Here is a 279,480-nt window from a genome sequence, read left to right on the forward strand (position 1 = left end):
GCATTTTGGCGTTATTGTTGTGTTATGGGTTTGGTTGCGGTGGTCCGCATTGGTTTCTAAAGTGTAAGTTGTTCTTTCAACCCTTCCACAATTGTTACGCGTTGTGTTAAATGATTGATTCGGCCTGACAAGAAAGTGGTTGAAATTGTGTTAGCCAAGGACAGCTATTTTTTTAAGAAAGGGGGGGGTGATGTAAAGACAGTGCGGAGCAATAGCGGGACAGTATGGTTCCCCGGGACCATGGTTACTAATGGACGTGCTAATGATGATTGATGGGACGAGCGTTGACAGGGTCACGTGAGGGGGAGCACGGGATCCAATGGCAGGAAAGTGTAATTAAGGCGGTGATTGACAAGAGCAGGTGCGGCGAGGAGAATTCGGGATTAAGGGCGTGGCCGGACAAGACGAGGATAAGAGCCAGCACGAGCCGGAGCTGTGGGCTGTTTGGTGTGGGGAACCGTTGTCGTCGCCGCCTTGGATCGGGTCGTCTCCATCGTCTGAGAGTTGTCTTGGGACTAGAAGCTATGTTGTCTCTGAATAGAGTTGTCTCACTACCCAAGGGTACAGTCACTCGCGGTTACTTGTTGAGTTGTCAGTGGCCTTTATTCATAATAAGTATACAGAAGACAAGACGGTGTCTCTGAGAGCTATATTACAAATGTATACACATCCCATCTGCCGCACAGCCTCTGGGAATGCATCATTTCAGCAGTATCGCTTAAACCCAACCAAACTGTGGCCTGGTTTTAACATTCCGTGTCGCATTAGCAGAGTCATACTCGCTTGCACAACAACAACTGCCAGATGTCTGTAAATTATGTTACAGTATACAGTATTTGTCAGAGTTCTGCACTTTAACAAAAGCCACTCGAGAGAATGCTCAGTATTTCACGGGAGGATACAGAATAACCACAGCTGTCTGACTGCTGGTGATTAAATGTGTGTTGAAACCATTTCAGTTTGCTTATGTTGAACCAATGCCGCTGAAAATACGCACTCGGAAAGGCTCATAGGATGTTTCCTTTTTATAACTTGTTTTTTTTTTAATGGGGCAGGGCTAGATATGGTAAGGAAGATGAAGTATGAATACATTTGAAGGTTAACATGAAGCGTGCCATCAGAGTAAATATGGTCAGAAATAGGAAGTTGCGATGAGTCCGGGTACACATGCAGGATGGACGATTGCAGATGAGATACAGTGGGCGATCGAGGTACATACCTGTCAACCCCTTATCAGTGCCTACCCTTTTACAAACCAATTCTGACCTTATTGGTCACCCCGTGCCATTATACATCTCAACGTTCACCCTACAAAATCCCATCACAAGGGGGAAACATAAATGAACAAAAACATGTTTTGCCCGTATTGAAACGGCTGCACACCGTATGGACATGAAAACTCAATTTTCCTGTACAAGAATACAGGTAAACCTTATGGGTTGACGGCTATGGAGGTATAGGGGAGGTAAACGACAGATGTGTGGGGTCACGGTGCCACCTGCCCGGGTTAGACCGGACAAGTCCGGGCATCTGGCGTCTCGTGTTCCGGTGGCAGTAACTGATTTTGTACCGATCAGTCTTTATTTTACGTGCCGATATCACCCTCAATTCAAGTAGGCATCAGCGGGACTGTGTCAAGACATCGGGTGGCATTGAAGTTTAACTTATTTTTTAACAGAATACCGCACCGGTTTTTTTTGTTTCGACCTTGGGGCTGAGAAATATGTCCGTGGAAAAAGGGTGGCAAACCCCCAAAGTGCCGTTTAACACGTTCGTCTTTCGCGACCAAAACACCTTTTATTATGGACATTATTCAGGCTTGACGGGTGCTGCTTGTTGCAATCCGCTTGGCGTCCTGCTGCCCTTTAGACCTTGACGCAAAGTTGCGTCAGCGTCCTGGCGGTTGGCCAGACGTCACGAGGGGGGCGGGGCCCGACGTCACGAGGCGGTGCGGGGGCGGGGCGAGGGCGTGGTCCGCGTGATGTCACCAGCCGCCGCGCCCATCTCCCCCCGCCCACCTTTGACTGCGTCTCTCTCGCAACCTCGCTCCCACCACACGCCACTTTCCAGCTCCGGCTCCAGCTGCTCGCGCGTCTCCAGCTCCTCTCCGCGCTCCTCCAGGTGAGGAAGAGAGAGCAGGGGGAGAGTCAGCGCGCTGCTCGCCGTCCTCACCGCCAGCTCCCCGCCCTGCCCTCGCGGCCCCGCGGCTTCTCTCCGCCGCGCCAACCCTGAGCGCCATTGCGGCCTGGCGCGACAGAAAGCCTGCGCGTTATCCTGCTCATGCTGCCGCGTAATGCTCGACCACGGCCGACGCCGCGCGCGTGGCTCCTGCCCGAGTTTCCTCGAGCGCGAGGCGGAGGCGCGATGCGTCGTCTTCCGCGCCGAGCAGCAGCGGCGACGACGGGCGGCTTAGGTCGCCCTCGTCGGCGCCGTGTCGCGTAGCGCCGTCGTGTGACCTTGGCGCGCGGTTGGGCGGGCGGCATGGGGCGCGAACAGCGCCGCGCTATTTATACTGCGAGGGGGGAGGAGGAGGCACGGGTTGAGGTGCACGCGGGGAAGCAAGACGCGGCGGCTAGGGCTTTAGATGCCGCCTCTCTCCCATCTCCCACACCGTGTTTGCAGTAGTGCGGTACCACCCGACAGTGCTGGGTTGTGGTGGCAGCGAGGAGCAGGGGGGGGGGTTAATGCGCACTCGAAGCGAGCCGTCCATCTTGCACGCGGCGGCGCAGCGCTCTCTTCTCTCTCGCTTTCTCTCGTAGAGATGTTCGCTCCGCATGCTTGGGTGAAACCCGGGACAGTCCGGCAATTGGGATCTGTGAGCGGTTGGCAGGAATCGATTTGAACCTAAATGTGGTGGGATTGTGGTGTACGTTATCCCGGAATATTTTGCCGAGATTTGATAGACATAGACTGACAGAAATGTATGGGGTTGATGTGTGGAATTCGTGGCAGACTTGGCTCAAATACGTTATTCAAATGTGCCTTTTTTCCCCCTGCAGATAAAATGGCTGTCCCACCAACCTTTGTTGACCTTGGAAAGTCTGCCCGAGATGTCTTTTCGAAGGGTTTCGGTGAGTCTGCACGGTGGCCATGCGGGGGGCTGGGTGTGACTGGTGTGGTGCAGTTTAGGCTGCAGGCCGTGTGTGCCTTGCGAGATTGGAATGAGGTAGAGCGTGTCATTACCTGCATGAACCACAGTGTAAACCACTATCGTAGTAGGTTGGTGTTAATTCTTTGTAGCTTTATACTTACATAGTTATTTTGTATATATTGATAATTTACTTATCTACATAGACCAGCAATATTTCAAGACGTTCTAAGTAAATGTCATGCCATTTGATCAACGCTCCCGCGGGATGTTTCATAAATGATTTAACACAAGTCGCGACTTGATTCTCAACTTTTGCTGTTATGTAATTTGTCATAAATTTGCCGAACAGCTCTTAATAACTACGTGGCTTCTATCCCATGAGAACGTTCCAAGTTCTAAGGTGTCGTGGAATGTAACAGTGGTTAATTATATATTCATGTTTTGCTCTCAGGATTTGGTCTTGTGAAACTTGACCTGAAGACAAAGACTTCTAGTGGAGTGGTGAGTTGTAGAATTATTGGCGAGGTCACGGTATTATTAATACAAATGCCCTTGTAAGAGGATAGAGCGAGTACTGCTTAAGTTCTTAGTTTGCACTCTCAGTGACTGCATAGGGATTTACAGTTGCAAGTAACGGGCATATAAAAATAAATCTTATTTCCGTAATTAGGTTTAGTCCACGTCTTAACATCTTCTTTGTGCATGTTAAATTCGCAATGTGTGCTATAGTCATCTGAAAGCCTAAGATAGTCTACTGCAACGGCTGTGCAATATAAGCCCTTGAGTGACGTCACCATAGGGCAAATGACATTGCTTCCAGGTCATTCGACGACGCAGCCATTAGAAACCAGATCCAATCCGTTCCTTGAGCTGCATAGTTGTGTGGGGGCGACCCTATTTTTTGCATAACCTCATTTCCTCAACCTCCATGACTAAGGGAGTGATCATAAAATATGTATATATTTTTTTTGCAAGCCCTTTGGTTAGCTTGTGATCTCCCAAGCTGTAGTATATTTTGTATTTTTCTGCTCCACTTTGAGAGAGAACGCGTCCCTATTCCACGTTGACCTTGTAATGTCGCTACTCTTCATAGTGGTCTTGTTGCAATTTACTTGACTCGGTAAGGCTGTTTTAGGTAACTGGCTGCGCCCTTTTGCCTGGTTTTAAAAACACATTGGGCGACATTTAGATTTGTAGGACCATGCCATATAATTTTTTTTGAGGGATCCACATTTTTTTCAGTTTACAATTGTGACTGCACTCAGTATCTTAATTGGTTATCAACATTAATACAAGTTGACAAGCGAGTCCAGTAGAGTTTCCTTTTTTGTGGAAATTAAGTGCACCTCTTAATGATAATTTATACTGAATCCTAATAACGCCTTAGCATGCCTTTATCAGAATCTTTCGTTGATCTGAAGCTCTTTTTCACAGATGCACAGTTGGGGTGGGTCAGCAAGCTATTTGAAAAAAACACGAAATAAGAGCAAGATGGAGGAAAAAAAGCAAGTCACTAAAAATGAATATAAATAAAGTATAGATGTACAAATTGCACAAGTACATAAACTCCTGCCGATTTGACACCAATTGCAATTTTGGGCAGCAAATCAACAGCCCCAGGCCACACCAAGACAATACAGTCCCTCGATTACACAGTAAAATGGGCAAGGTTAAAAGTTACAAATCACATGGGCAAATGTGGCTGTATTATTGCAGTAATCTTCTGCTTGAGGATATTTTTTGAAGGATAATTTAAAAGGTTCCAAAATGTTGATGCTGCAATACCAAAGGCTTTGTCACAGGTTCCATTTCTGGTTCTATGGATCGTTAAAAAGCAATTGGGTGGACTTATTAGGTTTCTTGGGTTTGACAATGAGGTTAAATATTGTGCAGATTTGAAGAGGGCCCAATGTAGATTTCTTATGGTATCATGTGATGTCAGATTAGGATCGAGATATTCCACATAAGCTTTTAAATCTAAATATACCTTATTCTGACCCTTGGAACTCGTATGTTAAAACAATTGCACCAAAGATTATTCGGCATTCAAAGTCTATCTTTAGTCCTTGCTGAATATCCATGAATCCAAAGGCTGCCCATCTGACATTCTTCAATGAAGGCACCACCCTGTGAATTACATCACAGTTAATCCATTGCCCACAACCCAGAACACCACTGATAAAATCCACCAAGGTTGTGATGATTCTATAAATTTGAGAGCTAAATGGTTTAAGTCGATCCTTGGCCATTTGCAATTTTCAACCTTTCGATTATGAGTCACGCAATTTACCAATGACGCCACCGAGTGCAATTGCTAGTAAATATGTGGCCGTAATAGTCTTCAAATTGTTCCTTTAACCCCGTTTAGCCAAAATGCACGCTTTAGAGTAAAACTGATTTTTGTCGATTTGATTAAGTAGAATTGACAAATGCCGGTAGACCTTGCTTAACATGACCCCGTAGAATATTGAATCGTTAGTGCTCTGTCCTGGAGATTTTTTAAGAATAATTTTTTAAAATCGAAACATTTATTAAGCGCTTACGAGCAAGAACACAGCAGTGCTAGCCAATAACTTAACGCCCCCATCATTCGCACAGCCAATGAGAGAAACCTACGTTCTGAATCAACCAGATCCCACCTGCGAGTCTATTACGATTTGTTGTCGCGATTATATATATATTTAAATATATGGTTTTTCATTGTTAGACAGGTCAAAACTCACGAGACCAGTATACTAGTCTCAGCCTCCACCTAAAAGAAACCTCGCCACAGAAATTTAGACTTGAGGCCATCACTAAGATCATGGAGGTCCTGAAACTTCTCTCTGAGAATTACCCGGATTTTGGAGTGCAGTAGCTTCTCCAATGTCTGCCTTGTATTAGTACAGTATAAAGCACTTGCGAGTACAGTACGTAATAGTGATGCTATAAAAAAAATTATGAAATGTTTACCATTTGTATTAGTGCTATCACCGATACCCCAATGAAGCCATCCATATATTGCTCGTACGAAATAAATAATGCTGTTAGGATAACATTCCCTAAATATACCATGGTACCCTGTTCACTGCTGATTTGATTTGCGCTCACTTCAGGAACGCAGCTTGAGCGCTAGGCGAAGTCTGCCTGCAATAGCACATCCCACTTACCATTCATCCTGTACACTCGTACATAAATAATGCATCATTAAGCAAGCACGTGCTCTTAAGACAACAATTGTGTGAAAAGCTCTTGAAAAAATGACATGGGACAAATTAGAGGGTTATGGTTTGATAATGAGGTGGATTGATTCTACCATATGCACATCCCATTGTCATAATCCTCGTTTTGTAGTGCAAACCACTCGATTACTGAGGTCTGTGCATTCCATTGAAGCAAACCTCATGGACTTACGAGTTTCTAGTTCATTGTGAAATGCTAGCAATAATAGCATATTGGGCGCCTTCCCACGTGTATTTCACATCAACCGATACATGGATAAAAATACCCAAAGCATCATTCATGGCACCATAGGTTTACATGCACCTCAACCAATATGGTTTATTGCATCATGTGCACATTCTGCTGCCTCCACTCCATTGGGAAAACAGCTAAATGCCTCGGAAATAGATTTGCTCAACATCTGTCAGCTGTCATGTAGACATATCCACACCAGTGGCTCGTCACTTAAACAGCGGACACCACAGTCCCAGTGACATGTCAGTGTGTGGCTTGGTCTTTCTTTATCTGTAGTGTGAATGCGACGAGAAATAATGGACATTGCTACCTTTTAAACTGATTTTTTATCGAATCTTCCTTCGTATTCCTTAAACTGACTCGTTCAGCCAAGCAGGACTGAGTGAATGCGTCAACACTGAAAACATAACTTTATTATTGAGTGCAAGAGAAATTTGCCTTTTTAATTGCGTTTTTGCTTTCATAGTTGTACTTCTCATTTCTCAGATTGTGTGAGTAATGTAGGGCAGTTGAATTTCCTTTATTGAAATGGTAGTTGGACTCATTAATGTACTTTCGGATTTGTTATAAGACCAAGACTTCCCACAATGCATTCAGCCATTTCATAAATTTACTTTTAACATAAGTTAGTTTATAAATATGTTTTCATTTTTCGATTTAAAGCTTTCGTGACTGCAGGGATTCATCTTCTTGGTTCTTTCGGTAAAGTCACGTAGAAGGGAAGTAATAAAATAATAAAAATAAAACAATTCTCACGACGTTTCGGCCACAACGCAAGCAGCCGTCCTCAGGCGAAGACGCAAGCAGCCGTCTTCATTCTTCGCCTGAGGACGGCTGCTTGCGTTGTGGCCGAAACGTCGTGAGAATTGTTTTATTATGTTTTATTTTTATTATTTTATTACTTCCCTTCTACGTGACTTTACCGAAAGAACCAAGAAGAAAAATATGTTTTCATTTTTGAAGTGTTTGTCTAGTACTCAATATTTCATAACCCTTACAAACTCGGTCTCTGACAGATGTCTTCTGAAGAAGGCCCATTGCCCAAACGTTGTTATTCACAAATATGATAATCTTTATAAATGTAAAGGACTGCTTGTTAAATCACAGACACAGCACACAGGCATGGTATTGTTTCACTTCCTCTAAAAGTAGCCACATCCAGGTAAACACGTTTTTACTGAACCACTGATACTTAATTTCCAAATATAATGAAGACACGTGGCCTGCCAAGCCTGTAGGCCGTTTTCCACTTTTTTTTGTGACCGCTGCTGTAGCTGCGCAAACCAGCCGCTTTTCCCGTTGGGAATCTGCAGCACAAGAGATCCGTGACCCCGTGACGTCATGCACTCATTAGTATGCGGGTTGATTCATTTCCTCTGGCATAGCTCTGCAGAACTACGCAAGGCGTTTTCCTCTTCACTTTTTCGTGCGCTTAAGCTTGCCAGGTGTTGCACTACAAATTTGGCAACCAATTCGTGCGGTGATAATTACGTGTTTTATTTGTAACATAAAGTTTTGGTTTAAAGTAATGTTTTGCTTACCATTCGACATCCACTCTTCTATTGAAATGTAAAAAAATTACAACATTCTATAACAATGAAGTATATAAATTGCTGTATTCGTATTATATAGCACGGTGTTACAACAGTAGAAATGAACATACATTGTTCTGCATTAACTGGTTAAGTAGAGTAGTAATTTGCTACATGTAACGTTTGTATATATTGTTTTAGGTGTTAGTTGAATTACAAGGAATGCCTTTGTGAAATTATGATGTAATAAAAGCTGCAGTATAGATATCACCATAACATTTACACACTATCAAATATTAATATAACAGTATTTTATATCTAATTATGTGTTTAGTTTACTTACTGGATGTTATAACTCAGTGTGTTTAAAATCTAAAACCATCCCTACCTGTGGTGCATGATGCTGGATCGTCATGGTTTGGTATTTTTAAATAAAAGTTACATTACCAAATTAGATTTGGGCTGCATCCTTTAACTTTCTTTTGCAAGTTTTGGATGTTTTTTGTATTCTATATTCAATAGTTTCTGAAGACGAAATTATCCCGATGGTTCAGTGGTAAGTGTATGGCTTACATTTTCTATGTTAAATAGCTGCTCTTGAAAACCACTGTTTTGGTTGCTCTGGTTTTGTGTTTGTGCTACAGGAATTCTCTACGAGTGGATCATCTAATTCTGAGACTGGCAAAGTGAATGCCAGCTTGGAGACCAAATACAAGTGGGCAGACTATGGCTTGAACTTGACGGAGAAGTGGAGTACTGATAACACGCTTGCGACCGAGATATCAGTGGAAGATCAGGTATGTGTACCACACAACATTTTCTATCCTAATTCAAATGGTGAAGTACAAATGCATTCTAATGTTTCTGTTATTGCCAAGTGAGAAAAACGTGAATTAATTTGAACCTATTAAGCCTGTGTTTATATTGAACTTAAATGATTACGTACTCTCCAATTAGAAATTATACTTTTTTGGAGGTAAGGATTACTGTACCTGTCTTTTGAGAACAGAAATAATGGCTTATTAATCTTTTTTATGACAATGTATCAATGCAAATGTGGTATTAGTGGCCGTGTTAATAATGTACTCTGTGTGCAGCTTGCCAAAGGACTTAAGCTGACATTGGACACCACATTTGCTCCTAACACCGGGTAAGCATATGATATACCAATACTTCATGTATGCATATAAACTTTTGACCATGATGCCAGCACACAACGGCCTACTCAATTCAAATAATGTCACGGGATCTTTAATGACCACTCTGAAGGAGATGGTGCATATTTTACAGTACTACTTTTCCAGTTATAACTGGGATGGCCTATCGGCTTCGAAATCTGAACTTCTGCAGCGAATGCCCGACTGCTGGGCTATGGCACCACCTCACACTGGCAATACAATCTTTAGTACATTAAATGTTTTTAAACTACACTCAATATTTACAATCGTATACTGATAATATATTTTGTATTTTTCTTTAGTAAAAGGTAGTTTTTATATTGTAAATGCAGTAGGGTAGGTATTTTCTTCTGCTGTTTGATGTATTGTTTGATTTGTTATCTTGGAAAACCAACTGCATACTATGAAAATTCTTGCATGATATTCTCTTGATAACTTATCAACATCTGCTTTTGGTCAAAATCGTATCCTGTTTAAAATTTACGGTCTGGATTTTATCATTGGATCTGACGTTTTCTAAATTTCTATCGCAGTGTGTACATGTCCAGCGCTTTTATCAATCCACGGCTGGGTGAGGGCCTCACCACACTGCAGGGTCTTGGTGATTATTGACCATACTTTACCATGCTGGGTAGTGCGGCATGATTAAGGCGGAATAGAAACATTGAAGCATAAACCTATGATTCAACGCTGGATTTTTCTGCACTGCCATCTGGTGCACACCTCGTAGATATATCGTCTATAATCTGTTGTTCATGATGTCGCCCATCCAAACTCCAGTTTCAAACCTGATTTGCTTCCAATATCCAACAATGTGTATTCTAGGTGATTTTGTCATAGGAATTATACTATTAAAAAAATGTAAGTGTGGAGTTAGCCTGTTTACTTGTACATGAATTTTGATTTAAAGCTTTTGTGACTGCAGGGATTCATTTACTTGTACATGCTTTTGTAGAGTGTATTAAACACTCTACGCAGTGTTGCACATTTCTAGTAAATGCGACTCCCATATTTTAGTGTAATAGAATGGGTGTACTTCCCCACAAACTACACATGAAATACATCATGGAATTTAACATCACGGGTTCACTGGTGTGTGGCGTTGGATGGCTTATAAAGTACTAGCTTTACTACCCGGCTTCGCCCGAGACTTGGATTCTTGTCTTGGATTAATACATGGCCTACGCGGAGGGTGGGGGGGGAATGCGTGACGTCAGCAGGCATACTGCGTGACGCTGCCGCGTGCGGGTGACATGACAGATGTGACGTCACCGCTCACTTGCCGTGCAAAATATATCCATTATTGCGCTCCCCCCCCCCCAATACAAAAGTCTATTTTTATACTTTTGCATTGTGCACAGTCTGGAAGCTGCCCACATGCCAAATTTCAAGTTTGTTGCATGTTGGGAAGTATGCTAAACATTTCGAACAGACACACATTCACAAATGTCCCTTTTTTATATATAGATAATCCACTCCCAAAATATTATCAGATTTAACACTTGAGTTGCGATTATTTTTCATTATTACCAACAATCTTACAGTAAGTGTCTCATAAATGTAAATGTACTGTTAAAAAAATGTATTCCTTAAAATAGTTGCACATTTTTAATGACGACCAGCTGTTGAATCATGTACACTTGTTTGTTTTTCATGTGTGCTGTGCAGGAAGAAGAGTGGCAAACTGAAGTCGACTTACAAGCGGGAATTTTTGAACTTGGGCTGTGACGTGGACTTGGACTTTGCAGGCCCAACTGTGAATGGCGCAGCTGTGGTTGGCTATGAGGGATGGTTGGCTGGCTACCAGCTGGCATTTGACACAGCCAAGTCCAAGCTGACCCGTAGCAACTTTGCCATTGGATACAAGACTGCTGATTTCCAGCTTCACACTAATGTGTAAGTACCTGCACATTGTTTTACAGAATCTCTGTAATGTAGATGCAGATGGTTCCATATAGGTTATAGGGTAAATATGTTTTTCCTTGCATGCACAAACTGCCATAACGTGTTTGAACTTTTGAATTTAAAGCTAAGATATCCACTGTAAGATTCATTTCTTCCCTTTGTCGTCTCCATCCACCATGGTCCACCAAAACCACAACTCGCCTCGCTCTTCCATGTGAGATGATCTCGTCATTCCATCTCCCCACAGTGGTTGTATTTGTGGATGGATTATTTCCTTTGCTTCCCATTCTATCACCAGTCTCATTCATCATCTCGCTCATTTTCCTTCACCGAAGCTCGCTCACTTTCCTTCACAGTCAAGATGACTCAATTGCAAATGTTCGCTGGTCCATGTTCATTGTTGTGCCTTAAGCCCCATAATGTATCTCTCCATGCTTCGTTGTGCACTTTCAGTTTTTATTTCATCTCCATTGTCAGTCAATGTCACAGCACATAATATACACTGACAACGTTGAGGTATATTGGTGTCGATTTTTATTATCACGTTTAATTTTACAGAAGCACACTAACCTGCTCTCGATAGCCAGTTTCATCATGATCCTGCTGTGTTGTTAATGACAACTTTGATCATGCGAGTTCCTGTCATCTTGACTTTTTGGATATTTGGGCCTGTGCTCGGCAAATGTGTAAAAAAAAAATGCTCCATATATTTACTGTTTTGTTGCTCGAACAATTTTATTTAATTCATGGCACACATACATGATTGATATTTTATTAATTTATCTCGAGTCCAATTTGGCAGCCATCTTAACTCTCATATGAATTTGATTTTCATAGCTTGTTAAATGAGAGTATTACAATTAGGTGAGGTAATGCTTTTAGTATTAATCTTTGTCGTCATTTCTCTAATAAATAAATATTTATATTTGAGTTTTGCTGTGAATAGGCTTGTTGAGAGCAATCACCAAGGCTGCTGAAACAAGAATAATTATCATTGGCATTCTTGTGGAGAATAAAGTATATTGATCTTTATTAAAACTAGAACCCATATCTAACAGAGGGTCCCTTATCTATTAAAACATCTGGCAGTTCAGCATTGGTTGAAGCAAGCATGACTGCTAACGAGACACTGTATGTCAAAACCAGTCCAAGTTTGATTGTATGATACCAATGCTGCTGAAATTCACAGAAGTTCTGTCACTCATGGCATGTGTATAAAATATTTTTTATTTTGATGCAGAGGGACAGATATAGTAAGGAAGGTGTTATTAATTTGATCACTTTATGAATGGTTTGATAACAAAAATAAGAGCTTTAGTTTGTGACAGTTTGGATGACTGAATCCACTGAATCAAATCCCTACTCAGTCTACAAGAGATTGACCTAACATAAATTGTTATTAATTTGCCTTCACTTGAGTGAGAATGATTATATTCGGTCACTAGAGGAAAATATAGTTCTAATGAGCTTAATGTCATGGTTGGCACCTAGTATGACATTAAATACATATGAAGAAGGGAAATGGGTGTGCATTTGTCAAATCAGCTGTTTCCCTTTTTGCATCGAATAATTGAAGCATCATTTTACATTGGCGATATATAATGTGTAAAGCTTTCCGTTTTTCAAATGTCAAGTTTATTTTGTATAACCACGTGAGAACTTGACTTGGATAGTGTCATTTTCAGAAGTGAACTGGGTTACCAACATCATAAAAGCCTTAACATAAAAGCATGTACAACAATTAATCAAATAGAAATTTGAGCAAAATTTAATATAATTGAGCAAATGTAACCACATTGAACAATAAATATAAAACGGTGCAAAAATATAATTTTAAATAAAAACAGTTGGCCGCGACAAAATACTAAAAAAACCAGTAAAATCAAGCTAGGAATGGCCAAAATAGATGTTTTAGTGATTATTGTACACAGGCAAGGACAAATACAATTGCAATTAAAGTTATCCTACAAAATTGAAAGCATCAATTCTCTTTTCAGAAATGACATCCAGATTTTTAGGGCTTGAACAGAGAATAAGAACTATGTGAGTTTGTCCTCTACATATGATGAAGGGCAGTTTTCTGGGAGATGGGACCAGAGGTTTGTCATAATATAAAGGTGTTGTGACCACACTGCCACGCTGTTCTTTGATTTTTCTGAAGATCCCACGAAGTGGGTCTTCGTGTCTGTGGGTGTAACTTCGTGTTTGTGAGCCGATCTCTGCGGGCTCATGGTGGCGAGGGTCGGTTTTTCCCCCCAGTCCAACCCTGAAAACACCTAATGTCATGTTTCAACAACTATGTTCACGATTGATATTACCTCCTTGACAAAGTCTTAGATATTATCCCTTAGTTTTGTTGTCCTAAAAAGCCCACAACTCTGCATCATGTCATTGACCTCCATGTGTTCTCTAACAAATTAAATCATTTCGAGGACAAGCACATGACATGTTGGAAAGGGAAAATATATGCATATCCTTCGTATGAATGTTTGCATATGTATACAAAGCAATTACTTTTGAATATAAGCCGATAAACGTTTGCATCTTGAGGTTTTGAATGGATCAAGGCTTGCGGAATTATGATGCTCTTTATTCAGATATTACATTGACACGTGGTTTTTGATACCTTTTGCCACCTAAGTGTTCTTTTTCATGCGGCTGCCACCATCGTGAACTTAAATCACATTTTTGTTGCAGGAATGATGGAACGGAATTTGGAGGCAACATCTACCAGAAGGTCAATGACAAGCTGGAGACAGCCGTGGATCTGGCCTGGACTGCGGGCAGTAACACGACCCGCTTTGGTATTGCTGCAAAGTACCAGCTGGACTCAAACACTACTATCAACGTAAGACTGCCGCTGCAAACATCTAGGCATTGGTCTATCCTCGCACTGTTCAAGATGTTTTTTTACGTCACCATTTTTGCTTTACCAGAATGTGATTGTGTGTAGGGCATGCTTTGGATTTTGGTAAAACACATCCACTTGGACCATCAACCATCTGGAGTAGATGAATGATTGTCTCGGTGTGTTGAATCCAGGGTGGACACAATTTATTTTTAGTTGCCACCATTTTAGAATTATATGGGACATCCCTAACAAGAATTCAGAGGGCAACCTTTTCAATTACGCACATGGTTGATGTGGTATTATCCAATTTTTGTCAAGAGCGTTTCATATATTTGTATGTATGCCATTTAAAAGGGCATTGTAACCAAAATTGGGAATAGATTTTTACGGATGAAACAATAGCTTATGGGGCTCAAATAAATAATTCCTGAATATTATTTCCCTAAATGTCTACAAGCAAAAAGGCAGGGCATTTGGGATTTCTTACAGCAGGAGTTATGGGTGCACTTACTCCCCATGCATTGACAACTTCTAAAGTTGTACAATTTATTTACGTCACATCGTAGAATATTACTCATTAGGTTTCATGTTTAACGTTTTTGAAAAAAAAAAAGATTGATTACATTGTCATTTTTAAGTTGTGAAGTCACATCCTTTGCACTATTCCAGGAAAGTTGTGCCTTTTGACAGCCGCTTGTGGCATGTGCACAAATATGAATGTTGTGGCGTACACTTTTTTGAGATTTCAAGAATCGGGGCAATAAAAAAATTCCTGTTTTATGTATCAAGTTTAAAATGATTCTGGAAAGCACATATTTGTCTTTTTGGAAGCTTATAACTGCCTTCATGTTGTTGTTAAACAGTAACTAATACTTAAATTGTTTTTATCTTTCAGGCCAAGGTTAACAACTCCAGCCTCGTTGGGTTGGGGTATACTCAGACACTTCGGCCTGGTGAGTACAAGATAAATCATGTTTTAATATTCGTAATTTCATTGATTATAGGGTTATGACGTTTGGCAACATTGACAAATTGCTGTAAGATGCAACAGCTTTAGTGGTGGTACATTCCATATGTTGCTAAATTCTAAAATATATTTTTTCAGAAAATTGTCATTAATTTTCTCAACATTGTACATTCGGTAAAAAACATTAAAAAAAATTGCAGAAGAGGGTTAATTGTGGTTTCAAGTCACTAATATGCATTTTCCACATCAATGTTGTGTGTGTTACAGGTGTCAAACTTTCACTGTCCGCCCTGCTTGATGGGAAGAACATCAATGCTGGTGGCCACAAGCTCGGCCTGGGCCTGGAGTTGGAGGCTTAAAAGAGTGGCCTACACCAACTTGAGCTGTCTAGCAACGTTCTGCTGTACTTTACAAGGCAGTCATTATTTTATATCTGTGCAATTAGCTTCAAATTTAGTTATCCCATGTTACCTAGTGAACACTAGTTAACCTTAATTCCCATGTAACCCTAACCGTGTTTATTCACGTATGCATTGCGTATATGTATCCATGTTTTAGATTTCTTTAAAGCATTTAAGTCCTTGTGTTCTTTAAGTTTGTGTAAATGCATAACCGTTTTTGGGAGCCTCTTGTATATCTTGGGAGTTATTTTTTGCCTTTTTAAAATATGCACCTGTGGTTCATTTGTGCATGTTTCACTTTTCTGTTCTGTTATCTGGTGGCATAGTAAACTGCCAGGTGACCCTAACTGGCCTTCGTAGTTCTTTATAATTCACCTTTACTTGATAATATTGATTGCACACGTTATAAAAAAAATTCTGCCCTGTAAGGTACAGCATTGTCATTTTACCCAAACATTTTGCCAATGCTGTTTCTTTGCTCTCCTCAGTTGGTGTAATAAATTAACGAACCTAATTGGTAACTCTCTTGTGTATTTTTTTGAAAGTTAACCTGAGGCTGGTTGTCACGAAGCCATAAGCCACAACGTGTATGCTTGTATGTTCACAATCTATTACGTTTAAGTAACCAATTTGCACATGAAATTCATCCCTGCACATGAATTGGTCTACATTTTGTGAAGATGCATCGCTTGCTGAAGTATTGCCAATCTCTTAATTTTTATTGCAAAGGTGTTTAAATTTGGGTATGAACATTTGCCCTGTAAACATTCAGTGGTGGAATAAAAGCTGTCTTGTGTAAAATTTAAGTTCCAAATTCCTGTGGACTGTTTGGGAGCTTGTAACCTCGGTTAACTTCACAATAAAAAATAAAAGTGCATGTTTTGCTGTTTCAGCTTCTTTTGCTTTTATCAAAGAAACGATTTTAACGTGAACTTTAAATGTGACCGTTATATTGGCTTCATGTGGGTAACAGAATATTTTTTCACCTTTAACATGTGTACGGTTTACCTCTGACCCATGCATGTAAAATTCATCCCACTTGGCACCTCAATGAAGAACTGTTGTATGATCAGCTGATTCTATGGCAATAAATACAATCTTAGGGATTTCCATTGTCTGCATTGTGTTGAGTCAATATGAATTGGTCTACATTTCATGTGGGTAATAGAATAATTTTTCACCTTTAACATGTGTAAGGTTTACCTCCGAGCCATGCATGTAAAATTCATCCCACTTGGCACCTCAATGAAGAACTGTTGTATGATCAGCTGATTCTATGGCAATAAATACAATCTTAGGGATTTCCATTGTCTGCATTGTGTTGAGTCAATATGCATGCCAGTGTTTTTATAATGTCTTTTGAGACATCGGTCCTTAACATGGTCAAACCACTGGTACGTCTTGGCTGTGCTGTTTTTAAAATGCAGCTACTCTTAAATATACCGTGCAGGCAAAAGTGATGATGGTATTAAGACGATCACAAGGAATTGTAGGTCCGATTAATAAGATGCCGTAATGCCACTGGGAACTCAAATTGCAAAAAATCACTACCCAAATTCATTGACGATGTGTTATTTAAAGGTAAGTAATGGATTGGTTGTAACAGTCATGATTGTAGGGTTAACATTTTTGCTTTGCCTTTTCCATAACTAATTGTATAAAAAAAACATTTCCGGATTTATTTAAATGACAAACTGAACTGTTTACATGTTTAATAGCTAAATGAAGGTGTCATTTTATATACCCATTACCTATACATGGGTCACTACTATTGATCGGCAGGGTCACATGTTTTGGGGGTACGGTCGTCTCGGCCCTTAAGGTATCGACGGGATGAAATTCCACACCGATGCAAAGGATTAGGTGGTGTCTTCATGTGGACATATATGGTACTGCGGTAGAATGTATGGCTATGTCTAAATGCACCCTGTGCATGTGTTAACCTGAAAGCTCCCTAACCGAGACCAGAACCCCCGAAATGAGGGGTAGGTAACCAAAATAACAAGAGCTACTTTTTTCGAATTCGGTATAAAACTCAATGCATGTGAATAACGTCACAGCAGTGCTTAAAGAGCCGCAGGTTGCCGACAAATACCTTTGCTGGACATATGCAGACCTATAAGGGGCCGTCCATAAATGACGTCACGCACCTGGGGGGGGTCAGACATTTGTGACGAGGGGGGGGGGGGTTGAGAAATGTGACGTCACATCAAAATGCGCAACTTTAAATAAATCTAGACAACACGTTCTACTTATATAGATAGACTTTATAATAAATGTTTTCTCCAACAGAGTGCAGCGCCACATTAAATACGCACTACAATGACAATATTTTAAAGCGATTTGAAGCATGTTTTTTTTTTAGGGGGGGGGGCAGAGTTTTGTGACGTCATATTTCAGGGGGGGTTTGACTTTGTGACGCCGTGTGACGAAGGGGGGGGGTGTCAAAAATCGTCCAAAATCGCGTGACGTCATTTATGGACGGCCCCTAAGTAATAATATACGGCCAAGTGAAGCAGATGGTTTTAGTGTGCTTGAAGCTATTGCTTTTGTTTCAAAATCTTCCATGTACCAATTTGCTATCACAGGAGACAAAGGAGAGCCCATTGCAGCTCCTTCCTTTTGTTTATAGAAGTCACCTTGCCACGTAGCTACCACCTTAGTGCTGCGTGGAAGAGAATCATCAAATAATACATTATTTAAATGATAGCCTATAGGGATTGCCGTTGGTACGGGTATTTTAATACACACTATAGACAGGAAGGATAAGATCAAAGGGCTCACATAATGCGCATTCATAATGTATGTTGACTGATGAAGCTAGTTGTAATTACTGGCAAAACGTCGTACTCAGATTATTAATGTTGTATCTTAGCTCTCCAACACACCGATGTGCTGTACGAGTGACGAATTGGCATGTTCTGTTAACGTGACAACCGTTACTAGTTGGCTGTGTCGGTGGTGGCGGGTTTTAACGACACATTTATATATTTACGCGATCTAACTCCCCAAAAAAACCCTCTATTATGGAAAACCTATAGTAATGAATATGGCCACCAGAGAGCATAATGTAACCACACATTTAATTACTTATAGTACTGAATAAGGCCACCAGAGAGCATAATGTAACCACACATTTAATTACTTATAGTACTGAATATGGCCACCAGAGAGCATCATGTAACCACACATTTAACAACTTATAGTAATGAATATGGCCACCAGAGAGCATCATGTAACCACACATTTAATTACTTATAGTACTGAATATGGCCACCAGAGAGCATAATGTAACCACACATTTAACAACTTATAGTAATGAATATGGCCACCAGAGAGCATAATGCAACCACACATTTAATTACTTATAGTAATGAATATGGCCACCAGAGAGCATAATGTAACCACACATTTAATTACTTATAGTAATGAATATGGACACCAGAGAGCATCATGTAACCACACATTTAATTACTTATAGTAATGAATATGGCCACCAGAGAGCATAATGCAACCACACATTTAATAACTTATAGTACTGAATATGGCCACCAGAGAGCATAATGTAACCACACATTTAATTACTTATAGTACTGAATAAGGCCACCAGAGAGCATCATGTAACCACACATTTAATTACTTATAGTACTGAATATGGCCACCAGAGAGCATCATGCAACCACACATTTAATTACTTATAGTACTGAATATGGCCACCAGAGAGCATCATGTAACCATACATTTAATAACTTATAGTAATGAATATGGCCACCAGAGAGCATAATGCAACCACACATTTAATTACTTATAGTACTGAATATGGCCACCAGAGAGCATCATGTAACCACACATTTAATTACTTATAGTACTGAATATGGCCACCAGAGAGCATCATGTAACCATACATTTAATTACTTATAGTACTGAATATGACCACCAGAGAGCATAATGTAACCACATTTAATAACTTATAGTACTGAATATGGATCCGACATGGGTTCAGGTGGGTGGTCCATGGTGGGTCCGGGATGGGCCTTCAGGGTCAGGGGTGGGTCCGAGGGGGTCCGAGGGGGTCCTGGGTGGGCCTGGGGTCCCTGGGAGGGTCCGGAGTGAATCCGGGGTAGGTTTGGGGGGTTGCGATGGGGGTCTGGGGTCTGTTTGGGGTGGGTCCCGGGTTGTTCCGGGGTCGGTTCTGGGTGGGTTCGAGGGGGGTCTGGGGTGATTCAGGGGGAGGCCGGGGCAGTTCGTGATGGGTCCGGGAGGGGGGGGGTCCGGGGGCGTCCAGGGGGTGTCTGGAGGGGTCCGGGGTGGGTCTGGGGGGGTGGGGGGTCCGGGTGGAATCCGTGGAGACGTCGTGACTCCGTGATTCAGGAGAGAACATTCCTTGCTCAACTTAAAGTTGTGCAGATTTGCCAAATTTGAAGAGGGAAATAGGGGACTGATAAGACACATTTCGTGTGACTGAGCAACAGGAGAGGAACAAGTGTAGCATGGTGTAAATCGGCACCATGCTAAACTGAGGAGACACGGGGGCCGGTCACTCTCGATGTTATTTGAACCTGTTACTCCAGGGAGCTTACGAGCTGTTTGCCGAGGTGAATCTTCCAATATCGATGTTGTGTGTCTCTGTCTGCTTGTGTGTCTGTCTGTGTATCTCCGTGTCTGTGGTTTGTCTCTCCCTCAAATTTAGTTCTACCTGATGACGGTTGCTTGTGTTGTAATCGAAACGTCGTACTCTATTATTTATTTTATTTTCTTTCTGCGTGACTTTACCGAAAGAAATAAAGAGTACCATTGGAACCTCCTTTGCCAGTAGCAAAATATGATAATAGTTTTTTTACCATTTTGTCTGGCAACAAAACTGACACCTTTTTTACAAGGAGTCATGTTTGCATTGACCACAATACCTGCGGTCGGAATGAAAACAAAAACATAACTCTGATAATGTATGCACTGTCCTTGAAATTGATTGGTCCACATCCGAGACAGCTTTTCTTAAAGCCGAGTCTCACATGGTGTTGGACCAGATGACGCCAAAATCGGCACAACTCAAAGACAATGCACCATCAGAGTATGAGAGCTCGGGCAAAAAATGTACACCATTGGAACTTCCTTTGCCAGTAGAAAAATATGATAATTGGTTTTTTACCCTTTTATCTGGCAACAAAACTGACACCTTTTTTTACAAGGAGTCATGTTTGCATTGACCACAATACCTGCGGTCGGAATGCAAACAAAAAACACAACTCTGATAATGTATGCACTGTCCTTGAAATTGATTGGTCCACACCCAAGACAGCTTTTCTTAGAGCCTAGTCTCACATGGACCAGAGGACGCCAAAAGACGCACAACTCAAAGACAATGCACCATCAGAGTACGAGAGCTCGGGGTAAGCAGTTACACCATTGGAACCAATGGTGAAAATGCTGGTCCAACACCATGTGAGACTAGGCTCTAAGAAAAGCTGTCTCGGGTGTGGACCAATTAATTTCAAGGACAGCGCATACATTATTAGAGTTGTGTTTTTTTTGTTGCATTCTGACCGCAGGTATCAGTTTTGTTGCCAGATAAAAGGGTAAAAAACAATTATCAAACAAAGAGTACTTCCAATATATACTTGTGCCCTGGTGCTAGGCAGTACAATAGGTGACATTAGAGTCACGTCCTGGCTGTATTTTTTTTTCTCTTCTTTACACGTCTTCGCTTACTTGTGGTGTTTAGGTGACTCGTTGTGGGTGTCGCTATTTTAGTACCGTTTAAGGGGGGGAGGGGGGGTGAGTGTTACTGGGATGGTTAGGTTCATGATAAACGCTCCTTATCGACGAGATAAAGGAAATTGGCTGCGTGGTTTCCTCTGTGTGCGATTGGCATTGACAGAAACGTCTCTCTCTCGGCTCCAACCCCTTCCCCGGCTTGTGTGTGAGTGGTCACGCGGCTTTCCTCTCGGAATCAAGGCAGCGATTGAAAGGGTCACGGTTTATTGCAAGGGAACAGAGGCAGTGAATGGAGAGAATGGAGAGGTTGTTGTCAAGGTCGAATCGGAACAGGAAAATTATGTTGCACGCTTTGATGGAGCTGCTGATGCTGTTGGAGCCCTTCCAGTGTGCAATTTAAAGGCGTCCGAGGTGGAGTAGTTGCACTGGCTGTGGGAAGTTTCCTGTGCGTGCTGCTTCCAAAGAGAGACTTTTAAACAACTTTTATTGCCACCAGCAGCAACAGCACTGGAGGCGATTCCGATATGAAATACAGTCTCCAGAAAACAAATGAAAATAAACGCTACAAATCCACGCGCTGTGGCGCCAAATGCACCGCGCACAACACGAAAGAAAAGTCACGTGGTGGTGGTGGTGGTCATCGCGCACGCCACGGTGACGAGCGAACGCTTCAGAAGGTGAACACGAGGGTGCCGTCCACGCTGGTACAGAGGGCTTTTCCGGCTCCCCAGAGTTCGAAGAAGACGTGCACATCACCGACATGTGTGTGGTATGCGTGCTCCAGCTGGAGCCGCGCGAGCGAGTGATGCAGAGGTGGCGAGAGACACAACAGAGAACTAAAAAAGACCACGCCCAGACTACTACCGCCATTACATTGTTTTTTAATGATAATCACCCCTATTCGCTCGATGAATATCATGGCAAAGGAAGAGCGAGGCACAGTGGGCACGGGCTACATATGCACGTAGTACGAGACCGGCTGGCTCATTGAATTTCGTGCCACCCCACACCGCGTGCATTGGGGCCATCCATAAATGACGTCACGCATCTAGGGGGGGGGGGGGCTGGGGGTCAGACATTTGTGACGATGTGTGACGAGGGGGGGGGTTGAGAAATGTGAAGTCACCTCAAAATGCGCAACTTTAAATAAATATAGACAACACGTTCTACTTAATTACATATACTTCAATAAATGTTTTCTCCTACATCAGAGTGCAGCGCCACACTAAATACGCACTAGAAATGACAATAGTTTAAAGCGATTTGAAGCATGTTTTTTTTTTTGGGGGGGGGGGGGGCAGAGCTTCGTAACGTCATATTTGAGGGGGGTCTGACTTTTTGTGACGCCGTATGACGAAGGAGGGGGGGGGGGTCAAAAATCGTCCAACATCGCGTGACGTCATTTATGGACGGCCCCATTGTCTTCCATCTCAGTGGTTACGCCTTGCAGTGGTGTGTTCCATAATTCACCATTCCGCGAGACGTTCACCTGCACACATCCCGGCGACACCACAGCCTGGAGTCTAATTGGATGTACGGACACTCTGCGATACGGGAAACTTCTCATCATCTCTCTATGGTCTCTTATGAACCGATACCCCATCATCTTGAGTCAGATCCATCTTGCGCAGTGACGTCGGCGCCAGTGTTCAGAGAGTTTACCTGTTTGATCTTGTTGGTTCTGTACCTGTGCATTATGACAGGGCCACGTGTGTGTGTGTGAGTGAAAAACACATCCACTTGACGTTTTGCGCCTGTACTCAGAAACTTTAAAAAATAAAACCATGAGTGTGTTTTGGCACTGGCTGAGAATACATTACTCTGATGCCCAACAGAGGGCAGTACAGCCCAACGTCATCTCAAAGTTAAGGTAAAAGTAGGAATAGGACATTAAAGGAAAATCGTTAATATATTAAGCCCTCTTCTTTATTCAATTAAAACTTAAAAGTACACCAAGAGATCTGAAATGAAAGTTGTTTCTTAATTCCTTACAGCTAAGAGCAATGCAAATATAAAAAAAAACAATGTCTTTTCTAAGAAAATAAAAACGTATTATCTCAGCAAATAAAATAGCAAAATAATCTATTAAAAGGCTATCGTTGAAAGGTCAAAACTCAACCAATAACAAACTTACGTCTACTTTCCCGAATATAAACTTTAAACCTATCTACAGTATAGACAGTATATACTGTAGATAGTATATCCGTACCTCCAATTAACACGGTTGGCTACGTATGGTGCGAAAGGAGTTCAACACAAATACAAATACGCATATCAACGACGTTTGGAGATGGACCAATATTTGGATGTGAAACATTTCCATATTCCCCAGGGGCAGCTACTTACAAAACACGATGATCCTAGAAAAACCAGAACACGACTATATATTTGGCTGCTTCTTCTCTGCTCTGAAGGGCAATATAATCATAAGCATACTTTTATGTTGGATGGCAGTGTTCTTCACCTGAGGACGGCTGCTTGCGTTGTGGCCGAAACGTTGTGAGAATAATTTTATTATGTTTATTTTTATTATTTTATTATTTCCATTCTACGTGACTTTACCGAAAGAACCAAGAAGACCAACCAAAGTAGTAGTCTTTATTCATGGGAGGTGGGTGGGGATACAACCCTGGATCTAAACTCTCAAAGTGCTCTCTGCATAAACTCCACAGGTGAGAGTTTACATTTGCACTGCGCTACTTTACATGGCAATGTTTTCAGAAGTGACGAATACAAGTGCACGTGAAAACCTTTTCAGTGGTCATTATGTCCAAATAAAGATTAGTACAGTATTATAAAATGGTCAATGGTGATTACATTCCATCTCAATTGGTTTCCTCTGATTTGCAACATAATTCTGAACTAGGAATTAGCTGAAAATACGTACCAATGCTGGGCCCTCCATTCTTGAGGCACTTTTGTGATCGCTACAAATACGCAGCAGACACCTTACAGGGCGTCCCGTTGTTCTTGAGATGTATTCATTCATTTTCTTGTAACCTATCATCATTTTGATGGTGGTTACATCCCGATTGCGAATGTATAAAACGCATTAGCCAACCTCTTTGAAACTCACGGGACCAGCAGCACCCCTACCCTTCTTCCACATATTGATTTCACAAACATCCCCTTTATTTATCGCACAACTTGCTGCCCAAGCGACAGCAGGGAACGAGTATCATGTACCTCCCCGACTGACCTCTGCAACCGGTGGCTGTCACTGGCTGGCTTACAGGACCCGCATCGCCACCTCCGCGACTCTCGCGCCGCGCGCGCGCACGCCCGCACACACACGCACACACACACGCCCGCGCACACACACGCACACGTCCGCACACACACGCACACGTCCGCACACACACGCACACACACACGCACACACACACACACGTCCGCTCACATACACACGCGCGCACACACACACGCACACACACGCCCGCGCGCACACACACGCGCAGGCACGCGCACACCAACACCCGCGCACACACACACACACGCGCACACACACACGCACACACACGCACACACAGACACGCACACACACGCACACGCGCACACACACACGCGCACACACGCGCGCACGCACACACGCGCACACACACACACGCGCACACACAGACACGCGAGCACACAGACACACACACATGCACAGACACACAAGCGTGCGCTGAATGTCACTGTGTCTATCCTTATCGTTCAGTTTGGTTTCTTTAACACTTGCTACAAAACCGACAAACAGGAGGTAACAGCATTACGCAAGTGACGAAATGTAAAATCCCACCAGCTCCCCTGCCATTGATGCCGGATCCGATGTTTGGTTTCAGAAGCACCTTGCCCTCACGGGGACTGCGAGAGAGCGTCGGACGCTGTCAAACAACCGACTCTACGACTGTTTACTCAGGCCATTCAACGCAACATTGTGTTTAATACGAGCCACACACACTACACTCTACGGTGATGGCAGACTCTGGTACTTGCATACATTATTAGTGTGTATGGTCAGGAATCACCAGCGCGCGTGTATAGTAAGGTTACAGCCAATTAAGGAATTACTCACCCACGGTTGAACTAATGCGTAATGAATTGCACGTGCCCATTGCTGACTGTTGTTTTAGCCATCGGGACACACCCGCTTCTTAACAAACAACAAACATTGCACAAGAATCTTGACAAAGCTTGCACTTATTGTTTTGCTCCTCCAATCAAATGCCTGGTCAGTCATCCCTCAGCGCCATCTACCTTTAGGATCCCAGACAACAGCATCAGATTGTTAAGGCTCTATTGTTGCAATGTCCGGCATTAGTATTCCTGTTATGATTGTTATCTTTGTATTATAGACTCAGTTGTGAAGGCAATGGAATAGTGTGGTCAAGTGCAATCACCCCCACAGCTTTAAGGGATGATCGCCCCTTATCACCCCCTTATGCTGAAAGCTCAGCACTATCCCTTCCTTCTAAATTCGTATAGAAAGTAAAACAATCTGAAATGATAACAATTAAACATATATAGTACGTATAACATACAGAGCAGAGAGTTAGAACGGAATGCGTGATAGTTACACATTCTGTTTAGCCTCGACAATCGGGGTTGCCTCCCCAACCTTACATCCCCATTAAGACACGGTCACATATACAGGACCGAACAGCAATGCAGTACGTTCATTTCGTAATGTATCAAAATATAAACGCGATTACGATATATATTTTAAAAAATGCTAGACGGAAACGCTCTCGTACCAAGTAATAAACCGGTATATCTTCAACACGAGGCTAACACGGGGGATACATAGACGTCATCAGTGTGGCCAGATACACAAAAGACCCGTGGTGGAATTTTCTCATACAAGCGAGTGCCGCAGATAAGTTTGCCTTTGCAAATAATTTAACCGGACCAATGACTCTTAGGTTTTTTTTCGGTAAAGTCACGTAGGTAAAAAATAAAAATAATATTTCTATTATTATTTAAAACTTTTACCTACGTGACTTTACCGAAAAAAACCTAAGAGTATGAATCTTTGCAGTCACGAAAGCTTCAAATCTACGGACCAATGACTTCTTGCTTGCAGCAGCCAGCAGCAGCAGCAGCAGCCCCCCGACTCGGTCAATGAAACACACAATGACTGCGTGTGAATATGAAAACCAGTTCGTACGGTGTTGTACAGCAACCAGTACAACAACTTCCTCCTAGTACCCGTGACTTTGCCGAGTCGAGCTCCACGACCGAGTGTCCCACACTCAAGATGCGCGCAGACGCTGGCGACGTGCGGCACGAGGTAAACAAACGCACGTGGGGGCGGGTCGCGCGCGTGTGGGCGTGTCCAAAAATGCTAATGAGGACGAGGGGCGTGCGCTCAGGATGCTAATTAGACGGGTGGGCGTATTCACCACGCCCACCCACAAGAACACGCTCGGGGCGCGTCCTCATACATTTAAATGATATGTTAATTTACGCGGGCGGGGCAGCGGCCGCAGCGAATAGGGTGTGGGCGTGGCGCTGCATGCTAATGAGGCCGGTGGGTGTGGCCGAGGGAGGGTAGCCGGTCAAGTGCCCCGCGAAGTGACCGCTCGCGAACGAGAAGAAGAAGACTCGGTGTGCGGTGCTGCCGCCACAGGCTGGCAGGCAATGCGTGAGCCGTAGGGGCTTGCAGCGCTGTCGGCGAAGCGTTGCGACCGGACGGGGGGTCATGTCCCCTGTGCAATACCAGCTGACGATGGCCGCTCAGCAAAGTCAGCAGCAGCAGCCGGAGCTTGACAGTTCTTCACCCCCTCCGCTTGCCATGCCGGTCCGTCCGGAGCAGCAGCAGCAACAGCAGCAGCAGCAGCAACTTCTGCAGCAGCAACTTCAACAGCAGCAGCTTCAGCAACTCCAGCAGTTCCAGCAGCAGCAGCATAACCACGTGTACGGCGAGCGATGTTGCGATTCCCCTGCGAGCCCCCCCGAGAGCGAGGCGGCCGAGGGCGCTTGCAGCCCCGAGCCCGACTCAGACCCGGCCATCCTCGACCCCGACGCGGCCGAGGAACGATTTCGCGTGGATCGAAAGAAACTGGAGGCCATGCTGCAAGGTGGGCAAGGGTTTGCAAGGGTTTGAATGGTTGTAGTCCGGCGGGTTGTGATGGGTATGGTGGGTTTGTATGGTGGACAGGCGGTGTGTGGTTAGGGTTAGCGGGCACAAAGTGGCAGAGGTTGGCACCGTGGGTTTGATTGACACCATTGTGTGTCAATCAACATCGGAGCGTTTGATGGACATTGTGGGCATCCTTGGAAAGGTGAGAAATATTGGCTTAAAGTTGGGCAAAGTTGGCTAGGTGGATTTGATTCACAAGGTTGGTAAGAATTGGCTGATTTGGACAGAGTGAGCTCGATGCACAATGATGACTGCATGTGTAATTCGGCACATGGTCTAGTGTGTGCGTCTTGTTTTAAGTTGCCAAGCAAGCTCTATGATACGCACTGCAATGTGTGTGTGTGTTTGCCGGTGTGTAGGTGCCGCTGTTAGTGTTTGTTGATGAGTGCGTCACTGTTGTGTGTCTGGAGGTGCCAACCTTTAAGCGTGAGTGTGCGTGCGGTTGCGCAATCGGGAACAGCTGATCGTAAGTTCAAACTCATGGTATGGCAAAGACGAACTTCACGGACGTAAGTCGTGGGCTTCAGTTGACCTGCAAGTACGCGTGCCTTACACGAATGCACGGGGAGATCTCGCGGTTGTCATTGGTTGTTGCAGACGATCCAGAGGGAGCCGGTCCTTTCTCCCGGCGAAGTAGTTGAAACAAATTAGAAAGTGTATTAAATACCCCCCCCCTCCCGCCGCCGCCGGCTTCTGTATCCACATAGGGGGCCATCCATCGAGGAGGAACGCAACAATCTGTCAAAACTTGACCTCTTCCCTGTAGACACGCTGACTTTTTACCCGCACCCCCGAATCCTATAGAACGCAGAAACAATCAAGGATTACTAATATTAACGTGTCTAAGCAAACAGATAGTCCACCGCCGGACTATCTAACTCATTTGAAGGCCAATGTAGACAAATTATTATCGAGGCTTCACCCCCCTCCCCGTTTCCTATGCGCACATTGTCAATAGACCCCCCCCATACACAAGCGAACACATTTGGGTTAACCCCCCCTCCCCCTTCCATGCGTACGCACTAAATGTATGGCCCCTAGCAGTACAAATGGGTACATCACAGTTAATCGATCAGTAGGTATGGATGAAGTGTTGGGGTTACTCCCACCTCGTTTCAAGACGTCTTGGAAAGGAGGTGGGAGTAATTTTCAATTGGAGGGCCTTTGTAGAACTGCCTCCAGTGGGACGCCTTTCCACCAGCAAGTTGCGTAAAAAGCAAGCTATTTCAGGGGCTGCACCTTTACCTGGCCATTTAACACACCGTCAGCAGCGTGTGTGACTGCGTGTGTGCGTCAACGTATTTGAATAGCAACAATAGTCAACGCCACACAGGGTCTGGTTGTCCTGTGTTGGTTACTTCACAAACTGGAAGAGATCGTAGAGATGTAAGATATACGGATGGCGTTAGAACTTGCAGATTATAATCAAAGCTGGTTTCTAACGCGTTGGCATGCGTATTAAGGTTAGGGAATTGGAATTTTAAAAATATACAATTGACGATGTTTTACCAATTCACGATCACCGCCGGTTTGTTTATGTAATGCGGTATATATTTAAGAGCTTAGCACTGATTCATTGTACTGTACCTCGACGACACCCAACTTACTTAGGGCGTATGTGTATTCCGCATTCTTTAAATGCTACAGCAGAGATAATTCACCGAAACGTGTCATTACATACAGTGGTGCTATTATTGTTAGAGAGTGGATGGAGCGGTGGCGCAGTGATTAGCGCGCGCGCCGAACTCTAAAATCGACCACCTGAGTTCGGATCATGATTCACGGCTAGCATCAGTGGCGAGTAATATCCGAACCGGTTCTAGAATTCTTGACTTCACCAACCCCGCACTGACCAGCGTGGAGAAGTTTGCTCAAACAACTCCCACGAGCAACTCGGCGTTGGGGAAACTTTTATCCAGCAGTGGATTGACAAATGTCTTGAGTATTATTAGTGCCGTATAGATATACTCTACATCAACGTTATGTTGTTGTAGCCTAACTTTCTTGAGTTATTAGCATGTGTATGAGTAATTTTGTCACTCGAGTTTTTGTTTATAAACACTTGCAAAAAAGTTTACTTTAAATTCATGTGCAGACTTTTGTCAATCTAATGTTGGATAAAGGCCTCCTGTAATCTTTATCGATCCAATTGTATTATTTAATGGATACACTATGAAACTGACACATGTAATTTCATTTTATGTCCAATTTGTGTATTCTTCACGTATATGTAGTTTTTAATAGTGTAATAACTGGTCCATTTAAATAATCGCAAACAACAGTTATTTAAGTAAAATGGGGTCAAGCGCTCGCCGAAATTAGATCTCATTATATATCGTCTCACGTTAGACACCTACACGAATACACACTCATACAAAGACAAAGATCCCTTGTATAGCCATCACAGACTGTTGGAGCAAATGATGGTAACGAGCACCTATGAAGGCCAGCACGGTACGCATGGGGGTGGGTGGCGAGCACCACTCCCGACCGCCTTTGTCTCCCCAGTGGCCATGTTTACACACCGTAGCGGGTACTTATTTGAGACTGAGTCGACCTAGGGGAGGTCCAAGACCAGTTAAGATATTTGTCACCGATGTTGACCGTGAGCGGGAATCAAACTCGGGTCGCCGGGTTTCTTAGCGCAGCGCGCTAACTGCGACACTACCAATCCTCACACACTCATACACACCAGTACATACATGCACACCAATTCACACACTCATACACACCAATTAACACCAATAAACATTTCTATAAGTACCGAATACACACTCCCACTTGTACGCACCAAAAATACACTTGCACACTCATCCACATTTTTAATAAATGGTGTCTGTTTCTTCGTAAAATACGTTAAATTACTAAACACTACGATGACTACATAATACCATATACACTCGAATATAAAAGCTACATCAACATGATCCGACTATTTAATTTAATTCATATAAAAATTGCTGAAAAATTACATGACATTTTTTAGTTTTCTCACAATAAGTTTGTGACTATAATCACAAACCAACATGATATGGGGAAGCAGGGATTGTTATTGACAAAGGGCTTAAACAGACACTTTACAGATAGCAATATTGTTTTGGCTCCGTAGCTTCTTTTGTAAAGCATTAATAAAATGCTGAGCTTCACACCCCCTTTTTCAATCTCGTGGAACAAAGCTTCCCAGGGATAAGAGTGCCAATCACTCCTAACTTGACACATGAAGCCTCCACTCCAGAAGCAGCCAACCACTGCACTCCGCTGGCATGCATTACTGGTGGTCAGTCGGTCGGTGAGTCAGTGAGTGTAAGGTTTTGTGTTTTGAAGTTTAGAAGGCAATTCAGCCCATTGGTTAAGGTGAAGATAGAAATGCGGTCAGCAGGGTATTGTTGCAATGTACCATTGAATGGTAAAAGCGTTCATTCGTTTAATGCATTTGCCTCAGTTTTTTTTTAATATAGCCAACTGTCATTCTTGTCAAAAGTCTCCCACTAATTCACTTAAGGGAATTGAAAAATAACATACTTCTAGAAAAGTGAATGTAGTATATTATTATTACTTTACAGGGTTAACATGAAACAAGCTCGAGACGCAGTCTCTTGATGATTGGATTGGTTTCGACCCCACAAAAGCAACATGTTCGCGCAAACACGAGACGTGCATAAAAATGGACGCAAAAATTAAGCCGAAACCCACGCAGACACACGAACAAAGACATACGCTCGTTGTGCTGATGCTCAGAATGTGGTTAATAATAATTTTAAATATAAATTTTTGTCAGTATCTTATTGCCAAAGTTGCTCTAAAACTAAACAGTTCTAGACATAGGTAAGCTGTGGGGTAAATTTGGTAGTGATTGGTCTAGGTTTTTGGATGTTGTAGTTTTCATTAGAACGTGGGACGTGTCCTGGGTCGGTGTGTGGACAGACGTATGGACAGACACATTTTCTGGACATAGTAATAGGGAGCATTTTGGTTTACTTAAAAATTCGGGGATTGCAATGGCAGTATCAAAGAAGGGCCATTGCACAAATATAATTTCACATTTCTTCATTGTTTATTTATATTCATTGGAGGCGAGCTATGAACCTATAGTCTGAGTACAGAATTACTTACAAAATTTTAGAAATTGTGCAAGCTAAGACTTGTGCGAATTCCAAGTCCCTTAGGGACTTACGTGAAAGATGTCACGTAAGTTCCGAGAGAACTTAGTTGTGATCCAGACCACCCTTAAGTCCACCATGACTCATGTCCACACGTGTGCTCTCACTAACAAAGACAAAGATCACCCGTATAGACTTTAACACACTGTAGGAGTAAGTGCTGTTCGTGAGCACCAATGAAAGCCGGCACGGTACACGAAATGAGTGGCCAAGATCTCGCCCGGCCGCCTTTGTCTCCAGAGTGACGTTATACACTGTGCCAGGTACTCATTTAAGGCTGAGGCGACCTAGGGGAGGCCTAGGTCCAGTTCAGATAATCGTCACTGGTGTTGGCCGTGAGCGGGAATCGAACTTGGGTCGGTGGGGAAGTAGTGCAGCGTACCACTACGCTACTGTTCCCAAAAACAAGACACACAAGCACACAGCCACATAATCTCACAAACACACACACATCCAAACATAGAAACAAATGTGCACAATCACGTACAATTTCTCTCCCTATACAGACATGCACCGTCATAAATAGACAAAGATCCTCCACATAGCTTTTGAACAGACTGTTAGTAAGCACTTAATAAGGCCGTCATCGCACATGGTAGATACATAGATACACACAGACATAATAGTAGACACAATTTATAACGCATGCATATTTCACAAATCAGACACACTGTTCGATTGATAACTCAGAGGCACTGAGCCAGAGCTCAAAGTCCCTCATATGCCAGCCTGGACAGGTGAGAGTGTGAACAGGTTAGAGCCTGGACAGGTAAGAGACTTGAGCTGCTGCTTGAAAGTGGATGGTACTTTGATGCTACGCATGTGCAGTGGGAGTAAGTTCCAGATGGCTGGTGCAGCTACGGCGAAACGCTGGTCCATGAAACAGTTCCTCGCAACCACTGCGGATTTTACACGCATTTTCTGTGCTGTGACCCCTGGGTGATCTGAGAATCCCAGCCATGACTAGCATCAGCAGCAAGTGATATCTGAAACAGTCCTGCTTGCCACCATACACTAAACCAGCATGATTAATCCTCTTGACCCGACACAGAGTGGGGAGGCCTTGATCCCACAGTTGATTGACAAATGGCAGTAGATAATCAATTAATTTTATTTGCCTTTGGAACAAGTGACATAGACACATCTTGCATGATCTATGATCGTCATGAAATACTCTACAGTACAATAAAAATAGTTGCACAGCAAAATTGAGTTTTGCAAATACAACAGGGTGTAGTACAACGATTTAAGATAAAACTCAATTCATACGATATGATATGAAACAAGTGTCTCTCCGAAACGTCAATGGACACACTTTTTCTTTCCACTGAGAAGGAAGCTTCAAGTTTAGACGTCAAGCTTCTAAAATAATCATCGTCTAAGACACACAGCCAGGCGTTCTGTTTCAGTGCCCCAGAAATTGTGTGTAAGAATGAGCATGGTTATAGATGGCCTAAAACAATCACTCAGCACTCTGAAACCATCTATAGAAACCTGAATTTTGCTTTGTTGGATTAAGGCAGGTCATGTAATTTGCAAATGAACCGATGTCACACTTGTAAAAAAAAAACAACTGCAGTGTTTTGTGTCACTATCACACTTTTTTTTTATGTCAGGTCGGTGTTTGAGATCCTTTTCTCAAAAAAATGAATAATTCAAATGTATGACACTTTTTTGTCTGCCACAAAATATTGCAAAATGTATTTTAGTTTTTTGTAAATGTATCCTCATGGCATAGTGGAGCGGTGGCCTGGTGGATTCGTGAACCGTACTATGAATCCATTTGCCTGAGTTTGATTCCTGGCCATGACTAACATCAGTGGCGAGTGATAGTTGAACTGGTCATGGGCCACCCCACATTCACCATCTCGCACTAACTAGCTCAGTAAAGTATCTTCAAAACAATCCCCTGAGACTCGCCTAACATGGACAGGCCTTTATCCAGCAGTTGATTGATAAAGGGGCTGGGAAGTATCCTAACGTGAGCGAAACATTTGAAATATTTTTTTCAGTTTGAGGAGCACGAGACTTTCCAGTCATCTGTAATGAACCAGCTCTCAGCAGGGGGCCAACCTTGAGGCTCTCAAGTGGAAAGTGAAAAACAAATTTTCACTGTATTCGTGTGGCCCTTTCGAGTGTGTAAGGGAGAAAGCAAACACTTGGTTCACTACCCGCTCAGATGCATGCACACAAACACATAGGCACGTACAAAAAAACGAAGACAAAGATCCCCTAGTATAGCCATAGCAGACTGTTGGGGCAAGTGCTGTTAGCGAGGACCAAAGAAGGCCGGCATGGTACACGAGGGGGTGGGTGGCCAGCACCGCGCCCGGCCGCGTTTGTCTCCCTCGTGGCGATGTTTACACACAGGTCCTCATTTTGAGGCTGAGTTAACCGAGGGGAGGCCCAGGACCCGTTCAGATAATCGTCACCGGTGTGGGCCATGAGCGGGAATCGAACCCTGGTCGCCAGGTTCACAGCACAGCACGCTAATCGCTCCACTACCACTCCCCACATACATTCACATGACACGAAGCATCCACCACCAACACCTAAAAAGGAGTACAAGTATGTGTACATGACGGCACATGCGGGTGTACTGGGTTTGTAATTGTGCATTGGTGTGAATGTGTGTACACGTGCATGTGAACATGCTGCTGAATCGCGTACAGTAGGCATAGGCGTTGGGGTTGTGTTCTCAATTTTTGTATGAATTAAAAAAACATCTGACAATCGGGCCTAGATACGAAATTTTGGATGATCTGAATATTTGTTTTGTTTTGGATTGATCTGTAAATGTGATGTCACATTTACAGATCAATCACCTTTGTGCTTTTCCCTTTAAAAGTGCTGTCACGTGACCTTACTTTCGCCTAAATTCTTAAAATATAAAAAAAATTAGATTAAAATTAGTGTTATGCTGATGTTCCTAAATAAACTAACTCAACTGATTACAGTTTCAAATTATGTAACAAATTCAATGTAGTGCAGAAATTAGGAAATACAAAATAAAGTATGAAATTGGGTATAAACATTTGAAAATCTGATATCTGCAAAAAAAAAGAAATCTGAATAGCATCCCTAACAGGAGTGAGTGTACGTGTGGACATACACCCACAAGCACGGGTGTTCCTTTGTGTTGACGGCAGCAGTCACGACCGACGATGACCTTTCAGTCGCTCCTGCCCATTAGGTGTGATCACGTGGTGCACATGTCACCATGGCAGCCAGCAGATATTTATCATCATTTCTCCGAGACGAGAGGACAATTGCACCGCTGCATCTAAGTTAAATGTACAGCGTCGTATTCAGTTACAGAGAATTGACAACATTAGGCGCAGCCAATTAGAAACTATGGGAAATTGATCAAATTTACCACTTTACATATTACGTGAAGATATATATTCAACGTATCTCTGCAAAATATGAATGACTTTCGAAATTTGCTGATATATTTATGTCCGTGATTTCCATTACAGACATGCACCAGTGGTGACCCTTAGCTTAGCAGCTGTCAGAAATGGGGGGTCAATTAAAGTTGCACAAAATGGCATGTATGTGATAAAAAAAAACTGTGACCTTTGGATCTTCTTCTTCTTTTCTATCACCAAATCCATTGATTCACTTCGGCTCCACAGTTTTTCAAATTCCCATTCGAAAAGAGCAATGTCACATCTTATTAAATTCAAGTTAATGTCTCAGTTTTTTTTCTTGGCAAAAAGGTTTCAGAAATAAAGCCATCCATTTTAATTAGCGTAATTTAGGTTATTATAATAATTTCACTTTTTAATATATAAAAATACATACTAAAACAATGTATTTCTAAATTACACTAAAAAACAACTGTATTAAGCACACAAATATGCAGATCAAGGTCTCCATACACCGCGTCGGCCAAGGAGGTTGTTTGACCATACGATGCTGATCAGTGCAGGCTGGTGAAGGGCAGAGGCCTCAGGAGCGGTTCAGGTATCACTTGCCACTGATGGTAGCCATGGCTGGGAATTTTACTCAAGTGGAACTCCTATAAAGGAGATTAAAAACACGAGTCAGTTCTCTTCACTTTAGGGAGTTATCAGGCCTCGTAAGCGGCAATCGGGCACCAGGGGGCCACCATGAACACCTGTGTCAAAACCACACGGCTCCATCCACGATGTTACCCAGCAAGTTTTTACCACAACACTGAGCCGTGCGATGTCTCAACCAGTGGAGTAGCTATCAAGTTTGCAAGTGGTGCAATTGCACCAAGGCCCATGGGCTGGAAGGGCCCAGGTGTTGAGATAGAAAGATAACTTAGACAGGGGCTGATTTAAATCATTGCACCAGGGCCCATGCTAACCACGCTCCACCAATAGTCTTTATCCTAGCACGATTATACCTCTTGATTTGAAGCTTTCGTGAATGCAGGAATCCATACTCTTTGGTTCTTTCGGTAAAGTCACGTAGGTAGAAAAAAAATAAAACCAAAAAATATATATGACGACGTTTCGATCGCAACACAAGCGGTCGTCCCCAGGCGGAAAAAAATTATCCAGCAGTTCTACGGCTGGATTATTTTTTCCGCCTGCCATCGAAACGTCGCGATATATTATTTTTTATTTTCTTTTATTTTTCTACCTACATGACTTTACCGAAAGAACCAAAGAGTACGATTATACCTGTTCCTGCCGCCAGCTTCTGCCCTAAGCATTTCCCCCCACCTCTACATTAGCAATGTCCATGAGTAATCACGATTTAAGCTCATGATTTGATTTAAGATTCAGTCCTTTTTTGGCTTGTTGGGACTGTCTTGTGGGTATCGCCTTTCCCTTACCAGCATACCAGTGCATTAACATATACAGTATTGCAATATAATTTGTGTACATTTGTAAATTATTGATTCTTATGTGGACGGTTTTATGTGCATATCTTAAGCGGGAAAATCATTTTAAAGGAACAAATCATGTTAAGCATGCATACATGCCACAGTCTTATCTCAGATCTATCTGATATCTCTTGATTTTTGCTTACATGTTCATTTTTTTTTAAGTAGAAGTAAAGTAGCAAAGATGAATGACAAAGCGCTATTGTCTGTCGGCTGAAATTGACAAGATGGTTTCGCGAAGTGTGCGGTTGTGTTTCCAACAGTAACTTAAACCCCGAAGTTGTGACATAACCTGTATAACATGACCTGAGAGGACATCCATCTTCATAGACTGTCTCTGACTTTCCTTCAAGGGTTCAAAATCATGGGACACTAAGTAAAGGCCGATTGTGCACCATCAATAGACAAGAGGGCTCAGGTTTTAAAAACCGCAGAACATGGTCAACTTACGATTGTTGCTATGAAGATCAAACTTTTGTTTACCAAATAAATGTAACTTTTTTTTTGTTCACACCGTACTGGGAAAAAACAAACACTTTATTGGCTATCGGCGGACACGTCCGCATTTACATTTTCATTGGAAAAGCATCCGTGAAGGAATAGTGAAATAAAATATAACAGTTGTGGGATATAAAGAAGCCAACAACAACAAAAATAACGTATTCAGTAACCCATTAACCCAAAAAGGCGCCTCTTGCCTGGCTATGAGGACAGTTGCCATGGCACTCTCTGAGCCCCCACACAGCATGGAATTTCTGCACGACCCCCCTACTCCGCTCCACAATGTGCAGAGCACAACACGCAAACCGCCCGGCGCTACCAAAATTAGCAAGCTGAAGAACACGGCTCGCCACCGCTGTTCTCACGAGCGGGCGACCCTGCCAAAGCGTCGCCCGCGTGTCGGCTGGGCCACCCACCCCCTCGTGCGCCGGGCCGGGTCTCTTCATAGGGTGCTCGATAACAGCAAAAGTCTGTTAAGGCTGGAACGGGGGATCCTTGTTTTTGTCATCCTCAGCGGGGCAAGGTTGGCTTTCCTGAGGCTCCTGTCAAAGAGCCAGTCCTGGCAGTCACGTTAATAATTGTCACTAATTTCATGGCAGCTTGGCATGTTTATATGTCTTCCGCCACCCATATATTTAATAGGATTTCAGCAGATATTGCTTTTATGTGTTCGGAGTTGCTGTGTCAGGCGGATGAAAGGCGTCTGGCCGAGACAGCATCACCAAACAATGTTTAATTCTGTTCGTGTTAAATATTTGAAAGGTCAGTAATATAATAAGAACGACAGCTATAGCGGCTCTGTGACTTTTGTCACGCTTGCTCTGCACACGTTATAACTATTCCGTACACTTATATGAATACATGGAAAAGTCCCACGGTCAGTGGTAGCACATTTCCTATAATAAAAAAATGGGGCCCTGGTTGTAAGAATTTACTGCTATTATTGTTTATTTTCAAGCGATCAAGAATATGATCCAGCTCATGAACACTGCTCACAAATCTGACCTCTGTTTAGGCCTCGCCAACCTGTTGCCTTCCAACCGTAAAAAAACAAAACACAGGGCACTTCATACAGGGCTCGCTTTCTTACTTTTTTTTCTGAGGTAAGAATTTTTACGTGACCACTGAGGCAGGACCCAGACTGAGTCACAGGCAATAGAAACACGTCGTGTGTGACGGTGACCTTGGAATGAAAACAGCGCGACCGCTGCCTACTTTCTTAATTATCTCCAGCGAACGTTACATCATCAAAGTGTCATTTCAGTCGACCTTTGCATCAATTCGCTCTTTGGTGCGACCGATGAAATGTTTTTTGCTCGTAAGCTTTTTGTTGGTACTTATCGTCTATGCTGTATGCTAATGAAGAGACTCTTAGCCAAGTGAAATGAGTCACCACCAGTCATCATTACACCCAGGGAAGCTACTGAAGGAAGACCAGGCAGGGTCAATGGTATGAAACAAAAGAATCAGACAAGAACAGGTTGGGGTGCGTTTTGGGAAACTTAACGTAATGATCAAAAGCAACATACCAATGTGTCTGAAGAAAAGAGTAATATATGTAATTTTGCACTCTAAAGGAGCGGTGGTTCAATGGTTAGCACAATATGCTATAAACCCAGAAATCTGCGTTTAGTTCCTTGGTTAATAACCTTTGCAAGTGATATCTAAACATGTCTTTCCCACCACTCGTGGTCACTTTCACCAACCCACACTGGCCGGCATGGTAAAGCATGGTATAAAAAAACAACCCTATGGTATTAGAAGGCCTTCATTCAGCGTTGTATTGATAATTGCTTGTGAATTTTACGTCATTTTTATATACAATTCAAAAACTCCATCTCTGTGAATCGCTAAACATGCACTTGAAGCGAGTTAAGGCAAAAAATCATAACCACTTTCCTGTACTGTAGCAAGCAGCCTGTGTTTGTGTTCACAAGATAAGGTAACATTTCGACTCTTAGTCATCCTTATCATCATAAGCCATGGTCTATTCATTGCCGGATCGAGTCCTCCCCCAAGGCGTCGCCATCATCATGGTCTTGCAATGCAATTATTCATCTGGCTCAAAACACAAGGGCTAATTTCATCACTCCGTCTCCACGGTGTATGTAATCTCAAGGCTCGTTTCCGACCTTTGGCTGTAACTCCATCATTCATTATGGGAACCTCATTTGCCAGTAAAATATGATAATTGGTTCTTTACCCTTCTATCTGGCAACAAAACTGACACCTTTTTACAAGGAGTCATGTTTGCATAGACCGCAATACCTGCAGTCATAATACAAACAAAAGAACATAACTCTGATAATGTGCACTGTCCTTGCAGTTGATTGGTCCACACCCGAGACAGCTTTCCTTAGAGCCTAGTCTCATATGGGTTGGACCAGATGACGCCAAAAGGCGCACAACTCAAAGACAATGCACCATCAGAGTATGAGAGCTCGGGGCAAGCATCTACACTATGGGAACCTCATTTGCCAGTAAAATATGATAATTGGTTCTTTACCCTTCTATCTGGCAACAAAACTGACACCTTTTTACAAGGAGTCATGTTTGCATAGACCGCAATACCTGCAGTCATAATACAAACAAAAGAACATAACTCTGATAATGTGCACTGTCCTTGCAGTTGATTGGTCCACACCCGAGACAGCTTTCCTTAGAGCCTAGTCTCATATGGGTTGGACCAGATGACGCCAAAAGGCGCACAACTCAAAGACAATGCACCATCAGAGTATGAGAGCTCGGGGCAAGCATCTACACTATGGGAACCTCATTTGCCAGTAAAATATGATAATTGGTTCTTTACCCTTCTATCTGGCAACAAAACTGACACCTTTTTACAAGGAGTCATGTTTGCATAGACCGCAATACCTGCAGTCATAATACAAACAAAAGAACATAACTCTGATAATGTGCACTGTCCTTGCAGTTGATTGGTCCACACCCGAGACAGCTTTCCTTAGAGCCTAGTCTCATATGGGTTGGACCAGATGACGCCAAAAGGCGCACAACTCAAAGACAATGCACCATCAGAGTATGAGAGCTCGGGGCAAGCATCTACACTATGGGAACCTCATTTGCCAGTAAAATATGATAATTGGTTCTTTACCCTTCTATCTGGCAACAAAACTGACACCTTTTTACAAGGAGTCATGTTTGCATAGACCGCAATACCTGCAGTCATAATACAAACAAAAGAACATAACTCTGATAATGTGCACTGTCCTTGCAGTTGATTGGTCCACACCCGAGACAGCTTTCCTTAGAGCCTAGTCTCATATGGGTTGGACCAGATGACGCCAAAAGGCGCACAACTCAAAGACAATGCACCATCAGAGTATGAGAGCTCGGGGCAAGCATCTACACTATGGGAACCTCATTTGCCAGTAAAATATGATAATTGGTTCTTTACCCTTCTATCTGGCAACAAAACTGACACCTTTTTACAAGGAGTCATGTTTGCATAGACCGCAATACCTGCAGTCATAATACAAACAAAAGAACATAACTCTGATAATGTGCACTGTCCTTGCAGTTGATTGGTCCACACCCGAGACAGCTTTCCTTAGAGCCTAGTCTCATATGGGTTGGACCAGATGACGCCAAAAGGCGCACAACTCAAAGACAATGCACCATCAGAGTATGAGAGCTCGGGGCAAGCATCTACACTATGGGAACCTCATTTGCCAGTAAAATATGATAATTGGTTCTTTACCCTTCTATCTGGCAACAAAACTGACACCTTTTTACAAGGAGTCATGTTTGCATAGACCGCAATACCTGCAGTCATAATACAAACAAAAGAACATAACTCTGATAATGTGCACTGTCCTTGCAGTTGATTGGTCCACACCCGAGACAGCTTTCCTTAGAGCCTAGTCTCATATGGGTTGGACCAGATGACGCCAAAAGGCGCACAACTCAAAGACAATGCACCATCAGAGTATGAGAGCTCGGGGCAAGCATCTACACTATGGGAACCTCATTTGCCAGTAAAATATGATAATTGGTTCTTTACCCTTCTATCTGGCAACAAAACTGACACCTTTTTACAAGGAGTCATGTTTGCATAGACCGCAATACCTGCAGTCATAATACAAACAAAAGAACATAACTCTGATAATGTGCACTGTCCTTGCAGTTGATTGGTCCACACCCGAGACAGCTTTCCTTAGAGCCTAGTCTCATATGGGTTGGACCAGATGACGCCAAAAGGGCGCACAACTCAAAGACAATGCACCATCAGAGTATGAGAGCTCGGGGCAAGCATCTACACTATGGGAACCTCATTTGCCAGTAAAATATGATAATTGGTTCTTTACCCTTCTATCTGGCAACAAAACTGACACCTTTTTACAAGGAGTCATGTTTGCATAGACCGCAATACCTGCAGTCATAATACAAACAAAAGAACATAACTCTGATAATGTGCACTGTCCTTGCAGTTGATTGGTCCACACCCGAGACAGCTTTCCTTAGAGCCTAGTCTCATATGGGTTGGACCAGATGACGCCAAAAGGCGCACAACTCAAAGACAATGCACCATCAGAGTATGAGAGCTCGGGGCAAGCATCTACACTATGGGAACCTCATTTGCCAGTAAAATATGATAATTGGTTCTTTACCCTTCTATCTGGCAACAAAACTGACACCTTTTTACAAGGAGTCATGTTTGCATAGACCGCAATACCTGCAGTCATAATACAAACAAAAGAACATAACTCTGATAATGTGCACTGTCCTTGCAGTTGATTGGTCCACACCCGAGACAGCTTTCCTTCAGTTTTGTTGCCAGATAGAAGGGTAAAGAACCAATTATCATATTTTACTGGCAAATGAGGTTCCCATAGTGTAGATGCTTGCCCCGAGCTCTCATACTCTGATGGTGCATTGTCTTTGAGTTGTGCGCCTTTTGGCGTCATCTGGTCCAACCCATATGAGACTAGGCTCTAAGGAAAGCTGTCTCGGGTGTGGACCAATCAACTGCAAGGACAGTGCACATTATCAGAGTTATGTTCTTTTGTTTGTATTATGACTGCAGGTATTGCGGTCTATGCAAACATGACTCCTTGTAAAAAGGTGTCAGTTTTGTTGCCAGATAGAAGGGTAAAGAACCAATTATCATATTTTACTGGCAAATGAGGTTCCCATAGTGTAGATGCTTGCCCCGAGCTCTCATACTCTGATGGTGCATTGTCTTTGAGTTGTGCGCCTTTTGGCGTCATCTGGTCCAACCCATATGAGACTAGGCTCTAAGGAAAGCTGTCTCGGGTGTGGACCAATCAACTGCAAGGACAGTGCACATTATCAGAGTTATGTTCTTTTGTTTGTATTATGACTGCAGGTATTGCGGTCTATGCAAACATGACTCCTTGTAAAAAGGTGTCAGTTTTGTTGCCAGATAGAAGGGTAAAGAACCAATTATCCATCATTCATCTCGACCACCGGCCAGTGACATGTCCTATCCGCACCCACATACTTTTTATTTTATAATTAAAAAATTACGTTTATTAATTGCACATGTACCCTAATGCATGTGTTTCTCTGTTTGTCTCTCGATGTAATTCCAAGCAAGCACCCTCCCCGTACTTATTTGCGTACTTTTCAACATTTGTTCCACAATTAGCATCCCCAGAAAACGTGAATTAAGCAATGGCCCGCTCAAGGTAGTTTTGCAGTAGAGCATTCTTCACAATCTACTACAGCATGTTTTACAATCCAATAAAGCAAAACCGAATGTAAATTTTGTTGAAAACCACAATGCCATTGAGGCCATAAACAATTCTCATAACCTGAATCGTGTGCCCTGGACTTTACGCGAAGGCAGAGTGAAACCAAGCTGATGAGTTTGTCAAGGAGCATAAACCATCACGCGAACTCCGCTCATCCTCGCAGCGGCTTTTGGATAGCCATCGAACAAAAACGGTCACTGTATTGTGCGCTTTCAGATGCGCTTCTGCAGCCCTCTGGAACACTCTTACTTCCGACATTAGTAAGCCGCTGTAGTTACGCATTTTAAAATCTAGACTGAAAACTATTTTCCTGAGAACTGTTTTTTGTCTTTCATTTGTTGTCCTTCCCCCGCACCTCTGATTAGCACACGGTTGGCTACGTACGATGCGAAAGAAGTTCAACATACATACATACGTACATACATGAGAATACAGCGATTCGCCAGCCTTCTTGAGGGATACACCGCTGCGATATCTTCACACAAAGGATGATGATCCCGCAATAGGGTGTGGGTGTGTAACGTGAGGCTATTGTTGCATGAAACAATCCTCATGACTTCTTCATAGCTTCGTGGACACGTTGGGAAACCGCTGAAGAGGGCGGACGCGGTGTAGTAGTTGTCGTGTGAGTTTTAAGACCGAGTCGCATGGCACCGATGCACTCGGACAAAACCCTAGGAGTGGAACCAGCATAGTGTGGTGGAAATTGGCATTAAGTATGTACGTATGTTGAACTTCTTTTGCACCGTATGTAGCCAACCGTGCTCATCGGAGGTGCGGAAATAGGTGTCTGTAGGCATGGAAAGTAACTCCGGGCAGTGCTGTTGTAACTCCCGGGTCTGCCCGTAGCATCGAGGGGTGGCACGGTGCTGGTAAGCGTTCAAATTGCACAGAATTCCTCTCAGGTTTTTATATCTTGTCAAACCTTGGGGTAAGGAATTCACAACTTTGTAATGCTTTGGCATAACAGCTGAAAAAGTAGGTTTTTATAGGTGGTTTTGTCGGCTTACAGGATATTGTGAATTTAACACGGAGTTTCTGTGTGTTTATACTTAGTGTGTATTACTTATAAGGAGTGGAGCGGCGATGCAGTGGTCCACGCACTGCACTTTGACCTCGGTGACTTGAGTTTGATTCCTAGCCAAGGCTAACACGGTGATGAAAGATATCCGAACCGGTCCTGGGCACCCACCTTACTAACCCGCACTGACTAGTGTGGTGAAGTATGATCAAACAACCCAATTACTGATACAGCATGGGGGAGCCTAAATCCAGTGTTGGATTGAAAAAGGGTTGAACATTATCACTCAGAACTGCATCACTCTGTTGTGGATTTGCATCGTAATTGCTTCAACAGCATTCATTTTTAACATCCTCTTGTGTCAATTTTTTTCTTATTGCACACTCTAGGCTGTGGTCCCATCTGATCATTCCGATTGTTGCCACGTAAACAACCTCTGAAGCACCGACAACAGCAGTAACCTTGGTGGCAAGGAGGCTCACAGTTTGGTGACGAGGCCTGTGATCAGAAAGTGAGAAAAACCCGGCGTGTTTCGGTAGTCACAGTTACAGCCCTTAAGCTCGCCCAGGGTTCATGGAAAGAGTCTGGATGAAGGAGAAGAAAGAGGAGCAGTGGCCGGTGTGTTTTTATTCCACACAAGATGCTATCACAACACCAGGCCTGCCCTGTGTAAACTAGCCCCCCTGCCGCCCGTCAATTTATCTCAAAAGATAACTTGCGAGGGGATTTTCTCGTCGTCCCGCTGGCATATTTATTTTGCACACGTCTTGTGTAAAACGAAGAAAGATAAATATCACGCCGAAACTAATACCTTCTAAAACTAAACACGTTGGACGAATGGGACGGAGCTTACTGTTTCTAATTTAAAGATTTAAAGGTGCAAAGTCACGTTAAACGAAGCAATAATGCCAACATCTTGCGTGACCTGCCCTCCCCTTTATTTGTTTTCGGCAATAACAACACAACGTACACAGGAAAAAACAGAACCAAGGCGACCGCGATAAACACGTGAATCTATAGGTGCTCCTAGCCATACGCTATACGAGGATGAGAATAGAAAAACAGGAGGAAAGAAAAAGTAGGAAGAGGACGAGAGAGGGAAGAGAATAGAAAAGAAAAGTGACTGGCTGTAAATACACACGGGGTGAATGGATCAAATCCGCAACAATTTAACAAAAGGAGACCAACTCTTCATCTCGACCAATAGCGAACCCTGTGACAACCTGACCCCGTGATGCAGGACAAAACAGCATGCGCTGTACGGCGAACTGGACACAGGTTCTCCTGACGCTGTCTAAATCCCTATGTCCACGGGTTTATTTATTTAGCAGTTGCAAACATATGATCGGGCGATGCGGGCCCGGCATTCCCCTGCCTTTGGAAAGATCACAAACTGTGGCTCTTTGGACTTGAACCCCGATGCTTTGCCCTCTTGGTGACCAGCATTAGCTCATTTAGGCTCGTGTCACAACAGAAGATAAACGCTTTCAGTATGAAAATGTTATACGTTTTTAATATTAAAGGTGCAGCCACCATCCTGTCTCTCCCACCATCATTGTAACCGGCAAACAGGCCATGTTTGAAAGCATTCGGGGCTTATTGATATTAAGTTGTGTTGTGTTCTGCTCCCCCTTTGGTATGACACGGCTGGTTGAGATGACTGGGCAACTTCACTAAGCGGGGACACGAGTGGGTCATGTGACGCACACTTTATTCAGAAGTTCTCTTCTGGGAAGCATTTGCATCCCTGAAACAGCATTTGTGTCTCTGCAAAGAAAATTGCAGACAACATTGGCAGCAGAAGAGGTGTGTCTTAGTACAGAGTGAAGGTTGACGTTGGGGAAAGGTAGGCTTGATAGATGGCCTTGGTTCCATGAGCATAGTGTGAAATGAAAGCAGGTAGGTGGGAGCGAATTGATGGGGCGGTGGGGGGGGGGGTCTCGAAGATGGTGAACAATTTAAAATCTTAGGGAAAAATGAGATGAACAATGCCCTATTTCCCCAGATGATCGTTAGTGTCCACTTGACAATATTGCAGGGCAGCATTGGTTTCTGCACAATTCGACCGGGTCCTCTGGGTATATCACAGCCAATAACTCACACTGTCCTGTTTCTATTTAATACAGTGTACGTGGTACGTACACTGTATTTTGTCACTTAAGGTCACAGTAAATCATGAGAAGTGCATAGAAAGCTCATGCACCTACTCCAGTGAGGGTGTTATTGGGTATTCATCATCACAAGCCATGATTAATCCACTGCTGGATGAAGATCTCCCGAAGCTGCCATCACGTCCCACGATCCTGCAATGTAGCAATCCATCTATTCTCTGCACATGAGCTGATTTCATCTCTCCATCCCTGCCATGGATGTTTCTTCTCTGTGGGTGGTTGCATCTTTTTCTCTGGCTGCCACTTTGATGTTAGTCTCGATGACCGACCATAAACCCTTCAAGGGACGTGTTCTTGCCGATTACATTAGGTGAAATGTTTTAGAAATATAATAAAAGGTGATGGAAGAAATAAATGTCAGTCTTTCATTGCGCTGCGGCTTCAGATGTGACGTGTCATGCATCAGCAGTTGACTCACAAGTGAAGTGTACTATGCTGCAGTGTATATCTTAGGGTGCCACGGTAACGAGATGTTAACTATCTCGCCTAGTGTACAGGAGGTCGGGGGTTCGATCTCGACCCTGCCGCCTGTATATTTGGAGTTTGCATGTCTCTCTCCCCGTGGTCACGTGGATTTTTCTCCTGGTCTTCCGGTTTTTCCCTCCACATTTAGAAACATGTGTTCAGAGTATTTGGCTGCTATAAATTTCCACATAAGCCACTTGGTTGAGCTATCATTTGTGGCCAGGTTGCTTTTTAAAAAGAGCTATACAGCTCAGTGGGCCTTATCTGGTAAAATAAAAAAAATTGTTTAGTTTATAGTTTTGGGATGCCGTGACGGTGTAATGGTTAGCACACTGGATGTTGCCAGTTAAAATTCGATCTCCCAGCGTGGCAGTTGAAACAATGGGAAAGTTTGTAGTAAACAATGGGTGGGGTAAAGTGTTGGTACATCCACCTCTTCCAAGATATCTAGCCAGCATGGAAGGGTAGATAAAATAGTGTCTAGAGGGGCTCTTCTTAGTAGTGGCCCTTCCACCAATTACAGGGCCGTACCTTTACCTTATTTTCACAACACATATAAACATTCGAATGGTTCTTATTTTAAAAAATGCGTTTTATGATTGGGACTGTTTCTTTTTGTAGAATGATGCACAACCGTGGCATTTTTTGCCTAATCTAAGAATGCTTAAGGGGCGCTGCCATGTTCCTTATTTTAAAAATATGTTAAATGAGGATCACCCTAAATGCACAGTATATCTCTGATTTGCTCACCCTAGGCCACAGCAGCTCTGGAACATCGGCTGCGTGCGCTGTCGCCGTGGTTCCCCGGAGCAAAACCTCCCGTGACTTTTGCTCCTTTTATGCCGTGTTTGCTCTTTTTTCCCCATCAAGGTGTCCTTAATATTAACGCTTTATTGTGGCACTGCTCATAGGTGTCTCTTTGCCAGTCCTGAGCAAACCGCAGTAGTAGTAGTAGTAATAATAATGGAACAAGGGTGACCTAAACAATGGCTCAATGGGATAGGTAAATATTCGTGTGGTACGTTTCAGGGGAGGTGCCGATGCCTCATTGTGTTAACTATTTTTTTTTGGGAGGATGGGGGGGAGACAGCCGTGGCGTAGTTAGGCCCACATGATGATCTCTGATGAACAAACACACACGCAGACCCCCACGTCCCTAAGAGCCCCCTCTGCAGCTTATTGCCAGGCAACCGAAAACATAAAAGCTTAACACATTTTGATCGCAGAAAGCACAAAAGGGGCACAGAAGGACATCTTCCCCGCGAGCGCTATTTATCAAAAGTAAACCTGTTTTTACACCTTGGAAAAACACCAAGCACTTATGGAGCAATGTTCTGCCTTGGCAGCTAATCAGGAGGCAAAGTGCTGTACAAATAATCCACGGTAATACACTATTTCCGCACGCTCAAACGCATGTTGTTTTGTTTGCATGAATGTGATGCGTCTACATCGGAAATGGGAGAAAAAAACGAGTTGGTGAGCACATCCATTCACAAGAGGCGTGCCTTAGTCTTAACTCTGGGATACAGTAATACCCCGATTTACGTCGGGGGATGCGTTCCTGAAAGGCGCGACGACGAATATCGAAATGACGTCAATCAAAGCGATTTTTCCATGAGAGCTAAACAAAGACAACGAAGGGTACGTTGACGCTGTGTGCTAATGCGCGCATCTTCATCCGAGACGTACCCACAACGTTACTTTAAATTTCTAAAAATACAGTACTCAGCACTATTGTACAGAAGTAAACTTCAACACAAATTATATAGGGTACAATAAGATACGGTACACTATAAAACAAACCACCAAAATACTGCACGTAAATAATATATTGTAGAGTACAGTACATTTCTTTATGCGCGACGCAAAGTAGTTCGTGTGCGGGTTAGGTGGAGGTGGAGGCGGATACGAGAAAGGATGGATCATGCTGCCAGCGACTTAAGTGTGGGTTGAAGCGACGCAAATCAGGGAGTGGTGTTAATAAAGTTGATGACATATTTGCCAAACGACGTAAAAGGGGGAGACGTATATCAGGTTATTACTGCGTGTTTGTTGAACTTTTTTCGCACCGTACGTAGCCAACCGTGCTAACCAGAGTCGCGGAGGAAGGACAACAAACTAAACACAAAAAGCTAAATATTTCTAATGATGATTAAATTTGAATCTACAGCGCATGGTCAGACTGACTTTTCATGGTTTCCATCGTTCATGGTTATTTTAGTTTTTCTACCAAGGAGACCCAAAGGGAGAAATGTTAGAAGGAAAGGTGAAAGCCATTGCCCAGCAGTAGGACGTGACAAGCTGGGAACAGCAGCAGCAGGAACCGGTAGTCCACTTCTGGATGAAGGCTTCTACACAACTTGTTGCTCATGGAGGTTGACCATACTTAACCATGCTGGCCAGTACCGGTTCAGATATTCACCACTGATGTTAGTTGTTGCCAGGATTCCAGCTTGGCTCGGAGGGGTTCATCGTGTGGTGTCACAACCCACTGCATCTCCGCTCCCCCGCTTCTAATACAAGTGAAGCCAATCGAGTGGTGAGATTATTGTGAAAAAACGGATCTCGGATTATTCTTTTTAATTCGGGAAATGGAATGAGGCCACTTGCCATGTATCTGATCACCTCTAGCTGTGTTCCGTGCGTGATTGCTCCATAAAAGCGGAAGAGGGGACAATAAAAGGAGGCAATCACCCTGTGCTAGCACTCCGCCGTGCGGTAAATCGGCTTATCAGCCAGCGCATGCGTCTAGCGACTTACTAAACACAACCATGTGCATAAACATACGCATCTAATCAAAGAGCAAGTGCTGTTCGCGAGCATCTAATATGTTGCGACAGCACATTGGCAAGGGCACTGCACAACGAACTCGGCGACCCTGAGTTTGATTCTCAACGATGGTTAACATCAGGTGGGGAGTAATATCACAAGTTGTGCGTCTCCCCTCGGTCCACTTAGACTTAAATGAGTACCTGGTTTGGTAAACGTCAGTATTGGGGATAAAAAAGTGTGGTGCTGGCCACACTATGCCCTCTTGTGCCATTCTGGTCTTGATCGGCACTCACTAATAAACCACACGCACACAAAGATCCCCCAAATATCGATGCAGGCTGTTGAGGCAAGTGCTGTTAGTGTGCACCTATGAAGGACAGCATGGCGCAAGTTTACTGTTAATCAGGCAATCGAAACATGGTGCAAAGACCTTGGCACTCCTATCTGCATTTTACTGGCGTTTCGGCACCAAATTGTTATTGAATTTGGGAAACTGTGGATGAGCATCTGCTAAGTGTGATGTGGATGAGACAATGGTTGCCAGGGCGTAAAATTTTAGGTTTAAAACAGCATTTGGTTGAACGAGATGACAGTGTCAAGCACTGGCAGGGAAAGCGAAAAGCATCTGATATTCATGCCTTTCCAACAAAAAACACAATAAAAAATGTGGAAACATTAGTGAGCAATGCACAGACCAATCTCAAAATAAAACAAGCCGGCAAACCTGTCCAATAAGTGAGCCACTCCACAGTTGTGGCATGCAAACAAATGTGCAATTGGAAACACGCAAACGCGTGTGCACACACTTTAGGTACACGTGCTTACACCCGTGTTGTGCTGTCCAGCATAGCAATCAATTTTTTAATGTGTTTTTTATTGGGAATATAATCCCCCCCCCCAAAAAAAAAAATACTGCTTTTGGCAACTGTATAGGTTCTTAAGAATCCACACTCGTTTGAATGCAGGCCCAGGAATCACCATTGAAATGAATGGGGAGTATTTTGGGAAAATTAGCAAGCTCTGAAAAATGCCGATTACGGCTTCTCCATTCAAACCAATCTGATTCTAGCTGGATGAATATTTCCACGCCAGAATCTCTGATAGAATATCATTCAATGAATGGAAAAGTTTACCTTGGGAATGACTCGCAAAACAATTTTGATTTCAGCAAGATACTGTTTTGCTGTGGAATCAGTGCAGAATCACCCAGTACTCATAGCAATATGAAGACTCCCTTAAAAAATAACTTCCTTAATAATTACAGCATCACTATTTCTAGAGCAGGACAATACGAATACATTATAACGTCGCACTCATTACACACAAAGTGCGTTCCACAAATAAGCCACAATACCTTGCTGATCTCGTCAAGAAGCATAAACCATCACGCGAACTCCGGTCATCCTCGCAGCGGCTTTTGGCTAACCATTGAACAATATTACGAAGCCACTGGAGCTGTGAACTTTTCTATCTAGATAGAAAACTCATTTAAATTACTACTTTTTGTATCTAGTTTGTTGTCCTCCTGCACCTCCGATTCGCACGGTTGGCTACGTACGGTGCGAAAGAAGTTCAGCATACAGACATATTAGCAGGGCTGTTGCGTGGTGGTGGAGACTAACAAAGGAATGGCAGCCAAAGAAAAGAACACAACTAAGAGGACATCTATCGCGGTGATGGAGGAGATGAACTTTGCTAGCATGCAGGAGCTCAGATGCAGAGATGTAAATGGCTTTGGCGAAGCATTCCTCCAGCAGTTGCTGCTGCTGCTGATGATGATAATGGCTCTTCTGCACTACACGTGCCATGTTTCTAAAGATCTTCCGAAACCCACGGATGTAAAAAAACACATTTTTGGTTTGGAATAACGTCAGCTGTTTCTTCCAGTTACAATATAGCAGAGGTCTGCCCTGACCTTGCCGCCCTGAGAGCGCAAGACTAATAATAATTCCAAGGTATTTCTGCACATTTCTGTTTAAATATTTGAACTGCCTGCTACTGTGATAAATCTCGGGCGAGTTTACACAGAGAACTCATTATTAATGTTTTACGTGCCTGGGGGAGGGGGTGAGGATCTGATTAGAATAGAAAATGTAAAAAGGACCAAAGAGAGAGAACACCTGCCTTGTATCACGGAGGAAATCCCTTTGTAAAGAAAAAATGATTGAGCACGCCACTAACAACTGAACAAGCCCTCCGCTCTCGGTGAAAAGCCGTGGCAGCGAACGTCACACAGTGTGCCCGCGTTTTACGTTGGGTCACTTGCTCAATGCTGACAATCGTGGCTATCTCTACCCTTAGGTCGACTCAGCCTTAAATGAGTGCCTGCTACAGTGTGTAAACATGAGCACTCACTCGGGAGGAAAAAGCGGGAGGGTTTGGTGTTGGTTATGCCAACGCCTCAAGTATTAGCGTTAATAGATGCTCACTAACAGAACTGGCCCAAACAGCCTATTTACAAGGCAAAATAAATATCTTTGTCTTTGTGTGTGTGTGAAGAATGGCAGTGTAGTGGGTTCGTTCGCACAGTCCGCTATACACCCAGCAACCTGGGTTCAATTCCCAGCGTGGACAATATGAGTTGGCAAGCGGTAACTGAACTTGACATGAACCTCCCAAAGGTCAGCTGAACTATATATGTGTGTGTTTGTTACAATGTGTAAACAGCACTGGGGGAGACAAATGTGGTCAGGCGTGATGCTGGCCACACGGCCTTCTTCTGTTCCATGTGAGCATTAATAGATTCTCACTAACAGTGAAAGGCTATATGGGCAATATGCCTTTATCTTTGACTTTGGCTGTGTTCGTCTGTGCGTTTGTTTGTGCTTGTAGCCAAATGTATTCAGGTGCACGTGTGTATGTTTATTGTTCGTCTGTGTATGCATGCGATTGTGTGTGTTCGCAATTGTACCTAGATTCGCTGAGGTGCATGCGTGTTTGTGCTTTAGCTTGGTATATTCAGGCGCATGTGTGTGTCTTTTTTTTAAGTCTATGTATGTGTGTATGTGTTCGGTCGTGTAGTGCTTAGTGCACTACGCTGAAAATTCGGCAACCTGAGTTGGATTTCCACTCACAGCCAACATTGGTGAAGAATATCTGACTTGGTCCTGCTGGGCCTCCCCTAGGTCGACTCAACCTTAAATGAGTACCTCATGTGGTGTGTACACATCAACAGTGGGGAGAGCCACACGGCCAGTCGTGATGCACCAACCCCGACTTGACCCGCATTATTAGGTGCTCGCTAACAGCACTTGCCCCAGAAGTCTGTTAAAGATTGTATGCGGGACCTTTGTCTGTATATGTATGTGCATATGTGTCTATGTGCATGGCAGCTTGCGTGTGAGTATTTTTTCTCCCATCTGCTTGCCACCTGAAAGGGCTCATTAGCAAGAAGCTTAGTTCTCAAAGTGGATGTGGATTTAACAGATTATTGGTTAGATTTAAATGCGGTTTCCCACCCCTTATATTATTTATCAACATACAACCCCAGGCATTAAGTAAACGCTTAATTAACACTTCACCAGAGTGAGGTCGCATTAATACACTAATACTCCCACGTTCTTTGATTATGCATTTAATTTCTGAGAAAACTTAACTTTTTAAGACCTGTTGGAGGACATGACTTGTTACATGGGGCCTTAAAGTTACCCTTTTAAAAAAAAAATGCCAGCAAGAGTGATGTCATTTTAGAAATATCGGTGTAATCATTATTGCTTAAATCATTTATAAACTTGCTCGGTATTTCAAAAATGTATCGGATTTGGGTGCTGGGTTATAAAGAGTTAAATTATGCAACGACTGGGACTCTTAGATCTCCTCAGAGACCGCCCGAGCGCCAAACCCGTAGTGCCGTGTGGTGTCTGCAAGTTGTGGCCATGGGTCATGCGGTGTGTGTGGTTTGAGCACGTAAGCAGTGTCAGATCCTGGGCTCTTGCACTTGTGACAATAACAAAAAACAAGAGATCATATCCAGGTAAATTAAGTACAACTCGATCATCGAGTTAAAGTTCGTCGATTAAAACAAAACTATTTTAATGCGTCCAGGATGGAGTGGTGGTGTGATGGGTAGTCCATTGCGCTTGGAACCCACCCAGGCTGAGTTTGATTCCTAGCTATGGTTATACATCAGTGGGGAGTCATATCTTAAACGTTCCTAGGCTCAACTTATCACCAACTCACAATGAGCACCGTGGTGAAGCATGGTCAAACGTGTCAATCGTGGATTGTGGATTGACACGTCATCGAATTGTCGGTGGGGGTGAATAGTTATACCTCGAGTGTTCATGCACATTGGTGTAGCATTGCTGCAATGGGCAGTGGTGTAAGGAATGAAATGGAGCCACCTGTCCAATTCCATTTTATACATAACCTGGCCAGTCGGCCCCAGTGCAGTTGCACGGCCTGCAAACTCGATAGCTGCACGACCGCAAATGCACACACGTGCATGGGAAGCATCGTGCGTGCTGGGGCAATGAGGCTGTGTTTATTATGCAGCAGGAACCAACCGAGAGCCCACGCGGGTACCTGCCAACGGGCAACATAGCACTGGCCTGAGAAGGCATACGGATCAAGAGGCTAAGAATTCGCCAATCAATATCAAGGTTGAATATTAACACCGGCTCACCACTCAGTGAAGCATGTCAAGGTTGCATATTAACTTGGCAAGCACCCTGCTGAGTGGGCCACTTGGGCCTTTCACTTGTTAAACTTCACGGCGCTGAAACGCCTGGTGCGCTTCTCATCTCATCTTCTCATCCATCATCTCAGGCACCCGGGTTGCACTTCAGTGTGTGCTAAAACATACAGAGCTCTGAGTCGGCCAAATACTCGGCTCAGACAGACCGGGGTGACTTGGCAATGTAGTGAGCAGTGGAAATTAGTGTGGTTCTTCTGCTCGTTTGTATGGACATTGAGTAGTAGTGATGATTTTACATCCAAATTTTTAATCCAGTAGGCCGCTCGCATATCCTGGAAATTCTTATACAGGGCAGGAGTTCACGTAGTGTTTGATTGCTTGGTGTGGCGTTCCGCCGTGAAAATTTTAATTATCTATTTGTGGAAAAATATATTTTATTTTCCATTCATGAAATAGATGTTCAACCTCCTGTGGCCAGTTAAATTATGATTTACTCAGGAGTTTTTGTGCGGGAAAGGAAGGAAAATCAAAGTTAGGAACAGTGGCGGTTTCCCAGATATATTTAAAGGGTGTGGCGAGGAAGCATTTTAAATGAACCGCATTTGTACCATATCTCCACATGAAAATGAAATATATATTTTTGGTTGATATGCCTATTGGTTTTTTAGAATTATGTCGACGAACATCAGTTGGTTAACATCAGCTGGTCAACATTGAAGCCTTTCAGATCAGTTTTGACCTTCTCTGTCTCATCATCAGAATCTGAAGGCCAACAGCCTGAAAAAAATACGTTTTATCTTCATGTGAAATGCGAAATGGAGGTTGATTTATTGCTTTCATTTATTACACATCCATACCGATTAATGCCACAGTGATGATGCTCACGTTGATTATTAACCCATCATGATTTTTCAGACACAGCTGGAGGTTATAGGGTTATTCATTGCTAACTTTTCTGGTCGGTGAAAGGCAATGCTGTGTCTGGCCGTGGCTTGTAGCCGCGAGTCCAGGTTCACTTTGACCATCTGTGGAAGACGACACTCCTGTTAATTTTACTGTAACACTTTTAAGTTGCCTGTTTGTGCCCTGTGGTTATGCTGGCCCATTGGGGGGGCTCTAAACCCCGTCCAATTTCAAATAATTTTAAAATCTCAGAACACAGTTTAATTCTGCGCAGTGTTTCAAGACTGAGCTTGTGTAGAAGCTGGATGACACAGATGTGCAGTGACAGAGGGGTTAAGGGGTTAATGTTGTACCACACCCTGTGTTTCCCCACCCCTCCCCACCTCAAACGCTGTGGAGTCAATTAATGAGTGATTTAGTGGATCGTTTGTCCCAGCGTGTGTTAAATGAGGAGGTGTGGGAGAAATAACAAGGCCAACTCCGTGGGTGAGCCACATTTATTTGGAGGCTTGACACCACTCTAATAGGGCCTAATAGTGTGTGAACAGTGTTCTCAAATTTCACAGCCAAAAGCATCAAGCAATATATTTCAAGCCCTTGTGTGCCGAGTAACGCACCTCCTTTGCCGCCCATGCCCGGATGAAGTTACTTGAAAGTCTCAACAATGTGTAATTGAGTCAAGTTCTTTAAAAAAAAATCCATGTTTGTCATTAAAGCAGATGCCTTCCAGCTTGTAAAACACATTATCGAATTCCTTCGGCTGGGGGTTAATGAAAGGTGCGCTGCAGAGCGCGTTCCGCACGTGGAAATCAACGCCGCGGCTCGCTGGAACGCATGCGTCTGTGCCAAAGTCGATCTTAACCTGAAAGATATCTGCTCGGGCTGGAATGCAGGGACGGGGTACCTGGACCATGAAGTCCTGTTTCATTGTTCCCAGCGTTGGAAAAGGCAAAACAATAACTTTGTTCAGAGTTTTTAAAAAAAAATAATAACGATAAAGCTTGCGCACTGATTAAAAACGTTTGTCTATAAGTGCATCGGTATGTTGCCGTGTTATATGAACGTATCAAAAACGTGAACATTGTTTAAGGAAATGGAGCAAAGCGTTGATAAATGCATGCAGAAACATTAAGAGGTGCATGCTTGGAATTTCACCGGAAGATAGGAACACATCGTTTCGAGAACAAAACTCGAGTTCGAGACATCATGTTGGCTGTTAAAACATTCAACATGACGTGCTGTTAGAAGGAATGACGGCGAGTGGTCAAGGCTAATGATGGAGTGACAAACAAAGGCAGCAACATGCCTGAGAGGATGTCCACCGTGGACAGACGAGGCGATTTAATCAGCTGGCGTGCAGTAGCCATATGAAAGTTTGCATCGTAAGATTGAGAGGTGGCAACGGCTGGGAGAAGCCTTCATCCGGCAGTGGATAGTTCACGATGACGACGATGACACCTTGCACATAGCTGATCAAACAGCACCAAAGCAGAGTCGTCATTTGTGCGATGCGAGTGAAAATGTACGAAGTGACTCAACATCCTCGTCTACACAGCACCTCCATAAGCCCTCTTTTCATTTTGGGAAAATGGGCTGCCCTGGATTATTTTTAAACAATATATTTTTTTACCTGCTGTTAAAAGCACAAGTATAGTGCATAAGAAGTCTCATAATCTGATTCCCAGTGGCCCTCAATGAACATTCAGACCACACCGTCCGGCTCAAGAAGGGGGCGCATCAGCTCACCGCATGTGCCGCAGTGGGCCTCCCATGACCTTGCTTTTTTTCGTAAACCAAAACAGCGCCTTTTTAGCAGCTTAAATATCTGCGTCAAATACATGTGCACTGTGCGCATTAAAAGGGTTTTTTTCCCTCTTCCTCCTACTGCTGCTGCTCACAACTTGATCTAATGGATTTCAAGTGCCGACAGTGAGAGCCCAGGATATTAGCGTTCACGAAGAAGCCTGTTTATTTTTAAGGATTATGGCTCTTTTGGCGGAAGTGTTAAAACGTTAAACATAGGCGCAGCGCTGCGCGGAATTGAAGAACCAAATGCGAAGTCTTGGAGTGAGCGTCGCGCGGTTGTTGTGTCGTGCAGGTGAGCGCGCACTTTCTGCTATAATTTTCTGAAAATGCGGTCACTCATTTGTCTTTGCGTCTACCCCCCCACCAACCCCCACCCCTGCCCCCAAAATTTGTCTCTTCAGCTGCTGTGGAAGGGAAAGGAGAAAGCGGAGAGGAATTCTTCCAAAAGGTACATTATGGACATGTAATGTAATATGTAGTCTTATAAAAGAGTAAATCTTGCTCTAAATGGCAGAGTGAGGTCAGACATTGTCTATGGATTACTTTAAAGTTTCTGGCAGCCTCTCCTGCTCTCTCATAATCCTCATTGTGATAAATAACTTGGAATTGCTTAAAAATCTTAATAATTTCAAATTGTAATGCACTGCTTTAAAATACAGTTTTCAATCTATATTCAAAAGTGCATAGCTCCAGTGGCTTCCTAATATCAGAAGGAAGAGCGCTCCAGACGGCCGCAGAAGCGCATCTGAAAGCGCGTGATGCGGTGACCTGGCACCAAATTCCCTCCCGAGCTCTGCGATCTTCTATATATTAAGGTGGTATCACCCAATTCATGAGTGTGGGAGGAAACCGGAGCACCCGGAGAAATCCCACACGTGCCAAACAGGTGGGATCCACATTTGCTGTACCGCTGTCTCCTGGTAAGCCAGGGTATGGGACCTCGATGCCCATAGGAAGGCAGTTTCCCAACCTTTGTGTGATCCACCAACCCTCGCCGCCAGAGTGCTGGATTACAGGCATGCGTCACCACCGCCCGGCTAAAATGTGTAATAGTAGGTATGGATTGTTTCATGTATATGTGTCACATGTATACACGCGCTAATTTTGAAGGTATTTTTTTACAGGAATATACATATGTATGCGAATATAATGTGTATTCCAATAAATACATTTTATTTAATGATGTAAGAGCATTAAGAGATTAATTTTTCTTTTGTAAGAAAGACTAGGATTATTGTAGTTACACAGGAACAATTTGATGTTGCTTTCTCACAATTTAGTTATGGGCGAACGTAAATGTGTGTAATTGAGATATCGGCAGTGCGACACAGTTTCTCGTTCTAATAAACAAATTAAGTGCAGCTACTATAAATTTTACAGCTGTCGTCACACTTTAGTAAAAAACGCTCTGCTAACCGTGCAATCCGGCTGAGTGTCAGGAGTGATTGCAGCTGAGCCACCCAGCTGTTTTAATATACCAGCCTCAAAGACTCTGCTGTCCAGCCACTGTGATTCATATTCGTTGTGGATTTGTTCATAATAAGTAGGAGTGGAAAGATTCGTCCCACCCTGCTGCTATGAATTGTCACGATTCAGGGCTGAGATTGCATTAACAGAATAGATGCTTCATTTAAAACTAGCTTATATACCCGGCGTTGCCCAGGCCAAAAAAATATTTCAAAAGTATTCTTAAAATTCTAACAGCAGTGCGTACTAAGTGTGGTGGTACCTGCTATGATTACAGCAGTGCATACCGACTGTGGTGGTACCTGCTATCACTACAGTAGTACATGCTGACTCTATAGCAGTATTTATCGACTCAACAGCACAAAGTACTCACCTGACAGAGTGGCGTGGTGAGGCCTAGTCCCGTGCAGAGCGTCCGGCCTCGCCTAGATTATCCAGCCAGCCGAGGTGGTACCTTGGCAGGCTGGGACTGGGCTGCTATCCCTGACCCCCCCCCCCAGCCACGATCTCCCCGGCAGCTCGGCAGTAATATCTACGGCCTATAGTGGTAGCATCTAGCGACTGTATAGTAGTAACTGCACGCATCGGGGTGGGGGGGACATGACACAATGAAGAATTTACCTGAGCGTTTAGTGTATTTTTATAGCATTTTTAACGTGAAAGAAAATGTCCCCATCACTCCCACCAAAGGCGTGTGATTTGGCAAAGGCCGTCCCCCCCACCAAAGGCGCGTGAGTTGGTATGGTCGCGCACGTGTCATAAATAAATAAATAAAAATCGAGCGCACAATAAATCGCACTAAATCGATAATTAAACAAATTTTAAGTTGAGGGATGTGAAAAAGCGCTTGCTCACGGCGGGGCTTACGGCGTAGTACCTGGCTATTTTTATTTTACGTAAACACCGTTGGAGAGCCAAATCCTTCACAAGCGCGCGAACACACAAACAAACCCACAAACCCCGCCACAAACCCACAGACAATTTTTTTTCTTTTATATATAGATAGAAGATAGATTGCGGTGAATGGTAGCGCCTCAAGTGGCTGGCACTCTGACGTGAACCCATTAGATACAACAAATACTCATTCTGAAAACAAGTCGAATCTCACGCACGCGATATCATTATATGAATACATCAATCCCTTGTTTCACCCCAAATATAAAGTAATATTAAGTTTTACGTTGTTGATGCTCATTGTGATCTTACACAATAACAGGTAAAGTAAATACGAAACGTAATTTGTATCCGTTGCTTAGAGGTAAAGGGTTTGCATTAACTGTCAATGTGTAAGGGATATGCGAGCCACCCTCACACACCACGCAAACATGAAATCTCCGTACTCAGTATAACACGCACCAATCACACGCACGGGAATACACTAGACGGGGGTCAAGGGTTAAAGGGCACTGATGTCACCCGGACCAGGCGTGCAGGACGAGGATGTGTATTGGGAACGAGGGCGGAGATGGAGGGTTTAAAAGGGGCTGCTAGACGCGTGTTTGGGGTTGGTTTTGGAACGAGTGTGGCTGTGGGTTGAAGAATAAACCAGTGCGTAAACCAGTCTCCGACTCCTCTTCAAATGTATTAACATCAACAACAAAAACCCCACTTATCATCAGCTTTATCTATAATATATCCACTGCTGGATGAACGCCTCTCCCATGCCATTGCCATTTGTTATGACCTCGCGATCGTGCACCTCCTTCGCCGTTAGCGATGCGAAGCATCCCAGAGGACGTCCATCGAGCAGTTGGAGCGATGAAATTGGCCCGTGCGTGGGTTGCCAGGTAGATTCTAGCAACGCAGGACCGTAAGAGATGGCTACGACTTGGGGAGACCGTAATCCTGCATCGGATTGCCCATGGCTGATGTTGACAATGATGGCAGGTCAACAAGTGAAGCGACGTAATTAAAAAAAGTTCAGGGAACCGTTTTTCACTTGGGAAAATGCAATGGCTCAAAATGCCATGACTGCTGGCAAATGCAAACACCGGAAAGTGCCCCAACACCGACACCGCCGCCGGTGGTGGTGGTGAAGTTCGCCGTGGCCCTCGTTGACGTGGCTGTTTGAGAAGATATTGAAAATTGCTGCCCCAAGGTTAGGTACACTTTTAAACATTCCTGTGATAGCAGTGGCTCTCCCTGTGCCAACATACACACAGCAAAAAAATCCCACTCTGCGTGCCCCACATAACAAAGGGATGCTTCAGGTCTCCGCAGCAGCTGCGTATTTTTTGCACGGCACGGAGTGAACGCGTTCTATCCTCTCGCTACACAAAGCGCGGCGGCTTGCCATGATTATAACTCGTTTACTAACTAAGGTTAATGCACTGTGATCATACCATCATTGTCAATATTGATCAACCATGGTCATTCCACTAATGGATAAAGGCCTGCCCATGCCGCTGCCACCTCTAACAATCAGGCGATGTAATAATCCACTGAGCACCCGCACATAATGAAGATTTCATCAATCCGTCTCCTCGGATTAGCGGACGTCTTGTCGGATGCATCCCACTTGTTGGCTGCCTTGGATGCCATTATTCCTGATCATCATCCATCAATCCCTTCTAGTGATGTGTCCGATCATACGTAATGCAGTCTAACACGTAGGCTTTCGTGACCAATATCATCCATAACAGATGTTTTTTGGGTTAGATCGCGTAAATATATAAATGTGTCGTTAAAACCCGCCATCACCCGACACAGCCAACTAGTAAGGGTTGTCACGTAAACAGAACGTGGCCAATTCATCACTAGTACAGCACACCGGTGTGTTGGAGAGCCAAGCCACAACATTTACAATCTGAGTACGACGTTTCGCCAGTAATTACAACTAAATCTTGACTTAAAGCTTTCGTGACTGCAGGAATTCATATTCTTTGGGTTTTTCGGTAAAGTCACGTAGATAGGTTCAAGGAAAATAACAAAAAACTACGACGTTTCGATCGCAACACAAGTGGTAGTCATCAGGAAAAGGGGGCTGATCATTGTTTTAATGCGGTGGGCTCATACGAAATTGATTTCTCAAAGACGAAGGCACTTTGCAAACCCACTGGCTATCAACAAAGATTTGTTCATGAAGCCATCCATATTTATAGACACAGACACAATTTCAACCGAGAAGATGGGTACAAACTGAGCAATCATTGGAAGGACGTTATTACCCAGTTTAAGTCATAACTGGCTGTGATGTTACCAGCCTTACCACCTTCCGATGTTAGTTGTTATTTTCGACTCTCTGATTTTTTACATTAACAGATTAAATTTCTCACTAACACAGCGACCTCGCGCGCCATCCTCAAGGCTGCTGCTTCACGATCTTCCATTAACATGCTAATCTCTTACATTAACATGCTCATCTCTCACATTAACATGCTAATCTCTTACATTAACATGCTCATCTCTCACATTAACATGCTCATCTCTCACATTAACATGCTCATCTCTCACATTAACATCGCCACCTCGGCATGCTCGCCGTGGAGGATGCTCGGCGATCTTGCATTGACATGCTAATTTTTGCCTGGCAGCCCTTTGATTGGCGGAAAGCCCACCACCGCCGCGGTCGCGGCCCACCACTTGCATTGGCATTGGCTGCTGACATTTGGGCTACGCCCATTTCAAACGTTTATAAGCAGTTGTCTTTAGAAGCTAACCCCCTCTTCCTGATGATTGCTTGTGTTGCGATCAAAACCTCGTAGTTTTTTGTTATTTTGTTATTTTCTTTGAACCTATCTACGTGACTTTAACGAAAGACCGAAAGCACACAATTACAACTAGCTTCATCAGGCGACAGCCAGATTTGTGGAGAAGTCTTACTGTTTCGTTCCTTATACAGAGGCATAGATGTGTTGACCACGCAGCTGCGCTCTTGCACAATGTGGGGGGGGGGGTGAGGCAATGTACATTATGCATGTGCATTATGCGAGCCATTTGAACTTGTCCTTCCTGTATATTGTTTATTAAAATAGCCCTACCAACGGTAATCCCTATTGAAATACGCTGCCCTTTGTAGGCATGCATTTAAATAATGTATTATTCGATGATTCGCTTCCACGCAGCATTAAGGCGGTAGCTATCCGAACAGTTAAAGTTATTTTGATTTCTTTCAATTTAGATAGATTATCTAATTAGTCTTGGCTAGTAGTAGCTAGTTTTGCACAAAACTTCAACATTATCAAAATCAATTAAGTGTCCTTGTTGGCACGCGTGTTTTGCTACTGCTGACAGTTGTATTTTGGATAATTTAATATTTCTCTGATGTTCTATTAGTCTCGTGCTGATCATTTGTCCTATTTGCCCAACATAACATTTACCACACGTGCAGTTAATCTTGTACACACCTTCTGTTGATAGCTTCGGTAATACATCTTTTGTACCAGTTATTAATTTCTGTATTTTATGTACCGTGCCAAATCTGACTCGGATGTTTGGTTTTTCCAAACATCTGGCTTGTTTATCAGTTACTCCGGCAATGTACGATATTTTGATCGTTTTAATTACTTGGGCAGTTTCAATGCTCTTGTTATTTGATTTGTTTTTGGTATTCAATGCCCTGTTGATTTGTGCATCATTGTAACCCTTCATTTGCAGCACTTCTTTAACATGTTGAATTTCACTTCTCAGACTGTCACCATCTGACACTTTCTTAGCTCGATGAATGAGCATCTTGATAAGAGCAGATTTCTGTGCGGGTTGATGGTGTGACTCTGCATTCAGATAGGCGTCAGTATGCGTTTTCTTTCGGTAAACACTGTGTAATTTTACCATTTGTACGTCGTCCGAGCAGAATATCCAGAAATGGTAACCTTATGTCAGCTTCCACTTCCATGGTGAACTGGATGGATGGGTTTTTGCGAGTTGAGATGATTTAGAAATGCGTTCAGTGTATCTTTGCCGTGTGGCCAGACCACCAATGTGTCATCAACATATCTAAACCAAGCAGATGGTTTTAGTGTGCTTGAAGCTATTGCTTTTATTTCAAAATCTTCCACGTACAAATTAGCGATCACAGGAGACAAAGGAGAGCCCATTGCTGCTCCTTCCTTTTGTTGATCGAAGTTACCTTGCCACAAGAAGTTAGTGTTCTTTAGACAGTGTTCAGCTCGTCTTGGGATATATTTGGCTAAGCCTTGGTTCGTTGCCAGAGTGTCGAGTAATTGAATTGACTCGTTGACCAGAACCCTCGTGAACAGAGAGGTGACATAAAAACTTACGAGAATATCATTAGGGTTAAGCTTAATATCTTTAATTATATTTACGAGATGTTCAGAGTTTTTGATGAACGAAGGGGTCCTACCGATGTAGGGCTGTATTTGTTTCGTTACGTATTGTGCTAATTTGTACGTGGCAGAGCCTATTGTACTAACTATGGGTCTTAATGGGACATCAGGTTTGTGAGTTTTTGGTAGCCCATAAAGTCTTGGTGGTTTTGATGCCCTTGGTTTGATCAGGTATTGCTCTCCCTTGGGAATTGATGACTTGGCAATGATTGCTGTTGTTTTACGTTCCAAGGTGCTGGTTGGGTCTCGTTTAATTTTAAGGTAGGGACCTTCATCGAGTAAATCTCTGATTTTATTATAATCGTCCTCACGGAGCATCACAACAGTTGATCGGCCCTTATCAGCAGCAAGAATTTTGATATCTTTATTTGCTCTCAATTCTCTTAAGGCTTTTGCTTCACTGAAGTTAATATTTGTTTTTGGCAATTTGCTGTTCTTAATAATTTTGGCAACCTCGTGCCTAGTCATCTCAGCTTGAATATGGGGGAGATGTCTAACTGCTGATTCCACTTCAGGAATGTACGTGGGACAACAGCAAAGTTAAGACCTTTAGACAGGACTGAAACCATATCGCTGGATAATTCAATGTTAGTCATGTTGATAACCGTTTTGTTTATAAAATGTTAATTTTTAGTTCAGAGTTGTTTGTTAGTTGTCAACACATCTACGCCTGTATATAAGGAACGAAACAGGTGGACTTCTCGACAAATCTGGCTGTCGCCTAATGAAGCTAGTTGTAATTACTGGCGAAACGTCGTACTCAGTTGTTAAATTGTTGTGGCTTGGCTCTCCAACACAGCGGTGTGCTGTACTAGTGATGAATTGGCATGTTCTGTTTACGTGACAACCCTTACTAGTTGGCTGTGTTGGGTGGTGGCGGGTTTTAACGATACATTTATATATTTACGGGATCTAACCCAAAAACCTCTATTATGGATGATACATTATGCACTTGAAATATTTAATTGGGAAATCTGTTTGTGCAAAGGGAATCAAACATCGCAGGAGTAAAAAACGGTAAATCAATCACTTTTTGTTTACATTGGCATTGCACCCGTAGAGCCCTGTGTGATGATATGGTTCACATTGTTGCAGAATGAATTATTTTACTATATAAACTGTGGAGATGACACTCACATGCTGGTTAAGCTGGCACCATACCGTGCCAGCTTAACATGCTTTCTAAAAAAAAAAGCCTGGCAAAATTATTTTTTCGAGAATTTAATCTGTGTAAAAATACATGTACGTTATTCATTCACCTTTCAGTGTGATTAATGCCAATGCTGGGTGGAGCGGTGGTGCAGCGACCTGAATTCGAATCCGGGGCACGGCTAGCATGAGCAGTGAGTGATTTCTTGAATCCCCCTTCACCAACCAGCACTGTCTCACGGGAATTGGAAGGCAGTGAATCGACAGAGGGATGTAAATCATCATTATTGTTGTTGGTGTCTGCTCGTCTGAATGGCAATATTTACTCGAGCCTGCTAAGTAAATTTACTCTCGTGCGTCAAATAGTATAACATACGATTGGACCGCGTGGCTCAAACAACAAGGCCTACAAGAGTACACAAGTGGGTCGCTTCTGTAACGATATTCCCCGCTTTAATATTTACGGGCCCGCAGTAAACTTCCAGTCCCTGGGGATGCGGCAAGCACGCTTTGCCCGCCGCTGGTTCGCATGGGGCCGTAACCGTGCGTGCGGCTCAACGGAGCTTTTGTTTCCCGTGAATGAACCTGTTGTGAGCGCATCCCGCAGGTGTAACGCGAGCGGTCGTGCCCTCCGCAGAATGGGAGACCGGGCGAGGTGGGGGGAGAGCAGCAGAAGAAGGGTTTGTCAGCTTCACGATGTGAGATCGCAATCATACGGTCCATTTGAGGTCCATTTGATTCCCCCCCCTCTCCTCGCCAAAAAAAAATCACTGCCCAACGGATTGATTGAGAGGACGCCGTTAGCCGCAGACATTTACAAGTGGTGTTTAACCTTCGGGAAACCTAAGCGCACGTGCGCTTTAACGGTAATAAAACTGAGGTTTAAAGGGGATTGTTTTCTCTTCCTTCACTCCCGTTGGTCTACCTGTGAAGTGTAACCGCGTTTTAAATGGCAGGTTAAACAAAAAGGCCATATATACTGTTATGTAGTTAATGACAAATAAGTGGTCAAAACAGCTGGGGATAGATAAATGTTTATACAGAGGACGTGTGTGCCATGTATGATGCATGTCATGTACGTATGTCACACAGAAGGTGTGTATGGGTAATATGATTACGAGATAAGACAACATTGGTCATCTGAAGGATAGACTGTGGTCATCCGATGGAAAGACTGGTCCTCACCATTAGATTAGGATTATCCACCGATGGCTCAGGGCTGAAAATGGAGAGGAACAATGTCCAATTCTTAAAAAGCCATCAAAAGTCAATCTCACGTGAAGAAAAAATATTATTTAACTCAATATATTAATTGTTGTTATGTTACACTTGATCATCCACAATGGTGCATAAAAGTTTTTAAGTTTGTTGTTTTGTGTTGGTCAGGCTCTATAACTCGATAGCATATAGCAACACAGGAACATTTGTTTAACAAATGAGACTCAGAAAGTCGAAACTAATGAATTTCCATAGGGTAATGGTCAAAATGTAGTATTGTTACGTGGGTAGTCTGAATTTTGGTCCTCATTATGACAGTACAGTGGTACCCCGGAAATCGAACTTAATTCGTTCCAGAAGGCCGTTCGAACACCGAATTAATTTTCCCCATAAGAATTAATGTAAATGACATAAATTGGTTCCAGACACAAGAAATATCTCATTATAAAGCATTTTTACATGAAGTTTACAGTGATTACATGAATAAAATCATACAAAAAAAGAAAAAAACACAATAAATAAATGGAATAAATGAATAAATATATGGAATAAATGAACATTGAACTTCACTTTACCTGTAGTAAGGAGAGTTGATGGTTTGAGTGGAAGGTGGTGAGGAGGAGGTGGTGGTGGTGGTGTTATTGTTTGGAAGGGAAGTCCCCTTCCATAATAATGTCGGGTAACCGCCCTTCTGGGGTTCTTTCTCTTTTGTGCCTCTTTTCTGCCATTAACTGTGCGTCACTTGAGCTCTTTCTGACTAAAAACGTATCTAAAGAGGTTTGTTTCTGCCTCTCACACGGTAAAACCTTTGTCTGGGCAAGCGTCATGCACGCTGGCCATACGCGTCTCAGCCGTACAGGTTCTTTCAAGTCGCGATTGCCCCGTTCGACTTCCGAATTTCGTTCGGTTTCCGGGGCAAAAAATGTTCGGAAATATCGTTCGAACACCAATTTGTTCGAGTTATGGTGCGTTCGATCTCCGAGGTTCTACTGTATAAGAATAATATTTAGTTTTATATACCATCGCCGTTCATGCAAATTACACCTCACAATCACTGAGGAACCACAGACAAGCTGCAAGGTAGCCAGGTGTTAGGATGGCACCAACAATTTACAAAGCTCTGCTGTTCCCTGTAGATTAAAATATTTCTGCCAATTATGATACATAATGATTAGAATCATAATTATTCCAATGAATGAGTGTTTATACATGTTACACATTCGAACACTTCGACACATTCGACCATTATTGAGCCGTGACATCGCCAACACGTTGGCGTGTAGCATCGTATCGACAAGGCTCGTTATTGCAACTCATTTCTCTATGGGTCGTCTGGCAAAAACATTACCAAGCTGCAGTATGTACAAAATTATTTGGCACGTGTCGTAACGGGTACTGCAAGATCTGACCAAGTCCATCCAGTGCTCGCCGAGCTACGTTGGCTCCCAGTTGTCAAAATAATATATAAGGTCACACTCATTACACAAAAGTGTTTGCCACAAATGAACCACAATACCGTCAAGAGGTATAAACCACCACGCAAACTACGGTCATCCTCGTAGCGGCTTTTGACTAGCCATTTAACAAAAACGGTCACTGCATTGTGCACTTTCAGATGCCCCTCTGCAGACGTCTGGAACACTCTTCCAATATTAGGAAGCCACTGGAGCTTTGCGATTTTAAATCTAGATTGAAAACTCATTTCTTCAGAACTGCTTTCTGTGTTTAGTTTGTTGTCCTTCCCCCACACATCCAAAACGTGGTTGGCTACGTACGGTGTGAAAGAAGTTCAACATATATATGAGAGGAAACCAGAGTTCTCGGGGAAAACTGAAGCCTGCATGGGGGCGACACTCTATCTCATACAGAAGGGACAGATGATATTCGTCCGCACTTTTCCGTACCGCATTCTTCTGGCACTCCGACGCTCATGGGGAGGAAGTTTCACAACGTTTGCGCGATCCACCAACCCTCACCTCCACATTGCTGGATTTTCGGCATGTGCCACAACCTCATGCCTGCTGGAAGGCAGTGCAGCAAAATCGAGAATTATTGTACTTCCCTCACCTCCGACCAGCACCAACCCACACAGACCAACGTGATGAAGGACTGTATGGACAAATGACCCTCACTGCCTGCAGTGCATGGGAAGGCCCTCACCCAGCAGTGGATTGACACATGGGCTGTACAAGCACGTGGCATGTGCTTGCCCGTAAAGAAAATCAATTTTCTGTTTCAGTTAATTAGTGCATTATCAGTGGGTGTGTCATAATGCACGCGATCTCAAGGTGAACTCTGATTGGGATTCCGTTGTCTCCCGTGAGGTCGTGTCGAACCAGCATTGGTCCAGCGAGGATGTGAGTGGTGGAGCAGATAGCCTCTGGCTCGCTGTGACTTGATCAGACAGGATGAGGATGGCAGGATGTGCATACTGACAACTGGCATAGGGATCACTGTGATGCGAAATTATTTTTTTTCCGTTGAGAGGCGGTGAACTGTAAACTATAAATTATATAACAACTTGTCCATCCTGAGTCAAGGCTTTAATTATCCAAAATGTCCGAACCGTGTGATGGTGGCTCAAGGCTTAAACAAACTGGTTTTCCAAGAACAAGCGCTGACGAAATGGGTGTGCACAGTGGACGTCTATGGTGATATTTTCCGCGTCACACAAATGGCACACAAGCCATCTATGTTTGTGTTTGTCACATGCGTGCTGGGTTGTCCCCTCTCCTGTTTGTACTACGTTGTTGTGCTGGTGATTTTAACAGTCCACTCACTTGAGCCGTACACTTGTATAAGTCCAACGTCGCATATACATTTTTCTCTCCAACCGCAATTCCTTTTCAATGCATTTTGGATTTAGCATTTTTATTTGCACATTTTTTTGCACACCGATAAATGCCTTTGGGGTGGCTAATGTGCGTCACGCCGTCTTCTCTCTGCATTTCCACAATAGCGCTCCCCGTCTGTGCGGTGACGCAGGAACCCCGCGCGATTAGCGTCAATCTCACATGAAAAGGAGGCATTTCGGTAACTTTCCAAAGAATTATCCGATTCACAAAATGGGAATAGATTTTTTTTGCAAACCTCTTCATAAGTCAAGATGTGCACCTTAAACAGCTGTCATAATTGAAGCAACCCATCCACTCCTTTGTTGCTAATTTTAATCCCAAAACGTAACCCTCCGCCGTTGAAGATGCCTTGTTGCATAAGTCTCACATTGCTTCGCTTGAGTCAAACATTTAACACAAGCATTTGAAACGCTTCTCTGAAACAACGCAGATGCTCAGACCAATGAGCAGCCGTACTCTTGGGTATTTTTCCGGTCATCAATAAGCCCAGCTGACATGTCGAGACAAAAAACAAAGTGGGTGAGGCATAGACTCCCCGTTCTAATATTTATTGCAGTGTTGAAAGTAACACGAGTGGCATGAGTTACACTCTGTGTAACAACTTACACAAGAATATACGCTTTGCTGACAGTGTATATATCTATACATGGTGGGGTGGATGGTTGGTGTGGGATGCAGGCAATGGTTAGTGCACTGTATGACGGTCAAAGCTAAAATCAGTGGCGAGTGATATCTAATCCTATCCTTGGGTTCCCTTCTTCCCCAGTCTGCAATGACCAGCAAGTGTGGTCAAACAACCACCACGTAAGGTATGGGGAAGTCTTCATCTTGGAGTATAGGTACAGCATATAACGTATCATACATGAGTGATGTCCATTTTATATATGTATGTATGTGTAACTTCTTTCGCACCATATGTAACCAACCATGCTAATCGGAGGTGCGTGGGAAGGACAACAAACTAAACACAAAAAACAGTTCTAAAGTTACGAGTTTTCAATCTAGATTTAAAAGTGCATAGCTCCAGTGGCTTCCTAATATCAGAAGGAAGAACATTCCAGACGGCCGCTGAAGTGCACAGTCACTATTAGAAGCCCACTTCCTTTGGACGTGACCATCCATCCGTCCATCCCTCCTTCCCTCCTACCTCTCCCTTCAGCCAGCTAGCCAGGGATCAACACTTGTTTTTCTAATATAGTATGATAGCACTGCCCACGTATTTGAGTGGGATCAATGGCTGAGTTGGAGGATGGGTAGGGGTAAAGGTCTGACGTGAGCACGACGCACTAACCCAGCTCAATGATGTGGGATGCAGGCGACGCAGACGTGCGTGGTGATTCCACCACCACGCATGCAAACTTGCCTACATGCTAGGAATCCAGCCAGGCAGGCAGGCATCTAGCCAGGCAGATATTTAATCCAGCCGGCAAAACTTTTTTCGATGTATGGTACAATAGTGCAGATTTAACCCTCATTGGACTGTATCATGAACTCAGTGAAAATAATTAAATTCATGTTCTCTGTCCGTACGTATAGGATTTTGTCGTGAATTGTGAATTATTAATAAAACTCTTAATGGTTATGATGGTAATGAGTAAATAATATCTGAGAGTTTGCATTAAAATTATTAAGCTTATGTCTGACATTCACACTTACGTGTGAAGTGTATGGATATATTACACTCAGAATTTATGCACAGTTTTTTTTATTTTCATGGGTGTTTTTCCAAGAAATAATATATAAGAAGACATGGCTATTTTTAGAAATTGGTTAAAATCCAACTGGGATGTCCCTGTTGGGCCAATGAGTGTGTTGCACATTGAGAAGCGGGTTACACTAGGCTACCTTGCTAGGGAAAGTATGCAAAACCAGTTTTGCCAAATTCGCAGCAGCATTTTTGCATTGATGCGCAAACGCTTAAAGGCTGAGATGGATAACCGAAGGTGCGTATGGGTTTTTTTCCTTCTGCTCCAGGAAGTCGTTTGGGTTTTTTTCTTGTCAAACACACAGGACACAGCTATAGCCATGCACAGTTGCTTTCCTTTGTTAAGTGCAAATGATGCTTCCCACCACTGTGCTTGCAACCAAAAGGCAAAGGCAACAAGCGCCACGTGATAGGGATATTTTTTTATTCTTTATATATTTTTATGACACCAGAGCCCAATACAGAACGCGCACATCAGGGAGGAACATAACCAGGCCACTTACGAGCAACAAACTGGGGATAGGGCCGGCAAAATGTGACTGGGCTCGCTGCCCTACTCTCGTATGGGGCTGACGATTGGGAACATGGTGTTTTTAAGGGAGGGGTAGATGAGGAGAGGAAGGGTGAAGAATGTAGTGATAGTGATATTTTATCACTGCCCCTCTTCAGTGGGCGCCAGCGGTGGTCTTGTGGCTCCAAGTTGAGGAAAAGTAAAGTCCCGCCATGGGTGTTCGAATCTCAGGTGATAACGTGTGCGGGTGGATTCACTGAGAAGCTGGAATGCGTTGTCATTGGCTTCATCATCAACAATGCTCTCTCACATAGAGATCCACAGACTCGTACAGAGACCCATAGACTCACATAGAGACCCATTGAGAAACTGGAATGCTCTGGCAGTGGCTTTCGGGGCTTTATCATTACGGCTGTCTCCCACAGATTGGGCACACACAGCCCACGCAGCTTCCCAGGTGAACTGGTCTGGTGGGAGCCCAGCACTGATGCAGCAGCAGCATCATCATCATGTTGCCTTAGTGTTCCTATTATTAATTAGACCACCTGCACACATTGTCACCTGAGACTGGAAATTCCAAAGCAGACTTGTTGCCCCCTCAACAAGGATCCACCACTATGACTAGGGAGTGCATCTCATGGATCATGCATTGTCGACCACTGCTCTAGTGCTTGCTCGGTCGGCAGCATTTTAACCTGGGTCGAACACACATTTTTTGGCATTGCATTTCCTTTGAAAAGAGACGTGAAGGGAATGTGTATTGTTGACATACGATAGCTCATTATGACAATCTGTAGCCAATGACATAGTTTCACTATACTTTTAGAGTCCAATTTTCTACCAGTGTAGCATTGGTGTGGGAGTGTAGTAATGCCGCCGTGACTTTTTGCATTATACAAAACCATCACCAGTTCCTGAAGAAGTGCATTGAGGTAATCTTGTCTTCGGTCACCATCAACCACAATGCAGGACCCACAATGCACCGCTTCAGGAACAGCCGATGGTGTTTGTACAAGGCACAAAGGCTGAGTGCATTTTGCACAGTTTTGCAATATTGTTTAAAACTTGTGGTTTTCCGGCATGCATTGTTTTTCATGAGAGTTAGAGTACTTACGTGACTTGCAGAATTCCCAATCATGATGTACATTCGTCTTCATAATGAGATACACACACACTGGTTGCATAATACAAACGTGAGTTATGCACAATTAATGTGCATGCAGTAAAAATATAAATACTGGAGTTACGTTTAGCAAAATTCACAGTATCACTATGCATATAATTCACATCACTGTGCCTTACACCAATCGTGAGTGCCAGATGTTTGTGTCAAGGCCGATTTTAATTGTTTTTCACCAATATGGTCATTGTTAAGCAACTCTCGTGAGTGTTAACTCTATAAACGGTCAGCTATTAAACAGTAATAGTTACTCGGTATCCAACTCTGTAACCGTTGTAACTGTTGTTCTGTATCATGTAACACATGATCACATACTTGCACAAATACACGAAAGAGCCCTGTGGTCAGAGTTCAAATATCCCTTAAAAAGCATTGGTTCACGGTTGCTTAGGTACACAAACACTCCGAGTGTCCACGCTCCATCGCCTTTATATTTGGCTTTTGTCTCTCAAAGCGAGGACACGGTGCAAGGGAATGGCAGAACCGTAATGGCAGCTAGCTGTCAATGGCGTGCCCAGCAAGCATGCGTGCCGTGCCAACCAGGACCCTCTGGTTAAAGCCGCGTGTGCTGCCTCCTTCTTAGGCACATTGAGGAATCAATCAATCATTCATCTATTTAGGCATTCATTTATTACCACTATGCAAGGGGAAAAAATGTCTCTTGGAAATTTTGAACGTGGTCTTTGTTGTGAGGTTTAGTGGGGTGGAGGGGGGTGGCGGTTTCCTAGCTCTTAAGTACCTTTTTGGTTTTATTTATCCAAATGATATTCCATATGTGCTCTTGGCATGATTAATGGCGCATACATTCTCATTTGAGAAGCTGGCGGTGAGCAGTGTCACCATGCCTTTACATGTCAGAGAACGGCCCTATAAGATGACATCATCTCCTTCTAAAGTCACTGCAAGAGGCCACTTTATCCCCTTCAGGAGCGCACACACACTTTCTATATTCCCCGAAGTAATTGCATGTCAAGTTAATTACATGTCAATCATATCAACATTTTCAATTCTCAGAGCTGGAATATGCTAAATCAAATGACAACCGATGTTTGACGTGATGGGTTAATTGACCGGGCTGATGCCATCGACTCACTCGCCGCACGAGAGAGAGCCGTGTTTGATCGTCGTGGGCTGCTGAAATCCAGATTCAAACTCGGGATCTTAGTGGTGGCAGCTCAGTGCTGTCTGATACGATGCCAGCCGCCTTAAGCCACATGGACACCTTGATCCTAGTTAGCGAAAAAACTGTGCCAGTCACGTTTAACAAATAATTTAGCATTATTGTATTAATCTCTCTGTGGGAAGCTCACAGCTAGTATAAGATTTTCTCTGTTCTCATGCACGAAACTTTAGTTTTAATTGTCTCAATGAATGCTGATGTCTTTCGTTCACTCGTGTGTATTTAATTTAATTTGGACACAAATTGCTGTCATGTTTTTTTTACAGATAATGGGAGAAACTAACACTCACATCACGTGGCCCTCAAAGTTGAAAATCGGAGCCAAGTCAAAAAAAGGTACGAGTATTTTTTTCCCTTCTGCTTCATCATAAAGTGTATCGAATCATCGTGCCCACTCCGATAGCTTTGCAAGACATTACATATAATTAATGATAATTGTTTTTATTTAATTTAATTCGACCCACCATGACTGTTGTCCCATTGTCCGGTAATGTGCGTCTCTGGATACATTTCCATTAAAAGTGTGGTGGCAACAAGTATTGTCAATGCGAGGCCATTAGTGAAGATGATTTTGCATTATTTTTTGGGCCCTTGTCGAAGTGTTTGATATCTGCTAGGGGCATGTGACAAATGCATACCTGACGGCTTTTAAAGAGCTACACAGAGGCCCATTTTTAACTCAGTCCCCCTGACAGCAATTATCACTTTATTGAAGCACGGTGCTTCTGGGGCCCTACCTTCCCTGGTGGGACTCGGGGGGCCGTGAGAGGAAGCGGCCACCAGACACATAATTGCATGATCATTTGTGGCCTCACTTCCAGCCCACTCTGGCTGCCACTGACAAGGCCTCCATTGTATTACAATGGGTCAGCCAGCCACCGGTCGGAATGTGCCTCAGCTCACATACACATATACGCGCACACGTCCACACAAAGACACAACTCCCCCCCCCTGCCACCCACCTCCCCGTTTCGCCTGCATAGACTGTTAGGGCAAGGGTTGTTAGCGAGCACCTATTAAGGCTGGCATGGCGCCTAAGGGGATCGTGATGTCAGCATGATGCCCAGTTACCATTGTCTGCCCACTGATCTTTACATACTGCACCGGGTACTCATTTAAGGATGAGTACCAGGATAGTTTCAAATAAGCAATCTCCAATGATGTAAGCCATTAGTAGCTGCGATCGTAGCGGCGTGCTTAAACAACTGTGCTCCCACTCTATGCTCACACATGCATGCACGTGCGCACAAACACGTCTAATTACATTGTAAACATTGATTTCACACATGAAAACTTAATGAGGACAGGCTGTCAGAGTATGCATTGATTTCTCATCTATTTATTCAGGCTGTGTTTTCCACAGCGATTTTAATGATTCACGCATACATTCGGTGGCGCTCGGAACCCGGTGAGCTGAGTTAAGTTCCCGGCCACGGCTAACGTGAGCGGTCAATGATTATATTTATCTGAACTGGTGCTGTACCTCCCCTTTAACAAACTAATTCTGTCTATCGTGGTGAAATATTATTAACAATTCATTTGTCTGAAACGTCTCGGAAAGGCTTCATCCAACAACGGATTGATTAAGAGTCATAGATTGAAATAATTAAATGCTGACTTAAAACTGCACATAGAAAAACTACAGCCATGTTCACAAACGCAGACATGCTCCCACACCAAAGGTAACCTGCTGACGCACACGCACTCATGAATACTTACGCACACCTGCATTCGCGCCTGTGTAAATATAGTGTGCGGGCTTTACTGTGGCATGGCCGATGGAATTCCCCAGCTACGCAGGTAGATTACGCATCTACTCTCTCACACACATGCCTGCATTATGGGCCGACTGCATGGCTATGACAGGGTGTGGTGCGGACCACAATGTACAGAATCTGTGCCTTTGTCTGGTGATTGGCAGAAGCCACCAAACTTGACATTGTCGAAGCCGTGCCGACACCTCCGGTGTTCCACTCAGCTGGAAGAGCTGCGTTATTTAACCCTCGCTTAGAACACTCGCCTCCATTTATGCCTTACGATCGACAGGTGAGAATAAAACACTGAGTAACTAAACCTTGTCCGCGTGGGATTAGGAGGCGCTGCGAGGTCTCTGTAGCGCCGCGCGCACACACACACACGTGTCTGCGAGATCCTTGCCAGGACTTGGAAGGAGTGCCGCCCTCATCGTGTAACCGAGACGCGCACTTCTCGATGGGGCTGAATGCCGATGCGAGCGATCCTTCGCTCGTCTTTCAATCGCGCGGGGAAGCAGCTGCTAACCCGAAAAATTTGGCACGCATTTGGATGAACCGATAATAACCCCCGATTATATATATATATTTCACATGTTTCTGATTATTTTGCTGAGTGATGACCTTTATACAAAACAGGTGATGGCTAATTGAAATACTTCACCACACTGCTCAGTGTGGGTTGGTGAAGGGTGGGTTGGGGGGGAGGGGTTGAGGGGGATAGGCCCATTTAGATATGATTCTCCATTGATGTTTGCCATGGCTGGGAATCTTAGATGGCCTGGTTCATAGAACACTGCACTAACCACTGCGCCACCACTCCATTACTTTTTAAGCCACCATAAAATCGCTTTTCGTTCACGATTTTAATGTGAATTCAACAAATGAAAATATCTTAATTACTGCATTCACTCCACTAATTCGCATATTTATGGCCTATCAGCACGCATTCGCTTTGCGTTAATACCCACAATTCTATTGTAAATCCAGTTTCGCTGAGCTCATTGTACAAGGAATAAAAATACAATTATGTTCCGGTCTCATTCGGTAAATATATTGTGTAGGCAGTAGCCATGCTGAGCCTTCCCTGTGTAGGGTGGTGCTCATATTGAGCAGAGACCCCTGTGCATGACAACCATGAAAGGGGTGTAAGCCAGGGCTTATTTTCAGCAGGGTCAGTCAGGGATCAGTGACCCGGCACACCGCATCCAGTAGACCTCTCACTATAGCTATGGTTACTAATCACGTGGCACCTACTCCAGTCAACTAGCAACCTGGAAAATATTTCTACACCCAGTACACCACATGAAGTGTACCTCTCACTATAGATGTGGCTACGAGTCAAATGGCACCTATTCAATTCAAGCAGCGACCTAGAAATATGTTTTCACCCGGCACACCACATCTAGTATACTTATTGCTATAACTTTGGCTACTAATCACACGGCACCTACTCTGGTATACCATCGAGCCATTGAATATGAATTGAAAAAGTAAGCCCTGTGCATCATCGAACGGCCGTATTTAACTCACGGGCTACTCACTCACGCTGTCAACTGTGGCGCTTCGATGAGAGAAAAGGGGGGGGGGGGGGTGGATTAGAGCGATCGTCCGACACACAGCGTGCTCCCAGAACTAATACACAGCCGTGTTTCGCAAGGCAAAGAATTCCTCCTGCCTCTCGGGCCGTAGGAGGGAATGCATTCCTTCGGTGATTTCTTCTGAGCCACTTATGTGGCCAGACAGGAGAGACAAATTATGACTATTGTCACACAAAAAAAATGCGCTCCCATTTAGGCTTTGCAGTCTGTACGTGTTTGTGCATTACTACTATAATGAGCCAAGAATGTCTGTTTGTGTGTCTCGCGCGTGACGTCACTCCACATGCCGCACCCCCCCCCCCCCTCATTAATATTCATGAGCGGGTGGATTTTTACATTCATGCAGAAGAAAGAAGGTCGAGCGGAAATATTTATTTTCGCAAATTCGCTTTAAGTTTGACGTTTCTTTATTGAAAGTGAATCTAATAATTAATTATATGCAGCGACAAAGTGGATTTGGTGTCTTCATTTCTTCAGCACTTCAGACAAAACCAGTGGCGGCTCCTGCAAAATCTCTCAGGGGGGGCAAATGTCTGGATGATTTATAAGGATAAGGTCCACACATGCAAAGGATAAATTAACAGCTTAAGCATGTAAAGGCAACTTCACTTCTTTAATATTAATGAAAAATAAAGTGACTCTTACAATACATCTTGTTTGTTTCTATACTCACTATTAATACAATCCACTCAAGTTTCTTTTATTAAAGATTCCATTAGGTGGCAACAAATTATATTGTTGGATGAAACGTGCTTACGTATGATGACGTAAGCACGTATGATGACGTAAGCACGTTAGGGCGAGCCCTCCCGGAAGCCATAGAGAATGCATTGCAGCGCCCCCGTTCGAAAAAAAACATTTTTGAATGTAAGTCTATGAGGCCACTCGGGGCGATTCTCAGCTGGAGGGAAATCGCCCAAAAAGAGGCGGTATTCCACAGAACGTAGCATGACGCTGATTGGACTATATCCAGAGGCTGACAGTGACGGCTAGCGTGACTCTGTGGTTGAATGACATTGGTGGTGCGTCGCCCAATCGCCCTAATGAAGAAACCGCCCCTGGACAAAAGGTAAGTCTAATTTATGCTTCTATATTATGGTATAATAGACATTTCTCGGCGATTTTCCAGATATTGTATCGATTTCCAATTTATTTCAACCCCAGCGACCGAAAGCAGAAGATAATAAAGTATCAGAGCAGTGAATTTGAACAAATTGAAGGTCAGTTATATACAGTGCTACAGTGACATGAAGTGAGGTGTTTTATGACGTAATTTTGTGCAAGATTCACTGCCATTAAATTTACACAAGATACAATTATACTCTGCAAACATTTTTCGTAAATATTACAGCTTCCGTCCTTTGACGGGCAAACAAGCTAGTAGATAATTATAAGAAAGAACACGAATTATTGAAAAAGCAGTTTGCCGTGTTCAAAATCTATTTAATAAGTTCAAATTAATGTATATGAACTGTCTTTGGAAACGTTACCTGTTCAATATACAGGGTGTCCATGAAGGTAAAATATCTGAGATCATTATGATGAGACAGTACTCTTAGCCACATTGATACTTCACAGTCCACAGACACACAAACTTGAACTAATTATTATCAATGCACAAACACGTACAGACTAAATGGGAGCGCATTTTTCTCATAACAATATTCATCACCATGACATTTGTAACGTCCATCGTCACTAGATTTGTCTCCGGTGTGCACCAACATCTCGAAAGGGATGATATTGAATGCTTCTGATGTTATGTTGCTCTTGTAGATTACTCAAGATTTTTATTTATTTAAGAATGGGTTATACCTTTATGAACGCCCTGCCCTTGCAATACACACTATATTAATACACCGCAGACCTTGGATAACTGTTCATCGCCTGGCTGCCATCCCACATGTGGTTCCTTGTGCCTCCGAGTCGCTCTCTCTTCGAGAGCGAGCGATCACAAGTCAAATCCATGATTATCATTACTAGAAGCACAGCAAATACCCACCATAGTACCCATTTGCACGAACCGTGTTTGTAGCTGTCAAGGTAAAAACACGCACGCACGCAGTTCTCGCCCACGCACACTAAAGTGTAAATGTATGCGTTAGCACCGCGCCAATTCACGCGTTACAATAGCGGACTGAATGGCTGTCTGGAAGAAGAGGAGCAGTGTGGAGACTCAGCCTAAGCTGGCTATAGCAGGGTTCACTGCGCACAGTAAGCTGATGCGCACGCACGCGCACACGCACGCTGTATATACACGACGACGGTGACGACGGGGTGACGATGAGGAGGAGAGGAAGGATCTGCATGCCAAGCATAGCTGCTGTTGCTGCCGCCGCAGAGAGGGCATCGGTGACACGGCAAGGGGCAACGCCGGGTGACAGATTCACGCAGAACCATGTGCCCTCTGTAAACGTCATTTGGCGATAGCCCGGCAGCCAAGCCTCCTGCGTTTGGCCCAACATGTGTGTCCGTGGGTTATTGGTTAGGTGGCTCATTCGACTCACAATGGAAAGGTTTACGAGTTAAAAACCCAGTTGCGGGTTGACTCGGCTCATCATCACCCTCCGCCGGGATAGATAAAATGAAGACCATTTTGTATTTTGTGATGGGGAAGCAGTGGCAGAGTGGTTAGCGCACTGCACTATATATAGAAACCTGGTTGCATGGATGGTGAACATTTTCTTCATTCAAGTTTACGGATTTCCATCTCGAATCCAGTTTACATGAATGCCTTCTGCTGTAATTTATTTTATAGCTGTGAATTACTGAAAAGTAATGTTTATTTGCCCGACTCCCCTTGAAATGTATTAGGGGAGTCGGATAGAAATGATACTACATTTTCACTGATGGATAGAACGATTACAAATGAGCCATAACAAATGAGAATCAATTCATTTTAGATCATAGAGAATCGTTTCTCACGTGTAATTGTGACCGAATCATGACAGTTGATACAATTGTGGAAAGAGGGGGGCAATCATTACATGTGTAATACATACAGTATCAAGAGTGTACAGCGTCACGTGTAAATGGTTATGGATCTCACAGCTATACACTTACATCATACTGCAATATTTTATTTATTTAATCTTTTACTAAACGAGGGAAGATCCCAGGCAGTCAGACTCTACCCATCTCTGTTATCCCACCTTTTCGCATGCTCCCAAACACGCACACACGCATACACAACGTTCACTGTGCGGTGTTATATTACATATACAAGAGCACACCGGCTGAGTCAGCAGAGCCTCGCTGTTTAGAATGCAGCTTAACAAAAAAAAAGAATTTACAAATGAAGGCGCTGTTTGGAGCCTGTCCTCCACGTGAAAACCCCCTTGTTCAACCCCTGCCGTCGTCATTGCATTTGGCCCCATTGAGTTGCCCCCCACCCCCCAATTTTTGTTTTGCTCTTTGTCTTCGGTGCACAGGCCTGGGTCCGTTCGTCAGACCTGTGTTTTATCTGGTCAGCGCCACTAAAAAATATGCCCCCGTTCTTTTTTGTTGTTGTTGTTGCAAATGAGAAGGGCAGTGACGGACGCGACCGTCGCAAGGTGGCCACCGTTGGGTTTGGACAGGGCCACCTACCTGCCCGACAAGTGTGTTTCATTTGAGGGGCTCATCAGAGAGGCAACGCAAGCATATGTGGCCAAAAGCACTGGAATTTATATTGCCTGCTACACAAATAGCCGCGAGGTTGTTGTCTTTAAAGGCAGTTTATATTCCGCATTTAATGAAAGTGCCTTTCTCCGCATCGTTGTAACCACTGGCTGTAGGAACCGCCAAGCAAACGTGGCTCTTGCTTCATGCCATTTGTCTGCTTCAGGCAATTAATCTTCCTCTTTGTATATTATGAATGTACATCGTGCATTTTATAAATGTTTTCTCTCTCTCTCTGGAGGATAACGACAACATCTGTTTTACGTCTTCGTTCATTTCTGCCCCCTCCTAGTTCGTGTGTGTGGGCACCCACCTAAGGCAGGACCTTGCAGGTTCAGTGACTTTCTCCCCTTGTTCCGTATTTCTTTTTAATTTCAAGAGCTTTTTATGTGTGCAAACATGTTGCCAATGACGACAGTTGCCAGGATACGGCCAAGGGCCCAGCCACTATTCTACAGGCAGTGGCTGACCTGGTGGGATGGCCTGCAAGGCATCAGTGCTTCAAGCACTCGACAATATTATATCCTCCTCGCAAACCTTACCAAAACAGAAACATTGAGGTAAAATTCTTAAAATACACATATCTACATAATCATTACATTCATGGGGCGGCATCAAAATCGCGCAGGGCATTACCTTGATTTATGTAAAGTGGGTTGTTTGCTGATTGCAAAAAAAAATTCTGTCGACGTAAATGGAAGCTCATAAAACCTATGCATGTTTATTTTAATATGATACACGCCGTGCCGAATATCGGCACAAAGCAGCCATCAAAAACATGATTTAAAGTGGAGCCAGCTGTGTACACAGTGGGCGTAATGGCTGCGTTTGGAGGCACGGGCTTATATTAATGCTGGATTCGCTGGAGCAGAGGCTGAACTGCTACCTCAGGAATTCTTATCTGAGAAAGGACGAGCTGAAGAGATCAGATTGGTGGGAGGAGGCTTGGCATGGGAGAGAGAGGGTGGCTTTTTTTGGAGCCTGGAGTGGTGGTTGGGCATGGGTGCAGGGTGAGTGGCTTGTACTCTAAAGCAACTTTGTGTTAAAAAACAAAAAAAAATCACCAGACACAAAAGCACGAGGGGTGCTGCGTTCCTACGGAAAATCTCCCAGGGAACGCAAACGCTCCCCAGTGGAATTCCTTTGACACAAGCTGACGGCAACATTACCAGCGACAGGAGACAAATGTGGTAACCTTTAATTCTGCCAAGAACGGGGATTGAGAAGACACCAGGGTGCAGTAATGAAGAGCAGGGGAGGCCATGCGGGAGTGTATACGGCACCCACGACCCGCGCACATATATCCGTGGTTGTGCACCAGCCCGGCCATGTCGATCGGAGATATTTGAGCCGCGTGCCAACTTCACCCTCCTTAGGATTGCACTTGGGAACCACCGTGCACAGTTGTGTCCAACAGGCTATCGTGTGTGATGGGAAAGCATGCCATGCCCTGGCTTTGTCAAGATAAGAATATTTTATGCATTTTTTTTATCATTTGGCAGTATATATAAATACATGTTTTTTTTGTAGATATTATTTATATAATATTATAATTTTCAGCCACTTTGTCAATTCATTTCTCTGGATGCACGCACTCCCCACGATGTGTTGGTCTTGGGGGTCATTTGCCAGGACAGGTTCAGATAGCACTCACCACTCATGTGTTCCATAGCTGGGAGTGAAACTCAGGTGACCGGATTTGTAGGGCAGCGCGCTAAACCACTGCGTACTGCTCCACCCCCAACGTACTGCTGATTCATAGTTTTTCACCCAAACAAACATCTTAATACACTTCGTATTCTCAGCCGTGAACTGCTCCACTGCGTATAATATATGCAAAGTCAATATGTAAAGAAATCCAGCGCATGCTGCCCTAAGATTTTTTTTATCTTACCCTTTAGTTTTAAACAAACATATAGATGTCAGATACCTAGAGATTTCACACAAACATTCTTTATCAGTCACTATTGCTCCGATTGTAAACCGACAACGCTGTGCCAAGCCAGAGCTGCCGTAAAATTGCGCGCTGCAGGGGTCTGCGGCAGGCATTCAACTGCCGGCTCCGTTCGGTGTTTCCAGGGACGAGCAGAAACTTAAAACGGTTTGGATAAACCTCCGTTATAGTCACTCAAAACTCGTTCGTTGCCCCATGGGCTTGGTCAGTAACACACATCTGTATCGAGCAGGACAACAGCAATGAAACTTTTAATTAGCCTCTGATAAAAGTGTGCACTGAGTGTGCCAACCATAAGACAAACCGGGCAGCTGGGACGCTTAAGCTGCGTGTAGCGTGGCAATATTAAAAATCTCGGTGTGTTCTTTGGCACGGGAATAAACTTATGCGACCTGTCCTTTTTTTTTTTACAAAAGTCTGGAATGTGTCTGATCATATTTCTGTTTCACAAACGAGGGAGTGTCAAACTGTTGTATGGAGAAAAAACAAGCGATAACTCCGAGAGCTGGCTTCACCCAGATTTTAAGCAGAAACATTCTTCCCTCGGTGTGTCATTCTTTACAAAACATTAACCAAACATATTAACCCAACGCATTGGTGCTTATAGCATCAGGAAGGCGAAATCGGCAGCCACAGTCAATGATCCAGCTAAAAGCAAGGGGGAATTTTATCAGGGCAATTTTGAAAATTCCTTCAACCGATTAGAATTTTACTCTACATGTAATTTTCAGTGTGCAGCAAGTAGTGCGGTGTAATGTTCAAGATCTGTCAACTGCACATTGTACACAGGACTTTAACTTGGCATTCTCTCGGATCAATTTTGGTGTTCACGTAAGATCTGAAATGTATACTCACTGTCATAATGTGCCAAAAGAAAAAAAGGTTTTCAATCAGTGCACATTACCTGTTATGATATATGGATCAGAAACATAGACACTGGCAATGAAAATGGAAATGCTTGGAAATATTCTGAGAGCCAGAATAAGAAACACATGAATCAGAGGGTAAACACATGTTACAAGTGTCATCTTGAAGTCTGAAGGTTTGGGCAAGACATTCTTAGAAGGGATGATGGCCAGTGGTTGAGACTAACACTAAGAGTGGCAACCACAGGAGGGAACAGGCCTGAGAGGCACGTCCACCGCAGTGGTAAAGTAATGAGATCAGCTCTTGCCCAGGGGCTAGATGGAGTGTTACATCACAAAACTGTGAGAGATGGTGATGGGTTGGTGAGGCCTTCATCCGTCGGTGGATAGATCATGGCCGATGCCGACGATTTGGCCTGACATTTGCAGTCAATTCGAATTGGATTAATAAGCCACGTGCTGAACAGGCTTTCTTGCTATCGCATGCTGCATTCCGAGTAACATGATTGCAGCCGTGTGTTTGTGTTGGCGGCCACTTTCAACCTAGCGTTATAAGGTGCCAGGCAACCCTGGTATAGTAAAAGGTGTCATGGCTGTCCAAGCACACCCAACCAGATGCAGCTGGATGTTGTCATTTACTTTGTTTTGCTTTCTTTGGTTTCTAGAAGCCTTGTGTCACCCACTGCCCTTCACGCCTTCACACATAGCACATACATGGACACACACACATGCACTCTGAGCAAGTTCTCTACCGTGTTTTAGAATTACAACACCACAAACTCTCTACCCGTCTGTGCGTGTCTCTATGATTGTAAACAATTTATTTTATATTACCAGGTATGTATGTAAGTTGCAAGAATCAAGCCTTGTTGATACTATGCTACACGCCACCCTGTTGGCTATGTCATGACTCAATAGTGGTCGGATGTGTCGTAGAGCCCTGATATGAAAATTGCAGGACCTGATCATATTTTTGCATGTGGTGATCAAACGCCATATTCTGGTAGAGTATGGTTCTGAGGCTCTTTAGATGAGTAGAACACCAAATCCTGGAGTCGACGCGACTGCCACCTCTCACGGTCTTACGATGCAACAATAAATCCAGCACCTGCACACGATCTGATTTAATTGCTCCAATACAACGGTAGAGACGTCTTTTGGGGCATGTTACCTCTTTTACATACACCATTTCATTTGATGTGCTTTGTTTCTGACCGTTAAATACCTCATTCGTTGTGCAACATTCCTTAAGGACCCTGCTCTATTCCTTCTCTGCAATGTCGATGTGTTTTTTATCTTTTGTTTTTGTTGCCGCTGCTGATGTGCTCCCACAGCACCGTGCATCTCCCATGTAAAATAGCCGGGCAACTGGCTGAACGGTGCCATCCTCCATGTAACAAATAAAATTAACTCAAATTCTATGGCTACCACTGTGATTAGTCTCAACTACTAGCCATCGTCCGTTGCATCGACCTGTTCTGCCCAAACCCACTTCCTTTAGAACAAATGTTGAGAGGTGCGCAAAAGGAGCTTGCTTGGAATTGCCCTGAGGAAGAGGAACACGTGGATTTGTGAAACATACAGAAGTTAGAGACATCCTAATGGCCGCTAACAGAGAGATTTTTTAAGCACACATTTGATTTATGAGCGGTAGTGACAGTGGATTGTGTTGTAATATAGCTAATCCCGCAACCCTTCTGTGCAGATCCTCACATCAAAGTCTGCGGCAAGAGAGACAACATCAGGGACGCCAAGGAGAAGATAATGGCAGTGCTCGACACCAAGGTATGCCCCTGGCTCCACAACATCACCCTCTCTTAATTTTGGAGCTTTCGTGACTGCAGGAATTATTCTTTGGTTCTTTCGGTAAAGTCACGTATAAAGATAAAATAATAAATTAAATAATAGCATACTACGACGTTTCGATATACTACGACGTTTCGATTGCAATCGAAACGTCGTAGTATGCTATTATTTAATTTATTACTTTATCTTTATACGTGACTTTACCGAAAGAACCAAAGAATATCACCCTCTCTCCGTGCAGTCGTACGGCAGGAATAGACGTGACGTGACATTTTGTCTCCCGACGTCTCATCACAACACCGAGAGAGCGCACAAATTATTCACGAGCACCTTCGTGGTAGGACCTCTGCTCTGCAGGAGTGGATCTTCTCATAGCGAGAAATGTTATGAAAAGTTTGAAGCAAATATTCTTATACGTTCAAAATAATTCCCCCAAAACCATTCATATACCTACAATATTGCTGCAAGAATACAAGAATGTGTGGAGAGCCTTACAATAACAATCCCTACCCGCCTTCATGTGCTCAGCATTATTCGGAAAAAACGGTTCCTATAAATTTACTCTGACAACGTAAAAGTGTAAGGAGCGTCGAGGTTAGTCGATTGCTTGAATGTGGGTGTTTGGACCTACAATGCCACGACTTCACCCCTTCAGCCTGTGGTAGGAGCAGGCCTTGGCACAATCTAGGAGAGAGGTCCCTCCACCTCTAAGATAATAATAATAATGATGATAACTCACATTTTAACTTTAATCGAAAAGCCACCCGAAGGCACGTTTAGTGAAACACACAAATCCTTTATGCCTCACCCAGGCACTGCATTCGATGAGCACACACGCTTCACATGCTCACACTGAGTTTGAAGACTGACTTTAAAATTGACAGTGAATTCAAAAGCAGACATTCGAATGGAAGATGGTTCTATATAATGTTAGATAAAATTTGACAAATGCTCTGTCTCCAACACTGACCAAATGCATTGGCAGGACTGCCAGGCGATAAGAGTTCTCAGATTGCTTTTTCCCAAGATGGCTTGCACGGTGTGAAGAGATAAACATTTTAACGCTTGGCACCCACATAATCCCGTAATATGGCCAGGTGGCTCAGTCGTAGAGCGAGTGGCTCGCAATTGGATGGATGCGAGTTCAAATCCAGGTTTGTCGGTTTGCAGCCCATCATCCCTCGAGGGTGGATAAAATGCCTACCATTCTGTACGGAAGTCTACAGTGGTTGGTCCTATGGATGGACTCACCCCTAATAGATGTTTATTTGGGTTAGATTGCGTAAATATAAATGTGTCGTTAAACCCACCACCACCTGACACAGCCAATTAGTAATGTTTGTCACGTAAAAAAAACATGCCAGTTCGTTACTAGTACAGCACACCGGTGTGTTGGAGAGTAAAGCCACAACATTTACCATTTGAGTACAACGTTTTGCCAGTAATTACAACTAGCATCATCAGGAGACAGACAGGTTCGTAGAGAAATCCTCCTGTTTTGTCCTTAAATAGAGGGATAAGTGTTAAATTGTCACTTGTGAGCCAAAAAAAATCTCTATTATGGATAATATTGGTCGCGAAAGCCTGTGTGTTAAACAGACAACCCTGCTAGAAGAATGTAGAATTGCCACCACTGGCTCAGGGCTGTAAACTCGAGAAGAGGAGCCACGCCTCAATTGTCAATGTTCATCTAAGCAGAAAAATTACACGTAGGCTTTCGCGACCAATATTATTCATATTAAAGGTTTTTGGGTTAGATCGCGTTATTTATAAATGCGTCGTAACCCTCCACCACCCGACACGGCCAAACAGTAAAAAATGTGTCACGCAGGAGGAGAGCCTCACCATTCTGGAAAATGGCCTGATGAAGCTGGATGTAATTACCAGCGAAACGTCGTACTCAAATTTTAAATGATGTTGATTCACTCTTCAACACACCGGTAAGCTAAAGCAGTGAATTATTTGTTCTTTGTAAACGTGACACATTTTTTTACTGTTTGGCCGTGTCGGGTGGTGGAGGCTTACGACACTTTTATAAATAACGCGATCTAACCCAAAAACTTTTATTATGCAGACAAATCATGTTGACCTTTTCACCCTGACAGAGCAACCGGGTGACTCTGAAGATGGACGTGTCCCACACGGAGCACTCGCACGTCATCGGAAAAGGTGGCGCCAACATTCAGCGCGTCATGGCCAACACGGGCTGCCACATCCACTTTCCTGACTCCAACCGCGGCAGCCAGGCCGAGAAGAGCAACCAGGTCGGCCCCCGTGACTCAGCCTTGCTTACACGCTTAATTGTTTAGCGATGCTGCTGCGTTGGCAGTGGTGCACGAGCGCACGCACAACAAGCAAAAACACTCGATGCATCCATCAACAACACTGGTGTGGCCTTATAAGGAAAAATGCATAAACGTTTGTTCAGCGCTGAACAGGGTGACTAATGATACGATGCGCTTTTGTCTGTCGTGCATTCTGCTTCAGCTCTCACCTCCTATGTATGTTACAAAAGGCTGAAGGAAAACCTGCCATTGGACTTTGGACTGATTGATGTAAATTAGTCCCCTCTCCTGTGGTTGGGAAGTTGGGATTGTGGTCTGGGATGTATAGTACACCTCATGGACTCATTGCCTTGTTGTGATCACTTTTTTGCTGATTTGTGCTTTTTGTTTTTGTGACCTTTCCGGATTTTATTTTATTTTTTTATTTTGCTTGGTAGTAGGATTTTCATTTGCTTGGTAGTGGCTGTGTATGACATATGGTCCTTTTGTATAATTAATGTACAGCGTTATGGGATGCTGTTAGTATGAATGGTGCAATATAAAATGAAAGTGTTGTTATTATTATTACTGGTGTAAAATATTTAACCAACATTTGTAGGACTATAGGAATTTAGAAGGGGGAGTTGAGCCTACAGCAGGTGGCGGTGGTTCAGCCCCCTACAGCCCCCTACAGCCCCATACAACCCCCGACAGCCCGCCACCCCCAATGCTAGGGGGTCTGAACCAGGTGCACGAGAGTGGGGTGGAAAGGAGAGGACATGGCCCGGAGGGGCAGGAGTCCAAATGGCACAGGACAAAAAGGTTCTAAGACATTTACAATCACATTTTTCTAAATCTTATAATTTACTACGAATGTCTGGCAGTGTCTAGAGTAGCGGACGGTGAGTATTCGCTGATGTTCTGAACAGCTTGGCACCCTCCTTCCAAAGAGATTATCCATTCTCAAGGCTGCAACGCACCGTTAAGTGTGTTTCCAAGTCATTTTATTTTAATGGGAATATTCTTGACAGATGCCCTTGCACTGGTATACGTAGTGTTTTCAAGTATAAGCGGGGAAGACTTAGGGGTTGGGAAGTGACCTTACGATGCCTGTGGCGAGCCACATATTAATGCACAGCTTAGTGTTACCCAGTAATAAGGCAAATAATAATCAGGGCTCACCTCTGCAGACTTGAAATGCCAGATAGAAAATATTCTACTCTAGTAACCGATTAGTGTGACCAATGTACTTGCAATACATATTGTTTGCGGCACATTTCAAAGTGGTGTAGGCCTCACGTTGCCGTGGGCTAGATGAAATCAAGTCACGGGCTACGTCCGACTCGTGAGCCAAAGCTTTCCCACCCCCAGGCGGTAATGGGTAAATGGTCGAGGGGCAGCCCTGGATCTGCCTGATCATGGTGCTACTGGTGGAAGAGGTATCCTGTACCACTCTACAGGCTATTTTATCTTACCCTTCCATGCTGACCAGATGCTTTGAGAAAGGGCAAGTGGGTTAATTAATAAAAAAAAAAAATTCTAATTGGTTAAAAAACCAGCCAGCCTATGCTTAAAACCGGCTAAATAAATGAAATTGTAAAAAATACTGGGGCCTAGTTTTCAAATCGTCTCTACGCAGCTCGGCCGCATTAGCAATTGGAGGGCCTCCTTTCACAGAGAGCACGGAGGTGAATTACGGCACGGCAAACACATGCTAGCATGGGCTTTACAGCGATGCTCTGCGGCTCTCGAGAAGCCGTCCCAGCATCCGAGTTCCCAGGCGGAGTTAAGCCACGGGCGAGCCGCGCGGGCAAACTCATTCTACTTTAATGGGTGCGACGAATACCATTATACCTGTGTGAATGGGCGGCCTTTTAATAGCGCCCTAAGCCAGGAGCCCGGCCGCCAGCCAGCACAGCCCATAGCAACACTTATGCCAGCAACGCTTTCAGCGCGCCACGAGAGCACTGCCCGCTCGTACGTTATGTCACAGCGTGCTCCCAACACAGATTACGCACACTCACAGACACGCACGCATGCACACACAAAGGAAAAATAAAACATCATCCGTATAGCCTTTAACAGACTACTGGGGTAAGTAATGTTTGCGAGCACCTATTAAGGCTAGCACGGCCTACGAAAGGGCGGTGTGTCCGAAACCATGCCCGGTCATCTTTGTATCCCTAGTGCTGATGTTTACACAATGCATCAGGTACTCATTTAAAGCAGAGTTGAACTAGGGGAGGCCCAGGAACATTTCTGATATCACTAAGGTCTCCTAATTGGTAGCAGTGCGTACTTACCACTACGCCAACACTCCCCACATGCAGGCACAGACACCCGCACAAATACGCGCTATGCAAGTGTGAGGGCATGTGTGCCCTTCACTAGAGCAGAGATGTGTCGCAGCATTTTATTGTGCCGTTCTTTTATTGCGCCCAATTTTGTTTGCACGTGCAGTAAAATGGATTTCAACACATCGTGTGATATAAATGGTAGACCTGGGATTGATGTGTTTTCATTTCTGTTTTGACGAACATATTTACGTGCCAATCGTTGTTCTTACGCATATTTTCATGACCAGTGAACAATGCTCAGATGAGGCATTCTGAAAAATGTATGTGAAGATGATACATTCCATTCCCATATCAACTTGCATTTAAAGAATCTGTGCAGAGATTATGGAACTTACACCCCTTTCATGTTTCATATTAAAAGAAAAACATTCCTCATCCTGTCACAATAACACGAACACCAACAACATATTTACGCAAGGATTTAAAGTCAGAGACCATCATCTGAATGAATCCTCAAAAAAACTCCGGTCCTGCATGTTCAGCAGATGCTGTCTTTATTTGAGGCTGCATAAACTCACATTTATTTTGCCAGACACTGATGGGCAGCGCATGAAAGCCTGGCCGTACGCTCATCGCGCCCATGTGCCTGGTGCGCTGGAGATAAGACACACACACAAGCTGGTGCTGCCAGCGATTTCCCAGCAAAAATGTCCCGTATATTTCCCGAGCGAATCACTCAGGGATGTGTAAAGCAGATGACCAGCATGGAAGAGTGAACACCAACGAACTGGACTCATCTAACGTGTTGGAACATGTGTGTGTGTGTGTGTGCGAGTGTGTGTGCGCGTGTGGTGTGGGAGCAGTAGTGCAGCGGTTAGCACGCTGCACTACGAACCTAGTGACCTGAGTTCGATTCCCGCTCATGGCCAACACCATTGACGAATATCTGAACCGGTCCCGGGCCTCCCCTCGTGTTATGTGCTGACTTTCATCAGTGCTCGCTAACAGCACTCGCTACCACAGTCTGTTAAGGTTGTACGGGGTATCTTTGTCTTCGGTGTGGCTGGCAGGTTTCCATTGCGGGGTTGCCTGGAGGAGTGGAGGAGGCGCGCGCCTTTATCCGGGTGAGGCCATCACCTTGGCCATAACAGCACGCAATGACACATCACTCACAGACATGCACGCATTGAGCTATATTATTATTATTCACTAACCTGCTATATATTATTGTATTGTATATAATTACTCACACTGCTCTCGCACCAGTTGTAGGCACATCTATGACTCCCTCTCACTGTCATCACACACACGCCGCTTCCTCCTCCTACCCGTTCTCATCTACCCCGCACCGCACCTACTCTCTCCTATCTCACCGCTGCCCCCTGCTCTCACCCACGCTGCCCCGTACCCACTCACCCGTCTGTCCCGGGCGGGGGGTTCAACCAACACCCGCCCGGCGACGGCGTGAGGGGCGAGGTCCCGTTGACGGCCCAAGCGGCAGCGGCGAGACGTCTCCTCTCTTGGACCCCGAACACCTCCCATTACTCACCCACACTCCTGATTATATACCCCTCCTCATTTTGAGTCCTTATGTGCCCCCAATTGCACCTTCTCAACTGCGCTTCTCCCCTTAATTGCTGCCGCCTCCGCGGCGTCTACTCCGTGCCCCAACGCGCACACCTGAGTTTTCAATCTAAATTTTAAAATGCATAGCGCCAGTGGCTTCCTAATATCGGAAGGAAGAGCATTCCAGACGGCCACAGAAGCGCATCTGAAAGCTCGCGATGCAGTACCCGTCTTTGTTCGATGGTTATCAAAAAGCCGCTGCGAGGATGACCAGAGTTCACGTGATGGTGTATAGAGTGGTGTCATAAGCCGCATAGACATTAATATCAACCTCCCTTCGCATTGACTCTCTATGTCAGGGATACACCCTGAAAGATGATACGACTGAACTGCTTTCAGTATTTCCATTGTGTCCTTCTAGCACTTGACAACACCCCCCAACCATTGCAGGCATGTTGGTACTTGTAGGTGGAGCATGCTAAATTAAGTGGAAACAAAAAAGCATTTTCATCATAGATTTTGTCTTTTGTGGAGTAAAATTCTGACTCAGCTGGGACTCAGCTGGGACTCAGCTGGGACTTAATAATCTATCTCAAAGTTGGATGCAAAGCCAGGATTCACCGCAGTAAGACGATCAGTAGGTCGCATGGCAAAGTAGGGTTGCCCCCATCTCTTCCAAGAAGTCTGTCCAGCATGGAAGAGTAGGCCAAATACCCTCTCGAGGAGCTCTCCAGAGCTCTTTATTGCAGAGGCCATTCGACCAGCAGTGGCACGAGCAGGCGACTGCAGGGCTGCACCTTTACCTTTTTACACGCTTTTATTTAACTCACTCCGTCTGTTGTCGTATCCTCAAAAAATATTGTAACTCAATTTTTACCCACTTCCCAATGTGCTATCGACTGCAAACTTGGTATACTTATGTCATACTGATGACAAGACTATATTCTATCATTAAAAATCTTTTTTTTTTATATTTTACACGCTTTTATCTAAATACAACTCATCCGTGCGCCCATCCACCCACCCACCCACCCACAGGAGCTGCTGCCACTGGCGCTGATGTTCGAGGTGCCTATGACAGGGTTCCTGCAGCCCGTGTCGGAGGCCAGCTCGCCTGCCGTCGCTCACATCGCGCAGCGCCACGGCCTCAACGTGGCCTTCAAGCAGCGCGCGCGCCTCTACGGCACTGTGTGCGTGGCGCGCGGGTCCAACGTCAGCACCACCAAGGTACAGCCGCTGACCAAGGTTGTGTGGCCTTTGGGTGTGCAGGCGGTGCAACTGCACAGGGGCCCAAGGGCTGGGGAGTGAGCGGCCCAGTGTTAATATTCAACCTTGATATTGATTGCCAAATTCTTAGCCTCTTGATCCTTCTCAGGCCAGTACCGTGTTGCCCACTGGCAGGTACCCGCGTCGGCTCTTGCTTTGCTCCTGCTGCACTATAAACACAGGCTCAGTGCATCAGCACGCACGATGCTTCCCATGCAACACGTGTGCATTAGCGGTCGTGTAGCTATAGAGTGTGCAGGCAGTGCAACTGCACCGGAGACCCAGAAGGCATTTAATAATGTTTCTGCAAATGTGTATAATGATGGTCCTACTGCTGCTGATAATGATGAGTATGTTTGATGCTAATAATAATGATGTTGATGAAGCTGTTATTTCTACCTTTTTCCAGTTACTGTTTCTCATCAGCATGTTTCTCATGCTGCTGTGCTGCTGAGGATGACGATGGGTTGTTTTAATGCCGCAGGAGGGTGTGGCAATGCTCATCGAGCACCTCACTGGCAGCCCTGGAGCCACTTTCCCTGTGAGCTCCCAGCTGGACGTCGCCCCGCAGCACCACCAGTTCATGATGGGACGTAATGGCCTCAACGTCAAGCGCATCGTGCACCGGACTGGTGCGCAGATCCAGTTCCCGGAGCCCGGTGGCCCACACAAGGCCATACACATCCACGGCAACATGGAGGCCGTGTGCCTGGCCCGAACGTGCCTCCTGGTGAGTGTGCACCAGCAGCTGGGGCATTCATACACCCCCGATTAGCATGGTTGGCTACGTACGGTGAGAAAGAAGTTCAACATACACACCGCGCCACCGCAACGCATCCCTCATCGCTGGCCCAACAGGGCATCCCATCGCGAGTCCAACACCGTCACATTTAAAGGAAGATACGGTCTAGGAAGCACACCAAAGATTTTTAATCAGTGTAATATGACCTGCTTTGTCAATTTTAAAGAGGCAAGGAGAGAACGTTTGAGTGCTTTTGGGGAATTTAATTTGAGAATGAAAGCAATGGGATGAGTGTGAATAATGGAGCAGAGTTTTCAATAAATGCACCTGCTGTGACATGGATCGGACACACGGACACTGACGATGACAATGGAACAAAAGTTGAAGAGTGCGCAAAGAACCAACATGAGGTGCATGCTTGGAATGGCACTAAGATATAGAGAGAGGAACACATGGATTAGAGAACATATTTAATTGTAAAGACACGATATTGACAATTAAGGAACGTAAGTGGGCTTGGGAAGGCCACCTTGCGATAAGGGATGATGGTTGGGGATTGAGGCTAATGACGGAGTAGAAGCCAAAGTAGGAAACATGCAGAGTGAGAGCTTGACTAGCAAGGAGATCGTCTCAAGTGCAGGAGCTACGTGAATTGCTGCATCACAAAGCTGTGAGAGATGGTAATGGTGCATAAATCATGAATGAAGATGTTGATTTTGACTTAAAACTTTCGTGACTGCAGGAATTCATATTCTTGTTTTTTTTCGGTAAAGTCATGTTGATAGAAAATAAAAATAATAAATTTGAATTAAAAATAAATTGAAAATAATAAGAACGTGGGTTTTTAGTTTTTGTAGTTTTTATTTATTTTTTATTTAAATTTTATATCTACGTGACTTTACCGAAAGAACCAAGTATATGAAGATGTTAATGATGATGATAACCCAAGAAAACTAACATCTCTTATCTTGTAGATACATGCCTAGGCTCCATGTGTTGGCAAGTGGTCATATTGTCAGCACTCTCTGAATCCCAAGTAAAGTTGTGAATTGTAATTTTTTCATCCTGCGCTGATTGACACAAATTTGAAGCTTCTTTAGTAAAATACTTTCAATCAAATCACGGTCTGGTGCAATCCAGGGATGTCGCTGTTGCATCAGTCCTGGGTTTTTGTTTGCATGCAGCATTACTGCAATTATACCACTTAATGAAGCTTCAAACTTACGTTGGAAAGCCCACGGTACACACCTTCCACTAGTTTGTATCTTCAATAAAAGAGATGAGTTGCCTCTCAAGTTAAAAATCAATGATAGATGTGCACTCGCACAGCATGTCTGGAACAAATTCAGGGTGACTTTGTGCTGTCTCGCTTAGTGTCTAAAACCAGAGGTCCTGGGCTGTCAATCACAGCATATCTCCCAGTAGAGAGAAAGGAGGAATGACATCAGAAACAATATAAAAAGCACACACTGCTCAATCTACGTTTAATAATAACATTATGACAACCTGTAACACGCACAGCTTCTCAAATGGACTAAAAGTTTGAGCGTGACTTGGAGGCGAGGAGACCAACTCAGTTTAATTTAGAAGGCTCATGGGGACACGTGCATCTTAGTTGTTTTTTGAAGGTGGAAGCCGACTCAATGCTGTGTATATGATGGGGGATAAAATTCCAGATGGTATTTGAATAGGGGTGGGAATATGAATATGGGTGGACAGGATTTTTCAGAAATAGTACAAAGAATCTGGCGAGTGCATAAAATAATTTCTTAAATACAAACATGGCAATCAACTCACCTGAGGGGGGTGGAAGTAGGAATTGTTACCTGCCTGATAAACAAAAAATGATGTAGGAAGAGGCTTAATTACAACAAAATGCACTTATACCATTTGTAGTTATATAGCATCTAAATGCGACCATAGCACAAGATGCTATTAAAATGAAGTGTACAAAAATAAAATCTATACATTTTTTCAATAATATTGCCATGCAAAGAACATATCTATATCATAAGCATTATCCAAATGGTCCACGGCTGAAGGACCATTGCCCAAAACCGAATCTACTTCCACAAAAAAACCCCCCCATGATTAATTGACAGCTGATTTATAACCAACACTATTATATATACATATCTTCAAATAGAGGCAATTGGCTGAAATTTCCAGCTGTGGCAGGATGGTGAATTAACCTGTCTCATTACTTTTCTCCATGCCGCTATGTCATCTGCCTCCCTCTTAAGAGGGCGGTTCATTCTGTTCTGCAAAGTCATGCCCTGCTCAAGACACCTAGGCTTGTTTTTCAGCAATGACAGGCAGTGCTACAGCAGCAAGTGCCGCGTGTGCAGGTGGCTGTCACCCAAAATCCCAACAAAATCAATGCCCCTTCCTCCCTTCTCCAAGGAGACGTTCACCAACAATGGTGAGACCTGAGTTTATATCCATGGATGTACTTGGTCATTTCTCGCAGCGAAAGATTTTCCTTGTCTGAATGTGCTGGTGTAGCTGCCATTATAATTTTTTTACGAAACTCATCAGAATCAGCACACGTCCGTTATATTTTGAGAAACATTTCACGACGATAAATTCCACCCGTAGTTTTTTTTTTGTGAGTCGTGCTGCACGGATGAATTCAGGTCCAGAAGAAGCTTCTCAGAACGTGGAGCGAAAAGTTGGACATCATGACGAGCAATGCACAGTACAATCTGAAAACACATCAGAGAGCTGAACTAAATTCCACTCACAGACTGAATTTCACAGTGGTAAGTTGAGCCATCAGTTTGTCTTGCAGGCAGCTCTCATCTTCCCACTGGTTTATGTCAGAGTAAACCAGCTGAATGAAATTGACGCATAAGCCCTGTGGCTGGTTGCATAACTCTCCTTGAAGTGTGATTTACCATTGTTTGCCAGTTAAAACAATCAAGGGCAACCACCCCTGTATGCAATCAGCCACTGGCCTTTAGGTACTGAGGTGGGAAGCCACTGGCATATTGATTTAGATTTACAGGCAACCCTCAATATCCGGAACAGATGCGTTTCTGAAAAACTGTCCGTAAAGCGGGATTCTGTATATCAAACCCTATTTTCAATTGACTTCTGTTTTACTATTATTATTGGAGATGCATTCCTAGGGAAACCCCAAGATGTAATAATATCACAATTAGAATGCAGAAAATATTTTCTCAGCACATTTAATAGAAAATCTATACTTTTAGGATAAAATGCTCAAAATAAGTTGCAAAATAAATTACTGTTCAGTACTTACCAAAAACGGTGGTGAAATGCATGCTCAGACTGTAAATTGTTCGATTTTCTAAAAAAAAAAAAGGATAATTTTGAGTTTCAAAGTTCTGTAAATGCAAATTTAACATAACATATATCTAATTCCTTCCCGAATTCATAAGTTAGATTTTAACGAAATTACGTATATTGAAATTATATACAATATTTTAACTCAAAGAGCACCAATTAGTCAAGTAATTAGCCTGGAATATCTGTCTTCTGGTAATCAGGCAAATGGAAAAAGCTCCCGTAAATGTGGATAAAATGTATCGCAGCCACTGATAGCATAGTGCGGCAACTTCACAAAATGCATAATGCCCTGATGAGATATTAAATAGTTCCTGCCTCGGGATGTTATTTTTGAAGAAAAAAAAATTGAGAGCTCTGGTCAAGTCCATGGGCCATTTCATGGCCTGGTAAGCATCAAATGTAATATTTATCGTCACTAAATTACATCGTGAACCTTGGGCTCACGGGCGAACAGGGCAATAACGACGACCATTTTGGGAATATATTCGATTGGCTTGGTCCACTGGCCATCAGCCAGAGTTAACCCCTTGCTCTCTACTGTAACTGCCGCTTGAAAAATTGCTCCCACAAACCCAAACAGAAAATTAAAACAAAACACCAAGGTGCACTCACAATTGGTAGGAAGGTACAAACTCGCATCATGCCTCACATGTATGTCACGTGACCACCATATTGCATTTACAATTCTCTCAACCTTGTTAAAAAAAACTAGTCGAAACCATTAAAAGGAACTCGGATTATTGAGAGAGAAAAAGGCAGCAGATGGGGTGTGCAAGAAATGTATGTTGGTACTTGGCCCGAATAATCCAATCAAAGGGACATCACATGCAATGATTCCGTAGGGACAAAAACATCACCTCCGATATCGAGTGAAAATGCTGTGAACAAAAAAAATTGATGCGGGTGCCAGAAGAAGTGAATGTTTTTTGTGTGCCTGCAGATAAGGTCCTGTTTAATCTATCTTGAATCTATAACAGTGTGCCACGTAGCCCCGTGCCATCACCCAGTTCATGATCCAGAGCGTTCTACCACAGTGGTGTATTCCATCAGAGACTCCAAGATGCCTGGATAAACGCAACACTTTAATTCTGACGAGTGCATAAAAAGCAGAAACGCACATTCATTGCCATGGACGTCACTCAGCCAGGCAGCATGGGCTCAAAGATGCCATTTTCACAGCCACATGCTGTAGGCATTTACTAAAGTACATCATCCACTCAAAAACGACATTAAAGACAATGCAGCACATGCAAGTAAAGACTATCTCATGCCCCAGTGGTTCATGTTGGCAAATGTATAAATTTCCTATAATGCTGAAGCATCCGTTCACCCTTCACCTGCGGGATCGAGAATCCTTTTCATAGATATGTAACATCTCATCGTCTCTGTCGAGTTCTCTTGAAAGGCAATAAAGATGCTCAGAATATAATAGACAGAGGAACGAACATCCAAACAAATGAGAGAGCGAGTTAAGCAAAGAATGTGGCTGTGCCCAGGGCTTAACATCTGCTGCGTCTATCCGGGTTGGCAACCAAGAACATACGGGCACAGCACACCCAGGAAACCTCTCGCCATGGCTGTGACTGTTCGTCACGTGCTGCCAATTCCAGTCTACGAGTGACTCAGAAAGAGATTCGGTGAGAAATTAAGTCCCGGCTGTGCCCTCCTCTGTTGTCGCGACGGCGCAGGGCTGCCTGCCGCTGGTCCTCATGTTCGACATGAAGGAGGACGCGGAGATCTCGCCGCACAACATGGCGCAGCTGATGGAGCACCTTGACGTCTTCATCAGCATCAAACCCAAGCCCAAGCAACCGAGCAAGGCGAGTGTCACGCGGCGCGCAGCATCGTCACGGACACTTAACAGCGCGAGCAACGTTGCGCAAGCACGGTACAAAAACGCACCTCACCTGCTTCGCCATTAGCACTGCCTTACAACGGAGAATAAATACAGTGGCCCGGCGCTGTAGGCAATGGCTGAAGAGCTGTGTTAGGTGTTCATGGTAAAATGGCTGAGTATTGCATATTTCAAAATGTTCATTTGGCTCAGGGTTCTGTCTCGAGATATCTGGGCAGCCATTTGATCACTTTGGCCGGTTCTTATGAGGATAAGTTTCAAATGGCAGCAGAACTTTATACTACAAGTTGACTCATATCACATCTTTTTTTCTGGAGATAGTTATAGTGCCCCCCCCCGGGTTACAGATGGACAGATGGACAGGGCTATTACAAAAACCCTTTTTAAACCCGAATTGGAGAGCATTAAAAATAAATGTGCGGTGTGTGGCCTCAGTCGGTGATTGTGAAGAGCATGGAACGGAATGCGGGCAACGTCTACGAGGCCCGACGTCTGCTGCTAGGCCTGGAGAACAGCGGCATCCCTATCCCGGCCAATGGCCTTCTCAACCCCAAGATGAGCTGCCCGGTCTCCCTGGCAACGAATGCAACGTACCCAATGCAGGCCTCAGGCCTGGACATCCTCGCCTCAGCTGGACTGGGGCTGTCCACGATTGGTAGGTCAAATGCTAATATGTATTAATATTGTTTTATTATTACCGTTGCCGAGCACAGGCCCAGAGGTCCACAACATCAAGCAGCCATCTTCTTGGTTCTTTCGGTAAAGTCACGTAGAAGGGAAATAATAAAATAATAAAAATAAACCATAAAAAAAATACAATTCTCACGACGTTTCGGCCACAACGCAAGCAGCTGTCCTCAGGTAAAGAACAGGCTGTCGGAAAGACAGCCTGTCGGAAAGACAGCCCTGTTCTTCACCTGAGGACGGCTGCTTGCATTGTGGCCGAAACGTCGTGAGAATTGTATTTTTTTATGGTTTATTTTTATTATTTTATTATTTCCCTTCTACGTGACTTTACCGAAAGAACCAAGAAGACGAATCCCTGCAGTCACGAAAGCTTTAAATCGAAATCAAGCAGCCAGTCAAAAATGTGCACTTCTAATTGTAATAGATGGCAATTAATGTGTTTTTTTAACTGATAGAAGTAACGAGGGAAGGTAATTGCAAAGTTAAGCAGTGTTAGGAAAGAAGTATGAAGAGCTCTAGTATCGTATGCCTTCACACGATACGGTTGGCACCTGGTTTTCCCAGGATAGTCCTCTTTTGAGGAAGCTGTCTGAGGGAATCTGTAAGTCTCTCCTGACCATTAAAGAGTCCCGTTATTTATCAGTTAATAATAATACACCAATCAAAACAATCAATGTGTAGTTCTCCCCTCTTTCAGTATTGTGAGATATTATACTTCCCACAATTTGTCCTAGTCTTTGTTCTTTCTACTTCAGAGGTGGAAACCCAGCTTAACAAAGATTCATCGTATAGCCTTTAACAGACTGTTGGGGCAAGTGGTGTTAGCGAGTAGCACCTATGATGACCGGCACGACACGTGAGGGGGTGGGTGGCCAGCACCACTCTCAGCTGCCCTTGTTTCCCCAGTACTCATGTTTAAACACCACACCTAGGAACTCATTTAAGGCTGGGTTAACCTTGGGGAGGTCCAGAACTCAAATATTCGCCATTGTTATTGGTTGTGAGCGGGGTGTGTTGTGCAGTGTGCTAACCACTAAACTACCAGTCCCACCACACATACAGCTGTTTTACATTTGATCTAGATTTTTAAAACACGTTTGTTTATACCTAAAAGTGCAATTATTCAGCAATATTTTTAATATGCAGACATGTTCCTACCCTAAGTTGGCATATTTTAGCCTTCATTGACCGACATTAAATACCACTGTTTTAGCCGAAATGAATGCAGTATGAAAAACTCAGACATGCATGGCTGATTTGCTGACGGTGTTATAAAGTACACAACTTAAATCTGCTAGATCATTATTTGAAGACGTGCCAACACTAATTAAGCATAACACATAAGCCATGCCATTCAATAGCTCAGTGATATTGCTTGCTAAGTGTAAATGAATAGTTCACCATAAAACCCATAATCGATTCGTCCTTGGAACATGTTGATTCTTGGTCTCAAATTAATGATACAGTCTCAATACATGATTAATGACAGCAGTGGTTATTTATCTCAGATAATGAGGGAAAGTGAATTGGTAATTGATTAATGTACGTCAAGCAGGCTAGCTGTTTCCGTGGTCAGTTCGCTTGGCTTGCAATAACAAGGTTCGGAGTTAAAATCCTAATTCGGGGATCAACGCAGCCTATCGTCCATTTTAGGCCAATAAAAGACGTACAGTGGAACCTCGGTATACGACCTCTTTGGAATACGTCGAATTTGGTATACGTCATTTTCGGTATAAGTCCTACCTTCTGGAAGGAATTAACGACGTATACCGAGGTTCGACTGTATTGCATTGTTGGCCGTCAACTGTTGCTACTTCCTAGAAAGACTGGCACCCACAAATGGAGACTGGGGATTTCCCACCACCGGCTCAGGGTTACCAATGGGAATTGTGCTACGCGATTGCACATTTAAATAAAAAGACACTGATTTATGATTTTGAAAGCAGGCGAACTCTACAGGTCTGACGTTTCACTGGACGCGCCGAGAGCTTCTTCGGGAACTGAATGGAGCATCTCACGTTCCCCCCTCGATTATGTAAAGTTACCAGTTGCTGCTGCCGTTTGATGTAGGCCAGCCGATATTATGAATTATCCAAACACATCAAGATGGCAAAAAACAGTACAACTGTGAAAACCTCCATAAGTAGCACCTCCAATTAGCATGGTTGGCTACGTACGGTGCGAAAGATGTTCAACATATATACATACATACATAAGGCAAACTGCTAACCTCATTCTTGAGGGGCACGTTTACCAGCATTAACCCCTTACTTACCCCATCCTTGTCCCATCTGCATGTGTCCCAGAGAGCTGGCTATGCGCAAGCACCACGGCCGCCTGCACGCAGCAGCCTCCTGTTCTCAAGAGCTGTGCCGAAGCTGCCCGTAAGTACAGAGAGCTTCTTGCTTCCGCAGCCAGCGGGCTCTCAGCAATGGCGAGCCTTCCATCGTTGAGGACGTAGCATTTCTCCCACATCATCCCACGTGCTCATTTTTTCGCAGCGTGTTTTAAAAATGTTCATGATCAACGTTTTTGGGTTTAGATCGCGTTATTTATAAATGTGTCGTAACCCTCCACCACCCGACACGGTCAATCAGTAAAAAAGTGTCACGTTGACAAAAGACAAATGCTTTAGCCCACCGGTGTGTTGAAGCGTGAAACCACAACATTTACAATTTTTGAGTACGACATTTCGCTGGTAATTGCATCCAGCATCATCGGGCAATTCGCCAATGTTTAAAAATTTTATTTGCGAAGGTTGTATTAACACCTCTACTTATGCTGCAAGATATTTTATTTCGTCCTTATAGCATTAATAACACCTTTGAAATTGAATAACATTTCTCATGCTTAAAATGTGTTCACTTGAAAGAACATGTTTCCCACTCTTTGTTTTTTTTTCGGTAAAGCCACGTAGGTAAAAAATAAAATAAAATAAATGAAAACAACTAAATTAAATCACGACGTTTCGGGCTCAACACAAGCATCCTTCTTCAGGTGGGGACAATGTAGCAAAAGCGCAACCGCTCAAGTGTGTCTTAGAGATGGCCGTGTCGTGATTTAATTTAGTTGTTTTCACTAATTTTATTAGATTTTTTACCTACGTGACTTTACCGAAAAAACCAAAGAGTATGAATCCTTGCAGTCACGAAAGCTTCAAATCTAGAACATGCTTCCCCTTTCAGCAACGTTGGATTCGTGTCAAAGTGGGTATATTAAGTCTTGAGTATAACACAAGAACACAACACAAACATCAGAGAGGGGAGCGCATGTCGTGAGCACGTAACAGACCCGGAGCCAGACGACTCTCGAATAGGGACTGACTGGAGACCCTTGGGCTCACTGCCCTCCTACCATATGGACAACGATCGGGAGTACAATATTTGCTGGGGGGGGGGGGAAGAGGAGGAAAGAGTGGGAGGGGGAAGCACAACACATTTCTAATGGGTTCATCGCGGCAATTTCAGATACGAAATCACCAACGCTCGCGGTGAAAGGGTGAAAATTGGCTGCAACCTCCCGCATTAGCGCTGTGCACTCTGTGGCACTGTGTGGAACGCATGAAAAATCATTCAGCCCGGATCGCTTCTGTTCTGATGCAGCCATGCTGAGCCCTGGGGCCCTGAGTGTGGCCACCAACAGCGCCCTGCTGAACATTCTCAACGCCCAGCTGAGCCCAGTGGTGACCCAGGGGTCCGGCCCCCCGCAGAGCACCCCCATGTGGACTGTGTCACCCCCAGGTACTGCAACAGATGGATACACGTCAGTGTAGGCTACTATGCGTGCACATTTAGAGGAATTCGTTAGCGTATAACGATTCACCGATCGTGCGTCTACTCGCGCATGTACAGATCGATTATTTCCAATCAAATAATATAATCAGCCGTGAACAATGTGCTCCTGGAAGACGGCTTTCCCAAGGTGTCACCACCATCTCTCATGATCCTGTGATGTCGTAATGCACCGAGCGCCTGAACACGAGCTGATTTCAGAGTAATGTATGCAAATTGTGCATGTCAGTTTTAAGCTAATGGAACAAATGAGACAGAATGTACGCGACAGGTGGCAAGAATGAGAGATTACAATTGAGATGAAACATAATTGATTCTTCATCATGGGACCTCCTTTGCCAGTAGCAAAATATGAGAATAGGTTTTTCCCCTTTTTTTCTGGAAACAAAACAGGTGTTAAGTTGTTAAAACACCAAACTTAAACCTTTTACAAGGAATCATGCCTGTATTAACCACAATACTTGTGGTCAGAATGCAGATAAAAAACATGATCTGATAATATATGCATTGTCTTTGAAACTGATTGGTCCACACCAGAGACAGCTTTCTTTTGAGCCTCGTCTCAAACGGTGTTAGACCAGAGGACGCCAGAAGACGACCAGAGTATGTTTTTTGTTTGCATTCTGACCACAAGTATTGTGGTTAATGCAGACATGATTCCTTGTAAAAGGTTTCAGTTTGGTGTTTTAACAACTTAACACCTGTTTTGTTGCCAGAAAAAAGGGGGAAAACCTATTCTTATAATTGATTTTTCAATGTGATTGTGACCCTGAATTGAGGGAATAGAATCGTGGATAGGCTGAATCATTATTTGGCCAGTAAAAAATTAACCCGTAAAAACAAAGTTTTTCACTATAAATCCTTGATATGCGTGGCGGCTAGAGTCCTCTCGTCCTCTGGCTTGAGATGGCTGCCACCTATGGGTCAGATAATTGCCTGCCACCATTAAGCAATTGGTAATTAAATATAATTTTTATTTTCCTAAAAAGTGTAAAATTTAGGAAAAACTTTTTCACGAAAATAAATTGTCATGCACAACGAGTCTGTGTGCAAAATGTCAGCTCGATTGGATCACGGGAAGTGGGTTAAAAACGACCGAAAGATTTGCACGGTCGCAAGCGTGCAAGCAAGCAAGTGAACTTAATATAAAGGATTTAAAAAAGAGCTTTATCGGTTATCAGATTCCTCCAATATAAATACATATTTTGATTCTGATTCAAAGACAAAGCCTTAACAGACTGTTGAGGCAATTGCTGTTACAGAACATCTATGAAGGCCGATACGGCACCTGAGGAGGTGGGTGGCCAGAATCACGCCTGGCCGCCTTTGTCTCCCTAGTGGCAATGTTAACACACTGCACCAGGCACTCATTTGAGGCTGAGTCGACCTAGGGGAGGCCCAGAACCAGTTCAGATATTTGTCACCGAAGTTGGCCGTGAGCGAGAATCGAACTCGGGCCGCCGGGTTTGTAGCGCAGCGCGCTAACCGCTACACTACCGCTCCCCATACAGTCTCACCCACACAGAGCAACAAGGAACAGAAAATATTAAGCAAATTATTTGGTGATGCTGCTGCTTCGTTGGCAGTCGTGTACGAGCACAAATAACAACAAAAACTCACCTTCATCAATAACATTGTGATCTTATAAGGCCATGTATCTGGGAATGGCCCTTCTTCACCACAACACATGAATAAGATTGGCCAGAGAGATAGAGTGGATAATAAGAGTTGGAGACTGCACTTGTTTACACCATGGGGCCTGATAAGAAATACATTTTTAAAATGTTTCCGAATGACCAGAATTTTAATTGTGAGAAGCAGAATGTGTCTTTGTGTCTCAATTGACCACATCCTTTGGCACACGTCTCCCTTGAAACAGAAACCTGTGTGTTTAGAGGGAGACCGAGGGGAAAGAAAAGGTGGAGGATGTAGCACAAGAAAACTTGCTTCGTGACCACCTTCTGTACCTCTACATCCCGGCGTGCGTCTGCCGTCCCTGCACCCACAGGGTTTCCCGCACTGCCCCCCGTGGTGCTGTCGCCAGCCACGCAGGCGGCGCTCACCGGCATGCTGCTGGGGGGCGGCATGACCAGCTACGGGACACCGTCGCATCGCATGCCCTCTCCGCCTCCGGGCCTGAGCCCCCCGACGCCGCACGCTCTCCACCATCACCACCACCACCAGGCAGCGCTGGCTTCCGTGCAGGCGGCTGCCAGTGGCTCGGCAGCCACGCGTGGCGCCGGCGAACTCGTGGGCTTTAACTCGCCGTCCGGGGCAGCGTCGTCGCAGGGCATGCACGCAACGCAGCAAGGCGTCGGAGGCGCGCGGACGTTCAGGGCAGTGGCGGAACAAGGGGGGGCGGCGACGAGCCTCGGTCTCTCCACTCGGCCGTCTCAGTCCATGGCCGTGGGCCTGGCTCACGGGGAAAGCGGCGGCGTGACAAACTGCAGGATGGCTCACGCGAAATCGCACGGGGACACGGGAGACGGCGGCGGGCAGGGGCCCGCGAAGCTCACGCCGAACACCTCTCTCAATGGCCACGTTAAGGTACCCAAGTGTTACGGCACTTTCAAACGCTGTTGGCGAGCGCATAATGAATGAAAATGATGAAAGTGGTTTGCAGCCGTTTTGTCAATCTGTTGCCTCCCCAATGGTCGTGTGGGTCATGGGGGTTATTTGATCAAATCTATCTACATTTGTCAAGGGTGGGTTGGAAGGATGGAGGGGGCTATGACCGGTTAAGATATCATTGCTCACTGCTGATTGTTTTATGCTAGCTGTGGCCAGGAATTGAGTTCAGATTTGCCTGGTTGCCTCGAACTTAGTGTAGAGCAATAACCGCTGCACCACGACTCCACCAAAGTTTTCCCATTGATCTATCCTGTTCTTACAAAAAACCTCAATACATTTTGCTATTTTTAACTGCGAACTGTGATATTAATTCGCTAGTGTAGCGTTGATCCTTGCTCTTGTGATGCAACAAATGTGTATGTGTGCATTTGTTCAATGTCCGTGTATGTTTGTGAACGTGTATGCATGTGGCACAATGTTAGATTCCTGGCCACGGTTAATATCAGTGAGGAGTGGTATCTAAAACCGGTGCTACACTTCCCTAGGTCAACTCAGTCTTAAATTAGTACATACCAGGTGCGGTGTGGAAACACCAGCGGCGGGAAGACAAAGGCGACCGGGCGTGGTGTCGGCCACCCCACCCTCTCTTACACCGTTCCGGACTGATGAGGTGGTCGCTCGCAGCACTTGCCCCAACAGTCGGTTAAAGGCTTCACGACCAACGATGGCTTTCGTCTCTCTGTGCGTTCACGTGCAGCAGCCGTCCGAGAGAGCGGCGGGCTGTCAGAAGCGGGAGTGTGTCGTGCTGTCTGGCTCACGTGGCCAGCTGTCTCCCAAATCCAACACCCGACGAGGTGGGTGGCTCCTTACGCTTCCAATCCCCTCCGCTTATCCACTCATCATCATCTGAGTCGTCCGTGATCTATCTACTGCCGGATAAATGTCTCACAAAGCTGTCGCCAATTCTTCACGATCTCACGGTGCAACAATCCATCTGGTTCCTGTACATGGACGGATTTTGTCGCTCCACCGCCACGGAGCCACGAAGGACGTGGCCCCTTTGGCTGCCACTCCATTGTTAGTCTCGAACATCGGCCATCAGCCCTTCGAGAGACAAGTGTCCTGCACAAGCCCACTTACTTTTCTTGGCAGTCAATAGGATGTCTTTAACTTTGCCGTGTTCTCTTTTTCCATGCGTCCCTCTTCGTGCCTTTCAAGTGTAATTCCAAGCGTGCTCCCTCTTCGTGCTTTTTTTCAGCTTGTTAAAATTGTCTTCGTCCATATTTTCAGTCGATGTTATCGCAGGAAATATGCACCGATTAAGCCAGAGAATGTCACTGCTTGTCGATCCCCTTAATTCCCAACTGATTTGGTCTTGGTATTTTTGGAGCATCATTTTCGTAAATAACAAACTGAAGCCTGATATTCATCAATAATACTGCGGCCTGATAAAAAAACAAGTATATAGCATGTGACGTTTCAGGCACAGCACAGAGGGGCCAGAGAGGTAGAGTGGCCCCTCAATGTGTGGTGATTAAGGGTCATTGCCAGAAACATCGCCTAATATATAGCCTCTTCTTTTCAAGGCTGCCATCTTATTGACGAATTTGTTGAGTTTGTTATTGTTTGTGCTCGTGCACCACTGCCAATGCAGCAGCGTCACCAACTACTTTGTTTCTTTTTCATAATCGGTGGCTCTCGCCTGTAATGTGGTGTTTTTGAGGCAAGGTTTATTGAATCACATACACATTTCAGAAATTTCAAACCCTCCTTATTGGGAAATGGCCATCAAACGGCAGTAGAGCAAGTGTGTTTGTATGGACTATTGAGTGATTTCCCCTCATAGGCATTGGCTTTCTATGGTTATTCTGGTTTCCTCCCACATTCAAAATACTCCTTCAAATAGAACTGGCCAAACATTCCAACGTGAAAACCTTCTTGAAACATATCTTGAATCTTGTTGGTCCTTTTCTTAAATAAATAGGTGACATCGTTATAATCATTAAAAGATAATCCAGCAGAGGTGTCAACTCACTCTTCTGTCTCGTAAAAAAAATAATGAATGTTTAACCCGGTCTCCAAGCAAAGCCCTGGCTGATTCATCGTCATTGTTGAAATGGAGAGCTGTCATAAAAAAAAATACATAGAAATGTCCTCTCAGCAAGTTGGCGGGCTAAATGTCACTACCACTTAGTGCATCGCTGAGATTCCAATTGCTTGACGGTAACTCCGTGCCACTGTACAACAACTGAATGGCGTTGAGTTCATGGGCGTGCAAATGGTTAAATGTGTACGAGAGTTCCCGAAGGGAAACTCCACGACTATTTGTCGTTCAGAGGTTTCCCCTTGGGGTTCTTTTGCTTATAATTCCCCAGAGTGGAAGTGGTATACATGGTAATAGTTGCTTGAGATTCAGTGCAGTAGTGAAAGCAGTCTTTCCAAACCAGGGCAAACCCTAGGAGCAGAGAGCAGCGAGATGGGAGGGCACGGAAGGGTACTACACCCCCTCGGTTAACAGAAATTCAAGCTCAAGTGTCCATGTGCAAGGTTAAGTGATGCTTACTGCATATATGTTTTCCCTGCATTTACTCTAATGTGTACCATGAAGGGGAGCATGGGTACTTATTACCCTCCACTCCCCGTTTCTTTAATCACTGATTTGGTGTAAGTATTAGGATCCTTGTAGGCTGCCCTGTTCACTTGATGATTACAGCAATCACCGAGGACTGTACTAGGGGACATTAATGACCCCTAGGCCAGGGTGGCCTTCGGTAACACAAACACGGCAACACCATCAGATGAACAGACGTCAGCACTTACGTCTGCCTCTTACACGTCGAGGTAGACACTGGCCCAGGTCCACAGGTCCCAGCCTGGCACGTGGTTCACATCGCGAGCTGTTACGCCACGCTGCCCTGCTTTTCACGAGAATACTGCGCATGTGACTTGATGCTCCGCAGAGCCGGAGGAGGCGTACGTGGAGGTGGGGATGCCGCGCAGTCCGTCCCACTCGGCCAGCAGCCACGAGCTGCAGCAGAGCCTCTCCCGGGCTCGTGTGCTGCACCAGCAGCAGCATCAGCAGCAGCAGCAGCAACAACAGCACATGCAAGCACATGCGCAGTACGTCGGGGTGAACAGCACACACACACACAAAGCTACTACATTTCTGGGAGGCTCAACGAGGAAACGTGGTGAGATGGCAGCCTCTCCCTTTGTCAGCCCGGACCATGTGTTTTTCAACAGCCATGTCCACTATATTGATAGCCCCGCCCACACAGAGAGCAGTCTCTTCGGCTCTATTAATTGACTCTGCTACTACTCATAGGGCTTGCCCACTCCTCTGCAGACTCCGCCTACTACTCAGCAAGCCCCAACCTTTGCCCGTATCACGAGTCGGGCATGAAGCCAACAAATGTGAAATCAGGCCAAAATCTCAATTTGCTTTCTTAAACCGGGACTGTCTCAACCAAGCCAGGATATCATCATCATGGGATCTCCTATGCCAGTACCAAAATATGATAGTAGGTTTTCCCCATTTTTTTTGCCAACAAAACAGGTGTTAAGATGTTAAAACACTAAACTGGAACCTTTTACAAGGAATCATGTCTGCATTAACCACAATGCTTGTGGTCAGAATGCAAAAAAAACATACTTTGATAATATATGCATTGTCCTTTAAACTGATTGGTCCACACCAGAGACAGCTTTCTTTTGAGCCTTTTGGCATCCTCTGGTCTAACACCGTTTTGTTGCCAGAAAAAAGGGGAAAAACCTACTTACAAGCCAGCATAGTTGGGTAGCTTTTTACATCACCTACAGCAATGGAGTAGCGTGTAAAATCTAAGCCGTGGCATAAACACCTTGGATTCTATCTAGATTAAATTTTTAATTTATTTTATTTTACGTGACTTTACCAAAAGAACCAAAGAGTATGGAACCTTGGATTCTAACCATGGCATGCTGGGAAGTGACTACAATGCATTAAGGCCATTCGCTAGTATTGTTATTAAATACAATTGAAGGGACAGCGCTTTGGTAGTGGTGTTCACGCACAAGTGAATAAAATAATATAAACTCCCCCATCATTAGCACACCTGTTGACAAATATCCTTGTTTGGTTATATTCATAAAATCATAAATCTAGGTCTGTTTAATGTCTCTGGAGCTTAGTTTTGTAATTTTATCCATGACGAACCTGGAAGTAATCTGCCCGACTTAATCTGCACCACATATAAATTAATATTTAGCTTTTATTCAACACTAATTTACATATTACATATTCCCCAATTCCTCGTGTGATTCAGTGTTATTGTTACAACTTTTGAGCTGATTGCTGTTTGCTACATTACCGTACTTTGTTATGTTTTTGTTGTTTTGGTGACCCAGGTCTCTCTTGCAAATGAGACTCATCCTGGTCCTTGAGTTCTCACCTGATCACACTAAATAAACTTGAAACTTAAATATACGCAGGAGTGCAGCAGCTATGCAGAAGTTCTCACGCGGCGCTATCAACCCAGTGAACAGAGTTCTATTCCTGCCCACATTTAATATCAGCGCGTGAGTTATATTTGAACTGGTCCTGGGTTCCCCCTACAACTCGCACTGACCAGCATGGTAAAGTATGGTTAAACAACCCCAGTGCCCGAAATAATGTGGTGCGTGGCCTTACCATACATCCTCTTTAAAAACACACTTTTAGTCTCAATGGGTGCTCACCAGATTATAAATAAAAGACATTGTCCATGACAAAGGAGAGATCTCACAGCATTAGCCAAGCAAGATGCTATCTGTTACCAACGAAACTGGACAGCTCTGAAGGAAATAGGCTGTGCATGCCCATCACAGGTAGGTGCCATCAAACCTCATCTCTTCAGCACCAGCAACACTAGGGGGCTCTTTCCTGTGCTCCCCGGACGCAGGGCTCAAGAGCGGCGACTGTCCGGCACAGAGGGCGATCACAGGGATCTGCACACGGACAAGAGAGCGCCGGGCAGCGAATGGGCGGCGGAGAGATCATGCGCCGACGGCTTCAGGCTGGCTCCGCACTCCCCCTACACGTCTGCTGTTGAGGCGAGTCACCATGTCGGTTACTGCGTAGGTTTTCGCGGTCGTGCTGTACTGTACGGCTCTACGGTGTGTGTTTTTTTTCCGGCTGGGTACCGCGCTCTTGTTCGGGAATGATGTCCCGATGTTTGTGTAAGTCAATCGCTGCTTCACTGCTTTGATTGTGATGTGCCGAAGGGTAAAGTTGGAATCTAGGCGCTTGGTGGCTACAGTCAACATCACTTCATGAGGGACATGAGGATTGTAAGCGGCGTTCAAGTCGCCAATGACATGCGGATAATATTAAGGATTCAAAAGTTAATTAAACCCACTGTGATAATGGAAAATTGCACATTTTCACTAAAAGCACTTCGGATTAATTTTAGAAACCTCATGTGGCCACAAACAATTTCACTCCCTGGGCAGCGCGTGTCTTCCATGCTGTCATGGGCATGTGGAATAAATGCTCTTGTGTCTCCTTCCAAAGAATCCGAGTTTTATTCCAGCATGAGGTCAAACTTTCAAAGGCTGCATGACTAATTCACGGTAAAAGTGAGATCTTAGCAAGTTGCTAAGCAAGGTTGAGCCTACGCTGGCATTTGGAGAGGTAACTGCCTGGGAATACCAGGTGTTGTGGGCTTGGTACTCTGAGGTGACTAGGAGATTACAGTGCTTGCTAAGTGTCGCCCTCTCATAAACGTGGTGGCCTTTCTCCGGGTTCTCCAGATTCTGACCACACGAAGCCAAACACTCATTAATTGAATTGGCCAAACACCACAATGCAGGACCTTCCATTAGACATTCTTAATTGCTCATTGAGGATTTTCTGGATGAAGGATAGCATTATCATTATTATTGCGGAACCTTACCCAGTCAGGTCGATATGACCTGGCATTTACACCCATTGGATGCTTACATCTCTGGGGCAGGCCAAGCATGGAAAGTGCATCAGCATGCCAACTTGCAAAACAACTTTTCGTCAATAACACTTATCCACACATCATCACGCCCCAAAATCCTCACACATTTTACACTTGTCGAAATCATAAACAGCCCTTTGTCAATCCATTGTCAGATGAAGGCCTCCTCACACCGTGTTTGATCATCCTGCACTAAAAAGCTGGTCAGTGCAGGGTTGAAGGGTGTCAGGGACAGGACCGGATCAGATATCACTGGCCACTGATGTTAGCCGTGGTTGGGAATCAAACTCGGGGTCGCCGGGTTCGTAGAGAAATGCGCTAACAACTGCATCACCGCTGTCCCATAATACAGCTTGTTCACCAGAGATAGATTTTTAAGAGGCAAAACAACTACACAATGGTACCCAATGCCACAAGCACATATGTAAGTAGGTGTATCCAGACAATGGATGCGTATTCATGGGTGCATGCAAATACTTGGCAGTTGCAATCCACACACCCTTCCAGAGGCACATGATTGGCACTCAGAGCTTACTAAATGTGCAATTTTCTACCTGGGGAGCAATCAGCAATTTCCAAAGATTTGCGGAAATATCGGGACCCTTGACATTCCCTTGAAAGGAAAGTCAGAGATTCATATTCTTAGGTTTATTTTTCGGTAAAGTCACGTAATTAATAAAAATAAAATAAAATAAAAATCACGACGTTTTGGAGGCAACACAAGTCGCCTTCTCTGACTTTAATTCTAGATTTGAAGCTTTCGTGACTGCAAGGATTCATATTCTTAGGTTTTTTGTTTTTTTCGGTAAAGTCACGTAGGTAAAACATCAAAATTAATAAAAATAAAATAAAATAAAAATCACGACGTTTCGGAGGCAACACAAGTCTCCGTCATCAGGTGGGACCGTCACAGCCGGATTAGCTGCATCAAGTGTGCAGCTAATCCGGCTGTGACGGTCCCACCTGATGACGGAGACTTGTGTTGCCTCCGAAACGTCGTGATTTTTATTTTATTTTATTTTTATTAATTTTGATGTTTTACCTACGTGACTTTACCGAAAAAAACAAAAAACCTAAGAATATGAATCCTTGCAGTCACGAAAGCTTCAAATCTAGAATTAAAGTCAGAGATGACCATTTAACCCCCCCCCCCATCCCCCCATCCCCGGTTAGTTCAGGTACTGTATTGGTTGGTACCAAGTGGAATACTACACACTTCCACGCACGTGAACACACTCACGAGTTCAATTAAAACGAGACAGTTTCAGTGTTGCGTGCAGGGTGCGACATCCCATTATCACCGTCGCAACCACCACCTCCGGGAGAAATTATGTTTATTGCATCTGTAATGGAATTGCACAAATTCGGCACTTCTCTGGCTGCAGGTGTGACGCTTACTCAAATGCGTGAGCCCTCCCAACTGCTCCTGTAGCGTTGGGTTATTTCTGTCGTTCAAATACAAATCTGTGCAATGAACATGTATTAAATAAATGGAAGTGTGCAGCAATATAAAAAAACAATATGAATCTTTAGCTCTTTGTCAATATATTGCTGGATGAAGGCCTCCCCAAGCTGTGTGGGTCAAAAGGGTTTGTCTGACCATAGTTCGCCATGCTGGTCAGTGCATGGTGATGAAGAAGAGGTGGTGAGGACTGCGTCAGATATCACTCTTCTGATGTTAACTGGGAATTGACCGCTGATTTCTTGGTTTTGAGTGCAGTGGTTTCCACTCCAATGCCAATTTCACCATCATCATTATCATCGGCATCATTGTCATCAGCACTGATCTATCCATTGCTGGACGAGGGCCTCCCAACACCAATGCCAAGGCAATATGATATACACATACTGTATAAACTTGTAAATAAACATGGTGGGTGTGTCTGAGTGCAACCATACATTAGCCAAACCCATTGTTGTCCATGCACACATAATTTTTCGATTTAAAGCTTTCGTGACTGCAGGGATTTATCTTCTTGGTTCTTTTGGTAAAGTCACGTAGAAGGGAAATAATAAAATAATAAAAATAAAACAAAATAAAATACAATTCTCACGACGTTTCGGCCACAACGCAAGCAGCATTCAGACGCTGTCTTTCTGACAGACCTGTTCTTCACCTGAGGACGGCTGCTTGCGTTGTGGCCGAAACGTCGTGAGAATTGTATTTTATTATGTTTTATTTTTATTATTTTATTATTTCCCTTCTACGTGACTTTACCGAAAGAACCAAGAACATGCACACATAGTTTATATAGTTGAGTCAAATTAAATACAGCACGTACACGCAACTACATACGCTATACCAACATGCACCTGGCATGTGGCGATGCATTAATTCATCGATTAAATCGCTTTACAAGCTCATGGTGACGTTTCACATTGTGCGTGTCACAAACCCATTATGTACAAAATCGAATCACAGCTCAATTTAAAGAATTGCTGCAGGGCACGGTAAAGGGTGAAGAATGAATTGCTTGCCCAACCCGCGAGCACGCATACTGATCTGTCTCCGTGTCGTGCGTCACCTTGCAGGCCGCTGACTACGAGCAGAAAAAGCTAATGGCGACAAAAGGTACGGCGGAGCTTCTTTGAGCTTGGCAAATGCTGCGGCCATCGCAGATCACTCTGAATTAGAGCGATAGTAATACCTTCACTGCAATGCATCACTGCGACTGCCCGTGGAGGGATCATCCATCACCGCGCTTTGCTCTGTACTCGGAAAAGTTGGCCTCAGAGATTCCTGGGGCTGCGTTTCTCAATTCTTGTCCATGCGATTCCCCCCCCCTCCTACCGGGATAAAGGTTTTCGTGATTAACAACCATTCGGTGAATGAAGTGTGTGCAGTGGCTTCATGTTCACACGAATAAAAAAAGAGTGGTGATGACGAGATGACAGACCCGTTTGGGACCCCAGGGGCCTGTAGGCAGCCAAAAAGAAACCACATTCTCAATAGAAAACCCAGCAAAGGGGTTGGTTAACATAGGTCGGTTGTTGGAAGGTCAAGTTAAACAATCACACTGCAGCTAAACGGGCTTGGCGAAAATAAATCCGAAGCTAGTGCACATTGTTACATTTTCGGGTGCCTGTCCACTGAATTATATCGTTAAGCCGGTTTTGAGCGACCAGTATACAGTCTTAAGGTCATGGAATCCGGTTGAACACGTTTTACTCATTATCATATCTCACACACGCAGCGCTCCCCCCATCTCCTACGCCCCATCCATCCCACGCATCCCCCAACCGTCCCACGCCCCTACCCTACCCGCACTTCACACTGAGCTTCAAGAAGCAGCATTTTTCCAAAGTCCAAAGAAAGGGTGACGTCTACGAGAGAACAATCTGATTAGGAGTGAAGACATTCCAGCTGCGCCGCCGACTTTCCTCATTCCTGCGTCATCCACACACCCCGGCCCGACGGCTGTCTCCAGCCGGCACAGCTACCGTGACACGAGCGGGTCACGGCATCAAAGCATAACCAACGGCATTCCCCACGCAGATAATTGTTTTGGGTTCGAGTTTCGTGGCCGTGTGCCAGACAACACCGAGATCTCTTTATTTTCTTAGCGCAAGGCTGACTCGGATTTGTTTTGAGTTGCAGTTGGTATTTTTAGTTCATCAGCAGCCCTCAGGGTGGAGCGAAAAATTCAATTATAATAAATACCGGTGTGTTCATGTGAGCGTGTGTGGTGCAGGGGTTTAGCTGCACTGCGTTACGAACCCGGCGACCCGAGTTCGATTCCCGCACACGGCCACAGACAGTGGTGAATATTTGAACTGGTCCTGGGCATGCCTCAGGTCGACTCAGCATTAAATTATTACCTGGTGCGTTGTGTAAAGCTCAGCACTTGGGGAGAGAAAGGCAGCCAGGCATGGTGCTTGACCTCCCACCCCGTCGTGTGCCGTGTCGGCCTTCATAGTTGTTCGCTAAAAGCACTTGCTCCAACAGTCTGTTAAGACTATAGGTGGGGATCTTTGTGTATGTGCACAAGTGAATGCACATGTGCAGTATTTGCTTGCATGTCTCTGTGTCTTATATCTATGTCCACACTTTCAAAGTCGACACCCTGAGCAAGGAAACCATCCTCAGGCATTCCGATGACTCGCATGTCTTCACAATAATCCTTTTCAGACTCTAACGACTACCTCACTCCCGAAATAAGTTTCTTGCAACTTTCCACCCGAGCGACTGCCCCTTCTTTACAGAACCCCCATTGTGGGGGTTAAGCCGCTGGGCCGTGGCGCGTTAAATTTGCCCCGTGTTGTCGAACAGGCATCACCTCCGCATTGTCTCGCTCCAGGAAGAATTTGCGGCGGCGCGATTCCATTTTTAACGGCCCACGCACAAATTCCAATCTAGATGCCGCAATGGTGGCGGTTGCGTTCGTCAGCGCCGCCACCGCCTCCGAGGTGAGGTCACCTTTCCCGCGCTCGCGCGTAGCCATGATGGCGCAGGGTGCTCGTTTGGCGTTGCGGTTCCGAAACAATGCGTTCTGTCGCGTGACATTTTTCCGGCTCGTCTCCCGTCCAGGCCGTGACGGGTGCGTCTGCCTACCTCTGCAACTGTATCTTTCAAAGCGCCCTCAAAGGATGCATCACGTTGCATTGAAACGGATCACGTGCGCCGAGATTTTCGGATTAATTTGACGTGAGAAGTTGAACGAAAATCGATCCCCGTGGCTCAGTGAAGCGAGGCATTTAGTTGGAGTGGTGCCCATATTCAAAAGTTCAACATTATTTCGTCAATTATTTAATTCGAAAAACATTCGTGCTCGCACGTATTGTTCCCTTGCAACCAATACACTTCGCCACAAATCAAAGGCCAAGAATAGCTTTACCATCGCATCAAGAAATTGATGGCCTGCGTTTGTGTGGCAACCTGATTGCCTCTGGAGAGCATTCTCCTTGATTACAGTTGAAAGGGGGCATGAGATTATCAGCTAAAATCAGACCAGAATTTTGAGAACAAAGTGACTCACCGGTTGGGTTTAACTTTGATATGTGTTAAGCAGAAAACCTGGCATGCACCAATTTGAAATTTTCATTGGTACATTTTTACTGCAAATCCGTGGCAAAAATCTGGCTATTTTTAAGGTGGGGAAAGAAAATTTCGGCAGTTGTAACTTTAATATGGCTCTTATTTATGGTTTTGCTGATGACATACACTTAAAGACACAATTGCAGCTTAAAGTAAGGCATGCTCAGCCAACTCATCTAATCCTGCGAATGTAAAATATCAATGGAATGCACCTTGTAGCCTTAGAATCACGTACAGTCATACCCTGATTTACGTCTCCCCCCATTTATGTCATTTCCCAAATACGTCGTAACTTTTTTAACATCGCTACCTGATTTTGCGTCGCCTCAACCCACACTTACGTCACTGACAGCATCATCCGTTTTTTCTAATATCCATCGCCTCAACCTTCACCTCCAGCTACCTTCTAAATCTCTTTGACTTTCATAATTTAGATATTTGTCGCACCGGGGTATTACTGTACTGGGCGAAGTTTCGCCTTGGTCAGACTGACCTTTGACATTCTAAAACAAGCTAGTGTTTGCACTGTTCTCATAATATTTGTAGTTATTTACTGCTCTAGAGTTGATTAATACTTTTACATCTTTCCCGGTGAGCGTCGGCGTAATTATTTTGCTCTGCAGCTAAAGAAGTAAACTCAGAATGTACAGCCCGCCCCGCCCTCCGGAGTTCAAGTTTAGAGCTTATTTTGTTTAACCAGATAAGAACTCAAGAGGCCAGGTTAACCTTTTTTTTGCAAGAGTTCATCACAAATCCCCTCTCATCTCACTCTACTCCCCTCTGCGCGCGCGCTGCACTCCAGCAACCCAAGCATTTTCGTCATATCCCCTTCGTCAACCTTTCACTCAGTGAGAGATCGATCATTCTCCGATGCTGCCCCCGTAGTCTGCAAGGCCTTCTATTTTCCATCTGCCTATGATGGAAAATAAAAATGGCTGCCATTCCTGTATGACGTCTTGGGACGCGGTCGCATGTCGAGACGCAATATGTAATCCACGTAAATTGTGGACGGGTTCCACCCCCATTCATTTGGGCGTGGAGACATCTTGGTTGCGATTCACAGGCTGGAGGAGGGCCATGGAAACTGTTTCGATGAAAGTAACGGGAAAATTGCATCGACAGAAAGCTCCGTCAGATTTATATTGCCACCAGCCAAACTCGTTACTCTTTGGCTTGGTTTTACCTGCCGAGTACAGCACGTGGTGTGCACTTCTGGAGCACCCCTAACCTAGCCATCTGTACTGTTGACTCCCTGCCATCGTACTACTCCTCTGCCTGTGACCGACTGCTTGTCCATCTAAATAACATAAATGTACCCCCATTGTTTCTGTACAGCATCATGATGTGCAATTAAATGCTATATAAATCCAAACTCTCTTGTATTGTGAAATGTATTCAGGAATTGAATGTCCTTTTCTGCAAAGCGATGTTAATGACAAAGGTGGTGAGTTTTTCATTTCTACTTGTGCACCGCTACCAATGCAATCTCATCAGCTTTCACCGGGATCTGCGTACACTCTGAAGGGCAACAGAGCTGCGGAAGGAGCGAGCGAGCGAGCGAGCAATTACTTAATTCGCTCTGCCATTCCTAACACACCACATTGTCCCCCGTCCCCGTTTGCAACCCTCACCCTGGCACGCGGGCGACGTAGCCATGCAGAAGAAGCCGGTGGTGACGGAGGTGCGGACGCCCACGAGCCAGTGGAGTGGCCTCGGCTTCTCCAAGTCCATGCCAGCCGAGACCATCAAGGAGCTGCGACGGCCGAACCACGGGTCCTTCAAGCCGAGCATGCCCACCACCTTCGAGGTGCCCATCTCTCCCTCATCATCATTAGACTTGATCTAGCCACTGATAAATGATTGACTCCCCCCCACCCCACTGAGCAGATGCCATATCTCTCAATCTCGCAATATAACAATTTGAGTTGTCCTCATTGATTGCTGAAAATACTTTATTAGTTATCATTAATAAACACTGTGTGTACACCATTGGAACCTCATTTGCCAGTAGAAAAATATGATAATTGGTTTTTTACCCTTTCATCTGGCAACAAAACTGACACCTTTTTTTTTACCAATTATGATATTTTTCTACTGGCAAATGAGGTTCCAATGGTGTAAATGCTTACCCCGAGCTCTCATGCTCTGATGGTGCATTGTCTTTGAGTTGTGCGCCTTTGGCGTCATCTGGTCCAACCCCATGTGAGACTAGGCTCTAAGGAAAGCTTCTCGGGTGTGGACCAATCAAATCAAGGACAGTGCATACATTATCAGAGTTTTGTTTTTTGTTCGCATTATGACTGCAGGTATTGTGGTCTATGCAAACATGACTCCTTGTAGAAAAGGTGTCAGTTTTGTTGCCAGATTTAAAGGGTAAAAAAACAATTGTCAAACACTGTGTGATCGAGGGAAAATATATATGAAATACATTTTTGCTAAAACATTGTTCTTAGCATTAATAGCATCATAGAAAGCATTCGTGTTATTTTCTCTACTCTGGATAATGGCCATTGCTCAAAACCTTGGCTTATAGTGCAACATTCACTAATGATGACAAAATAAAATCGGGTTCAGTCTGTGCTGCTACACCATTGCCGGAAATCTTATTTGTATTCAGTAATATTCCTCTGTGCCCTCTCTCACACCATTCCAAGGTCAGGATCTATTTTTTCATAATGTTTTGGCTCCTAATGAGAATGGTATAGCAAGAACCATTTTCCCGCTGAAACGCCGTCTAGTTCATATGTATGTAGAACTTTTTTCGCACACTACATAGCCAATTATACTAATCAGAGGTGCGGACAAACAAACCTGTGGACTTGTTTGTATGCTTGCATCATGGGAACACGCTACAGCTATGAGCTGTGGCTTATGCAAAGCATTTATTATTCAGGGAGATGCGTTGTCGGAGTCCGGGAGCGAATCGGAGAACTGGCGGGAGCGGAACGGCCACGACTCCTCATCAGGGACGGAGTTCCCCACGAGTGGCAACAGCCCTAAGCGCAAGGCTAGCGTCAAGTCGTGTACGCACACTCGCACGCACACGCACGATGTCGTACAGCGCTTGTCCACACGAGTGAACGCACGCTCACACGCAATGCTGCACAGTGCTTGCGCACACAAGCAAATGCACACTCACGCGATACTGAATTGCACACGCCAACACATGGCACGATGACTGGTAGGCTTTGGTCATATCGCATACACCCTCGCACGATGCAGCACCACACACACAACATGACCACATGACCTGAAGACTTTTAGCATTGAGTAATTACGTGTATACACACACATATAAATATCACACTGCACACACTTGCTGTACATATATTTTATATTTGTGTGTCTATTGCATAAGGGTGCTATTCAAGTAACCATTCAATTTGAGGGTTCCTTGGAAAAAGCTTATAACCCACATTTTAATTGTTCATGAAGTAGACCCTGTTTAGAATAGCCTCATTCAGTGGGAGAAAGGGTGAATTATTGTGCGGTCATCTGCGGGGAGATGATTAAAGCTATCAGAAGAGGATTGGAAAGTCTTCCTCCAATGAAGGTAACACGTGTTATCGAGTAATTGAGTTTTGCCAGGTCACCCTTCATTTGTACCAACATCGCAGAATGTTCTGACACTGGGAGTTTGCACATTGTGTTTTTGTTATCGTAGAATTCCGCATCTCCCATCCAACTCCTCTGTCAGTCATTGTTAAATATCAAAATCTGGCAAAATTTCAACGTAGCCCTGACGTTGCAGCCTCTTGTTATACCAGGCTTTCCCTGGACACCGGTGCGCGCGTTGCCCGCTGATGGCTGTTTGTTGGATGCCTTGCAGATGAGCACTACCTGAGCAGCAGTGGCTACATGGAGAGCATGCCGCGAACTCCCGCAGGCATAGCTGGCGCTGGCTGCTCCCTGGGTTCGGCCATCAAGGGGAGCGGCGGCGGCAGCAGCAGCAGCAGCAGCTCCGACCTCCCCGAGCTCTTTAGCAAACTGGGCCTGGGCAAGTACACCGACATATTCCAGCAGCAGGAGGTGAGGCCTGGCACCCGTGAATCTTCCCCACCCAGATGTAAATGTTTCCTTACGTGTAAGTAGATGCGTTGCAGAAAAATGTCGCGCAAAGCAAAACCGCACAAGAAAGCTGCCTGCTGAGTTCCACATCCGACCACATAGCCGCGTACGAGTGAATTCAAACCGCATAGAGAAAACTTTGGGTAGAAATAGGTTAGCCGCATGAATGTAAAAATCGCACAAACCCACATAAAGCGAGGGAAACCTGTACAGAAAACTCCCGGAACATATTTTGAGAAGAATATCTCAGAATAGTGGAAAAGGGGGGGGGGGAACTAAATGTACATGCATTGTCTTGAGTGGTATATTATTATTACGCAATGGAGTAACACCAGGACAGATTTCCCAGTACAGCTGCCTCATCAAGAGGACTTCCTGGGAAAACCAGGACAGGTGGCAACCATAGCTGTATCTTTGTCCCCACTTCTAACAGTATCTGGACTTGGGTCCCGGGGATCACAGAAACACACTGGGTTTAAATTTTAAGAGCAGGAGAAATATCTCACCTTATTGGAAGCAGAACTGTCCTGTTTTTATTTATATAAGTTTTTGATAAGGATTTGCATTTCTCCAATACCTGAACTACTGACTTTCACGAACTGGCTTCATGTGCTATGTTGGTGTTGTATGTTTATATGTATACAGTAACCTCCAGACAAGAGCTGTCTGTAATCGGTTAGACGTATGTAGACATAGACGTTTGATTTAAGCTGCAAGAACCCGATGGGCTATGAATCGATGTGTCACAGGCGTCCAGCCCAAAGCCAGGGTCAAACAATTGATGGAATGTATCACATGTCACTTATGTATCCTTCACGCATATTTACTATTTCTATGAAATGCACGTATTCCCAAAACATATTCACGATATAAATTACAAGGATGGATATCAGTGGGATGGATAAAAAGAAAAAAAAGCATACCATACCCCCGATTTTCATAAATTCTCACTTGATTAAACGGCACATTCAAACAAAATAAGTGATGTTTGCCTCCTCTCCCCGATCCCTCAAGACCACGATGCTATCTGCGTGGGCTCGGTTTGCCCTTGATTCTGTACTATTACATTGCTGTGGCTGTTTTCCCAGCATAGACTCACCGAGTCTCATGACTTTTTTCAGGAGGGTCCTGACAGCCTTTCTCAGTAGGGGGGCAATAATTGCTATGCATTATCTAAATTGAGTAATTAGTAGTGTTAATTCGTTTCTTTGGCAAATTTGGACCATGACGCCAGCACACAGTGGCCTACTCACGGGATGTTTGTCATCCACTGCCAAGCAGATGGCGCGTAGTATTTTTGGTTAATGCACCCGCAATATTAAAACAGGGCAGCCGCTCGGTTAGAGCCATAAACCTCCACAACAAGCGGTGAATGCGCTCCTGCAAGGCCATTGCATGTATGCACCCTGGAGGTGCAGACGGGCATTTGTCTGCCACCGATGTGGTGAGGTCCACTGTAGACCACATCTGCCTCATCTCTCTCCACTTGCCCGCCACTCTGGAGAGAAGGGGAAGTGAGTGGAGCGACGTGCAAGTGCGGCAGGCGGTGCTCAATCGTCCATTCGTCTCCAAGACGCAACATTTTCCAAACCAGCTGCTCATCGCCGCAGGATGTTTTTAAGAGAAGATAAGGAGCTGGAGAAATGCAGAGATAACACCGATGACAACATTCCACCACTATATTACATCAACCTCCGCCGTGTCAAAGCGATGGTTCCAAATATCGTGCATCATAGTTGCGGTGTCACCTGTGCCACTTTGTGGGAGATTGAGCAAACTGGCAGCTCCTCAGAGTCTCATGTCACTCCTTTGCGAAGAGAATTGGCGAGCGAGTGTTAAATGCCGTCTGTGAGACGTAATGTATGCGTATGCTCCAAGCCACAACATTTACAACCTTGGCTCTCCAACACACCGGTGTGCTGTACTAGTGACGAATTGGCATGTTCTGTTTACGTGACAATCCTTACTCGTTGGCTGTGTCGGGTGGTGGTGGGTTTTAATGACACATTTATATATTTACGCGATCAAACCCAAAAAAACCTCTATTATGGATGATATTGGTCACGAAAGCCTACGTGTATGCATATACGTTGTGGCATTGAGATGAAGCGGCTGCTTTGCACGAAATTCGCCCCTGTATTAGCGGAGGCGGATGTGGGTGCGTGTGTGTGTGTGTGGGGTGCAAGACTTTTCAGCCTTGCATGGCTTTGTGAGCAATTCCTACACATTGTGTAATAGCACCCGCGATGTGAACACGACATGTTATAGCCTATCTTGTTTGACAAGCTGCAAGCTAAGGCTTCTGTGGCTTGGAACATCTCTCCAGCTGTGGTCAAATCAATCCCTTTTGTGTGGTCTAATCCTATAGCATGCACAATTCAGACAAAAGTCTGAATATAAATGGACAGCACAGCACCATTATATTATTTATCTGTTTTGCCTTTTTACACTTTTAGCTGTCATGCTATGACAAATTCATTTCCATTCATAGAACAGTGCATCACCCCATATTAGAGAATGGCCTGTTAAAGGCGATATCGCAGAACTCCTTTGGAGACATTCTCAGTTGCCTATTGTCCACACCCTGTGGCACATGTACTCACATGCCCTGCTATATAGGTGCTCATCACATGACAATGAAACCAAACATTGTTTTAATAATCTGAGCTGGAAATATGCCAGATTAATTAAAAACTAAATGTAATCCACGAGTTATATTTTTTTAGTCAGTGGTAACTGGGCTGAGACTATCAACTCACGACACTCGAGAACTCAGCTTAATCATCGCCAGCTGAAAACTGGATTTGAATGCAGGTTCTCAGCGGTGCCGGGTCAGTGCTCTGACCTGGTATGAGCCATCTGATCTATTCAGCTACCTCATCGCTCTTTTTCCCTGGATTTTGCAGATCGACCTGCAGACATTCCTGTCGCTGACCGACCAGGACCTCAAGGAGTTGGGCATCAGCACGTTCGGCGCTCGACGCAAGATGCTCCTCGCCATTTCCGGTGAACTTAGCTGGCATGGCATGCAGGACCACTCCCCTATGTCCAACCTGCATACTCACCGGAAATCATTAACTTCCACCGAAAAACACACGTTTCATTTTTTGTAATTTCAGAATTCTTTTTGTTATCCTGTGTTATTCACGCAAATAGAAATTGTGTAGAATTTGTAACGCGGCCAGTTTCCGCACGGAGGCGTGGGGAAGAACCCACAGACAAACGAGAAGGCAGCCAGAACCGGCACCATCAATTGCCCAATATCGGTGGTCCTTTATTGTGATCTTTGGCCAACTCTATTCATGAGTTTAACATGTGGGCTTTCGCGACCAATATTATCCACCTGCCACAGTCAATTAGTCATTGGCTGTGTGGGGAGGTGGCGGGTTTAACGACACATTTATATTTATGCAATCAAAACCAAAAAAACATTATTATCCATTAATGAGTGTGCACACCTGCGGGAGGAGACTGGAGTACCTGGAGGAAACCCACGTATTCGAGGGGGACAACACTCAATCTCAGTACAGAGGAAAATGAATTCACTTGCTGCCATACCCTGGCAAGCCAGGAGATGGCAACCTAAATGCCCATGCATAGGGAGTTCCACCAAATATATTACATGTTATGAAAATATTTAATTGGGAAGAAGAGCAGTGCACTATAATCCCAGTGTCCTGAGTTCAATTATCGGCTAAGGCTCACATCAGTGGGGCGACCGGTCCTGGTCACGCCTACCTTTGCCAACCTGGATGGACCAGCGTGGTGATGTATGATAGATCAAACCCCCATAATGGACATGGAGGCCATCATCCAGCAGCGTACTTTACAAAGAGTTGTAAATAATAATTATACATCTCATTGTTATGTGTTACTACCTCTACGTACTCAAGTGAGTTTTGCCGCAGTACTCAACTCTGTTGGAACCCGTCCGTGGATATTCCACACTCCCATGGTTGAGCCTATAGATTCATAGAATGAGCAAAGTTGAAGTGACAATGTGGTAGAAAAAAAACGGGCTGCTTGTTATGAGAATTAGAGCGAGTATCTTACAGACACGCTGTGTATTTGAAGTCTGAGTGTTCTTCCCTTGTTTGCATTGTCTCCTGACATTCCACTTCCCTCTCACGCTCAATAATTGACGAAGCAAAGCAAACGAGAGATTGGCAGCCGATTTGTGTTAGTGTCTTTGTTCAAGGCGGAATTTTCTCGAAATGTATTTTTAAAGGCCCAATTTAAAATAAGCTGGTTATAGCTAAACGAACATACCCTCTATCTTAGAAGCCAGGTGACCCGTGTCAAGTGTGTCAAATTGATGTTAAATCATTAGACCAGGGAGGTGCAGGGAGCATGCCCCAACCGCAAGTGGTTTACACCCTCAGTGTATGGACGTTGGGATAGGAGGAGAAGGTGGATCAGGAGCAATACTTTTATATATATAAAACCAGCTTTCATCTGGCCTAGACCAATTTGATAAAGGTGAACCAGGTGCTGCAATTCGCTGAAGCGGTCCCTTATTTCCGTGGAACATTTCATTAACGCCCAGTCCGAGACCACCTGACACTTACTGTGGCTTGATCCGTTGCCAAAGTAATTTTCAAACGTGAATGACAGCTGCTGCTTTCGTGGCGTGCAGATGGTTTTGCTCTGGTTGAGGAGTGCCCCATTCAAAGTGCCCAAATTGCGGTGCATTTACATCGCGTACAAATCGTTCAGTACATTTCATGCGCACATCTCCGCGCAAAGCAGCGTGGATGAGAATGTACGCTTGCAGTTATGTTGAGAGAAACCAAAGAGGAAAACGTGGATTTTTTGAAAATATGCGGGCTAAAGAGACATCATTCTGACTGTTAAGAAATGTAAGTTTGGGTTGCGCAGGACATGTCACTGGAAGGGCTAATTGCTGGTGCTTGTGAATAAATGATGGGGTGCCAGTCAAGGGAGGAAACCCCACGCAAGTTTTCGTCCGCTAGGGAGACGGAGTGATGAAATCAGCTCATGTGTAGGTGGATTGCTACATCGCAGTACTGCGAGCAGGCCTGCATCTAGCAATGCATCGTGACTGATGATAATAACGATGACACTTCAAAAGCTGCTAACGCCATGGGGAGCTCACTTTACTAATTTAAAAACATTCTTCACAAAACGCGATTGGCATCGATTCCCTCTGGAAAAGGCCTGGCTGCTGTTGTCACATTCAAGGTCAGCAAAAACCCGCCGCCCTCATCCTGTCACATTAAGTTATTATTTTGCAGCTGTCCAGAGCCTGTAAGCCCAGCCATGAGGTGCTGACTGCCAAACTCTGCCAGTCCTCAGTATTGACGCTGATCGATGGGATAATTTCGTATTGATAACACAATGGCCTATGAATCCGGTAACGTATGTTTGATTTCCGGTCGCCGTTAGTAGTGAGTGATATTTGAACGAGCCTTGCACACCCCCCCCCCCCCATACACCCTCACCCCCCAACCCACCACAACTTTAGCAACTTGCACAGACCAGCATGGTGAAGTATGGTCAATAAACCTCCATTAGGAGAGTCTGCCATTTCAGAGTGGATGGATACATTGCTATGATTGTTTTATAGATATTCTATTGGAGCCTGCAGCCAAGTTTACAATGGGAGCTAATTATTTTCTCGGCTCTTACTATTTTTACGATTACTGTTTTCATTTTACAGGTTAGGCCCACTGAGCTATGTAGCTCTTTTTCAAAAGCAACTTGGCCACAAATTGTCCACAAATTTTATTGGCTTATCATGTGGAAATTTATAATAGCAAAATGCATTAAATGCACGTTTATAAATCTTGAGAGAAAAACTGGATGACCCGGAGTAAAATCTACATGACCACGGGAAGAACATGCAAACTCCAAATATACAGGCGTCAGGGTCGGGATTAAACCAACGACCTCCTGCATACCAGGCGAAGTAGTTCACAACTCGCTACTGTGGCACCCAGCTTATTGGATATCCACCCAACCTCTCTTGGAATGGAATTCCCTCCTATCGTCTCTTTTGCAAATTCCTCATTACAGTGCTCAATTAAAACATATATCAACTCTTATCTATTAGACCTTCAATGATGCCGTTTGTTTCCAATCGTTTGGCATTTTGGCCTTTTTGACAATGTGCTCAGCAACCCAGATGAAGAAAAAGACAGTAGTAAATATCAGAGCTGTAGGATTACAATACAAACGTTTATTTTTGTCCACCCCTACGAAGGCATATTGTGGACTACCCGTTTGTTATGTCACCGTCAGTGAGAAGTCTGCGCTGTGCTTACGCTCGTGGGGGTTTTAACTGCAAAGGAAACTCTAATCCACTCCGCGTTACAGCCGCGAGAGATGCGTTGTGTGTGACGTAGAGGGATTTTGAGGTTTTCTTGTTGAATTCTCTCATTGCATACCAGACTGGCCATGCTGGCATTAACCAGTCTGTCACCATATCGCTTTGTCACACCTCCAACAACAATGCACAAGCACACACACACACGCGCGCGCGGATATATATACACACACACGCTGACACACCGACTTGTCAACACTCACCGATTCACGCACACTTGTCATCTATGCATCAACGCACATTTACACACACAGACAATAGCAACGACCCACCATATAGCCTGCACAGACCATTGGGGCAAGTGCTGTTAGTGGGCACAGACAGGCACCTATTAAGCCCCGTACAGCAAACTAGAGGGTTGTTGCCAGGACTCCGCCTTTGTCTCCCCAGTGCTGATGCTTCCACACCAGGTACTCGTGGTAACGCATCACGCAAACCGCTGCACCACCGCTCCTCACACACGCAAACACGTGTATGTGTGGCGCAGTGGGGGGAGTGGTGGCACAGTGGTTAGTGTGCTGCTCTACGAACCCGGTTACCCGAATTCCGTTCCCAATCACGGCCACCAAGAGCTGTGATGATTATCTGAACGAGCCCTGGACCTCCCTCGTTCGACTCAGTCTCAAATGAGTACCTAGTGCGGCCTGTAAACATCGCCACGGGGGAGACAAAAGCAGCCAGGCGTGGTGCTAACCATCCATCCCATCATGTATCATTCCGGGCTTCATTGGTGCTCACTAACAGCACTTGCCCTAACGGTCTGTTGAAGGCTATACGGGGGATATTTGTCAGTGTGTGGCACAGTGATCTGGTGACTGAGTTCAATTCCCATTCGTGACCACTAACTGTGGTGAATTTTGGAACTGGTAATGGTGGGCTTCCCCTGGGTGGACTAAATGAGTACCTGGTGCAGTGTGTAAACATCATCACTAGGGAGACAAAGGCGGCCGGACATGATGCTGGCGACCCACCCCCTCGTGTGCCGTGCCAGCCTTCATGGGTGCTCGCTAACATCACTTGTCCCAACAGTCTGTTGTGAAGGCTATACAGGGGATCTTTGTGTTCGCATGCAGACCTGAACAAGAGCCGCAGGAAGCTCTTTGACTCCCCGCTTCGCTCCGCCTTCCTGGAGGGTGGTGCCAGCGGACGGTTACCACGACACCACGGAGAGATGGCCAGTCAGAGTGGCCGGTGGTGACGAGAGCATTACTGCGGTCACTCTGCAAACCAGCACCGTTGTTACTGGGAGATCAACGAAGCTTAACCTGGGCAAGATTTATTTAACGCTGTTAATGACCAACAAAGGACAAGGGGAAAGTCACACACTGAATGTTAAGATATTTTAGCTCACGCCTGGCTGTGTTTTGGTGCGCGCACGCGCGCGCGTGTGTGTGTGTGTAAAAAATACTGCGTAACCCACGGTGTTACGATAATACAATTAGTCTGAAAAAAATGTAAGTATCGCAACAGTGTTTTGGATAGGTTGTGACAGATATATATGTGTGAAGATGTTTAATACGGCTGGTAATGTTTTAGCATAAATGTATCTAATGTCTTGTTTTCTTTATCCGTCGAAAGGTTAAGCTGCGTTAGGTACTACGAGTGAATGTCTATGCACAAGGGATTAAACGGAGTGCCTTGTTTTGTTTCATCAACACTGTATGAGGACCAAAGTTAAAGACCAACATTGTCAAGCAAAGGGGTAGATTAGTGCTAAATCGTTGTAAAATAATGAACACGCACTATGTCCAGTCACTGGAATGTTTTTATGAGATTTTTTTACACTAAAATGTGTGAAGTTAAAACATACCGTTATTTTGTGTTGTTCTTGTAAATTACATCAGAGTACAACCAATCCAAAGGGGTTAATTTTCCCCATAACTAAGGAATGCTGCTCTTTGGACAAATACCATATTATCCAGGGCCACACATCACTCCTCCCCCACTCCCCATCCACCATCTGCCAATGGCAATGCAAATTACCGGTTAGTAGAGACAAAGGCAGAATTCTCTGACTACAATTCATTGCTGAAGGGCCTCTGCCACATATTTTCTGGACATGACCTTGTGGTTTCTTGGGTACATTCCTTGTGATAAGCTCATGCCAGCTGGGTTCTGGACCAAAAACGTGACCTCACAATTTCTTTGAGAACCACTCATCACGGGCTGCAGTCTTAACTAAGGCTGACATTTTCACGCGAATCGGCAAGCACTTTAACAGAGTAGAGACTGCCAAATACATTGCTACGGCCGCCTCTAATCTTAACATCAGAGGAGATTGTTGGACAGCTGGTTGTCTCCTTTGACCTGCTTGGTTGAATTGTTTTTGTGCAATTTTTAAGTGGGTTTTTTTTTTATGGAATTGGATGATGATAATAACAATAATAAGCCCATCAATGAAGGGATCACGCTAGAAAGTAAAATATATATGCACGTTTACAAGCAGCAAACCAATGTTGTTCAAAGAGCACCTGAAAGCATAGTTAATATACGATACAATACCGGGCAGCATTTCCCATATATGTGTAATCCCATTTTCACGATCATGTGTCAGTGTGCAGGAATGTTAATGTGCTAGTAAAGCAGACGCTTTATTTCTCATTGGAGGAATTAGCTTAACATGATATGTAACGACGTGACATTATCACTAACGGGACCAGCGTGCCAATTGGAATGTTAATATATAATCAACGCAATTCAGCGGGGCATTCATAAAAAAAAGTATGAGACGGTAATTAATTATTCATTTTAAGAGAACAATTTACCCACCAACACCAGCCATTAAAAAAAAAACCGTAGTTCACAATTTTGGCTGACTGGCTATCATCTGTGATGTTGTGCGAGATGTACGGCATGGGTTGCGCATGAAGGGAGGGTGTTCGCGGCCTTGGCAAGTGCTTGCAAGGTCACTCAAACCCTGTCCGTGCGGTGACCGTTAACCGGAGCGTCTGTCGGTGAAACACTGGCACGTGACAGCTTTAGGGTTCACATGTATTGTTTTCTTATTATTATTGCTACTACGCTTGTCTACCCAGGAAAGCCTCACTGAATCTGAAAACTTTTAACCAAGCAATAGTAGCCACAAGGAGAAGTGTCATGCACACCACACACACGCACACACGAATGTATGCAGCAGCTGATGCTGTTCGCCAAGTGGCGGTAACCATTATGTTGGTGCCAGGCTAGGTATCCTTTTAGGCCACGATAATATAGGCACGAATGCGAGAGCACACACACAATTTATTTCCAGAAGAAGGCCCATTGAAATCTCCATGGCTTTTCTACGAACTGTTATTGGGTCTTCTCCCTTGCTTAACGTCATCGAAGCAGCATGTTGTTAATGCTATATATTAACACGCATTCACTGTAACCAGTCGAAGACCCCCCCTCCCCTGCCCCCTGCTTAGCCTTATTGTCTATAGGGGGAACGTGTTGTTAACAAGTACCTCTTAATGCTAGCACAGCACACAAGAGGATTGTGTGGACAGCACCACGCCAGACTGCCTCTTCCTCCCCGATGCTGACACGCCGCACCATACATGAAGCTGAATCGGTGCAGGGGAGGCCCCAGACAGGTTCAGACACCATGTGTCACCGATGTTAGCTTTGGTCTGGAATCGAATCAAGTTTCCTGGAATTGTAGCCCAGTGCACGACACTACTACATGACAGATCCCCACGTGACGTCACTTCGGTGCTTGTGCCAGGCTACGTGCCGTAAGAGACCATGTGATGTATCACATATCAATTCACCAGACCATTACATTGTGAAACATCATGACTGTCAGGCCAATAAATTGTGATGCCACACACTGCTCAAACATCCAATTTGCAGACCGCTCCACAGAGGGTTAGGCAGTGTGTGTGGCCTCACTGCAACGTGGACTTGCAAGCATTGAGCAGCACGACTCTCAACGAGCACTGCATTAATGCAATTGCACTTTTAGCTTGCGTTAAATACGGCAGGATGTTACTGCGGAGGCTTTCGTGGTCGTGCTCCTGTTTAGCTCCCCGTTGCTCCACGTGTTGGGAACGATGTCCGACGTCTCGCTCCCGCGTGCTGGGAGCATCTTTCAGGAAACTGAATGGGGTGGCTCACTTTCATCAGCTCACTTTCTCGGTCGATTACGACAGCGCTCATATAATCACAGGGAGAATGTGAGCCACTCCGTTCGGTTGCTGAAGATGCTCCCAGAACGTGGAGCGAAACATCGGACATCGTGCCATAACAACACGGGGTACAATACGAGCATGCATCAGAGAGCTACGCCACAATTATATTTACGATCCGCAAACACAATACTCGTTCATTTATACAAGTGTTTATTAGGTAGGGCTTTCTCCCAGTGGGGAGCGGTACGTGTAGCGGTTAGCATGCTGCGCTACAAACCCGATAATCTGAACCAGTCCTGGGCCTCCCCTAGGTCGACTCAGCCTCAAATTAGTACCTATTGGGTTGTGTAAACATCACGACTGGGGAGACAAAGGCGGCCGGGCGTGGTGTTGGCCACCCACCCCCTCCTGTGCCTTCATATGTGCTCACTAACGTAACTTGCCCCAACAGTCTGTTAAGGCTACACGGGGGATCTTTTCCTCCCAGTAAGCATAGAACATTGGACCAAAGTTGGTTCAACGGTTCCCAACACATGCATGTTTACTGGGCTTACAGTGTGAGTGGAGCTTGCTTCGTCAAAAGAAATAACGTGTAATGGGATAATAAATGAATGTTTTTTTTAATGATGCAGTTTTAAATAGGCTTTTTAAATAGGTTGTTTATAAATCAGTACATTTTTCCCCCTCAAACAACCACAGATGTATTTATACGATTTTAAGAGCATTTCATTTTTCTTATAACCAACTCTATACTCTTTACCCATATTTTAGTGGTATTACTAAAAACAACTGTTATGAGATTTGTTTAGACGACTAACACACGGAGCTCACGTTCTCTCCAACGGCGTGCAGTACAGTGGCACACGTCCCACGAGTTTCATGGCATAAGGCTGGATACCCGTCACGGTTGAATGTTCTCATTCAACAGCTCTGAAAGAAGATAGCAAGCCCCGAGCGTCATCAGCCAGTGGCTTGATCGTTCCCTATCCGGCAGCTTTCCAGTACGCACACACGCGTGAAGTAGAACACTGCTGGAGCATGTTACCTATGAAGGTGTGTAGGTTGGTGTGTCTGCGGGACATGACAACGTCGCGGTGGGCTTTGTGTTAATCGACGCACGTTCCTGACTGTGCACACGATAATGTAAATCAATATTGGCTTTCAACAATATTCGTTCCACCTCAGACAGTAGCAAATATTCATAATAGGTTTTTGGGTCAGATCGCGTTATTTATAAATGTGTCGTAACCCTCCACCACCCGACACGGTCAAACAGTAAAAAATGTGTCACGTTTTCAAAGGACAAATTAATTGACTTCTTTAGCCCACCGGTGTGCTGAAGAGAGAATCAACACCCTGATGCTGCTCTATTTAAGACCGGAAGCAACAGGAGAGCTTCACCATTCTTGCCCGATGAAGCTGATTGTAATTATCAGCGAAACGTCGTACTACTCAAATTTAAAAAAATGCTGTTGATTCTCTCTTCAGCACACCGGTGGGCTAAGGAAGTCAATTAATTTGTCCTTTGAAAACGTGACACATTTTTTACTGTTTGGCCGTGCCGGGTGGTGGAGGGTTACGACACATTTATAAATAACGCGATCTGACCCAAAAACCTATTATGAATAATATTGGTCGCGAAAGCCTACGTGTTAAATTGAGTAGCAAATATTTTGGCCAAAATTGCTTCCTACCAATTGAACATTTGTTCGTGCTAGCTTTAGGATTTGTAACAACAAAAATATAGACGAATACAAATATTCAGAATGGGAAACGGTTCCTGAATATTCCTTCCCTCGGGGAAACCCATGTATTCGTCCCTGGAGGAACAAATATCCAGAGGAAACATTCATTTAGTGACAGCTCAATCTCAGCATCACCTCCCTTTGGGCTATATATGTATGTTGAACTTATTTCGCACCGTACGTAGCCAACCGTGCTAATATACACAACAGCTCACACCTGCTCCGTCACGCCCATAACATCGCTCATAAACATCGTCAATCCTCAGAACTCTACTAATCAAATTGCCCGCTATTTTGTGTCCGAGGCTCATTCGTTGGGGTTTAATAATGCCCTGCTACGCCACTTTGCTGTGGAAGCTCATTCGTTATTTTCCCGCCACTTTTTAAAGTAAATAATTTATTTCACGTTATGTTGAATAGTACTAACAATATCGTTTCCTTATATATATAAAAAAAATATCCGACACTGGTTCTTACAAGTTTGCCTTTTGATGATAAAACTGCGCTAATTATTTTAGATAATGAGTCTGATGTTCATTGTGAAGTCACGGAGTACGATGCCAACCATCAATGAGGGCCGATTTAAATTACTTCCTACAATGTAAATAATGTTGTAATTAAATCATGGGCTTGGGCATAATGAAAAGATCGTCTTTATATACGAATGAAAGATATTTCTGTTCTTAACAATGCTCATTAATGCTTTATGAATGGAACGTTTATAACGCGTTATGCATTGTGTACATTGAAGAGAAATTTAATCTACTGTCACCCATTGTTTTCTAATCGTCGACTTTAAGGTATTCATTGGAAAGCGTTTGTATGCCGAGCAAAATGTCACTGTAACTTCCGAACACAAAGAGCTGTCTGTCGGTGCTTTTGCTGAAATCTTTCGTAAGATTTTTTTTATTGTGAAATAAGGGACATTTATTACATTTACACTTGAAACGATGCATTTAACTGGAGATGAGATTGAAATGCTTGTGCTATTTTCACTTCACAGTCTTAAAATAAAAAAAGGAAAGAGAACATGCCGGTGTGTTCAAAGCAATCGCCGTGTTCGCCATTATTGCTACGTACGTGTAAGCGGTTGTATTTTTTAATTACAATGCGCGCACTCCAAACTGCAGCGCTGTCCAAGTAAAATGTGTAATAAAGGACAACGTGATGTACGATGACACACCATATGGCCGTATGGCAGTAGCCAAATATTCCACAGCCGTGAGCCATATGCCCATCGCATCGTGTTAGTGTGGGGCAGGGCAGTACAAATGCGTCGGTGCCATTTCTACTTTGGATTAAACGTTCCCGCTGGATTTGATGCTTGCAGGTAGCATCGGCCTTTTACAAATGAGCCCTGCCAAGAGTGTCCGTGAGTGTTTTGGAGATGTCCTTTGAGTTTATTGCGCGGATTCGCACGTTCACTTTGGTATCTGTTTAATGTGCTCCATTAAATGAAAGCTAAAATATAGATACAACAAAAACATTGTCGGGAGCAGTAGACATAACGTTTTATCTCGGCAGAACCGCGCGACATCTTTTATGTAAAATCGGGATTGATGTTCAAATGGTTTGTTTAAATGAACACAGTTGGGTTTTTATTTAGTTCAGAGGAACCAACACAATCGATGACCAATGCGTAACCGAAACGCCTCTCGTGTGTTTACGACTTGCCACGACGTTTGAGAGTGAAATGCGCCAGAGGCATTTTCTTGTGGCGGCACCAGTTGTGATTCGTGGCTCCACATTGAGGAACAAACAAAGTCTGCCACGGGGTTTCCAGCTTCGGGTGATAAATTGTGCGTGTGGATTGACTGAGAAACTGGAATGCGCTGGCAGGATTTCACACATGGAGACCATAGACTCACACAGAGACCCACAGACTCATACAGAGACCCTGACCCACGGAGATACCCATAGACTCTCTCAGACACCCATAGACTAATACAGACATCCACTAAAAAGCTGAAATTATCTGGCAGTGGCTTCATCGTCTACACTTTTTACACCAGACGGGCGCTCGCAGTCCATGCAGCTCCCAAGGAGAACTGGTCTGGTGGGAGCTCAGCATTGCTGTAGCTTCATCATCATCACTGCACATTGCCTTTGTGTTCCAATGATAAATTAGTCCACCTGCGTGTGTCACCATCTGAGAACGAAAAATACTGAGGCGGAATCTGTTGCCTCATCAACCTGAAGCCACGAACATCCCACCCGGGCAGCACGGATGGCGCATTACGCGACGACGTCTGAATGACGCTGATCCCAAAGACCAAAATTCACGACGAAGCCGGGTGCAGAGCGAACAAAACACCGCAGAGAATGCATCGCAGGTAAGCCAAGGAAGAGGCTGCCGTGCACACAGACCGCGCATGGCACAGACGGGGGTGGGGGGGGGGTAATGAAGCGGAAGAGATGAATTACTTAAAATAGCGCGATCCCACGGCACGTTTGCAGTGCGCGGAGCTTGCATCACGCAGCAGCAGCAGCAGCACCTCCGTCGCCGCAACCTTCATGTCGTTAACCAAGCGACGATAAGGCCCGAGTGTCACGTGGCGTCGCGCTACAATCTCACCGGAGTTCGTGATGCGAAATAACTCGGCATAGTCCGACGTCAACAAGGCAAGACGCAAAAGACAGCGCTCTTGGTTATTTTTCTATAAAAGGTGAAGTTTTCGGGCAATGACCCTTCATTTAACATGCTGTATTGACACGAGTTGAGGTTTTTTTTTTAATCTGAGCTTGTGCACCACTGCCATGTTTTTAACATTGACGATATTGTTGCGCAGTCTCTAAACTATTTCATATGTTACCAGGTAATGCCCACTGAGCTATATAGCTCTTTATTTTTAAAGCTCAACGAAGTGGCTTATAACGTGGAAATGTATAGCAGACAAATATGCTAGACGCATGTTGATTCTAAATGTGGAGGGAAAAACCGGAGGACCCACAGAAAAATCCAAGCGACCAAGGGGAGAGAGAGACATGCAAACTCGAAATTTATAGGCGTCAGGGTCAGGATCGAACCCACGACCTCCTCCATAGTTAACATCTCGGCACTGTTGACCTCTTAAGCCACCTGGCACCCTTCACACATCATCATTTCAACATGCTCACCGAATGCCTCATCACTTGTCCCTTCACGTTTCTGATTTGACGATTTGTTTATTTCTATACAATATTGGCAAGACCAGGGTCTTCGTACACCCGCACGTGCCACTCACCACATGTGTCACCACTGTTCACAAATCCGCCACAGCCTTAGACAAATACCGACAATTCACAATCATCTATTTTTCCCCAAGTGCCTGTAATCTTGCTTAATTCAACAAACGATTTAACTCTTATCTATTATACTCTCAACCGTGCCGTTTGTTGCTGACCACTTGGTGTTTCTGGCCTCTGGGCATGTGCGCAGTAACTGCAGATTTAAAAAAGAAAAGAACCCGAAGGTTGCGCAACAATATCTGGCTCGATTTCTCTCACGGGACTCGCTCCTCTCACACGCAGAGAGGTCCGCAAACCACGCTCGCTCCGCGGCTTATTTCCAGCAGACAAGGGGGCACGCCACAAAGTCGATAAAAAAAGCCCTCCCCCCACATCCGATAGCGGAAGCCAACAACAATCTGCGCAGCCTCAATTGAGTCTTGACAACAAAGAGGCGTTTGTGCAGCTCTGCATCCAGTACCCCGCCGCAATGTATTTGTCAGCCAAACAGAAGGGGGAGAGTGATAAATACATGTCCAGATCTTCAAATTGATAATATAATTAATAACAGGACCCTGCGGGGTGGGCTGGTAGGAACGAATAACCAAAGAATATAAACATAATGTATTATTACACTTGTTAAGCCAGGAAAGCCCCACTGAGTCAAAAGGTTTTTGTAGGGTCCTGCCAATTGTTTGCAGTAGGGGGCGATGTTGATACACGGACGAACGGACGATATAATCTATTGGTGGTCTGGTCCACTTCGTTCCTACCAGTAAAACCACCTTCCATCAATGTCGCAATCCACCAATGGTTAAATACTTCTCCATGTTATGTCGGTTAGGGGAAGGGGGGGGGGCAGTTTACCATATTTTACCTTTGCAGGTCATTGGAGGCTGGTGAAGTGGGGGGGGGGGGGCTGGGAAGAGCCGGAGCATTTCTGGTAACAAATTGAACTCATATTAGCTGTGGCTGGAAATCGAACCCGGACAACCATGCTCACCGTGGAGCGTGCTAACCACTGCACCGTTTGCTTCACCTTCCAGTACTTGATATCGGAAGCGCATTTAAACCTGCAGTTGCTGTTTTTCCGTACACATTTCACAGCTCAACATTAATGAACGAATGCCTCAAAAACTGACAATGAAAACTAAACTAGCCGAAGGCGATTCAATAGATCTAACCGTGCTCAAATGGATTCCCAAACTCCTGCCGAAAATGGCTCCAATCGGTTTTAATCCAATATCAAATAGGCCAACGGATTGTAATATAATACAAATTGCCCAAAAAACTCCAATCTTACAAAAAATCTCACCAAATTGCAGTACAATTTGAAATCGACCTGTTTGGAAGCCATCCCATGTTCCTTTTAATACTTTCAGAGGTTGTAGATACGTCATCTAGGCCAATGGGATTCCATTATGCCATGTAATATTGTCATTGTGCATTCTTGACCAGGTAAAACTTATGAGACCTCCTTTACCAGTGGCAAAATATAGTAGTAGGTTTTTACCCTTTAAACTGGTACAAAACTGACACCTTTATATAAAAGTGTCAGTTTAAAGGGTAAAACCCTACTACTACAGGTCAAACTTGTAATGGTTTATTTGTTTCTCGTGGATTTTGCCTGGTAAAATACTTCAGCTATGGAGCACTGGCACGGGGATTCATGCTGTGCCATGAATCTGCTGTGCCCTGAGTTCAATCCTGGCCACTGCGAACATAATTGGTGATATTTGAACTGACCATAGGCTTTCTCCCTGCTTCACCAACCAACACTCACCAGCATGGTGAAGGATCGTCAAAAAAACCCCACGACCAAAAGGCATGGCGAGGATTTCCCTCTGTATGTTAAAATTTAAAATGCTTTATAATGAATACTTGAGGAGCCCATATCTAAATCAGAAAATGTAGCCATTTCATAAAATGTCCAAAACCAAAGGAAGCACATGGCCGTTTTTTCCAAACTCTGATAACATAAATATATTCCCACCCATAACCTCAGTACTATCATGTCATACAGTAGAAAATGTTATCATAAGATAACATTTCTGTCAATAGCTCTACTGTTTGAACATTTCACACCTAGAAAATTACATTTAGGATTTCTCACAAACGATTTGTCTGCCATGGCCTCATCGTCTCCCACAAACCTCGCAACACCAAGCTGGGCAGGCTCGACAAGCAGATGACACCAGGCGTCGATTTGTACCAGTGGACCCTTCCGAGAGCCAGGTGAAAATGCCTACAAAAATCACACAGAATGTTGATGAATCATATTTCAACGTGTATGTTTATGCCTTCATTTCGCCAATCCAACTTTCAGAAAACATTTTGAAGCAGCTCTGAAAATGTGTCTCTTTGCATGCCAGGCTCCTCTTCTAATATGTGAATTGCTTTCTAATTTGACATATGGATAAAAAAAACGTGGACGTTTACGAAGGAAAACGGAACAAAACCCGCCAAGTGAGGCAAAGAAACATTGAGAGGAGGCTTGCCTGCAATTACACCGAGAGAGAACAAGTAACGCATGGATCAGACAACACGTGCAAGTCAGATACCACATCATTGGCTCAAGAAAATTAGTTGGGCTATGGCAGGACACGTTGCTATATAAGGGATGGTGGCACGTGGTTGAGACCAATTACGGAGTAGCAGCCAAAGAAGGGATCACCCTGGAGATGGAGCGATGAAACCAGCTCGTATGCAGGAGTTACATGGAATTTTTGCATCGCGAGATTCTAAGCGATGGCGAAGGCTTGGGGAGGCCTTCATTCAGCAGTGGATAGATCATAGCTGATAATGACGTTGACAATTCTGACATAGGCAACTATCAATGTTATAATGTAACGATGCCTATCAAGTGATACTAATGCCACGGCCCGGTGCTCCATTGCTACTGTGCCACGGGGTGTGAGGTTGGAGTCTGAGAGAAGCCGACCCCCACATCAGGGTGCAATTACATCCCAAGCCAATATTGATGGTTAGGACTCAGTTATGTACTTCAAGAAGTCGAACCCTCTGATGCTCCATCCACCCTGCGTGCGTGCACGTCCCATGGTCTCAAACCAGTGGCGGACGATGGGCGCACGCTTCATGCATAGCGTGAGAGGCCAAGTGCGATGCTTCTTGTGTTTAGGTTCGGAATTTCAGAATAAATTAGGACCTAACTTGAAGAAGTCTCCACCGCTATCGTTGTGTGCATTCAGACACCCAGCTCCACTGGCATACTCTCTTTAAAACAATTAAATGTGGAGCGACCGGACTGGACATAAACTCTACATTCTAGATTTGAAACTTTCGTGACTGCAAGGATTCATATTCTTGGGTTTTTTCGGTAACGTCACGTAGGTTATTATTATGGTAAGGTTGGTGCGGCTGAAGCTACGGCTAGTCTACGTAACAAAGGACTGAGCCTTTGTTATGTAGACTGGCTGAGAGGGGGGGGGGGTGCCAGAGTTGTTAAAGTGTGGCTGCTGCTAATGGGACCAAGCCCCTGCCATGTAGATGGTAAAAGCAAAAAAGCAGGTCAGGAAGAAACAGCCTCCTGCTACGTTGTTTTAAGTTTTACCCACCAAGCAACGTAGCAGGAGGCTGTTTCTTCCTGACCTGCTTTTTTTCTTTTACCATCTACATGGCAGGGGCTCGGTCCCATTAGCAGCAGCCACACTTTAACAACTCTGGCACCCCCCCCCCCTCTCAGCCAGTCTACATAACAAAGGCTCAGTCCTTTGTTATGTAGACTAGCCGTAGCTTCAGCCGCACCAACCTTACCATAATAATAAAAAAAAACTCCTATCCAGGGGCCTGCCCTGGCTCCTCCACCCTCAACCAGTATATATACGGGGTCGGATCTCTTGGAATTTCTCATTTACTTGATACAGCGAGCGTGCTGTGACGGTTCCACCTGAAGACGGAGGCTTGTGTTGCCTCCGAAACGTCGTGATTTTTATTTTACTTTTATTAATTAAAATTTTTTACCTACGTGACTTTACCGAAAAAACCCAAGAATATAAACTCTACAGTTCAGAAGTTCTACACTATGACTTACCATTTACATACAGCATGTCACACGTTCTTGCTTTACTAAGAGCCTTTATTGTGGACACCAACACTATTCTTTAAGCCCGGACTTTGATTCCTCAGATACAACCTTCGTCTTCTCTCTGAGCGTCCCTTCCCCTTGTACTATCCCCTTTTATATTGCTCGAGCCCCCTTTCTCGAAGGTTCGCTCACCCATTTCCTTCAGCCAATCCGCGTCCTCCTTCTCCAACGGTTGTCAACCGTTCCCCCAACAGGCAACTCTCGTATCCAGCTTTTCTCCTCCAATCCGTTTAATTCTCTGGCCCTAACCAAATCCTCTTTGAGGCCTCCCTGTACCAATCAGAGGCCTTGACATATTTCCCGACTGTCCGTTTGCATGCGCACCATGTCAGGTTAGCGGTCTGTTGTTTTCGGTCTTTACTTATGTATGCAATTATGGAGCTTTAAAATCAGCCTGAGAGCACTTACAAATGTTCAACATTTGTGTAACGGTTTGTTCAAAATCAGGGTCAGTAAAAACGTTTCAGAGGATGAGGCACTCGACTAAAATCCTTAGAAAATATTCTGTAGAAGCAAGTACGAGTTTAAAATGGAAGTGGTTCAATGGGTTAATACTTACACACCTGAAATCTTTATTTAAACAAAAACACGATCATGATTAATTCGTTTATTTTGGATTGACAGAGCCAATCAAATGAAGTTATCACTTAGGCTAATATGCAAATTGCTTTGTTTTTTCAGCCAACCGGGGGAATCTTGAAAATCATATTTGCACACATGCCAATTTTATTTGATTGGCTCTGCCATGTGGTTGGAGGGTTTTAGTTAATAGACAATGACACAAATACACGATCTAGCCTAACAGAAACCAATTACAAATCATATTGGTCATGAAAGGCCACGGATACAATTAAAATGTAATTCCTTAATCAGGCAGCTATTCAACAACAAGGCACTGGGATGGGAGCCTGTGTTGCAATTATAAAAGCTTTTGTCACTGCTCTCCATGTGAGCACCCCGTAAGTAGGAGCAGGGAACGGCAGTGCGTCGAAGCGCCTGCTATTAATGTACTTACATTACCTGTGGTGGCAGGTTTAACGACACATTTATGCGATCTAACTGAAAAAAATATCTATTATGTGTTAAGGAGAGCCGACACAAGGTTGCAGGGGGTTCGTCTTTTAATCCTTTTCTCCCATCCACACCTGTCCCCAGCCGTCTCAATCTCGTTCCCGCCAAAGCTTCCCCTTCTTCCCGCCCGTTCTCCCCTTGTATCTCCTCGCTTACTCCTCCCCCTTCTCCTGTCACCGTACCACTAACCCTCCTATTGGTGGGAATCCTTCCTATGACACCCCTACATATGGATAGTACCTAGTCTGCCTTGCTTCGATAGTTATTATTTATTTAATATTTTATAATACTTGTAATTTTATTCCTTCATAATTACTTGTAATGTATTCCCACATTTTTATTAAAAATAAAAAACCCGTTACTCCTGCCACCGCTCCATCATCGCCAAGCTGCTCCATCGCCGGCCAGCTCCGTCACGGAGAAGCTCCATCACCGGTCAACTCTGTCGTCATCATCGCCACCGCTTGGCAGCTCCATTGCTGGGCAGCTCCATTGCTGGGCAGCTCCATTGCTGGGCAGCTCCATTGCTGGGCAGCGCCATCACGGTTGCCTAGCAACGCTATAGCCCGGTAGCTCAATCACCAGACGGCGCCATCACCTTCACTTGGCTGCGCCATCGTCAGGCAGCTTCATCGCCAGACCGCTCTATCGGCATTGTCAAGTGGTGCCATCGCAGTCACCAGTTCACATCTCTATAGCATGCCAAACAGTAGTTCCACTTTTTGTAATGGTTGTTTATTCTCAATGTGTACTATTGAGTTTGCGATGTATTACGCGTTCTCGTGATGTACCGTTGTCTAGCCTTTGTCGTTACTATGTCCATCATGGGGTGGGTTGTCGCAGGATTATATTGCAAGCTATGAACAAGACCCGTATCTCGGGTTCATCCGGTCCTAGCTTTCCTGTTTCTGATGCCACTAGTGGACCGTTGCCCCTCAAAATCTACCCATATATCTACTTTAAAGGCACCCACAGCCAAGTCAAGTTTATTAGCATGCCTCAATGTGCGTTCCCTTTCCAGCAGTAAATTAATACCACAATCAACATCTTGACTACGTGTGTTTGACTGAAATCTGGCATAGGCCTCTTGACTTTCTCATTGAATGAGGTGACCCCATCAGGTTTCTCTTCTTGTGAAAGTCCCAGTTGGCTGGTGGGGTGGTTTGGAATTAATCCACGCTCAATCAGGAATCCTTTGTCCTTTACCTCTACAAACATTTAATCAATTGAGCATCTGGCATTGGACTGGGGACCTCGTTGTGCCCAGCCCATACTGTTAATATCGTTGTACCACCCTCCCAAGTTGAACCCCACGTGCCTTTTTGAATGTTCTGTTTTCCTATCAGTGGTGTGTACTCGTTCAGTATGAATTTTGACATTTAGTGAATTCAATATACATGTCAATGCCACCTCTAAAAATATAAATCCGGATTCTTTGGCCATCCTAAACTATTTTGGCTTCACCCAGCATGTTCAAATGCTCAATCACTTTGGTGGGCACATTTTAAATTTGGTGTGTTCTCTTGGGATCTCAATAACTGACCCAACTGCCATGGACCCAGGAATTATTGATCATTCATTGGTTCTCTTTGATGTCCTTATGCCCCCTCCTAGTCTGCCCACTAAACACAGAATTTAATTCTGCAAAATAACATCCATTACTCTAACATCTCTTATAGAGGCCCTCTCCCATTCTTTCTTCGCTCAGGAATGCCACCTCCCCGTTGAGGCTGCTCAATTATATTATTCTGTTCTGTCAAATATCCTTGATCGTCTGGCTCCCCTCCGAACACGCTGGATCTCTTCTCACCACTCTTCTCCATGGTACACTACTGGTCTGACGGCACAACAATCATCCGCTGTCCACAGAGTTGAACGTGCATGGAGGAAGTCTGGTCTCGCCATCCATCACCAGCTTTTTAAAGAACAATTTCATTCCTATTTCAAAAACATCTCACAAGCTAAATCATCCTATATTGCTGGTCGCATTGTGATAAGCAAGAATAATCCCAGGACTTTATTCCCTATAATCAGCTGCCTTCTGATTACTGCACAATTCAGCAGTTTTTTTGGGATAAAAATCCACTATCTGTTCCCAATTCATATCTGCACCCCCAGATTCCCCCTCAAATTGATCTGCCCCCCTCCGACGATACTGTAGGTTAAATTCCCCGCTATCAAAACTTCGGAACTCATGTCTTTGAGTGTTGATTCCCGAACTACGGGATAACTTTTCTTCATTGGGGCCATTTGCTGTTGGCCTCTTCAACAACTATTATAAAGATGGCTGCAGTCACTCCTCTCTTTCAAAAGCCAGGTCTTTATCATAAGCTTCGCAACAACTTGCATCAAATCTCCAACCTTCCTTACTTATCCAAGATCTTGGAACGTGCTGTGGCTCCTCCTTTCCGATAATAAAATATCCAATCCGTTTCAATCAAGTTGCAGGGCCGTGCACAGCACAGAGACAGCTCTAGTGAGTGTGATCAACGGTTCATTGCTGTTAGCGGATGAAGGGCCAAGCTAGTGTCCTTGTCCTGTTTGGTCTTAGTGCCGCGTTTGACACTAATTGACCACGGGGGGTCCTTCTTGAGCGATTAGAACATTCAAGGGGATTGTTGGTGCTACCTTACAGTGATTTCGCTATTATTTAATTGCGATGTCCTGCAAGTATGTTTCTGTACTTGGTCCCTCACTATCCAATGCCTACATGGCACCATTGGGAACTCTGTTATATGTATACTCTCTGGTTATTTCGGTAAAGTCACGTAGATAGAAAAAATTATAAAAGAAAACACGACGTTTCGGTCGCAACACAAGCGTCCGTCTTCAGGTGAGAAAAAAACGATCTGCTGTTGTGGCTTTATATAGGCACGGGGGGGGGGAAGGAGTTTTGTCGAGTCGTGGCTGTCGGAGTTCACGGGGAAGAGGGGGGAGGGTTTATGGCGTACAGGGACGGGTGGGGGCTGGAGAAACTAGCAAGTAAATGAAGTTGAATTAGTAATCGGACACCAAGACACACGGGTGTTATATTTGGGCTGAGATCTTCGGATGACCTTCTTCTAAGTACTCCAAGGTCAAGGCAAATCTACTATAGTTATCGGGCTTTTGCCAGTACATCTCCCAGGCTTTGGAACGCATTGCCTTTGCTAATCAGACAATCAAGAGTCGTTAGATATAGTTATCTAACTTGAAAACTCACCTCTTTGAATTGGCCTATACCCCCTAGTTTTGACCATTTATGCTGGTTCTGTGCGTTTGGATTTATGGACGAAATGCGCCTTACAAATGTAAATAATTATTTTAAAAAAATTCTGCCTTTTGTAATTTCGCGTTAAAAAGCCAAGGCCAAAGCAACGTTTTTAATTCCGCATATTATATCCATTACCATATTCAAATATTAATAAAGATTGCTATATGCTCATGCAATTACCGGTAAATCGAAATTACAATTATATTGTTATAAACTCAACTTTGGTGACAGATATCTAAAAGGCAATGTCATACTTGCAATCAAACCACATACAGAAATAAGAGTCGTGGTCCTCGCTTCAATCAGAAAAACTTTTGGATAAGTTGTGAATTAGTTTGATATTCTTTTGTGTGATATTTTCTTATCTTTGTCAAACAGTAGTTTATTGTGCAGCATGTCCTGTTATGAAGAGCAGCGAGCTAATAGTGTTCTTCTAAAGAGATGCCAATCTATGTTGCTGGAAAAGTAGTGGTTGAATGGCATTCAGATTGAGGCACATTTAATCAAGGCACAATCCGCCCAGACTCCATGAAATGTCTCGATTCATCAAACCAATGCTAACTTTCCTGTCAATGATGAGTAACTCAACAGACAGACAAGTCCTTGCAAGGCTGGAAACAAACACATATAACACGCAAGAGGTGATTTCCAGATGACACAAATAACAAAAATTATGACCATGTCACATGGTCATAATATAAAAAGTGCTTGGAAAAATGTTAACACTTACATAGGACTATCGTTTTTAATTGAAAAAGAACGGATAATACACTGTGACATGAAAACAAATGTATGTTAATAGCTTCAAAAAGTCAGAGTCTCCACTTGCTCGCCATCATTGTCAACACGTGCCTGGAATCTTCTCCAGGTGGTCTCCAGTGCTCGGAGGCACATTTCTTGTGGTATTGTTGCAAATTCTCAGAAGCATTACAATTTTTTTTTTTAACACCCTGTATAATACACAACACCCTTGTTTTAGACCACCGATATTCAAAAACCAGTTCTGTACAAGCAGGATGGTGATGTCATGCAATGGTCACAATAGCTCTTTTTACTGTCTGGAAATTACTCTTTGTGTGTGTTAATACTATTCTAGATAAATTGTTTTAACAGTATGATTACAAGTGTTTTTCTTTTTTACAAAAACATATTCTGAATGCTAGCATCCATCTTTTAGCTTGTCCTAGCATGACTCTCAGCCTTTATAAGCAATCCGCTGCTGAATGAAACGAATATCGTGTCAGTTATGGGAATTTTTTGCATCATATTTCACCACACTGGGTCAGTATGGGTTGGTGAAAGTGGTCGCTGATGCCGTAGTAGTACTGAGCACACTGCCCCCTCGTGTGCCATGCAGGCCTCTAATAGGTGCCAGAGGTGGGACAAAGTCATTGTTATGCAAGTCCAAGTCGAGTCGCAAGTCATCAAATTCATGACTCGAGTCTGACTCGAGTCCAAGTCACATGACTCGAGTCCACATCTCATAGGTGGGACAAAGTCATTGTTATGCAAGTCCAAGTCGAGTCGCAAGTCATCAAATTCATGACTCGAGTCTGACTCGAGTCCAAGTCACATGACTCGAGTCCACATCTCATAGGTGGGACAAAGTCATTGTTATGCAAGTCCAAGTCGAGTCGCAAGTCATCAAATTCATGACTCGAGTCTGACTCGAGTCCAAGTCACATGACTCGAGTCCACACCTCTGGTGCAATGTATAGGTTCCCATTAAGCAGCGGATTGAGCCTAGCTGGTAATGAGAAGAATATAACATTTCCAACAGCTTATAGAATATAATAGCGATGGAGCAGTGTGCACCCTCTATTTTATTTACCAGGTAAAGCCCACTGAGCTATCAGCTCTTTTTCAGAGGCGACCTGACCACGCGTGATCGCCCATTGAAGTGACGTGTCATCATCTCTGTGGGAATTTATATTCGCAGCCAAATACTCTCAACACATGTTTCTACATTTGGAGGGCAACACCGGAGAAGCCGGAGAACAATCTACGCGACCACAGGGGGAACATGCAAACTCCAAATATAGACGTCAGAGTTGGGATAAACCCACGACCTCCTGCTTAGCAGGCGAGGGAGAGAGAATTTTATGTTTGCGATTGATGCAATACGCAAAGCGGATGGTGCAGCGTGCCCTGCCGCAGCGCTTTGCATTGACACGTGTAGTATTTCTCACCTGAAAACAAAGCCTCGTCTTTGGCCCTCTTCCCATCAATTAAACCTCTGTGGGCTCTGAGGAAGGCGTCACGTTGATTCAAGCCCCTGTCACCACTGCACTCCCATCCTTGGGAGATGAACGCGCCAATAAATCGCGCTCCGCTACCCAGATTAATGTAATTTAATGGCGACGCGAGCATTTCCCCCATTTCCACCCCACGAGCCCAACTCGGAATCACCGCGTGTTGGTCCCAGCAGAGGAGTCATCTCGCGCCGTACCTGCAAACAGAGAGGAGGGTGGTGGGGGTAGCGCCAGTGGTGGTGCGGTCACTGTCAATGAGGGCCTCTCACTGAAATTCCTGCGACATTCTTGCTTTTAACAAGGATGCTGCCGGCAATGCGTAGCACACTTCATTTGCAATCCAAAGGTCGGTAGTTTAAATTGAAGCGTTTCTGTATGCACCGCAGTTAGTCGATTGGTAGGGTTGTGTGCGGTGAGGTGGGGGGCTGCCATCTCTTCCAAAAGCGTGGAAGAGTAGGCAGAATACCGTCAAGAGCGGCTCTCTACAGCTCCTTCTAATGGAGACCCTCCTGCTAGAAGTGACGTAACCAAGCAACACCACTTATCTTGTATCACGCATTTAAAACCCCTTAGAGCCACACTTTGCTGCTGATACACAATAGCCACACAAATCAATGTGGCTTGATTGTTTTGCCTTTGTAACTACATCCACGACGCTGCTGGTAGCATATCACCTTTCACGGCAGTGTGCAAGGCAGTGCTGTGAGGATTCAATGTCAACATTAGGTCCAAGAGCATTCCTCCACATCTCAGATTAGATACCCGGTGCTGCCTGGTTAATGAATGTTAAGGGGAGCTATGTGCAAACGAACATTAAACACATTGCACTGAGGTGGCCAGGTGGCACAGCGATCTCATAGCATGCCAAAGACAATAAGCTAGCAATGCCGAGGCCTGTGTTATACTCCAGACAAATGGGCTCTCAGTGCAGTGAGATGATAGTACTCACTCAGCCCAGTGATCAATAACTGCACAAAAAAATCAGGTGGGACAACCACAGCAAGACAAAACTTCTGAAGTAGTGGTTGTCCCACCTGATGACGATTGCTTGTGTTGCGATCGAAACGTCGTGATCTATTCTTTTTCTACCTCCGTGACTTTACCGAAAGAACCAAAGAGTATGGATTCCTGCAGTCACGAAAGCTTCAAATCAAGATTGCACAAAAAATCCAACATTATTATTTTTTACTTAATTTGGCTTATTATAGCTCTGAAAATGTATGATGAACATTATTTGTAGGGCAAACCAAAGGGGTAACTGATCAATTGAATTGAGTAGAGTTCTGTGGCATCCTTTTCTGGGGCCATTGTCTGACACGGGGTGGTGCACTGCTTGCTGCAATCATCCAAAGTAACAAATTTCAACATTTCATTTCACGAACATATTGGGGTCGGAAGCAAATGAAAAAAAAACAGCAGTTACTTTTTAACAACAACAATAGCAACATTCTAGTTTAGCAGTAGGCGTTCAGTTTTAAAAACGATCAGGGCTTAATATGTTGCAGCCAAAATCGCTTCCTTGTGGGGCGGCCAGATTTAGCCGAAGTTGTACACAGGTGTTGGCTACAGTTGCATCGGCGCACGTCCAGGCGGAGTCACAAGCATGGCAGCAAAGGGGGAGACAAAATCCAGGTTTACAAGACAAAGCTACACTTCCAAAGCAGAGAGGCAAATGGCCACGATGTGGCTGGCTACACAGCTTGAAGAGACCAGAACTCTATTCCACACCAAGGGCACAGCAAGGAGACTGGTGGCTCCATCTTGACCACTCGGAAACAATAACTGTAATGTGTTAATGGCCAGGCAGTCGAAAGTGAGCTTTGTCTAACAAATAGCTCTTGTCACATGAACAACCAATTATAAATGTTAATATCACACTTTGGTTTTATTGAAGAAAAAAAAATTGACTGCTGTTTTCCCCCACCCACCTACCAACTGGCGCGGCGATGTAATTTATGAAATCATTAAAAAATACCTCATTTTTTCCTTTTCGGCAGAGTGATTTCATTTGTGTTATATAGTACAGCAACTTAAAGGAGGTCAGCGCCAATTAGTGTGCGACGCCACCTTGATTGAACATGCATGGATGTCGCATGGGGCCTCGGGATTGACATTGGAAGCGAAGCGGCTTTCAAACGAGGTCTCTCCAAGGGGAAGTTTGCGGATGTTTCGCTGTCCTGCTGCCGAGGTGAGACACCGCGAGGGCTTAGTCCCCCCCCCCCCGCCGCCCCAGTAACCACTACGATGCCCGCCACCTCCCCCCCCCCTGACATATTCCCAGCTCCCCATCTCTCAAACCTCCCACAAAGCTACAAATGCCTGGACCCTCCCCCTTTTCATTTGACGTTGTTTTCCCCAGACCCCCCAAACGCTGTGAGTGCTTTGCTATTAAAAACGCTGTGCATCAGGCCTCATAAAAAAAAACTAGTGGGCTCTTGCAAGCCATGATGTCGAGACAGCTCTGCAATGCCCTGCCACTATAAATCGGGAAATGCACTGGACTGACGTGTGATCGAGGCGAGATAAATCTGTGCCGAGGCTTTTGAGGTCACTCGATGCATTGTGCACCTGTGCGATATTGTTCAAAGCTGGGAGGTGCGGGTACATGTGGGGGAGGTTCAAGTGTCTATCCTCAGAGACAATGTCATCTAATGACACACAGCTTATGCCAATACGTTAAAGAAGTTATTTCCACAATCCCGTCATTTTTTTTTAAGTATGCTTGCATTTATTACAGTACTGTCATCATAATTAACACACTGCTGCTTAATTGCGAGAGGAAATTTTGTCTCAGTTGGTTGTGGTGGCGCACTCCTGTGATCTGTGAAGCTCGCAAAGTCATTGAGCTGTGCGCTGGATAGGACAAAGCAGTACAGCGAGTGAGTTTGCAAACTCATCTATGTATACCTTGGAGCATTTTTTTAAAAATATGTATGGGGTTTCCCCTAGTACTGTACTCTGGTTTCCTCCCACATGCATACAATTCCCTTAATAGAATTTAGCTTAACATTTCAAAGTAGGACCCAGATCAGAAACAGTCTTTAACTAAATGAGGCTTACCGGATAAATACATTACATTATCATTGCATAAAAGATATTGATATGTAAATCACCCTTCTTCAGAAGCTTAGTCCAAATATATCACAGAAAGAATGATAACTTAAAATGGATTTTTTTGGAATGACGATCAACGTTGTAAATACTTGCTAAGGGGGTTGACACAGAGAAATTCTGAACGGTGTTCCGCTCCATATCATGGCCAGCCCTGAGCAGCGATTTTCACATCGGTGACGTGCGATCGATGTAGAAGGCGTTCGCATTACTCTACAGGCATCTCCTCCTGCAGGAACAGCATCTCTTCAACTGGCATGGCAAGTGCTGCGCCTGTGCTGAAATATACCCAAGATGGAGATGATGCAATGGATGAATCTCCAATAAAGAGATTAGGGAACATGCTATTCGTGGTCCAAACACACCAGTAGGTCAGATGTCACCAAACTAATTTACATATGACCAAATGAAGCAGCTTACTTGGACAAATGGGGTACAGCACAGATGGCACCTAGCGGATTAAGATGTTAGATGGTGATGCGAGCTGTAGTTCAACAGATATGTTGCCGGTGGTTAAAATTAAATTGTACACCCGCATATACTTATCTGCAATTGCTGCATACTTAAGTTACGCCCACAACGTTATAAATCATTCCAAATTCACCTTCCCACGGTAATCTGTAAGTGTCCATTAACTACCATGCTGTTACTGCAATTCTGAATCATACACAGCTATGCTCATCGTTCATTATTTTATCATTGCTTAGTCATATTATAATATCATTATTCAGGTTGCAGAGAATTACTGTGGTTCATATCAGGTGAGTAGCAAAGCATGTGTATTTGTGAAATTATCTCGTTACATTTTGGCTGGTTAATAGCGATATTTACATGATCCCAATGGTAGGTTTGTGTATCTGAAATCATAAACCAAGCCATTAAATAGCTTTGCAGTAAATTAACACCAGCATTGACTGTGACACACAAGACCAATTGATAGGCAGGACTTGAATTCTGGAGGGGGGAATCTTGCGGTAATGAGAGGTCACAGAGCCAGATGAAAACACACAATTACCAATTGGGTGGCAAAATTGGATATACTTTTTGTTATTTCAAATGTGTCTGGCGATAAAATGCGCCTTATTAAAACGATTCAGTGTTGACTGGCCAGGGCACTGCACAATTAATCCTGAAATCTGAGCCATGGTTAACGTCAGTGGTGAGTAATGTCGGAAAAAAGTTCTAGAACAACCCCTTCACCAACCAGAGCAGACCAGCAAGGTGAAGTATGGTCAAACAAAACGTTGTCATGTGTGCCGTACACCCGGAACGTCGTACTCGATTGTTAATTTTGTGGATCCCTCTCCAACATACATGTTGCTGAAGCGATAACATACATGTCAAGCCCCGAGTGCCTACCTTATTGCAGGCCAATTCAGACCTTATTGGTCACCCCGTGCCCTTATAAATCTCAGTGTTCATCCTATAAAGTCCCATCACAAGGGGGAAACAAACAAATATAAAACATTTGCCCGTATGGCAAGGACTGTGCGCCGTTATGGACCTGGAAACTCAATTTCCCTGTACAATAATACGGGTAAACTGTATGGGTTGACAGCTATGCAGTGATACTGATTGGCACGTGTGTTCACGTGACAACTTTATTAATTGTCTACGTCGCGTAGAGGAGGGTATACGACGTATTTTAGTTATTAAATCCAACACAAACTCAATTATGAATCATATTGGTCGCGAAAGCCTGGGTGTTAAATCCGAGTGAAATGCTTTAGAAATCTTGGCAGAGTCACGCAGTAATTATTGGTAACGCAAAATACCAAATTAATTGGCGCGAGACTGCGGCGCATTCATTTAGAGTTTTGAAGGTTCTAAAACCACCATCGCGTGTGGCAGTGTATTTAATATTACAGTATGCAGGAGTGTACTGGGTTAAGTCAGCAGCGGAGCTTCTTCAATACGGGTGCCATAAAATACTGTAATGTACCTGACTTGCACAACCAAACACAATCATCCGCACTGCATATCACGGTAAAGCTTTACAGCCAACCCACAATTCAACAGCATACAACGAGACGATTTCATTGTATATTGCCTCTCTAGATGCAGTCGCATATTAGGACGCTTTTTCCACTATGAAATGGGGTAAAAGTTGGGTTGTGTGGTCAATGCAGGGAAACAAGCAGCAGAAACACCACGGCAGGGCCCAGCACCAACAACCATGAGCCCCAGGGATAATCCAGGGCAGCCAGGGCAGAATGAGTTCTCGCATGGCATCCAATACCACTATCTTTATTGTAGGGCCTGCTGCATTGCATCACGCTAAAACGCAGGTACCCGACACTCGGCGCTTAATTTAACATTTAACATTTTCCAGAACCAACCAACCCCAAACCAAACCCGGTCACCCCCGTCGCCCCTTCCCCTATAGCGTGGGGTGGGGGGGATAGTTTCCGGAACTGAGTCCCGGACAGCTCCGAGTCAAATTAAGCCCTGCCTACAACACTGCAATGCACCATCCCCATAACACGACAATATCCTTGCATTTAACTGCGCTTAAGATCACTGCAAAGCGCCGCTATTGCCTGCACTGAAAAATAAAAACACACGAAACTACACTGGTACAGTACTAGCATTACATACCACTGGTCTGTCCAGCCACTGGCAATGATCTGCGCAGTTCTAAGCGCAATGTCGTGCACTGCACTTACACACTCGCTCTCAATGTCTAATCACACAATATTCACACCGGATTAACAAAGCACAATGCACTGTAATGTATTAAACTGCAGTGCAGAACCATCCAGAAACAGCACGTGAGAGACGGCAACGTCTTTGCAAGGGGTGGGGGGCGTTGCATTGATCACATCCGATAGTGATGATAACCACCCTACCCTGCACTGCAAAGCATTACCCCACACTACCGCACTGTACTCCACCATTACGCCACAGCACCCTGCACGGCAGTGACAGCAATCAGAGCAGCACCACTACCAGCAGCAAACAGCAGCAGCAGCATCATCATCAGCAGCAGCAGGACCGCCCCACACTGCACTGCACCGCCCCGAGCGTGACGCACTGCCTGCTCACCGCTTCGCCTGTTCGCTCGCTCGTTCCGCGAGGAGAGGAGAAAGGGGAGACGACGAGAAGGATCAAGATGGAGGAGGAACGCTGCGGTATGAGACTCGCTCCCCCGCAACGCTCGACCGGTGCCGGGGCGTGCAGCCTCAACAGCCCTCTGAGCCCCTGCGAAGACGTGGCGGCGCTGGGGAGCCTGGAGACGATGTGCATCGGTGGTAAGCGAGGCTTCTCTTGCCACAACCTCCTACTCCTCCACCATCTCTCGCTTGCTTTATCACTATTGCGTGCGGCTACCAGATGCAATGGTCACAGGCCACCACCCTCGTGGGACTGGCCAGATATCAGCAGCCGAAGCGTCGAGGCTTTGCTTGGGGAGGTGAGTAAGTGGGCAATTACCTTTTCCTGCTTTGCCTACCTTATTGCCCTCTTCGCCGGGGAAATGGTCTCATCAGAGAGCCTCCCTCGGGCCCCGGGAATTAAATGGTAAAATGTGGGCGCTGTCCTACCTCTGTCCAGTGCAACGGGAGAGAGAGAGAGGAGGCAGCGCTCGCAAAATCCAAACGTTCTAATTGCCTTCGTGCGATGCGGGGCAGGCATTGCGCAGTCAACGCGGCCAGTGATTTGTGTGTGCGTACCTTTCAGCAGCGTGTGCCTGTGTGTGAGTATACAGTATATGCATTTACGTATGCATATACTTGCGTATGCGTGTATCGTGTGCATGTTTGCTTCGGCATACGCATATCATATATGCGCATTATATACTGTAACTACGTGCGTTCCACAGTATATATATACGTCCACACGGTTACGTGTGTGCTGCATATAACGTGAACGTGTTACATACAGTGTATTGTAAGCGCATGCCGTCTCTGTGTATTTTCGTGCTTTTATCTACATTATCTGATTACACCAATGCATTTAAGCCAATTCAATGGTCCGCGTATGTACGCGAGGGTTATGCAATTGACACGGGTATTGCATGCATGCGTCCGATGAGCATGCATGCGTGTGACGAGCAGGCATATGTGCGCGCTTTGGGACTTCAGCACCACGGACAGCGGCAGCGGGACATGGCGATCCCCCCCCCCCCGCTTTGGCTTCATTCATTGTTGATACGGCATTGCGATTTCGGCGTGGATTGAATGGTGTGCTCGTGTTTGGCTCGTGCGAATTGAAAGGCGCTCGCTGGGAGAAAGCTTCAGCAGCAACGCGGCCCGTGTGCGCGTGTCTTTATTGCCGCGCGCGCGCGCGTTGTCAACATTAACAGCCTGCGCGTTCGTTTGCGACTCCCATGCCGCCCACGTGTACCAAGACCATTCACCGCAATTAAACCGGGTCAGAGTCCGCCGGGACGTTGCTTCACTTAGTTGGGGGGGGGGGGGGAAGGTGGGAACCTTTGCAAAATGACAATAGAGAAAATACCTGTACAGTTTGCTTTGTGTTAGTCATACGTCAGCATGTGTAATTCTGGTGCGTGGTGTGTCTCTGTGATTCTGGCGTGTGTAGTTTATGTGGCGTGGTCGTTCTACTGACGTGCGTGTTCCAATGGTGTGTGCAAAGTGCATTCCAGTGATGTATATGAATGCGCCCCAATCGTGGGTGTGTATATTATAATTGTATGTAAGCATGTGTGTCCTCCCAGTAATGTGCGTTCCAGTGATTCCAGCTATGTCAGGCTGCAAATGATGTATTGTATTCCAGCGATTTTTATGTGTGTCGCAGTAATGAATGCGTGGGCAAGTGTAGTGGCTAGCGCACTGCGATACACACATTGCCACCCGAGTTTGATTCCCGCTCACGACCAATAACAGTGGCGAATATTTTAACTGGTCCTGGGTCTCCCCTAGATCGACTCGGCAATAAATAGAGAACCTGGTGCAGTGCGTAACATCAGCGCAGGGGACACAAAGGCGGTCTGGTGTGGTGTTGCCCACCGAACTCATAGGTGCTCACCTAACAGTCTGTTAAAGACTATACGGAGACTCTTTGTCGTTATGGGCAATACCAGTGATATTGGTCGCGAAAGCCTACGTGTTAAACTTACCAGTGATTGTGACAGTGCAGCTCACCAGCTATGGCCACGTGCAAATGGTTGCAGCTGCAATGTGTATTACAGATTATACTCTACATAACGTGGGCAGAGTTTTTTAGTCGGGGGGGGGACCTCGATAAAGATTATGAATGGAACATTGTAAACTTGCACTTCCCAAAGTGCACAAATTTACCAGCGTGCAAAGCAATACTAACCTGTATTAGCCGTGTCTCCACACTGAGCAGACAGGTCATGTACTAGGCAATCCGGGTCAAGTACAGTAATATTAATACTGCGTATAAAAAAGTCGGGTTATATCTCAATAGTTTACACTTGTGACTAATATAATAAACAGCACACTGGATACGGGTTAAACTTGGTTTTAATGCCAATAAACCGTGATATTTTATGAATTTCGGAAATACTAGGAGGACACTGCACCCATGAATTCGCTTGGTATTTTGAGAATTAAATACAGATGTATATTCAGCAATCTGCCTTGAGTATTACATTCCAAACACGAAGGCCATGCGGTAACCAGTAGTTATTACTGCTCTAGCACATCATTGCTGGGTTTGCAGACAGTATGCAATGATTTTCAGTGGCTTTGGGAGGCATTCACAAACCAGATACGGATTGACCATGGCTGCTCCCGCTGGTGTTGATTGAATGTTTTTAATAAATAACCATACAATATTTGCTCTTGGTGTGTGAAAAACAGCACTCATTTGTATTTAAATAGAGAGTAGTAATTTAAAAAGTCTATTCAAATGCAAGTATCGACGATATTAGGATTTAAAATAGTAATATTGTACAGTGTTTAAATGCTAGCGTATCTAAAAATGCTGCGAAGAGAAGATACAAGAATACAAGAAAACATGGAGACACAATTTAGACTTCACAGCTGGGACAGACAATGTCACCTCCCTCCCTCCTAACAGAGACTGTTGCAAACAATTCACCATATGCACAACCCTGATGGTGTCAACCTTTCCAAGTCTATCCCAACATCCAGTCCTAAAGCTTTTACAAAACCCCAAACACGGATGATTGCCTTCGTTAGTGAAGTACATCGTTAACATTTGCCAATCGTAACGAAAGTTATTACAGCTGTACTTCATCACATTCTCATGATCAAAACAATCATGTTCTCCATCCACTGCTGGATGAAGGCTTGCCCGTACTGTCGCCATCCATCATAGTCCCGCGATGCAATAATCTAGCTCCTGCACAATGACTCATCTCGTCACTCCAGCTCCACAGTGGACATCCTTCTCGTGTGTGTTCAATCCTTTAGCTGCCACTCCATCATTCATCTCGACCGCCGGCTGCCATTTCTTCAAGCAATGTATCCTGGCCAAACCCACTTGTTATAACAGTCAATGTTATCTTCTTGGATCTTTCGGTAAAGTCACGTAGAATGGAAATAATAAAATAATAAAAATAAAACATAATAAAATAATTCTCACGACGTTTCGGCCACAACGCAAGCAGCCGTCCTCAGGTGAAGAACAGATCTGTCGAGAAGACAGAGTCTGACAGACCTGTTCTTCACCTGAGGACGGCTGCTTGCGTTGTGGCCGAAACGTCGTGAGAATTATTTTATTATGTTTTATTTTTATTATTTTATTATTTCCATTCTACGTGACTTTACCGAAAGAACCAAGAAGATGAATCCCTGCAGTCACGAAAGCTTTAAATCGAAAGTCAATATTACGTCACTAGCTTGAGTATTTTTTTTTATCCACATTTTCTTATTTCTATATCTCAGTGTCATCCCAATCATGCATCTCCCCATGCTTCTTTGCACACATTTAAGCTTTTGTTCCATTCTCTTTGTAAGTGTTCGTGTTTATGATCCATATGGCATTGTTGTATTGATCTTCATGAATAAGTTGTGCGTTTCACCATTTTGATTGTCTTTTCTCAGCGGTTGTATTGTGGACCCACATTTTTTTCCATTTTAAATCAAAGTGCTCCTGGTTTGGAGGTTTAGAGCACTGACTTTAACCGGTTGAAGCTTAAACGGTAGGAGACCTGACTTCATGCTATTCAGGTATCACTCCTTCCCCGAGACAAAACACATGGCTACATCCAATCCACTTCACAAAAAAATCCATGCTGCCCTCTACAAACCAAAAATGTGTCGCAGCCTTCCAAATAAATTTAGGAATACATCTGCTGCAATGCATGTGTCCTGTCTCACCCACAGCAAGGGTATTTCTTGAATTTTTATATCATGTTGTCACTATAGAAAGAATGTAGTTGGGGCCCGACTGACATGAGCCTACTAATAATCGTAGCTCGGCATGTGTGCGCATGTAACCATCATTTAACACATGAACAAATTTGGCAATGGGTACATTTTTACCAACTGCTCACTACACTGCGACGCATTAGCATAATGCCTCCTGCCCACAGCCCATGCTCTCCAATACATCTGTCACGTGCATATCCTTGCCGCACTTACTCCCTCCTTCGGCTGGCGACATTATGCAGACCGTGGGTGAACGGGCCTTCTAATGGTTACTTAAAATGCTTCCCCGCGTGCTGGCCGCCGCCTGAACACATTGATGGTTGTGTCTGAGGCTCGTGTCAGTTGTCTGACTATCTGAATCTCAGAATGCGCCATCTCCGTTTGTCAGAATGCGCATCTCTGCGCAGCTTTGCGGTCTTTTGCTTTTTATGGCCAACAGTTACGCCGGCTGTTAATGTGACGGCACGAACAGGCTCGAATGTTCCAAAGAAAATGACCTCTGGCGTTAATTTCACCATGCAGCGTAAATAAAATAAGCAGATAAATAAACTGAATGGTGAACGCATTTCTATAATTATATAACGTAGCATATTTGATAACTCAACGCAATATTCATGTGAACAGCTCTATATGAACGCCTAATTGTGATTAAATATATATTTATAAACTCATAAGTATTAAAGATACATCAATTATTTCATAAGATAATAACCACACACACGTTTAATAACTAAGGTCATTGTCACTCTTCAATAGTTTTTTTTGCTTTCTGCAAATGCAGAGGAAAATGTATGTAAATCAAGAACCAATCGTCTTAACAACTCGTTCATCCGAGCTGCTAGTGCCAACTCGAAGTGTAACAATCCATACCCTCGCCCCACCCGCCACATCCTCTCCACCACTCCCCCTCGGGGTTCGATGAATTATCACAAAGCTGCGCTTTCCCACCTCCCTTGCTACACAGAGAGAGAGGGATTTCGATGTAAAGCTTTCGTGACTGCAGGGATTCATCTGCTTGGTTCTTGCGTTGTGGCCGAAACGTTGTGAGAATTATTTTATTATGTTTTATTTTTATTATTTTATTATTTCAATTCTACGTGACTTTACCGAAATAACCAAGAAAAGAGAGAGATGTTCATCACATGACAATCAAACTGATACTTTTAATTCTCAGAGCTGGGATTGCGCAAAATTCCGTCCAAAACCAAATTAACAATGCTTTTTGTGTGTGTGTGCAGTCGTTGGCAACTGGGCTGAGACCATGAAACTCGCACACTTGAGAACCCGCCTCAATCACGGGCAGTTGTCCGAATTAGAATCCAGGATCTCAGCAGCACCAACTCAGCGCTCTGACCTCTGAGCCACCTTGTAACAAATATATATATACTTTTGTTGTACATTGTGGTGAATGACAGCCACTAATGTCCGAAAGGGTTACGTGAATTCATTACATATAACGTATAAAAATCTAAATACTTCAATTCTTATGCTTGAGAATTGATGAATGTAGCATGTGCTTAATGATTGAGATTAATTAATCGTATTCTTAGGTTTTTTTTTCGGTAAAGTCACGTAGGTAAAACATTTTTAAATTTAAATTAATAAAAGTAAAATAAAAATGAAATAAAAATCACATCAACCTCAACCAACTACAGTCCTTTTTCCTACGTGACTTTACCGAAAAAACCTAAGAATATGAATACTTGCAGTCACGAAAGCTTCAAATCTAGAATTAATGAATCGATTCATTAAACACATTATTTGGCGATGATGCAGTTGCTGCGCTGGCAAGTGGCGCACGGGCACAGATAACAACAGCAACACTGTGTCCTTAAAAATAAACTACATACGAGGTGACGTTTATGACAGTGGCCCCTCTCACGAACATGTGCTCTGAAGAAGAGCCATTGCCCAAAACGTTGCCTTCTCTATACTTTAACTTGTTACGGTCACAGTGTTTATTGACACATGTGCTGCGTTTTATTTTAATTATTCAACGCATCCTTATCTTTCTAAAGCCGACGAGTCCTCCTTTTGTTTAACACATAATCACATCACTCCCGTGCGCAGCTCATAACCGCATAACCACACCAAGGCGCTTCCCACGGTTCGATCGGCAGGACGTATCTTCAGCGCACATCCCTGCCCGACTTTTAAAATCTCGCGTGGCTGGCGCTGCTGGCGCTGCTGGCGCTGCTGCTGATTTTATTTAACCTTCTTGGCGCACCACTTTCTCTCCGGCTTCTTACACCGTGAATAAAGGTGATTTTGTGCGAAGTTGTATTCCTCATTGTATTTATGGATGTATATTTTAAAGAAGAAAAAAATGTGTGGACTTTTGATGACTTGGACAGTACAGTGTTTGATTATGGACATGGTGCATGCATAGCTGGCTGGAGCAGAGGTTCAGTGGGATCATACATGGCGGTATGACCCTGGCGACCTGTGTTCGATTCCCAGCGATGTCTTAAGGTCAGTGGAAAGTGATGTCTCAATCGCTGTTGCACTCCCCAATATTCACCAACCCCCACTGACACGCGCGGTGAAATATGGTCAAACAACCCCCATAATTCACATGGCGTGGTGGGAATTCCTTCATCACACAGTGAGTTGACAAAGTGCTGTAAATTATTATTTCAGAGATATTCTACAGGAGCCCCCAATCACCCAGTTTGCAATGGAGGTCAGTCTACTGTCAGCTTATTGGATGTCTGCACAAATGGCTGTACATTGTTTGTATGAATGCATGCATAGCAGTGCATTTTTGTAAAGAGTTATATAATGTTGTTTAATGTAGCAGCAAAATCGTATCACATTATGCAATGCTAATTAAAGTATGTGCTGCAGTATTATGATGAATATTGTATCATCTACAGTTCATAACGATAATTGGTTTGTCTTCATGCTGTATAAAATACAGTCTTTTAACACGTAGGCTTTCGCGACCAATATCATCCATAATAGAGGTTTTTGGGTTAGATCGCGTAAATATATAAATGTGTCGTTAAAACCCACCACCACCCGACACAGCCAACTAGTAAGGGTTGTCACGTAAACAGAACTTGCCAATTCGTCACTCGTACAGCACACCGGTGTGTTTGAGAGCCAAGCCACAACATTTACAAAATGAGTACGACGTTTCGCCAGTAATTACAACTAGCTTCATCAGGCGACAACCAGATTTGTGGAGAAGTCTTACTGTTACGTTCCTTATATAGAGGCGTAGACGTGTTGACCACCATTTTTGTATAGAGTCATATAATGTTGCTTAATGTAGCAGCAAAATCTTATCAGATTATGCAATATTAATTAAAGTATGTGCTGCAGTATTATGATGAATATTGTATCACAAATCTGGCTGTCGCCTGATGAAGCTAGTTGTAATTACTGGCATAACGTCGTACTCAGTTTGTAAATGTTGTGGCTTAGCTCTTCAACACAGCGGTGTGCTGTACTAGTGACGAATTGGCACGTTCTGTTTACGTGACAACCCTTACTAGTTGGCTGTGTCGGGTGGTGGCGGGTTTTAACGACACATTTATATATTTACGCGATCTAACCCAAAAACCTCTATTATGAAACACAATCCTTTGTCCATGCACTGCTGAATTAAGGCCACCCCATGCAATGCAAGATATGGGGGCTGTTTGACCATACTTCACCATGTGACTCAGTGTGGGTCGGTGAAGGGAAGGAGAGTCCCAGGACCGGTTCAGATATCACCCGCCACTGATACTCGCCATTGCCAGGAATGCAACTCATGTTGACAGTTTAATAGCGCAAGTGTGCAAACCACTGTGCTATCGCTCGAGCCAATGCTTGTGATTGCACTGTACACATTCCTAATAAATCATTTACTTGTGAAAATAATTCTTTAACATCTAACATTTACATTGATCGCTACGTGCACATGAGATACGTGTTGCTGTAACCTTTTGCCCAAGCATGCTTTAGAGTTTTACTGCCAACTTTGGTTAATCCCGTTGAAGGTGACCGTGACGCCAAGACGCAATGCAACGCATCTGCACACTTTCATCTGATAACTAATAGGGCTGTTGACTGCATCACTATGACTTTCAGATGTACGGTTGTTCTCTGCATTCGTATGGCTAATCCAAAACTAATATTTTATATTTTGAAGCACCCGCAATGGCATTTGCCCTTACTTGCCTCGCGAGACGAACTCGCCACCTGTATTAGGCCTGAGTGGTTTTGTTGTTGGCACTGCTTCGTAAAGTGGTCCATGATCAATGCACTCGCGAAACTCCAGAGCTCTTGCCGGTCATTTGCGTCATCGCCACCTGCAAATGAAGTGCACGTGTGAGTGACTGGAGCCAAGGCCATTGTCCATGACATTACGAGTAACGCCGCGTTTTTGTGTGGGCTCACAATACGTGCGTGGGAACATGTGTGCTCAACTCTATAACGGAGTTCATGAAATATAAAAAAAAAAGTCAGGGGGCATAGGCAAAATGTTTCCGCTACCACGATGTCTAGCGGGCCAGGTGGCTGATCATTGCAAAGATCAATTCAAACCATCGAGGACACTGGATGGTTTGACATCCTTTGTCAACCTGATGTTTTTTGCAGTCAATTAGTGACCCGCACTCGTCTCAAACGAATTAATAAATAATTATCACTCAAATTAAAACTGAAAAGGTAAGGGTTTCATAGATATATAAATTATTCAAAAAAATACTTTAAGGGCTTTGTAAATTAAATTATGGATGAAGGCCTTCCCATCCCGCGTTGGCCCTGAGGGTTGCTTGATCATACATCACCATTCTGGTCAGTGCGGATTGGTGAAGGGAGGCCAAGGACCGGTTTAGATGTCACTTGCCACTGCTGTTAGCCATGGCCAGGAATCGAATTCAGGTCACTGACCACTGCAACACTGCGTCACCCCAGAATAGACATGTGGGTGCCCTTTATTTATGACCATTGAAGAGTCCATTGAGGAGTCTCTTTTTCAAAGGAGGCCTGGGGTTTAAATACATTCTGCAAGACAGCATACTCCCGTTTTGTAAATCAATATAGGAATACACTCTCTGTGAAAAAGAGTTTTTATACCTCATCGGATCCTCCAGTATAAATAAATATTCTGATTCTGAACAAAATGCAATTGCAAATTAATAATGCCTATTAACGATTATTAAACGTTTTAAATAACAATAAAAAAACAAATACATCACTTTGTTAAGCCACCACTGAAAAATTCTTCCCTATGATGGTTGATGGACTGTATTTCATCACACTGGTCAGTGCAGGCTGGTGGAGGTTGTTTTCAGTGTGCATTAAAAGAGCAAACCAAAGTGCGTGTATCCCGTGTAAATGTTTTGTGTCTGTAAATGCAAATGCCAGATTTGCAAAACTTTGTTTTCAAAGTAGCTGCCCTATTCCTCTCGGCTGCCCAAGTGTAATCAATAGAAGCCATCTTCTTGGTTCTTTCGGTAAAGTCACGTAGAATGGAAATAATAAAATGATAAAAATAAAACATAATAAAATAATTTTCACGACGTTTCGGCCACAACGACTCTGTCTTCTCGACAGACCTGTTCTCCACCTTTGGACGGCTGCTTGCGTTGTGGCCGAAACGTCGTGAGAATTATTTTATTATGTTTTATTTTTATTATTTTATTATTTCCATTCTACGTCACTTTACCGAAAGAACCAAGAAGATGAATCCCTGCAGTCACGAAAGCTTTACATCGAAATTCAATAGAAGCCAGTTGTGTATGGCACAAGTTGTTAAACGTGAGTAATAATTTACAACGGAAGGGCTAAATACACCATTTGAATTAATCTGAGTTAATCTCAAAATTAGTTTATTGAACTGGCAAAACACCAGGGCCCATACTCTTTGGTTCTTTCGGTAAAGTCACGTACGTATAAAATAAAATAGATCACGACGTTTCGGGCGCAATACAAGCGTCCGTCATCAGGTGGGAAAGCATGGTCTGCTGCTGATGCAGACTGTTAAAAAGGTTTGAAATGGGTGTAGCCCAAGGGTCATAAAGAAGTGGCTGAGTCTTGTGATGTTAATGTGAGAAATTAGCATGTAACTGGGTACGGAAGTGGCTATGTTAGCATGATGTTATCTATATGAAACACCTACTGCAGTTAAACCTGACTGAGGTCAAGTAAATGTAATTACTGCTTAGTAACTGTCCAGTGGCCTTTGTTCACAACTGCTGGGCCAGACCAAAGGGCTGTTAAAACAATCTTTCTCCACATCTATAAATTGTCAGTAGGTAGCTTTGTAAATTATCTGATTAATTATGAGTGTGCAGTGCACGTAGAGTAAAGGTGGCCAAGAGTAACAGGCTGGATGTGTGTGTGTTGAATAGAATTTGTAATTGTACCTGACTGATTTCCTGTTTTATCAAAATAACACGGGAATAGTCCTAATTGCAAATCAATAGCTATTTCATTTACATTTTATTATTCTATGTGATTGGATTCCGTAACCTTTTGTTGCTTTATTCGTTTTGGTCCCCCCCCCCCCCCACATTATATTCGAGTTGTGCTATCGGCGTCATGTCGTGAGATTAAAAAAAACCCATTTGGAAAATCGCATCGAGCTCCGCATGCCATGCGTCAGAGAGCGGCCTGCCAAAGAAATTCGTTTCACCGGAACTTCTCCCCTCAAAAATCTTTCAAGCGTCCTTTTTTTATTCGTTACACAGCGTGGGGTGCACGCTCCCACCAGCTCGTGACGTTGCCTCACGGCAAACAACTACGTTTTTGTCTTTTTTTTTCATTCTCAAAACTGGAATTGTTGCCAAGTCAAAGCGCACAACTGCATTTATTGTGATGGGATTGTGTGTTTTTTGTGCGCTCATTGGTCACAACATCAACACACTACACTTGAGAAATCAGGTTACTCACCGGACAACCATCAGCATTTAAATATAGGTTCTCAGAGATTAAAGTTCAACGTTTCAACCTCTGAGCAACCTGGCCACCAACTTTTTTTGATGTTTAAACATACATTTAGCAAACATTTGTCAAAAATAATACATTTATATTTATCGTATATGTGTATATACTCAATAGCCTACTAGAATGTCCACATTGAATGCTGAGTGTAAGTCATTGCTCATGCACAAAACAGGCATGTTAATCGTTTATTCCTGAAACAACACATTACCCTTAGACCTTTCCTAGATCTGCACCCTGAAGGTAACATCACTGCACATTCCGACATTGCATTGGATCACCCCCAGACCGTTAACCTCTCGCTCTGCGTTGATGAAGGGTCATTGCGCAAGACATTAAACGGCCACTGCATTCATTTCGCAGTTCTTAAGGCAATGTTCGTTGATGGCGACAGTGATGACGCATTTGCAGTCTGCGGTCAGACCCGATGGTTGGTGCTGCTGGGTTTGTGTCACGTCCTGCTCATTTCTCAACACTGTTATGTGTCCCGCTTGCCACGCTGCACTGTGTTCACAGCCCAGCAATTCAGTCAAAGCGATGAATGTCGGGAGAAATGTACGCCAGGTGCTGTAGACTACTAGTGTAGAGGCTTGCGAACAACTGTGACGTTCGTCGCTGCTGGGATCCTTTGCCAATGTCGGGCTGCCCATGTTTTCAGATCACCAGGCGCGACCACGGGAGCCGTTGCGACTCGGGCAAATTCTCTGCCCTTCTCGGGCTTCTTGTTCGCCGCCACATTCGTCGACACTCTTTGACGCGGCTCTAAAACAAACAAACAAAAAGGTTTTTGCGAGGAGCAACGCACTGCTGTTTCCCTGTGAAGTAATTGTTGTAATTGCAGTGGCGCTTGGGGCTGACTCGGAGGAGGATCTGCCAGCCATGTGCCCATGCCAGAGAATTAGGATGGCGTTGACTCCACGACGAACGTGGAATTGAAGCTTCGCAGCCAGTTCTGGGAATCTGTCGCCGGTTGTTGACTTAAGGGGGCCCCCGTTTCCAGCGCGTGAAAGAGGACAAAACTTAGCTCGGCCCTTCCCCTCCCCCCGTGGCCGAGGATTCACGAGGAATACTAAACAGCCCAGCGGAGAGTACAGTAGGCGCTGCGCTGCGAGACCTTTCCAAATGAGAGCCGTGGACCCTGACAGAGCGGTTTGCGCTCAAATGATCGAAGTCTTCTTATCTGCCGGTCCGCAGGCGCTTCGCGGGTTTATTATTGCGCCTCTTCTCCGAGACCGGTGAGAACGTGAAGTGCCGTCGACGCCACGGTCCTCGCGACGCGCAGGACGGTCACCTGCACTCGTGCAGAATCACAAACTCGCAGGGGACACGCCACTTGTGCCTGCACGTGGCTTGTGGCCAGGCAGGCAAGAGGGGGCTGTAAAGGGGCCGGGGAGAAGGGAAGGAGGCGGCGGGGGGGGGGACCTGGGCAGGCAGGCGGTAGGGCGGATTAGGAGAAGCGGAATGCTAAAGGCGCTGTGAACTCAATCTCTTGACAGCTCCTTTATTTTCTTGCGCGCAAAGGTGAGCGCCACTGGAAGTGCACTGGCAGAACAGGCGAAAGAGTGTTCCTTAAAGTGCAGTGGTGATTAGCAAGCAGGGAGAGAAAGCAATTTGAAGTTACAATAGGTATTTAGATGAATGCTTATTCAACTTTGTAGAATGGTCTTTAGTTGTTTCAGTGGTTATCCTTGATGTGACATTTGCCTTTAGACGGGAAATTAATGCGTGGGACATCAAGAGCACTAATTGTCGCATCAATCAGTCCAAGGCAAGCCTTGATCGTCGGTCTGGATTGACGGTAAGGCTGACGGTAATGTCTGTTCGTCTAGTTTATGCCGTGTCCGTATTCTATAATTAATTTCGAAGAGCACTCGTAGACAGTTAAATCTAGTAAATTCCGTAACTACTGTACAATTGTTGGTGCAAAAACTAAGGGTTAAGTTGTATTTTTGCAAACATTACTGGCTTACAAGGGCTTAGTGCCGTAATCCTGAAAATGTTAAATATTGTGTTATTATCATGAATGTGTATGTACCGTGGTGTAGCAGGGTAAGCATGGGTCATTGTGCAAAAATATACATTTGGGTGGGGGGGGGGTCCTGGACCGCGGTGCAATTGCACCGCCTGTACACTCAATGGCTATGCCACTACTGTGGATGGCTTCCTTTTGTTAATTTGTGTAACAGCTGCAGATACAAAGCTTGCACGAGTGTGTCTGCCTGTCGACAACATTTCTCCAGGGCCCCCTTTCGGTCAGTCCACGAAAAGTGTTTCCATTGTTAAAGTGCGTATGGTCTGTGGCGCACGGTGGAAGGGAAGAGTGAGGATAAAGCCTCGTGTGGTTTGAGAGAAACAGCTCTCAAGGGAGGGTGCTGAGGATGGGAGAGGACAACTGGATGTGGGGAAGGCGGGTGGAGCATGTTAATAGTCAGGGGCTAAAGTGAGGAGCTGGTTGGGTTGTCGAGTGGGCGTTGAGTGAGCGGTTTCATAAAGATTTCATGGCCTTGTGCATGTGTCAACACACTGTACAACTCATGGTAGCATGTTGACACAACACGTTTCATCATCGGTCATTGTTTATCCACTGCTGAATAAAGGGAAGCATCATCATTTCTCAAGGTCTTGCGATGTCGTGCTCTCCTGCAAGTGAGATAATTTCATTGCTCCGTCTCCAAAGTGGACATACATTGTCAATTATAGTTCAACATGCAGTGTCCCTCGTAACATTGAAATATGAAGTGTATAATGTGAATTTTCTTCTCTAATTCTTTCCGTCCCTCTTTCTCTCTTTCGGTGTAATTTCCCAGCATGCATCTCCATTATGCTACTTTGCACACACTTCAGCTTGTGTTCCATTTTCTTCGTCAGTATCCACGTGTCCCATCCATGTCGGAGCAGCTGTTATGGCGCTGATTGAAAACTTGCTCACATTAGTCGCCTTTCGATTCCCCAATAGCACCAGAACCTTCTCTCCTTTCGTCTTTATTTCAGCATTTTTATCACAAGCCATCTTTCACCACCATGCACAAATAGGTTGCCACAGGGCTAAAGGGGCGATCAGTGGAGGGCAGTGCTGCAACATCCATTGTTGTAATGTACTTGTGTAGTGGTGATACGCGCTGGGTGTATATGTCGTGTGCCAGCGCGTATGTACGGGTGTGTGTGTGGTGACGCGCGCTGACGGGGAGGAGCAGGCGTCAGTGCGCGGGTGGGGGTAGTGCTGCTGATTGGCTGTGTGCCGGTGACGCGCCCAGAGGGAGTGATCGGGTAGCAGCGCGGTGTGATTGGTCGGGGAGTGGAAACACGCGCTGAGCGGAACCGGATCGTAGGGATAGCGCGTGGGGATTGGGTAACTGAGGAGCGGTGCCGACGTTGAGGTCCGCATCCGCTCCGTCTCCCGGGAAGAAGGGGTATATAAGGTGATGCACAGAGGAGCAGGGGCAGAAGTGGAACCATCTAAGAATGAAGACGAAGGTGCAGAGATAGAGCCCGGAGAGGAGAGTAATGGAGAGTAGAGGAGAGTAAGGTATAAGTGTGTAGCCAGCGAGAGAGAACGGTCTACACGAGCTGAGTAATGTATAGTGTGTAGCCAGCGAGAGAGAACGGTCTACACGAGCTGAGTAATGTATAGTGTGTAGCCAGCGAGAGAGAACGGTCTACACGAGCTGAGTAATGTATAGTGTGTAGCCAGCGAGAGAGAACGGTCTACACGAGCTGAGTAATGTATAGTGTGTAGCCAGCGAGAGAGAACGGTCTACACGAGCCGAGTATGCATACGGTGTAGCCAGCGAGAGAGGAAGGTCTACACGAGCCGAGTATGCATACGGTGTAGCCAGAGAGAGAGATGCAAAGTCTACACGAGGCGAGTGGAGAGTGTAGCAGAGGCGCAGAGTCTACACGAGGCGAGAGAGGAGTGTAGCCGAGGCGCGGAGTCTACACGAGGCACAGAGAGCCGGCAGCACAGAATCCAGAGTCAAGAGAAGCGCATTGTGAAGAAGAGAGGCCACGCGTTGTATTGTTACAAGTCAAGATTTAATAAAAGAAGTGTGTTCCCGTCAAGGAGTTTCCTGCCGTCATTTTCCAATACTTCACTTGTATCCCACCACGTATTTATCGTCAAACAATTCCCATGACCCACATTACTGGGGGGCTCTCATCCAGCAGTGGTTTGACAAAAGAGCCGGTGCATGTAACCGTCCGTATAGAAATGCAATATAATATATACACACACACAGAACATATACCATGTGCGGATGTTTGCTTGATGTGCCCCATTGAGTTGCAGGATCTGTTGTCTACCCAGGGAGCTGGCATCGCTTCGTGCCCGCGATTGCGCGGTTGTAAAATGGCACTCGATTTGCATGTCCCCTGGAGACGTGAGCTCCATTTGTCACGTCGTTCATACAAACACGTCTGCCTCTATTGTAGTTGTCAACGCCGTCCATTAGCCCCCGGGCGGGCGGACGAGTGACCGTCGTGACCCTGGCCAATGAGACCGCGGCAGATTGAGTTATGTTTCGCTCCCACTCGATGTTCTTGATTAATTGAATCTCGCGCAATGTTGTGAAGATGCTTGCGGCAACCTTGACACGAGCGTTCGCCGCTTTATCGCGGAAGTTCGTGGTTCGAATCCAGCAGCCACCCCGATTATTACTGCGGGTGGACCGACCTGTAACAGAACCGCATGCCGTCCGCTTCACTCAGTGGACGTTCAAGATGACATTTGCAAGAATGGGCCAATCGCGTCCTGGCATTGGGTGTCCAAATTTGGTACCAGCGTGTTGATGCACACAACCACTGTGATGCACGCGGCGTGTGACTTTATTTAACCGTGGCTCATGCGAGGTGCGCACTGTGCGATAATTCCCGTTGATGGATCAAAGGCAATCCGCATTCATCAACCAACTCGTGCAGCGTTATACAATGCCAGCAGCTCTGCCCTACAGAAGATTGGTCAACTTTAAACGCAGCGCTTGCACGGGCGAGTGGGGAATTGTTTCAGATCGCAGAGGTAATCTCGGAAACAGCTCAACATTGAATTTATAGTAGACCTCGAGGTGGAAGATGGGTGGGTTTAGGTGTATGTGGATATGCTCGGTGATATTGCAAGGTTGGCATGAGCCCCGGCGTAAGGGGCCGTCCATAAATAACGTCACGCACCTGGGGGGTGGGGGGGTCAGACATTTGTGACGATGTGTGACGAGGGGGGGGGGGTTGAGAAATGTGACGTCACATCAAAATGCGCAACTTTAAATAAATATAGACAACACGTTCTACTTAATTAGATAGTCTTTTTAATAAAAGTTTTCTCCTACAACATCAGAGTGCAGGCAGCGCCACATTAAATACGCACTACAATGACAATAGTTTAAAGCGATTTGAAGCATGTTTTTTTTTTCAAAATGGAAATCTGGTTTGGGGGGGGGGCAGAGCTTTGTGACGTCATATTTGAGGAGGGGGGGGGGTCTGACTTTTTGTGACGCCGTGTGACGAGGAGGTGGGTCAAAATCGTCCAAAATTGCGTGACGTCATTTATGGACGGCCCCTAAGGAAATTCAGTTTTACCACCGTGTCCACCTTCCTCCCTTCTTCGTGGCCCACACACCGGCCCTCTCTGGCGTGTGCGCCATGGTGCAGTTGCACCGCCTACTCTCCCGATAGCTACACCCCATAGTGCTAGGTTCACATTTTGACGAAGCGACTGAAAGGCATCTCCATGGCGATTCCACCCCCCCTCTCCCCCATTGTTGCTGAAAGAGGCATCGGCACAATTTTGCTAAAACTCGATAAAAAAGGAAAATTCGCCAATAACACGCGAATTGAAATCTTGTGTATGTAGCTGGCCGCGCGCGCGCGGGCGAGCAATATGCAATGTGAAGAATTGAACATCACCGCGTGCGGCATGCAGTGAAGGCCTCTCTCTCCACTGGCGGAAACTCTCCCACTGCCGAGCATTTCAAGCAGATAATAACATTCGCTCTGGGATTTGCAGTAATGAGATGAAGGCGAGCAGGGGGGGGGGGTCTATTTTTGGCTGAAATATTCACCAAGCAGGGCAGCATGAGCAGCTCCGATGAGGTGCACATCCTTACAGGAAGTGGATGACAAACTTTGTTCAACTCCTCTATGCGCGTGACCTTCAAGATTGTTTGTGCTCAACAAAGGCAAAAGAGATTACAGGGGAGGGGAAAGAGATTAGAGGCACACATGCTCGCACACAGATCCCCTGTGGCAGCAAGTGCTGTTAGCGAGCACCAATTAAGGCTGACGCAGCGCATGAAGGAGTGGGATGGACCGCACCAAGCCGGGCCGTGTTTGTCTCCCCATTGCAGTACGAGGTACTTCAGGCTGGGTCGACCCAAGGCATACCCAGCGCAGGATCAGACACCACTCGCCACTGATGTCATCCGTGGCTGGGAATCAAAATTAAGGTCGCAGGATTTGTAGCACACTCTGGGAACCATTCCGCAAATGCTCCCCACACACACACGCGTACACGTGTGTACACACAGGCAAAGACAAAGACTCCCCGTATAGCCTTAACAGACTGTTCGGGCAAGCGCTGTTATCGAGCACCTATGAAGGCCAGCCCGGTACACGAGGGGGTGGGTGGCGAGCACTACGCCCGACGGCCTTTGTCTCCCGAGCGGCGCTGTTGTTTTACACGCCGCACCAGGTACTTATTTGAGGCTGAGTCGACCGAGGAGAGGCCCAGGACCGATTCAGATAATCGTCACTGGTGTTGGCCGTGAGTGGGAATCGAACTCAGATCACCAGGGTCGTCGCGCAGCGCACTAGCCGCTACATTACCGCTTCCCACACACACAGGCACACACATTTAAAGCGTGAAGATTCATACCTCTGACAGTTAAACTAAGGTCACACGCATCGTGATTGAGTCAACTCAGGGTTTCATATAAAAGGCGACGTTGGGCAATGACCATTCGACTGCATAGAGAGGCCACTCTCTAACTCTCTGGCCTCTCGATGTTCTGTGAAGGGGGGCTTTTGGGCCATTGCCTGAAACGTCGCCTATTATATGACAAGTTGCCGCAGTCTTATTGACGAATGTGTTGCGTTTTTTGTTATGTGCTTGCGCACCGCTGCCAATGCAGTGTCACCAAATCATTGGCTTCACATTTAGTATTTTGTTGCTAACAACTGCAATGTTAATGTGCAAAACTGCATGGAGAGGGTCAAAATGTGCCAAATTCTAAAATTAACTGCTAATGTATTCAATTATGATAATAGCAATCATCACAAGCAAAATTAACACATGGATTGTGAATAACATTGCTACTAAACCTGGGATATCTGATTCTAATTTGAAGTAACCAATTACTGTACCGATTATCGGTTCTATTACTCAGCTAACAGGATTATACAAAAATAGTTCCCGAGCAAAAGTCAAAGCTCTGTTCACATGGTGTGCCACTGGAAAGGTGGTGATGGGCGTTGCTTGGTGATGCCATTGGCATCATCAGCCACATCACCACTGGGTGTGTGTGGCTTGGAAGGGGTTTCCCACCTTCAGAAGGCAAGGATGTCAGGGTGGGTGCCATATTTCTAGGGGCCTAAGTATTCGACTACGTTAAGTAGTTAATTACAATTTTCAGTTTGAATATTATATATTAAAAAAAATACCTCGCGACTTTTAATGTCCCCTAGAACAAATTGGAGGTTTCCCCAGGACATCGGCTACCTTTAAAAAAAAAACGAGGACGATCCTGAGTTAAAACCATGACAGGTGGCTAACCCTCTCCGCGGCGTGCTGTGTGTCCCGCAGACAGCAAGTCCCGCGACAGCGGCATCGGCGAGATGGAGGAGCTGTCGGTGCCGCACAACATCCAGATCAGCAACATCACGTGCGACTCTTTCCGTATCCGCTGGGACATGGAGCCACGGGACCGGGAGCGCGTCACCCACTACTTCATCGACCTCAACAAGAAGGAAAACAAGAACTCCAACAAGTTCAAGCACAAGGTGCGCCATGTTGAATCACTTTGTTGACAAGGCAAAGTGAGACTATCAACTATGCACTATTTTTATTTTATTTTACCAGGCAAGGCCCGCTAAGCTATACAGCTGTTTTTTCAGGAGTAACCTGGCCACAAATAATAGCTCAACGAAGTGGCTCATCACATGGAAATGTATAGCAGCCAAATACTCGAAATTCACGTTGATTCTAAATATGGAGGGGAAAAACCAGACAATCCGGAGTAAAATTCACGCATCCACGGGGAGCACATGCAAACTCCAAATATATAGGCGTCAGGGTCGGCATCGAACCCACGACCTCCTGCATACCAAACGAGGTAGTTAACATCTCGCCACCACTGGGGATGTGCAGCATCAATGAGGTTCACATTTAACCAACTACCCACTATTTTTATGGGAATATAGGGAGTTGTTTTACCATACTTCGCCACGGTGATAGGTGCGGGTTTGTAAAGGCAGAGATGTAGGAGTATAGTACAGTACAACAATGCATTTTGTTTCACTAATCTACACTGAAAACATAGCTCTGCAGCATCATCTTTTTTATGCATGGTGGTTTCAAATCCAAGCAATATCCAGGCTTCCACGTGATTTGATCATAGGTATTCTTAGGTTTTTTCGGTAAAGTCACGTGACTTTACCAAAAAAACCTAAGAATATGATTCCTTGCAGTCACGAAAGCTTCAAATCTAGAATTGATCATAGGTAATAACGTTGTTATTTTTCTAGGTAAGTGTAATGCAGTCTAAAACGTATTTTTCAGAAATGTCCTTTATTTGGATTGTTTGCTCAATTCCATTAATGGGTGCTTTGCATGTGGGAAGATACAGGAGTTATCAGAGAATACTCACCATGCCTATGAGGGGACAACACAGCCTCACAACCCATCTGCCGTACTGCCATCACCTAGAGCCACCTCATGGCCCAGCGGGCTTATTTTTTTTTACTAATTGATCAAACCCAACCAACCCTTACGTCCAAAGTGCCAGATTGAAGGCCTGAGCCAGCACCCCCATCAGATTGAAGCAGGATAGAGGTGGCTGGCTGGCTCAGAAGGATTAATGCTGTCATCGACTCAGTCGGCACCGCTGAGATCATGCGTTCGAGTTGGGATTTTAGCCACCTGTGATTAAGTGCGGCGAGTTGGTGATTTTGGTGAATACACAAACATGCTATACAGTACAGCAGTCCCTCGCCAAACCATGGTTTCGAGTATCCACGCATAATTCTATGCATCCCATTTTGCCAACCACGGTATACAGTTTTGCGTAAGCACCGTTTGGTTTTTCGCCACCCGTCATTTCACATCTCTGCCACCAGTGGCGCATCAAGCGCGTGTGCCTCACGCTTGCCCGCGTCGTTCAGTGTTGTGCAGCAGTCGTCAAAGCGTAGTGCTGCAATTTATACCTCGTGAGAGTGTACTGTAATCAAGGCCGTAGCCATGGAGTCAACATTGAGGGGGGCCAAATCTTCCAGGGGGTCTAGGGGTCACCCCCCCAACAGAAAAAAAAAATCTAAATTTGAAAACAAATTTCCTGCAATTTACTACCTAAAATATAAAAAAATTCTCTAACACATAGGATGGACTTTTTATTAATTTTTTACAATAATGTCTAATAGTATATTGTATTTATTACATTGCTCTGTTTTTTACCTTTTCTTGTTTCATTGCATGTAATGGCAGAGATTCGGGATTAATAAAGTACAACCACAATCATATTAACATGAAGCTATTTTATAGCAATATATTGGGGGGGACATTTTGAGCATATTTGAATATTGGGGGGGATGTGTCCCCACCAATATATATTATAATTACGGTCTTGACTGTAATTACTGAATAATACCAATAATTATTGCCCATAATCGTGGCCCCTACGCGTCGAGCTGGAGGTGAAGGTGTGCGTAATGTGAAGATTTGCAAGGAGAGTAGTTTACCTTCAGAGAAACAAGTTCTGAGGACGGGGACAGCCCCTCATAGCCAACCTCCCTCCTCCCCTAACATCACCATCAGCGTCATCATCGTCATCATCGTCATTATCTGGACTTCACTATCAATATTAAAGGCAATTGAAAGTAGTTTTGTTAACTATTAATATGAACGTTATTTTTCTTCCGTAAACATACTTCTCATGTTTACTGAATGCATACGATGCGTAGTTAGGCTTCGATGGGAGTGTTAACTGCGGCCACGGAACCTCACCCCCTATTTTCCATAAGCCTTTAGTCTTGCCAACCATGGTTTTGCCAACCACCGGAGTTTTCCAGAACCCTTACTCCGTGGTTGGAGAGGGATTGCTATATGGTGTTTTATTTTACTTGGCTTATTCCATCTCTGAGAATTATATTTTCTGGTTTGGTTGACATGGCAACGGCATGGCCTAGCGGTAGGGGATAGTGTTGTTTCAGAGGTTCCTGGTTCTAATCCAGCAACCGCCCGGATTTAAACTGCTGTGGGTGTAATCACCATTATACTACGTGGCACCTGCTTCACAGTGGACATTAAAGATCCTCTGATTCGCAGGAGTAGGCTGCTGTGTGCCGGCGTCAAAGTCCCACTTTGCCAAATGCGTAAATGACCCGCAATTTACTGAATTGGCAATATACATAGTAATTATCGCCCCCAACTGGCAAACTAATGTCTCCAGGTTACTTTTCAAAATGAGACCCTGGTCTCATGAGTTCTGACCAGCTTAAACAAAAAAAACCTGAAATGTTGACTCTTTCCAGGGGATACAAAAGGTAGTTTGGGATTTTGCATGAGCTTAGGGGCTAGTTTATTGGGTTGGGTAGAACCCATCAAAGTTGTGCATATGGTGAAGTCTCAACAGGAGGATGACCTCTGGGTTTTGCTCACTCGCCAAGTGGTCGTGCCCACAGGACGTGCCCACCAAGCTGGTGGCCAAGGCAGTGCTGCTGCCCATGACAGTGCGGGGCCACTGGTTCCTCAGCCCGCGCACCGAGTACACAGTGGCTGTGCAGACGGCCTGCAAGCAGCATGACGGGGACTACCTGGTGTCCGAGTGGAGCTCCATCGTCGAGTTCTGCACCGCAGGCGAGGGCCGCACTGCCAAACCCCACAGCATCCATGCAGCTGCCGAGAGTCAGCCGCGGGGCAGCTGCAGTAAATTATGAAATTTCGTAACTACACGACGATGTCACTCGAGTGCTGTAATGGCGCACTGAATGTTCACGGTTTTATTTCGAATCGCTTGTTAATGCAATTCAATCACAAAATGAGCACGACATCTGGGTAGAAGGAGGCAAGTCAGCACGAGAGAGAGAGAGGACAATGCCCGTGGCACAGCTCGGGACGAGCCAACTGGGAATCGGGGCCCAGCACCAAGAGTGACAATGCGCCCCGCGGACAGCCAGGGTAGCAAGGGCAGCGCCAACGAGTCTCGCGGTATCCTTGGGGCAAGGGGGATGCCCTTCACCAAATGAGTAGCTTGGCTGTAAGATTAAAGTATTTTTCATTCACGAAGCTTCAAACTTGAGTCCGAGAGCCCGGGATACATATCCTAGTTATATATGTACCAGCCGAGATTTTACCTTTTCCATTCAATCTTTTTTAAAAAACCTTAGAACGTGAATAAACATTGTTGCAGTTGCCATGGGGAACTGGCCATTGTGAGGCTAAGTTCAGGCTGAACGGTCGTGACTCTACACAAGTGCCGCTGCTCCACGAACATTTTCCATTGGCTGCTGTACTGCTGCCCTATTGCTGCTGCTGTTGCTGTCTCTGTTGCTGCTCTTGTAATTCTTCTACTGCTGCTGCTGCTGCTACCACCACTGCCGTTGCCTCTGCAGACTACTCCAAGGCGCACATGGCACAGCTCCTGGAGAAGGCAGAGTCGGCGGCAGGCCGGATGCTTCCCTTGACCGTCTTCTACCGGAACCAGAACAAGGAGTACTTTGACTTTGTGAGGTTCGTCTCACACGAGCCCTAGTCACTCTCACGGTGCCGGTTGTGGTGTTGATTTTTTGATCCGAGCTGGACGCTTATTTTTCTGTTGTCAACTTTTTGATTCGTGGCGCTCTTCGGTGTCAAGCATTTAGCTTGAGGCTCGAGCATTTTCAGAAATGCTCGCTTTCTCACGACTAGAGGCGCACACTTCCGGGACAGGTGAATCGTTCCACGAAATATTTCCCTTAAAATGTGATAGTGGAATCACTGGCAACCGACTGAAACCATTTCTCCCCACTGGCATCTGTTAAATCAACTCTCAAGCCAAGATTATCCAATGTCACGTCTCCACCCCTTCCACATTGTGCAGTCTACCACAGTGTCTCCAAATGTGATAGCACTGTAATTGCCCTCCCTCATTGGCGGATCTAAACGTTTCCTTATGAACACATTCATAGTCTGGGCTTGATCTATTCGCTGTGAACAGTGGTCATAGGTCACACATAATAAGCGAGCAGCGTGATATAAAATGGGCCCTAATGATGTAAAATTGACTGTGACAATTCACCCTTCGTGGCCGGTGTTCTGGCCACTAAGGCATTTGCCGCAGAGCTGATGGCTGAATGCCGGCAGATACGTGGTCATTTCGGCAGCAGTTTAACAGATTGCACTGCTGTTAAAGGTTTTGCGATGTTGCAAAAAACCGTCGATTGTGTGCATGTTTTGCAAAAACACAAATATGTACGAGCCTTAATTTCCTGCAATATATGGTTATGGGCTACTGTTTGGCATACATTTCATGCAAACAATGAACATTTTGTTAATATATAGCCTAGATATTTCAGATGTATTATTGCACATTTGTATGGCTTGCATATCTAAAGGGCACAAACCAAAAAAGCATTAACTTACGGCACCATCGCTGTTATTATAAACAGATAGCTTGTTCTACATGTAGACATAGGGTGCTAATTCTGCCAATTCCAGTGCAAAATTTACAATTGTAATTTCTCGTGTTCCACACTAGGGTCATGGTTTTATAAACAAAGGTTGCATTTTGTGACATGCTGGGTCGCACTAGCTTAACTTCGTTTACCAAACTGATACATTAGTTTCTTCCACGGAAAGAGTAATGGATGTAAGAATAACTTAAAGCCAAATGTATAGACGTAAAAAATGATAGCAGGTGGGAGCAGTTGTGTGCAGTGTTTCACACTCCTTGCGATGAACCCAGCCAACTACGTTTCATTCCTCGAATAACATGAGTGGTGAGTGATATCTGAACCGGTCCTGGCACTGTCCACCCCTCCACCAACAATAACCACTTCTTTATTTATCCATGAAAGCCACAAGGGATCTTTTTCAGGAAAGTCCTGTACGGGGTTTGAACTTTAATGTCTCAGCCAATTTTACGAGTGTTCATAAGGTATGGGAGGAAACTGGAGCACCCGGAGAAAAAACACACATGCGAGGGGGCAACATGCTATCTCCGTACAGATGGAGCCAGATCCAATCCGCATTTACCAGCGTGAGGTATGACCAAACGACCCCCACAACTGAAAGGTTTGTGGGGAGGCCTTCATCCAGCAGTGTGCTTCCCCCCCCCCCCCCCCCGCTGAGTGCATCTCTGCCCGGATCCATTGTGCAGGCACGCAAATCGCTGCGCCGCCGCTCCACTTGAAAGCAATAAAACTCCACTGTTAATTATCGCTCATCCCTTTCCTGAACAGGGAGTCATGCTCCAACGCCATGCCGACCTCCGTAAAGGACAACAGTGGGAGCCACGGCTCTCCCATCAGCGGCAAGCTGCACGGCGTCTTCATGAGCTGCAACACGGAGTTTAACACGGGCCAGCCGCCGACCGACTCGCCCTACGGCCGCTACCGCTTCGAGGTGACGGCCGCCGAGCTCTTCAGCCCCAGCACAAACCTCTACTTCGCCGACTTCTACTGCATGTACACGGCGTATCACTACGTGGTGCTGGTGCTGGCTCCCGAGGGCTCGGAGGGCGACCTCTTCTGTCGCGAGCGCCTGCCGCTGCTCGACCCGGCCACCAACCGCTTCCTGACGCGGTCCGTGGCGCCGTGCGCTGCCGAGGGCGCCGATGGGGATGCCGGTGACGGCGAGGCGGTGTATCACCATGCACAGGTACGGCCACGTCACGCCCGCGGCCTGTGGATGTGAGAGCGCAGGGTGAAGGGCTGGCGGCTGGGAAGAGAGGTGCAGAAAATCGACGCTCAAGAGCGGTTCTTATGGGGTGGCCTTTTATCGATGGCGGTATGGGCGGTGGTGCAGGAGCGGAAGGGAGGCACAGGTCACATATACTCCAGTTACACAGTGCCTTCCACTACAACCACATATACTCCAGTCACACAGTGTCTCTTACTACAGCCACATGTACAACTGTCACACAGCACATCGTGTTTTTGTACCTAGGCCAGAACATTATATTCGTACCAACATTCTTAACGAGCCATGAATTCATCGCCAACTTTGTTCAATGCCTCGGTGAAAGGGGCCACAAAGTTAAATTGCCGAATGACGAGGCTGTATGACGTTTTGCTTGGTGCGCTGTCTGTGTGTGAGCCAAGGAAACATTGTACCATTTATCCGGTGCCACCTCTCATCTTTCTCACCATGCATTAATCATCCTGGATCCAGTTTACGGAGTACGCTGTGTTTTTCTGCTCGACAATTTACTACGCAGAATTTACCACCACATCTGCAATGTCACTCTGACAGCATAACGTCCATTGACGAACCCTCGTCGGTAACGGGCGCAGTTATTTGGCGGAGCTAAATAACGCGTTTTTATGTCCTGCGCATATGTTATATCCTTTGGAAACACTTCAAAAACAGAATTATAGCAGTAGTTTAGAGGAATATGTAAACCCGAAAAGATTTACAGCTCAAGTATATACACACACATGCAGACTCTTGTTTCTCAACGTTGACCAATATAGTCACTATCATGATGTTACTGCATGGACATTGAGATCTCATCATAAAACTATGATTACATTAAGCTACGACTTAGAGTGTAATTAGCCATATTTCTAACTATTGTCAGACACACACATGGGTGTTTATCTACAACAGACGATTGTTGTTTTGGTTTTGTATCTTCCTCTAACCAAAAAAAGTTATCTCACCATGAGCTGGACAAACACATATGCACGCTATCATTCACAAAGGGTGACCTTGGTTACATAAAAGTTTGCAACATAAATGTTAAATCAACGAAATTGGTAGACAACCAAATAAACTGGAGCAGAAAAAAGTTTAAAGTGATGATTTAACATTGAAATAATGGGTCAATTTGGACAATGATTAAATAGACGTAATTTAGATCAAACGTTACATAAACAACAAAATGTTTTATTTAACTTAAGTGTAATTACTTCGTGTGATGCATTAAAGGAGAATAAGGATTGCCCAACCACAGGTATTTCCTCTGGGAACAGTACACTGCAGTCTTGTAGCTATGTCTTCGGTCGCAACGATTTTAAACCGGCAGGAGCAACCCGAGTGCCAGGTTCACCACGACGTTTTGCCGTGTGCCACCAGGACGTGATATTGGAGGTGATCTACGCGGAGCCGCTGGACATAGCCAGGGGCAAGCTGGGCCAGATCAAAGGCCACCAGCTCATGAGCCTCTCCACAGCCAACGCCAAGAAGGACCCCAGCTGCAAGATCTGCAACATCAGCGTGGGTCGGTAAGGCCATTCCTGCCGGTGAGGCAGCCAGCCAGCCTGCCCGCCCGTCCTCTCCGTCCGGCTTCTCCATCCGATGCCCGCCCTGCTACTACCCGTCTCTCCAGATTCAAGTGCGTCCGGCATGAGGTGGCGACGAGGGCTCGAGTAGCGCCAGGTTTGTAGCCGTCAACATCGTTGTTGTCAAAACGGGTTTTAACCTCTTGACGGTCACTCTGTGAAATGCTCTCACCTGGTGGGAGTCTCCAGCTTGGTTATAGTTGCCCGCACGACCATTCTCTTTCCAACGAACACAACAATCTTTTTTTTCCACGACAGATGATACAATGACAAAGGCAGGAGAACGTGGGTAGAATCGAAGGTTTTCTCCGGGTCGCTGGGAGGGCTGTCAGATGTAAAACCTGTAGATTTAGGGCATGGGGATGTGGTTTTTGGTGTGAGGATGTGGTTCAAACATGGTGTGGTGACCGTTTTAGGGGCTGGTCAGTCAGTGGGTTTGTGGTGCGGTGCATTCAGGCCGAGCGGCAGGGCTGTCGGACGAAAGTTGATCTGGCTCTCGCGAGATAGCCACTAGGTAGCATGCGCCTCACGCGGAGAGGATTTTTCCACCGCTCACAAGAGCCGGATACAGATTTTTTTTTCACAATTTAAATAACATAATTGTTAACCAATGATTATTTAAACACTTAGGCACTTGCACAACATCGTACTTTTACTTTCAAATATTATATAATTTGCACACTTCTGTGGTTTGCATTATTCAACTATTTAATAAGGCGAAGCGTAAAAGATGTTTTTTTGTTCCAAATGTTTAACAGTATTGTATTCGAACAAATGAACGGTGAACTGTCCTTTAGCCTAATATAGTCAACAAAAATTGGCTCATATCACTGAAAAGTGTATTCATCTATGGCGCTTCACTATTATTTTTAATGGAGGTTGAATGTGTACAAGTAAAGTTCTGGATATTTTAGTTTCGTGGCAGGGTTTGATGAAGTGCATGATGTTTTCTGTAATCACCTACAAAAAGATGGCAATCTACTAAACATGCAGGACACACGCCTGTCACTGCCAGGGCTTAACAATTACGGTGACCTCGTCCACCATTATAACACCTATTTAATCAAAAGAGCATGCTTGTGAAGTTGGTCAGTTGCACACCATAGAGAGTGTTGTACTGACTAACTCTGTAGTTAAGCACAGGAGCGTCTCTGCGTATGTTACTAAATGAAAAAAAGAAGAGATCTAAAAAGAAAGTCCTGTTAAACAGTAGCGTTGAGAAGCATGAAAGTTATTTACATCATTGTTAATCGGCATTGCTAAAGTATAAGAGCTTTACATATCAGAATATGGTCTATCTAAATGAATCTGTTTTAGCTTATGTAAACTATCGTAGTTTGGCTTCCGTTGTAGAACATTGCTTTGGAGACGTAGTTAATGCTCATATCTCTGGAGGGGGGAAAATAACAACGACGCAGTCACGCGCGACCAGGCGTTGTCAGTGTCACCAGAAGAGCTTCATCTCACTCAGCGTGCGTGCATCGCTTGCGGAAACACCTCTCGCCCCCCCTCAACCCCCAACTCTAACCGATTGCGTGCAGGAGGATCGGACGGGCCAGGCTATAGTCAGCGTTTGAGCCTCCTCTCTCAGAGTGCGAAAAGTGAGAATGGAAAAGCACTCGTAAAAGACAAGTTATGATAACCGACGGTGTAAAATTAATCGGCATTGTGATATTAGTCGAGTCCGATGACAACTTGTGGAATTTTTGCCAAGACTTAGTCTGTGGATTTCATTTAGTAATTTTGTTCATCTAGTCACGATTTACTCGAGATGTTAAATGACTAAATGAAATCCACAAAGATGTCTAAAATTGCACTGGTTGTCATCTGCTAGATTAAGACTAACGGACGAGAATGTTGACCAAATTAACACAGCGCATAACTAGCCTGAAACATTCCCGTTGCAGCGCCGCCGAAGATGTCCGATCGTTCGGTGTCGCCACTTCAAGTGATGCGGTGCTTCACCCGCGTCACCCCCCATGCTTGTTCCGAGCCTGCTGCAGTCCCACCGAGTGCAGTGAATCATATTTAGCGAAAGAGCATTGGCATGTACTTGCCATCGTGAGCTCTCATTTATTGTGCGTTTTTTTCGTGCATTAAGTTCCGCGCGTGCGCTATACGTCGCTGGCTGTGGTCATGTTTCAACTGTACTGTAGTGCGTGGGGCAATAAATGTTGTTTGGAGTACGTGTCTCGAGGCTGTCATTTGTCGTGAGTGCAACACGAGGCGTCTGCTCATCTCGACATGCACATCGCAGCAGCACGCCATGTGTTGCGGTGATTAAGAGCATGCGATTCACAGTGTGAGGTTACTCGTCCAAACATTGGTACGGAGGAATCATATAAGTCTAGCTCCTGATTGGACGTAGATTTCTACTTACCACATGAACACATACGGCCCTTTGTCAATCCAATGTTGGATGCGCGCTGGGTGGGTCGTAGGGATTATTTAATAATACAGGTAGTCCCCGACTTACGACGGAGATGCGTTACGACCCCATCGTAAGTCGAAAATATCGTAAGTCGAGGACTACCTGTACTTAACTTTGGTCAATGGGATTTCCAAAGGTGGGGAGCATGCCGAATGCTGTTCATGCCTTATCGATCGAATAGTTGTTGGAGAGTAGTCATCCAATTTCCAAGGTCTGCTCTCGGTGGCATGCCCTCCTCCACCCTGTAACTTTGTCTCTTGGATAACATTGATAACACTCCAGCCATCTTCTATTCTGAATTTAAACATTTCTTTTCTCGATACTTGCATTAAAATGTATGCACAGGCAAGACGCTTATTTTGGAGTTGCTTTAGCAAACTCCCAACTTATTCAGATCTGGGACTTTTTGTAAATTGAGAAAGCCCATCATGTGAGGAGAACTTGTGCAGGCTGGACGCAATTAGATTTAATAAAACACAAAGCTGTGCTGCACACAAACAGTAAGGAAGGCACAACTCCCATCACCACATGGTATATACAATGCTCTGAACCTTGTCTATTGGGATGGCCAGTTTTCAACTCAAATTGACTTAGTGGCCTCACCATCAAAACAGCCCCACGCTCGGTTTCCAAGCTGGTGGCTTAGACAGGGCTAAGAGTGCATTATATGCGGTGGTCACATGACGTGCATGCAAGGCATAATGGGAGTTACCTCCCTGCTGTTTGTGAACAGAACACATTTGTATTAAATATAAAGTCCAATTGTCCTATTCTTATTGCATTACATCTGCCTTAAACACCCATGACCACGTGCTTGTCCAATAATTAATCATTTCTGCAAAGCCCTTGCTACATGCTTGTTCTCTAATTATTGTATTGATACGATAGCTGCAGAAAGGTACACGCTCTGAATATGATTAGGCTCTGTCTTTGAAACACTGACAGCTCTGTTATATATATTTTTATTGCATTAAAGACTTAGGTCAAACACAAAATCTCAGCGAAAGTTTAATGATGATGCCGCCGATGCCGCAGCCGCCGCCACCGCAAGCGGCCGCGCCTCCGCCATTAACGTGCTCAGCAAACACGAGCGACTCCGACAACGCAGAAAAAAAAGTGATCCGTGCCATTTGCAATTAATGCCCTTCACAATGGAATGACGTGAAAAGACGAGGACACGCAACAAAATGTCGAATATTTAACATACAAAAATACCCTCTTCAAAGTGCCAAGAGCTAAAGTGTTCTGGAAGAGTTTAACTTGGGGTATCAAGTGTGTTCTATATTGTCCTTATAAAAAACAGCTGATTAAGCTGCAGCAGAACCTAATGCGATTACATATTATAACACTCCACCACTTATGTCCAACCGCAGCAGAATATTCACCGTTGTGCACAGCACAAGACCCATCCCACAATGCTGCACTGCCTCGATCCTCCGAATTTAAATTTTGAGGATCTTACAACATGCAGTCTTGACAGCCTCTACAGTGTCTGCTGCAGCCTTGAAAAAAAAAGGCACATTTTCTAATGATGTAAGTCTCAATGCATCATTACGGGGTAGGGGTTCTTTGCCTTTAACACCAAAACCTGTTCTTCACTAGCAAATAAAACCTTCACGCATGCTTGGAGATGAGAACCTGCGTTGCGCAACAAGCAGATACGTTACCTCGGCGAAGGTGTTTGAACAGCCCGAGGACTTGGCGTCCCCATGCCACTCGGCAAAGTGGGTGTTCAAGAGGCCTGAAGCTTTGATTCAAAGTACCCCTTCTCCTCCTCTGTCTGTACTACACAAGTGGAAGTGTGCACTCGCTCTTCAAAGTTGTCCCCTACAGGTTGCGTGAGCAGGCCACTCTTCCATGGCCTGGTCTAACGATCTGGGTGTGCACTCCGCGATTAACAAAGTGGCGTTTGCTCGTCAGAGTTGTGCATGCATGGCCCAAGCGATGTAGAATTCACAGGGATACAAATAAATAGAATCAGATGATTCCGTTAGCACACAAACATGTTACAATCATTGGACATGGCCCATTTTGGCCATTTAAAAGCATCTCCAGATAACTAACACCCGCGCTTCACACCCATCCAGTTTTAAGACTTGTTTTTGCAAGTTTTTCTATTTCAGAAAACTTGCTTCTAATAATATTTTTGTCTCATGTTTTGCTTCATAAAGGAGGTAACAGCATTACAGGGTGTCCATTGAGGTGATTATTATAAATATATATATAATTGGTCAATAGCTTAAATAAAGTCAATAAAACTCGACACACTTAGTAGAGTGAAGATTTACCAGTTTCATCCCTTAGGTTCCACGTGTCCACCAAAGGCAATGACATCGCATTGAAACTTGAGTCTCAAGTGTTTGCCCACATATCAGCTGCAATTGCATCCATCATGTGCTGATGAAAATTACTCAAGTTTTTTTTTGTTGCAATAACTTTACCTTTCACGTAATCCATGCAGCTCAAAATTGCTGACTGTAGTTGTTCAATAATGGATGATACCTCAATGGACACCCTTGTACATGAAGACTCTTGTGTTTGGCTGTTGCGTATTTTCTCAGCCCTTGTTGGTTTTCAAAGAAAATAAAAGTCCTTTCAAAGAAAATAAAAGTCCGTTAAATCTGACAAGTCACAATAGCTGAGGCAGCATTACTGTCAGAAACACACCCTGTCTTGAAAAGACGTAAGCTATCAAAGTCTTTGCAGCTTGTTGTTTTTATTTTATGGCTTCTACAACCACCAATATCTGTAAAGTAATAAATAGTGCATTGCATAATCTCAGTTGACGTCAAACAGGGCTGGCAAATTCTTGATCGTGGCCAGTCGTAACTTAATCTGTAGACATTCCATCAACCGCGCTGGATTACGTCAATACGATTTCGACCAGCCAGGTGCTGCGTCGACAGATGGGCCTCCAATATCTTGCTGCAAGTGGTTTTGGTGTGCATAGCCCATCGCGGGAACCCATCATAGCTTCAGAAACAACCGATGTCGCAATGTCGAATGAAAAAAAAACACCTCTTGCTTGTAGAAATTAATGTTTCTCTACCGTTCATTTGTTTTCAGACCTTCTTTCCTCCACGTAGTTTTTAGAAATACAACCTGCATGCAGTTCACATCTCCAAACTCTTGTGTGGATACCCCAATACAAAGCCTTAAGTAGTAACTGGGGGGTGGGGGCATCTGGCTTTCTTGGGCACGTATCTCCATTGTATCTGCCATGCACCCACCTACCCTTCTACCCACGTAACGGGGGCGGAGGGGGGGGTGACATCGTGTCTCTCTCCCAGGGATCCGCTGCTGAGTTTTTCCTTCGTGATTTTATTTCATTTTATTTTTCTCGATGTTGAAGCGGGGCTCGCGATCCTCACGAGCTGCTCGCCGTACCCCCGCGACAGATGCGTGGGCGAGGGCGGAACGGGGGTCCAGGCCGTGCAGTACGCACGCACGCACGCGTGCAGCATCATACGCCCTTGCAGGCGTCGTGCTTGGTGATCAGTGCCTCCAGCAGTCGCTGCTTGGCCTTCACCTGCTTGTACTCCTTGTACTCGTCCTCCATGGACAGCCGGTCCTCCTTCTGAATGTTCCTGCAGAGCGAACGAGATAACACGGAGATTGTAATGATGGGCCCCTACACTGCTGCTAACCTGTACCCCGATATCGGCAACATTCCTGCTCAGCTCATCCAAAGGCTTTGCATTCATAATTCCACAACTGTGCCTACAGCATAGGCCTGGTTACGTTTCTTGCATTGACCATATCCTGTGAACAATCCTGTGCAGAAAACTGTGTTAAGCTTCACAGCTACGTATATTCTGCGCAGCTTACACCTCTATATCTTAATGACTCAAGTGGAAAGTATAAGCATGACAACATGAGCTTTGCATGTAGCATGCAGGCCTTCCTCCTAGATTTTGTAAGCCAATTGCAGGTGACCCCCGACTTACGACGGCTCCACTTGCTACCCCCCGCTTTGACGACCGTTCTTTAATTTTTTGTAAATTATTTTTATTGATCCAACCACAGGGAGGGGGGGTTGTACAACTTCCACGACAGCTGAGTGGTGCATAGCGGGATTGGTGGCTCAGATAGACAACCAACGCGGACTTGTAGGACCATAGCGTTATGTGGTACGTGCGTCAGATCCATTTTCTTTGAGGAAGGAAGGGGAAAAGATGGGGGGAGGGAGTCGGTCTCATTTCAAGTTCAATCAAGTAAACTCGGGGTCTCTGGAGTGGCATTCACGAGGCATTCAGTTTCAGACTCGGGTGTTCTAAAGCAGTTATGGCGAATAGGGAGTTATTCCAGAGGGTGAATGAGGGAGCCCCATGATTCTTCATGGAGCTCGGAATGGTCTTTCTAACTGAAATGTTAAATGCTTGGAGAAGGGTGTGGTGGTGCCTGTTTTCGACCTTATAGTAAGACCCCCACAGTAACGACCAGAACTCGTATCTACGACCGCCTAATGACTGCTACCGACGCCGAGTCGATTGGCGACAAGTTTCTTCCCGCCTTTCGCTACGTATGAAAAGAGGAAATGTGATACACGCGCAGAAAAGTACATATGCATTTTCAAATGTTTATTTTTACTTAATAAATGTTTGTAATAGTTATGTTAAGTAGCAATAAACGTTTGTTCGGGTTATTGTCATTTATTTTCGTGGTCAATTTTGGTATTTTTATTGTATGTCATGGGTTTCCAGGAACGGAACCCCAATGTTTAACATTGCGCCCCATGGGACATGAGGGTTCGACTTACGACGACATAGACTTGCGGCCGCCGTACAGAAACCAATTAGATTGTAGGTGAAGGGGTCGCTTATAGTGAATCTGTGACTAAACAGAAAAACCATCTCCTCCTGAGGGCTTTAAAAATAACATTAAAGACATTGTTTATTAATTTTATTTGCTAGAAGCTATTAGGTTTGTTTCTCTACAGGAATTAATTGGAAGTTGTAAATTGGAAACGTTTAACCTGTGAAATATCAGCAGGTATGTGAGATTGTAATTAAACTTAAAGTTATCATTCACCCACACAACAGAATATGCCAGTGAATAAGGAAATGTTACAAACATGTTTTCATTATTTCATTATTAGGCATGCAATAATAAATCAATTCATTGAATAAAATAGGTTCTCTGCTGATCACCATACATGTAAAATTCTCAGTAAAAAAAGTATAATATTTACAAGTTGTTGCAAAATATATGCACATAATAGCGTTAGGCTAATGTAAAGAATGAGTGAGAACAAGACAGAACCAAACAGATAATATAAATGGGACAGTACCAATTACACAACACAGAATCGATTCTGTAATCGAATCGTAAATTAATCATGACTAAATTTCGATTTAAAGCTTTCGGGACTGCAGGGATTCATCTTCTTGGTTCTTTCGGTAAAGTCACGTAGAATGGAAATAACAAAATAACAAAATAAAACATAATAAAATAATTCTCACGACGTTTCGGCCACAACGCAAGTAGCCATCCTCAGACGCTGTCTCCCCGACAGACCTGGTCTTCACCTGAGGACGGCTACTTGCGTTGCTATTTGCGTTGTGGCCGAAACGTCGTGAGAATTATTTTATTATGTTTTATTTTGTTATTTCCATTCTACGTGACTTTACCGAAAGAACCAAGAAAATTAATCGTGACTGTTCATGGATTTTGGGGGGGGGGAGGGGATGAGATGAATCAATCTATGTCTACAAAATCCTGAGGCCAGGCCTCACACACGCTTAACTCAGAATGCCATTTTTGAGTTGAGTTTTCTGAAACCACATGACTTGCCTTCCATTTTGTCTGTAGAAGTGGTCCTCAAAGTCACGCAGGGTCTTCCGAAGATGGCGCTTTTCTGCCTTCGTCTCCCTCAGCTGCTCTAGGAGCTCGGAGCTAAGAGACAAACAAAAAGTTGCATCGTTAATACGAGTCAACTGACCTTTTGAACAATGGTACCAACTTATATATCTCCCTCATTGTTGTCTCACTCAGCTGATATAAAAACGAACACCTAAAGTAATATGTATTCGTCATATTCTCACGCAGTTACGTTGTTGGCAGCAGATGCCTCTATGCTCACAAGACAATGCCACCTGCCTTCAACCCATACTATTGCTGTAGTCAAAGTGTCCAAATCAAAACCGAATGGTTGCGAGTTTTTCATCTTGAACACGGGTTGTCTATGATCACGATGATCAAAATCAGCACAACATTTAGGCTTACACCGGCATGCGACACTCACAGCGAGAGCGAGTGGACGTTGGAGATGGCACTGTCTATGATCATGATGATCAAAATCAGCACAACCTTTAGGGTTACACCGGCATGCGACACTCACAGCGAGAGCGAGTGGACGTTGGAGATGGCACTGTCTATGATCATGATGATCAAAATCAGCACAACCTTTAGGGTTACACCGGCATGCGACACTCACAGCGAGAGCGAGTGGACGTTGGAGATGGTACTGCTCATGCCGGATGCCTCCTCCATGAGTGGCGCGTACCCCTCCGCATCGCTCTCGTCCTCCGAGTGGCTCAGGAAGAAGAGTTGACCCCGACAATCCCCATCTCTTTCGGGAAGCTCCTCCTCCACCTCCTCTCCCACGTACTCTCCTTGGTCTTCCATGGACCCTCCCTCATTTTTTCGTTCCTTGTCCGAAGCCGTCCATCCATCGGGACATCCCCGCTGCACGTTGCCAGCATCCTCCATGTCCTCCTGCAAGCGGGATGATTGGAAGACAGGTAAACAGGAAGGCAGCTGTAACACACGCTCAAATGAAAGTCACCGCTCTTGACCGACACTTGGCGGGAGCCAGCCATTCAACCCTAAGCCCGACCGCATGCTCGTGCCAAAGCAACTCGCGTGACATGTACCCTGGGTGGCTCTCACATGTTCTCCCACGCAATAACAAATGTATAATTGGCTTGTTTTACATCAGCGAGTCGCGTACGTAGGTCGAATAATGTGACCTTCATTCCACTGTGGTCAACAGCTGCAGCTTCACACCGTTAACCTTGGTCGTTACTTGAAGCTGGATGCGTTAGGCGGGAAAAGGTGAGTACCTTAATGTCGTCAGAGAACTGTGTGGTCTGTCCTTCGATGATTGGTCTGAGTAGGATGTGACGACGCAGGCTGGCGGGGGAGCCCTGCAATGAAAGTGCACAAGGAGAAAAATGTCAGCACTGAGTTGCCATTGATGGCTCCTACACACCACAATGCGTGCACATCTAATTCTTATTTATGAACTGATAACGTTTGTTTATCCAACAAAGCCTCACTGAATCTCATGACTCTTTTTTAATAGGGTCCTCCAAATATATTTTTTAGTAGCGGGTGATGATTATTAAGTGTATCCCAATTGATTACTTTATGGGTAATGTTTCAAATTTAGCAAATTTGGACCACGATGTCGTCACACAATGGCCTCCTCTTGTTAATGGTGTTACGGCATCTTTAACGTGCACTCTGAAGCAGACGGTGCATACTTTTGGTTCATACAAATCGCGGTAATAACCAGGGAGGCCACCGGAGTGAACCGTGAGCCTCTGCAACAAGCTACGAATGCGCTACCACTAGGCCACATCACCTCCGTACTTTTGTACTTACGCTTGAAAATATTTGTGCGACATCTTGGGATGCGATCACATACAGATGATACACAAATTCACATGGTACTGTAATTGTAATGAGTTTGTTTTGTAAAAAAAACTGTTTTAACATTACTCAAGGTGCTGCAACACTTTGGGACACAGGAGTGCTAAACTTTGATTGGGTTGCTATTCTGTTTAATTATTTTCACTGGTTTTAATTGCTGTTCATTGTAGCTGCCTGTGCGGATTGCTGAGTGTAGTATAAATAACCTCAAATGGGATAAATATTCAGAAATGCATTGAACGAGAGCAAAAATGAGAATTCGGGTGGTGGTGTTTGGAGATTAGTCCATTGTTATAATCAATCAGTCCATCCGTCCACATGAAATTTTGAGTACAGTTTCATGTGCACAAAATACTATAAACCAGGGGTCCCCAACCCCCGGGCCACGGACCGGTACCGGTCCGTGGCCTGTTTGGAACCAGGCCACACGGCAGCAGGAGGTGAGCGGTGAGTCCGCGCGTGGCCCGCCCCCATTGTTTTATTATTCACCACTTCTGTCCGCGCCTCTTTCCCGCACTGCGCACTTGTCTCAGTCACAGTTTTGGTAAGCCCACAAGCTCTAACCCCTAGCCAAAATAAGTAAATCCCTCCCCCCCGGGTCCGTGAAAAAAAATTGTCTTTCACGAAATCGGTCCCTGGTGCCAAAAAGGTTGGGGACCGCTGCCATAAGCAATACCCAAAAGCATTTAACGCATTATGCAATTTACAACATATGACACCAATTGCAAAACTGTTATAGCGACAATAAAAGTTTTAAACTTTGACAAAAATATCAGTTGTTTCCCATTCACGGCTATTGCATGCCAGGATGACACATTGTCACATGCAAGCTGAGCTGCACACCGAGTTATTTTAAAACGCCATGCGTCTCTGGGACGATTACCAAAGGAACATTCCAATTAATATCTCGAGGCGCACTTTCCAGAAGAGACACGCAGATGAGAATCTGGCACAGATGTAGGTTTATGCTGATGAGAAGCCAATGGTGTACACACTTTGGAGTTGTGTCTGAATGGAAGCTGCGTCTCAAAATAAGCTGTCATCAATAATACAAATGAGCCACAATATGAGATGGTAAAACAGCAATGCCCTTTGTTTTCCCAGTTATAGTCAAGTAAAATGTATGGATAGTTAACTGTCGATTACCCATGGGTGAATTAGTTGTGGATTAACGGAGCTTGTGAAAAAAGTTATACATATGTTACGTGGACACGAGTTTCATTATAAGTCACTCCTCACTCGTCGAGGCGAAGTAAAAATGCTCACGTGAATGCAAGCAAACCGATTACTCTTAAGAAGCAATAGAACAGGTTATACAATCTACGTTTTCAACCCCATTCTACGAAGTTAAACAATAAATATGTTTCCATACCCAAATATAATACATTTTGCATTATCTTTGTTTTTGTTTTATACAGGCCACCTCTTCTCCCATGACACTGAATGACTGATAATTAACTGTACCTCCAAACTCAAAACAGCACTAGACTGGGGAAATCCAAAACTACTTTGGAGGCCGAGAGCCAATGGTGCAAACTCCACATTGCCTCGACAGGGCCCAGTGTAATAGGACAAATACCAACTGTAGGGAGTATGTGGGTATCCTGACCCCGAGATGCTGCCCCTCCCCATTAAGAGTTTCCCTTTTTGCCCCGTTTTTGCTGAACACAGTAGGAATGGAGGCTGGGGTGGAGGACTCGACGTCAGACATTGAACCACCAGAGAAACAATCTGATCGCCGTTGCTCCCAGGGGGGAAAAGGAAAGGAAGAAAGGCTGATCTGGACATCGCATTTGTTATTTTTCTCAATTTCATTGGGTTATAATCCACGCCCATCCCCCCCCCTTCCCTTCCCCGTTCTCCCCCTTCCCTAGTTAACCCACTGCCCCCGGCCATTATCCCTACTATTGTAGAGTGCTGAACGCGGGTAACTTTAATCGGCCCCCATTTGCGGTAGAAATACTCAAGAGGTTGCGGCTGTACCGAGCATGTTGTGCACACGTGGAATGTATCCCCGGTGCGACTTCTGTTCAAGAAGAAGAACAAATAAGAAGTCTCCATTCTCTGGCTTTGCCTCTACGCCCAACAGGAGTCACTGCTGCCACACTCACGATGATTGGGAAATTGCGCGAGCGTGTGAGGAGCTGCTTCACCATGCGGTAGCGCTCGTACAGTGGCTTCAGCAGCTGCTTCTCCTGCTTGCTCACCTGGGAGGAGACAGCAATGGGGAATTCAGTACAACACGCGCCGTGTCACATGGCACACATCTGTTCTTGTAATATCCGAAAGAAAGACCATCTTATTTTTAGAACAAATAACAAAACTTAATACATTCATCGATAATAATGCCCTAAGAGGGAAAAATATATATATATATTAATAAAATAGGTGATGTTTTAACAAATGTTTAATGTTTATAAGCCACGCTCATTCATAACTTTCAGCTCGGGTTCAATTAATTTTAATTTTCTATAAATGTATTCGCAATTATTCTTTGCCAATAAAAGTTGGTTTTACATACCACTCCGAAATTGTCAGAGTAAACATTGCAGCCCTCTCCCTGGTATACATGTTCTGCCACAGCAGTTACCGGAGTCTGCGAGTATTCATTGCACCTCTGATGCTCGTTCATGCGAACACTGAACTTTCATACTGTCTGACAAACATAGCACTTATACTCTTTGATTTTTTCGGTAAAGTCACGTAGGCAAAAAATAATAAAAATGAAAACAACTAAATTAAATCACAAATTAAATCAATAAAAATGAGAACTAAATTTTAGTTGTTCTCATTTTTTTATTATTCATTATTTTTTATTTCATTTATTTAATTTGTGATTTAATTTAGTTGTTTTCATTTTTATTATTTTTTACCTACGTGACTTTACTGAAAAAACCAAAGAGTATGGATCCTTGCCGTCATGAAAACTTCAAATCTAGAATATGGCACTTGCCACAAGTGAACATAATGTGATATACACTGTCGAATGACAATTAGAGCAATCTATCTCTAACTGGTGTTAACATATGCTGTATTTTATTTAGTGCCAAATCAAATTTTTATTTCATGTTCATTTATAAAGCTAGCAATTTGATTGGTGAATCCACCAATAAACGGGTAGTTAAATTGTTTCAACAATTAGATCTGTTATTTATTTCTTTTTTATTGTTATTATTACTTAAATCTCGCAATTTTTCTGGTTTATTATAGTAAATATGATCTTTAACACACAAATTTAGCCAGATCATGATGTAACCTTACCCAAAAATAAATTATGAATCATTGAGGAATGTGTTCAGTTTCTGATTTTTGCTCATAGACTATTGCAATTTTAAGTGTGTTAACATATGTATGGATTATGAATACATTTTTTGATAATTATTATGAAAAATATTTTTAGCGGTGGTGACATGACCAGGTAGTAGTGCATTCGACACTTATTGCAGAGGTTCACAGTTCAATTCCAGAGGCAGCCCTGATTAATACGGTGGGGTTTATTAACCATCATAATACTCGCCTTCTGCTTCATAGTAGATGCTAAAGATCCCCTTGCATTATTCTCAAGAGAAGGCATCAGGGTCCAAATTTGCCAAGTAAAAAAATTACCTACAACTTACTAATTTGATATTACACTGCAACAATCATTGCACCCTACTGGCAGACTGATGCCTGTTTGCAGGCCATGTCCTGAGTCACCCTTTGCCCACAGAGACAGCTGCTCTTGGGGGTCCCCTTCCAAATGTTAGAGATGAGATGTGATGTAAAGCGGTGCGACAGCCCGGCATATAGGTTGCTATATTATCGATGTTATTATTTCTTATCTTCATGTGACACTCACCGGCCTTCCGTGAACATTCTCGAATTGCAGCAGTCCTTTCTGCAGGGCGGTTTTTTCAGCTGCAATTTGATCTCTGGTCATGGCCTGCAACATTCATAATGGTTAAAGTTAAGATTCATTTTGTAATCAATTAATCTGCAGCTGCTAAGATGATTATTAAATCGTGGAATCTGGAAAAGTGGCTTGTGGAGGTCTTCATCCAGCAGTGGATGACTATGGCTGAATCATTTCATGTCCTTTGTCTATCCACTGCTGGATGGGAGTCCTCCCCATGCCATGTCAGTGGTAGGGGTTAGCTGATTAAACTTCACCACTCAGGTCAGTTGGTGAAGGGGCAATGTTCAAAGTGATCACCAAACCAACAGCAGCACTCAAAGGATTTCAGGATTATTTACTCTGACAATGAACAAAGTCATGCAATAGTATGCTTCTCTCACTATACTATTGCCTATCATGTGTTATGATTAAGACATTTCCAAAGCCACATGGGGCCAGGGCTCACCGTCACGTCCTCAGGCCTCTGCTCTTCATTGCGCTTCTCGCAGATTCTCTCCATGATGCTCTGCAGCGTCATGGCCATGACCTCATTTTCAGCAGCCTTCCTGCTAAGCTCCTCCCCGGCCTCCTCAGCAGACTCCACCTTCCCATGGCAGGTCCGGCAGCCCGAGTCCACGTGTCCCCGTGAGCCAAAGCTCTTGGGTAGCGTGTTGCTTCTCCGCCGCGTGTTCGCATCGACGTTCTCCTCCACGGACTGCTGCAGCTTCAGCTCTGCTTGACGTGCGCACGCGCGACACAAAAAATAGTGCCGCTCAGCACCAGCTCGGGCTCTAGCAGCGCCCGTGACTCATCCATCTGGGTCTATTACAGTTGCAATACAATGTGGATTAAAATAGCATCTCAATGCCATCACATCCAAAGAAACAGTAGGCATATTTATTTATTGTATATAAAGTAAGATGCAGTCAGTTATAGCCAGAGATAAAAATAAAGGCCTTGCACCTGTAGGCATGGACTTTAACAGGGGCAGGGAGCAAACAGCACTGATGGTTTGGAGAAGGGAGTTCTAGACTGTAGGGCAGAAGAGGAGAATGAGCGACCTCCCAATGACCAGAAGGGTGACTGGCAACTTCAACAGAAGTCTTTGGTTGCTGGAGAGGAGAGTGAGTAGTGGGGTATACAGAGAGATTAGTGTGGAGAGGTAAGCAGGGATTAGTCTATGGAACATTTTGAAGATGGTGTGATCTTAAAATTGATCCAGGATTGAATTGGGAACTCATGCGGATGGGTGGTGCTTTGACAGAATGCTCAATATGCAATGTAGAGGGTCTGTGGTAAATGCAGATCAACCCATCAGCATGCAGCCCGGATTGATAAAATAAGTAGTAGTACCTTGTAAGAAGTCAACAGTGGTTGGCCTATCCAGACTGGAACCCAGCATTGGAATATAGAATTTATACCATAATCTCAGAGCCACTTAGAAAATTGCAATTCTCATGAAAGCAAGGACATGCTTTTACTTTGATTTGTTTATTGAAATGTTGCACCCTAATGTGTGGAAGTAGTGAAACATACTGCTGTTTTGAAAAACACTGCCGCCAATTAGTATTGGTAATGGGGCCTTAGGAATGTGATAATGGGTGTACTAAATTGGCGTGACGTAACTATACATGCGAACAAGAAGATAGGGTTAGCGTTAGAACTACCAAATGCAAAGTGACTGCAGCACCATTTTTCAGAGCAGTGGTGTTTCGCAAGCACAAGCGTACGGACCTCCTTGGGCATGTAAACATATATGGAGGATAACAGATTACCATAATTGGCCTTGCAAGCAGGAAGTAGAGGCCATCCATTCAACAGGTGGATTGACGGTGTAAAGGAGAAAGGTTTAAAATTAAACATGCAGGGCTGGCTACAGAAAGCAATCGTCATGACCACAGAAAGGAAGGAGTGGAAAGAGTTTTTTTTCCGTTTTATAGTCAGCCGTCATTGTGACGACCAAAGGGAGAAGTTTAACCGTGAGGGTCCGATGCTCACCCTTCATCTGCCGGCGAGACTTTGCAAGGTCGTTCATCCACTTAAGCACTTCTGGGGTGGCCGCCTTATCACTATGTGAAGGCTTGGAGGAGGAGGGAGGAGGAGAAACGTGTTACTCAACAGCACAGCGAGTGGTATGAATGTCATTGGAGTTTAACTTCAACAGAAATCCTACATCTACAAGCAATTACGTATCTTGATTTTCTCAAACTTACTCATCCAGTTGCCTTAACACAGCAACAAGACATTCCATGCACATGGGCTGAAGAATTACATTTTCCAAGATGCAGTCTTCAGCAGCTTATAGTAAAGAACTTCACAAACGCATATATATTACATTTATTTATTACCAGATGGGAGCCCGTTTATGCACAAGTCCCTGTTGAAAGGTAAACATCACCAGCCATCACTAGTGACATGTCCCACCCAAGGCAACTACATTTTCTTAACAGTCAATAAACGACTAATCCAACAGCCATCACTGATTCTAGCGATGTGTCCCATCAAATACCGACGGACTTGCTAAGCTATAGCACACACAGAAGATGGGTGACCCACGTGTCCACCATTCATGCGATTATGCTGGAGGTAGCCGGAGGAGCAGCACTCACCATGTACCTCCGCTCCCCCTCAAAACGCTCCTCAAAGTGGTGGATCTTCTTCTTGAGGGCCTGGATCTTGCGAGCGAGACGAACCATTGCTGCCTCATCCATCTCCTCCCGGCACGAGCCCAGCGAGGAGCTTCGTCTTCTGGTTCAGAATGAATACTTATTAAAAACCCGATCTCAGCGTTTACCCTCATACACTCAAATGCAATGAGTATGTAGGTGTAATTGATGGCACCGGTGGAATAGTGCCACAGTGGTAAGCACACTGCGCTGTGAACCTGTCATCCTGTGAACCTGTCATCCTGTATTTGATTCTTGGCCACGGCTAACAGTGACAAATGATATCTGAACCAGTCTTGACCAATCCCTATTTTTCACAAACCCACACTAACCATCATGGTGAAGTATGGTCAAACAACCCCCACAACCAACAGGGCGGGGGGAGGCCTTCATTCAACAGTGGAATGACAAAGAGCTATGGCAATTGAAGATAATAAACTCACCATTCTTCATATGAATATTTCACAATGCCACTATGCATGTTGCGTTCATTCCATTCTCTGTAAATACATGTCTTATCAATGTAGAAATATACGTGAAAGAATTTAATCTGCAATGGTAATTATACAATAAAAATGCACTGACAGAACTAAATTGCCGAGTTACAGGATGGAAAACTGCAACCTTTGTCACTCTCTGTGGCTTGAAAGTACACCAATCACTGGCACACCACTAGCATTATTAAGGCTGCCTTGTCCTTTAACAATGTATCCAGCAAAAGCTTTTTGCAGAACAAATCTTTCCTCCGAAAAGCCATTCAGAAAACGCTGGCTTCTTACATTTCATACATACGAAAAGGCAGTATGAATGATAATGACTTCTGGTGGAATGTTGACAACCTATGTTTATTACACCGACTGCCAAAGTCAGACTCTTTTAGTTCTACATGAAGTTGTAACCTTCCCGGCAAAGATGTCAGGTTCCTACCTAAACATTGACAAATATACACACATTTTGGTAACAATGTCACACAATTGGACGTAGCAATTTAGAAGAAAAAAACGCATAAACATATCCTGTATGTATCCATTACACTGGCAACGAAGCATACTAGTCATATGCATGACTAATTAAAGTCGTAACTCAGAAATGATCTATCTCTATTTACACGCTCCTAGGTAACCAGGTGTGAGAAGCCCAAAGGTTAAGCGTTCGCAATTCACCTTCAAAACCCTTGCGAGGGCAACCGGCACATCGCTCGTTAATTAATTCCCACATTGATTAATTGGGTCACTTTTAATGGAAGGCACGCGGAGGCAAGTTCCGCGTATGGCATGCGCTGCGACGATGACAGAGGCACGTGGTATACTCATTTGTGCACGTATGTACTGCTATTTCATTTTACTCACTGCGAATCATTTTCATGAAGTTTAAATAAATAACTCTTTGGTTCTTTCGGCAAAGTCACGTAAAAAGATAAAATAATAAATGAAATACTAGCATACGACGTTTCGATTGCAACACAAGCAATCATCATCAGGTATAAATGAAATAGAGGCACCTATGTTTGTTCTCTCTCTATGTATCTCTGTGATATCTGTCTGCTTATATGTCTGTCTATATGTCTCTGGTTCTGTGTTTTATCTCTCTCTCAAATTTAGCATTCTCAGGAAGAACATAATCAACCAGGTAGGGTGTTGACTGTTATGTTATCCGACTCTCTGTTGTATTACATTACATTTCTAAGTATACTATATTTGTGTTTCTATTTCATTTATACCTGATGATGATTGCTTGTGTTGCAATCGAAACGTTGTATGCTAGTATTTAATTTATTATTTTATCTTTATACGTGACTTTACCGAAAGAACCAAAGAGTAATTCCTGCAGTCACGAAAGCTCCAAATTAAGTTTAAATAAATAACATGACTGGCTAGCAATAATGTGCGTGTGTATGTATGTGTGATTACAGTAAGGCCTCAAATGAGTACCTGTTGTTATGTGTAAACATTGCCACTGGGGAGACAAAGGTGGGCAGGCATGGTGCTGGCCACCCACCCCCCTCGTGAGCTGTGTTGGCCTCTATACGTGCTAGCTAACAGCACTGTCCACAACAGTATGTTACGGCTATAGAGGGATCTTTGTCTTTTTGTGGAATGGGAAGTGGTAGTATCGTGGTTGTTATGATGATGTGCTGTGAAATGTGCGACCCGAGTAAGATGCTTGCTCACAACCAAAATCAGTGACAAATATTTGAAGTTCTTCTAGTCCTCCCCTAGGTCGACTTCGACCTTAAATGAGTACCTTGGGAGACAACGATGGCTGGGCATGATGCTAGCCATCCACCCCTTCATGTGCAGTGCTGGCCTTAACAGGTGTTCGCTCAGAACACTTGCCCCAATGGTCTGTTTAAACAAAGACAAACAGTCCTCGTCTTTGTTGTAATACATAACACATTCTTTACCACCTGCCTGCAGACCTTTGTCGCTATACTGTACATGACTTTAAAGCACCCCTAGCTTAGCACAAGCCACGTCGAAACGTAATCACCACTTAGTATGTGTTGTGTAGTTAATGTATTACACTACATTCCAAGCAGGCCGAGTTAGATTAGTTAGCTATCTGTGTATTGGGCCGTCCCTAAGTTGACTCAGACCTAAATGAACACCATGTTACAGTGTATGGACATCAGCACTGGTGAGAAAAATGTTAAGAGGTGGAACTGCCCAAACCACCCATTGGTGTCCATTTCCAGCTTGAATAGGTGCTCACGAACAGCATTTGTTATGTCTATATGACTATTTAAGAAGGATCTATATGTGTACATGCGCAGTTGTGTGTGAACTGGTCATGGGCCTCCCCTAAGTCGCAATAAATAAGAACCTGGTGCAGTGTGTAACTATGAGCACTGTGGAAACAAAGGTAGCCAAACATAGCTGTTGCAACACCACCCCCACGAACAGCACTTGCCCCAACAGCCGATGGAGGCTTCACAAGGGGGATCCTTCTCGTTGTGTGTGTGTGCGTGCGTGCGCCCATGCTGACCTAACAAAGTTGTGCAGGCTGGGGGGCGATGGGGGTGCCTCGATGTCACAGATAAAGCGCTGCTCCTCCCAGGGGTGGCAGGAGCGGTCCCTCTGGGAGGAAGGTGGCGTGGAAGCGTCTCTGTCGCCGAGCATCAGGCTCGACAGCAGCCAGGACACGTGAGCTTCCCCGTCACCCTCCATCCCCCCTCTCCATGAGCGGCACGTGATCGGTTCTGAGGACACGGGCACCACGAGCATGTACGTCACACACGTACACGTGAATATATGCACCGACATAGAAATGAGCGTGCACGCACTTGCGAGCACATCTCCGAATGCACACAAACGCACATGCACACCACCACCAACACCACCACCAACACACACACACATACAAACACGCACAAATTCGTACAGGCAAACATTGACATACACACAAAGCCAAACGCACAAATATGCACGAGCAGGGACAAAGACAAAGATCCCCCGTGTTGCCTTAACAAACTGTAGGGGCAAGTGCTGTTAGTGAGCACCTATGAAAGCCGGCACAGCACACGAGGGGGTGGGTGGCCAACACCACGCCCGACCGCATTCGTCTCCCCAGTGGCGGTGTTTTACACACCGCATCAGGTACTTATTTGAGGCTGAGTCGACTTAGCAGAGGCCCAGAACCGATTCAGATCATCGTTACTGGTGTTGGCCGTGAGCGGGAATCGAACTCGGATAACCAGGTTTGTAGCGCAGCATGCTAACCGCTGCACCACCACTCCGCACAGGGACACATATGCATGCAGACATGCTATTCATGCATGTGCAACCATGCATACAAGATCAAAGGATAATTTTGTTATCTCTACTATATACATGTGTATGTACTTGGAATATTCATTACGTGACATTTGTATTCCACTCATATCTTAAACTGGATGGTCTGCAAAAAGCTATAATTTTTTTAAAATATGCAAATTCTTTGTGCATTCATTCACGGAATTTTTATCCAGCTCAACACAAGCGTCATCTCTCCTATTCGCCACAGTGTGCAGATGGATTTTAATTAACTATTCCCACTAATATGAAAGGAAAACCATAATCCCAAGGCAGTCAGATTCAAGCAATCTGGCAGTTTGTAATATAAAGTTTAAAGCTATATCGGATTATTGCAGTAATTGTGTCGCATAGCCTTTGGCTGCCAAAACAATGTGTCATTTTATGTGGATTATTGCACTGTGGGAGGTGAGTCATGGGCCATATTGATTCCTACGTATTTGATATAGCTTGCTCGATGCTTCCAGAGCGTTTAGCGTCATGTGCAACACACGGCCCTCCCATAACAGAAAAAGATCCCTCTATATCCTTAACAGATTGTTAGGGTAAGTGCTGTTAACGAGCACCTTTTAATGCCAAAATGCACACGAGGTGGGGGGGTGTGTGTGAGAACCACACCCACACCTAAAGGAGACTGGTTCAGATATATGTCAACATAATGTTGACTGTGAGAAGTGGAAATTGAAATTAGGTTTCTGGGTCGTAGGTTATTTCGCTCACCACGACACTACTGCTCCCCACCATTATGGTCGTTCGAGATCACACATACACACAACACAGGTCTCCGTATCATGCCTGCAACGCATGCATTAACCCAGTGCTCTTCAGCTGACGCAGCACATTTTCTAAGAATAATCAACAGATTACAAAAGAAAATCCGCATTCGAGGATGTTATTTAAACAAAGGTAATACATTTTTAAATTAAAATAATGATTTTAATAATTTCTTCTGGATGAGAGCTTTCCCATGCCATGTCGGCAATAGGGGTGTCTTGACCTGTTCAGATATCACTCAATACTGATGTTATATTAGTGCTTTACCCCCCTTCACCAACCCGTATTTGGGTGAAGTATGGCTAAACGTCCCCCATGACCGATACGGCATGGGCCTGCCTTCATCCAGCAGTAGATTGACAAAGGATCGTTAATTAGTTATTTTAATGCATATGTTATCATTACTTCTGATTATATGTAGAACTATATGCATGGGTACGTGTTAAGTTCTATATAAATACTGCATTACATGCTATATTATATGAACAATCTATTACTTGATACAAAAACACACACGTATGCAGATTACTTTAATATTTTTGGAATTGTGTTAATTGGATAACGCAATTATGTTCACGATCTAGACACCAAAGGAATGTTGCTTTTTTGTAAAAAAAATTCATTGTAAAATACATATGATGAGTGCTATCTGATTCTTATCACCATAGTTATTTTAATAGCTTTATTATTTAAACACTGTGAAGGGTATGACCGCTGACTAACAGAGAGTTTAAAGTTGATAATGAATTCTGAATGTGAGACAAATATTTTTACTGTTATTTTTTTTAGATATGTACTGAGCATTTGTGCTCTGGGTTAACCCAACCACTGGTTTCAAAATTCGTTAATGATTAAAAATAAACTCTAAATCACAATCAGCCATGCTACGTTGGCATTACCACACGTGACAAGAGTGATGTTGCAGTGATGTCACTACCATGGTCCCGACGAAGATATTCAAGTATTTCTTTGCTCATAAACAAAGCTTTAGATTTGTGTCGGATGGCATGGAGCAGAGCGCATAGACACATTGATAGAGCGTAACAAGGTGGTAATTTAATATGAAGAGGAGGGGTCCCACAAATCGAGTGAGTGAGTGTGGCTCACCATCGCTCTCCTGGTGGAGGTACATTGTCGTGAAGTCAAGCACCGGGAACGAGTGGTGACAAGTGTCTAAAACATAAACAAGCAAATAAATAAATACATCAATAATGTATCCAGACAGAGGCAATAATATACACCACCAATAAATCCAACAAACGTGCGCTCTTTCAACACCGTTATAAGAATGCAACAAAATAATAACACAGTGCAAAAAGTGCACGCACGGACGAACACGAGCTTCCCTACCCGAGTCCCGGTCATGTTGGCGTGCATCGCTCCCAGCCACCACCACCAGCCTCTCCTCCTGGAGCATCTCCATGGGTGGTGGTCCATCGTGCTCCTCCGTCTCCCAGACAACGTCCGGCCTGGGCGGGACGAGCCGCTCCATATCCACGGCGACCAGCTGAGTGGGAGGAGCCATCACCTCCTCGTCGGCCTCGTCGTTCTCCTCCTCCTCCTCGGGGCTTTCCGTCGCACCCGACGACGCCTGGAAGCAGATGCAGAAGATCATTGCTGGTTTCCTGCGGCTCCCTTGCTTATGCGACGGTGCCCTGGCTCCCTTGCGTCGGCCTGAGGTCCAGGCGTGCACACGGGGGGCACGGCTCGTGGGAGGACGGTCCCCATGGTCGTGCATAGCAGCGGCGGCGGCGGCGGTGGCGGCAGCAGCGAAGGGGATGGCGCAGTGACAGCCCCCGAGGTGCGGCACGCTCGTGTGCGCCCTTAAATACGACGACTGTGCTGCTTCTGCTGCGTGACGCCAGCCACGGACAGCCCTGCAGTGACGTCAGGCGCGTGTGCGGTGTGGGAGGGGCGACGGAGGGCGGTCAGAGAGCCTCGTTTCCCTCCCCCCACCACCTCCCACCACTTCCCACCACCCCCCACCTCCACCCCCCCACCGCCCCCCCCACCTCCCCCCACCACCACCCACCACCTCCCCCCCCCCACTCCCCCCCACCACTATCCCCCCCCCACCCACCCCCCCACCTCCCCCCACCACCCCCCACCACCCCCCACCACCCCCCGCCTCCCCCCACCACCCCCCCCGCCTCCCCCCACCCACACGAGACTTGAGGTTTTTTCCCCCTTCCGCTTGCAGTGGCACGGCACGTCTGCTGCCTGGCACATATTTTACCGCGTGTGTTGCATCCTGGCAATTGTGCTCAAAGGGCAATTACATTTCGCGGCTGTAGTCAGGGTACACATAAAGAGCAATTCGTTTATTGCTGCAATAAATGAAACAATCTGGATGAGACTCACCATCACGTCACGAGAGAAATATGACTCTCTAATTTAACAAATCGATTTGGCAACACTTGCACACGTCTCCCGGTATTGCTTGTCAAAGATAACCCCTACCCCAGTGGACTCCCACTTGTTTGAGATAAGGGAAATGCATCTGAAATATATATGCGCACTTGTAATACACAGATGGCTCTGGCAAATGACTCATCCGAAAAAAACACAGATGACCTTTCAAAGCACCGCAAATCTCTTTTAATTAAGCTTCTACAAGACAGAAACGAATAAAACACATAAATTTGGGTCACCCATTATTTATGAGCCTCCTGGCATCAGCCCTGGACTGCCAAATGGCCCTCTGCACGGATGGCCCTGAATCACTGGAGCGTCTCCAGTGGCCTGAAATGACATCACTGAATGCACACACAACGACTTACGTCAGCACGTGCTACCACCGCTCTGCGCTGCTCCGGCCCCTGGGTTGGTCGAGAGGCTCGTGGGCAGTGCCTATTGCTAGGCAACAGCTTCCGGTTTTCTGTCAGCTAAGTAATTGAGGGAGGGAGGGAGTGATGGGAGGGGAGGGATGGAGGGGAGGGAGTGACCAGGAAAGAGAGGGGAGATGATTTTAATATATGATTGACAGTAACAGGTCCAGTAGCATCAAGGCAAAAGCAGGTTGGTGTGAGTGGAGTAGCACTCGCTGGGTGTTGCATGCAGTGTGCCCTGTGTGTAATTTGATAGTGCAATGTGCTCTGGGCTATGCAAGTGTTTGTCATGGCAGAGTAATGATATGTACTCGTTTTAGAATACACATCTGTCTCAATAATTTTACGTCGTTAAACTTGTGAAGAAAATTTCGCGACAAACACATTTTTAGATTTGTTGTTTTTGTATTTGTAATAGACGCACTACTTGTAATATTTTGTGCAAAATGTCAAACCAAAATGAACACCATTTGGTATCAAACTTGTGGCAACTACGTTGGTGGGGTGGCAGATCTAACTTTCATTTATAAGTCTCATACCCAAAAAACGTGACTGGTTCGCTGCCCGTTTGTTTTCTCATGTATACCCCTCGAAGGATTGTTCGGTTGGATTCTTATTTAATACAATCAACAAAATAATAATTAAAAAATATAAGTATAGTAATTATTGTCAACAGGAATTCTACAATAATTAGAATAAAATACAAACTGGATATATAATAATCTTTTAAATACGTTTCCTTCTCACCACACTCAACAAGACACATTTAAATGATACAGTGGGGATGATGGAGACTTTTTAATTAAAGGGAGAAATTATAGAAAGGAACGTACGGGGAGAATACATTCTATACTGAATATAAACTACTCATACCATCTTGCCATCACCCTGGGCATTGCCCAAGCCCCGTGCTGTATTCACAAAACTCGCACCCTGTCTGGGGGACATGAAGAAGCCTTCCGACAGGTGTAACACGCAATGGTTTCCATCACAGCCCCGTGGGTGCTGTTACATAACAGCCAGAACTCTGGGAGCAGGCAACTAGGATTGCAGCTTTATAAAAAATAAACTCGCATATTGCAGTTGGTGGGAAAGCACTTCCCTCTACTGTGTGGACTAGAGGTCACTTGAAGAGATCTCAGAGGTAGCTCTGTAATAGCCACTTCCGTGGGCCGTTGTCTAACATGAAGGATCGCACTGCCCTGAATTACATGATGCTGAAAGCACAATCAGGATAACATTCGAAAACAAATACCAAATAAAATGTAACATAAAAAAATAATCCAACTGATTTGACAAAATTCAGTTTTTTTTACAAAGAAAAAATGTAAACATGTTATACCTTTTTAAGCTTTGCCAATCCAAAACTTTCTTTTTCAAAAAAAAAAAACTAATTTTAAAGCTTAATTTATTTTAATGAGCCATCTACGTTGTTCAATTGTAGCAGACTTTTATATAAATGGACAATCTAATTAGACGTGCCTCACTGACAGATGAGCGCATCAAAAATAAGTTACTTCTTTTTGTTTGATGTCTGTGCAAACACAGATGACGTTCTAATAAAACATGATAAGCATAACGACACAAACATTTTACTTGAATTATGAACAACGCATCCTATGTCCAAGGTAACCAAAAAATGTAAGCCCAATGTTAATTCAACATTTGCTTTGCTTTTCCCTCTGTCCGAACCAGTTCTCGGCAGTCTGTTTATGCACACTGCCCCGCTCCAGCTGCGACTGGTTTTAAACAGGCTGCTTGCAAGGACCCTTTCAAGAGGTCAGATATCTCTCCCTGTGCTCATCACTCCTGCCTTAGAAATGCTAAAGATAAACAGCCCAGGATGTACCCCTCGGGCAGAGGGTGTACAACAGCAGGTAAATTGGTGCCTTTGTCTTATCTTCAAGGCCACGCATGCACCCGAAGCATTGCTACTTGCTACGGACAGAGAGGACGTTTGTTTAACCACCACACACTCTACTGCGTAGGTTTTCGCAGTTGTGCTATAGTTCTTTGATATCTCGAACATACTTCCTACAACTCTAAAACACACTATAGAGCTGTCATGTTCTTTCTCGAATTAAATGTGCATCATCCTCACATCGCTTTCCCTCTCCTGTGCTCATGTGTCTGCGCTCCTCATACACCAAATGGCAAAATATAAAGTCATAAATGCCAACACTCCGCAGCATCTTGCGGTTAATTATTTAATTATATTTTTACATGTTTACGCTGTGATTAACAACAATATATAGGGTAAATAATATATGTAATATATGGAAAAGGGGTAGTGCCTCGACTCTTATGAGTCCATCCCCCACTTATAATGCACTACTGAAGCCATGACCACATGGATGTTCTCACATTCAGTCACCACAATTATGACTGCCTTCTGTTTACAGTCAACAGAACTTGTACATACAACATTCACGGATCACATGGTTCAATTGACCCCTTCCAGACTTGCAATATTTCCTCAACAGTAAAAATGGTGACTGCAGAGCAAGTGGCTTGTTATGAAAACCAAAGAATGTGTGCCCGTTTAAATTAAACTGTGTTTGCACCACCTAATAAGATAAACCTCAACACGGATGGACCTCTTAACAGCACCACCGACAGGGAAAAGTGGCTTCACATTTATATGGCAACTCCCACTGTGGCATGAGAAATATGTGCAATCCATGTTTATGCTCAATAAGTATGTGAATTATGTAACTGTTTTATTGCCTTTCTGTTGCTTTTTTTTAATGCGTGTGATCTCATTGGAAAAGGATGTTCCACATTGCAGACACGCCTATTCTGTACCTGAGCCCCATTTAAGGGCTTAAATGGAAACAAATCAATCACAATTACAACACGATGGGACAAAATGTGTTAATTTATTTTGCAGGCACCCAGAAAAATTATCTATTTGCTGCCAACGGCGACCGAAATAAACCAAAAAAACTGCTCCGTGTTTGGACACATCCCTGAACTGTGTGTACAAAAAAACATCCCCATTTCATAATACAGTGGCTAAAATGTAATTTCAGATTACTGAAAATATACTTGCTTTATCGTCACACATTCACTGGTCTGGCTGCGAGGCTGAATGGACGACCTGTTTGGCAGAAAACCCAGCGCTGTGTTTGGCAGATAGGGAAAAGCTCGAAGCAACTCCACCACAACTAACACAGCCAAATAGAGCTTCACCAAGACCAGTGGCATTTAGAACCTATGTAAATACGAATTGTATGGTGTTGAAATAAACTAAATGCATTGATAATGAGAATTAATGAAAGCAATGTGCGTCTAATCATGGCATTCTGTAGAATCCAGATAAGTCTGTTAAATCAGTCGAAGCCTAGATAATCTCATTTCATTACTCTGAACAAAATATTTTAAAAATGTGCAATCACAACTTTTACAATTTTATCATTTGCATACTGGTGAATCGGCAGAGTGGAGTGGTTATCAGACTCATGTGACCAAAATTCAATTCTGGGCCGTGGCTAATCATTGGTGAGTCATATCTGACCCATCCTGGGCCCCAGCTCCATTATCAACCTGCAGAGTGGTAGGTGAAGTACGGTCATAAACATCCATGACCGACAAGGCATGACATTTATTCATGTGGCAGTGGTTTTACAAAAGGGATGAAATTCGAATTACTTAATTTGTTTAAGGTTCAATTATTATATTAAAATACATATCTTGCAAATCTGCACACCATTTTCCAACATCAGGACCATGTGAATCAACATGTTCACTTGCAGATGGCATCAGGACAAATTCAACACTGACTTTCCATTCCACCATGCCAAGTGTTACAAATTAAAGTTACAAAAGCGCAGCATCATGTTTTCATTCCGACGCGAAGTTAGTTGTTCGATGTCTGCTGGTTGAAAATGTGGGACAATCTGTGCCAATTATTGACGTTTGCAATTACCGAAATAGAGACGTCCACCATTTGAAATTCCTCCTCTTTCACGTTACACGAATGGACATTCTTTCGCCTGTGGAGGAGAACAGAAAACATCAGAGAGGGATCTCCCAAGTTTAAACGGGGCAATGATACTTGAACTCCAGCTGCCCCCCCCACCCCCCATTTTCCTACAACAAAGTTCTCTTTTTAACCATGACCACCAGCATTCATCACGTAATGATGCATTTTCCATTGCGTCTTGAGAATAATAGTAAATATGGAAAAAAATAAGGGGGCACAGAGACTTACGTTTAAGAAAACCAAATGCAACAATGTGCTACCGTTAACTTGAATAGATTCACAAGAATGTTTACATGGTGGAGGAAATTTATTATAATTATTGTAAGCATTATCTTAAAGTAAGACAATTTGTTTTCTTTGGATAATCCGTATAACATGATTTTATTTACAGTCCAGCTGGCACCATCACAGAGGCATGAATGGGAATATAGAGGGTGAGTGCATGGAGGGGGGGGGGGAATTCATCTGTTACACCTGGCACAGACAGAGGGTGAGCGGAGTCATTGGGATCAGAAGGACCTGACATGGGGGGGAGCAAAGGCAGTGTTTGGAGTTACCACTACATGGGCCTCTAGAGAGCTTTTTCCATTACCCCTTAACACTGAATAATCACCCCTGCTTTATTCTACACAAGTCTGCATCTTTACAGTGCATTGTTCATCCACAAGGTCACTAAACAACACTCATGCGGAAGCCCTGAAAGTCGAAAGTGTTCCCGCTTAAACAAATGGTGCTGGAAAATATCGGTTTTAAAGGCCCTACTGCTGATGGAACAAAACATCGGTGATCCATTTATTTGGGTTATGAAACACCTCTGAATTTGTTTTATATTCCAACTCTTTGCGAAGTAGTATATCATACAATCACAGTTACCACCATAATACCATTCGGAATGTGAATTTATGTAACACTTTAAAAAAGTTACGTTTAGATTTATTAGAGTTATGACATTTAAAAAGTATTTTCAATTGGCCGAAAACCCATTACTTAAGTATTTAAAAAATATATTCTTAGAGTATTGTTTCTCTCCCTGCGAAAATCGTGCATGCAAGTAAGCTCACAGCATCCATAATTATTGTTTTGCGCCTCGAATTACCGCTCTGAATTCACTCGTGAATCATAATTACATCTATAAATGCAACGGTACATGAGAGAATGTGCGAAAGCATGCACAAAGACAACACCACCGTGACATACTGGAGACACACAGACAGGTACACTATAAAAGATGATAGGATGGAAAGCGTGTTCCATAGGGCAGCACAAGTGAGGATACAAGGAAGATCCAGTGTGTCAAGTCCATTAAGTACACAAATTACATTTGCATGCTTTCTGTATCATTTCTCATGTTAATGCTAACGGGATCATTTACCTATTTGTTTTACACATAACAGCGTCATAGTAACAGTCCAAGAAAGTTGCTAAAAGTAAAAAAAACGATGTTAACTTGTGTTTTACATGTGATAACAATCAAAACTAAGCTACAAAGAATGTCTCTGTTCACTTGTAAGTGGCATCTATTTAAAACTGGAGCCAGCAGCTGTGAACACTAAGCTTCTCCACAAAATCTTTCGTGACAAAAATCCGAGCCTTCATGGCCCATGCAACATTGCACAATTCTCTCATGCTACATATAATCCCCAACACGTGGCATTCCTAATACCACAGTTGCTAAACAACTGAACCAACCAAAAATCTTTGTTTAGACGCGTCGTATAACAACTTATTTAAAAAAAAACGTTGTGACTCACGTGTGTTTGCGTTTATGACAGACTGAGCCTGATGATGGGTAGTCACCGAGTAGAAGCATCCTTGCTGCTCTTCGGACGGACGGGAGGCGCTAAAAGCAAAGAGCTCTCAGCCAGGCCAGAGTGTAGCTGCCTCGGTGCGACTCGGAGCGCCCAGAATCTGGGGCAGAGTGAGACGAGGGACGGACAACACCCACGCTTATATTACACTGCTGGCTTCTCCCAGGGAGCCAATCACAGCACACCTCTGCACCAGCGGGCAGCCCCTTTGGCTGGGCACGACAACTGTCACATTATCCCGTGACAATGTTTTCGCTGGCTGAGCACGCCAGGTAGAGTGAAACATGCGTGTGGCTTCAACGTCTCTCCGGCATGATCGAAGTTTTGACATTTTGAGATGATTTTCTAGGAATGGACGCCGTACGTTTGCCTAATGGGGTTTGCGAAGTTGGGAATCTGATCGGATTTCATAACCTTATGAGGAAAGGTCGATAGCTCAATGCTGAATATCGTTAAGATTATACATACATACATGCATTATACTGGACGAGTTGTATTGTCATACAAAGTGAAAACAAAGTACTTTTATACTATATTCAGTTGGATATGTACACAAGGGCAACTGTTTTTATATTCCCCCAAGGAAAAAAATATTCAATATTCAGTCAGGTTTAAGATACACAGTTTATCTCTGCATTCAGATTTCCTTCGCTGACACATTATCTACAAATGTGTACATCATATTGAAGATGTTTACCTCCAATTTGATGTGGAAATTCGAATTTCTAGCGCATGTAGTCTTTATATATATATTTTAAAAAATCGCTATTTAATATTTAGCATTATACACGATCGCAAAAAGGAGTATGTGTGGCAGCGCAACGTAGTGGTGGTCCATGGGCCGCAAGAGTGGAAAGCCAGTGCATGACCGCAAGAATACACAAGCACATGAATAGGGTTGCCACCTTTTCCAAACATCAAACACAGACCCATCAGCCTAGGTCGATCAAAACAGTACATTAAACTGTCATAAAATTCAACACAAGCCTGGTATTAGATGATTGTAAAAATCAATTCCTGTCACCCGAACACAGGGTGACAGTTCCTGAATTGTCCAGTTCACACCCGGACAGATGGCAACCCTAAGCATGAATAATAATTCGTAGGACAAATACTACAGCATTAATATTGACGATGATGTATTTGATGTCACGCACCTGGGGGGGGGGGGGGGGGTCAGACATTTGTGCGACGAGGGGGGGGGGGGTTTGAGAAATATGACGTCACATCAAAATGCGCAACTTTAAATAAATATAGACAACACGTTCTACTTAATTAAATAGACTTTCTAATAAATGTTTTCTCCTACAACATCAGAGTGCAGCGGCACATTAAATACGCACTACAATGACAATAGTTTAAAGCGATTTGAAGCATGTATTTTTTTGTGACGTCATATTTGAGGGGGGGTCTGACTTTTTGTGACGCCGTGTGACGAGGGGGGTCAAAAATCGTCCAAAATCGCGTGACGTCATTTATGGACGGCCCCTTTAAGAAAACAAACTAAATAGCTACACGCACCACTGGTGTTTTTAAGAACTGTGGATCACTGTAAAAATTTGACATGTTATGCCAGACCAAATTTAGAGTTTATGTTTCAATGTACATGCGAAAGGCCAACCAACTAAGTTAACTTTTTAAAGAGCTTCCCATCAGCTGGAGAAGGTTCCAAGTTACGCCCCATCCTTGTTAGAGTGCAATCGTTACAAAACATTCAACTCTTTGATGTGATAAAGTTTTATGATTAAATAAGCAAACACCATCTTCTTGGTTCTTTCGGTAAAGTCACGTAGAATGGAAATAATAAAATAATAAAAATAAAACAATAAACTAATTCTCACGACGTTTCGGCCACAACGCAAGTAGCCGTCCTCAGGTGGAGAACAGGTCTGTCGAGGAGACAGTCTTCAGACTTCAATCTCTGTCTCCTCGACAGACCTGTTCTTCACCTAAGGACGGCTGCTTGCGTTGTGGCCGAAACGTCGTGAGAATTAGTTTATTGTTTTATTTTTATTATTTTATTATTTCTATTCTGCGTGACTTTACCGAAAAAACCAAGAAGATGAATCCCTGCAGTCACGAAAGCTTTAAATCGAAAAGCAAACACCAGTTAGAAAAAAAGCAAGCAATATCGGTCTTGATATTAATATACAGTACATATGATTGGAAACTATTTCATTTGGAAAAAATCCACACGTTATAAGAAGACGAGAGGCAAAGAGCATATCAGCGGAATATGGTTTGTAATAGAAGTATGAGTAAGGTTTTTTTTTAGGGAATCAGTGGTATATTTATTCTCAACACACTCTTAAGATAAACATTTGGATAGGTCTCCTGAATAGTTTTCCTTCACTGCATATAATCCGATGTGATATTTTACACAATAATACAACACTGGAGCCACACTGACATTCATCTTTTGGCAAACTGAGCCAGATTCAGTCTGCAATTTATTAACTTGCAGCATTAGCAATTAGGCACACTGAGTTTGAATTGGATACGATTGATAAAAAAACGCCTACATCGTGATACTTTTACTCTATCAGTTTATAGCGGTCCCATTTTTTATTACACGCTTTTATTTAACTCACTCTGTCTGTTGTTGTTGTCGTCGTTGTCGTATCCTCAAATCTTGTAACTCAATTTTAACCCACTTCCCAATGTGGTATCGACTGCAAACTTGTATACTTATGTCATACTGATGACAATACCATATTCTATCATAAAAAATAAACTAAAAAATGTTAAACTATCTTTTTACACGCTTTCTATGAACTCACTCTGTATGTTGTTGTCGTATCCTCAAATCTTGTAACTCAATTTTAACCCACTTCCCAATGTGGTATCGACTGCAAACTTGGTATACTTATGTCATACTGATGACAATACTATACTATAAAAAAAAGTATTTCTAAACATTAATTTTCATATGTTATGTTTCGGCTTGGGTCTTATTGTCCACGCTCAACTGACGTTGGCTGTAAATAACCACGGTTCCTTACGTTATGGCAAACCTCAGGGTCACTTCCTGGAGTCGTGGAGTTCTGCCATTACGAGTAGGGTACATTTCATGAAAGCGTGTTTTAAAAAAAGTTTTTAAATATTACTTATGTAATTTGCATTGTGAAATTTTGTCATGATGCAAGCTTTTTTGCTCAAAGATTTGCAATGAGCAAGGTCAATGTAAATACAAAAAATAGGATGCAAAATAGTGATTCCTACAGAGCAACTGTGGAGCCATTATATCACAAACAACAGTGACGTAAGCAACAATAAATGTCTTCAATACCGCAAATAATTATAATGAGACTTTGTAAGCCATATTGATAAACGTTTAAATAGAAACTGTAAATGCTGTCACCGGAGCTGGATATTATGACATTGTAAATTAATCACCTCCAAACAATTGCCTATTGACCAACATGAACCTAAGAGTATGTATATGTTGAACTTCTTTCACACCATATGTAGCAAACCGTGCTAATCGGAGGTGTGGGATAACCTTCAGCCCTGTAAATGTTGGGTAGCAAAGGAAATATCAGCAAGAGCTGCACATACATGCATCCACTCTACACAATCCAGGCACGCTTAAGTTGAGCTTTAGCTGAATCGCGAGGGCAGATGGGTTGAATGCGAAGGGCAGGTGTGACCACCATCCAGTCTGAGTTTCATAATATATCTATTGGTCTAAAGATTTGGATTGATTTCGACACGTCTGATCGGAAGATATTTGCACAGCATTTCCATAAGTCACGAAACTTGAGAACATATAGCATAAATCCAATAACCAGCAATCCAATAATCCCCAAATCCCTGTAATTCAAGGATTATTGGTAGTTTGCTACTACTCCCGTAATTTGCAAAACACCACGATGGGTTAAAAACGCTTTGCAGACCGCAACCCACGATCTATAAAACTAGCCTTTTGCCCCTCCAGTAAATCTGAAACTTGCAAGCGAAAAGCAGACCGCGACGTGATATTCATTGCATCAATGCGTGTGCAATTTGTAAGGGCGCGGTGACACAGACCTATTTCATTTTAAGGTTACAATCCCTTGTTCATCGTGACGTCCTTTTTACTTCGATGTCTCAGTAGCGTTACGGAGATCGCGTGACGTGAGGGTTCTGCCTTTGTAGTGAGGGTTGTGAGTTGACGCCGAGGAGGGGGGAGGAGGCGTCACCTGCTCATGATTATTAATCAAGGGGGGGGGGGGGGTCCATTTGGAGGACGTCACCTGCTCATGACTATTAATGAGGGGGGCTGGTCGATGTGGAGTGACGTCACGAGCGTTAAGGACAGACATTCCTGGGTGATTATAGTAGGTGTTAGGTAGTGCTAATGAAGAGCTGGAGTAGAGCCGCAAGGAAAAAGCGGAGGTAAGTTTTATTTATTTATAATTTTTCGTTGTTATGTTCGAAAGACAGGTGTGCTTACATTATTTGTTGAGGACTTAAAGATTTAGCATTTTTTACTTGGATATTTATTCTAATAAATGCAAAAGAATGTCCTTCAACATATTCCCATATGGCAGATTTGCACCATTTGCATCATAGAAAATGTGTAACCTCCTGATCCACAATTTTAAAGTGGATTGATGTATCTACGTGCCCATGCTCCCCTGTAATGTAGGTTAATCGAGTCGCGTCGCTAATTCGCGGCACACTTAGTCGGCACCAAAACATTTTTTTGCGGATTACAGGACCAAATTCCGCAGTCTACCACGGAATACAGCTAAGGGGCCGGCCATAAATGACGTCACGCACCTGGGGGGGGGGGGGTCAGACATTTGTGACGATGTGTGACAAGGGGGGGGGGGTTGAGAAATGTGACGTCACATCAAAATGCGCAACTTTAAATAAATATAGATAACACGTTCTACTTAATTAAATAGACTTTTTAATAAATATTTTCACCTAACACATTCAGAGTGCCGTGCCACATTAAATACGCACTACAATGACAATAGTTTAAAGCGATTTGAAGCATGTTTTATATTTGGGGGGGGGGGCAGAGCTTTGTGACGTCATATTTGAGGGGTCTGACTTTTTGTGACGCCGTGTGACGAAGGGGGAGGGGAGGGGTCAAAAATCGTCCAAAATCGCGTGACGTCATTTATGGACGGCCCCTTAAGCCCTTCCCCTACCGCTTTTCCATGTTTTAGTCAACTCGAGTTGGCTGCCATTTCAGCCTAGAGCCTAAATTCTCCAGGTCGATTTCGCTTCGTGGGATGGCCTCAATACACGTCACAATTTTGCCAGAACAGAATTAAATCCCCCAATATGTGACAATAAAAAATATTTTACGCAGAAGGAACATTTACTTTTAAATTCAACATTTAATTTTGTAATAAATGTGGTCCTGACCTATTACTCTCAAGTATTTCTGGGAATAGCTTATTCAGAAGCATTTGCAAAATAACTACTCAACTCACGTGATAACTTGGAAAATCCTGGAAACACCAGATTAAAGTCGAATACAATTAAGTCGACCTGAATTAGATGTCCATGCAAATGAGGTGTTATATTCTGGAGACCGGCTAGTTTAGAATAACGCAGACATTGCAAAGTCATCATAGAAGACACATCCATAATACATGTGTAATGTAGCTCTCGGAGACACCGTCTTGTTCCTTGATGTATATTTATTGCGAATAAAGCCCGCTGACAACTTAACGAGTAACCGCGAGTGTCTATTATATACTCTTGGGAAATTTAGACAACTCTATTCGGAGACAACGTAACTCCAACCCTTCAAGACTTCTCGGTGCCCACTCCAAGACGATGAAGACGACGCGTTCTAAGTCAACGACGATTCCCCACAACAACAGCCCCCAGATCCGGTCCGGCTCTTATCCTTCTCACGACCTGGCCACGCCCCTATTCCAGAACTCTCGCTCTGCCCTATTGCAATTAATGCCCGTTGGGTCCCGTGCTTCCCCTCGTGTGACCCTGTCAACGCTTGTCCCATCAATCATTATTAGCAACCACTTAGGTCCCACATTACCCTAACATTACCCTGTCTGTTCCCGTTACTATAATTAGTAACCATGGTCCCTGGGAGCCGTCCTGTCCCTGTATCACCCCGTACTGTCCTTACACATGGGCAAAGCTGCATGGGAGGTGCAGTATAAATAATACATGATTATGACAAATGAAGAACACATGAGTAGAATTCTTAGAAAACAGGCAGTACAATTAGAAACTGAAACAGTTAAAAGCAAACAGAGTATACATTATTTTTACCATGACAGATTAGACTTTTGAGCTCAAACAAATTTCTGGTGAATATATTGAAAATGCCTTGGGATTAAGAACTACCAGAGGTGGGACAAAGTCATTGTTATGCAAGTCCAAGTCGAGTCGCAAGTCATCAAATTCATGACTCGAGTCTGACTCGAGTCCAAGTCACATGACTCGAGTCCACATCTCATAGGTGGGACAAAGTCATTGTTATGCAAGTCCAAGTCGAGTCGCAAGTCATCAAATTCATGACTCGAGTCTGACTCGAGTCCAAGTCACATGACTCGAGTCCACACCTCTGAGAACTACCTTCCAACGACTGTCTTGGATTGTCTATATTTCACCAATCTCTACACCTCCACTCCTATGACCACAGTCCTGATGTAGCACCAAAGCCATAAAGTCAAGGCAAAATGCGTGGTGCTTATGTCTATGTTGCAAACGATAACACTGATGAGGGCTAGTTGGCCCAAACGGTGGCAAATGTGTTTTTCCATTAAGATCATAAACTAAATTCCATTGTACATTTTTGCCAATGTACCTTGAAATGTTGGCACAACAATAAAAGGTGGTGCATGACTTAATTTACAATAAGCATGAATGCCCTTTATGTTCTGCAACAGCTAGTAACTCAAGGTTAAAAAAAACATTCCACAGAAAGTTAGTGCCAAGTATAAAATAAATACTTTGTACACAAAAAAGTTATAAAGTTTAGAAGGTCCGCTGACTGACTGACTAAAACATTATTGATGTGATGAGTCCTTTATCTATTTGTCAATGTGTTAACCACTATTCAACACGAGAGGAAAAAAAAGTTTATTAAAAGTACATTACATATATTCCCACCTATTGCTCCAAACCAAACTTTAAAACACCAATCACATTATCGATATCAATACACTGTAGCATATTGTTTTCAACTATCTTCACAATTCCGTTTGAAGTATTAGCACACAAATGTGTCTTTACCTACTTTTCAATGAGGCCATGTTTGATTTGTGATTGGGGATATAAATCAGCATACTGACGCATATAGAAGAGCAAGTAGCTTTTTAATACGGTACTCAGTACCCCACTCTGAAAGGAAAGAAGCAGACGGCCGTGATGAAGTCCAACTTGTTAGCTCCGGTGAGGCATGTGACCCCCCCCCACCTCCGTTAGAGGTCACCCCACAGCCCACGCCACTGCACAAATCGACAAATCCACTGCATTAGCACGCAACGAAATGTGCACAAGTCCCGCAACATACTATATTGCTGTAAATTTTAAAAGGTAAAGGTGCAGCCGTGAAATTATTTGTTCATGTCCCTGTCGGCAGAAGGGCCTACACTTAAGTTAATGCAATAAAGCCGCCCCTCCTGAGGGTATGTGGACTACTTTCCTACATTGAATACTCACCAGATGTCTTGAAAGAGATTAAGAAAACCGACTACACAGAACATTCCCGTCGCGCGGTTAGGTGTCCATTGGTTCAACCGCCGTGCCAACAGATCAAACCAGCCACCTCTAGATTGCAAGTCAAGTGTGCTCACCATTACACCTTAGCAGCATTCCTCAGGTATCACCACATCGGTGGTATTTTTGTATGGAACTGACCAGGTTGCCGAGCTGTCAGCTGTCTTGTTGCAAGAGCACCATGCAATGAGCATTTGCACAACTTTTCCACAAATTATGCAACCTCACCATCAAAATTTGAGTCGTCAAAATAATACATCCTAAGTGTCATTCTGAAATGAAAGTTGTAGAAAATATGGCTTATTTATGACATTGATGGCATGACATGTACACCGACTGCACCATTGGCCACCCCAGCCTGGAGTAAGTCCGTCTGTTTACTTTGGTCCAAAACCGTAGCATTGTATGAGCATTTCCCCCCTTATCAAGGCAGGGTGGATAAATTACTAACATCTGAATGACATTCCGAATTGGTTGATGGAATTTGCCCAAAGTAAAAGTTATTTCACGACCAGCCTGCCTACCCCACATCTTTAAAGTGTCCAAAGTGGACAGCCAAATTTGTGGAAATACCCACATAAGGCCAACGCCTCAGTTCGACCAGCTTTATTTAACCCTAAACGACAGCCTTGCAAGTCAACTCTACTGTAAGTGGAAGCCATTGAACGGTGAAGTAAAACAACCAAAGTGTGTTCTCCAATATTTGCATTCCTCCTCCTCCCACCACCAACCACATAATCTCTGATGAGCTGAGTTCATTGCCGCCCCATACGAAATATCAATTCGTCAATTTTCCACAAACGCTGCAAACTTGCAGTGCGTCCACGGAAAGATTAGTGCTAAATTTAAATGGCAACACGTGTAGGGTTTGTGTTACATGCCTCTGGGTGATGATCAAGCCAAAGGCTAAAGGCCCTTTAAACACAAGACAGGAATATAAGTGCCTATAACATCACCATTCAAACCCATCGTGTAAATCATCAATGTGTTGGCCCGTCGATTCTAAAAATTAAACACTGAATAACCGTGAATGCATTTGTCAATGTTTTCTCCAAATTAAGATGTTATTTGTCTCTGTACGGTACACTGTATCAAAATGTATTACTCTGCAGGTTATTACTGCACTCTACTGTATAGATACAGCTACATTAGTGCTGCATACAGCAACGAAATGATATTTGCACAAATAAACAAAGTAAACAGGGCAATATTTTTTTTAAAATAGCAGAACAGTGGAGGACAAAAACCTAATACAGCGGTTGTAATTAATGCAATAATGTCCAAAATCAAACTTTATCTCTTGATGTGAAGCGTTTCAGACATGCTGTAAGGGGTTCAATAAAAACATAACTTCGTCACGTAGCAACACAACAGTGCTGTCATTACTGCCCATAACACAGTTAAACAAAAACATCAAACACACAAAAAAATATTCAGCACTGCACACATTGCACCGCTTCTGGGGGATGGGGGACCGACGCGTGAAATGACACAGCACGCAGCCTCCCAGCAGCAGGCCTAAACCCATGCCCTTCGCTCCCTCTCCTCTCCATCCCTGTAGCCCCCAACCTTCCCCTTGCTCTGTTTGTGGAATCAAATTGGCACTCGGCCCGACTGCTTCCCAGCCCATCCCCTCCGTCCCCTCCATCACCTCCCCCCACCCCCGTCTTCACCACACATTGCAGAGCCTTTTTAGGATGGAGCTGATCTATTTAAAAGCAGGAAGCTTGCTGTAAACACACAGTGGGACGTGCAGTACCCGCACCAGGCCTCTCTTTGCACAGGCGTGCCCCGGTACTGACGAGAGGGCTATATTTTTTTTACACTGTTATGTCAACACACATCTGGCTTACGGCTATTTGCTTGTTTTTCATCACTTACTGGAAATGCATGATCCCTTTTATGCTTTAAATACAAGTTGACAAAGTGGTAGTAGCCTTTCCTCAGCGTAGCTCAGTGGCCAGAATGTGTTTTGTGTATGCGTTCAATTCCAAGGTTTCAGGGGCTAGACCGCCGACCAATTTCAACCCGTTTCTGGCCCATAAAATATGACAACGGGAGACATGATCAAACAAGCACAGTGTCTGTTGGCATACATATGGATAGCAACGATATGGGTCCATAATTCACACGCCAATATTGCTTGGCCAACGCAGTAAAAATTTGACCCCACATGTTTTCAAATACAACCACTTTGGAATTATGGTAAAATTAGAAAATCTGGAGTTTGACCTCGTGAGCGTGTGAGATGGAAATAACTAAAAAGGGACCCGCTAGCCCGATGCAGCTGTACACGTTTTAGCTCCCAGCTCATAAAATGAGACCATATCGATGGCTCCCAGCCCTGCTAAAAGCCCTCTATATTTCACGTGCGGTATTGCGGTTACCATTGATGTGACATTCCAGTACAAGATTAAACGTCAAGGCTGAGCAGTCGGTGTCAAATCTTGACTTAAAACTTTCGTGACTGCAGGAATTCATATTCTTTGGGTCTTTCGGTAAAGTCACGTAGATAGGTTGAAAAAGTTAATAAAAGAAAATAAAACTACGACGTTTCAGTGTCAAACCGAAGGTTACAGATGTTGTGAGGGTATGCGTGCGCAATTGCAGTGGGGGAGTTGCCTTTTTTGAGTGTGGAGAGGTTCTTCTCTACAGGGGAGTGAGGTCGTAGGTTACCATAAACATAGCTGAAGGCTAATATTTGGGGAAGGGCATATAGCCACAATATAGCCACAATATAGCCACAATATAGCCACAATATAGCCACAATATAGCCACAATATAGCCACAATATAGCCACAATATAGCCACAATATAGCCACAATATAGCCACAATATAGCCACAATATAGCCACAATATAGCCACAATATAGCCACAATATAGCCACAATATAGCCACAATATAGCCACAATATAGCCACAATATAGCCACAATATAGCCACAATATAGCCACAATATAGCCACAATATAGCCACAATATAGCCACAATATAGCCACAATATAGCCACAATATAGCCACAATATAGCCACAATATAGTAACAATATAGCCACAATATAGCCACAATATAGTAACAATATAGCCACAATATAGCCACAATATAGCCACAATATAGCCACAATATAGCCACAATATAGCCAAGACGTGGAAGGCACGAGGCTTCATATGGACCCATATTCAAACCAAAAATCCCATTGTCCAAACCTTTAAGAATTAAAAGTGCAATAATTTGCCATGTCGCTAGAAGAGATGATGGCCGATGGAAAATAATAATGACATAGTGACAGATGACGAATGGAACACCCAGAGAGGTGGATTGTTACATCATGAGATCACTCGAAATGGTGGTGGCTCGGTGTGGCCTTAATCAATTGATTGACCATGGCTTATGATGATGTTGATGATGATCAAAGGCCAGATTTAGTCTCACTTAACCATCTACTCTATAATGCATGTAAGCTGTTATTCAACCCGTACTGGTCAGTATCTATATCTACCATTACAGTATGCACAGAAGGTGGAGAGAGGCGATGTTTTTCGCTTCCACAGCCTGCGAGAACCGAGTGACACGCTGTCAACGCACATGCAGATCAGGTTCTATCGGCAGAAGAAACTGGGCTGTGGTGACTTGAGTAACTTATTCTGAAGATGGGAGCACTTCAACATTACCATTCAGCCAAGCCTACACTCCTTGAGCCCATTCACAGACAATTAATGGACTCTAACCTGGTCATACATTAAAGATGCCAGTACTTTCCTTCCCACAAGTAAACCATACTTGCGGGAGAAATCAATATTTACACACGTTTAACTCATGTGGATGTCACAATAGCTCTGCTCACTCTGATCTGAAGATGTGCCATTGCTCGAAACATTCATCATTAGCCAAGGTCTATCCACTGTTAGAGGAAGGCTTCGCTAAGCTTTAGCCATCCCTCATAGTCTTACGATGTAACAATTCAATAATATCCTGCACACATGCTTATCCCGTGGACTCCACAGTGGACATCCTATCATATATATGTTCCATCCTTGGCTGCCACTTTGTCATCGGTGTCAAACACCATCCATAATCCCATCTAAGTGATGTACACCTCCGATTAGCACGGTTGGCTACGTACGGCGGCGAGTGTCCAACCGTCCATATGTTTTAACTTACATTTGCTCTATAATCCACGTGTTTCTCTTTCGGTAATTTAGTGTAATTCCAGGCATACCTCTCCATGCTACTTTGCGCACTTTCATAACCCCCCCCTCCCCCATTTATGTCAATGCCTGTTCTTCTTTTGTATGGCAGGATGGAAAAGCAACAGTATTGAAACATGTTATCCTGTAGTTGAGTGAATTTTTTCAACCAATTCAAGGCGGGAGTAGACTCTCCATCGATCGCATGGGCACATGCCTATGTCGGCATATTAGTATGTTGTTTTTCACGATCAAGTTCATATTTCCCAATAGCACTACACTGTGTTATCGCCCATCTCTTCATCTAAAAATACTTTGTTTCCTTGTTTTTAATGTGGGGTTTTGCTATAGAGATCTGCATAAAATTCGTTCATTCATTTTGTTATCTTGGTTAATCTTAATTAAATTCAACAGAAAATGTGTGTGAAGTTATGTTTTCTTTGATTTCACATACAGCATGCTAATACAATTCCATTTTATTAAATAAAAGTAATCATAATGTTAGTAACATGCTGCTTATTACACCAATAGTTTATGAGCTGGGGTGTCCAAATGCACGTCTCACAACTTAAAAAAAGTATTACTTTTGAGATTTTAATTAAACTTATGGCTTAATGCGCTGTGGAATGCAGGGTTAAAAGTGGCATTAGTGGGGTAAAAAATATTTCACGGCACAATTAAATAACCCTATTACTATAAACAAGTAACAATTAATCCTTCATGCGGTGACTCAACTTACGTGATCCCTCCTGGGCGTTGCAAGCATGTGCTTATAAGGGCAGTTCAAACGGACAGAACCAGATTATGACGTCTAATTCTATACTACGTCAACGCAATCGATGACGGTGATGCTTGAGGATGATAATCATTTTATGCGTACGTACATGAGTATTATACTAAGTGACCACTTATGGCATGTACTCCATTTACAGGATTCAAGGTATGTCAATCCACTTCTGGATGAAGACCCTCACCCTGTGCTATGTCGGTTACGGCGGTTGTTCGACAATGCGTTACTTTGCTGATCAGTGTGGATTTCGTGAACCTGGGAGCCCAGTACTGGTGCAGATCACCACTCGTCACTGATGTCAGCCTTTGTCAGGTTCATGGTAATGCGCTAAACACTGCACCGTCACTCCACTTCTATTTACTGTATCAAAATTCACCATATTAGATTAACCCGATAATATAAATTATTGTAGACAATATTAGTAACCAGTACGTTCTCATCTCAGTGAAGATTGGATGCAGTAGTTTTCCCACTCTACGATGAACTGGCCACAGCTCATCAAACCTGTACTGGGGAGGCCACCATCCATGAATTAATTGAGAAAACACTGTAATTACTAAAATATTTCCAATTTAGCATCATTTAATGCCAAGAAAATATTTCCCCCCCCAAAAGTTTACTCAAAGTCAAAGTGAACTCCTGCTCAAATGGACGTGGGGGCAGTACTCATCTCCAGTTTACAACTCTAATCTAGTGGTGGAAATTCCTCATTCCTATAATGGGGTGAGTCTTTTCATAGGACAACAACTGTTGGCTTCCCCATAGAGTGGTGCTTATTTTTATTTAACACAGAGGGATGATGGTTTGAGTTAACCCAAAACCAGAAATTTAACTCACAACCTTCCGATTACGAGCCGCTCGCTCTACCAATGAGACACTTGGCTGAAACGTGTAAAATACGAACATTCTCACTGGCAGGAGTTCGCTTTTCTAAAATAAAATTTCCATTTCAGCACAAACGTTGCTGACATCATATGAAGTCAGCACTTTAATTCCACATGGCAATGCAGTTTGCTTAGCTGTAAAGTTTTAAAATAAAATGAAGTATTTAAGTTATTTACTTTCTTAAGCACATTTTTTTTTGCTATTGTGATCACATGGTCAAAATAACACAACACTGAGATAACATCTAAACTCAGTGATGCGGGAAAACAGGAACAGTGCCCACCAGTTGGCAAGATGTTATGGTGCCTCTGGTTTAAACGAGTTTGATCTAAATACATTTTTCTCAAAAATGTAACTTTTATATAAAAAGGGGCGTTCAGTGAAAGAATAATGACAGGTCCTTTGAGAATTTCGTAATTGGTCTTTAGTATAATTAATACATTTATAAACCTTGAATTTTTTTGTATTTAACAATGTCTTATCTCTTCACCATTTTGAGTCCACGTGATAAGTTATAACAAGTAGCATTTTGAGTTATGTGGGCACTCAGTACGTCCATAATCACCAAGTTGTCTGCATTCAATGAGAAATCATGTATTCGAGCAAATATTGAATACGCTTATTGACTGGCTTCCGAAACGAATTTTACTCATAACTTAATAAGATAAATACACTTTCATTCAAATATTATCAATTTTACTTTTAATAAATGTGTTTTTTTCCAAGGAGCGTGTCATGATGATAGTGTAGGTCAGAGTGAAGGTCAGAAGGTCATCACTGGTTAATGACATTGATGCCACCACATTGACCATCACTTCTTTACATCTGCAATCCTGTCAAGTTTAAATTATTTCAGTGTCTTAAGCTTCGCCAGTAACATTAGATATTCCAAATTATATTCTGACGAAGTCGTCACGCAAATTATAAATAGTTTAGAGCTCACTTGGAGGCACACTCCGTTGACATCATTGTGGCTTTCTTTTAATACACCACTGGAGTACTCCCCTTTAAAATTGGTTATAATCTCATTAATGAAGCTGCAGGCATGTGTAGAAAAGCCTGGCACGTACACAGCCTAGGTTCATATCTGCAATATATATTTTAAATCAAGTCTTTCTTTAAACAAACTCCTAAAATAGTAACACGGAATACTTACACGTATATACTAAATGGTCACCCATTTGTGTTGATCTTTTTTACTCCAGTTTACCCATTGATTGGTAAAAATAATATGGGAATTTTTCTTTAAATACACAATGTTTCTGCGGAATGAGAAGAGTGAAGTTTTAACGCTGCGTTGGACACACGCACGCTCCGGTGCATATCACATCCCACACTGGACACAGTGGCTAGAGCTGAATGTACACTCAGAAATGTTCCAGTCACTTGGAAAATTATGGTTGAGGGTCAATTTAGCCCATCATTCCCCCTGGTAATCAAGACTGTGGTCATCCTATGAAAACACTGACTCTGTCATGGGAATATGGAATTTCCACTGCTGGCTCAAGGCCACCAAAATAATTAATTCCCACCCCCAGTGCTCATTTGAGTATGGGGCCACTTTGGCTTTTGACCTGATTATTAGGGTGTCAGCACTATTGAGTTTTTTTTTTGTAGTGGACAGAGGACTGGAGGCCCTGCCTGTAGAAGAGTAGTCGTGAAGCAAACACCACAAACTCTACCACTCGCACAGGCATCTCAATGCACTCCGTGAAGCAGCCCAATTTTCCCCGTGAACTTGACTGTCTTAGCCCAAAACACCCACTAGATGGTGACACACCTTGTCGCAAGTAAGGTGCGTTGCTGAACGATGAAAAGCTCACCTGCATACCTCAACGTGGTTAAAATAACAACTGCCTCATTTGACACACACAATGTGAGCACAACACAAATGTTTCAATTGTGGCTAATCACACCTGGCAATATGCCAGTAATGTGATTGAGCCTATAATCTATGTTTTTGTTTTTCAAAATGTTTTTGTTTTTCAAGAGCATTGGGGTGGGGACGGTGACGCAGTGCTTCACGAACTGCATTATAGTTCCAGCAACCTGAGCTCCTAACTTGCCATGGTTAATGTCAGTGGAATATTATGTCTGAACGAGTCATAGGCAGCCCCTACAGTAATCCGGCCTGACCAGTATGGTGATGTATGGCCAAACAACCCCGAAATCCCGCTGACTGACATGATATGGGGATATCTAATTGGGTCGCTACCTTTTCCACAGTCCAAACCCAGACATTTCTCAGTTAGCCTCGGTCTATTAAAACTGTGCGGCATACTGTAATCAAGTTCAACTCTATTCCACCAGATCTCGGAACAAATAAATTCCTGCCACCCGAACATAGATGCCAATTCCCGAATTGTATGGGTCAAATCCGGAGAGTGGGCAACCCTAATGCTTTCAACCCACAGTTGATTGACAAATTGCTGTAAATTACGATTATTGTAGGTATTGCCCTTTCCAATATGAACACTTAAAAAAATATTGATTCGGCTAAAAAAGTGTTACTATTGTAAATATTTCAATCAACTCTGCATTTGATTGCTGCAACTCATACGCATGGAAGTGGTGCCACAAATCCAAACGGTAGTTTATACACACTAATGCAATTCAACAGCAACGCTTGATTCTAACCATATCGATAGGGCTAGAGAATACTTTGACATCGCATGGCAGTACAATCCATTGTTGTTCTGTGCAATGCCACACCTTGCTTATGACACATGGAAGATATAGAGACTAAAAACAGGGAACTTCCAAATTACTCACACGATGTGTTTCCATTGATGCATCAAGAGCGTTTTTTATTGGATGAAGTGGCTGTCAGGTAGTGTTTCAAGTTTATTTTGTTTAACCAGGTGAGAACTCAAGAGACCAGAGATGAGTCTCATTTGCAAGTGATCTTGATCACCAAAATGACCCCAAACATTATTAAATACGTACAGCAATGAAAAGCAAATAGAAAATTGAGCAAATCCAACGGTGTCACATGAGAATTGAAAATATGGCACAAGGATAAATGAACGCTAAATAATACATTTCCTGTTGCATAGGTCAGCCTGGGTAGATTATTTTTAGACTGATCGTAGTATAATTTCAATAAGTTCTGCCTATATCAAAATACACCATTTCCACTGATCAGCGCTAACATGGGAATTACAATGTTTTTGTCTGTATTGAAACTTCCTTCCTGGAAGCTTATAAGCCCGCAAGTAACACTTGCTACATATTTAGAGCAATGCATTAGCAGGTCCACCACTTACATTCACATCATAAGCAGCTCTGCATTCCCAGTAGATACTCAACGTTGGGCCAATTTGGCATGTGGTTGGAAATGTTGGTCCAATGTTCCATGTTCACTGGGTTGTTCACGAGCAGTGAAGTATGGTTATTATAACGCTTCTAACAGAGCTGCATTGTATCTCGTTTTGCTTTGACATGAGAACACATCGACCTGATGATGAAGCCTGCCAACAACAGTCTCCAGGGTCTTACAATCCTGCAAAGTATGGCTGACACCTGCTGCTTCCAGCAAGTGCTTGCAGGTGCTAAACAAATAACATACTTAGAAATTAGCCAAATTGTTTGGCAATGTATTGAGGCAAGTCAAACTTTGAATCGGTCACGAGATAAATCTGTTTTACCAGAATCCCAGTGATGCTCATCCATCTTGCTTTGATTCCTCCTCTCCCCAAGTTCTTCTAAGTGTCATATTCAACTGGCAAAATCAAAACTCCAAAAGCAATTAACATCACTGTATGGCACTGTGTATGTATGTATGTTGAACTTATTTTGCACTGTATGTAGCCAAACGCGCTAATCGGAAGTCTGGGGGAAGGAGAACAAACTAAACACAAACATGTAATAGACTCTGTTATATCAACTGACATTGTAATCATTGCTTGTCTGTATGTCGTAAGTATGCATTTTAAATTCTTTCGCACCGTACTAATCGGTTGCCATTGACCACAAACATACATGGCACACACTAAACCATTATATGTACGTACGTAGCAATAGTGTCGCTTTGGTCAAGATATATCGTGGCTAGCAGGCAGAGGTCGCAAACGGGTTTTGATTCCTTACCCGTACCCGTACCCGGCCGCACCAGGGTCGCAAACGGGTACCCGTACCCGACCGGGTACGGGTAGCCGGGTATCGGGTAGGGTACGGGTATCGGGTACCCGGTTGCGACCTCTGCTAGCAGGAATGATGGCCGGTGGACGAGACTGGTGGTGAAATTCCAGCCAAATAAGAGAATGCACTCAAGATAAATATGACCGTGGAGATGGAGGGATGAGAACAGTTCATGTGCAGGAGTGAGATGTAATGCGGCATCACAGGACTGCGCGGGTTGGCGAAAGAGTGGGTAGGCCTTGATCCAGCAGTGGATAGACCATGGATGATGACGACCATGAAACCCATCGTGTCTGTGATTATGTACAACTTTTTCTCAGACTGCCTTAATTATTTCAATGATTCACACTTAAAGATTCACCACTTTACAAAACCGTGCGCAGCGACGAACCAAAATAGTTTCGCGATTGTAAGCGAATCCCTTTAGGAGTGGAGGTGTTTTTTTTGTTGCTGCAGACGGGGGGGGGGCTACATTGAGTGGGCACAGAGGGCCCCTTAGGCTGCGGACAAGAATGTGCAGCCTCCACTCCTCTGGGCTATTGCATTGATCAGCTGTGCAGGGGGGCAGCAAGAATTGGTGGGGCGGGGGGGATGAGAGTGCGTGCCGGCTTGTCTAAAGGGCACGGCGCCAGCCTTACACATTTAGCCAGGGAAGCAAACAACAGGTGGAGGTCATGAATACACCACGACAGCAAAGATGTGCGTGCGTGCGCTCAAGGGTGAGAGTCATTCGCGCAGTTTAAAGCGCATACCGCACGCTGCCCAATCCCATCAGCTTCATAAGCTCCAACAGCCAGTTCTTCCCGGTCCTTGCAGCAACACTCCTTGCCCGACTGTATGAGTCACACGAGCTTGCTTTGAAATTAAAACTATTGCCATGTTTCCACGACCACTGGGGACGCGCGCGCTGGCACAGTTCGTGAGCCGGGAAAATGGGCTTGGAAATGATTTTCACGTCAATCTTATCGGGAGAAACCAGCAGCAGTGGCATAAGCTACAGAGTGTGTAGGTGGTGCTACTGCATCACGACCCACGGGCTGGAGGGGGTCCAGGCCTTGACAGCTCAATAATATGAAATGGCACAAGGAAGCCCGTGCTGGGACCTATGCAAATCACGTCTCACCGCTGGTCAGTACAAGCGAGGTCCCATGGCGTTTGCTTTAACTGGGCTGTGTGGATAATTTGCACAAGGGAGCCGTACGCATTCACCTTGGGTTGATGTCGGGCAGAGGCGTTACACGATGGGGTCAACTCCACAGAGAAAAAATGCGCAGTTCGTGAGTGGCAGAAAATTAGGTTGAGATTACGTAATCTAACCGAGTGTGTTTGTATGTTAAACCTGGTTAAAGCTTATTTTAAAAAAAATCAATCACATTGCTTCCCTCTAGCAATGGAGCGGTGTAGGGTTGGAGGATTAGAGAGCGTTGAGGGAGAGATGGGCTGATCTCCCTAACCACATGGCGATTGAAGCGGAGACACAAGGAGTCCCGCTGATCCACTCCAGAAGAGACTCAGCATGGCTTGGGTCTGCTTTCCTTTGGTCGTGAACACACAGTGTGTGACAACGATGACCCAAGTAGATGTGTGCGGAGGAGGCTGCAAAGCACCAGGGATGCTACATACGTCGAGATGTCGTGATTTAAAGTTTCCTAAATAGCACAGGCACAAATGTGCTTTTTATAACGCAGTGTTGTCAGCCCGCCTGTGACCAAATCACCCACAATACGCGTGTTCTCATTCATATGCTTTGGTTATTTCGGTAAAGTCACGTAAAATAAAAATAAAATAAAAATAATCAAAAACAAAAACCACTAATGTAGACTGTAGCCTGGTTATTAAGCTGGGTGAGTGTACTGGCAGTCTATAATGTAGACTGTAGCCTGGTTAAATTTCGATTTAAAGCTTTCGTGACTGCAGGGATTCATCTTCTTGGTTATTTCGGTAAAGTCACGTAGAAGGGAAGTAATAAAATAATAAAAATATAAATATTACGTATTATTTTTCAAAACATTATAATATTATGTATTATTTATCTTTTTATTATTTTATTATTTCCATTCTACGTGACTTTACCGAAAGAACCAAGAAGATGTAGCCTGGTTGTTAAATTGGGTGAGTGTACTGGCAATCTATAATGTAGACTGTAGCTTGGTTGTTAAATTGGGTGAGTGTACTGGCAGTTTATAATGTAGACTGTAGTCTGGTTGTTAAGTTCGGTGAGTGTACTGGTAGTCTATGATGTAGACTGTAGCCTGGTTCAGATCTCAGAAGCGAAGTACCATTGAGCCTGTACAGTGGTTGGTTATGCGATCACCATGCGTAACAAGTTGTTATAGGCTGTGGAAATACGTGGTGGGGGGCAGTAGAGGGCAGTCCAGGAAAAGTGTTAATAACAGTACTGTACTTCTATGTCTCCATGCTCTCTGCCTTCACCAACAACCCGCACTGACCAACATGGTGAAGTATGGTCATATGCAGGGCTTGAAGAGGCCCTCATTCAACTGTGGATTGAGAAATGGGCTGTACATGCAGATGTTGTCAAACCTATTTAGTAAATGCTATGCATGCTATGTATTCATTTGTGCATCTGTTATTTCATATAAAATGATCCACATTTTAATTGGTATATTTCTTAACAATATTTTGTATATGAGAGAGAAAACAAACTTGATATATAATGTACACACACATATGCAGCACATGTCAGAGCAGGTGTGCATAAGAGACGTATACATGAATGTAACATTCACAATATTTTGCTATGAATAGCTGTTTCAATGAACGTACACATAAAGCAAAAGATTCGTAAAATAAAACGTGTTATTTTTTTTTACTGCCACTGCTATGTTTCTGCTACAACGTTAATCACACGCAGTACATAACACACACACGGAACACACCTGGAATATCTGTAATCATGTGAAAGGAGTGACGCTGCTAGGCGCAGTGGTGGCGAGATGCTTTCTTGCCTAGTATACAGGCCGTGGAATCGATCCTAACCACTGACGCCTGTATATCATTTGAGTTGATGCGGCACTAGCACACGTTGAGGCGGTGCTGTTTCATACATGGCACCCAGATGCTATATATACCCAGGATAATGCTGGAGGGATGTCTTGGCTTGGGGTCGTGAGGTATTTTAAGTATGGGGCATACTTATGGTGCATCGGAACCGGAACCCTCAAATGTGGGCATGTCTATCATGTCCTCTCTGTGTTCTGTGAAAAGATCCACAGCATCTGCTAATTTTTGGAAGAAATAACTCCTTATAAATGTATTATATTTTACCAGGTAAGGCCCACTGAGCTTTTTAGCTCTTTTAAAGAAACGACCTGGCCACAAATGATAACTCAACGAAGTTGCTTATCATGTGGAAATGTGAAGCAACCAAATACTCGAAACTTACGTCGATTCTAAATGTGGAGGGGAAAACCCGAGAACCCAGAAAAAAATCAGCGCGACCACGGGGAGAACATGCAAACTCCACACATACAGGCGTCAGAGTCGGGATCGAACCTACGACCTCCCGCCTACCAAGCGAGGGAGTTAACATCTCGCTATCGCGATGCCCCATAAACAAGTCATTGCAGGGCTGCACCTTTATCTTTAATTAGTACATACCTAAGGTCAAGTTTATTTGGTTTAACCAGGTGAGAACGCAAGAGACCAGAGAATACTCTAATTTACAAGTGACCTGGGGCATTAGTCTGCCAGTACGGGGTGATGATCGCTGTGTACAATCCAAATTTAATAATTTTCTAAGTTAGTAAATTTGGAGATAACTTTTGTCATTCATAAAAGTGAGAGTAACAAGGTTGTTCTTACCCTGCCCTTCACGGCAATTTAATTCAGACAGCTAAAAACGAAACCACCGTTTAATTGCCCTCAATAACTTACAATTAGACAAACCTTTGGGAAAAATCATGAAGTTTATAAAAAAACAATGCAGTGTTACGACCATCAAGACACAAGTACTAGTGCATGCAATATTACCAAAAAACATCTCATTAAACCCACAGTCGGCATTTTCTGTACAAATATGCAGAGGCTCGAGCGGTGAACACATTCCTGCGGAGGGAGCTGGTAGGAACGTCGGGTTGCTCGGTCAATGGCCAGGGTCAACGGCGGCGTGGTGCATTCCGAAAATATGGCCGACTGTGAGGGCGGGCACAAGCCGGCGTGAGTAGGTTAAACGTTGAGTTTTATAAGGGCACCACGGGGTGACCAGCCTCTCCCCACCCAGCCCCACCCAGCCCCTCCCCACCCTCGCCTCTCCACCCACCCCTCCCATTTTTTGGATTCACGACGGACGGACGGACACAATAATCCCCTGTGGGCTGGTGGAACCAGGTGGTTCCTATCAGTTAAAGTAACCTATACTTAGAACAGACTTGCAGTGGGATTATGCATGGTGCTATGACCCAGGAAACCTGAGCTCGATTTCTGGACACGGCTGACATCAGTGGCGAGTGATAGCTAAACTGATCTTGGACTCGATTCACCATACTTCACTGTCCAGCTGCTTGGTGAAGCAGATCCCAAAAACAATCCCCACGGAATTTATACTTCATCCAGTTGATTTTAAAAGAGCCCGAAGAGTCGGTCCCTTTGAAAAGTGGAGACTGCTCCAACATCCTGCCTCAAGTAGGCAAACTACGTGCAGTGTGATGCGGCCGATGACGTCACCAAGTTCTGTCCATCATCTCCCATGCAGTGGCACATGTAGAAACAGAGTTGAGACTTTTTGTTATCCAAATAGTCGAATAAGACACGCTGTGGTGAACCGCTCACACTGCAGGTTGAAACACTTCCATTTCTGCTTCTTCCCTAGAATTGCTCAACTTTATAATTATCTTCCATCGTCTCCTTTCCCAAGTTCATATGACGTTGCAGAGTCAAGAAACGGGTGACGGGCCGTCCATAAATGACGTCACGCGATTTTGGACGATTTTGACCCCCCCCCTCCTCGTCACACATCGTCACAAATGTCTGACCCCCCCCCCCCTAGGTGCGTGACGTCATTTATGAACGGCCCCTTAAACCTTATCTATTACAACAATATTCGTGTAGTTTGTTGCTGACTGCTGAACATTGTGAGCCTTTGGGCCAGTGTTCAATAACTATATTAAAAATAAAAATAAACCAATTATCGATAAAGTAATTAATTACGCCATCTCATAGCGCAGCTTTATATTTTATACTATGCTGAAGGTAGGTATAAGGCTGGAGAAAGAAAATGGCCCTCTGGCTAAACAACTCCCTTAGCTTTCCGCAGAGACATTTTGCCACACGGGGTGGTCAAGAGTGTCATTCTTGCATAGCTTTGCCACGGCACGCCATCTGCTGTACAGGAGTAAAAATACGAGGACGTTTGTGAAAAGCAGGTCATTTTGTGTGCTGTGTTGCCCGAATAAACTGCATACTAAAACAAAATCAAATAACGTTTCATTGCATAGTTTGTGAGCTTCCTCTTGCGAAACACATAATTTTACCACAATGGGCTCTCACTGGGGCTCCATAAAATAACTTGATGTCGGAGAAATAGCACTTCCATAGAACATCACTTGTTGAGAAATATTGCATCGTGCAGCCTGTCGAACACAGCCTCTGGACTCCTGCGAGCTGGTGGATACATATTTTAAAATAAATTAAAAGTTATTGTACTGTTAACAAGAAGGCTCACACCAGAGTTTTCTTGCTTGAACAAACTCAGCTTGATAATATTGGTCTGGAAAACCAATAGGCTGATGGACAACATTTTTTATTTTGTATGTGCAGGTATAGGAGTGGTGTTTGGTGTATGTCCGTAATGCTCCATAATATGTTTATGTTAACGAGTTGAATATCTATGAAACACACTTTTTTTGTGATGCTGCATTGGCTGTGGTGCACAAGCTCAATGGAAATTCAACACATTTACCAATAACACTTTGGCTGTAAAAGGAATAAATATTGAATAGGTGATGTTTCAGTCAATTGCCCCTCTTCATAGGACACAAATCTGCCATTTATATTTAAACACATTCCTGCGGAGGGAGTTGGTAGGAACGTTGGGTTGCTCGGTCAATGGCCAGGGTCAACGGCGGCGTGGTGTATTCCGCAAATATGCCCGGCCTCCCACCCCCCACCTAGCCCCACCTTCCCCACCCAGCCCCTCCCCACCCTCCCCACCCAGCCCCTCCCCACCCTCCCCACCCAGCCCCTCCCCAACCTCCCCTCCCCACCCAGCCCCACCCTCCCCACCCAGCCCCTCCCCACCCTCCCCACCCAGCCCCTCCCTCCCCACCCAGCCCCTCCCTGCACGACGGACACAATAATTCCCTGTGGGTTGGTGTAACCAGGAGGTTCCTACCAGATACATAATTGTATCCCATTCACTTATGTTCTATGAAGAAGGGCCATTGCCTGAAATGCCACCTATAAGCTGTTTCCTCTTAAGGCAGTGTTATTGATGAATGTGTTGATATTCCACTAAACTCACTCGTGGTAGTCCCCATCCCCCTCATGGCTCCTGCCCCTCGCCGACCCCCTTTGTCTTCCCAATGCAATGCTGCCTCATTACTTGTACGCCCCCCCCCCATCTTTCTGTCGCCCCCCAGCTACGACCAAGCATATCCCAATCCCTCCTTATCAATCCCTATTGTTTTACTGTCTTTAAAACTACACCACTACTTACAATAACCCAATTATTAATTGTAAACCATAACCTCACGTACAATTGTATAATTGCTGTAAAATGCCTTGGAAAAAGTGCTATATGAATCGAGATAAGATAACGAACTCATTATTATTCATGAAATCTCTAGAAACTATAAACTTTTTTTATTTTACCAGGTAGGGTCCACGGAGCTAGAAATACATTTTTAAGAAGTGACCTGCCCACAAATGAAAGCCGAACGAAGTGGACTATCACATGGAAATGTATAGCAGCCAAATACCCGAAATGTGGAGGGAAAAACCGGACGTGGAGAAAAATCCACACGACCATGGGGATAACATGTAAACTCCAAATATACAGGCGTCAGGGTCAGGTTCGAACCCACGACCTCCTGTGTTCCAGGCGAGGTAAGTAACATCTCGCCTCCGCGGCACCTATCATTGTAGCTCATTACATATTTATTTTGGCTTTGATAACTTTTCTAGACATTTATTTTAATATATTTCAAGTCTTGCCTTGTGAGACCTTACACGGCTTAATGCACATTCCCTGTTTAGCTGGAGGTGTGACAGGGATGTCCTCTGGTTCCTACATTATTTTGAATATTTTTCGACCATGTCGATCGACAAGTTTTCCATGATTGTATCAGAGGAATCTCCATCTAGTACAGATACAATGGGAGGCTGATCGATGCCCGGGTGCGGTTGAGGGATGACTATTTATTGATCAACCATGTTATTTATGCTGATTATCTGGTGATGGCTGCTCACTCAAAGGAGGAGTTGGAGGCGTTGCTGCTTGACTTGGAGAGTGCTACTAGGATGTGGGGCCTTACCATCAGCCCTTTCAAAACTTACCTGGGTAGTGTGCTTATGACCAGCTCTGGTTTGACAGCACAGGTCTCACTCCGCATCAGTCGAGTTGCCTGAACAGTCGTCATTAAATGGCTGCGAAATCCGCCCTTTGCGTTCCATCTCTCGTGTTAGGTGAGTCAAATTGCCGTGATGTTAATTCATAATTAGAAAGCACACTGACAGTGATCCAATATGTTTTGAACATTTTATACATTTTAGACAGTGAAGCAGTTAAACGTAATGAATGCAATAGCATATTTCAATTAACAAATAGGATACGATTTCCAGTATTCCTACACTTTGTACACTGGCTGCCGGCCATGGGAAAATGGATATTCCAATAAAATGTCTCAAGGATATGAAAAGAGATGAACATTATATTATTTGTTTCAATGCAGAGGCAGTTGGACTTTATTACAATATTAATGTCTGAATTGTTGAACGTTCATCTTCCAATTATTTAAAACTTCCGTGTTTTTATGAAGCTGTGTCTTCGTTGCAACAGGTAAAGGTTGTGCGTTTTGCACAATTGTTTTTTTGTACTTAGATCCATCATTTGTGTTCATGTATTGTATTTGTCATTTATACCAGAGGTGGGACAAAGTCATTGTTATGCAAGTCACAAGTAAGTTTCAAGTCTTTGCTCTCGAGTCCCGAGTCAAGTCGAGTCAAAGATGAGGCAAGTCCAAGTCGAGTCTGAAGTCATCAAAATCATGACTCGAGTCTGACTCGAGTCCAAGTCGCATGACTCGAGTCCACACCTCTGAGGTGGGACAAAGTCATTGTTGTGCAAGTCACAAGTAAGTCTCAAGTCTTTGCTCTCGAGTCCCGAGTCAAGTCGAGTCAAAGATGAGGCAAGTCCAAGTCGAGTCTGAAGTCATCAAAATCATGACTCGAGTCTGACTCGAGTCCAAGTCGCATGACTCGAGTCCACACCTCTGATTTATACATATTTATTTTTGGATTTCATGCTACTCTTCCAATATGCTGAAGCAGATCTAATTTCCATTGAAATGAAATGAATTAGTTACGTACCATTTACCTTGCGTTAAGAGGCAGCAAAGCTCTTTTGGCAGCGACACAAAAGTCATGCAGGAGTGGTTGATCAGCTGGGAAATTAAATAAATTAACAGTAAACAGAAATTGCCTTGCAGTCGTTTTTAACCTGCTGCTTTTTCTCAAACGATGTCTTGTCGGATTTTTTTTGTACAAGCACCAGAGAGGAAACTGTAAGAACATAGACCCATACATTCATCAAATTAATTGTTTGCTAAACACCTTAACCATGCAAAGTTGTTGCACGGCAGTGATGTGGCAGAGAGCAACGAATAGGCATTAATATTTGTATCCTCAAAGCACACATCCCATGGCCAACCCTGCCACTGTGTCTGTCCAAGAGCGGCTTGCATGTGTAGTGGGTTCACGGAGAGTAGAGACGTCTTGTAGAGGCAACACGTTTATTCCAATAACAACAGTAACGACCCTAACACAAAGGTGTAGCGGCCACTCCACCCGATTCCTGGGGAGGTATAGCCTCTGGGCTAGCGTGCCCTATTACTGGGGCTACGTACTCTCAGCCTCCGGCTAAGGGGTCCTAGGGGAGGCTAGCTGACCTGACCCAGCCAAGGTCCTGGGGTCCCGACCACTGACCCACTCGGTCCCGGCCCTTAGAAGGACGATGGGTCCGGGGGTTCCCAGGGTCCTAGCCTAAGCAGGTTTTCAGCTTGACGATGACTGCCGGACCCGTCCAGAGGTCCGGCTTTTATACCCGTTCCAGGGTCTCTCAGCCCCTAGCCACGCCTTCCTTCTGGAACTCTCTAGGGGGCTCTGGAATATCCCCCAACCCCTCTCTTAGGGTCTGGGGAGCCCTATTTGCCCAACTGACCGACTCATCTTACCCATTCAGTATACCACCCCCTATTGACACATGCCTGCTACTACAGGTAAGGATGAATGGGAAATGTACACTGCCCAACCATGCTACTACACATGCGTAAGAGCTTGGTACCAAATGAAATCCGAAGCGTCTCCCTGAACACTCCATGCATGGGGCCCTCTTCTGCGCTGAAAAGTTGTAAAATAATTAAAAAACGTGTTGGTCAATGAGATCTCACAGATATTGTCTCGGGATGGTGAGAAAGGATTTTTCTACAATTGTCCACAGTCACATCGAGTTCGAATGCATAAGGCAGTAACTGTGCAGTCATTGGCATTACTTGAGGATACTTTGGACAGAGTGGTGCAGGGACAGATAGTGTTTGTTTCTTAAGATCAGATAAATTGAGTTGGAAATGTATTTATGGCGAATTATTTTATATTCCTGGATCTAACTTCCATTTGTACTACTTTTTACTAGTAAAGTCGTTAAACTTATGTTATTTGGAAGATGTAAGCTTTCATGAAATGTTGCGAATATAAAGTGGGTTTCAAATTGCTTTCTCATTTATCCTGAATTAATTGCTTGAATTGTCATTTTGTTACCATAATCTTGTACACCAATTATCACCTTCATCAAAGGAAATGGGTGGTAGACTTGGAAGATTGCAGTGTTTTTGCTTGTGAAAAGGACTTCGGACGAGGTAAGTATAGCTCAACTTTATTGTTTATTCTCAGATAATGTGCAAACACATAGAGACCATACTTATAGGGCTACTTATATATACTGTACCCCCCTTTCTAGAAGGTTCTCCTCTCTCTTCCAATACCCTTTTCCAACGGTTATTAACCATCCCTTATTAATTAATTAATCTTCCCTTTGCACAAATCCGATTTGAATGTTCCGAGGCCTTCCAAGCAGATTGATGTGTGGCAACACCGACCAAGTCAGTTGTCAGTAGCTCTGATACTTTTAAACATGGCCTGCCTGTGAAGTTGTAAAAACTATTCTGGCAGGCTACACCCCACACAGACATAGGGTTGGCCACCTGGCCTATTCCTTACATTTGCAACAGGTTGGTCATCAAGACAACGCTGAAAGCAATGTCCTGCACAAAGTCCAAACATTTAAGCCAGTGAAACAATGTATTGGTATAGTTAAATAGCCAGCATGACAACCTTTAACTTGGTTAGCCATTTCATCATGGGACCTTCTTTTCTAGTACCAAAATATGAGAATAGGTTTTCCCTTTTGTCTGGCAACAAAACAGGTGTTAAGATGTTAAAACACCAAACTGAAACCTTTTACAAGGATTCGTGTCTGCATTGACCACATATACTAGTGGTCAGAATGAAAAGAAAAAACATACTCTGATAGTATATGCATTGTCTTTGAAACTGATTGGTCCACACCAGAGACAGCTTTATTTCGAGCCTAGTCTCAAACGGTGTTAGACCAGAGGACGCCAAAAGGCGTACAGCCCAAAGACAATGCACTATCAGAGTAATGAGAGCTCGGCGTGAGCAGCTACATCATGGGACCTCCTTTGTCAGTACCAAAATATGAGAATAAGGATTTCCCCTTTTTTCTGGCAACAAAACAGCTGTTAAGATCTTGATTTAAAGCTTTCGTGACTGCAGGGATTCATATTCTTGGTTCTTTCGGTAAAGTCACGTAGAAGGGAAATAATAAAATAATATTTATATAAAACAATATTCTTTTATTATTTCCCTTCTACGTGACTTTACCGAAAGAACCAAGAATATAGGTGTTAAGATGTTTAAACACCAATCTGAAATTGTTTGCATTCTCACCACAAGTATTGTGGTTAATGCAGTTAGTTAACCATTGCTCATTTATGAACAAATAAAGGTGCAGAATGCAGAAATGAGGAAAACATTTGGATAAAAGGACCCAATTGCTTGGTCGTTTTTAAAAATGGAGACTGCCCCAACATGGTGAGTCGTGGTGGGAAACTCCCTTCAATCTCTGTCCAGCGTGATGCAACTGATGATGTCACAAATATCTTCCTATCACCTCCCATCCAGCGGGACATGTGGGAACAGAGATGAGACTCCCCCCCCCCCACTATTTTATCATTAGCTTAGTTGAATAGCACATTGTTCAACCAACACACTGCAGGTTGCAACACTTATTTTTTTGCCTTTCCCCTTGCATGGATCAACGTTAGAATTCCCTCCCATCGTTTACTTCCCAAGTTCATATATGCTTGAGGATTGAAGAAACGGGTTAACTCTTATCTATTACAACATTATTATTGTCGTTATGTTGCAGGCTGCTTGGCATTTTTGGCCTTTGAGCCAGTGCTCGACAATGGTAATAAGGAATCCAATGATCGGTTACAGTAATTAATTACTCATATTATAGCACAGCTATATATATGTTTTTATTATGTGAGGCTGGATGGATACAAATGTGCCCGGTGGCCAGACAACGCCCTTGCTTTGCTGCTGAGAATCCACACATGAAACGTCATCTTCCGTACAAGATTACACATTCTGTACTGGGGTATTTGTGAAAAAACATTTAATTGCATAGTTTGTGAGCTTCCTCTTTCGGAGACATAATTTACCACAATGGGCTCTCACTGCAGCTAAAAAAATTACTTGACAAGAGAAACAGTACTCCCACAGATCATTGCTTCTTGAGTAATATTGCATGAGACAGCCTGTTGAACACAGCCTGTTGAACACAGCCTGTTGAACACAGCCTGTTGAACACAGCCTGTTGAACACAGCCTGTTGAACACAGCCTGTTGAACACAGCCTGTTGAACACAGCCTGTTGAACACAGCCTGTTGAACACAGCCTGTTCAACACAGCCTGTTCAACACAGCCTGTGGATTCCTGTGAGCTGGTGCCATTTGTTTACCGGCGAATGCACGTAAAAACATGTTCCTGTTTGTAAAAGGTTGAAACCAGAGCTTCCTTACTCAAACTAATGCTGCTCCTTACCGAAAGATCGTAACCTCATCGTGGTGGTGGGGTTTGTGTGTTCCAATGACCCTCAGAGCTATGCCGCCTGGAGTCTTGTCCTCCTAGTAGGGTCTCCCTTGGCAAACAGGTCTGGGGGGAGGTTCCAGACAAATAACGGTCCAAAACAAAGCCCCTTATGAGTGGTTCTAATTTGAAAAAATCAGAGAACATCGCCCGGACACGATATACCGGGACACCCCTTTGGAGCCAGGCTTGGGGGTGGCGTTCATCGGCAAGCGCCTGATGGCCGGGTGACCCACATAACCCGGTCAGGCCCAGCCCAAAATGGCTACGTGGCACCATCCTGTGGGCCCACCACCCGCAGGACGAGGGGCGGCTGCGATGCCAGTGTGGCAGGGAGAGGGATGGTCTCGGACGAACTGAACCTTTGCAATGGACACTTGCTGTTGGGATGTGGAAAGTCACGTCACTGGGGGGGAGGAGCCAGAGCTGGTGGAGGAGGTGGAATGGTATCGACTAGATATCGTCGGTCCCACCTCGACACACAGCATTGGCACTGGAACCAAACTTCTCTCTCCTATTCCGGAGTAACCCCTGATCAGAGGCCCTGGGCGGGTGTGGGGATACTCACAAGCCCCCGGCTGGGTGCTGTTCAGTTGGAGTTTGTCCCAGTGTATGAGAGTGTTACCTCAATGAGAGTTCAGGTCTCAGAAAAGACAACTATGACTGTTGTCTGTGCTTGTGCACCAAACAGCAGTTCAGAGTATCCGGCCTTCTTGGAGACGGTGTGTGCAGTGCTCGTTCGAGTGCCGCATACCTACTCTGTAATCTTACTGGGCGACTTCAATGCTCACGTGGACAACTATGGAGATAACACGAGAGGCCTGATTGGAAGGAATGCCCCCCCTGATCTGAACCTGAATGGTGATATGTTATTGGAATTATGTGCTCGTCAAGGAATGTCAATAACAACACCATGTTTGAACACAAGGATGCTCATGAGTGTACTTAGTTCCAGAATACCTTGGGTCGAAGGTCAATGATTGACATTATAGTTGTATCATCAGACCTAAGGCCGTATATTCTGGACACTCAGGTGAAGAGAGGGGCGGAGCTTTCAATTGATCACCACCTGGTGGTAAGTTGGATCCGGTGCATGGGACACTGACCAGATAGACGTAGAAAGCCCAACTGAATAGTGTAGGTTTTCTGGGAACGTCTGACGGAAGACCCAGTGCAGACAGATTTCCACTGCCACCTCCAGGAAAACCTCTCCTAAACTCCAGGGGAGGTCATGGACATTGAGTCCAAGTGGACAATGTTTGTCAAGTTGAGGAAGGAGGTTTTCCAAGCTATGCTCGGAAAAAAGATCTCCCGACTCGATTGAGAGGTACCAGCTTACCAAGAGAGTGGCAACAGGAGCAGTCGATGTAAAGCAACACCCCGGGTATGGAAAGTGTTTGGAGAGGCCAAGGAGAGGGACTACTTGGCAGCCTTAAAGATGTTGTGGCAAATCATCCGATGCCTTAGGAGGGGTCGACGGGACATGGCCCAGGCTGTTTTTAGTAAGGGTAGCATAACATTGAACTCAACTAAGGTGGTAGTCGAGAGTTGGAAGGAACACTTTGAGGAGCTCCTCAACCCAGTCGACGTACCCTTCTCTCAGGAGGCAGCCCTGGAAACAGCTGGGGGGTCGGATCCATCATGGCTGCTGAAGTCGCTGCGGCGGTCAAGAGCCTTCATAGCAGCAAAGCTGCTGGGGTGGACGAGATTCGCCCAGAGTTGTTGAAAGTGCTCGACAGTGTGGGAGTGTCGTGGTTAACACAACTCTTCAATGTTGCATGGAAGGCGGGTACAGTACCTCTAGATTGGCAAACTGGGGTCGTGGCCCCCATTTTTAAGAAAGGGGATCAGAGGGTGCTCCAAATACAGAGGGATCATACTTATCAGCGTCCCAGGTAAAGCCTATGCCTATGATGTTAAATCAAAGTTGTTCACTGTGGGTGTTGGACTCGGTCAATGGTGCGTCTTGTCTCGACTCCTGTGATAAATATTTTCATGGACAGGATATTTTGTGATTTTCATGGACAGGATATAAAGGCGTAGCCGAGCTTTGGAGAGTATCCAGTACGGAGGCATGGAGGTGGCGTCACTGTTTTTTTGCAGATGATGTTGTCCTCTTTTTGTCGCCAGTCTGTGATCTCCAGCGTGCACTTGAACGGGTTGACGCCGAGTGTGAAGCAGCTGGGATGAGGATCAGCGCCTCCAAATCTGAGATAATTGTTCACTCCTAGGAGGCGGTGGATTGTGCTCCCCAGGTGAGGGGGGAATGCTACTGTTAGTGGAGGAGTTGAAGTACCTCGGGGTCTCTATCACAAGTGATGGTAAGTGGGAGCAGGAGAAAGGCGGCATTTGGGGCAGCGTCTGCAGTGTTGCGGGCGGTGTACTGTTCCATGGTAGTCAAGCTGGAGCTGAGTTCTCGAACAAAGCTCTCGGTTTACATGTCGATCTACGTTCTCACCCTCACCTATGGTCATGAGCTTTGGGTAATGACCGAAAGAATGAGAACACGGGTACAAGGGACCAAAATTAAGTTTCCCCGCAGGGTTGCCGGGCTCACTCTCCGTGACCGGGTGAGGAGCTCGGTAATCCCGGAGAGTCTCAGAGTCGAGCCCCTGCTCCTCCGGATAACGAGGAGCTAGTTGAGGTGGTTCGGGCACCTGGTCAGGAATCCCTCCGGTAGACTTCCCCTGGAACTCTACCGGGCACGTCCCACTGGGCAACGACCCCGGGGCCGGCCCAGGACACGCTGGCAGGACTATGTCACTCGGCCGGCCTGGGAACGCCTGGGATTTCCCCAGGAAGAGCTGGAGTCTGTCGCCAGGGAGAGGGATGTCTGGACCGCCATACTCAACATGCTACCGCCACGACCGTCCCCAGGACAAGTGGATTGAGAAACAAATTAATGAATTCTGCTTGATAATATTGATCTGAAAAGGCAATTTCCTGATAGACCAACAAATGTTAGGTTTACTATATGCCTACAGATCCTTTGAATGTGATCGTCTATTCTCCTGCCACTCCCTCCAGCTAGGCAGAAAAATTGCTTCACAATAAAGTTAAAGTACCTGTCCTTGACCGACGATCCTCTCCTACCCCTAATATCTCCACCTGTGGGTGCGACCCTCTTTCGCATGACATCCCCTGCCCCCCCGCCCCGCCCACGTATTACATCCCCCGTGCATAATTATAGTGCTCATCATGTAATAAGCCAACAGTTCATCCTGACATAAAATGTGACAGCGCTACCAATCTCATGGCAGAGTGTATAGGAAAGTGTCTCTCCTATTTTGTAAATACAAAAATCTTTTTCATAAGTGTAGGGGATGTCCGAGACATCCTCACGCAATCTCCGCACTCAACATATCACACACCAATCACATGCATGGGAATACACCGGACGGGGGTCAGGGGATTAAAGGGCACTGACGTCACACGCACACGGCGCGCGAGACAGAGATGTGGATTGGGAACGAGGGCGGAGATGGAGGGTTTAAAAGGGGCTGTTAAAGGTGTGTTCGAGGCTGTGGGTTGAAGACTAAAGAAATGCTTTAACCAGTCTCCGACTCCTCTTCATAAGTACTGATTACAAATTCACACGGTGCCACAGTGCTCTGAGAGTTCCAAATACAGTCGATACTTTCTCTCATAACATACCAATAGCACAATGGCAATAAAATAGAAAATACCAAGATGATATATGTTAAAAATGTAACAACAAAGTTGCACAGCAACAATGCTGGTGCATGTTTTTGTGTCGAAAATTTGAGTAGCGTACAACCTACAGACATTCGCAGACACCATCTAACCCTCATCCAAACATGAACCCTTTGCAAAAAAAGGGACATTTTAAGGCATTTACGAAATTGTTTGCCAAGTGGCCCATTTTCCAAGTGGGGAGATAGGGTCAGTGATGGTGAGCGCCACCATAGCGTGCTGCTCCACCCCAGTACCAATCCCTCCGCAGAGTCGGCGCAGGCTGCGAAATCGGCAGAGAGGTAGGTGGTGGCGCGTCCTGCCCGCGGAACCACCAGCGCCTTGGAGCGGCACTGCAGAGCAGATACAGGCGCGAGCCCAGCGCACCCCATCCCCGCCTGTCCCCACTGGGGCGCCAACACTGCTCGGCTCGCCCTCTTGGCGGCCGCCAACATGGCCGACGTCAGCGGCACCTCTCCTGTTGCTCACGTGCATCTTGGCAGCGCGAGTGATCGTGGCGCTGAGCGCAGTCGTGCCCGTCTTACTCTCCGCGTAAGTCTTACTCTCCTGCGGCCATGGTCCTCCGCCTGCCAGCGCGCCTTCTCCCTGCAGGCGCAGCGCGGCCCCCGGTGGCGCGGTGACCCCCCCCGGAGGGTCACTCACGCCGATGCGATCTGGGCGCCGGCACATCAGGCAGGACAAAGCGATCGCCAGCTGCTTCTTGTAGTTCTGGTTGAGGGCAGCATAGACAATTGGGTTCCACAGCGAGTTGCTGAATCCGAAGAGCTGCACCATTGCCAAGGTGATTGCCTCCATGTCAAAGCTCATCTTCAGGTTTCCTTTTGGCACCAGTGACAGAGGGACAGGGAGACAGATTGTGAGACAGGGAGACAGATTGGACAGAGATGTGCATTGTCTAAATTACATGTCATTTCATTGCCGATAAGCACGGTTGGTTACGTACGGTGCGAAAGAAGTTCAACATGCATTTGTTCAGTGATCTTACATTAAGCAACGTAGCCCATACCAGGCGATATGCCTGTAAGACAAAGATGAAACAGCAGACTGGAGAGTGGTACTCAGCATAGTTTGAACCCAAAAGTAGATATTATGGACCCAACAGATCATAATTTTCCATTGAATGAGCAACAGAGGCCTGATCCAGAAGATTCGTCAATGGCCTAGACCCATGGTGCAAGGAGAATTGTCAAGTGAGTTTAAGTTTCTTAGATTAAATGGATAGGTCTCGTTCAGCCAATTTCTTTACTATTTTACAAGGGAGTTCAGTGGTGCTCGAGCACAGCAGCAACAAAAACAAAAGACGAAATTTGTTTTTGCAAAGAGCGAGTACAGGATCCTCAAGGATTATATATGCTGGAGCATTCCTCCACATTCTGCCAGCATCAGGGATTTGCATGCTCCACGTAAAAAAAGACATTCTGCCGAGGTCCCCGCTGTGATATACACATCAGTATTAAGATGTAATACATATGAACGAGCTTCACACGTCATCACACCTCAGACTGTCAGTAAAATGATTTTGCACGTGAGCTAAATGTCCACAGATAAATAGGCACAGCAACAGCAAACACTTTCCGTGCAAATAAACACAAATAAAGGGTAAATTGTTTTTTACATTTATCGTCCACCTGTTATTTCATGACATACCAAAGCTAATACAGTATGGTCATGCATCTCATGAGTAGAGCGAGAAGCTCATAATTGTATCTGAATTTCGATTTAAAGCTTTCGTGACTGCAGGGATTCATCTTCTTGGTTCTTTCGGTAAAGTCACGTAGAAGGGAAGTAATACAATAATAAAAATAAAACATGATAAAATAATTCTCACGACGTTTCGGCCACAACGCAAGCAGCCGCCTTCAGGTGGAGAACAGGTCTGTCACGTAGACAGAGTCTTCAGACCTGTTCTCCATCTGAAGACGGCTGCTTTCAGGTGGAGAACAGGTCTGTCACGTAGACAGAGTCTTCAGACCTGTTCTCCATCTGAAGACGGTTGCTTGCGTTGCGGCCAAAACGTCGTGATAATTATTTTATTATGTTTTATTTTTATTATTTTATTACTTCCCTTCTACGTGACTTTACCGAAAGAACCAAGAAGATGAATCGTATCTGAGTTAAAATCCGAGTTTTTGAGGGTTGACTCGGCCCAACATCCCTTCTGTAAAACCCGACTAGCAAGTGGAATAATTAAGACTTTTGGCGGGCAATTAACCATGGTGAAGTCACCTCGAGTAGCTGATGGGGCACATGAAGCCTGTTATTTGAGAGGGAACAATATAACACTCCTACCACTAGTACAAGAGTTGCATTATCTCTCCTCCCCCTATGTTCAAATACACATCGAGTCTAGGCCAATTGAGTTTGGCTGTTTGACATTGTACTGCCCATCCGAATGAAAGGCTGCTTCGGTCACCATGTGATTTAATTTTATTTATCCTTGTTTACGCAAGAATGCCTCATTGAGACTCTATACGTTTTTGCAGTTGGAGGTAATGATTACTGTTTCCCAATTAAGTAATTTTGCAAGTATTTTTATTCGACCAGAACACCGACACAATGGCCTAATCTTCTTTAAATGGCATCATGGATATTTAACGTCCATTAAAGCAGAATACGGCTTGCCGGATTAGAACTGTGGATTTCTACGACAAGTGGCGAACACACTACCGATGCTTGCTGTGAACAACACAGCCGATGTCCGTGAGGACAAGGGACCCATACTCACCATAGTCCAGCAGCATGTTGACCACGTGGAAGGGCGCCCAGCATACTGCGAAGAGGATCACCACGATCACCATCATTTTGACGGCACGCTTCTTACTCCTGGATAGGGCCACAGGTGGTCAACAGCGTTCAGGTCACCTCGAATTAACACCCTCCTTTGTGCCGTGCCCAGTAATGTCAACTCACAAAGCAGCCAGGGACATGACGACATCCGAACCCTTGGAGAAGGCTGTCACATGGCTCTGTGGCTACGTGGGCTGACGTCCACTCACAAATAACATTGATAAACATATTTCTTTCTTTCTTGCATAACTCACTCTAACTGTATTAGAATCACGTGTACAACATTCGTTAAATAAATAAAAACATGAAGCCCAAGAGGGACTTGCCCACAGCGAGTCAGAAATTAAGATCATATCACCAATAATGGACTTGCAACCACACAGGTCCTACGAAGTCTTCACAGTATTGTTCAACAACAAGAAATATTGAAAGGGTAGCTAGGAGGCAGCTTGGAGGACCACCTAATCAGGATGACAGTTTGCGAGAAAAGGGAATAACCTCTGTGAACTATGCAGTGATGGCACCAAGCATAAGTAAACCAAGCAACTCATGGGGCTTGGATAAATGAAAACTAGGGGTATATCACATATCACATAAAATCCTGGAACGGATCTCTGCTCTGTGGGGCTATAGATCACGATAAGTTAATTTGTTGCCGTAAGTTATTTTATTTGCTGTGTTCTGTGACATGCTTCCCTTCCCCTCCCCACCTTTTCCCCGCCCACCTCTACCCAACTGTTTAAGTTATCTTCCCTCCCCATTGAAGCTTTCATGTCCTCGCTCTGTGGTCTCCACCAGCGCGGGGCAGAGAGCCCGACTTCCCCCTTCGTTACGCCCCTGGCGCGCCGATCTCGGGTCTTTTTTTGTTGGGGGAGTTTCTGTCCCCCCCCCCCACCCGTATTGTGGTCGGTGCATTGCACTGGGCTCGCGTTGTATTGCCATAAAAAAATATATATTTATCAACAATAGCACCTCAAATCAGAATAAACGAGCCAATTGTCAAGGGTTCCATTGAAGCTTGTGCACAGTTTTACAAACTGCAGGGCACGTTGTGTGAGTTGGTGTGGGGAGTGAGCTCTCTTGCACTGAAAATTCTTGCTCGACTGATGGACCAACGATTGACAGCTGACTACGGCAGCGGCTGGTCTCAACCAGATCTGGCCAGAATGATGTAAACCTATACGATCAATGGGCTGGAGACGGGTGTGGTGCAGACTTGATGTGTAAACGCTCTCGAGGCAGTTCATTGTAGGGAGCCAGCAAGCCAAAACTTCTCCCAGCTCATCCATGACCAACAAAAGCAGCATCTCGGCTCATTGCAGATCGTGGCAGCGGCAGAGACCAGAGGCAATTCATCGAGCAGTGTCTTGTGGGGACTGACAGGAGTGCACAGAAGCAATGCTCCAGCCCAAGCTTCTGAACCCTCATTATCATCATAACTGATGATGACGGTGCTGGTCTCCCGGTTGAATTCTTGTGAAGCTAATGTGCTGTGCAGCTCTGCTGAATCTGTGTAGACTGAATACGTATCGCAAGCTGTGAACACTTAACTGCACTTGAAGTCTCGATTACCAGGTGTGTGGATGGTTAAGTTGCTTGGTATGGGATGGACTCGGGGCTGGATTAAGGCACGGGGGCTTTAGGGGCTGCAAGCCCAGGGGACTCCACCAGCTGGAGGGCCTCCAGAGATGAAGTGAAAAGTCATTTCACTTGTGAATGCTGAATTTTATTTGTTGTTAGCCCTGTAAAAATAAATGTGATTTTTCCTTAACTTTGTTTTCCTTTTGAAAATATTACTGGGGGCCTCACAGTACGTGTAGCCCCGGTGCCTACAAAATCGTAATCTGGCCCTGGATGGAATGGGGGCTTATTTCACCTGCCTACCGATTGCAACGACCTGCATATTGCGTGAGTGTCATTGGGATTGGTAGGAATATAGGACGACATAAATATATGAAATATGTGCACTACTTGAGCATACTGGTACAAGACAGAGGAAAGTGGAAACAAATGACGGAATATAGTGTATTCCTACGGGCTATCTGCCCATGGATTGTGATGATGATGAATTTTTTTCTATCTCCCTCACTGTGTGTAATCTCCCGATGTGCGCAAAGAGTAAATCTGCTCAAACCCAATATAGTTGTCGACCTTGTTGCATCCTCGCGTATGCTGTGTTGCCAATTACCCTGCACCATACTTTCTGTGGTGGAATACATTGTGTAGTTATGCAAGAAAAGCCAATTATTCTCGTTCCGGTCTGCATCCCTGTTTTCCTATTTCACTACATCTCTTGTCTAAAGTTTTCACATCGAACCATATCTATATTTCATGTTCATATCTTTTCTGTCATCTCACGAGAATTGTATTAATTGAAAGGGAAGGGGCCACCAAAATATGTTTGCTTGGTCCCCCAATGGGTCGGCACCACCAACTCTGCAAATCAACTGTGGGTATATGTAAAGCAGCGAACGAACTTGGAACATACTGGACTGCTTGACATCCTGGTATACATTTTCTCTGGGGAAGCTTTCATGGGTAAGTGGCAGAAATATTGTTCTGTACATGAAGGTTTTTTAAATTGAGTCATTTCTTTTGATCACTTACACTGCTATAGTTTACCTCCTTGATATTTAATATAATACATTTTGTACTTTAGCATCATCCCAACATGCTGCAGACTCCATCGTGCATTCGCTTGTGAAACCAGCACATACAAAGCGACCTCTGAGTCAAATGTCTTCATCCCGGTGCCACGCCACACCACATTATTTCACACTCTCCCACGACACACCACACTACACAACGCACAGCACTATCGCACACACCACTCCTCCACACTACCCCAGCCACTGCACACTATCCCACACTGCACTATCCCACGACATGCCACACTATCCCACACTGCACAACAACTACCGAACACCAACCAAGCCACACGACCCCATACTCCAGCTATGCCACACAATGCCACGCAACACAACGGGGAAAGAAGTGATTCTGAGTGCCATCATAGCTACACTACACCACTTCACCGCACACCACATATCAAAAAGACGAAGATCCCCCATGTAGCCTTAACAGACTGTTGGGGCAATTGCTGTTAGCGAGCACCTGCGAAGGCCAGCACGGCACACGAGAGGTGATGTTTACATATCGCACCAGGTACTCATTTGAGCCTGAGTCGACCTAGGGGAGGCCGAGGACGGGTTAATGTAATCGTTACTGATTTTTTTTCGATTTAAAGCTTTCGTGACTGCAGGGATTCATCTTCTTGGTTCTTTCGGTAAAGTCACGTAGAAGGGAAGTAATAAAATAACAAAAATAAAACATAATAAAATTATTCTCACGACGTTTCGGCCACAACGCAAGCAGCCGTCCTCAGGTGAAAACCAGGTCTGTCGAGGCGACAGCGTCTGAATTACTTTACCGAAAGAACCAAGAAGATCGTTACTGATGTTTTGCCCGTGAGCAGGAATCGAACTCGGGTCGGCGGGTTACGTAGCGCTGCGCGCTAACCGTTGCACTACCATTGCCCCACACACGACATCACGCCGCACGCGAGCAAATCACACCCACACCCACAACCCCGATACGACCCCACCACGCCGATATCGCACCGCACGTCACGCGCGGCAAGAGCGCACCTCGTGATCTTGTTGATCTCGGAGCGTTGCAGCGCGTTGAACACCGCGTCGTGCACGCGCGTCTTGACCCAGAGCTCGTGCGCCAGGCGAGCGTAGAGCGCCGTCATGGTGAGCAGCGGCAGCACGAAGGTGACGAGCAGCAGCGTCGTGGTGTACGCCTGGCGGTGCTCCGCGCGGCTCCACTGCTCGCTGCAGCCCGTGTGCGACGCGTCATAGAGCACGTCGTACGTGACCTGCACCGCCGCCACGGTCACGGGACAGATTGAAACCGGGGATGATGATGATGATGTCAAGATCAGAATCTTTCTTTCGACTGGGAGAATTTTTCACAGATGTCCAGTGTGGGCACAATATGTACACTTTAAGAAAACATTGCAAGGGCATGTGTTTGCAGATAGCACATTTTACACGAATTTACACTCCCACACATTAGCTAATAATTATTTAAATCTGTAATGTGGACAAATACTCGCTGGAGGAAGACAAGCAGCAGCCAGACAGTCAGCAGGCACCAATAAATGCCCAAGCTCTGTGGCCCTCTAAGTATTAATATATTTTAAACGGGATAGTAACAGATGGCGATTAGTCCACTTACATAACTGCCTTCTGGCAAGCTATGATATGGCATTTGGACGCCCAAAAGAAGAGAGTTTCACAACATTTCTGTGTTCTTCTTCTTGGCTCTTTCGGTAAAGTCACGTAGAATGGAAATAATAAAATAATAAAAATAAAACATTATAAAAATAATTCTCACGACGTTTCGGCCACAACGCAAGCAGCTGTCCTCAGGTGGAGAGCAGGTTTGTCGAGTAGACAGAGTCTGAAGACAGACCTGCTTTCCACCTGAGGACGGCTGCTTGCGCTGTGGCCGAAACGTCGTGAGAATTATTTTATTATGTTTTATTTTTATAATTGTATTATTTCCATTCTACGTGACTTTACCGAAAGAACCAAGAAGATGAATCCCTGCAGTCACGAAAGCTTTAAATCGAAATTTAACATTTCTGTGATCCTCCAAGCCTTGATTAACAGTGCTGGAATGCGGGAATGCCCCACCAACACCCCTATAAAACTACACTACCATATTGACTGTTTCATCTCATCCAGCATGTGTTCAACCACCACACTGCAGGTCACAACTATTTTCCTTCTGCTTCTTCCCTCCTACTGCTCCACTTGGGAATGGTCTCTCATTGCGTGTTTCCTCTTATAACCTTGCTCAATTAGAAAAAACGAGTGCAATTTAACTTCAGAAATTACAACTTTGTGATGCTTGTTGCTGGCCATTTGGGGGTTTTGGGGGCCTTTGGGCCTGTGCTCAGCAATTGTGTAAAACAATACCAGCAATTAAGTGGATGAAATAAAAACGAGGTTCATGCACAGATTTAGCATAAATGTTGATTATTATCATACTTCTGTGTATATTTTCGGTGCTAAATTGTTTCTGCACATTGTAATGGGTCTGTAATCCCTTACCAGGTGACGTAAAAAAACTGAACACATTCGTGCACAACGCTGCCTTAAAAACAGAGATAATGCTATTGACGAATGTTCAGTTTTTTGTTCATTGTGCTTGTGCATCGCTGCCAATGCAAAATAATGTGTTCACTGAGAGATTGATTGTACTGCTGCCATTTAAAATTCCCCATTGTCGCAGCGTCGCAAGGTCTACCGCGTGGGAGTCGCGGTAGAAAAAAATGACGACGATACGATCGCGCTTGTGAACAAATGAAAGTCGGCACGTGCTCTCGTTCATTGAAAAGCAAATGCCAAATGTGTCTTCTCGCATACACTCGCTTGCTGAACAAGACCACAGCGTTATCGTGTGCACGTGTTCAGTGCTCTGAATCCTTCATTCAGTGTGTTTATGAATGTTGAACTTTTTTCGCACCGTACGTAGCCAGCCGTGATAATTGGGCGTCCGGTAGGTTCAGAGAGGAATCTTCCTTCACAGTATGCATCAATGTCTGCACTTGTCCGCATTTAAACTCTGTCCTCAATGGCAAAAAACATTTTCGTATTACCGACAGGTATCTGTCAGGGCAAATTGAGTTTGAATATTTTCAAATAGTGTCACCAGTTATTTTGCAACCCTTTGATCAATGAGTCTAGTTCTGAATTGGGCCAGTACCTATTAGCAATAAAACTTTATAATAAAGTTGAATTCATAATAGAGGTTTTTTGGGTAAGATCGCGTAAATATATATGTGTCGTTAAACCCACCACCACCCGACACAGCCAATTAGTAAGGTTTGTCACATAAACAGAACATGCCAATTCGTTTCTAGTACAGCACACCAGTGTGTTAGAGAGTAAATCCACAACATTAACAATTTGAGTACGACGTTTCGGCAGTAATTACAACTAGCATCATCAGGCGGACATCCAGATTTTTTTAGAAATCCTCCGGTTTCGTTCTTAAAAAGAGGGATAGATGTGATTTTGTCACTTGCGAGCCCTTCAGGTGCAAAGGTCAGAGGGTGTAGGGGGGGGGGTCTTAATGAATGCATATTAATTATAATGGTTATTTATTACCGGTTGGGTTATTCATACGGTAATCAACTAGCATTATGTATGCATATTGTTCTTGTACATCCTGTTGTTTGTGTGAACGGAAATCGCAGCACCTGTCTGCTCATAGTTAATCACCTTAAAGGTATGCAGTTAAACAGTGTGTTACTTGATGATTCGCTTCCAAGCAGCACTAAGCTATCCGAACGGTTAAAATTATGTTTATTTCTCTCAATGTCGATAGATTATCTAATTAGTCTTGGCCAGTAGTAACTAGTTTTGCACAAAACTTCAACATTATCAAGATAAATTGAGTGTCCTTGTTGGCACGGGTGGTCTGCCACTGCCCACAGTTGTATTTGGGAGTATTTCATATTCCTTTGGTGTCCTTTTAGACTGATGCTGATAATTCGTCCTGTCTGACCAACATATTTACTCTCCAACACACTCGGTGTGCTGTACTAGTCACGAGTTGGTATGTTCTGTTTGCATGCAAACCTTACTAATTGGCTGTGTCGGGTGGTGGTGAATTTAACGACGCATTTATATTTACACTTTCTAACCCAAAAACCTCTATTATGGAATATATTGGCTGCGAAAGCCTACGTGTTAAACAAACTTGAATTCATATTGGAACATCTTTACAAGAGTTATCACCCACCCCTCCTACCCCGCTTTTTTACAGATGGATGAAACGGCAGAGTTAATTCATATATGCTTTCAAACTTAGTTGAAAAGAATTACACAAAAGAATTTGGGATCAACAGGAAAAAACGTTCTGCCAAGTTGATGAAATCCTCCTTCAAAAAGCTGTGACATAAATGTGGGCAGGCTGTGAATTTAATCGACAACTTAATTTATACTGGAGGAAGCCAATAAGCTATTAAGATATTTTTCACATATATTGAGTAGGCGTGACAGATTAATAACAGTGGACGCTGGTGTTTTGTTAAAAGTTACTGCCACGCTATGAAGACAATTTGAAACATTTTTTTTAAAACAACCTTTATATCCATTAACTAGACGGCAGCTCCTCCTACAGACGGCGTTATACTGGTAGGAACCACCTGGTTCCACCAGCCTACAGGGGATTATTGTGTCCGTCCGTCGTGCATGGAAAATGGGAGGGGTGGGGCTCGGTGGGGAGGGAGGGGCTGGGTGGGGAGGGGAGGGTGGGGAGGGGCTGGGTGCGGAGGGTGGGGCTGGGTGGGGGGTGGGAGGGGTGGGGCTGGTTGGGGAGGGGCTGGTCACCCCGTGGTGCCCTTATAAAACTCAACGTTTAACCTACTCACGCCGTCTCGTGCCCGCCCTCACAGTCGGGCATATTTGCGGAATACACCACGCCGCCGTTGACCCTGGCCATTGACCGAGCAACCCAACGTTCCTACCAGCTCCCTCCGCAGGAATGTGTTCGTCACCATCGGCTCAGTCCCCTTTTGTCAACGATTCTCCCCTTACTGGTTTCTCTACCATGGGCTCTGCGCGTCATTGCCACTCAGCACTCACGTGACACTACTAACCTGACACTGCCAGCAGATACTCACCACTCAGCTGACCTGCCACGTGATCCTAGCCTGATACCGCTCACGAGACACATTTCCATGACACCACCCACCCACTAGTCATCCACCTGACCCTCTCCAGATACATCTGACACTTTACCACTCGGTACTCACCAGACAGGAGTCAATGATTCCACTTGCTGTACTGCCATACCCTGGCAAGCCAGGAGATGGCGACCTCGTAGCCCAGTGGTGGTTTGAGCTTCACCAATGCGTGTGTGAACCACCAACCCTCGTTGCCTTCACAATGCTGAATGACATGCGTGAGTCATCAGCATCGTTATTGTTGTTATTTTCGAAAAGCACTACCATCCAGCCCTTGCTTACCTGTTCTGCATTCAATAACTGCCCTAGTTTTACATTTTCTGATGTGTTTTCCAGTTGCGTCCGTCCGAAAAAAAAATTTTGCTCACAAAACTTGTAACTTTCGTTTTCCCAATCTGTATCTTTAGTCCTACATTGCAGGGTTTAATTCATTGAATGCCTCGATCGTTTCGCGTGGATCATTCCCATTGGTTGTTTGAATGACAAAGTCTGCCGATTTGAGATGGTTAATAATTTCACCATTCATTAGAATTTCTCCAATTAAATTTTCATAAACTATTCTTGAATCGCAGTGAATGGCCTTGGAAAATGCAGGTCTACGTGCCCGTTTCCTCTTTCCAATTTGCTTTTTCTAACCTTCTTTATGCAGTCTCACTGAAGCTATTCAAACATTATAAATGGTTTTGTGAATTTCCATATATTTTTGTTAAGACGTCGGGCGCCAAGGTGGTGCGATGTGAACTACCTCGCCTGGTTATACAGGAGGTTGTGGGTTCGATCCCGACCCTGATGCCTAAATATTTGGAGTTTGCATGTTCTCTTCGAGGTCACGTGCATTTTTCTCCGAGTCCTCCGGTATTTCCCTCCAGATTTAGAAACATGCGTTTGGAGCCAACGACCGCTCCATTTCCCTTCTCCCCAATGTCTCCAAACTCCTAGAACACCTGGTACTCTCGTTTCACCCCCGACGTATCTTCTAACTCTCTCTACCCCCCAATTCCAAACTGGTTTTCGTCACTGTCATTCAACCGAAACAGCTCTTCTATCGGTTGAGAATCACCTGGCTATGTTCATGATGGTCTCTCTTCTATTCTTGTACTCCTCGATCTGTCATCAGCTTTTGACACGGTTGACCATCCTACTCTTTTCTCTACTTTCTCTCTTCTCTTGGTATCTCTGGCACACCACTTTCCTGGCTACAGTCCTACCTCTCTTTAACACGAAGGCTTTCGCGATCAATATTATTAATAATAAAAGTTTTCGGGTGAGATCGCGTAATTATAAATATGTCGTAACCCTCCACCACCCGACACAGCCAATTAGTAAGAGATTTGTCACGTAAACAAAACGCAATTAGTTACTTCTTCAGCCCACTGGTGTGTTGTAGAGTAAATCCGGACATGATTCCTTGCAAAAGGTTTCAGTTTGGTGTTTTAACATCTTAACACCTGTTTTGTTGCCAGAAAAAAAGGGAAAACCATATTCTTATATTTTGACACTGGCAAAGGAGGTCCCATGATATTTCTACCGTTTTAAGAAGGAAGTATACACATCCATCATAGAATGAAACGGATGAAAACTCGGCATGCTGTGTATGGGCAGTGATGGTTTGTTACTCACCTGCACTGTGTGTGCATAAAACATGGGAGCCGCCACACACAGCCCCACCAGCCACACTCCACCTCCAGACAAGGCAGACAAACACGAACAACAATTACATGCTATCGATTGCCACTGTCATTACACATTAGAGATATTGCAATGTCGGCTGATCAATAAGCACGGGGAAAATGGTATAGGTCACCACTTAATAGACCTATGGAGCAACCGACACCAACCAATGCAGAGCTGTCGAATGTCTTTTTTAGTTGCACTGCCGCGTGTTATTCAGCATCGTGTCCGGTATTTCACTCCACGTGTTGGGAGATGAAGAGGTGGAGTGAAACGTTGGACATCATGTCTAACAACACGTGGTGCAACCTGAAATCACATCGGAGGGCTAAGCCACACGGCCGTGATAACCTATGCCCTAGTCCTAACAATACAGAGCGTATCCATACTATTTCGATTTAAAGTTTTCGTGACTGCAGGGATTCATCTTCTTGGTTCTTTCGGTAAAGTCACGTAGAAGGGAAATAATAAAATAATAAAAATAATACATAATAAAATAATTCTCACGACGTTTCGGCCACAACGCAAGCAGCCGTCCTCAGGTGAAGAATGAAACACCACCAAGCTTGGAGCGTATATTTAAGCTGGGTTGGAGGGGGAAGAAGAGCGCCTTGACAAAATAATTTGCATATCAAGAGGAATTTAGCATATTTATGGGAAATGCTAAATTCCTCTTGATATGCAAATTATTTTGTCTAGGCGCTTGTCTTCCCTCTCCAACCCAGCTTAAATATACGCTCCAAGCTTGGTGATGTTTCATTCTTCACCTGAAGACGGCAGCTTGCGTTGTGGCGAAACGTCCTGCGAATTATTTTATTATGTTTTATTTGTATTATTTTATTATTTCCCTTCTACGTGACTTTACCGAAAGAACCAAGCAGACGTATCCATACTCTTTCTAGATTTGAAGCTTTCGTGACTGCAAGGATTCATAATCTTTGGTTTTTTCGGTAAAGTCACGTAGGTAAAACAATCAAAAAAATAAAATAAATGAAAACAACTCAATTAAATCACAACGTTTCGGAGGCAACACGAGCTTCCTTCATCAGGCGTAAAAAAGGCACAGCAAACTAACTGTAGCGAGAGCGTATCCACACAAGGTAGGTGGCTATGAGTGGGCGTGCAGGGTCAGAAAGTGCAGTGTATTTACATTGATTGTTTGTAATTGCACGTGTTCACCCAGGAAAGCCTCACACAATGTAATTACTCTTCTTGAGGAGAGTTCTGTCAACGTGTTTCAAAGCCAATGATTGCTATGTAAAATCACAACTGAGCATTTTGTAAGTTGGCAAATTTGGACCATGCATTTTGTGTTAAGGTCTCCTATTCCCTTTCCACATGAAATGTCAACGTATGCTCTCCTTGAGGAGCTATAGAGCTGCCATGTTAATCTCATTTCCAAAATTTCTTCCAAGCCAAATTCCCACCAACTGTAAAATATGATCCAGTCAAATCAAGCGCGTGGGTGGAGAGATTGTATAGCGGTTTTCGCGCTGCCCTTTGATCTCAGCAACTCAATTTCTATTCACCGTCATGGTTAACTTCAGTGGAGAGGGATATCAAAAGTGGACCTGCTCTACCCCCACTTCACCAACCTGCACTGACCAGTGTGGTGAAGTATCGTGAAAAAAAAAACAATGACTAGCATGGAGTGGGGAGGCCGTAATCTTTTGGAAAATTCATAATGTGTGCAGTATATTATTATTTGTATTATTATAAATAAAACCTATTGTATGCATGTAAGTTGAACTTCTTACGTACCGTACGTAGCCAACCATGCTCATTGGACCAATACCTCGGCCGTGGGTGATCATTGTTTTAATGCGGTGGGCTCACACGAAATTGATTTCTCTAAGACGAAGGTACTTTGCAAACCCACTGGCTATCAACAAAGATTCGTTCATGAAGCCATCCATATATACAGACACAATTTCATTAGAGAAGATGGGTATAAACTGAGCAATCATTGGAAGGACGTTATCAACCAGTTTAAGTCATAACTGGCTGTGATGTTTCCATCCTGCCACCTTCCAATCTTAGTTGTCATTGTCGGCTCTTTGATTTTACATTAACAGGTTAAATTTCTCCCACTAACACAGCTACCTCGCTCGCAGAGCTCGAGGTTGCTTCTCTGCGGTCTACCATTAATATGCAAAATCTCTACTCTTTAGTTCTTTCGGAAAAGTCACATAGGTAGAAACATAAAATAAAACAAAAAATAATATATCACGACGTTTAGATCGCAACACAAGCGGTCGTCCTCAGGCGGAAAAAATATAATCCAGCAGTGGAACTGCTGAACGAGCGAGCGTTTTATTTTATTTTTCTACCTACGTGACTTTACCGAAAGAACGAAAAAGTATGGATTCCTGCAGTCACGAAAGCTTCAAATCATGCTAATCTCTTACATTAACATAGCCACCTCAGGGCGCTGACCGTGGAGGCAGCTCAACGATCTTACATTAACATGCACATTTTTACTGGGCCGCCTTTTGATTGGTGGAAAACCCATCACCGTCGCGGTCGCTGCCCACCACCTACATTAACATTGGCTGCTGACATTTGGGCTACGCCCATTTCAAACCTTTATAAACAGTTTGCCTTTAGAAACTAACCCCCTCTTCCTGATGACGAATGCTTGTGTTGCGATCGAAACGTCGTAGTTTTTTAAATTTTTATTTGAACCTATCTACGTGACTTTACTGAAAGACCCAAAGAATAATGGAAAACCATTTAACAATCGGTGAAATAATTTAAAATCAATGTAATATAATTTTTAAAATAAAATAAATGTGAAGACTCATAGTAAAACACTGCTTTATGGGCCAGCAGCTCTGCAGCGTGACCTTGTTTAAAGCGGTGGCCTAAAAAAACTTTAGCAGAGAGCGGTGGCAGGGGGGGGTGGGCAACATCCCTGGCACTAAGGGGCTGTAGGGCAGTGCCCTCAGTTTAGAGCTTGGGAATTAACTCAGAATTCATCAATCACTGCTGTGGTGAGGGCGCGTGCCTGCCCAGCCACCCTGCTGTGCCAGCCTCGGTAGGCGCACATTAACAGCACTTGCCCCACAGCAACAAAAGGAATGGGGATGTTTTGTAGTTGTGTGTGGGTATGGTGGTTAACATGCTGTGCTATGAACCCTGCGACCCGAGTTTGGTTACTAAAATAATCATTGGCGTCGTTGTGGAGAATATAGATAACAACATAGACAAGCAATCCACGTCTACTTATATGTCTCTCAACATAACAATTTAAGTATTTTGTTTCACAACCAATTAGCCCAATGGCCCTTTTGGCGTTTTGATTCCCACTTATTGTGAACGTCAGCTGTAAACATTTTAACCAGTCCTGGGCCTCTCCTCGGTTGATTCGTCCTTCAATGGGTACCTGTCACGGTGTATAAAACATGAACATTGCCGGCCAAACCACCCACTCATGCGCCATGCCGGCATCAAAGGGTGCTCGCTACCAGCACGTGCACCACAAGGGCAGTGGGGTTATCTTTGTATGTGGCCGTGCACACCATGAGATGATGCGCACGGCCACCGGTGTCCCTCCAGTGCTGATATTTTACACATGAGGTACCCACTGCTGCTGATGTTATTTATGTACTTTGGGAAATGAAATGTAGGTCCTGGGAATCGGAGGACAGTCTGCACACCGTTGTGTCCCCACTCCCATACACGACGCCTGCAACGTTAATTATGAGGAATCTCTGTGAGTGTATGTGCCTGTGTGTATGTGTGTGTGAGTTGGGGGAGCGGTCGAGTGGCGGTTAGTGTGCTGCGCTACGAACCCGGTGACCCGAGTTCGATTCCTGCCCACAGCCAACTCCAGTGACAATTATCTGAGTTTGTCCTGGGCCTCCTCTAGGTCGACTCAGCCTCAAATGAATACCTAGTGCGGTGTGTAAGCATCGCCACTGGGGAGACAAAGGCGGTCGGGCGTGGTGCTGGCCACCCACCCCCTCGTATGCTGTGCCGGCCTTCATAGGTGCTCGCTAACAGCACTTGCCCCAACAGTCTGTAAAGGCTAGACGGGGGCTCTTTGTTTTTGTTTTGTGTGAGTACAGGGTCTGTTTGTAAGTCGATTTGTTCGTAAGTCCAACTTTATTCCTGTTGATTCCAAACATGTTGTACGGCATGTACACTAAACACGGGAAATGGCTTTAAAAGTTGTATAATCTCCTGTAGATGTAAATGCCACTCGGTTTTCATGTTCTGCAGATGTAGATGCCACCACCGCCATCTTTGCGCGGCAGTTGAACTTACGACTCCCGGTCCGAACAGGCGACTGGACATACTGACAGGTTTGTTCGTATCTCTGAAAGTTCGTAAGTCGAATGTTCGTAAGTAGACGAGTCTCTGTATGAGCATGATAAGCGGAAGTGTAGTGGTTCCTATAATTCGCTGCAACCCCCGCGACATAAGTTCGATTCCTGCTCACTGCCAACATCGGTGACAAATGTCCCCGAGGTTGACTCAGCCTTAAATTAATACCTGATTTGATGTGTATACATCAGCCCAGGGGAGACAAAAGCGGCCGGGCTTGGTGTTGCTCACCCATACCCTGATGCGCCGTGCCAGCCTTAATAGGTGCTCGCTAACAACACTTGCTCCAACAGTCTATATGTGTGTGTGTGGAACAGTGACGCAGTGGGTCACACACCACTTCACAATCCCTGCGACTTGGGTTTGATTCTTGGCCATAGCTAACCCCAGTGACAAGTGGTATCTGAAGTATTTAATGAGCATCTATTGTGGTGTGTAAACATCAACAATAGGGAGACAAAGACATCTATCGAGTGGTGGTTCTTGCCACACCGTCCCCTCCTCGTGCTCGCTAACAACACTTGCCCCAGCAGTGTAGGAGGCTACATGGGGGATATTTGTCCTTGTCTCAGTGAGTTTATAAGAGCGTGGCTGCCGAAAGCACGGTGGCCAGGGGATGATAGTACAGCAATGAGCTCGGGCCACATATGGGTTGAATGCATTGGCTCTGTAAATATAATTAATCTGCGTCAAGATGTGAGTTTTCTTCCATGATAAGGGCGGTGGATTTCTCCGGCTACACCGGTATCCAAACACTCCTTCATGATACTGGCTAAACGTCTCGCAGGGACAATTGCTCCCTGACGACATTATTATGTCGGCAGGAAGTGAACTAATTAAAATTATTCATGCATATTTAATAATAAAAAAGAACAATGAATTGTTTCTTAAAATAAGGCCCTATGTATAAAAATTTGGCCCTCCACGAATTTGTGTAGCCGAGTGCATAGCAAGCGAGACCCTCCTGGAATAACACATCTCTAGAGTCCCAGTGAGGTTTTGGTTGGTAAAAAAATAAATTCTAATGAAAGGTAAACATGTGCAGTAGCCCTGGAATGTCTTTCTCACTCAATTGCTGGCGGCAGGGCCTCCACGAGAGCGAGCTCAATAGAGCCCCTATAGAAGGTATTTGGCCTACTCTTCCACGCTGACCCGATATCTTGTCAGAGAAAAAACAAACCATTTGGAATATGTATGTATGTTGAACTTCTTTTGCACCGTACGTAGCCAACAAACTCAACACAAAAAATATAATCACCGTGAATAATGAAACCTTGAACGCGTGCTATCTCACGGGAATGAGAGTAGAGAGAAGAGAGGCCGAAGCAGAAGTAAGCTGCATGGAGCAGTGTCTGTTTTGGCAGGTGGCGGGGAGAGGGTCGGGATACAGAGTCGGGCTGGCCACATAAGTCACGTGATTTACGCAAAGCTGGAGCCGATGGGACTGTTTTTGTTGTGTTGCCTTGCCCAAGCTTGCATTTAGTGTATAAAAATCTGCATGAATTGATGTACTTCTGCAAATTGTACTTGTATCCTTAATTTATGTTTATTTTTGTAAAGTGACTTGCGTACCTTTCCGATACTTTGCACTCCGATCATTGGTTTGGTATTGTTTGTTATTGTAACTTTATTACCCGCCCCTATTGGACATCTGTGAAAAAGACCTCCATAGTTCATCAGCTTCCGCTAGGATAAATACAGACTCCGATTATGACATATCGATTATGTTACAGGTGTGTCCACGTACAGAGCATGGAGACAGCGCGTGCAGCCGTGTATCGCGAGCGTGAGCGCAGCGGGTGCAGGATGCCCTGGAATCTCTCCACAGCGATGCAGGCCATGGTCAGCATGCTGGTGGTCACTGCTGTCACCTGGATGAACGGCACCAGCTTGCACAGAGCCACTCCTGCAAAGAGAGAGAGATGGGAGGATGAGCGAGGCGGTAGAGGAGTGATAGTGGCTCCATCATCGCTCGGTCATGGAGCTGAGCTGAGCCACGGCTCTTTTTAAATCCTTTATATTAAGTTCGCTTGCTTGCTTGCTTGCGTGCTTGCTTGCTTGCGTGCTTGCTTGCTTGCTTACGACCGTGCAAATCTTTCGGTCGTTTTTTAACCCACTTCCCGTGATCCAATCGAGCTGACATTTTCCACACAGACTCGTAGTGTGCGATAATTAATTTTTGTGAAAATGTTTTTCTAAAATTTTACATTGTTTAGGGAAATGTTTTTAAAATATTTAATTACCAATTGCTTAATGCTGGCAGACAATCATCTGACCCCTAGGTGGCAGCCATCTCAAGCCAGAGGACGAGAGGACTCTAGCCGCCACGCATATAAAGGATTTAGAGTGAAAAACTTAGTTTTTACGGGTTGATTTTTTGCTCATTCATTCAGTTATTCATATTGCACACTCATTCATATTCGGTTATCATTCATGCAAATGTATTTGTTCTATTGGGGGGCAATGGATTAGCATTCACGTCGTGCCCCCTTGAGTTCCCCAGCTCCTTCCTCCCCCTTCCCCGGGAAAGCTGAGGACACAACTAACGACGCGAATTCTGTTGAAACTCTACAGCGTATAATCCAGATTTGCGTATCTCGGTCTCAAACACACACAGTAAATAATTTACATGCATCGAATGTGTTATTTAAACTCATTGTTATTTAAGGTAAAGATCAATAATGAAAGCCTACGTGTTAAATTGGTAATATATATATTTGTGAAGAACATTGTATAAAAAAATAAACATTCGTACATATCGTTATTAATTTTGGAGTTGTTTTTCGTAATGCCCAGAGAACCCTCGCTTTTGTCGGGCGTTATAATCGCCACTTTGCGTGTTCGCGACGCATTTATTGTCGTGCAATTTGACATTCTCTGGGTTGTATTCTAAATATCCGTGGCCGTAGCGCACGACGACCCAACGAGAAGTCGTGACGCATGGGAACAGTGTAGATCGGTGGAGCGCTCCCTCAGTCTGCCTTGCCCCACAGTACACGCGAGTGCTTTCCTTCACATTTTTATTCGGAATTTCGTACTGCATAATACTAATGCATTTATTTATTTATTTTTATCGATATTTGCACTTTTAAATGTGTTTATGTTCGCCTCTGCCTGGCAAGAACCTCGACTGTTCTATTGATCCGATAAAAGTGGCTAGAGAATCCAAAAAGTTAAATACAGATTAGCAGAGGCATACCACTCGATAGATGGCGAGACATTTCGTACTAGACTCATTAGCAACGTTGTAATTGTTATAACAAGAACAAAGCATGTATTTAATTCTCACACACTGGGCTAATAGCACCGTGCAGTATCCCACCGTGCTAATCGGAGGTGCAGAGAAAGGTCACCAAACTACACACAAAAAGCAGTTCTAAAGAAATGCGTTTTCAATTTAGATTTTAAAGTTCAATAGTGGTTAATGAACAGGAGGTCCCTGCACTCCTACCCCACATATTTTATTTTTACCAGGTAAGGCCCACAAAGCTATATAGTTTTTTTTCAGAAGCGACCTGGCCACAAATTATCGCTCAACGAAGTGGCTTATCCTGTGGACATTTATAGCAGCCAAATAATCTGAACGCATGTTGCTTCTAAATGTAGAGGGGGAAAATGCACACGACCACGGGGAGAGAACATGCAGACTTCAAATGTACAGGCGTCAGGGTCAGGATAGAACTCACGACCTCCTGTATACCAGGCGAGGGAGATAACATCACGCCACCATGGCGACCTGCCTGGCAGATGACACCAATAATCCTCACATTATCATGTCGAATAAACGAAAATATTGGCTTAATCCAGGTATCTATTGACAACTTAACTGCGTGTGAATTTGAAAGGTCAGATGACGTGCAGAGTCATGACTTAAGGCTTGTGTAGGAGGCGCGGCCAAGGATGCAGCTGGAAATAGGATAGTGTTGTCTTCTTCACAGCTGCATTTCAATTTTGTCCTGACAAGAATACATCTGGACTGTTGAACTCGCAGGTATCGCATACGTTTGCAGCAGAGAATGGCGGTGGAAGATGACACAAAATGCTGTCGTCTCATTTCCTTAAATATTATTCTTACCTCGGCACGCACCTTTTATATTTCCCTGCAAAGAGTGTTCGATACACGCCAATCGAAACGAATATTTAATGTTAAGAATAATTTAAATTTGGGCATAGCACGGTTGTTTTGCGCATTTGTTACTGACTGGGAAAAGACTATCAACTAGTTACACTTGAGGGTCTGATTTAATCATCAGATTAAGAATGAGATTCACAATCGGATCTCAAGGGTACTGCCTCAGCGAACTGAAAGAAATCAGCCTCATGAGCCACCTGGCAAATTTGTATGAAGTGATAATGTCATATTTTCCACGCGTGCTGTTCGCGAAATGAAACGCATCAAGGTGGATACGTATTTGCATACTTGCGCCCCAGTTGCCTCTGTCGATTTACAGGGAGGCAAATGGTGTTCTCTCCTTGGTGACAATGCCCATACTCTTCAGGAGCAAGACAGTTATCCCGTAAAGTGACACTCATCTGCCACCAATACCAATACAAATACCCGCCATTCGCAACTAAGTAAACGGTAACGTCACCATGGCGCCTGTGCCAGGCCAGGTACACTTTCAGGCCACGTGAAGTGTCGAAGGCTCGCTGACAGGAGGCCTCAAGACAGACCCAGCTGCCATGGGTTGGTTTACTGAGATGTCCAGTAGATGCACCAGCTGTACCCCTACTGTGCCAACTTGCTGCATTTGAAACACCCGGCGCCCTGCTCGTTGTTGTGAGCGTCGCTCTTCTGCCCTCCGTTGTTGCTGGATGGTGACTGCCTCCAACTTCCCAGTAGCGTACTTCACGAGCCTCTTGACACCGCTGGTACTATTCGTCGGCAAGTCCATTCAGCTCCACATCCTCCCGTGCCGCATTAGACCATCTCTTTCTCCAGCCCATGTTGTGCCCATAAAGCCCTCTCTATGCGGCCAAACAGAAGCTGCTTGCGCATGCAGTGGCTGGGCATGAGGGCTAAATTAACTATCCAACACAGCCTTGCCTGCCGGAGGAGCCCACTGATGGATCGTAGGCATGCCAGCCTGAATGTTTCTAACCGGCGCAGATGTCCCATTAGAGCGGTCCACCTTTCACAAGTGTAATGGCATGATGACACCTGTTGGTTAGAAAAGGGAAGCACGGGTACGGGCACCACTAAAACATCATACAATGCCAGAGGGAGACGTGTCTGGGCCAAAGGTAAGGGGCGGGGCTGGCCGAGATACTCCGGGAACCTGCGGGAAGGTTCCACGGGAGGGCGTGGCCGGAGGCGGAGCCTAGCCGCGCGTGCGGCTATATAAGCAGGGGCGGAGGAGTACTCGGCGTCGCTGTGTGGAGTCTTGGGTCTGGACTGCGTCGCTGCTCGCCGTCATCTCTCTCCATCGTCCCGCCCCGTGGCAGGTCTCCTGCGGAGTTCCACCGCCCTTACCGGCACGCCGTCAGCCAGCGGCGAGGCCGGGAGTGGACGGGTGGAACCACGCCGGATGATCGACCATGTGTGTAGCCTGTAGGGACGCTAACATCTAAGTGTGCGGAAAAGGAAGAAGATTGTGTTGGCCTGTGTTGTGCCCGTGTGTGAAATAAAGAAGAGTACCCTCTGCACGACGTGTCGCGGAAGTCACTCATTACACAAGCATAGAGAAGGGAGGGCATGCCCGGGCTGAGGAGACCCGGAAGATTCGCGCAGAGCGACATACCAGGTGGCTTCCACACAGCATTACGCAGCCGATTAAAAGATAATGCCGCCCGACTGATTCGGAGTGAGAGCTCTGGTATCAAACCGGAGCTGGTCATAAGCACACTGCCCAGGTTTGGGAAACTCTCCACTCTTTCCACAACTGCTCCATCACCAATGGGAAGCTGAGGTGGTGGAGTGTTTGGTGGCACAAAATACCCTGACAGGTGCTTAGTTTTGGTGGGGCTGATGGTGAGACCCCGCCGCTTAGTGACACACTCCAGGTTCAGCAGCAGCGCCTCCAACTCCTCCTCTCAGCGAGCAGCAATCAACAGATCATCAGCATACATTACATGGTTGACCAAAATTGAGCCATCCCTTGACCGCACCCGGGAATCAATCAGCCTCCCATTGTATCTGTTTCAAATGCAATTTCCTCTGGAACAGCCATCGAAGGCTTCACCAACTATGTGTTCGAAATAGATGTTAAATAATGTGGGAACAAGAGGACATCCCTGTCGCACCCCAATGTGAACAGGGAATGACTCCGACTCCCAGCCACGTAATTGTACCCGGGCCTGCCCATCATCATGAAGGTCTTTAATGATTGTGAGCAGAGAGTCAGGGACTCCGAAAGCCCGAAGAACTGCCCACAGCCCTGCCCTGTTGATGGTTTTTTAGGCCTTGACCAGGTCAATGAAGCAGAGATGTAGGTCTTGTTGGAATTCCCTATATCTCTGCTGTAGCAGACTGACAGAGAATATGGCATCCGTGCAGGACTGCCCTTGTCTGAAACCACATTGGGTCTTCGCAAGCCTTTCCTCAGCGTGCCTGGCAAGGCGATGTTGAATAATCCTTGCTAAGACCTTTTCCCTCACAATGAGAAGAGAGATGCCCCTATAGTTGTTACAATATGTGTGGTCCCCCACAAAACCAGCCTCATTAATCAGTATGGTTATAAAATTGGCATGCAGACATGTAAATATGAATTTCATCCATCAGTTGGTTGAAGTAGCTTTGTACGCTTTTGATAAGTCTGTTGGATTGTGAGTGTAAAAATAGAGTAATTGCTATTCTTGGAATGTATGAATCCCCCCCCGCCCCGCCTTAGAGAAATGGTTGGAATTAAACATAGTATACATAATATGTGAGACAGAGAGTGCAGACGACATAGTACAAATTAAATAGAAAGAACGAGACGGACAATACACACGAGCCAATACGAATGGGACAGACAAACAGAACATACGAGAAATATAAACATATATGAGCCGGTGAAAATTAGCCAGACGGAACACGCTCGTCCACGGACAAGATCAGAATTGGTACCACGTGAACTGTAGCAGTTGTTCAAAGCGATTTTTATGGCCAATGCATGTGGGTTATGGAATGACGTGTTAATAACGAGCAGTTTGTAATAATGCACACGTGTCAACAACACAGCCACGATTTTCCATCTCAGGCAGTGCCAACGAGGACCTAAGGACATGGCTTAGTCCATGCACGCACGAAGAACATATTTGATCTGGTCATCTCACTTCATTGTTTGTCAGCTGTGATATCACGGGCCACGCTCAGTCACAGACAATTTAATCGACTGTAGGTTGTTCCTGAGAATTGCTCGTTTTTAGTGAAACACGCTTGATTTTACTGGGACATGCCTGATGTTCAAAGGAGCATGACTGATGCATTCATGAATGAGCTTGGATTTATATTGCACTCTACCTTTTAACAACAGAGCAAATACCGCTCGCCGCCCGTCGATTGCTGTCTCAGCTATGGCATTTGACTGTCAATGTGGGGTGATGATTGCTACGTGAGATATTTGTGGACAATCAATTTTTTCCGTGTGCAAAATTGAGCCGAGATTGAAATTGTATTATGATGGGGGAAAACTGGGAAAACCCAGAGGAAATCAATGCAGAATTGGGGGAGAACATGCAGAAAACAGAAAGCTGCTCTGGTCGGGAATGAAATCGAAGCCTTTATTTTACTCTGCTCGCCGATATTCATGAAATTCACGTCTATTTTTCAAGGAGGCTTTCATGAAGTTTTCTTGTGCAATTCTGATGTTCGTGGGGGGAATATTTGGTATCGGCAAGATTCGTGTCCGATGTTCATGAGGTTAATGTCTAATGTTCACGATGTTCGTGTCGAATGTTCCTGGTTCACGTCTGATCCTCGGGAGGCTCATATCTGATGTTTATTGTTCGCATCCGATGTCCCTGGAGAATGTACTTTATTCCAAGGGAGGTTCTGACTTCTGCACCCCAGGGCAAGTAGAGGTTCTGTAATAGGGATACGGCATCTCTACAGTGGTAAAGAATAAATGCGCATGTCGAGAATTGTAAATACTCTGTTAGCCGGGGTCGTGCTTCATGCGCCCACCGTGAAAGCATTTAACAGCAGCAGAAGAATTTTCCGTGGCACCATCTCGGAAGAAGTGTACAATTACTTGTGTCCAAAGTAGAGAGAGATTAAAAAAAATGAATCCGGTAGTGGTGGTAGTGGTGGAAGAGGAGGAGGCTAGTGGTGGGAATGAGTCACAAGAAGGATCCTCTTTACCCTTAATGTGAAAGTGACGGTTCACATGATAAAAGTCAGTTGGATGATGGTTAGAATATGAGCCTAAACATGCTGTATGTTGAAATTCTTTTTTTTTTAAACATTACAAATACACGAATGATACTTTTCAAACGATAATTTACCACCCTTTGTCAATACACTGTTGGATGAAGGCCACCCCACGCAGAGTCGGCCTTGGTGGGTTGTTTGACCATACTTCAGCACATTTTTCAGTACAAAGGACGTGTGCGGTGAACTGATCCGTTAGCCATCGCCATATTCGAATTTCGGTCGTCAAGCTTAGAACACACTACGCCAACCAGTAAGCCATGCTTCACCAGAATATTTAATATTCGTTTACTATTCAATTATTATTGTCATCAAATATTAAAGTAGCGTTAAAGCCCACATTATACGAGCGCTAGTCTATGCAGCGCACGTCTGCAATCCACCACTGTGGAACTTTGGGTTGAAAAATCATGTCGATTTCAATAATTGATAAAGCAGCTGAAATGCAGGGTGGCCAGGAGATGTCAGTAGAGCCAATGCGTTCGTGAACTCGTATCTGTACGCCTGTGTTTATTATTTATTACACTTATTTATTAAGGAAAGCCTCATTGAAGTATCGTGATTCGTTTTCAGGAGGGTCCTGCCAAGTTTACGCAGCAGAAGTGGGGGAAGGGTGGGGCGATAAATGCGATATATACCAATTACTGGCGAAACGTCGTACTCAGATTGTAAATGTTGTGGCTTGGCTCTCCAACACACCGCTGTGCTGTACTAGTGACGAATTGGCATGTTCTGTTTACGTGACAACCCTTACTAGTTGGCTGTGTCGGGTGGTGGCGGGTTTTAACGACACATTTATATATGTACGCGATCTAACCCAAAAAAAACTCTATTATGGATGCTATTGAAAGTCTACGTGTTAAACTAATTTTAGAATTAAGTAATTTGGGGGTCATTTTTTAAAACTAGAACATTTGGATCATGAGGCAGGGCACACAAAGGCCTACTTTTGCGAAAGACATCACTGCATCTTTAACACCCACTGTGAAGCAAAAGGCGCGTTTTTTTACCGTCTTTACACCCGCAGGATTAATCAGGGCGGTCGCTAGATTCAACATGCAAATCTCCGCAACAATTGCGAACGTGCTATAGCAGCACCATGTAATCGCCCCATGAGCATTATCTGGATACTTGCAATGTAGCAGGGACCCTACTAATGTAAAAGTATTGAGACTTAGCGATGCTTTGATGAACGCACGACATCGCTGCTCGTGAAGACGCAGCTTGTGCAACGCGGAGTGCGATAGTCACCTGCGATCCAGTTGGAGAAAAAGTTCTGCATGAGCGTGACGGGGATGCAGAAGACGGTGATCATCAGGTCGCTGACGGCCAGCGAGCACACGAACACGTTGGCCACGGTGTGTAGAGCCTTGCGCTGAGCCACCACGAAGATGACCAGCGCGTTGCCGGAGAGAGCCAGCGTGAAGACCAAGGCGCCCATCACGGCGAACGCCAGACGGAGCGGCTGCGGCAGGTGAGGCACATACACCATTGGCGGTAGGTGGTACGCTCTGATGAACTCCTCTCGAGTCATGTTGTTGGCCAGGAGCAATCGCGCCAGCAGTTGCGCGGTGATGTTCATGATCGCGAGCGCAGGGAACGCGGTCTTCCCTGGCCTCTGCAAGACGTCGTCACTCGCTATTATAGGTACCTGTGGGGTGGGGGTGGGCGGCAGCGCACACGGATTGGAAAGTGGTGATGGTGACGCGACACGAAGGCGATCGGGGAGAGCGAGGAAGATTTCAGCACCGAGAAAGGCTCACCCCAGCCCCTCAGCCGACTATATGCCCCCCCCCACCCCTTCACATCTCTTGCAGCGGTGGCGCCACATCGTGGAGTCAACGAAAACTATTTCGGAGTAGGGGTTTCTGGCCAAAGTGCCCGTGCGCTATGATCATTGAGTTCCTGTAGAATCGTCATTAAACGACTATGTGACCCTCCTGTTACATTCCACTTCTCGTGTTTATTCAGCATATCGCCGCTTCCTTTAAATCGGCGCTCCATTCGCGAATGTTCCTCCTCTGGCGCCGCTGATACATTCAGAGTCGCTCCGAGCACGTGGTCACGACAGAGCCTGAACGCTCAGCACCACGGACAGCGACGTGCCGAATTGTATTGCGCAGTGGATTTTTTTTCTATATTGCAGACCGCGTAATCGCTTCTGAGATCAGATTCAGAATCTTTACATATCCTGGACAAATCCGATTATCCATTAAGCTCTTTTTCCATAGATATCGAGTATGGACGGGTCAAAAAAAAAACAAACAATACAAAAACGTACTCTCTGTTTTTTTCGGGAAAGTCACGTAGAAAAAAATAACGTGATCTTAAAGAAAGAACCAGAGGGTATAAATTCTTGTAGTCACGAAAGCTTCACATCAAGACTGAATACAAAAACGATCGGAGTGCAAAGTATAGAAAACGTTAACAAATCACGATAAACAAATACAACTAAACTATATATTTATATATATTTTTATTTTACCAGGTAAAATATATATAGCTATAGAGCTCTTTTTCAGAAGCAACCTGGCCACAAATGATGGCTCAACGAAGTGGCTTATCATATGGAAATTTATAGCAGCCAAATACTCTAAACGCGTGTTTATAAACGTGGAGGGAAAATCCGGAGAACCCGGAGAAAAAATTCCACGCTCGCACGGGGAGAACATATTAACTCCAAATAAACAGGCGTCAGGGTCGGCATCGAACCCAGGGCTCTCTGCATACCAGGCGAGGGAGATAACCTTAAACCACCGTGGCACCCCTAGAATAAAGATAAAGAAAGTATATGAGTTCAAATTGCATAAGTACATACTCTTTGGCTCTTTCGGTAACGTCACGTAGGTATAAAATAAAACAAATCACGACGTTTCGGGCGGAACACAAGCGTCCATCATCGTTGCGCCCGAAACGTCGTGATTTATTTTATTTTATACCTACGTGACTTTACCGAAAGAACCAAAGAGTATGGATTCTTGCAGTCACAAAAGCTTCAAATCAAGATTGCATGAGTACACGTTAAGAGCTAGTCTTGGCGCTTGAACAAACTCACGGAACAGAACATATTATTGTAGCAAGTACACTTTATTTTAAAAGGCATGCAGTGCAAGAAAAATATTGTCCGCCTTTACACGATTAATTCTCGAGTACCCCTTGACGAGAGCTTACGTGCCCCCCAGGGATTCGCGAGCCACAGTTTGAAGGCCTCTCGCTGGTATAGTGGATACAAAACACCATGGGTTTATACGATATGTGGAGAGACTAGTCGATACAAAGTGCAAACGTCAACAAACGGAGAAGGTTACTTCATACTCTTTGAAAATTTATGGTTGCAGGTCATTATAACTCGAGGTCATGGTTAAGTTGATATTCTCTACACACATACAACTTGAGAAATCGTGTGTGTAACAATATGCGTGTACAGCCAGGTTCCCTCCATCGTCAATAAAGTACTGTTCAGTAAGATCTCCACAGTGGTCGTCTCATGAACATAATGGTTCAAGCGTAGAAATCTGTAACTTTCACCGATTTCCCAGGTGAGCTAACGGGTGGTGAGCATCGCTTCAATCTAATTTGAAACACTCTGTACAACGATATGGCTTGAACCGAACATCAGTGGCACTTGATACGTGGAGTCGGAAATATTGTTAGTAAGCAAACCTAATATTGTTTCTCTTGTACGTAGCGTTAGCTCATCCCACGTTTTGTTATTGCCTGCATTAAACGGTACTTACCCTCCAGTATGAAGCAATACACACAAGTACAGTAAATCGCTTCATGTGATAAACAAACGCATTAACAGGCCACTTTATTAATTCTTGTCTTAAAGCTTTCGTGACTACAGGAACTCATATTCTTTGGGTCTTTCGGTAAAGTCAGGTGGAAAAAGGGGGACGATCGCTTGCGTTGCGATCGAAACGTCGTAGTTTCTTCGTTTATTTTATTATTTTTTGAACCTATCTATGTGACTTTACGGAAAGACTCAAAGAATAGGCCACTTTTTCTTCTTGGTTCTTTCGGTAAAGTCACGTAGAAGGGAAGTAATAAAATAATAAAAATAAAACATAACAACATAATTCTCACGACGTTTCGGCCACAACGCAAGCAGCCGTCCTCAGGTGAAGATCAGGTCTGCTGGGGAGACATCGTCTGAATGAAACACCACCATGCTTGGAGCGTATATTTAAGCTGGTTGGAAGGGGGGAAGGGCGCCTTGACAAAATAATTTGCATATCAAGAGGAATTTAGCATATTTATGGGAAATGCAGGTATGTGATTAGTACTACTTGTGAAATGCGTAGGAGGTGGGCAGGGGGTTTTCAAAGTCATATTATGCTCAGCTTATTGGAGAGTATATTTAGTATACTGATGATACTATGTAGTTTATACTTTAGTTTTTGACGTGGTTGTTTACTTACTGCAGCTACATACTATTAACATTCCTTCCCTTTATTAATGCTACCCCTATCCCCCCCCTTTGATGCTGCTAATCCTGCATAATGCACGGGCATAATATGACTTTGAAAACCCCCCGCCCACCTCCTATTTTATTACTTCCCTTCTCCGTGACTTTACCGAAAGAACCAAGAAGATGAATCCCTGCAGTCACGAAAGCTTTAAATCGAAATAGGCCACTTTATTGAATCGTGTTTCTAGGTTGTTGTCGTTGTCGACCGCACTATTTACATCACACTATTGTAGCTGAATTATTGAGATGTATTATGTTCCAACGAAACAAGAAAACAATGGAACACTGTCACGTGAATAACTCAATACAAATGGAGCAGTGTTTGACAGTATCTTGGTGCATGTGTAGTAAGTTCCAGGGAGGCTGACGACGGAGTCGAGGCACACTCTTTTATTAAACTCAAGGACAGTACAATATTTGAAGGGGTAACGGCCCCTTCACCCGTACTAGATGGGAAAACACCCCTAGCACTAATTCCCCTGTCCTGTTCCTAGTCCTCCTCTAATAGTGCTACGGGAGGCTGTCGGATCCGGCCCTGGTAAAGCACGGATCCCGGCACCCAGCTAAGCCGGCCTTGCTCTTACAAGAGCAGAGGTCCGGAAGCTCTCGGGGCCGCGCCGCTGGCTTGCCCTGCTCGGCCCTGACAAGGGCAGCGAGACAGGGGAGTCCCAGGGCCTATTCTGCCGGTCTTCAGACTTCACTGCTAAGCTTCTTCCACCGTGGCCCCGAGCTCTCTGGCTCCCCGCCTTTTATAGTGATTCCCTCCGAGGGGCGGGGTTATGGGGGATCACAGAGCCCCCATGGCCCCCCTGTGGTTAACGGATGCGGACGTGGATGTAGACACCCGTGTGTGGGTGCAGACACCCTGTGTTTTCTGTCCGCCCTTCTCTCCGTAATAACCCCTACACATGCGTCCCTATGAGAATTGTCGGCTGTTGAACCGACGGGAGAACAGATATTACCAAATGTTTAAATGCGGAACGTGGCGAGACAAGCAATCTGAAGTGGCGTAAACCTTGACACACGGCTGCAACAAAGGTGCACCAAATCAGTCACAATGCGTTCTGTGCATTTTGCCAAGGAGCCCATTACCCGTGTTTCTTTTGAAGGCCGCACAAGAGTTCTTGAAGAACTTTTACATTGATGGTTAGAGATGCGACGAAACCATTGCCTCTCACGTGCAGAGAAAATTGCATACCCCTTGTTTCCATAGGAACTTGGTGCAATGCTTTCAACGGGTTTGAATAATTCCAGCGGCAAACCACTCTTGTTAGGGTATATTTAGTTTCCAATTTATATATTGCTGGGACAACGTGGGTTCAGCGGGTACACCATTATTACGCTTTTAAATGTCTAGACCAGGGGTCGGCAACCTACGGCTCCGGAGCCGCATGCGGCTCTTTACGGGCTGCTTCTTGACAATATGTACGTATGTACAGTATGTACTCAGATGCATTGCGGCTCTTGAAATACTGAATTTTGTACCGAATTGGAAAGAAATGGCTCTTCTTGTTATTTTGGTTGCCGACCCCTGGTCTAGACTAATGCACCAGGATGCAAGTAGCTGTAAATTCCCTAACCATAATACAAAGGGAAAACATATAATAGCAACAAGCTTGCGACATCACAAATTGTCATTGGTTACGAGAGGTTTGTCATCATTTGAGTGTTTCTAAACTGCAGCAGACTTTCTGCAATTAAATTTGAATGTCACTTCTTCTTCTGGCTGACGTAGGTGTAGAACAAAACACGGAAATGCTACATTCAGGCAGTTGAGTCAGACAGATATTTGCATCAAGAGTAAATAGAAGAGTGTATCGCTGTGATGACGTCTCCTTCGTATTTGTGAATCCGGCAAAGAGTCACCATGTGGTCCATGGTCTGTTGTGGGTGGCCACAGTCGCACACCAGAGAATATGGCACAATTACCGAAGCAGAACCGATTTTTGCATAGCGATGTAAAAGCACAATTGACTGAAGCTTAATTAACATCTTCATCATATGCGTAACGACATAAATGAGCCGTTCTCGGGCGATAGTGGGTGTACTATACACAAGGGCTCAGTCGAGGGCAGATTCCAGATGTCATGGAGGTCGGGTCAGGACATGACAGTCTGGGTGAACCCGCGAGAGCACGTGACCGCACGAGGGGGCACGGGGACCCCCAGAAGGGGGCGAGCGGGCCACGTGATGTAGACCCAGAGTCTCCGCGAAGGATCGAGAAGGGGGCGTGACCAGGGGCGGTCACGCCTCCGGAGATATCAGTCGAGTCCCGAGAGGGAGCGTGACTGTTCAACCCGTCACGCACCCTGGGGGGGGGGGGGGGTCAGACATTTGTGACGATGTGTGACAAGGGAGGGGGAGGGGTGAGAAATGTGACGTCACATCAAAATGCGCAACTTTAAATAAATATAGACAACACGTTATACTTAAATAAATAGACTTTTTAATAAATGTTTTCTCCTACAACATCAGAGTGCAGCGCCACATTAAATACGCACTACAATGACAATAGTTTAAAACGATTTGAAGCATGTTTTATTTTGGGGGGGGGGCAGAGCTTTGTGACGTCATATTTGAGGGGGGGTCTGACTTTTTGTGACGCCGTGTGACGAAGGGGGGGGGGGGTCAAAAATCGTCCAAAATCGCGTGACGTCATTTATGGACGGCCCCTCACCACCTTACGTAGTTAACCCGTAATGTACATAGTCGCTCTGAATGTACATAGTTAACCTTGGAACGTAGAGTCGTGTTGGTTGTGCTAGTAAATAAACGCGTTGCGTCCAAGTCTTGGTGTGCGCCTGATTAGAACCCACTAAATATGCACAATGGCTCCCGGCCATGGCAAACTAGATTTTGCAATAAACCGGCTGAAGGACATCAATTATTCGTTTAAAGACAAAGACACTAGGATTTGAATAATGTCTGATGTTCATATTCCAATTCTTTAAAACTTGCATTTTTTTTCATGACGCTGTGTTTAAAGTGATTCTGGGTACTAAATGTGTCCCAAACTTATTTCTCACCGCGTGTTTTTTTGGTCTTTTCCCCACATCATTTCTCATCTCACTCACATGGTTAAAGTTAAACCGAGTCTGATGGTGGTATCAGACTCGGAAGACAGATAGCGTCAATTTTCTAAAATCACTCACAAGTAACAACAGCAACATTTGAACGCTGGACCATGAAAATGGAACACAATGGTCTACTCGAGCGAATGATGTCGGTGTGACCAGGCTCAGCTGGCAGCGAGTTCGCGGTGACACATAGCGCCTTCATCAAGGACAATTTTGCCGCCACCACCGCTCACTGCCATAGACAATCACTTCGCCCGAGAACACAAACATCACAATGGCAGCTACACGAAGGTGCATTTTGTTAGAAACGTTCATTCTGTCTTTCGGACAAATGTGAAGCGATTGAATGAATGTATTATGTTGAACCTTTTTACCGCCGTATGTAGCCAACCGTGCTAATCGGAGGTGCGGGGGTGAATTTTTGACTGCACGTATATTTATGGATGCATGCATGTCCATTTGTGCAGGCTTAGAGTTCTAACTGCAACATTGGGGTAATCCTCCTTCTAAATGGTAATGTGTGTTGTACGTGAATGCAAAAACGGTGTTCATTTTTGTCATCGCGCATTCCGAAAATAATGTTTGTCTTAGTTTGAATGTTCCGTGAAATTATTTCATGTTGGGAAAATCGGCTTGGGTAATATATATCTACTGCTTAGTGAAGCAATAGGAAAATGATGAACTTTTTTGTTATTGGGAAGTAGAGTTAAGAGAAGTGACGTGGAAATAGTTCGTCACAACATAATTTTGCTCTGTCTGAATAGGGCTACAATGTGTCTTAATATTTTTGGGTCGTTCCTTCGGGGCATCTGGTGGCGTTTTGGTGTCACATGTGACTCAATTCTACTATGTAATGTGTATATATTTTCACTTTTTGGTCTTTATAGGGGGGCAGATCAGGGGCATCTATGCGACAATTTCCATTGTGGGTTGGTGGCAGGGTTGAGACGTCTCAAAGCTCCTTGGTTCTGTGACTTATTTATTGTGATTCTTGTTTGTGGGTACCTCTAAATGCATGCACTGGGGATACTGTGTTTGGCTCTGATATTCTTAACAGCATCGACCACACCCTCCTCAATCAGTAAGTCTCCGACCTTTTGAACATGTGTGTTCGTCCAGGAGAACCAGTCCACTTCGCTTGTTTTCTCATGCTGGTGGAAGGATTTCCCCAGATGGTTGGATGGGACTGACATGCTAGGAGGGATAAAAATTTGCTTTTGGGTGTTTCTCCAGGTCCAGATTGTGTAGCTGGTGGACGCTAGGGGTTTATAAGTTTGGCAGGTTTGTCTTTTGTGAGGGAAAAATTCGTCCGGGTAGGTTCCATGGCGCTAATGAGGCGTGTTCCTCTTCTTTTCAGATACCTCGTACTGTTGGGATCATCCAGTTGTTTTATATCATATGTGTTCAGAACGCGAGATAGTATGTATCGCAGTATGTGAGAGATAGGCCTCCTTTTCCTATTCGTGAGGACATATTTTGGCGAAGAAATGTGGAAGTGTAGTTTTTTTTAAAGGCCCTTGGAATTGTGGTCGGTGATCATTCGCAGATGGTAACGAATATTGGGTAGAAAAATAATAATAGGTTTTACTCTTTCTGGCAATTTAACAGGTGTTAAGATGTACAAACACAAAATAGATACCGTTGCAAGGCATCACGTCTGCATTAAACACACTTACTTATGGTGAGCATGTTTAAACTTCTTGCAGTAAAGAAAGTTGATTTGATATACCCTTCTGGGTCAGATTGGGATAAGGACTCCCAAGTATTTGATGTGAGGAGTTTCAAAGAAAGGAGCAGACCGTGGGAGAGGTGGCATTGTTTTTAAACATGTAACGCTTGCTATTTACTATTTCACATTCAGTCGTGTAAAAAAAAGACACAATTAAGTTATCGTCTTCAGGGCTTTCCCCCCCATCTAAAATGGAATTGGGCCAGAAGCAATTCAAAACGAAGCAAACAATTGTGTGTTCGGTTTCACCGTCCCAATGAGATGGATATTCGGGCATCTCATTGGGAGCGCGACGGGTGAAGAAAAAGTGGAATTATTCCACCCTGGCCAATAACAAGCTGCCACTTCACGCCAATTGCAAACAATCTCAACACATCCGTAAATAACACTGCCTTAAAAGGAAACAAATAGAAAATAGGCAACGTTCCGGGCAAGGGCCCTTTTTCATAGTTGAGTGTTTTAGTTATTTGTGCTTGTACACCACTACCAAACGCGGCATCACCAATTAATGCACTTGTCAGCAATATTGAGTGCTGCGAAGATTGCTCGAAACGTCGCCAATAATATACATTTATTCTCCATTAAGGGAGTGTTGTTGACGAATATACGTTGAGTTTGATTTTATTAGAACAGTGAGAAAGCTCGATGGCAAAGCGCAATGCAAATGCCCCCATCCTCTCCACCTTCTCAGTGCCAACACTGCTCCACCAGCCGCTATGAAGGTGTATGTGTTCCATGTACGCATATGACAAACACATTCCTGGGGAGGGAGCTGGTAGAAATATTGGGTTGCTCGGTCAATGGCCAGGGTCAACGGCGGTGTGGTGTATTCCGCAAATATGGCCGACTGAGGGCGGGCACAGGCCGGCGTGAGTAGGTTAAACGTTGAGTTTTATAAGGGCACCACGGGTGACCAGCCCCTCTCCACCCAGCCCCACCCCTCCCACCCCCCACCCAGCCCCACCCTCCCCACCCAGCCCCTCCACACCCTCCCCACCCAGCCCCTCCCCACCCTCCCCTCCCCACCCAGCCCCTCCCCACCCAGCCCCACCCTCCCCACCAAGCTCCTCCCCACCCTCCCCTCCCCACCCAGCCCCTCCCTCCCCACCCAACCCCTCCCTGCACGACGGACACAATAATCCCCTGTGGGCTAGGTGTAACCAGGAGGTTCCTACCAGGATTAACAAGGATTATCTCTTCATGTGTTTTAATGCAAGGAAACACGTAACGTCTCCACTTACACATTCAATATCACACCGCGTTGCATTGGGCAAATGGTAACCACACTCGAGCGAGATGTGGAAATGAGACACGTGAGTTTGCAGCATCCAAAAAAATTAGCCTCAAAATGATCCCGTGCATATTTAGAGCACGACTTGACGCGTCACTCTCACGAGCACACGGAGCCGCTTCCGCATGCATGAACGCGACGAGCTTAGAGTTTCCGATTCGTTAAATCCGCTATAAGCCGAATTTCACCAGCCTAATTAATATTGACTCAGCGGTTTCACTTCAACTTGCATTTGCTCACTTCACATCCTGTTAGGCCGTCGGTGAGCTGAATGCATAAGCAGCAGTCGCAACATTATCAACTGGCCTCTTTATTTATTGCGTTGTAACATGCGTAATAATTGTAAGAGCCCCATAGACAAACAAGCTTTAATGTGCAGGCTTGCTGTGACCTTGTAGGACCGAGCCATGTACCCAGTAAACATGTAACGTTGAATGCCAATGCCCCCCCCTCCCGCCACCCCAACCAACGTTGGTTCAAGGGTTTTGCCAGAGAGCTGGAGAGGAGGCTGCCCCCGGTGGCCTCAGATTCAGGGTCGTGGTGTTCTCACAGATATTTGAGGGGTCATGGGAGTACGCTTCTCCACTCTACCTCTGAATTTGTAGACTTGGAGAAGGCATATGACCGTGTTCCCTGGAATACCTTGTGGGAACTGCTGTGGGAGTATGATGCACCGATGCCACTTATGTGTGCTATCCGGTCCCTCTATTCTTGGAGTGAGAGCTGCGTCCGTATTCTTGGCGTAAAATCAAAGTCGTTCACTCTGGGTGCATCTTGTCTCCACTCCTGGTTGTGATTTTCATAGACAGGCTATCAAGGCGCAGCCGAGGTATGGAGATCATCCAGTACCGGGGCATGGAAGTGGCACCTCTGCTTTTTAAATCCTTTATATTAAGTTCGCTTGCTTGCTTGCGTGCTTGCGTGCTTGCTTGCTTGCTTACGACCGTGCAAATCTTTCGGTCGTTTTTTAACCCACTTCCCGTGATCCAATCGAGCTGACATTTTCCACACAGACTCGTTGTGCGTGACAATCAATTTTCGTGAAATGTTTTTCCAAAATTTTACACTGTTTAGGGAATTTTTTTTTAAATATTTAATTACCAATTGCTTAATGCTGGCAGACAATCATCTGACCCATAGGTGGCAGCCATCTCAAGCCAGAGGACGAGAGGACTCTAGCCGCCACGCATATAAAGGATTTAGAGATGGTGGATTGTGCTCTCCAGGTGATGGGGGAACAGCTGCCCTTAGCGGAGGAGTTTAAGTATCTCACTGTCTCTTTCGCGAGTGATGGTAGGTGGGAGCGGGAGAAACGGCCGGCGGATAGGTGTGGCGTTTGCAGTGATGCGGGCACTGTAGAGTTCCGTGGTAGTG

General features: G+C 44.5%; 5 protein-coding genes across 12 annotated transcripts; 3 read left to right on the top strand and 2 right to left on the bottom strand.

Annotated features, from left to right (window-relative positions):
- The first annotated feature begins 1,905 nt into the window (after positions 1-1,905).
- On the top strand, positions 1,906-16,258 carry LOC144720694 (non-selective voltage-gated ion channel VDAC2). Its single transcript, XM_078597655.1, has 9 exons — positions 1,906-2,121; positions 3,000-3,071; positions 3,543-3,592; positions 8,724-8,876; positions 9,177-9,229; positions 10,926-11,153; positions 13,860-14,010; positions 14,909-14,966; positions 15,248-16,258. The coding sequence occupies exons 2-9, from the start codon at positions 3,005-3,007 to the stop codon at positions 15,337-15,339; spliced, it is 852 nt and encodes a 283-aa protein (XP_078453781.1). The 5' UTR covers positions 1,906-2,121; positions 3,000-3,004; the 3' UTR covers positions 15,340-16,258.
- A 10,393-nt stretch (positions 16,259-26,651) lies between these two features.
- BICC1 (BicC family RNA binding protein 1) lies at positions 26,652-133,109 on the top strand. Of its 3 annotated transcripts, none has more exons than XM_078597657.1 (22): positions 26,652-27,158; positions 56,656-56,702; positions 73,071-73,140; positions 84,342-84,421; positions 86,548-86,706; positions 90,074-90,127; positions 91,608-91,796; positions 92,320-92,565; positions 97,578-97,709; positions 98,180-98,399; positions 100,738-100,815; positions 102,034-102,171; positions 104,231-104,769; positions 105,554-105,647; positions 107,754-107,913; positions 109,713-109,863; positions 113,289-113,328; positions 117,444-117,598; positions 118,685-118,814; positions 119,621-119,820; positions 122,766-122,865; positions 127,279-133,109. In XM_078597657.1, the coding sequence occupies exons 1-22, from the start codon at positions 26,780-26,782 to the stop codon at positions 127,401-127,403; spliced, it is 3,486 nt and encodes a 1,161-aa protein (XP_078453783.1). In that variant the 5' UTR covers positions 26,652-26,779; the 3' UTR covers positions 127,404-133,109. The 3 variants fall into 3 exon arrangements, with proteins under 3 accessions (XP_078453783.1, XP_078453782.1, XP_078453784.1); XM_078597656.1 differs by having other exon boundaries at positions 26,653-27,158; positions 105,551-105,647; XM_078597658.1 differs by lacking the exon at positions 102,034-102,171 and having other exon boundaries at positions 26,653-27,158; positions 105,551-105,647.
- An 18,859-nt stretch (positions 133,110-151,968) lies between these two features.
- Positions 151,969-180,210, top strand: LOC144720697 (phytanoyl-CoA hydroxylase-interacting protein-like). Of its 4 annotated transcripts, none has more exons than XM_078597666.1 (6): positions 151,969-152,312; positions 171,112-171,308; positions 174,204-174,378; positions 175,134-175,251; positions 176,961-177,378; positions 178,798-180,210. In XM_078597666.1, the coding sequence occupies exons 1-6, from the start codon at positions 152,174-152,176 to the stop codon at positions 178,948-178,950; spliced, it is 1,200 nt and encodes a 399-aa protein (XP_078453792.1). In that variant the 5' UTR covers positions 151,969-152,173; the 3' UTR covers positions 178,951-180,210. The 4 variants fall into 4 exon arrangements, with proteins under 4 accessions (XP_078453792.1, XP_078453790.1, XP_078453788.1 ...); XM_078597664.1 differs by lacking the exon at positions 151,969-152,312 and adding an exon at positions 164,433-164,560; XM_078597662.1 differs by lacking the exon at positions 151,969-152,312 and adding an exon at positions 164,873-165,123.
- Positions 180,211-184,753: 4,543 nt separating this feature from the next.
- On the bottom strand, positions 184,754-208,930 carry LOC144720696 (protein FAM13A-like). 3 transcript variants are annotated; one of them, XM_078597660.1, is made up of 15 exons: positions 208,760-208,930; positions 206,952-207,018; positions 202,976-203,080; positions 201,546-201,786; positions 201,303-201,368; positions 198,616-198,829; positions 195,574-195,709; positions 194,963-195,044; positions 193,431-193,696; positions 192,929-193,012; positions 191,202-191,297; positions 188,499-188,582; positions 187,871-188,151; positions 187,228-187,329; positions 184,754-185,021 (listed from the first exon to the last, which is right to left on the bottom strand). In XM_078597660.1, the coding sequence occupies exons 1-15, from the start codon at positions 208,816-208,818 to the stop codon at positions 184,898-184,900; spliced, it is 2,007 nt and encodes a 668-aa protein (XP_078453786.1). In that variant the 5' UTR covers positions 208,819-208,930; the 3' UTR covers positions 184,754-184,897. The 3 variants fall into 3 exon arrangements, with proteins under 3 accessions (XP_078453786.1, XP_078453787.1, XP_078453785.1); XM_078597661.1 differs by having other exon boundaries at positions 191,244-191,297; positions 195,574-195,712; XM_078597659.1 differs by having other exon boundaries at positions 195,574-195,712.
- A 33,778-nt stretch (positions 208,931-242,708) lies between these two features.
- Positions 242,709-269,120, bottom strand: LOC144720751 (pyroglutamylated RF-amide peptide receptor-like). The gene is made up of 6 exons (XM_078597775.1): positions 268,790-269,120; positions 260,933-261,091; positions 254,806-254,867; positions 249,068-249,300; positions 245,359-245,456; positions 242,709-243,451 (listed from the first exon to the last, which is right to left on the bottom strand). The coding sequence occupies exons 1-6, from the start codon at positions 269,118-269,120 to the stop codon at positions 242,775-242,777; spliced, it is 1,560 nt and encodes a 519-aa protein (XP_078453901.1). The 3' UTR covers positions 242,709-242,774.
- Between the last annotated feature and the right edge of the window lie 10,360 nt (positions 269,121-279,480).

This window comes from Lampetra planeri, chromosome 9 (assembly GCF_965212315.1).
Source record: "Lampetra planeri chromosome 9, kcLamPlan1.2.h2, whole genome shotgun sequence".
In the NCBI taxonomy this organism is placed as follows: Eukaryota; Metazoa; Chordata; class Hyperoartia; order Petromyzontiformes; family Petromyzontidae; genus Lampetra; species Lampetra planeri.

Coding starts and splice junctions, on each gene's coding strand:
- BICC1 (XM_078597656.1), top strand. CDS start 26,780: ATGTCCCCTGTGCAATACCAGCTGACGATGGCCGCTCAGCAAAGTCAG. Junction 73,141..84,341: donor CGGAGCCAAGTCAAAAAAAG/GTACGAGTATTT, acceptor CCTTCTGTGCAG/ATCCTCACATCAAAGTCTGC. Junction 107,914..109,712: donor CACATGCAAGCACATGCGCA/GTACGTCGGGGT, acceptor CCCCGGACGCAG/GGCTCAAGAGCGGCGACTGT.
- LOC144720697 (XM_078597666.1), top strand. CDS start 152,174: ATGGAGGAGGAACGCTGCGGTATGAGACTCGCTCCCCCGCAACGCTCG. Junction 152,313..171,111: donor GGAGACGATGTGCATCGGTG/GTAAGCGAGGCT, acceptor TGTGTCCCGCAG/ACAGCAAGTCCCGCGACAGC. Junction 171,309..174,203: donor CCAACAAGTTCAAGCACAAG/GTGCGCCATGTT, acceptor TCGTGCCCACAG/GACGTGCCCACCAAGCTGGT.
- LOC144720696 (XM_078597659.1), bottom strand. CDS start 208,818: ATGCTTCTACTCGGTGACTACCCATCATCAGGCTCAGTCTGTCATAAA. Junction 201,369..201,545: donor CCAACATGACCGGGACTCGG/GTAGGGAAGCTC, acceptor TTTATGTTTTAG/ACACTTGTCACCACTCGTTC. Junction 198,830..201,302: donor CCTCCACCAGGAGAGCGATG/GTGAGCCACACT, acceptor CCGTGTCCTCAG/AACCGATCACGTGCCGCTCA.
- LOC144720694 (XM_078597655.1), top strand. CDS start 3,005: ATGGCTGTCCCACCAACCTTTGTTGACCTTGGAAAGTCTGCCCGAGAT. Junction 3,072..3,542: donor TGTCTTTTCGAAGGGTTTCG/GTGAGTCTGCAC, acceptor TTTTGCTCTCAG/GATTTGGTCTTGTGAAACTT. Junction 11,154..13,859: donor TTCCAGCTTCACACTAATGT/GTAAGTACCTGC, acceptor TTTTTGTTGCAG/GAATGATGGAACGGAATTTG.
- LOC144720751 (XM_078597775.1), bottom strand. CDS start 269,120: ATGAACATCACCGCGCAACTGCTGGCGCGATTGCTCCTGGCCAACAAC. Junction 261,092..268,789: donor TTTCTCCAACTGGATCGCAG/GTGACTATCGCA, acceptor CTCTCTTTGCAG/GAGTGGCTCTGTGCAAGCTG. Junction 249,301..254,805: donor TTTATGCACACACAGTGCAG/GTGAGTAACAAA, acceptor GCGGCGGTGCAG/GTCACGTACGACGTGCTCTA.